The 239,141-nt window shown below is 38.2% G+C and overlaps 5 protein-coding genes across 7 annotated transcripts; 2 read left to right on the top strand and 3 right to left on the bottom strand.

The window, feature by feature from the left end:
* Positions 1–355: 355 nt before the first annotated feature.
* LOC129439786 (uncharacterized) lies at positions 356–32,245 on the bottom strand. The gene is made up of 7 exons (XM_055198596.2): positions 32,035–32,245; positions 13,237–14,168; positions 9,431–9,482; positions 9,170–9,305; positions 6,928–7,079; positions 2,469–2,708; positions 356–1,957 (listed from the first exon to the last, which is right to left on the bottom strand). Exons 1-7 carry the CDS (start codon positions 32,113–32,115, stop codon positions 1,367–1,369), a joined length of 2,184 nt encoding a protein of 727 aa, XP_055054571.2. The 5' UTR covers positions 32,116–32,245; the 3' UTR covers positions 356–1,366.
* A 1,776-nt stretch (positions 32,246–34,021) lies between these two features.
* zdhhc8b (zDHHC palmitoyltransferase 8b) lies at positions 34,022–123,349 on the bottom strand. Of its 2 annotated transcripts, none has more exons than XM_055198597.2 (11): positions 122,815–123,349; positions 52,187–52,308; positions 51,804–51,961; positions 51,552–51,724; positions 44,836–44,938; positions 44,468–44,559; positions 42,034–42,166; positions 41,110–41,221; positions 40,814–40,923; positions 38,326–39,380; positions 34,022–36,709 (listed from the first exon to the last, which is right to left on the bottom strand). In XM_055198597.2, the coding sequence occupies exons 1-11, from the start codon at positions 122,916–122,918 to the stop codon at positions 36,547–36,549; spliced, it is 2,325 nt and encodes a 774-aa protein (XP_055054572.2). In that variant the 5' UTR covers positions 122,919–123,349; the 3' UTR covers positions 34,022–36,546. The 2 variants fall into 2 exon arrangements, with proteins under 2 accessions (XP_055054572.2, XP_055054573.2); XM_055198598.2 differs by lacking the exon at positions 34,022–36,709 and adding an exon at positions 36,779–36,818.
* Positions 123,350–124,255: 906 nt separating this feature from the next.
* ascc2 (activating signal cointegrator 1 complex subunit 2) lies at positions 124,256–136,327 on the top strand. Its single transcript, XM_055198599.2, has 19 exons — positions 124,256–124,397; positions 125,024–125,138; positions 125,248–125,406; positions 125,580–125,753; positions 126,008–126,137; positions 126,241–126,308; positions 126,386–126,499; positions 126,979–127,091; positions 127,966–128,037; positions 128,151–128,255; positions 129,332–129,400; positions 130,166–130,240; positions 130,460–130,685; positions 130,768–130,964; positions 131,045–131,164; positions 132,944–133,180; positions 133,686–133,767; positions 135,130–135,224; positions 135,351–136,327. Exons 2-19 carry the CDS (start codon positions 125,052–125,054, stop codon positions 135,520–135,522), a joined length of 2,295 nt encoding a protein of 764 aa, XP_055054574.1. The 5' UTR covers positions 124,256–124,397; positions 125,024–125,051; the 3' UTR covers positions 135,523–136,327.
* Positions 135,820–143,130, bottom strand: rnf215 (ring finger protein 215). The gene is made up of 10 exons (XM_055198603.2): positions 142,784–143,130; positions 142,467–142,616; positions 142,326–142,397; positions 142,135–142,220; positions 141,914–141,968; positions 141,701–141,805; positions 139,732–139,848; positions 139,465–139,614; positions 138,877–138,979; positions 135,820–138,795 (listed from the first exon to the last, which is right to left on the bottom strand). The coding sequence occupies exons 1-10, from the start codon at positions 142,976–142,978 to the stop codon at positions 138,782–138,784; spliced, it is 1,047 nt and encodes a 348-aa protein (XP_055054578.2). The 5' UTR covers positions 142,979–143,130; the 3' UTR covers positions 135,820–138,781.
* Positions 143,131–144,226: 1,096 nt separating this feature from the next.
* Positions 144,227–159,024, top strand: hira (histone cell cycle regulator a). Of its 2 annotated transcripts, none has more exons than XM_073860638.1 (25): positions 144,227–144,537; positions 145,086–145,148; positions 145,878–145,988; positions 147,687–147,777; positions 147,937–148,031; positions 148,109–148,204; positions 148,496–148,656; positions 148,789–148,956; positions 149,080–149,193; positions 149,534–149,604; positions 149,695–149,800; positions 151,111–151,329; positions 152,082–152,167; positions 152,256–152,438; positions 152,676–152,831; positions 152,926–153,130; positions 154,775–154,867; positions 155,129–155,277; positions 155,365–155,526; positions 155,658–155,716; positions 157,063–157,162; positions 157,353–157,475; positions 157,809–157,972; positions 158,062–158,150; positions 158,423–159,024. In XM_073860638.1, the coding sequence occupies exons 1-25, from the start codon at positions 144,501–144,503 to the stop codon at positions 158,537–158,539; spliced, it is 3,018 nt and encodes a 1,005-aa protein (XP_073716739.1). In that variant the 5' UTR covers positions 144,227–144,500; the 3' UTR covers positions 158,540–159,024. The 2 variants fall into 2 exon arrangements, with proteins under 2 accessions (XP_073716739.1, XP_073716738.1); XM_073860637.1 differs by having other exon boundaries at positions 144,229–144,537; positions 157,057–157,162.
* Positions 159,025–239,141: the final 80,117 nt, after the last annotated feature.

The following is a 239,141-nucleotide window of genomic DNA, read 5'->3' as shown; positions in this document are numbered from 1 at the left end:
TTCCGTCATATTTTTTTATTCCTACTATGGAAGTCTATGGTCACTTACTGCTGTGTGTTTACCATCATTTCTCAAAATATCTTTATTTTTGTGTTCATCAGAAAAAAAGAAATTCATACAGGTTTAGAACAACATGAGGATGAGTGAATGATGACAGAAGTGAACTATCCCTTTAAAAAAACTATACTGAACACCAATAAAAGCCTTCTTAAACTGATTTTATGTGTATTGAAATAAATGGCATCTCAAAATAACACAGTTGAGTACACTTCAATGTTCTTACGTTTATCTGAAGTACTAAAGACAAATGTTTTGTATATCAAGTAAAAGTTTTAAAGTAGTACATTTACTAAGTTTACTTGGTGCATTTTAGTGCCTGGGGATACAACACCCACAAAAGTTCACTGTACAAAAACATATTTATTTGCATTAAATGTTAGTTACTGCATATTATAGGTCTGTAGAGTGGTCAGTTCCCTTTATAAACCAACATGTCTCACAATCAGATACAAATATACCATACTGAATATTAAAAAACACTGTTGCAGCATATAAGAAATTGAATACGTTATAAAAAATATGATTGTATACATTTTCAATTATTGCATCAGTACATATTTAGCAGCATTGCCACAAGGCACAGTAAGAAGTGCTATAGGAGGTGAAACTGAGAAACATGAAGGAACTGAGAAACAATTGTGACAATGAAACATACAAACTAGAACAATCAAACAAAACAAACAAAAGCATAGTTTAACAATTTACAATTAATTTGTCTTTTTTTCTTCGTTAAGTCATATGAAAAATAAAAAAGGCTTTAACTTATGAAGGAGTAAGAGTGTTTTGGACTAGAAAAAATGGATAAAAGTTGTGAGAGATGTCAAGCAGCTTTCTGCTAAACCTGTTAATTGATCTTCTACGTGTTTCAAAGGGATTAGGAATCAGTTGTATTGTTCACTGAACAAATAAGAAACTTGATGAAGTAACAATACAGTCAGTCGAACTTAAATCTCTTATTAGTGAATGGTAAATTAAGTGTTCATAGTTAAATTCATATATATACACAATTGAAACAATTAAAAGTTACAAACTATACTGATAGATGATTTTATACTTACATAAACCCTGTGAATACAGAAGTGATGGCTTTACCAACCAAAGAAGAACAATAAGTGCTTCAACACAACAGATTTTTCATTAATCCTTCCAATATTCATAATAAATCCATGTGAATAACAAGGCAACTTTTCTTTTGGCCCACAGTATCTACTGGATGAACTGGTCACATGACCACCATATTTCAACCACATGGCACTGATTGGCATAAGGAACATCTTTATTTTATTTCCTTATCTTTGAGTCACTGTTAACACGAGAGAGATAAAGGACCCTCTATTTCGAGACACAAGATCCCACCCTGACCTCCAGTTTGACCATCTCCCTTCACTAGAGAGTGATCATCTGGTTGGGCGGTACGGACTGGGCCTTTCGACAGAAGTGGCATGTTTGGCCCATCGCACTTCTGTTTGTTCAACCTCAAAGGCTCATCATGATGTTCTGCTAACACAAGAGGCTGTCGGTCTTCCTCTTCTGATATAGCAAACACTGGCACTGTAACATGGTTGTCCTCACCGCTTAATACTTGTTGCTGGCCAGAGGGGGCGCTGGTGGTCTCAGACAGCTGATTTGAGCTTGTAATTCCATTTACAGTGGTCAACCCCTGTGGCTTGGAGGACTCGGATGCTCCAGAGAGCAGGCCGAAGCATGGTGGATTGAAACGGGTACGTCGGAGGTTGCTGGTGGAGTTAAGTCGTCGTTGGCGCTGGGCAGGCTGAGTCAGTGGGTACGAAGCATTGCTCATGAAGGAGTCCGAGTGGCAGCCCTCATCAGGAGTCTGAGGTGGTACGTCTGAAAGGACCTTTGCCCTTCCACCATCTGTAGCTGTGCTTGGAAGTCCCTGAGGGAAGAGTATTAAATGTTATACCGTATCTTCTTTATCATTAATAATCAAATTATCTCTATTTAGGTCTTTGACAGGCAGATCTTTTCTGGACAATATGGACCCACTACAGTCCAACCTATCAGCTGTCTCCCACGTTCTGCACACCACTCTCACCCACATCGACAACAACATCATGGGGATTCGTGTTATGCTGCTGTTTATAGACTATTGCTCAGCCTTTAACACCATAGAGACCCACAGACTTGCCTCTAAGCTCAGGGACCTTGGTTTAAATACCCCCCTCTGCGTTAAAGAGTTCCTCTCAGGCAAACCCCAGGTTGGAGAGTGGACCAGGCCACCTGCTGCAACAGGAGTACCACAGGGATCTGTCTTGGGCCCTTTGCTTTTTTCTCTTTACACATGACTATGTGTCCTGTGTCCTCTCATGTATACAAATTTTCTTATGCAAGTGCACAGTATTTAAAGAGACCTAATATTAATTAGAACCAAAGTACTAAATACTCACACTGTCCACCAGTTTGGTAAAGGGGCTTGTTGAATTCCAACTACACCATTTCTTATGAAGTTGGGGAAGCGGAGGAATGAGATCCTGGAAGGTTCGTACACTCCATGCTCTTGGTCGTGTGCTGTTTGCTGATCCAGTAAGACTGCTCTTGGTTACAGTAGGCAGGGCTGAATCTGGAGATGACCAATCAAAGAGGCGACCGGGTCCTGTGTCACTGTGTCTTAGGAAACGGTCTCGTTGCTAAGAGAGAGTATAGTTTTAGATTCTTCATTATAATTGACAAATCCTATAAACCTCAATAGTGAAATTCAATTTCAAACTTTCATGCAGACAGCAGAATCCAATAAAGTATAAAATTCATCAATCTCTTTTATAAATGTACATTTGATGCAAAATGTTGAGTAAATGAAATATGTTGGGTTTCATAATCTTTAAAAACGATTAAATCATGAAATGTTATTGATGAATATAATTTGGTGGTTCATTCTTTAAGAGCCATCAAATAAAGGTCACCACAATGTCTGACTATTTCTCTTCTATAAATTACATTTATTTTTCTCTTAAGCAGTTCCAGACACTGTGCCCAGGTCACAAATCTACACGAGGGCCATGCAAAGCCAAAACCTTTGCCTAGCATAAAATATGTAGTTAATCAGACATGTGTGCAATCTTTGTGTAAGCTTCAGAAGGGGTTTTCTCATCCATAGGGGTTTGACAGTTCTCACACACAATCTCCAGGAGATCCCAATGTCTAGACGAGTATTATGTTGGGTTTAATCTTGAGCTGTTCTGGCATTGTGACATTATAACTAACACAATACCAAATTGTTTGGCTTTGGGCAAAGGCAAAATAGGATAAAGAAACTACAGTGCCAAAAAGTTAGGGTGCACCCCGCAGCGTCTCGCAGGTTTCTGATTCTTCTCAAACCTCTTTGGATGAACGCAGCTTGGCAAATTTTTCATGTCACAATTTAGAGCCAAAGCAGTATGGACCACACGCACACACATTCGCGGAGAAACGCACAGCGCTGGAGCTGGGAAATTGGCTACGGGCGGAAAGCATTCATTAGGGAGAGCTATTAGTGGGCCAGCACCCCTTCGGCTGCCAGAGTTTCTCTGTCCCAGCATCCTCCAGTGAAGAGCAGCGTCTATGAGGCCAAGCTTCTTGGTGTGTGGTGATGTTCAATCAATGCAGAACACTGCACCGGCTATTCATGCTGAAAACTATTCAGTGTCATGAAGAAAGCTTACAAAGCGAGAGTAAACAGATAGAAAAAAAAAATATGAGTATGACGAGATAAATATGCATTCAAATTTTTAAACACGATAAAGATATCCGCGTAACACGGTGGTCCTGATAAAACATTTGGACAAAACATAAATGTATTAAATGTCACTGCATGGTAATTAAATGGTGAATAACATTTCCTTAAACCTCACAAATTCATTGTAGCCATTTTGATGGTACTTTTGAGGCCAAGTGGTCCCTAGATTTTGGTTGGATATATTAAGTCAATCACCCTTCAATTTCACTCGGTTACTCTACTTGGATATGTTTGTCAGCCAGAAAAAAAGGTTGAGTTATACTTCCTTAAAATACGTACCAAAACACATTTTCCTCAAACATGGAGTGAGACACAGATAAGGAGTGAAACAAATGAAGAACAGGAGTGACACTTGTGCAGGTGACAGGTGAGATACATTAAATGAGTAAGATACATGCAGAAAAAACTGAGGCACACATAGACAAGGCGTGAGATACCTGCAAAGACGGCTTGAGACCATTGCAGACAAGGGTGAGATACAAGCAGATGAGAAGTGAAATAAAATGTATGCATCTTACTCATTTTCTGCATGTATCTCACCCCATCAACTGCATCTCACTCCTTGTAACATGAGTGACAACCATACAGACGAGAAGTGAAATGCGTGCAAACAAGGAGTAAGCACATGCAGACAAGAGTGAGATTTGGTAGAAATGTAGTGAAATTTTGTGTGTCACTCTTTATCTACATGTATCTCACCCACTATTTGCATCTTACACCTTGTCAGTGTGAAAAAATGCAGAAAAAGAGTAAGACCAATGCAAACAAGGAGTGAAACCCATGTAGATGATAAGTCAGAAACATACAAACAAGACCCATGGAGACAAGGGTTAGATTCAGGGTAGACAAGTAGTGAAATAATGTATATGTCTCACTCTTTATCTTACCCCTTATCTGCATCTCACCCCTTGTCTATGTGTAATCTACAGACAAAGAGTGAGACCCATGCAGATGAAGAGTGAGATACATACAAACAAGGAGTGAGACCCATGGGGACAAGGGTTAGATATTTGAAAGATAAGTAGTGAAATAATGTAAGCGTCTTACTTTTTATCTAAATGCATCTCACCCCTTATCAGCATTTCATGCATTGTCCGTGTGTAACATGCAGACAAGGAGTGACACTCATGCAGATGAGGAGCGAGATACATACAAACAAGGAGTGAGACCCACGGAGACAACGGTTTGATTCAGGCAGACAAGTAGTGAAATAATTTATGTGTCTCACTCTTTATCTGCATGCATCTTATCCCTTATCTGCATTTCATGCATTGTCCATGTGTAACATGCAGACAAGGAGTGAGACCCATGCAGATGAGGAGTGAGATACATACAAACAAGGAGTGAGACCCATGGAGACAAGGGTTAGATTCAAGCACACAAGTAGTGAAATAATGTATGCGTCTCACTCTTTATTTGCATGCATCTTACCCCTTATCTGCATGCATATTACCCCTTATCTGCATTTCATGCATTGTCTATGTGTAATCTACAGACAAAGAGTACAAACAAGGAGTGAGACCCATGGAGACAACGGTTAGATTCAGTCAGACAACTAGTGAAATAATTTATGTGTCTCACTCTTTATCTGCATGCATATCACCCCTTATCAGCATTTCATGCATTGTCTGTGTGTAACATGCAGAAAAAGAGTGAGACCCATGCAGATGAGGAGTGAGATACATACAAACAAGGAGGGAGACCCAAGGAGACAAGGGTTAGATTCAAGCAAACAAGTAGTGAAATAATTTATGCATCTCACTCTTTATCTGCATGCATCTTTCCCCTTATCTGCATGCATCTTACCCCTTATCTGCATCTCACCCCTTGTCTATGTGTAATCTACAGACAAAGAGTACAAACAAGGAGTGAGACCCATGGAGACAACGGTTAGATTCAGGCAGACAACTAGTGAAATAATTTATGCGTCTCACTCCCCATCTGCATGCATCCCACCCCCTATCTGCACGTCAAGCATTGTCCATGTGTAACATGCAGACAAGGAGAGAGACCAATGCAGACGAGGCGCGAGACACATACAAACAAGGAGTGAGACCCATGGAGACAACGGTTAGATTCAGGCAGACAAGTAGTGAAATAATTTATGCATCTCACTCTTTATCTGCATGCATCTTTCCCCTTATCTGCATGCATCTTACCCCTTATCTGCATCTCACCCCTTGTCTTTGTGTAATCTACAGACAAAGAGTACAAACAAGGAGTGAGACCCATGGAGACAAGGGTTAGATTCAGGCAGACAAGTAGTGAAATAATTTGTGTGTCTCACTCTTTATCTGCCTGCATCCCACCCCTTATCCGCATTTCATGCATTGTCCATGTGTAATCTACAGACAAAGAGTGAGACCCACGCAGATGAGGAGTGAGATACGTACAAACAAGGAGTGAGACCCATGAAGGGTTTGATTCAAGCAGACAAGAAGTGAAATAATGTATGCATCTCACTCTTTATCTACATGCATCTTACCCCTTATTTGCATCTCACCCCTTGTCTGTGTGTAATCTACAGACAAAGAGTGAGAACCATGCAGATGAGGAGCGAGATGCAAACAAACAAGAGATGATACGCATGCAGACAAGGGTTAGATTCAGGCAGACAATTACTGAAACAATGTATGCGTCTCACTCTTTATCTGCATGCATCTCACCCTATATCAGCATCTCACACCTTGTCTGTGTAACATTCAGACAAGGAGTGGGACTCATGCAAGTGAGAAGTGAGATACTTGTAAACAAGGAGTGAGAGCCATGCAGACAAAGGTGAGAATTAGACAAGTAGTAAAATAAAATATATAGATCTCACTGTGTAACATGCAGACAAAGAGTGAGACCCAAGCAGATGAGGAGTGAGATACACGCAAATCAGAGGTGAGACCCATGCGGGTCTAACAAGGGCTAGATTCAGGCAGGTAAGTAGTAAAATAATGTATGCGTCTCACTCTTTTTTTTGCATGTCTTAACCCTCTATCTCATGCATTGTCTGTGTGTAACATGCAGACAAGTAGTGAGATGCACGCAAAACAACCTTTGACTCAGACTTTTGGCCCTTGACCCATGCAGATGAGATATATAGTTAGAGGAGTGAGACACATATGGGTGAAGAGTGAGATACTTACCGTGTGTGCAGAGAAGGGCAATTTGGTTGAACCAGGTGTAGAAACGTTCACAAACACTTCATCTGTGCCCAGCTCTAGTTCAGTCAGGCCACTGGAGAACATCTCCAGAGCAGTCTTCTCTAATGCATCACATGCTGCATTTATTGATGATCCTTTACAGCAAACAACAACAACATAAATGCCTGACATGAAATGTTAAGAAAATGACTGTCAATCCAAACAAATCAGTTTTAACATTACTGGCATATTAGTAGCTGGGTTTCCAAACAAGACACACTTAGAAAATGGAGACAGGACTGTTATATTGGGGCACGTTATAAATTTACTAGCATTGCAGCTTCTAATTGCCAAACGAAATGCTGTGCAGAGAAGAAGAAATTCAGCATTTTTTATGCTGGCACTAGCAGCAAGGGCATTATGACGACAACATCAGCATTTATGGTAAAGACAACATCAGCGGAAACAGCTAGACGGTCAGTCCTGTGGGTTTAGGCTACGTTTACATGGAAACAATCTGAAAAGAAACCGCAAAACTGGCGTTGCGTTATCACTTTTTATTCCGCGTTTATACGAGCATTTTGAGGGGGAAATCTGTGTGCATGTGGTGATGCAAAAGTGTGTGATATTCGATGTAGTATGCACTCCAGGAGGCTAGGTGGCAATGTGAAGCACTGACACACAACAACACCAAGTCCGTGTGCCTGCGTACAACCTTCTTCCTGGTTCTCCCAGGTCTCGTCCAAAGCCGTATGCTTTGCCTCCGACAAATTGGCGCATCAACAGTTTCACTGAGGTAATTAATGCGCCTTCTCTGATCAGTAATACTTTCTGTGAATAATTCGTACAACTGCTGGAAAGACTTGTATATTTATCAGAGCTGCTATGGCAACTTGAAGGTCCGACGTATGGAAATAATCTGACATGTTTGTTGTTATTTTCCTGAACTGGCGCATGCCTGTGACGTAAACGCGTACGCGATGAGAGCCACCGTGAGGAGACTTTTGCGTTTTTACTCTTTAGACAAGAACGCGACGGTAGATCGTTTTTAAGATTTCCACTCTAAAGGGTGGTTTCACTTATTTGCGTTTTTAAGCCCCCAAAACGCCGTCGCCGTGTAAACGAAAGGCACATCCGATAAAATATTTTTACGTTTTCACCCTTGAGCGTTCTCGTGTAAACAGGTCCTTAATGTTCGCTACGTCAGAATTTATTCGGCAGATGCATTTTCATCTCCTTTATTATTTGCATTTACTCGTTTTCGCATAAGTCAAAAACCATTTCAAGCGAGCGTTTTTTTTTTAATTAAGGGATTTTTATTTGCAATTTGGTGTTTCCATCACTCGTTTTTGATGCGATACTTTATAATGCGCATAAAATCATAGTGATGGAAACATGGCTAGTGATGGTTTACCTTTCCAATAAACAATTTAATTGGAACCTTTTTTTAACCATTTCATAGCTGGTACAACTGGGCTATGCCGAAAAGTCAAGGGTTTTAGACTGCATCAATTTGATGCCGAACATAAAGGACAATTTTTGTTTGATTAACTCTTTCCCCGCAAACGTTTTTTTTTTTTTGTCAGCCAGTGCCAGCATTTTTTTATGATTTTCACAAAAGTTTAATGTCTTCCAGAAAATGTTCTTCTTTAAATATATAAACATACAAAATATCAAATGAAAGAACAGACCCTCTGCTTTTAAACAAAAAAACTGATTCATCCTATCTTTATTTGTTCTCTTTTTAATCACCTCTCAAATATGGGTAGGTTTCTTCAAAAGTACCACATTTTGAGCAAAAAGCTGAGATAATTGCATTTTTGTAAAGAACTTTTGTTACAGATCAGATTCAGAACGATGATCAAAACATACACAGAGTTTTTACTGTTTTTGGATCAGTGTATGCATTAGTGTTTAAAAAGTTGGGTAAGAGTGCCACCTAGTGGATAATAGCAAAAACATGGATTGCCGTAATATAAAACTTAGCAGGGAAGCATTTTCTTTTTTTATTGATGAGATAACTTTTCATAGCGGGCAAAGCGTTAATAGAAATAGGGGTCTTGCACAGTCTATTGTTCTTAACCTTTTATCCTTAGAGACAACGTACAGAAAGTACAGTACAGGTTCAGAGAGAGGACATATGAACTCATCAACAGCTTTCCTCAACACCCAGAACCCAATGACCCCAATGTTCCCTTCTACTGACAAAAGCAGAAAACAATAGAAAGAGAGGGAGTGAGAGAACCTGTATGGGACAGGCTGTGGTGGAGGGAATGGTTGTTGTTGTCGCCCGCTTTACCCGTCTCCTGCTCCAGGCGATTAGAAGAAACCATCTGCAGTTCACTAACATCTGCTGCTGAATTCAAAACTCCTCCTGGAACCTGCACCACAGGGCAGGTTTAATACACATGCTAAAAAACAAACTCTTCCTCCATAAAGATAAACCTAGAACTGAATGTAGAAAGAATCAAACAATACAACATCATCATATATTTTGTGCGTTTACCTCCGAGCTGATGGAAGAAGCAGTCGTGGCTCCTTTCGCACACAGTTTTGGTCTGTTAACAGAACACAAATAACATCACTGTGATTTCATTATTTGTATTTATTAAATAACCATTTACTCCTCTCAGCTTAACCACGTTAAAATATCTGTCTAGGTAGGACACACAGGGAGAACTCAAATACATAAAACTCATTTCCGGCGTGTTTGCCATACACCGGTGCAATTTTGTGAAGATATTTCAATCTGTTGTAAAATCAATTATAATTGCATGACCTTTGAAGCCCATGGATGAAATTCATATCCAGGCTTCAGTTATATTGCCTCTATATCCCACAGGGAACAGTTAGGACATTGAAATAGTTTTGTTGAGAACTGAAGCTGAGAATTTAACATATATCTGTAGGCAACTTTAAGAAAAATAAGGCAGACCAATCTATGAATGTATGTACTGTATATAAACCCTGTGCTGATCCATAAAAATGGAATATAGGTAGATTTAACATATACCTAAAAGTTCACAACAAGCACATCTTCGTCTGAAATGTACATAAATCAACAAACTTACAGTATTTACATGCAGGTTTCGTCACAATGCATATGTCGACTAGTCCTGAGACTCGCAAGAACCAATGATCAGCTTACGTACCGACAAATTCTCTTTAGGGAAGTCGGGCCACTTGGCGGCCATGTTTGCATTGCTTCCAGGCAGTTATTTTAGTCATGCAAGACTAAAGTCCTATCTACCTGAACAGATATCTCTAAAATCGCATGCAAAAATCAAAATTAAACAAAAACAACATCCGACCAACAATTAAACCATAAACTGGTCCATAGCTTATGTTTTTTTACGCTCAAACTGCACTAAGAAACAACTTTATTGAGGTTGTTTCAGGTTCCTGCACACGCGCACATGCTGGCAAGCGTATAGAGCTCTTCCCCCAAAGAATCGTCAGTCCATCGAGTGATGATTGGTTCTTTTAACTGAAAGGCTTCCATCACAAGAGCGGCCATATTGAGTGTTGCATTGTCCCCTATTTACAGTAATACAATGCGGTACAATGCATAAGTCTTAATAAGTCTACTAAATTATTACTAAATAAGTCTTAAAAGGTATTTAAGTTTTTTTTTTAAACATTTTTTAGGAACTTTTTTGTATACTGTTATTTATTATTATGAAGTATTGTATGTGTCAGTTTGTCGTCTGTTTACCTGTACTGCAATCAAATTGCCCTTAAAGGGATCTTAATAAAGCTTGACCTTGACCTCAACCTTTTTATATTCAATATCTTTGGTACCGTCAAGGACCCAGCGTGCTGCTATTATTGATCTAGTGTTTACATTCGCAACATATTGATTGCTTAAAATATGAATTGTTTTCTCTCACAAAAACTGTTCAATGGTCCCTTTTAGATTTACAATTTATACACTGTAGAAAGTTGCATCAACAACTTGTTTTTGCAAGTCAATTCAACCTACTATTTTAAGTTTTGGCTTAAAAAATGCAGCATATTTTATACCGTGTAGGTATGTGTTAGGTAAAATTATCATTTTAATGGAAAAACATGGTCGAAACAAACAAAGATGCAGTTTTTTCAGTCCTTCAATACTACAGAGAAAACAAGTTCAAAGTCATTTCTCAACAACAAAATACTAATGTTTTAAATGGATTTAAGGAAAAAATGTAAATAAAAACTTTTTAGCCACATCTTTAAAGGGATAGTTCACCTTAAAATTAAAATCATCCTCTACTCATCCTCATATTGTTCTAAACCTGTATGAATTTCTTTTTTCTGATGAACACAAAAGATGATATTTTGACAAATGAGGGTAAACACACAAAAGATAGTGACCATAGACTTCCAGTACTTTGGAAGTATTGAGATTAATGATGAAGAAAATATTTTGATAAATGATGGTAAGCACACAGTTGACGGTACCCATTAAATTCCATCATATTTTTTATTCCTACTATGGAAGTCAAAGGTTACTATATGCTTTATGTTTACCATCATTTCTCAAAATATCTTCTTTTGTGTACATCAGAAAAAAGAAATTCATACAGGTTTAGAACAACATGAGGATGATTAAATCAGAATTTTCATTTTAAGGTGAACTATCCCTTTAACGGGTCTTGTCATGCTCTCAGCATTTTAAATTTGCTGATAGGTGACTTTATGTAACTTTATGTAAGGTTTGCTTTTGTTAAAATCCAACAGACACCAGACTGAAGTGGTCATAATCTAGAAATTATGATTTGAAGTTTACACTGGAGTGGTCTCTTATTTTTTCCTGCGGCAGTATATTAACCCACCGGAGTCACATGGATTCAGTTTTGGATGATGGATGGGCTTCAAAATGGCCACTATTCAATGCCATTACAAAGCCAGAAAGAGTCAGGATATTATTTAATATAACTTAGATTGTGTTCGACTGAAAGAAGAAATTCACACACACCCAAGATGTTGTAAAATTGGAGTATCTGGAGTAAACTATTCCTTCAATATTAGGTCTTTGACCTAAGATATGAAGTAGAGAGCAAAATTTATGCAGGGCTTTTCCTAATTTCTGATACATTTTTGTTTTTTCAACCCATACTTTAACAGCAAAGTATATAGATGTTATTTTGGCATACTGAGTATGCATCACACAATAATTGGTTCTTTGATGTTGTCTAGAACATCTAGCCTATATTGTATTTGTCCGCCTACTAAATCATATTGAAAGGAATCAAATGACAAGACTCTGTTTACACCTGCATTTAGTGCTATTATTTGTAATTTGATCACATGATGCAGATAATTATACCGGATATAATTGAGGCCAATGAGAGCCATCATTAATTTAATTTCAGTTCAGGCAAACTGTCTGTAACCTCAAAACACACTTTAAGAGTAAAACTACCATTCTCAACACAGAGTGAATCAAGTTGGACTTTTAGTTTGTTTAAACACAAGCATGATATATCAATTGAAACAGGTCTCTGCTTTCCTCTTTCATATCATTTCTCTCCGCTTCTTAAATTTCCTTTTTTCTATTGTGTCGCTGCACATTGCTTTTGAGCATCCGGTTTACGGGCAGGTGCGGCACCATGGACATGTCCAGGAATGAATAGCGATTTAGCATCAAAGTTTTTCCGAAAGTGTAGAAGAAAGACTTGGTTTAGGTTGCCAACAATGGGAAACAATAACTCCAGCTGAGTCAACATCAACTGTGAGATGTTAGATGTCACGGACGTGGGACTGGGCATGTGACTAATTCTAAAGAAAATTAATGCCAGACTAAATGTGATACTGAGAGAAGTAACAGAGCGGAAAAGTGAGGAATAAACGAATAAAAAATGCAAGTGTCAGAACTACGGTCTTGAAATCTTTCGAAAATAAGTCCAGGTCATATTTCAAGCCAATTTTTAAAAAGCTGAGAATCATCGTCTGACTTTTAATAGTCGTTGTTGCACAAACATGCACAAAAAACACCATTATTAAATTATATTAAAGGAAATAAAGCTCAATGATGCACAATTCAAAAAGTAAACAAATGCTACCATGATTCACAATGTGATAGTATTAGCATTTCAGTAATGAGAAGGATGGTGCGCTCAAACGTCACAAAAATCCTCCCTCAATAACTATAATCCTACAAACGAACTTAATGTTCTTGTGAAAGATATTTTCTTTCAAGTGACATGACCTTTGTGAAAATCTAACTATCTGCCTATGATTCATAAACATGTTTGCATTGCATCATGGGATTTTTTATCTGGCTTTTCTTGCAAAACAAATCCCCACATGTAGAACTTCCAGTCATACCTGAAAATCGCACAGAGGATGCCGGCGAGACACACGGCAAACACAACCGCTCCACTCACTGCTCCCAGCAATGCACCTGTGCCGCCATCTGAACCCGATGCAGATTTCTGCTGCCCCATCATGGCTGACTGTGTCTGATTCTGATATTGAAACAGTAAAGCGAAACCACGGCCCAAGTGAGTGGTCGTAATCAACTCCATGACGACCTCCATCATGTCATCTTCCGATCCAAAAACCAACTGGCTGCTAGAGGGACGTCTGGAGCCGCAGAATCGAGATGAGAAGGTGATGAGGTCTGATATGTAGAGGACATCTTGGGGACAGGCATCTATCATCGGTGGCAAGGTGTTAGGGGTCAGTTCTTCGTCCATTTCGGTGGATGTTTCTGAGCTTGTAGTGACAAAGTTAATGTTATTTTCCATAGGGTCACTGGCTGCTCTCGATGCTTGGAGTGAAACAGAATCCCTGACCTTTTTATCCTCATCTTGAGCTCCAGATGATGGCTGAGAAGATTGTGGAGATGAGGGTACTGCATAGGGGGAATCAGACAGCATTTTGTCAGAGTTGGAAACTTTGGTCATCTCAATTTTGGTGGACTGCTCTTGGACAACCACTTGCTTGACCTCTTCTCCACGTGCAGACGGGGCTTTTTTGAATAAACTTCCCATGCTCTGGCTAACAGCTAGGCTTTTTGAGACCGCTGCATTTTCATCAGTTGGTACCTCATCTGTGGTGTCTGCTAATGTATTGGTACTGTCGGGACTCCCAAAAACATCGAAATCAAACATCTCCATAATCAGTTGATGGCCAGCGGGTATGAAGAACTGCCACACACAGTGAGTGCCAGATGAATAGTTATACGGGAAGCCGGGTGACAGAATAAGACCTTGGACATCCGAATCGTCCACCTTGGCTCCACAGTCAAAGTAAACCTTGGGATTAAATACAAAAAAGCATATTAGCTAGATTTTTTTGGTTTTATTGGTCACATACACAAACACACATACACAGTACAACGTGGTAAAATTCTGGAAGATAGGAAAAATAGAAACACTAGGGACCTCCAAACCGAGGCAGCCATCCAAGAATATACATTTCAAACCAAATGGAAGGGATTACATTTTATTCATACAGCAGACAGGACTAGGGGACCAGGCTCTGTATAGACAACTTTAAGTAAGGAAATTGTAGGCTGAAATGTATTTTAAAAAGCTGTCACTGGGCCAGAACCCTTTAAAAATGTCCTAATAAATACCATTGAGGTACATATATGTATATATTTGGTAACAATATGTACCTTTGAGGTAGCCTGGGTGCCAGCCAAACTTAGACCCTCCCACAAAATTTCAGGTCGGGAAGTTCGGTCTGGTGTCGCTCCGTTGTGGCGCAACTATGCTTGAACCAAATCTGGTCAAACCAATCAAATTGTCAGGGAGGGCTTTATACGATGATTGACAGATGATCAACAGTAACGTAAACAAACACGTCACCAAAGAGTGCTTGAGTTAAATCCGATTACAACAAAGACGGCTGCTGCTGGAGAATTGAAATGTGAAGATTCTGCCATCGAGTCTGTCCTAGAAGATATTGACAGCGCATTGATTTTAAAAGATAAATATAGATATGCGATAAGGCATTTGTTGATCGGAAAGATGTTTTTGCCGTCCCAACTATGGGATTCGGCAAATGTTTAATTTATCAGCTCGCTCCGATGGTCGCTAAGAAGATGGGACACATAGTAAAACAGAGTAGGTGTCGATGTACGTTCACTAACTCAGACTTAGTACAATCATAATGTTACCGTATTTTCCGGACTATAAGCCGCACCTTAGTATAAGCCGCATCATTCAAAAATGCGTCATTAAGACAAAATAACATATATAAGTCGCAGTGGACTATAAGTCGCAGTGGACTATAAGTCGCAGTGGAATATAAGTCGCAGTGGAATATAAGTCGCAGTGGACTATACGTCGTGTTTATTTAGAACATTATTTCACAAAATCCAAGCCGAAGAACAGACATTTAATCTGGAAAGGCGAGTTAATCAACTAAACAATAGCAGACAGAACAGCAGGCTGAATAGATATCTGTATGTTAAAGTAATATTATCAGTTATTTGAACGATAAACCATAGCGTACAGAACTTACCTGGAAGGCTGAATAGGCAAAATTAACCGAACAAGCCAACTAGCTTGAAGTTCGCATACGCGTCATTCCACATTACTAAATCTATTGAATTACATACATACAGTAGCAGCATATAGCAGACTCTCGTGGCTGTAGACGGTAATGTTGTCTCTTGCCTCATAAATGTCAAAATTAATTCATACTGACTTACAAGGCGCACCTGACTATAAAACGCAGCACCAGCCAAGATATGAAAAAACGTGGCTTATAGACCAAAAAATACGTTAGTCTCATTGTAGCGAAATAACTAGAAGTTCAGGTCAGGCTGCAAAAGGACAGAGGCCATTTCAACATACGTCACAAACTTGGTTGCTCTGATTGGTTGTAGGTCTATGCAATTGAGTGCAGAGACATTTTTTGTCCTGGTTTGGTTGAAACGCCCCATAATCACAGCCCAATGGAGCGGTATCAGACTCAAATTCTGACTAGAATCAGGCTACCTTTGAGATACTAATATGAACTCTTTAGGTGCAAAGGTGTACTTTTTGAAAGGGTTGACAATTAAGGACCATTTTCATTATGTTTTATGACAGCGTGGTGGGCTATTATCCAACAAGGTTTACCTCAAACTCTGCAGGATGGTGTAGCAATTTTAAGAGAGACATGAGAAAAATAAAACATTTACTGTACAGTATGCACTCCTTGAGTTTAATAAGATGTAAGAAAAATACACTTACATCCAGTAGAGAAACAACAGACTGCTCAAGGTAATACTTCCCAGAACCTGCGCTGAGGGGGTTTTAAAATCATTTTTAAAAAAAATTTAGCCTGCTGTGGGTCTAGCACTGAAAGTTCAAGAGAATGGCACATGTTCAACAAACCAAGAGGAAAATCTTGCATGCTTCTCAAGTTCATTCAATGCCACATTAACATCAGTAAACAATTTTGGCAGACGCTGTCGGTCTGACGGTAAGTAGAAAATGTAGATGCTGGAAAACTGTGCGAAGAATAACAACTCACCCTATTTCAGAGCAACAACAACGGACAGCTGGAAAAGAAACTCGGTGCTAAATGTTATGTAGGGAAAGTTAGCTTCGGTCTGCCTACCCGACCTAAACTATTCGTACTTTCCTCCTTCATCAGGTATCAAAGTTGGACATGCTGGCTGCTTTGCTAGCCTCAGGGAAAAGTTTCTTCAGACATGCTGTTTGTAATATCTCATGGTGTGCAGGATGATGTATAATCGGAAGCAGATGGGAATCGGAGGCAGACCACTCCAAATCGAGCCTCGGCAGGGCCGTGTTTGATTATTGGGCTTCCTACTGGCACCAGGTTTGGACTATAGGAGAGTATAATAAAACCTTGTCCATACAAGACAGGTATCAAGATGAGTCAAGTGAGGGCGATTGGCAGCAAAGATATAAAATTAAACAATTCTTCTTAATGCATGCTTATGGTCTTAGTGTCCATGATGCATCCATGCAAGTTATTTCTCATGAATAAAAAATGTGGTAACAAGCTCCTTTCAGCTGATATTGGCTAAATGCTGCAAATTGAAACCAGCGAACATTACCATAGTAAAGATCAAGAGATAACATATTAAACAAATAAGTGAATTGCACCACCAAAGATTTAAATCCCTGATTTCTTAAATCCCTGGATATCCTGTTCCTGGATATCCATTAAATCCTCTCATATTCAGTTTAACTTGGAAATGAGCTATTTTGCAGAGGTTATACGAGTTGTAATAGGCTTGGGATTTGTAACCCAACCCACCCCAAAATCACAACTTTTTTAAAGTCAAAGTAAAATCGGCACAAAGCCCTAAAATAAACTAAAACCTCAGATCAGTACTGCCCAAAAGACAAAACGACGTCAAACGTTAAAGTCATCTTTAGCTGGAACTGCCTTGTTTTTCGGCAAAGCTCCATGTTTTTCTGACTCAGTTTGCTTTTCAAACTCAGCTACAGCTAACAGAGATCAGCTTATCAAAGCCTGCCAAACTGTTACCTGAATTTCATGTGCTACTACGCTAATAATTACGTTCCTCACATTTAAGCCGGTCAAATGGCACTCACTGTATGGGTGTAAAGTAAGCCGATTTCAGGAAAGTTGAGCAATGCACGCAAATAAGAGAAAATGCCTGTAGCGAGAGGTGAAACAAGGTTTTTGTAAGGTACAGCTACCAACAATTTTACACAAATGTTGTTGGAAAAAAGATTAACCAACATATCGTTTACATGCAAAAAATAAATATCTACCAAAAGTAAGCTTATTATAGACACCAGTTTTCATGCATAAACTGGCTACGTAGGATGCACAGATTTGTCAGGTTTCTAGAGGCAGTGACCCTATTTGCCAACTTATCTTAAGTCACCGGCTATAGTCTGGCTTGTCATTCAAAAAGCCTGTAAATGTAAAAGTGTTTTAAAACGTACAGTTTCTCTGAGTCGAAAGGAGACTTTTATGCATTACTTCCATTTGTGATGTTTATCTTTTACATGTGCACATGAACAAACTTAAGGGTTTTACATGCGATGCAAAATTGGGGTAATGGGCAGAAATCTACCTGTGCCAAATTTTGCTTTACCCATTTATGACTTTCCCCGATAAAAGAAAACTGCTTAACATACTTACATGACCTCACACATTATCAGTTTAAAAAGCATAAACGTACTAAGACTGTGCATGAAAACGCACTCAATAAAAGAAAGTCCATGAGAATTCAAACATAAAGGCAAATTATATTAAACTAAAATCTACTGTAACCATTTCCTTTTAATTAATTTGAAGAAAAAAACCTATTAATTTCAACTTTCTTGACTAGTGAGGAGTTGCTGTGAATTAAAAAATAATGTTAAAATAACTTTTTAATAACAATTTTATTTTTATAACAACTCCTTACTAGTCAAGAAAGTTGAATGAACTTAAGAATTTAAGTGCAACAAGAAATTGTTTACAAAATAAGTAAATAATTTTGTATTATATTTTAATAAAGAGTATACTTTGTAATAGATAAAAAAATGAAAAAAGTAAAAGATTGACACAATGCTGTTCTGAATACACAGTTCTGAACAACTTCACATTATACAGAAACAATAGCAATATTATCATACCATGACCCAGCTATCAATAAAACTTCCTATTCCCCATCATCCTGAACAAGTACAAGTAAACCAATGCTTGTGTCATATAAAAATAAAATGATACAAATAAAATGGGCCCAAATGTACACTTCATTCTCTTATCATTTTCCTGTTTCAATGGCTGCACTGAACTACCCCTTTAAAATGATTTGCGCTTCTAAAGCCATTTGGTCCAATCATGTCCAACACAATCTCTTCTCATTTCAAAAGATAAAATGTTGGCAGTGATTTTTGAATTCGCCCTTTGAATAGATGAAATTGGGTCATTACCGCGGCTCCACCATAATGCTGCACTATCAGCTGGTACCATGCATGGTACATTTCACATGAATGGTGCCCAAAGTACCACAGAGTGGTATAGAATATGGGACATTCTTATAATGCCAAACATCCCAGCTTTGTTACATCAGAGTGCCGTGCTGGTACTAGGAGTACTGGCACTCTCATAAGGCACATTGGATGGGTTTGCTGTTTGGTTATAGAGAGCATTTTAACAAAATGAGGGTAATAAAAATCAGGTTTTTGCATAACAGAACCCACAACCTCCTTGTTCTGCCAATCACACACATATTTTTTACCATTTACATTTTTAATACAAATTACTGTGCAGTGTGCACAATTCCTTGCATTTAATGCCAAAAAAGGCGATCAAAATGTTATATTCTGCCTCTAAAGTCTCAACGCAAATGTTAACCAATAGGTTTAGAGGATGCAGTCGCTTTATGAATGGTCACGTTACGGAAGTATACAATGATTTGTGAATGCCAGTCCATGTAGACTTTAGGGTTAAGTATCAATGGCCAGTACATCAATAGTTCCTATATCAAATTTAGAAGGCACTTATGCTAAAAAAAAAAACTTTACTTGTGTGGTGCTTTAAAACAATGAGTGAGTCAGTCTGAAACTAAAACAATTGCATGGCTTCTACTATACTAATAGTACATTCACTCTCCTTTGCAAAAACAAGCAAGCAGATCATGTTTACTTTAACGTCTGGTGTATACTTAAAAATTACTTGACAACTGATGCCAATGAAACTAGTTGTAGGCTATTGATGTTGCTATACAATGGTATATAACAGATAACAATGGAAAACAAGCATAAAGAAGTGACAAGAAATTAGGGCACTAAAAACCCTGTGGGCACCGACACAAAAAGTAGAGATTAGAGAAACACTATAAAAGGTAATGCAGTAGCTTAAAAATAAAAAATAAATGATAGCTGTAAAGATTATCTTGTGCATTATTTTGTATTCATTAATTATGTAATATAAAATATGTACCTATACATTAATATATTTATATACAAGTGTAAATTACTTTTTACTGAAATTTAAACTGAAGTAAAAAGCACTTAAGTTGATATGAAGTGCAATGTTTCTTTAATGATAGATTTTTGCAAAAGTTTTTCTTTCTCTTTCTTTCTTTTTTCTTTCACTCCTTGCACGAGTGTGAGAAAAACATTGCCAGATAATCTTGCAGCTGTTGCAGGGAGCTGCAGATTTCACAATGAAGGCTGCAATGTGAAAAACAGCGCTGAAATTTTCACTTGTATCTGATATTTTATGCACATCTCTCTCATCTTTCAACCTCAGAGGTAAACACAACAATATAATAATCTACAATGCCAACATCATTCATTTGCACTAAAACACGTGTACGTATACATGTGTATATAGGAATATATGTATAGTCAGGGTTCCCACATACCTTTGTTAATATCAAATTCAACAACCTTTCAAGGACTTTCCAAGTCTAATACTGTCAAATTAAAGGACTAAATGTGGGGACACATTTGTTTCAAGTGAGAGCAAGGTTACATCGTGTTACCTTTTAAGATACATTATTACAATTCCCTGACACTATTGGGACACTTCCAGGGGTAAGTGCGTCTGAATGTGTATATCAAATTCAACCAATGTTAAGGCTTAACAATAAAGACAGGGTGACGTGGCAGCCAGGAAGTATCGCTATAGATGCAGCGTCTCGTTCCCTTCTCAGAGAACAACAGATACATACGTAAACCGAGACGTATGTAACCGAAATACGCAAAAACACAAATATGCAAAAAAAAATTGGTATGGATCAACATTCGCAAACAGAAGATATAAGCATTTAAAGCGAACAGTTTAGTATGTGTGCTTAAAAGTCTAGAATTTTTATGATATTATCCTACACTACACAAGGAATAATATGGATTTTTTTCCAGAAAACTTCTTGCATAAAATAGATTCAAGCACTTTCAATGACCTGTATCTATGTATGGGTGATTCTCACGAAAACTTGGTTTTAAAAATGTCAAGCATGAAAATGTAAATATTCCTTAAATGTACTTTTTTCCCACCAGACATTGAAAAACAAAGTCTGGAGTAAATGGGAACATTAATTTAAAAACTTTTACTTATCATTTAACACTTTTTGTAACATAATTTAAAAAATGAGTCCTAAAAAATCTCATTACCGCAACAATCAGAAAACATCAACACTGACATATTTTGAAAATGACATGACAAACCTGAAAGAACATAATTTGGAGATTCTGCACATGCATTTAAAATCAAAGTATTATGCTTCTATTAATTAAATTAACATTTAATAAGCATCTGTTGCGGTAATGATAATCAAAATGTCGTGTAAGCATTCTGACAAGACAATATTTCAAATTAACTGTAAAAAAAAATGATCTTACCTGGTAGCCATCTTGAAGTAATTGGTCCATGTGCTTGGTCACTCAAAATCAAACTTTATTAAAATTCTGTATGTGTGCTTAAACTGTTCTCAAAAAGTGTTGCGGAGGATGAGAACATCAGGCGTGGACACATCATGTTCCTAATTTTTCTTCATTATTATTATACATGAATATTCAGTAAATATTTTTTCTGTCATCTAAAGTAGTCTAGCAAAACATCCATTTATTTTTTTTCCTAATATTTTTGTGTTAATTTGATTAAATTACAACATAACGCATGTTCAAACACAGCCGGACACATTGCGGTAATGAGAATTTCAGCAGAAAATGAGATAAAATTTCCAATTATAAGTTCTTATGTTGAAATCACACATTGTGCAAGATAGAACACAGTATTGTGTTAATTCTGATGCTTTTTAATGTTACTATATTACACATTTTAAAGCTTAAATCATTAGTGCCGTGGTGTTTCAATGGTTTCGTGAGAATCACCCATATAGGCATATATGTATACAGTCAGAGTTCCCACACCTTAGTTAATTTCAAATTCAACGACCTTTCAAGGACTTTCCAGTCCAATACTGTCAAATTCAAGGACTAAATGTGGGGACACATTTCAAGTGAGAGCAAGGTTACATCGTGTTACCTTTTAAGATACATTATTACAATTTCCTTTCAAGGGAATTCACACTGCGTCACTGCGGTGACACTATTGGGACGCTTCCAGGGGTAAGTGCGTCTGAATGTGTATATCAAATTCAACCAATGGTAAGGCTTAACAATAAAGACAGGAGCCGTTTCTCAATATGCGTTCTTGTCTGTACTTGCGTTCTTCTGGACTTGTGAAACGTCATCAGTCGCGGCCCAAGTACTGTTCCAATTCAAAGTTCGCATCAAGGGCAAGTTCACATAAAATCCCCCGATGTGTTCTTGAGCCGCCCATTTTATCGAGGATGCATCAGAGGAGACTTGTGTGGACTTATGACAGCGAAGTTTCCCAGAAAGCATTTCGCGTCAGGAGTTCGTTCTTCCGAGTCTGAACATGCAAGTTCGAACTACGAAGGACACAAGTCCGAGTTTGGCGTACTTGGTTTTGAGAAACGGCTAGGGTGACGTGGGAGCCAGGAAGTATTGCTATCTGAAATATTGCCAAAGAGGGCGTTACAGGGACGTAAAGTATGGCAAGGGAGATGCAGCGTCTCGTTCCCTTCTCAGGGAACAACAGTTACATGCGTAAACCGAGACGTTTTTATGTGTCACACAAATACGCAAAAACACAAAAATGCAAAAAATTGGTATGAATCAACATTCGCAAACAGAAGATATAAGCATTTAAAGCGAACAGTTTAGCATGTGTGCTTAAAAAGTCGAGAATTTTATGATATTATCCTACACTACACAAGGAATAATATGGATTTTTTTCCAGAAAACTTCTTGCATAAAATAGATTCAAGCACTTTCAATGACCTGTATCTATGTATGTATATTTTCAAAAACTTACCAGGGAATTGAATTTTTTCACCAGATTCACAAACTTTCAAGGATTTCAAGGACCCGTGGGAACCCTGTTTTTCATATAATTTTTTTGTATATTGTGTATATTTTTTCCTGTAATTTTACGTCTAATGTGACTATGTTTAATGTATACTGTATATTTCATGTTACCTTTTAAACATTGCTATTTGTATCTGCACTGTTACAGAGCACGCTCCTAAGAATTTCACTCCACAGCACTTCATAACATAATGATTTGAACATTTCAAAACTCTTCTTGATTTAGTTTTTATGGAAATCTCTCTCTCTTTCTGACCTTCACAACATTTTGGCAGATAAGGCTCAGAGGCCTTTAACAACAGATTTATTGTAGAAAAAGCATGACGTGAAATGAAACCCAAGAAATTAAATAAGTTCACGTCACGGTATTGCACTCTGGAGGGTTTTCACAACAGATGGTTCAGGGATATTATAAGCTGACAATATGACTACTTGTGTGAGCAGAGAGTTAAAGCCCTATTGCCACACACACGCTCAAATGCACAAACACCCCTGTGATTCCTCTGCAAACATGCAATGGGCCCCTGTAAAGGGGCTATCAGGAGAGCACAGCTATTTATTGGTTTTGAATAGTGAGATTGCTTTAAAAAATGTCCATATTTGACCCAACATAGGTTAAAACAAGCCACTAAAAGTTAATTTAACCCAAAGGTTAGGTTTGTCCATATTTTACCCAACAACTGGTTGAGTTTTTTTATTCAGAGTGATTCTAGAATCAATCATTTTCATAATCATTTACAATTTTCATAAACAAATAACATTTCATAATCATCGTTCACACCCAGACCAAACGACTCATTGCTGTATTTGTCTCAACAAATCACGATTAAAACGGTTGTTTCTAGGTTTCCAAATTCACACGAATTTTGTTTTCTGGCCAACCAAGGCACATTAGTGGTTAGCTCTCATTAAAACTGTTATACTGTAAGTGGCTCTCTCCATTCTCATGGGGGCCGGGTGAAAGTGTCAGAATTGTGTGGGTGTGATGCAGCATTTGTTGGGTGAGGTTATTGAGAGAAATCATTCACAAGCCACAAGTGCTTTGCATAGACATGCGAACACAAATGCATGCATACAACCAGGAATTTAAAGACCCACGCAGCACTTACTGAAGAATGAGAGAAAATCATTCATTGTGTGCGTCAGCCCTAGAAATTTTTTTTTTTTAAACACTTGAAATCTAAGTATATTGCGTGACACAATATATGTGTGTTTCAGACGCAATTAAAAGTGATTGTAAACTTTGCCTTTAAATGCAGGAATTAAAACTTACTTCAACTACCATCTCATAGGGGAAGTTTCCCGAACAGTGTTTAGATTAATCCAGGACTAGGCCTAGTTAGTTATATTAGGACATTTAAATAGTTTCTACAAAGATACCTTACAAAAAACAGTACTGATGTACATATTGAGACAAAACAATGGCACTGGTATATTTTAAGATATGTCAGTGCAAGCCGATTTAAGTTAAGACAGCTCAAACATTCATTTTAGTCAGGGACTAGATTGAAGCCATTTCCGGGAAACTACCCCATAAGGTTTAGTTTTTACTTCCATCCTTTCACCTTGCCTAAAAGACTTAAGCAAAAAGTGACATTATTTACTTCGCTATCCCTTAATTATGGTTGTAAAATCAAAGAAACAACAAAAAACACTCTCAGTTTCAAAACTCTAGTTAATGCAAAAGGACAAAGACAGCTTTTAAAAGAAGCAGGTAAGAAAACTCTACAACAGGCTGAAAAGTTTCAACTCATGGTTGGGTAAAATATGGACAGACCCCAATTATGTTGGGTTAAGTTAGTCTAGAAATAAACCTCAACATTTCACGCAATCATTAACACTGCAATGAAACTTGTCAGGGACATCATGCTTCAAGAAGGAGAGTTGTGACTGAATCTGACAGCTTGTCACCTTCGAAATACTACCCATTCTCACCAAGATGCGTACAAATGACACGCAGTGTGATTATCGTGCAATAGATACGACAAATTCCGCTTTTGCGTGCATATGATACGCCAGTCCTTCCCATTCACTTATATGGGGAATCGTTTCGGGTCGTTTTATTTATTGTTTTCTCATTTGTTTTCTGTTTTTTAAACCATTTCCGCTTGGGTTTAGTGTTAGATTTCAGATTTGTTTAAGCAGGTTTAGGTTATTTAATATACAGATTTCTCTATGATTTTGTCTATATTTAAGCCATGGTCGCTTGGAGTTGGGGTTAGAGATGGGGTTTGGGTTAGGATGTCATTTTTATATAACAAAAAGTTGTTCTAACCCTAAACCCAAGCGACAATGGTAAAAAAACTGAAAACAAATGAGAAAACAATAAATAAAATGACACAAAACGATTCGCCATATAAGTGAATGGGAAGCACTGGCGCCTCATATGCACGCAAAAGCGGAATTTGGCGTATCTATTGCACGATAATCACACTGCGTGTCATTTGTACGCTTTTTGGTGAGAATGGGTTGCCGAAATAACAACCTTATTGTACCACAGTTGTGATGCACTCTAAAGATGGCTGGGTTATTTTTTACCCATAATGGGTGTTGGATCGATTAGTGCGCTCTGTGCACGGCGCTGTTTGAAGAAAGTGGATTGCGTTGTGGTCGTAATGAACGCAGATGAGAACGAGAACGCTGCTGAGAGCAGCAAGAGAGAGCCTAAGCCTACAGCAAAGGCATTGGCACTTAAAATTGAAGGATTGCAAAAGGAACGAAAGGCTATGGTGAATAAAATGAAGAGCATGATTTTAACTATGAAAGATCTCATGAAATGTGATGACAAAGCTCCACAGGTGTGTTCAATGTTGGCATCTTTGAAATGTTTAAAGGATGATGTATCTGTGTTGCACAAAAAGATACTTGTGTTTCTACCTCCTGATGAACTAAATAAAGAAATGGAGTGGTTTGAATCAATATGTAAGCACAATGATGGATTTGTGGAAGATGTTGAAAAATGGTTGGATGAAGAGGAAAATCCCAGGCAAAATGCTCAAACTAAAGAATCATGTTCTACTCAAAGCCATGCAAATGTTTGCTCATCATCACTCCCTGTTCTACATTTTACAAGGCCAATGGATAATCCTGTTATACCTCTGTTGAGTTCTATCACTACATCTTCGCTTGAACCAGTTTCATCATCTCACAATATGCATGTTCAAAGTGAATATCAGAATCTTAATGCTGGCTATGATGATGTACAAAATCAAATACAACCAACAGACAGTGTTTCTAATGTGAGCAGGAAAACATTGTCTAGTAACACAACTCATGGATCTCAAACCAGTCGTTCGTCTATTGCATCTGCTCGTCTCAAGACAGAGGCCGAGATGGCAGCCTTGTTGGCACGTCAGAAAATGTTACAACAAAAACATGCATTGCAGAAAGAAGAGGAAGATCTGAGAAGGAGAAAAGAACAAATGGAGCTTGACACTGAAATCTCTGTATCAATGGCCAAGATGAAAGTATATAGTGACTCAAAATCGAAATCAAGTGTATCTACTAAGCCTTCTGATACTAATGTTTTAAGGAAGAAACAGACTAGAGCTGAATCTCTTATTCCTCATGTGGAATCATTCTTACCTTCGAGTTCATGTGCGGTGTCACAACATCCACCTGCATCTTATGCACAGACTCAGATTCATGCTTCTCAAGAAGATTTAATGCATTTTCCAACTCAACCAGTTCAACAACTGCAATATACTGTACAATCTAATTCAAGGCCATCACAACCAGCCATACCCAGCACCAGTCATGATAATGGACATGGACCTAGAGTGCACGGAGCACATGGATCAAGTTCACACGATGGTTTGGAAGGAGGAAATATTTTTAAGCTGATTGATAAGCAAAATGAAATTGCTGCCCTATTAATTCAGCAGCGTAATTCATCTTCACTTCCTCCAAGGGAGGTCCCATGCTTTGATGGGGATCCATTACGTTACTATGATTTTATACAGACATTTGATGAGGTGGTGGAAAGGAAAGCAGTTGGTGAGGCAGATTGTTTACACTTCCTAGAGCAGTACACAAGAGGGCAACCTAAGGAACTTGTTAGGAGTTGTCGGCATATGATTCCTTCTCAAGGGTACATAAGGGCCAAAGCTTTGTTAAAGGAGCATTTTGGCAATGAGGTAAGGATAGCCTCAGCTTACATGGAGAAGGCACTCGTATGGAAAGTGATAAAGTCTGAGGATGCTAAAGCTCTGCAGGATTATGGTTTGTTTCTCAGAAGTTGTTGTAATGTTATGCAGAATATTCATTACATGAATGAGTTGAATCTTGCTACCAATATGCAAGTCATTCTTGCAAAGCTTCCTTATAAGATGAGAGAAAAGTGGAGGATAGTGGCATATGATTTACAGGAAAGACGTAATCACCCAGCTTGTTTTTCTGACATTGTGAATTTCATAGAAAGACAGGTGAAAATACTCACGGATCCAGTATTTGGAAACATTCAAGATGTTCTGCCTAGTGGAGGAAGAAATCTGAATGTAAAATCATCTCATTCCAAATCTAGAAGCAGTTTTGCCACCACAGTCACTGCAACTGATGTGAAGGAATGTAGTGGGAAGACTGTGAAAAGTTTCTGTCTTTTCTGTGAAGGGGAACACGAACTGGACTTCTGTAAAAGGCTCGCTGAGAAATCTCATGGAGAAAAGATTAATTTCCTAAAGAAGAAGGGGATTTGTTTTGGTTGCTTATGTACAGGACATGTCAGCCGTGATTGCAAGGAGAGAAGCATATGTAAGATATGTCATCTCAAGCACCCAAGTCTTCTTCATATTTCTTCATCAGAGAAAAAGAACATTCAGTATAGTAGGAAAGAAGAATCAAAGCCTACACTGGGTAGTGCTTTGGTCTCGCTTCAATCCAGTGCTCTTACTGGGGCTGGTAAAGACAATTGTGCATTGTCTATTGTTCCTGTATGTGTGAAATCTAAGAAAGGAAGTAAAGTGGTGATCACCTATGCATTTCTGGATTCTGGAAGTTCTGCAACTTTCTGCACAGAGAGTTTAATGTCAAAGCTCAATCTCTCTGCTAAGAAAATCAACATACTGATGAGAACCATGAATCAAGATAAATCCATCTTTTGTCATGTTCTTAAGGATTTGGAAGTGTCAGGATTGAATCAAGAGCATTACTGTACTTTGCCAGAAGTATACACTCAGAAGAACATGCCTGTAAGTAAAGCTAACATCGCCACACAAAATGATCTTGCTTGTTGGCCTCATTTAAGTGACATCTGTTTACCATCAATTGATGCTGGTGTAGAGCTGTTGATTGGTGCTAATGTACCAGAGGCATTGGAGCCATGGCAGATTATTCGTAGTCAGAATAATAGTCCATATGCTATTAAGACCATGTTTGGGTGGACAGTTAATGGACCAATGAATCGACTGGAGAAGCATGCTGTTGAGGAATATCCTCATATGACTGTTAATAGGATCACAGTTATGAAGCTGGATGAGTTGTGGGAGCGGCAGTTCAAGACAGACTTTCCTGAATGTGTTCAAGAGGAACAAGAAGGATTGTCAAAGCAAGATCATCAATTTATGAATTTTGTTTCTCGATCAGCAAGACTGATGAATGAACATTACTACATTGGCCTTCCACTCAAAAATGAAACCGTAGTCATGCCAAGAAATAGAGCAATAGTGGAACAACGTGCTCTGAATCTTCAAAGAAAGCTTCGAAGAAACCCCTCATTTCATTCTGATTATGTTAATTTCATGGAGAACGTCATCTCGAAAGGACATGCTGAAAAGGTTCCCACAGCGGAATTGGAACGACATGATGGACGCTTATGGTATATACCTCACCATGGGGTATATCATCCCAAAAAGCAAAAGATCCGAGTGGTGTTTGATTGTGGAGCATCATACCAAGGAACATCATTGAATGAACATCTTCTGCAAGGTCCAGACCTAACAAGTCCGCTGGTGAGTGTTCTTGTGAAATTCAGAATGGAGTATGTTGCTATGATGGCTGACATAGAATCGATGTTTCATCAGGTCAAGGTACATCCTAATGATTGTGATCTGTTGAGATTTCTATGGTGGCCAGGAGGAAACATTGATGGTGATCTGGAAGAATACAGAATGGTTGTGCATTTGTTTGGAGCAACATCGTCTCCAAGTTGCTCTAGCTATGCATTGAGAAGGTGTGCAGAGGATCATAAGGATCTGTATGATGCCAAGACAGTAGATGTTGTCTTTAATAACTTCTATGTAGACGATTGTCTTGTATCTGTGCCTACAAATTCTGATGCAGTACAGCTGTACCAAAGACTCACTGAAATATGTGCCAGAGGTGGATTTCGATTAACGAAATGGATCAGTAACAGCCGTACTGTGTTGAACGCCATACCTGAGAAAGACAGAGACCAGAAAATAAAGAACTTGGATTTGGAACATGACACGCTACCATTGGAAAGGGCATTAGGTGTTCAGTGGTGTGCTGAATCTGATGTTTTCAAGTTTAAGGTGACCATCAGAGACAGACCTCTAACCAGAAGAGGAATTCTTTCCATCATTAGTTCAATCTATGATCCTCTTGGTTTTCTGTCTCCCGTGATCTTACGTGGCAAAATTATACTTCAAGATCTATGTAGAGAGAAAATCGGATGGGACTGCACTATACCAACAGTGTACATTCAGCGATGGACAAGTTGGTTGGATGAACTTCATGAATTGGATACATTTGAGGTTCGCAGGTGTTTTAAACCTGACAACTTTGGAGAAGTTGCATCTGCCCAATTACATCACTTCTCAGATGCCAGCGAGAAAGGTTATGGCACTGTATCGTACTTGTTGCTTCATGATGATCAACAAATTGCCCATTCTACTCTGCTAATGAGTAAAGCAAGAGTAACACCTTTGAAAGTAATCACTATCCCTCGTCTTGAACTCACTGCTGCTACGCTTGCAAGTCGTATGGACAAGTTGTGGAAAAGAGAGCTGAAGATAAACCTTCAGGATTCTGTGTTCTGGACAGACAGCACATCTGTTCTTAAATACATCCAAAATGAGACTTCTAGGTTCAAATGCTTTGTAGCCAACAGAGTTGCAGAAATTCAAAGGGTTTCTGAAACTACACAATGGAGGTATGTTAACTCTTTCAACAACCCAGCTGATTTGGTTTCCAGAGGTTTAAAGGTAACCTCTTTCTTAAAAAACAAGACTTGGATTTCTGGCCCTTCATTTCTTCTTCAACCACAAGAGTCGTGGCCCATGGATCCTACTGATGTAGGTACAATGTCTTCTAATGACCCAGAAGTAAAAGGGAGTGTTCTGGTGAATACTGTACAAATTCAGCAAGAGTTTGATTTTCTGCCATACTTCAATCACTACTCTTCATGGATGCGTTTGAAAAAAGGCATAGCTTGGATACTTAGATTCAGGAACATTTTAATTGATCTAAGCAAGGAAAGGAAAAGATTGACAACTGATTACCATGACAAGTCAATCATGGACAAGTCACAACTACAGACTCTTAACAAAGAGATGCAAAAGTTCAAATCCAATATGACTTCTAAGTTGTTGTCTCCAGAAGAACTGGAGAAAGCTGAACTGGAGATTATTCGTATATGTCAAAAAAAGAGATATTAAATATTGGACCGAACACATGCTGGGTTAAAAATGACCCAAAGTTGGGTTGTTGTTATGCAACCATGGGGTAAAATAACCCAGCAGATGGGTAAAAACAACCCAGCATTTGGTTTATTTTAACCCAGCGGTGTGTTCTGTCCAATATTTACCCATTATGGGTCAAAAATAACCCAGCCATTTTTAGAGTGGTAATGAGCACAGATGTCATGTACTTCCTACTAAAGAATAAAACAGTGCTTTATGTGGCAGTTTCCCGGACAAGGTTAAGATTAATCCAGGACTAGTTATATTAGGACATTTAAGTAGTTTTTGCAAGCAAAACATTACAAAATAATGTTTGGATCGTTTAGAGCACTTTGAAGCTGCACTGAAAATGCAATTTGGACCTTCCAATTGTTGAGGTCCAGTTGGAGAAAAATGCTTTCCTAAAAAAAATCTTTATGACTGAAGAAAGAAAGACATAAACATCTTGGATGACATGGGGCCAAGTAAATTATCAGGAAATTTTATTGAAGGTGGACTAATCCTTTAATGTGCATGATTTACTATTAACCATTACTGAGTGCACCTTTAAAATTGGATTAAAAGTTTTGTGGTTAGTGTAACTGTAAAAGTCAATAAATCATGACATCTATGCCTGGAAAAAGAAATATGTGTTGCTGAATGGCAGCATGAGGAAATAAACAGCAGCATGAGGAAATAAGCACAGAGCAATGTGTTTAAATGCACGAGTGCAGCATGTTTTCCACAGGAATCTGCTAATCACTTCATAAATACAGTAAGCCTCGACTTAACAACATACTCCACAAACCCTACATTTTTTAGCACGTGAAGAGTGACTTAAACAGAGTAAAAATTAGTTAATGCTTACTATTGTGTTTATGAACACATTCAGATTCTGAAACTTGATGATTTACAGTAGTGTTGTCATGAACTTATATAGGTTGCACTACATGTATGCAAAATAGTTAAAAGTGGATTAAATATGATGATGTCACAATTTCAAACATAAAGGTTTTGCATTCAGGTCAGAATTGTGCAGATCTAACGTTAGGGCTCTACATACCGCGGATCCGACACTTTATGTGCTTTACTGACACCTTCCTCATAAATGTGCACAAGAAAAAAAATGAAATTTATTATTTGTTCTTTGATGAGCTGTCCCATCTTTATTTCTTGGGTATTATTGCATCTGGGTTGTGGATTTTAATACACATCCTACACCTACACCTTAGCCTATGTTGGCTTCCAAAAAAAATTTTTTGTCAAAACATTTGTAGGCTATATTCCCTTAAAATGTTTTTATAATTTTTCAAATAAATAAACAAACAAAAAAATTAACTGTCGTCTAAAAAACTAAAACTCAATAAAACATTTCGCAGATTGTGTTTTATTTACTTATTTATAACGCACCCGACCACGAACTCGTTGGCCCGAGCTGAACCGAACCCGGACCACACAACAAGTTTCATCACAGAACTCACTCTACACCTTATCCACGTCAAAACACGTTAAAAACACTTCAAACCAGTAACGTTATACGTTATACAACTAATATAGCATAAACCTGACATTATACACAACACCTCGCGACATTTGACAAGCCGAAACAAACCGCAAACAAACAAAAAAGGAAAGTGAGGCTATAATTGCAGCAAACATTAACTCACTTTTTGCGAGACACATCCACTCATCCACAGCAGACAGACTGTCACAAACACCCGCGTCTCGGTCACTCCACGAAGACCCATTTTGGTCACTTCAGCTCAGGCAGAGACGCTCACTGAGACTCGTCCTCGTTCCCCATTTACCTGAGGGAGCGCGGGGGCGCGCCTTCATAACTCGAGGACACGCACGAGCGCAGAGATCAAATAGACGGTGGTGAGTAAGAGAAACGCTTAATGCCATTGCACAATGCTTTGAGGAGTTGAGTTACCTTTAATCTGCGTGCTAAAAGGCAAAACAATGTTTTCATTAAGGCTGTTATTTATTTTGGTGAAGTTTCCCTGATTTCTATCCGATATGACGCACAACAAACAGGGGCCAAGGACACGCAAATGTGAGGAAACTGATTATTATTTAGTTTACATTATGCTTTGTCATTATAATGGTTTGAGACTAATGTTTACAATTTATGTTTTAAGTGTACAGGTTACAAAGTAAATACAAAAATATAGTTCATATTTTTCATAGGTCAATAGGTTTTAAACGTTTTAAAAAGCCTAAAATAATTTATATTAGCACTTAATTTACATCTAGTAGCCTATGTAATATTTAGACAACAGCATGTGAGTTTTTATAAGATTTAGGAAAATAAATGTCCTAAGGGGCAAATACGAAGGCTACTATTTTACTGACCAACTGGAGAAATTTGGGTGCACCTGTAAAATCAGTTTCAGGGGCAAAGATGACCCACATAGGATTTATATACACTGTATCAGAAAGGTACAAAAGTTGTCACTGGGACGGTACCTTTTAGGTACAAGTATGCACCTCTGAGATACCAAATGTATCTTTTATGTACCGTTAAAGAGCACCTATTGTCCGATTCACGTTTATACATTTCCTTTGGTAAGTGTGTATCATGCTGCATTTACACCAGCCGCTGTAGAGGCGTGAAGCGTGAGTGATTTCAATGTTAAGTGAATGTGAAGACGCGTTAATGCGCGTCTGGAGGGCGATTCCACCTCATTCGCGCGTCTAGTTTGCGAATGGTGCTTTTTGTGCATATTGCATTTGACACGAATTTGCGGCTGACGCCCGAGTTGAAAAATTTGAACTTTGGCGGAATTTCGCGCCGCGTTAACCAATCAGGAGCCTGCTTGCTGCTGTGGCGGCAGCCTCCCCCGGAGTCACTCATTCAACCTGAAGGAATGCTTGATATTTTCCGTAAGCAGTCACCCAGAGCTATACGACACAAGTTCTTATTTCTACAGAGTCAGGAATAAAAAGGACCTCGCTTGGAAGTGTGTCAGTAAGGACATTGGGCAACCTGGTAAGTTGTAAATACACATTTCACTTTTGAGTCACGTGACGTTTATCGACCCGCGCCGTTTATTTTACCCCTATAGTAAGGTGACCACATACAAACCGGTAACTCTCTCGATAAATGCACAATCAACAGCAGCCAACTTGCAAACAGACAACCGCATAGCACTTGCCCCTCCCACAAGAAGTGGATTTTGCCCCTGAAGCGCGTCAATGCTTGCTTTTTCCGCGCGTCTACTTCGCTCTAGACTCGCAAATGCATTTAAACTGTTCAAGTGGCAAACTAGGCGCGGTAGACGCGATTTTGATGCCTCAAACGCAGTTGGTGTAAACGCAGCATTAATACGTTAACGATATGCAAAAGGTACAAACCCCAAAGTAAACGATGACGCGAGTTAGCACACCCATAGGCGGCCCAGAACAGGTATCGGACAAACCCAAATCGTTGGCGTATGCCATTGATGCTTGAGTGTGCATGAGCTTCTCTTTTGTCTCCTGGATGGAGGCCATGATGGTTTTTAAAAGGTTGTCATAACGTACTAGGGGTCTCATTCTCGGCCTCCTGAAATCAAGTTGATATCATTAGGGTAAAATTTTAAACAGTTTCTTTAATCTCTGTTAGCACACAGCAAATTTACTAAAAGAGAAGAATAAAGATAAGACAGAAACAAATGTTAAAGTTATATTTATTCTGTTTTTTCCTTGATGAACAAAAATAATAGATGTACCTTGATACGAAACTATAATGTCTTCATTTCATCTGAAGCAAATACTTCATCACAGAAAAAAAAGTCCCATATTTGTTTTTTTTTTACTGTACATGTTTCATTTAAACAGAAGGTTGCGCTGTGCCAGACAGCGGCAGTGATGAACATAACACTCCTTCAGGAGCCGTGATGCCATATGACCCGACACAGTGAAACATTCACAAAAATGGAGCCCAACATACTGTAAAGTCCTTCCCATAAACTGTATGTACAACATTAAGGAGCTGAACAAAACTGAACAACGTATATTTTTCAGGATTTTTCACACTGATCAAAACCACTGATTTGTTAGACCTCCAAGGCAGATCTGTGAGAAAATCACGAGTCATGAAGTACTTTGGGTCACTTTCATACTGTAGTCTGATGGTTCTTCTGTAAGACATCTACACAATCAACAATTACTACTGTATACTCCTTATAATGTCAGCTTTTATTTTCGTGAAAGAGGCCATAGTTTAAAGTTTTGCTTTGAGCATGTAGGTAAGAATTTGCCACATCACCTGTGCTGTTCATGAGTAAAAATAAACTAAATTATTATTAGTAAAAAAATTAAGATAAAATGACAATCATGTCATGTTGGTTGGGCTCTTTTAAATTGCCCTAAATGTTCTCAAAGGTCAAAACATATGCTTGGTTTAACCAGGAAATGTTCCCAATAAAAGGAAATGGGTGCTTGTACAAACATGCAATTCAATGAAATATAACAACCCTTAATACATTTCCCACTTTAAAGGTAATAATGACACTTCATTACAACTGCCCAAACAATACACACTATTCTAATACAGTTCACGTTTTTTAAGAGAATTCTTCTGGTTTCTTATATAGAAATGATCAAAAAAGGTCAAATTAACCCAGAAAATGTTTATATTTGACCCAACCATTGGTTAAAACAACCCAGCATACACTGTAAAAAAATCCTTGTTGCACCTAAAGCTAACTAATCAAAAAAGTTGAATTGACTTATTAATTCAAGTTGTTTAAACTTAAACAATTAAGTGCAACAAAGAATGTTTACAGTCTAGGTTAAATTACAACCCTGGGCTCATCCCTTTTTGACCCAAAGCTGGGTTAAAAATAAACCAGCATTATTTAGAGTGGGTATTTCAGCATCAAATGATATGAAAGGGACAGAAGCAAATACCAGCTTTTGCGTTCATGTGTCATATGTACTCAATTATTAAAGTATTTCAAAGAGATCCATCGTTTCAATAACAAGGGATTTAGTCTTGATTTGATTGTTATCCCCAAAACCTTTAACAACACCACATCATTGGCTTTCAATGTTCTTTCACTATGATTAAAATAAAAAGTACTACTTTCACACTTAAAAAATGACAATGCATACTAATTTGTACAAATAAATTATAAAATATAAAATAAAAAACACACAAAATACAAACACCCACTTCTGATCTGAACTTCAGTATGAAAAGTGATATATACCAAACTACTGAAAGACAGAAAAAGCACAAAGTTACAAAAACAAAAGAAATGAAGTGTATTGATTGATCCTCATAATCCTTTTTGGGTTATAGCAATCACTTTTTACTCTACAACTAAATGAAATTACAAAAAAAAAACTTATAATACACCTGTATATATCAAAATCAACTCTAAATATAAAGGTAACAGGATTTACCATCAAAGATGAAGGGGTTGTTTAATTTTCCACTAACTCTTCGACTATAAAACACTTGAAAAATGTAACAATGGCCAGTATTCGTCCAGGCAACATACTTATCTTTTAACATTTTCTTTATAATCACTCATAATATTACATACACATATCACAATGGCAGCTTATAGTCTTACATTAGAAAATGTGTTTATGACCACCATTACTTCTGTGTAGGTTTTTATCACTACACAAGTGCTGTCATGGTTTGTTTGGAGACCAGTAACATGGTATGAAATGACTGGGGGAAAACCCTGATTGTTTGTTAAGAATTATCAGTAATGGTGTCACGAGCATGTACATACACAGTCACATTCATATAGGTTACTGAGACCTATACTGCAAAGAATAATCCTCATACTGAGCACCTTTGCATTTAATAAGGGACCTTTGAATTTATACACACACATATTTAAAACAACACTACATATTCAGCCCTTAATGGTTTTGTAAATTTCCATTTTAAGCTATTACACCAGCATTTTTGTTGTGTGTGATCTCTATGTGACCTGAATGCTCCACAAGAGGCTCCTTTGTCGAAGCGGCATCTGTTATATTATATTTTACACTGGGCCACATGGAAAGTTGCGGCCATCTTCTTCCATGAGACCAGTCACAGTGTCTTTTTTGACTGGTCAGTCAAAGTATAATTTTATAAAACAATAAACAGACTTTCCTTGAGTACAACTGAAGATGGATTTGCCATGGCAGTGCTTTTCCTTCCAGGGAGCGTACAGCTTTCTTTTCCATCAAACGGAAATCTCATATGTAGTTCCACCAACGCCTGTGACTTTTTTGACATTGGTGTGTCTGCTGGGACTCAGTGGAGTTCCTGAAGGTGTCCCTAGATGGCAGTCACGTGCTAGGCCGTGCTTTAGTTGTCCGTTGACTTTACCTTGACCACGGTCCTCTCTATGTAGAAAAATAGCAGGAAGACATTTTTGAGGTGATTGCTTTTCAAATGCATGCACAACCGTTATCCTCTTCTGCACTTCGTCAGACAGGAAGAGATTGAGAAGTTCTGAATGGATTAAAATGTTAAAAATGAAGTTTGTGAAGAGTTCATGAAGAACAGGAAATGGGATGGGATGAAAGAATGTTAGGAGAGGAAATATCATTTATATAATTATAATTAAAAAACAAATTTATGTAATATATGGAAGCCCATTTCCGCCTCATAAGGAAAAAAATCATTTTCTGGTAAGAGTCGAAATTATAGTTTTTAAAGTCAAAATTATGAGACAAAAAGTCAAAATTATATTTTATATTTATAAGATAAAAAGTCATGATTATAAGATAAAAACTCAAAATTATGAATTTTAAAGTCATAATAATTACTTTTATCTCAGAATTATGACTAAAAGTCATAATAACTACTTTTATCTCATAATTACAATTTACCAAACCATGATTTTTTTTTTTTGAGATTATGAGATTTTTATCTCATAATTATGACTTTTAAAGTCATAATTTCGACATTTCATCTCATAATTTTGACTTTTTATCTCATAATTATGATTTATCAGAGCATGAATGTTTTTCTTATGTGGTGGAAATTGGCTTCCATAGTAATAAAATTGATATGCAAAAGAAATAAAAATGGCTGAAGGGACAGTTAACCCCAAAATAAAAATTCTGTCATTTTTTTCATCCTCATGTTGTTCTAAACCTGTATGAATTTCTTATTTCGGATGAACACAAAATAATATATTTTGATAAATGATGAAAATCACACAGCTGATGGTAACCACTGACTTTCATAGTAGCAAAAACAAATATGATGGAATTCAATGGTTACTGTCAACTGTGTGCTTACCACCATTTATCAAAATATCTTCTTTTCTGTTTATCACAAATAATAATAATAACAACAATGAAAATGAGAAAATGATGACAGAATTTTCATTTTTGAGTGAACGATCCCTTTAACAGTATAAAGGATGAAATTGTACATGCTGATGTTAGTTGAAAGCAAAAAAAATAAACATACATACACAATAAAAATAAGAAATTATTGATTACAATGTATCACTTGTGCATAAAAAGCAAAAGAAAACACATGAAAGCTACATAAACGAAATGAAAAATCATGCATACATACTAATTCAAGATTATTTGTTATATTACGTAGTACAGATGATGGAAATGTACACCAAAAGTAGGTGGTATGCAAAATGTGCCACATGAATAGGCATGCAGAAACAGAAACATGATAATGCGAAAGAAAAGTGATGACATTTATTTGGCTAACAAATACATAAACACATTTTTCTTCATTGCAAAAGGGCAAAATAATAAATAAAAAATGTGGAAAATAGTACTCATTTAGTTCAATGATAATGAGCAAAACAATTCCATCAAAGTACAAAGTATACATTTTTTTGCATTATTGAATCTCATTTCAAGTCAACTGACCCCGAGCGGATCTAAGCATAAATAATTTTCATTAAGCTTATTCAGTCAATACAGCATGCATCTTTCCTCACCCTGCTTGCTCATTGGTTAAAAGTGGATGCTATGCGTCATACCTTGTACCCAGATGTGGTGACTCAGCCCTCTCCAGGGCGCTAATAAAGGCGACCTTCTGGTGCGTGTATGAGGGAGATCGGGGCACAGTGGTTGGGGACTGACGCGTCTGGTGTAACGGAGAGCGATATTGAGTTTCTGTCGTTCGTCCCTGCATATTTCCTCCATTGCTTCCATCTGTGTGGAGAGAAGTCGTGGAAGTCCTCGGCGCTCTGATCAGCGAGGAGGCAGAGGAACGAAGAGCAGGGGTTCGGGGAGGGTATCCCACAACTCCTATCAAGTTATCCCGAGACCCGCACACGGGAGGAGTGGGCTCTCTGGAGCCGGGACCTCTGGGGCCATCAGGGTAGCACACCCCGTGTGGAAGTCCATAGGCGGCCCCAGAACAGGTATCGAACACACCCGAATCGTTGGCGTAAGCCATTGATGCTTGAGTGTGCATGAGCTTCTCTCTCTCCTCGAGCTCTTTTCTCTCCTGGATGGAGGCCATGATGGTTTTGGAGAGGTTGTCATAACGTACTGGGGAGGGGTCTCGCTCTCGGTCTCTTGAGTGTGGCGACTGGCGGCCGTACATCGCACCAACATGCACAGGGCTGTAGGATGATGGGCCGGCATGCCGTTGAAACTCGGGCCCTCGAACGTGGCACATTTTAGTGGGCAGGTAGGGTGAGTGAAATCCCATTGAGGGCACACCTGGGTGGGCGGCACACTCACCCACGGAAGGTGTCATACTAGGGGTCAGCAAGCTATCGTAGGAGAGACTGCCGTTACGTCCAGACAGGGTTCCAGGGGAAAAGACTCCTTTGTGAGGGGTTGAGGTGACCGTTTCAGGTTTGCCGTCGGCTAGCGGTCCACGGTCAGACCTGTTTACTCCCTGTTTAAGACTGAACGAGCGAGACGTGGTGCTGAAGGAGTCAAGCTGGAAAGGGGAGGACTGGTATGTTCGATGGAGAGATGGGCTACGGTAGTCCGGCAGATCCAGATTTGGCTCTGAACGGTAATCGTGACCTCTCTCTTCTAAAACTGAAGAGGGTTTACCGTTTTCAGACATTATGATCTGAAATACAAAGCAGAACAATTTTGAGAAAGCAATCATCCAGCCATTAAAAAAAAAATCACTAGGGTCCAAAAGTCAAAGACCCCGTTAAGAAAGGGACAATGTATAGGTAAGCCCAGACAGCTTGATTAGGATCAAAGGTGGGTCTCGTATCACACTGAAGGGGGTTATTTCGTGATAACAACCAGCTGCCCGCTTATTACACGGCTATTTACCTCATAAGTAATGTAAGGAACATTAAATATTGACTTGAAATATTTTATAAGCTCATTTTAAATAAATGCAGACCTTCCACGAGGACAACTCATTTACTTGAAGATAAGACAAGACGTTCAAATGTCACGAACACGCCATTTGGCTTTAATCATTTGTAAATAAAATGTCATATATGTTATAAAAGACATATTTATATTTATTTTTTGTGTAATATTAAACTGTACCTGTTAAAATTATTAGAAGAATCCTGGTTACAGGGTTATTAGTTTTGAGCGGTTGTTTTCTTGGAATATCAGAATCAAGAATTTTAATCAATTTTTAAATACATTTTTACAAGAATTTACATGAATTTCAGAAAATGTAACCTTGATATTTTGACTGAGTAAGGTCATGTAAAAGGAAACTTCAGAGAATGTCACAAATATTTTTGATTAAATAGAAATGTTATATTCACATTCTAATGAAATGCATTTAAAGGAAAACACCACCGTTTTTCAATATTTTACTATTTTCTTACCTCAACTTAGCCAAATTAATACAAATGTATCTTTTTTTAATGCGTTCACTTAATCCTTGTACATCACGTCGTGAACGTGTTAGCATTTAGCCTAGCCCCATTCATTCCTTAGGATCCAAACAGGGATGAATTTAAAAGCTACCAAACGCTTCCATGTTTTCACTATTTAAAGACTGTTACAGGAGTAGTTATACGAGTAAGTATGGTGGCACAAAATAAAACGTGGCGATTTTAAAGCAGATAAAACTTAGTTTGCAGCACTTCGACCTCGGCGCGCTGTTACATCATCACTCCTGACTACTACCCCTCTCGCTCAAACGTCCGTCAAAATTACTGCGCCTGGGGTCGAAGTGCTGCAAACTAAGTGCGTTTCCACCATACAATACAGTTTTAATTTTTTTTCCGCTTAAAAAAACTTTTATTTTGTGCCACCATACTTACTCGTATAACTATTCATGTAACAGTCATTAAATAGGGAAAACATGGAAGCGTTTGGTGGCTTCTAAATTCATCCCTGTTTGGATCCTAAAGAATGAATGGGGCTAGGCTAAATGCTAACACATTCGTGACGCGTCGTACAAAGATTAAGTGCACGCATTGAATAAAGATAGATATGTATTAATTTGTCTAAGTTAAGGTAAAAACATAGTAAAGTATTGAAAAACGGTGGTGTTTTCCTTTAAGAGTCTGTTCCTCCCACCTTCTCTCCTGTTGCGTGATAGTGCACTTTGGGCATGGTGCCGAAGGATGGTCTGTATTTGTACATTGCTGGGGTGGATGGATTGGTGGGTTTGCTGGATAGGGAACTCTCTAGATTGGGACACAAATGAATCGTAAGAGTCAACAGTGTAGCAATAAGATACACCACCAGATGGCAGTAGAGGCACATTTAAGAGCAACATGCTGAAGTTTTTTCTTTAGATATGAACCGAATTCAATGATTCAGGCTCTAAATATATATATCCCATAAGTGAATCATATGGCTGTGCCGCTTACCTTCACTGGAAGCGAGTGAACTCTTGAGCTGGTTGTAGCGGTCTGCTTTAGGTGGCAATGGTGGCTGTACGACTAAACTTTTATCATCCACGCCATCCAGGCTGGTCTTGGACTAAATCAAAAAGCAATCAATTGACAGATTCATGTATTTCAGAAACCTGAAGTCCAAGACCTTAATCTAAAGCAGTGGCTCTCAAACTTTTCTGCGTGCCCCCCACTTGTGAAGGGTGCATACCTTTGGGCCCCCCAAAGAAAGTGTATTAAATAAAACAATCTCAAATTTAGAATTTAAATTCAACAAATATTAAATTATACAACGTAGTGCTGTTGGTTAGTTGCCTTATCTTTTTTTTGTTAATTACACAGAAGTTATGAAATTTTGTACAATTTCATAAACCTGGGGGACCCCTGGCAAAATCTCATATCCAGCTCCCCCCAAACCCCCGGTTTGGAAACCAATGGTCTAAAGGCACCTCATTCTTAGAAAACTGAAATTATCAAAGTATAAGATTTTATATTTTGTTTCATTTTCAATTTGAAGGCCATCCCACACAGAATTTCTACCCAATAAAAAAATATACTCGAGCTTAGCATAACTAAAACTGATGTATATTCATTAAATTACAAAATTACCAAATAATAATAACTATCTTGATTTTTGTTTCTTTAGTTTATTTAAATGTTTGTTTTGTTCTATTCTGAAAAATTTTAGATTATATTGAGGCCCCCTTGGAAGTATATTAAGGACCCCTAGTGGGCCCCGGCCCCCTTTTTGAGAAACACAGATGAGTCTGCGTGGATGCAATTATTGTAGGCCCCCAACGGATAAACTGTAATAAACTATAATAGATGAAAATAAAATGCATAAACTGAACCGATTAAAAACCATCGTAGGGTGAGAATGAAAAGCTTTTGCGGACTCACTTTGGTTAGAAAGACGTTGCTATGGATACCATTGTCGCTGACTTTTACGGTGACGTGGTGGTTGGGGAGGTCAGGACGGAGGAACGGTGGTTTGATAGTGACAGGTGTTTTCTTTCTGGGATCAGAAACGTATCTGCAGAACAAAGAAACACAACGAGTTGTGGTAAGAAGCTTTAGTATCTCACAATCAGCACACGTTTCATTTTAATCATTCAAAACCAGCAACATACAGAGCTCAAACAAATCTGTGTTTTCTCAGTATCATCTCAAGACTTTCCTCTTAGCAAAAACGTTCATCTTGAAACACCTTGTAAATTTATTCGGGCTGAACCAAATTGATCGATACTGCAATCAGACTCCCGCAGGTAATCTTCAAGGTGAATATTGAATGTGTTGTGGCGGTTTTTAGCCACATCTTTATGCGATATGTGACCCTGGACCACAATACCAGTCATATACCAACTCGCATGTAGCAATAGCCAACAATACATTGCATTGGTCAAAATTATCATATTTTATGCCAAAAATCATTAGGATATTAAGGAAAGATCATTTTCCATGAAGTTATTTTGTACATTTCTTACAGTATTTATCATTATCATTAGTAATGCGACTTCATTTGGACAACTTTAAAGGCAATTTTCTCAATATTTTAATTTTTTTGCAACCTCAGATTCCAGATTTTCGAATAGTTGCCAAACATCGTCTTATCCTAACAAACTATCCATCAATGAAAAGCTTATTTATTCAGTTTCATAAAATTGACCCTTATGACTGGTTCTGTGGTCCAGGGTCACATATATGACCCTCTGTCCTTCATAAGTCTTTAACCTTGGCTCACTTTCTCATTGCCATTGTTTTTAGAGTGATTAAAATCTTCAGCATTATATGCCCTTCCTGCCCTGAGTTTTATAATGCAAGCGAGAAAAACAGGACACTACCTTCCTATGAACTCCTATTCTTCTACAACCCACTATGGACTGTCCAAGTCATAAACAATTTCATAAACAAACTCATTCATTTTTAGTAGTTTGTTACAGTGATTTTAATGGCTTGATAAATTATATTTATGCATTTGGCAGACATTTTATCCAAAGCCAATGCTGATGCAATGCAACCCATTGAGGCACATGAATGTGCATCATAATGCATAACAACATGATGGATTTTCATTGACTGCATATGTAGATTATATAACACCACATTATCATCATTATAGCTGATAATAAGCATAGCAACAATGTGAAACTGAATTCCGCAGGGATGACATATTTTGTAGGCAAAACCTGGAAGCGAGTAAGCATTTTAGCACTTACAGTCAATGGGTTTTTTGAACAGGGGTTTTGGTTAAAGGTGCAGTGTGTAATTTTTAGAAGGATCTTTTGACAGAAATGCAAAATAATATATTGAACTATATTATCAGGGGTGTATAAAGACCTTTCATAATGAACCGTTATGTGTTTATTACCTTAGAATGAGACGTTTTTATCTACATACCCAGAGGGTCCCCTTACATGGAAGTCGCCATTTTGGGCCGCCATGTTTCTACAGAAACCCTTAAAGGACAAACTTTTTTTACTAAGTTGTCTCCGATGATGACATGCTTGTCCGGTGGCGGCTACTGTAGCTTCTCTATTTGTTTCAAAAGCGAGGGGTGAGCAGTGGACTGAGCCGTTGGTTGCAATTTACAACCTCACCAGTAGATGCCGCTAAAATTTACACACTGCACCTCTAAACTACTTAAAGGGACACTCCACTTTTTTTGAAAATATGCATATTTTCCAGCTCAGATTTTCTAGGCAGATATGGCTAGGAACTATACTCTCATTCTGGTGTAATAATCAAAGACTTTGCGGCCGTAACATGGCTGCAGGAGGCGCAATGATATTACGCAGCGCCCGAAAATAGTCCCCTTGGTAACTTTCAATAGCTTTTAACAATCCAATCCAACAAACATTCATCCACAGAGTATTTCCTTATCAGGGAACATGTTTTTAAACACCTTTCTGAAGCTTGGTGGTGATGACGGTGATGTCAAGAGACCGTGGTGTAGTTCGCCTCTAGCCTAAGGTTAGTTATTTTCTAGTAAACGCATTAAAAATTCATAAAAGTTGTGTTCATCTGTGAAGATTATCTTGTTGGACAAAATGTGTCAAACTTTTGTTAAACACAGAGCTTATTTTTAGCCATAATTCAAAGTCTATGGGAAAAATAAATGAGGGAACCATTGTCCCGCTAACTTCCGGCCTACAATAACACGTCATCCCTGAGGCACTCCATACGTGTAAAAATAATGATTAAAGGCAAACGTAGAGTGAAGATCTTAAATTAAGTCTTTCCACGGCTATATACAGTATATGTGTGTGTGTGTGTGTGTGTGTGTGTGTGTGTGTGTGTGTGTGTAAGAGCCAGTACGTGTCAGTATTTCCATTACCTTGGTACAAGCGGACTACATAAGACATGCTTCACGTTGCCACAGCAACCCCGAGTGAAGGGATTCACTCCTCCTCTGAACTTTCCTGTTACCTGAGAATAGAAAGAGAGGAATGTTTTTACTCTGCATACCGGAAAGTGGAAAACAACTGTCCTTGACACAAAGGCATTGATGCATGATAAAAAACAGGCAGCTTAACAGATGTCGTGATCGACAAACAGCCGGCAATCGAATTGGAAAAACCCGAAGGTGATTGTGAGTGAGTATGCGTCTGTGATTTTGCATTCACTTGTTGACGTGTTGCTCTGCTGAGGGTAGTAATGTGTACATGTGTGCAAGAATGTACTGAGAAAGACAAGGTATTTCACCTGTTCGTTTGTGGTGCGTCCTCGGGTCACTAGAACCATGTGAAATCCAGTGAGACCCACAACTGGAATGAAAAACAGTCCGGCCACACACATAACCACCAGACTGAAGCAAACAATTGTTAAGGAGCCCACTGTAACCACACATTAACGGCTCAACCTAAATAGGCACGATGCAACAGGTTAACAGTGTTGAGAAATGTTTTCTATTCAGAATCCTTTTTTGAGTACTGAAATATATTTGTGATTTTCCCTGTCTACTGCAAGGACTTCTAATAAAGCACAATAAGTAATATGGATAAAAACATTTTAATCTCCTCAAGTCGAACAGCCAGAGGTAGCCATTCATATTCAAAAGCTGGTAAACGCCACCTCCATCAAACATGAGATAATGATATTGACCAAATGCTCCTTTAAAGCAACACTTAAGAGTTCCCCCTACAGGTTGGAAGCGGAATTGTCCATTACCACTGTCGTAAATAATTTAGACTACTGCAGCAAAGCTGGCTCTTATTGGATTGTAGGTTTGAATTTGAATTTGAATTTTATTTATTTAAAAAAACAGGGACAACATACATTAAACATTAACCTTAAAAGGAAAGATGCATAGTATCAGGTTATAGCTCAAGAGCTAATTTGCACCCGTAGTCCCTGGGCAGGCTGTTGTTATGTTAAAATACATACATGAGTACAAAATTTAAATTGGTCCAATAAAAAGTCAAGACTTCACATGCAGGACATCCATTACATGTGAGTACAGTTCTGATTTGATAAAAGCCATTTCTTAGCCAGGCGAGAAAACATATAAAAGTTTGTGCTTCTTATCAGCTCTGTAGGCAGCATGTTCCACTGACGAGCCGCCACACAAGAAAAGGCATAATTTCCAAATGCTGTCCTGCGTTTGGGGATCCTACATTCACCTCGCACTGTAGATCTAGTGGTTCGAGCTGTTGTTTCAGAGCTTAAAGATATAAAGTCTTTTAGTGGAGGAGCAGCGATGTCATGGAGGATCTTATACATCAAACACAGATTTGTGTGTATTATCAGGTTTTCAAAACTGAGAAATTTGTATTTTACAAGAATATGACAGTGATGAAATCGTCTGCCTTTCTTATCATGAATCTTTAAAGAACTTTTATACAATGACTCAAGTGGCCTAAGTGCAGATTTACAAGCCTGTGACCAACTTGTCATGCAATAAAGAAAATGTGGAACAATCATAGCATTTAGATAGGCTCCTGAGGCCTCGGTCGTTAGAGAATTTCGAATGTATCTAAACTGTGCCATATTAAATTTAATTGTATTTGATAACTTTTTTATATGCTTTTTAAAGCCTAAGTTTGGTTCCAATATAACACCTAAATATTTTACCTGGTTTGGGTTTAAAATCATTTGTCCATCAATTAAAATCTTAATTTAGTAATTTATAACGATTAGTAAAAAACATAGAAACGGTCTTATCTAAATTTAAGGAGACGCATGAGTTTTTCAGCCACAAAGAAAATATCTTCATCTCTTCCGTCAGTTTTTGAGCAACTTCTTCTGCAGTTTTACCACGTGCATATAGCACCGTGTCATCAGCATACATAATAATTTTACTTTTACACACAGTTGGCAAATCATTTATGTATAAAGTAAACAGCAGGGGGCCCAGAATGGAGCCTTGTGGCACTCAGATGCTGCAGGATCTGAAGGGTGATTTTGTATTATCTACCTCAACACATTGTTGTCTATCATTAAGATAAGATTGAATCCATGCTATTGTATTTTTGTCAAGAGAAAAATCAGATAGTTTGCTGATGAGAAGCTGGTGATTAACTGTATCGAAAGCCTTTCTCAAGTCCAGAAAGACCGCCCCTACCACACCTCCATCATCAAGACTAGGTTTAATGTCTTCTAATAAGTAGCAGCATGCAGACTCTGTGGAGTATCTTTTCCTGAATCCAAACTGGCAGGGATGCAATGCATCAATATCGTCAAGATGCTCCACTAGCTGCTCTGCCACCACCTTCTCAAAGATCTTGGAGATGGCTGGTAGGATACTGATAGGTCGATAATTTGATACACAGAGCTTGTCTCCTGACTTGAAAATCGGCTTTACGACTGCGTTTTTCAAAGCCAAAGGAAATTTATTTTCATTTATCGATTGATTCACAGCTATTGTTAATACAGGAATTAAAATAATTTTATGTTCTTTTAAAAATGATGTATCTAGTCCAAATATATCCTTTGCTTTACTATTTTTTAAATTTGCTATTATTTTAGAAATTTTGTCTTCATCTATAATCTGCAACCTATAATAAGATGCATTACCATCCCCATGATCATCACGGCAGCAGTTTACTTCAGGAAAAGTCTCTGCCAGGTCTAATGTAGAATCCAAGAAATAATCATTGCAATGTTTCGCCAGAATAGAGCACTCTTTTTGAACTATTCCATTAATTTTGAGCTGTAAATGCTCCTGATATATTTTTTCCCTTCCTAATAATTTATCCATACTCCTCCACAGATTTTTACAGTTACCTTTTGCCTCTTTGAGTAAGTTTAGAAAAAAGTTTGCTTTTGCTTTTCGAAGCAACATGGTGACTTTATTTCGCAAAGATTTATATATAAAATAATCTGTGGTTAATTTAGTTTTAAGAGAAACCTTGAGAGCTTTCTCTCTCTGTTTCATTATATCCCAAAGGGATTCATTAAACCATGGAAGTTTATTTTTGTTTGATTTTCTATATTTAAGCTGTGTATATTTATCAATTTTATTCTTTAAAGCAGTTATAATATTGTTGCATGTATGTTCACAGTTTTCTCTCTCAATTATAGATGCCCATTCAATTTCATTTAAATCATTTTTAAGGAGCTCTTGATTTCTTTTAGGAATATAAGAAATTTTGCATTGTTTATTTAATTGTTCTTTGTTTACGTATCTTGATTTATTTAATTTCCTGGCTATTAAAACAAGGTTGTGATCAGACAGTCCAGTTATTAAGTTGTATGTTTTAATTACCCTGTCTGGTTTATTAGAAAATATTAAATCTATCAAAGTTTGAGACGTTTTTGTTATTCTGGTAGGCTTTTTAATCAGTTGTGTCATTTGTATTGAGTTTGCAGTGTCTTTTAGGTGTTTCCTCTTGCCTTTATCAAGCCAATTTATGTTAAAATCCCCCATGAGCAATATTTCCTTTTGTTCATATGTTTTTAGAATTTTTTCTAAACCAATATAGAAATCACTCGTTGCATGTGGTGGTCTATATACACAAAGGATAATAAATGACATTTGAGGGGATAATTTAATTGTGACACCAACACACTCTATAGTTTTATCTGGAATATCTACTTGGTGACTGTCAATATTGTCCTTTACGTAAATCAAGACCCCGCCCCCTTTGCCCTGTCCTCTGTCCCGTCTGTATACTTTGTATCCAGGAATCAAAAATGCCGATACAGGAGTTGTAGCTGTAATCCAAGTCTCAGAAAGACACAGGTAATGTAGATTTGATCCCAACAGTAGATGTTCCAATTGTTCCGTTTTGGACATTACGCTACGTATGTTAATATGTCCTCCGAATATTCCTTTCGGCTTTGTCAATGGATTCCATAGGACCGATGCATGGTTTACTGTCTGAAATAACTTCATCCGATGTTGTTTTGGGACAACTATAGTCTGCATAGTGTTTAATTTACCACTTTCCTTTGCTGGCTTAAGCGCGTGTAATGCCAGAAGGTTACCTTGTTGCAATGGATTTGTAAACGTAGATATGCGTGAATGCGCGATGTTAGCAATGGTACCTGATAGCATCTGCGCTGTGTTGAAAACATGCGGGGTGTGAGTGGTCTCCGTCACCTGCAGTGGTTGTTGTAAATCCATCGGCCCTGGGTTCACATGAATATCCCCGCATAAAAGTAAAATAATGCAGAGAAAAGTTGTACGATCCCGATAGACTGTTTTTTTGAGCCATTCTCCACGCTCTTGGCTTGTATTTCTTGTTTGGAGCATTCGCACGCCCATCATCAAGAACTTTGGAGAAGATGACATACTGGCTCCACGAGTCGAGGGATGTAGCAGGCTTGGTTGTACCACCTGCTTGTGAGATTGATCGTTCACTGGCAGCAGACCAGTTTCCACACATTTGCATAGTAACGATCGTAGTCAAGTAGAGCGATACAATAAGCACATTTAACGCCTTGGCTTTGATTTGCTTTAATGGCCAGAAATTCCAGGTTTTAGGGGCAGATATTAAATCAGGCGGTTTTCTGGATGTCTTTAGAAAAGGAAGAGTATCAGCACCTGCCAAGCTGCTACCTGCTGCCGCCATTTTTAGTATGTGTGTGTGTGTGTGTGTGCCGTAAAGCAAGTTTTGTAGTTTTCACTCGAACTACAGAACCGTGACCCGACGGTTGGAAACTTCTTTAAGGCGGTTTTGGCCGATAGAGGGCTGCAAAGCGAATGTGAAAGTGCCGTTCACCCTGTTTCGAGTGGATGAACCATTTTTTTTGTAAACGTTATTTTAAGGTAAAAAAACTCCTTGGTGTTGCTTTAATGTTCATCAAACACTTTCGCTTCAAAACCACTTAATCTCAGCCTCAGGACATTCAGAAATACATTTGCAGAATCCCAAATGTCCCTTCTTCAGCAAATACCTCTAAGTGCACGAAAGAAGAATCGGATGAACGCTGCCGTGCGTATGAGTCGGATTTTAATTGTCGAGCTGCAAGAGTCCTTTACCTGGATAAGGGGGTTTAAACGAATATATAAGGATACTGACCGAATGTTTTAACCTTTCCCCTTTATTTAGAAAGGACAGTGAAAAGTGATTGGAGATAGATAGGATTGGGATACGACCATGGATCACATTTAAACTTGGATACGTTGTGAGTACTTAGACCTGAATGCAACACGAACGTGGCAGCCACATGCATCAAAGCGCCCCCTAATGTGTGGTTACGTTTCTTTATTTTTACATTTAACTTTCATCATTTGCATCTTTAGTGATTTTGCAACTATCTACTATGCATGCATTAATAATCTTTTCATTGCCGTTAAATGCGCAAAGTAGGTATGCACCGAATATTCAGCCACCGAAAATTTTTGGCCGAAAATGGCCCAAGAGTCGAAATACTTTTATCACCGAAACAATATGGCCGAAATGTTGTGATGACGCAAACAGAAACCGCGACCTGCGGTCTCTGTGTGCGCGCGCGTTTAAGTGCCCTCAAGCCCTTATTAATGTGCAACTTTGTTCTTTTTTATAAATGTTTGCAATTTTCCCCACCCCCCTTTTGCTGATCTGAAAAATAATCCGATCCGTGCCTCAAAAACTGTAATGTGATCGGAACCGTGAGTTTTGTGATCCATCACACACCCCTAGTAAAGTTAGTACACAGTGATAGCCATAAATGCATTTGTACTAATAATTGGCATAATAATTTATTTAGGTGTTTCGGTTTTGGTTTTCGGCCTTGAATTCCTCTTTTTCGGTTTTCGGACAAGAATTTTCATTTCGGTTCATCCCTAGCGCAAAGCATAGCGTTCCTCGCTCTAGATTACTCGCGGGATTTAACTTTGTGTCATACTAATCTTTCGCTTGAGTTGAATATTTGAAGCAAATAGCGCATTCTCGCGGCAATCACCACCCAATTCGTGTCATTTGCATCCCCCCACGCATGTTTGCATCTATGTTTGTCTTTGCATTGACTTTGTATTGTAATCTACATGCGCAAATCATTAAATTGGCATTATGCTGCGTACACACCAAACGTGAAGCATCGCGTTCCTCGCTTTAGATTACTCGCGGGATTCAACTTAGTGTTATGCAAATTTTTCATTCAAAAATGTTTGAGGCGACTTGCGCATTCTCGTGGTAATCACCGCCCAATTTGCGCCATATGCATCCCCCCCACACATGTTCACGTCTATTCGTGTCTTTGCATTGACTTTGTATTGTAATCTACACGTGCAAATCGTTAAATTCGCATTAGATTAGTTGCTGGATTTAACTGTGTCATGCGAATTCTTTGCTTGATTTGAATATTATTACTTGCGCAAAGATGTGTTTGAGAAGAATAGTGTGTTTTCGCGGCAATCACCGCCCAATTCGCATCATTTGCTCTTTGAATTTGAATTTGTTGAATTTGCGTTATGCTGCCTACACACTAAATGTGAAGCATCGCATTCCTTGATCTAGATTATTCACGGGATTTAACTTCGTGTCATGCAAATTTTTTGCTTGATTTGAATATTTTTACTTGTGCAAAGACCCGTTTGAGGCAAATAGTGCATTTTCGCGGCAATCACTGCCCAATTCGCGTCATTTGCTCTACCCGCTCGTGTTCATGTCTATTCGCGTCTTTGCATTGACTTTGTATTGTAATCTACTGGCGCAAATCGTTAAATTCGCGTTTGGTGCGTATGCCCTATTTGGGCTACTGTAGAAACATGATGGCACAAAATGGCAACTTCTATTTAAGGGGACCCATGATGTAGATAAAAACAGTTCATTTTAAGGTAATAAAAACAATACAGTTTATTTTCTAGGGTCTTAATACACCACTGATAATATAGTTATGTATATTATATTGCATTTCTGTCAAGAGATCCTTCTAAAAGTTACACAATGCACCTTTAAAGTAAAATTACTGAACCTAAACATACCAGCCTGATGAAAAAGGCTTATAAACATATCAGTGTCATTGTGAAACTACTTCTTGTAGTGGAAGGATACGTTACAGTTGTGTGGAGCGCACTTAAATTTTCCAGGTGGTGTAACACAAACAGCAGGCCGAAGGAAAACACGCCCACCATGTGAACACTAAGAGACAACAGGAACAAAAAGAAATATCGATAATTCCTCCGACCGATGCAGTTGTTCACCCACGGGCAGTGGTGGTCAAACTCCTACAGAGAGAAGAAAGGCGTGAGTGTGTGAGCGCATTTATGATCGTTTTGTTTACAAGAAGAATGCCGTGTGTATCACCTCTACACAGTTGTCGCACACACTGCAATGCGAGCAGCGTGGAGGTCTGTAGAAATGGCACGTGGCGCACCATTTCATTCGCACTTGAATGCCCTTTATCTCCACGTTTTTGTAAAGCGGAGCACGGAAATCGTCGTCTTTATCTTCGTCTTCGTCCGCTGCAAAACAAATTCACAAGAACATTATTTGTGTGTGACTTGCTTATGTATTTTCTGCAATAACAGATGACGCAACGATAATTTGATGTACTATAATCCGAAAGCCTAGACAGGGGAAAGCAGTTTCCTAGATATAGTAATCCTTTACCCACTGTTGTACGTCTAATCTTCAGATATTTGAAAAGACGACTGAATTGGAAAACCCTAAGCATAACCAGACCACACCTCTGGGGAAGACTCCTGGATCCATGAAGGTGGCCATGCTGAAGTTGGCCAGCACAAAGAGGAAGACGATGCCATTGTATAGAGGCACAACAGGGGAGATAGCCTTGGTTAACCACGGACACCTGAGAGGGTACAAGAGAGATTGACAAAATTAGGAACAGTCCAATTCAAATAACAGACAATCCCCTATATGTTTCACACAAATAAAAATAAAATTGTAAGCACACAGTTTTCTTTTTTTATTTGGGGGGTTAAAAAAAGTACCAGCAGTTCGGCATACACAAACAGCTTTGGTGCAGAAATAATTATATTCTCCTAATCAGATCCAGCAGACATGAATAGGAACATTAGCACCAAGATGAAATGATGTAAGCCAATACGTACTGTAGGTGCCTTAACATACTTTAAGTCATCTCATAATAAGGGCTATGTTCAGGTCTTATTTAAGCTGGGTTCATAGGCAGAGCAGAGCATATATTTAAGCACTGCTATACTTGGACCTACAGCATTGCAGTCTACAACATTTGTTATGGTCTCGTAGACCGTTAAATGCACAGCATTGCAAAGCAGACGTTTAACGAATGCGCATTGCGGCTACATACTTTATTCTCCTGTTTGCGCATGCGCGACCTCCACTTATTCAATGTATGTGGGGTTTCAAAAATCCCAGTACGCGGCGGGCGCACTCTTCTGATGATGAAAATTGCGTCACGTGTATTGTACACGGACCATTGTGTATGCGTAAAAAATGAGCCATACTTCGTCCTTAGATGAAGAAAAATAGAAAAAAATAGAAACTGTTGTTTAAGTTATACTCGCGCATCCCTATAGACTGAAGAAACATATGCGCACGATAGCGAATTGTGCGCATGTGTTAGCGAATTGAAAATGCGCCCAATGGAAACACGGCAATTTCGTATAAACTCTCATATATCCCAAAAAAGTTTTTATGCTCGGGTAAGGTGTTTTTTCTGGAAATTCAAACAAGAAATATATCGCAAAACTGCAATGGAAACACTTTTTTCGCATTTACGGGTCACCTGATATGCGTAAAAGTCAATCATTCTTTAAATATGGCGCAAGTATGAATAGGCTTGTTCGACTTCAAAAACCGACAGGCGGATGACATCAAAATACCACGTGAATGATTCGAGAAATCATACAGAGGAGTCTAGGGTCGAATAGCTCTCGTGGTACTGTGATGTCATCCGGATGTCGGTTCTTGCAGCGCCACAAGAAGTCAAAAAAGCCTTTTGATTGAAGGACAAGACAGAGGAGGTGTGGCCAACATGTGGCATCGCAAGAACCCACAACCGCATGACATCAAAAGACTGCAACAGCGATTCAAGAGTCGACTGCTCTGTATGCTTTCAAATCGCTCTCGCGCAATTTTGATGTCATACGCATGTTGGTCTGCGTGGCAACGAATGAGGCCGAACACAATCACGAGTGAACAAAATTACGTTTTGGTCGCATAACTACTACGCTTGATGGAAAGTCATCATTTTGCAAAAGTTTTTTGTTGACATTTTGAAAATACCGTCAAAGTTTTGCGCAAATCTGTAATGGAAACGCACCTACTGTTATCTCAAACTCGCGTTTTCATATAGTTTACACAAAATGTACAAAAAAAGCATTTGAAACCTGTCTTCAAACGTTTGCATTTTCATTACCCCAAAAAACATTTGTCTTGTAAACAAACAACCAAACCACATAAAAACTTTCCAGGTTTCAGTTGAAAACTTGACTAAGATGTAAAGCAACCAACAACAGTTTGCTATGTGCCTTGTAAGAGCAGGTTGTACTGAAATCATTAAAACATAAAAGTGAATGGTTGTGCAGGCCAGACAGAAAACCACCAACTTATTCTCTGCACTGGAAAAATGCCAGGATCTTCAGTTAGCTAGGATCTATTAGCTCACTTTAACAGTTTATCACAATTATGTTGTCTGCTGATGCAGTACCATTACGTTTCATTCCATTAAGTTTCCCATTCATTCTTCATTTTATTTAATACTCAAGAATGCAGAGCTACGATAAACACACGCATAGACAGTGTAACACAGACAGAGGCATAATATAGTGAAAGATAAGAATGATGAAGAGGCCAGATTCACCACTCTCAGATACAACGGTGAAAAACAGATGAAATAAGTACTCCTTCAAGTATAATCGAATCACAAACAGATGACCTTAGAATCAATCCATGCAGTGGGTGAAGAAATGAAATCCTGTTTTATCGCCCATCTGAACATCTCCTTAGGGGTAAACAAGAACGTCTGGGAAATTATGGAATAAATATACCGCCTGTAAAAAGCAATAACTCTTCAATCTGCAGGCATCTCGCTGTAACCGAGACAGCAGGCTGCGTTTATGAAGTCAGGTGCTGCAATGCATGACGACTCCTTCGTCTGAAAGTTAAATCGTAGTTGCGTCATTTCTCAATTTGCACATCAAACCCAAAAACTGATCCCAGTGGAAATCTTGTGAGCCATGTGGAAGTGTCTTACAGTATACTAACTCTAAGGTTAAAGGAAAACACCACCGTTTTTCAATATTTTACTAAGTTTACCTTAACTTAGACAAATTAATACATACCTATCTTTATATAATGCATGCACTTTTAATCTTTGTACAGCACTTCTTGAATGTGTTAGCATTTAGCCTAGCCCCATTAATTCCTATGGCTCCAAAAAAAAAGTTTTATTTTGTGCAACCATACTTACTTGTTTAACTACTCATGTTACAATCTTTAAATAGGGAAAACATGGAAGTGTTTGGTGGCTTCTAAATTCATCCCTGTTTGGAGCCATAGGAATTAATGGGGCTAGGCTAAATGCTAACACATTCACGAGTTGCTGTCAAAAGATTAAAAGTGCACGCATTAAAAAAAGATAGGTATGTATTAATTCGTCTAAGTTGAGGTAAGGACATAGTAAAATATTGAAAAATGGTAGTCTTTTCCTTTAAGTCTAATCTAAGGTTAAGTGTCTTACGATAAGTGATCATTGCGAGGCCCCATTTAGGATTAAACCAAGAAAACATGTAAAACATCAGTCTCACACCTCTTTGCCAAACACAATAAGCCCACCATTTTCACAACCAATGGGCTTTGGAGGATGGGTGTATTAGGTTTAATGTAGGTTATGGCCTGCACTGAGTCGAACGCCTACTTCCTAGCAATATTTGCATATCTTTGGCAGAGGCAGACGCTTTAATAAGTGCCTATTCCTGTATAATATGCTGGCAAGATCAGTATAAAAGAAATAATCGTGTCAACATTAGGGAGAACAAAGCTTTTAACTGGGTTAGTTAATTCACAATGCTCAGAGATGCGCATATTCAAATAGGTTAAATTTTTAGTAGTGCTGGGCAAAGATTAATAGCATACAAAATAAAAGAGATTTTTGTGCATAACCTAGTATGTGTACTATGTGTAATTATTATGTATATTTAACCACGTACACATATATTCATTTCAGAATTTTTTTATTTATATATAATTTTTTTCTATTTATATATCATATGAAATATAAAAAAATGTATGTATATATATATATATATATATTTATTTTTTTATTTTTTTATTAATCGCGATTAATCTTTGCTAAGCACTAATTTTTTATTATTTTTTTTGTCTGTAGGGTTGGCCAGATTTCAGGGTTGGCTAGTTGTATACCCATATAACTGTGTGTGAGACAAATAAAAATCTTGAATCTTGAGGTTATACAGGCTTTAAAACTGAGAGGGAGGGAGAAAGATATAAAAAGGGACAGCTGCATATTTGGCCATTAAACAGATGAAGAAATAATGGTAATTAAATGTGCACCATTAAAGCTCATAAAATAATTCAGCCTATTTTACAGAAGTAAATGCATGTGGTGTTTGCTTATGCAAAGCAAGGTTTTGTGGGCATCAAGAAGGTGTTGTGGGCGATTTAAGTCCAATGTCTTGCATAAGTACCATCACAGTTATGTCTGTAGCACAAGTGGTGGGTTTGTTCACATCCCTAACCTTAAATATATGCAAGAGACACAGTGATACATGCCTTCGCAAACACAATTAATAAATGAAGAGCTCAGATGCATTTACATTTACACATTCAGCAGACATTTTTATCCAAAGTGACTGACAGTGCATTAGGTATAAATTTTTTATCAGTATGTGTTCCCTGGGTTCGAATCCCTGACCTTTGTGCTACTAATGCAATGCTCTAACGCGGAGTTATACCGGAACACAACGAAAAATCAGACTCTTATGGGTTGAGTGATTTGACTTTAATGGCAATGAAAAGGTTATTAGTCAGTCATTAAAATGCCATATTTTCCCAAATGTCACTTTTGTTATTTCATTGGTATTTACAGTAAGAAATTTGGTAGGAAGTACATCTTCTAATAAAGTCTTCTTAAATAAAGGTAAAAGGCTCAAAAATTTGATTAATATCTTAATATATTACGAAAATCACCTATGTAAAAAACTCATATGCGTGCTGTTGCCATGCATCCAATTTTCTTCTGTGCAGGTGTGCACTTATAGCAATTTGCTTAAAAATCGACGTGGCATTTAAAGGATTCTGCCAACAAATCTGTATTTCTAAATGGACTGAAGCCGGAATTAAGCGCATTTGAAGCAAAAGTATTCGACAAACGTATAATATGTGCAGAGCATTTGGGCAATATCATTATCTCATATTTAATGGAGGTGGCATTTAGCAGCTTCTGCATTTGAGCTCTTCTCTTCTCTATCTGCTTGGATCTGGCAGTCCATCATAAGGCATCAAACATTTTTTTTCTATGGGAGTGTAGCATCATTGATATGCAGCAAGCATGCATCCATGATGCACACCTCACTGGAGTGATGGCTGTATTTTAGTGATCCAGATCCCATTTGGCTACACAAATAACAGATCCAAGTGCTCAAAAGCTTTTGAAGTTCAGCCCATCATATCTGCCAAAGTGAGCATGGGCTGATAAACAACATTTTGATATGTGTTTGTAGTGCTGACTCAATATCTCCACATTTAAACTGGATGGATACCATCTTGTGCATACAAATATTAATTCAGTCCTTTTCTCCACTCACTGGTTGTTTTTTTTTTAAAGCATTGTGGGCCAATTAGTAAACCTTATGATTTGTGTGTCTATAATAAACAACACTCCATTACTCGACGTGTTTAATCCAAAAAGTCTAGAGGAAGAGGAAAATGGAGAAGATAGCATTTTGTGGTGGAGAGATTCACACTAGAGTTTCTGACAAGAGAGAAACTTGTTATTCATTATAAGTACTTTCTGCAATACATACTACTGCAGTAAAAGAAAAATATTTGGCCTACATTACCCCCATTAGCATCTTATTAAAATAAATGACCACTCTGGAGACCGTAGTAGGGTACAAGATGAACACTGAAAGCTTTTACAGGAGTTTACACCACAAACCCATTGTTTTAACAAAGATGGTGTCCCAAAGACAAATTGTAAGGGGAGTGCACACCAAAGCTTTTACGCCCGCGGCCAGCGCATGTTTTCAATTGATTCCAATGGAAACTCTGCGTTTTTCAAATGAACAAGCAGCTAGCGGTTTTTCCGAAAAATATTCAACTTTGGGTAAAAAGCTCCGCTCGTCAATGTCAGTTCTCACGCGGCCATCCAATCACAGTGGAGGAGGGGCGGGACAAGTATCACAGCAACCAACCGTCTCACAGCTGACGTATCAGAGCTACCAAAGCGCTTAGCTGAAGAAAGCTGGCACTCAGCTGAAAAAGAGCTGGCATTCGGCTTTGTTCAGGCGTTTTCAGCCGCGTTTAAAAGTTTTGGTGTGCACAACCCCTAAGGGTTTGTCAAATGACCCTAAGGGGTTGTGTACACCAAAACTTTTAAACGCGACTGAAAACGCCTGGACAACGCCGGCGCCGGTTTTCAGCGTGGAAGAAAACCGCTAGCTGCTGGCTTATTTAAAAAACGCTGAGCTTCCATTGAAAACAATTGGAAACATGCGCCAGCCGCGGGCGTGAAAGCGTTGGTGTGCACGCCCCCTAAGTTATGCAATGAAATGTCACAGAGAAACCTTAAACAAAAACTCAAAACCTCTTGTAAACCTTTTAAATCTGTGCCTTCTCTGGGACATCTATGGTATACTTTCTATAAACATGCAAGGTCGGGGCTTTCACACCGCTTATGGTTCGGGTATTAATTACCAAAAGAGTACCGGGAAGAATTCCCGAGAACTTAATATTCCCCAGTACCATTTCCCCGGTTGCATTCGCACCGCCAGTCAGGACTCTGAAGACCATTCGTACTGATGGCTGAGCTGAAATCATGCAGTGATGGGCGATACAGAAAACATTCAGATCGCAATCTGGCCAAAACAACAAGCTTCATGTATATATGTGTACCTAAATTGTACATATTAGGACATTTTTAAAGGGTACTGTCCCAGTGACAGCTTGGAACCATTTTTGGGCATTTTTTGACAGCTGGATTGTGGGAGTGTTCTGTTGATCATATGTTTTTGTGCCTGTGACACATTAACCATTGTTGCAAAATCTGCACTTCGGACCAATGAAAATGTATCTTAGAGGCAAACAGATGAGGCTTTGTTGTTGAAATAATATGTTCAATTGTTCTCTTATATCTACATAGAAGGCATGTGGCATTATTAAGTGTAAAAAAATCCAGAGATAGTTTTACATGTCTATTTACAACCCTATTTGGCTTTAGAATTAAATGGTCTATTATTACCTTATTTGAAAGGGTCATGAATAATAATGTTAAGCTCTGCTCTGATTGGCTGTTTCATAGAGCAGCTCCTTTCCACACAGACATTATGTTTGAGCCTGTACAGACAAGAATTTAAGGAATAATCAATTGTTTGGATATTGTTAATGGACGTTTCTGAATTGTAAGCTTCAATGTAAATCCTAGCATATAGCATTAACTAGCATATAGCGCTATTTCATGAGCAACGAACAACTGTGGTTTTAAGCATTGTAACAACATTGTACTTAATTTAATGTGTAATTTAAAGTGACACCATGTAACTTTTCAACCTTCATAATAAATTTTCAAGACCCTTGTGATAGTACATCGACTTTAAATAGGTTGAATGACATGTCTACCATAGCCTGACGGGGTCTGTATCACTTTTACTCGTATTTTAAAACTTAGGGTTTCTGGTAGTAACCAGAGCACAAAAAAAAACTACAAAATTCAACTGCTTTACGGCATACGTCACTCCCTCCACACAATTTGTTTTTAACGTGAATTTTGCTGGAGGCTACTTAAGGAGTGTAGAGAGCAGTTTCTATTATGTGACTCTGTGGCACAGTCTTTAGTGTCACGGACCTATGACACGGGCGACCCGGGTTCGATTCCCCTTTAAGGCAATTTTTTATATAAACTGTTGATTCATACATAAATGCGATGTTCTTTATAAATTACGGCGATTATATTGCATATAGTTCCCTGTATTCAGATGCTGTGTTCACGTATTTACTTTTCTTTTACTGTGTCTATGATATTTACATTACAATCCAGGATGCTATAGCACTCAAACTTGCTCACAGTGTAAAACCAAACCCTATTCATTCACCTATCAGATCCGAGCGTTTCTCTCTTCTCTCTTCCTCATTTGCTGCGTTCCGCCGTCACTCGCGTGACATATTAAAAAGCGGCAGACCTAAACGCATCGGTTTACTTGGATTTGGAGCGATTTTCACACAAAAAAGAGGAATAACGAGCGCCATTGCGGAAAATCCTGGTGGCGAGGGAGAGAGAGAGGATGCAACAATATTTGTTTGGAAAAAGGCAAGGAAATACGTCTGGTCGTTTCTGAATTGGAAGGCTGCAGCCTCCGGAGGTCAAATATGCAGGCTGCACACGTCATCAAGCCTGGGTTATTAAGGTAAACTGAGCATTACATTCGCAAGTCATAAGCATACTGCAACAATTTACGATTAACTAAGTATAATAGTCAACTTTGTAATTGTTAATATTGTGAAATAAGACAGTCTTGATGACGTATACAGCTTAGAAATACGACATCCGGAGGCTGCAACCTTCAGATTGAGAAATGGCTTCTGCCACGACGAGTTCCTCATCAGAAAGTTGTAAAATGACTGCGTTTCTCCCTGTTGTCTCAAAATGTTGATCGTTTAGCATTTTAAATGTTTAGTTTTTAGTTTAGTTTTAAGGTTGGCCAGTTCCTTTCCTTTGCGACAGTGCTGCGGCGCTTGTGGGCTCTAGGGGCGCTAGAAGTGAAAAATAAGTGTCTAGCACCCCCTAGTGGCCAAAAAGTTTCATGGTGTCCCTTTAATGTTGCGTGCGTACATTTCGACTGTAACATCACAGTTGGTGTTACAATGAGATACTTTAGCCCTGTTTTCCAGCGGTCTTTTGCATTCACAAGGTTTACATAAGGAGAAGAAAACAATCGTGTTTGACGCTCACGATATGTCATTACCATATACAGAACTCTTATTATTCATCTATGCATATTATAGGTAAATAAAATGTTCCAATCTTCGGCACCTTTAAGAATAGAAAAAAGATAAACAGTAACAAGTATGTTTTATAGTATACCATAATTTATTAGCAAAATAACAAAATAGAACAATACATTTTTCTGAGATACAACGATTTGAAAATCTGGAACTTGAGAGTGCAAAAAATAAAAATTTTGAAAAAATCACATTTAAAGTTCAAATGAAGTCCTTATGACACATATTACCAATTAAAATGTTTTTTAACGCCCTACTGGCTTACCGCTGTAATGACATTGTTGACTAAATGGGGGAATTTGTAACCTTTTACATAAAAACCAAACTTGAATAGGAAATTCCCAAGGAATGGGTAGCAACGCAAAGTTTGTAGGCCAGGTTCTGGCCAATTTTGATTCTGATTTTACTGCATCCACTCACAGAAATAGTTTTGATACATTTACAGTAAAATGCTAAATATATTAATTACATGATCTATACATAATATCAAAGATTTTTTGCATAAAACAATAATCGATAATTTTGACCCATGCAATGTATTTTTTGGGTCACATATTGTATATCGCATTATTTAGCGAGTTATTGCACATCACATTTTCTTTAATATTGTGTAGCCCTATAATATATTCACAATTCTTGCCTTTGTTATTTTTAGGGGTTGATGTTTTTTTTTTTTGCTAAAGAACGTATAAATACAAGATATACTTTTCTGTCTATGCGACTAAAAACACCTTCACCAGCAAATGTTGAAGATGACAAAAACACAAACACGCACAATCGATAATCCCAGAAGCTACCACCTCTCCTCCACATGCTAGAAGATTAAAGCATCACTCAAAACCCATCCGGAGGGAATAACACTGCTTCAACACATAGATCCACGGTGTTATATTTAAACGTAAACATGCATAATTTAACCACAAGGAGCACAATAATATGTGGTTCTCAATGGGCATTCATGACATTCGATCCACATCAAAGAGATTATATTTGCCGCTAGCTCTCCAGACAATTTAGTAATATGAAATGCAGTGTAAATAAGGTCACATAGATCCAGCCAGCCAGCATGTCTATTAATCAAACTTAGAAAGGACAAAAGAAGAGATAACACCTCTCACTTTTCTCATATAGATGTGCTTAAAACAGAAGAACATCCTATTTAAACTCAAATGAATCTGGACTACTGTAGACCCAAGCACAGGCTCAAATTTAGACCAGAGAGAGCCTATCCTAACAACTCTTTAGCACCTCACGAAACTTCAGCACTATTTGCGAAACCGCTATAAGGATCTTGATGCCATCATCCTGGTAGCAAATTTACAGATCTAGAGGTGCACAAACACAAAATCCTCAATTATACATCCATCTACATTTAAGTTGTGTCCTGAGAGTGCATTTCTGAGTGGCAGTTGTTGGCTCGCCCTATGTCACATTCCTTACGGTGAGTATTTTAAGGCCAGACTGCAGCTGCTGTGGTTATATGCGTAGCCAATGTTGGATAGGCAAAAACAGGCCAAACATCAAGCACAGAACAGATTCATGACCAAACTGGAGACTACAAAATTGATGCCTGATCTGAACATGCTTGTACTCGTGTATGAGCTGGTGTTACACAGTATTTGATCGTGTTCTTGACACATCCGAGTCCATCAGATGTATTTAGTTTACTGTTAAGTTTGTTTGAATGCCTCCCTTGAAGAGTTCACCCAAAAATGATAACTTTTTCAATCAGACGCCCCATTGACTTCCATACAGTATTCTTTTTTTCTACTATGAAAGTCAATGGGGCTTCTGATCGAAAATTGCTAAAAATATCTTCCTTTGTCTTTTCAGAAGAAAAAAATCTATACTATTTATACTACATTTATATTATTAGCTTGTAACAACTTGAGGGTAAATGAAGACTAAATTTTCATTTTTGGGAAACTATCCCTTTAAAGACAACATACTGTAGAATAAATGTGATCTTATTACTACTTAATGAACATCACTGGCCAAATGTGTTTGATTCATCAGTATCAAAAACCAAGAAGTTGCTTGTTTTTAAGAAGACATTGTTTATGGCAGTTGATGTCACCAAAGGACTGTGCAAAATATTTTTAAACAATGATGGAGCTATTAACATTAAGAATAGTATTAGGGCTCAGTCACACCAAAAGCGCTTTAAACGCTTGCAAACGCAAGGCGCGACGCACTGCCTTTTTTAAAAAAGAGCAGTGCAGCGCGGCTTTTCATATTGCTAAGCAACCACCGAGTCAGCTGTCTTGTCAATCAAATATTGAAGCGTGAGCGCTCTTTTGCTGTTAACTGTCATATTAGCAGAAACTTTAAAAAGAGGGCGCTTGCTCTGACCTTGTTTGAGGATAAGAGGAGCACAAACACGCAGGAGAGAGTGAGCGAGTGGAGTCCGGTTCTTCAAAGCAACTGTAAACTTCCCTCGCCACAACGTAAGGCCCGCCTCTCCCCTCATTCGATTGGACAATGGAAGACGCGAATGACGTCAGGCGCTCCTCCGCTCTCAGCGCTCCTTCAAAAACGCGTGCGCGGCAGGCGGCAGAAAACCGCAAGGCGCTCGGCGCGCATAAACAGCGCGCAAACGCGCCCTGCCCATAGAATATCATTCAAAAAAGGCGCCTGCAACTGCCATAAACGCTTTTGGTGTGACTGAGCCCTTAGGCTGCATTTACATTGTACGTTTTTTAAGTGACTCAATTTTTTTCCCCTTACGATCGATTTTTAAGCCTCATTCATACGTGGAAATAAATAGCATATGATTCGGATACATGCATTTGCAATGTAAGCGGACAGATTGGATATTCCCATGTCAAGACGTGTCGTGAGTAATTGAAAATGCGGCATTGGCAAATGACGTCAACTCAGGTAGACACCACCCGCAATCACATGACTCTTCTTAGCACTGCAATGGAGAACAATGTCTCCACTATAATCTTGTATAACCATTTTGTCTGCGATTTAAGCTGTTCCGGTTCAATATGCCTACCTTGAATTGTTTTGCCAAGTGTTTATTGTAAATGAAGACATCGGATACGACTCACTTTTAAAAGATGATGTAAGCGGATCCTCAAAAAAAAAAAAAAAAATCGGTTACAAAATTGGGCATCAAGGTTTGCAGTGTAAATCCAGCCTTAGAAGCTGTTTACACCTGGTATTAAGATGCATCTTGGTCAATCAGATCACAAGTGGACGAGAGAGACACATTCCTGTTCACACCTAGCCTGGGAAAACCCAGACAACTTCCGACAAATTTAGATTTGCTCTGCAAGTAGTCTGGCAAAGAGGCCATTCAAGCCCATTTCTAATGCAGAGAAATCGTGGCACCAATGAGAAACGTTGGGGCGGGCTTTATAAGATGACGACAGCGTAACGATGGTGAAGCAGATTTTGTACATTACAAAAATGGATGCCACCGTGGAACATCACTCGTTCGAATCAGCTATCGCGTGCGTTTTAAGCGATTTAAACTTTTCCTTTTTGTTAAAACCCGATTGGATCCGGCAGATATAGCTCTGCATACGTCATCTCCTTCATCGCTGTGATTGGTTTTAGGTCTATCCAATTGGACACAGAGGCATTTGAAAGACGTCCGTTGGTGATGCCCCTTTGGAAATTATTTGTCTATGAAGTTTTGCCAGACCATAACTCAGTTACTACTGAGAATAGTCTGTTTTTTTTTTTTTTTTTTTTAATATGTATTTAGGGCCTTTTATGCCTTTATTTTTGGATAGTGTAGTAGAGAGTTGACAGGAAAGTGTTGGGTGGAGATAGGGGAGCAGGACCGGCAAAGGACCACAGAGCCGGGAATCGAACTCAGGTCGCCGTGAGCGCACTGGCGCTATATGTCTGCGCACTAACCACAGGGCTATTGGCGCCGACGAATAGTCTGGTTTTAATCAGGCTAGTTCACACCTGGTGTTTTAATCCGTCTCGTTTGCCTACTTTGTCTCACTTCTGTCCGGATTACTTCGAGTAGATGATCTATGGGCAAGTTGTTAAAACACGAAAGGGCGAAATGATGGGTTTAAATGGACAAGCACTAATATTATGCCCGAGTACCACTACAGTACTTGTGTTATTAGTAAACATGGGGGCAGTCTTAGCTTAGTGGTTAGAGAGTCAGGTTTGTTAGAGAGGTGTGTCCAAAACCCCTCTAAAACCAGCCTACTAACACCAGCTTAACCAGCTAAAACCAGACTGGGAAACCAGCTAAAACCAGCCAAGATTGGCTTTAGCTTAGATTGGCTTTAGCTGGTCTTACTGTAGAGTATAGTGCCACACTTTGTCTTAGTACACACACTAAGTATGTACTTTCTTGGTAACAGTTAAGTATGTGCACAGTATTTAATGCAAATTTGCATAGAACCCCTATGTCTCATGACCACCAAACAATCCTGATGCATCAACTCAAAGACCGAGTGACCTTATTTACCCCTAAATATCTAGATTACTTCTTAGTTGTGACTTTGCTTTGTTACAGTAGTGCCTTCTCAGTTCATTTACTCTGAGCTCAGAAGCTGTAGACTTGACACACCAGTAATAAGAATAACACGCCATCCGTTCCTCTTAAGGCATTTATAGCAGATGGTCTTGGATAGTGACCCAGCTGAACATGTAGCAGTTCAGAGACTTCATAATATCACCTTTCTCCTTGACCTTAAAAGACACTGTTTATCAAAACGACACACATCTACAGCAACACAAACACACATGTACACAAATCTATCTTGCAGCAGTATCTGTGAACCCCTCCGGGTGGCTGGAAAATAGTCATTTAGCCATTTTCCAGCCACTTCCTAAACGGAAATCCAGACAGAATGACTCTTAAGTGAGAGAGGAAAATTCGCATTGTTTACTCAACTTCTGCTTAGTGTCAGACCTCATTCAGTTTATGCTATGAGAAGATAAGGACAATGAGGTAAATTCCAGGATTTCTTTAAACATGTTTGGTCAAAAGACAGTGATCTGAAAACATTTACATTGATGAAATCGGCAGATACTTTTTTACATTTTGGCACTGAAATATCTTACGCTGTGCCCACTTTAATAAACTTAATCAGTACATAAACAGCTATTTATAAACATGGATTTAATGCCTTAATCCTTTTCCTATTCCACCATCTGCACTTTAAGTAATCAAGGCAATAAGATTAAGTCATCAATCTGTTCGCTTTTAATAAACTGGTTCTGTGTATCTATGTCGATTTTAAATACTAAAATGTTGGGGAAATAAATTTTAAATTAGCATTTAAAAAATTTTTGAGGACCGTGGATGCTAACCACAAAAGCCACGTCTCAGATGGCCGGTGGTTGTCCAGTACTCATATTTGACTTGATTTGTTTTGCATCACTCTTATAGTTTTTAAAAATAAAACAATGACCATGTTTACATGAACCCTGGAAATTTCGTGTTCAATGGAATTTTGGCAATATTGCGATTAGTGCTAGGCCAGTATATTGCTGATGCCGATATATTGCCGGATATTTACATTTGATTTATTTATTTAATTATTTATTATCCGCCAATAAATCTTTTCAATCGACCAGTAAATGTTTCTATTATTTAAATTAGTTGTTTGTAATAAAAAACCTCAGTGTCCCTCAATGTAAAGCCAAAATCTGACAGACAGTAAAATGACGTGTCACACACAACACCACGTTGTTAACGTACTTAATTTTAAGTAAATAAAACAGATAAATAGCAAAAAAACAATATTGAATTTCACAAAATTCACTGCAACAACACTGCTAATTTCACCTCACAAATAAACTGAAGTGTTTCTTTAAACAGCGAGTTTCTTTAAAAATGAAATGATGTCTATACACCCAGTTACAGGCCAAAAACAACAAATATAGACCGTTTCATCGGACGCACGTGATACACGTCTGGATCCAAACTTTACTTCCGTTTTCATTTTTTCGTTTCGTTCTTTAATGGTCTGACTAGTTGCTAGTTACTGCTGAAACCGTCTATACAATAATTCTATTTTATTTATTATTTTTGGTTAATTGTAACTTTTTTGTGATGCCAGTAAAAAATCTGACATGGCAAGTTAAAAACTGAACCAAAATATCTCCTCCAGATCGGTTTTATTTTAAATAAAATAAGTAATACATAAAAAACAAACGGACATGAGTGGTTATAATAGATTCATTGTTTGGTCAAAATTATTGCTACGGACAATTCAGTGTTTCCTGGATATTGGTGGGGACATGTCCCTAGCGTCCCTACCCAAATCAACGTCTTTGCATCCAGTGTTCAAACGCTGAGTGCTGCTTCATTTTGCATCTTGTCTAACATAAGCGGTAGGTAAATTTATTATGAAAAATGTAAAAAAAATTTTTTACAAAATTGTGAACATCATACTGCCATAGTGTGAATAATAAGTAATTATGTAATCTATAAAAAAGTAACAGTAGTCTGCTTATGAGTATTTTAAAATGTAGTTTAATCCAATTACAAGTACTTGATTTCTGGAATCTGATTACGTAATCCAGATTACATGTAATCGATTACTACCCAGCTCTGTCAACTGGTATAGAGCATTGTGTTAGCAACCCAAAGATCAGGGGTTTATTGAACACAATGCTGATAAAAAGTAAAGCTTGAATGCATTGTAAGTCGCTTCGTGTCTTAGCTTTTTCCCTATTGATTTACTGCATCTGCATAGCTTAATGTGAATTCAAGTCACATTAATCACACAGGGTTCACACTTGCACAGAGTGGAAAATGCAGGAGAATGATTTACTGAAATGGGCTGATCCTCGGGACGGGATGGCATAAACCAAGACATCATGGAAATTTGCACCACTATTTACGCTGCTGCAAAGGAAAGACAAATGTGATGGAACATTATATGCTTTAATAAATATGACTGTAACGTTGCCATCTTCATATAGAAAACAGACACTCGCGAACATAATATGAATTAAAAAAGATTGACGATCAAAGCAAACTCACAATGACAGCTCTGTAATATTACTCTCTTTATACTGCCTTCTCAGACTGATTGCACGCAAACCAGCTCGAAAATTAAATATGACAATCCAGCAGCTGGTATGTTTCTGTAATATAAAAGGGCCAGATAGATATTGCTTGCCGTGGCCTGCATTATCACAGTAAAGTGGGCAGAGGGGGAGAGAGAGACCCTCTGAACAATGGGGAGCTTTCACAGGCTGAGGGCCGCAAAGAGACACAACAATAACTCCCTTTAGTAATCAGAACTCCACCACAATAGACAATCTATCCATCATGAACTACAGAGGGAGGGAGAGGGAGATGAAGAGAAATTGAGTGTCTGTGTGTGTGTGTGTGTACTGGATGTGCCTGTGAGCATTAAAATAGTGTTGGTCGTCAAACTTGAGAACATTAGTTTAAAAAAAGTTAAATACATTTCACATAAATTTCATGGTATTAGCTAATCTCAAAGGAACAGTTCACCCAAAATGTTAAAATTCATGAGACTTTCCTTTTATTAATGGAAGCGATTCAAGCATATAAGAGACGCATTTATACACTTCCAAAAGTGAGGAAAACAATTAATCTTTTTATCCTAAGAAAGCAATAACACGAGAGGTGAAAATATATGTTTTTTGCTGATTCCCGAACAGTGGCGGCCGGTGACTTCTCTTCAGAAGGGCGCGTGTGTTCAATGCATCATGTGTGAACCTTTGTGCATCATGCATCATGTCAAAATACGTGGCTGCTGCACACGTGTCAAAAGGGTTTATGATAAAAGAGACACTAGTGGTCACAAAATACTCGCAAGACACTCCCTTAACAGTAAACTCTGATTACACATGAGACTAAGCAAGTATCTGGCAAACGTGAGCGTCTCTTTTATCATTTTTCGACATGACAAGCCACACACATGACGGGATAAAATACATAATTTGATGAGCTTCGCATCATGTCCCCTCAAAAAAAGAAGTCACCGGCCGCCACTGGTGAAGGATACAGCTGGTTGAGCAGAAACTGTGAAGGTGAATGAAATGTGAAGTTATGATAGTTCAGACCTAGTGGCTTTTTGGTATGCGTTGATAATGGTGACGGTACTGCGATGCCACAGAAACTTTCGCTTTAATGCTCTGTGGGGTTTCATCAGAACGGCAATAGGAAAATGCAGTTGGTAGAGCCTAGAGTTAGCACCGCAAACATCACAGGTTCAATCTCAGTGAACATGTACAGCATATATATAAAAAGTAAACGTTAAATGCACTATAAGTCACTTTTCTGAAGTGTCTGCCAAATGCGCAAATTTTAAAAGCAGATTTTGTGAATTAAATATTGGAAAAATTGGGTAAGAGATCATGTATGAAGATGGCACTAGAGGGCGCTTATTTTTAAAAATGTCAATATGCAGTCCTTCCAGAAAAACGCAGAGTTTTTTTGTGATTGTTGCGGGCAAAAATCCTCGATTTTGCGGCACGTTTTCTTAAAAAATGCGATGGAATATGCGGGATATTTATGCAATTTATGCGATGGAATTGCGGGAATTTGCGAAAATTGCGGAACTTGCAAAAACTGCAATGATGTTTACGTCACATAATCACGTCACTTCATAACGTTCCCATGGCAATAGAGGACACGGCTGGGCTTTTGAGAAGTATATGCAACATTTTTCAACTTTTTGCTAATATATATGTGACTTTTTGCTACGAAAATGCGGAGATTATGAAATCATGCGAGCCCGCATATTTTGTGCGCGTAAATATGTAATTAATGCGGCGAAAGTGCATCGTATTTGGAAAAAATGCAGCCACGCATAAATATGCGGACTTTGGCTGATTATGCAATATATCGCGCAATCGCACAATCGCGTTTTTCTGGAGGGACTGAATATGGGTCGTTTTTAGGTTGCACAAAAGATCTACGGTGGGTTTTTTTTTTTTTTGATGCGCAAGAGCCCCTGATTTCTGTTTGAAAATCTTATTTGTGACCCTGGACGACACATTTACAAATAAAAAAATTTGTTTTAGCGCTCTCTACTGGTTTATCACTGTAATGACCTTGTGGACTAAATTGGGAAATTGTAAGCTTGAATGGAAACCAAACTGAAATGGAAAATCCCTAAAGATCAGGTAGGAATAACTGCAAGTTTGTAGCCGAGTTTCTGGCCAACTTTGTTTACGATTTCGCTGCAAGTTTTTATATATTTATGGTGGGAAATTTACAGAATATTTTGATGATACACAATCTTCACATAATGAAAGAATTATTATTTTTTGGCATAAAAGAAAAATCAATAATTTTAACCCATGCAATGTAATATTTTGCTTTTTTTTACAAATGAAGAGTTTCGTTGCAAAACGAGATAAATCCATTTTTTTATATTTTTGTCAAAACATGTTTATTATTATGTTATCATGTTATTAGTTTTATGGTGCTACTTAGCTCTATTTTATGTTATGAAGGTTTTAAAACAAAACAAACCAACTGCAGTTGCATTGAAATTAATTGGAATGCACAACCAAAAAACGCGTTTTCTGAACAATTAAAAAAAACGGTGGTTATCTCGTTTTGCAACGAAACTCTTCAAATATACCCATGTGACTCACGACTGGTTTGTGGTCCGGGGTCACATTTTATGTCATAATCAGAAAGTCATATGTGCTTGGAAAGACACTAAAACAAGGAAATTATGTCAGTTTTCATTTTTTAGGGGTCAGAAACCCTTTTCCATACAAGAACTGCTCCACTGCCAATATCTAATATCCTCTTACGTGAAAAGCATATGCTTCATTATGTTGAAATCCTCAATTTTTAGCCCAAATAAGCAAAAAAAAATCAAAGTTTGTTTCACTGCAGTTAATAAAAGACAAACATTCAGAAAGGATATGCTTCATTAGGCTGGCATCCTTGATTTTAAACTCAGATGAGCAGATGAAATACAAACCGGGTTTGATTTACTTTCAGCTAAAATGTGAACGAAACTAATCTTCAGGATTGGTTGTTTCTGTAAGGACGTTAGCATACAGCATGAGACCAGATTCGTCAAGATTTACATACTGATACTTCTGTTTCTGCAATGTTTCTACATTAAAAAAATGCTGAGTTATTCTCAACCCAGCGTTGGGTCAAAAAGGAACAAACCAAACCAGTTGGGTTTAATTAGTAATTTAATGTATACTGGGTTGTTTCAACCCAAAATGCTAGGCTATTTTAGCCTATTGTTTAGTCGAATATAAAAACTTTCTGGGTTCATTTAACCCAACAGTCCCTTTTTGACCCAATGCTGTGTGTATGTCAGAGACTAATGATGTCATTTAATTTTTTTCCAGAGGAATACAAATCATACTGTCCTAAAACAGCCGCTGGCAATTTCTCATGTCAAAAACTGAAACCCAAAATGCCCTATTAAACATATTTTCAAGCGCTCAGATATAAAAGCAACGTGTTAGCCATGTGTTTAATTAGTTCAAAAAGCTAAAGAATAAAATAAATAAAGTTTTTTTTTAGGAACATTAATAAAGTTTACAATGTCATATGTAATATACAGGTTTTAAAGAGCATGGTTGTTTATTCAACTCATTACTTTGTGTGTGTCTGTGTGTGTGTGTGTGTGTGTGTGTGTGTGTGTGTGTGTGTGTGTGTGTGCGTGTGTGTGTGTGTGTGGACCAAGAAAGAGATCAAGCGAGTTAGTGAGAAAGAACACAAGCAGTTATAGATGTGCGTACTCCCATCCAAGCAGCATAATATTCAGGACTGCTGCTTTTGGATCTGTTCAGCAATACCTCACCAATATAAACATTTTACTAACCACATATTAAAACACTCAACAAGGTTGTAAGAAAAGTGAACCCTGGGTAGGTGTTAAGACCTACGTGAGTTCTCGCTGTCAGCCATGAGCTGCGTTTAGGTTACTATAGCCAGCAAAGAACAGCTATATGGTTATAAATATCTCACCACACGTGCCTGTTCGAACACAAACCCACACTTACACGACAGCGTGCCAAACAGTTCCCCGGATGAGCTGGCATTACAGGACATTTTCTTTTTAAAATATTAGACTGTACCAATTGTAACCAGGTTCAGAATTTCAAGAGTGAATGAGTAATTTTTAGTTTTAGGGTTATATGAGTGGCTATTCTCAAACATATGGTGCGAGTAATTGGCCACAGTCTCATTATGATGCTTTTTTAAAGGTACAAAAATACCTCTCCGTATGTGTACTCTCCGATTACTACTCTCTTTCTTTCAGCCAATCTGATCTTCTAACTCCCATACAGTACAGTTTCAACTCGGAGGCAAAATGCATACACGGGACCGCTCCTTATGCCCAGAATAACCCTTTGCTTCCTGTTAATCTCTGCCGAACAGGTGCTGCTATTTACAGCACGCAAATCCATCAAGTCCAACAGAGGAATGAGAGAGAGAGAGTGTGTGTGTGTAAGAGAGAGGGAGACGAACAAAGCAGAAGATGGAAAGTCTTATAATTGACTATGGAAACCAAGAGAAAGAGCCGGAGAGAATAAGAGAGTGAGTGATCTCTCCATCAACATACCTTCCAGTCTAGTCTTTGGCATTAAACTATGTGTATAAAACATTAAATAAAATAGAGTAAAAAAGTAGTTTATGTCTTAAAAAATGGTTTATTTGGTGAAAAATATTAGCTTCAGTATGGCAAAGACAGCAATGCATTAGCAAAATCTGAAACTTACGAAAGTGCATGACCCTCACTTTATCTGAGAATAATTGTTGATACAGTAGTCCACAGTAGTCAGTTTTGCATGAATGATATAAAAGTTTTACAAACTGTAGGCCATTATATTAAACAATCTTGAAGTCCTTGACCTGCATGACTTGAAAGATATTTGAATATTATGCAAAATAATCTAACTATATGCTATGAGATTTATACAGGCTGAGTGCAGTAATTTTCCAAACTTGCAAATATCAGTCACCATAAAAAAATTGCACAAAAAGATTGCACAGTTTCTGAAGAAAATGCGAGTGGTGCATTCCTGTGCAAAACTCACTATGATGTTGCACATTGCTACGCGGTTGCCAGGGTCTTCTAGTACCCCCTTTCCACCAAAAAGAAGCGAGCGCTAGTTCAGAGCTAATGCTGTTTCTGGTTTGAAGTTGGTTTAACTGGTGAGTCTTTTAAGATAAGATGACCAGATTTTTAAAATGAATGAACTCTTTCCCCACCAGCATTTAAAAAAAAAGTTGCCAGCCAACGCTAGCATTTTTTAAGATTTCACAAAAGTTTAATGCCTTCCAGAGAATTTTCTTCTTTATTACGCACTGCCGGAAAATAGTCCCCTGCTATTGAAAGTTACCAAGGGGTCTATTTTCAGACGCTGCGTAATATGATTGCGCCTCTTGCAGCCATGTTACGGCAGCAAAGTCCTTGATTATTATGCCAGAATGAAAGTAGTTCCTCGCCATATCTGCCTAGAAAATCGCAACTTTTAATTTTACACTTTTACTTAGTACATGATGGAACTACAGAAAAGTCAATTCTTAAATAAGAAAAATATTAAAACTCCTTGGTTATTTTTTGGCGCGATGCTAATGGTCTAATCAGATTCAATGAATTATGCTAAACTATGCTAAAAGTTGTACCGCCAGACCTGGAGATCAGCTGAATGGATTCCAAAACAGTAAAAAGGGAGCTGAAAAATGCCTATTTAAAAAAAAAGTGGAGTGTCCCTTTAAGAACCACTTTTCCTGGTTCAGAGCAAGCGTGCCGCACAAGCCCTAAAAAGTGAAGCCAAAACGTCTCGATCGCCCCCCAGTGACTGGTCCCAGTATAGGTCATAAACCTCGCCTCCCCATGTTATTCAATGGGACTTGAGACCAACTAAACAATTTAATTACACTTCAGTTATCTTTTTTACAAAGCTAGTTTCTGTCATTTACTGTAGTTTTTATCACGCTGATATATATTCAAGTGTTTGTTTTTAAAATAAGTTTGTTTTTAGTTAGTTATTAAATGCTATAAAAACGGTGGTGTCACGTCATGATTGACAGCTGTGACATGCGCATTCTGGGAGGGCGGGGCCTTGATTTCGCGGCTTTACTTCCTGCTTACTACTGTGCAGGACTGGTCCCGAAAATCACTACTGCGCAGAATCAAGACCCAAGATGTCAGCACTGTATCGGGACACTGACAGCTTCACTTTTCACCAATGGAAGAGAGTCCATCTTTTTTACGTCTATGGTTCAGAGCTGGTGCTAAAACTTTCTCTACAATATTTTCTTTTCCTGTTTTAATAATACGTTCATCATATTTCAAAAAGTGTAATTAGAAGAACATGTAAAATACAACAAGCACCCTTTTGAAGTTTTGGTTTAATTTTGTATTAGCATTGTAATTGATGCAACCAGGACACAATTTTGCATAATACACACACATACCCATTAAACAGAGCATGGATGCATGAGGTGTCCTACTGATGCATAGCGAAAGCATAAATAGCTCAAAAAAGCCCACTGTAATTAGTACAGCATGGGAGCTGATAACAGGCATCTTGCGTGGAGAGAGAATAAAAACCAGAGATGAGAAGGAGCGGACATAATCTCTGTCTCTCTCTCTCTCCCACACTTCCTCTTCTTCTATCTAATCTAATAGCATCTGAGACATTTCCCTATATAAGAATAGTAGGAAATCACTTTGGCTATAGCAGTAATGACCGCTCAGTGGAAATCTCTCTAAACTTCAGCCTCTTTAATGATCAGCTTTTGTTCCAGCAGGGGCTGCTGATAGATGAGAAAGAACCAGACAGAGAAAGAGAGACGGTTTATTTTGGCCTTCTGGGAGCACCTCCCTTCTCTTCAGCTGACAATGATTGACATCTCCTCGAAAGGAATGACGTGCAACTCAAAAATGAGTAAACTCAGATAAAGCCAGGGAGAATTGAGCACAATATACTATAAAGCATAGAGGATGGCAGTTAGAAACTATAAGACATTCTGAAATATGCATGTATGGGAAAAAGTGTTAACCTGGGATAAGATTTCTCAATTTTCAGTGATGATTTAACCTTGCTAGCAAAAAAAAGGCTTAAATTTGAGCAATTCAGAAACTATACTACTCTTAAGCCCAGAGTATAGATTTTTTGCATCTCCTTGGCTACATACTACATTCTCCTGGACAAACATGTGCGACCTACGTGTAAAAAGTATGCAAGGTTACAAAAATGTGGTGGTGCGCGTACAGCGCACGCGTACTATTCTGTGGACGAAATTTGCATCACGCGCGCTGTACGCGGACACTCGCGTATACATAAAAACCGAACTATACTTCTAGCTATATAGATGGCTTCATCAGACACACGTGCATCGTTATGGTTCACCTGGACCGAAGTTAATTTACGGCCTATGTTTGTTTATCGTTCTGGCTGGTTGCTATACTGACCTTTGGAACAAATACCTTGTAGGCACACATATCCGCATGGACAAACACACAGCCTTGCGAAGCATAGTTTATTTGGATTGTACGTTTAAGCAGACATTTGAAGCATGTGCATTGTGACAAAATGCAATGCATCTCCTTGGCTACATACTACATTCTCCTGGACGAACATGTGCGACCTAGGTGTAAAAAGTATGCAAGGTTACAAAAATGTGGTGGTGTGCGTACAGCGCACGCATACTATTCTGTGGACGAAATTTGCATCACGCGCACTGTGCGCGGACTTTCGTGTATACATAAAATTGGAACTGTACTTCTAGCTATATAGACAGTTTCATTGGAAACGTACACGTCTTTATGGTTCGCCTGGACCGAAGTTAACTTCAGGCTTATGTTTGTTTATCGGTCTGGCTAGTTGCTAAACTGACCTTTGACACAAAAACCTTGTATGCACACGTATGCGCATGGACAAAGCACAGCCCTGCAAAGCATAGTTTATTTTGATTGTACGTGTAAGCAGACGTTCGACACATGTGCATTGCGACAAAATGCAATGCATCTCCTGGGCTACATAATATATTCTATGAACATGTGCAACCTACGCGTAAAAAGTTTGCAAGGTTACAAAAATGAGGTGGTGCACGTAGAGCGCACACGTACTATTCTGTGGACGAAATTTGCATCACGCACGCTGTACGCGGACACTCGCGTATACATAAAAACCGAACTATACTTCTAGCTATATAGACGGCTTCATCAGACACACGTGCGTCGTTATGGTTCACCTGGACCGAAGTTAATTTACGGCCTATGTTTGTTTATCGGTCTGGCTAGTTGCTATACTGACCTTTGGAACAAATACCTTGTATGCACACATATCCGCATGGACAAACGCACAGCCTTGCAAAGCATAGTTTATTTGGATTGTCTGTTTAAGCAGACATTTGAAGCATGTGCATTGCGACAAAATGCAATGCATCTCCTTGGCTACATACTACATTCTCCTGGACGAACATGTGCGACCTAGGTGTAAAAAGTATGCAAGGTTACAAAAATGTGGTGGTGTGCGTACAGCGCACGCATACTATTCTGTGGACGAAATTTGCATCACGCGCACTGTACGCGGACTTTCGTGTATACATAAAATTGGAACTGTACTTCTAGCTATATAGACAGTTTCATTGGAAACGTACACGTCTTTATGGTTCGCCTGGACCGAAGTTAACTTCAGGCTTATGTTTGTTTATCGGTCTGGCTAGTTGCTAAACTGACCTCTGGAACAAAAACCTTGTATGCACACGTATGCGCATGGACAAAGGCACAGCCTTGCAAAGCATAGTTTATTTTGATTGTACGTGTAAGCAGACGTTCGACACATGTGCATTGCGACAAAATGCAATGCATCTCCTGGGCTACATAATATATTCTCATGTACGAACATGTGCGACATACTGGTAAAAAGTATGCAAGGTTACAAAAATGTGGTGGTGCGCGTACAGCGCACGGATACTATTCTGTGGACGAAAATTTGCATCACGCGCACCCTCGTGTAGACATAAAACCGAACTATACTTTCAGCTATATAGACGGTTTCATCGGACACACGTGCGTCGTTATGGTTCACCTGGGCCGAAGTTAACTTCTGGCCTATGTTTGTTTAACGTTCTGGCTAGTTGCTAAACTGACCTTTGGAACAAATACCTTGTATGCACATGTATGCACATGGACAAATGCACAGCCTTGCAAAGCATAGTTTATTTGGATTGTACGTGTAAGCAGACATTCGATGCAGGTGCCCTGCGACAAAATGCATCTCCTGCTCTACATAATATATTCTACAAACATGTGCGACCTACACGTAAAAAGCATGCAAGGTAACAAAAATGTGATGAAGCGCGTACAGCGCACGCATACTATTCTGTGGACGAAATCTGCATCATGCGCGATCATGTAGGCAGACCCTCACGTTTATCGGTCTGGCTAGTTGCTAAACTGACCTCTGGAACAAATACCTTGTCGAAAATAATAATCTTTCGGCTTCGCAAAGACGAGGGAAGAGGGCGAGCATGGATCACCACTGTGCGACGAGAGGTTTGGCAACCAGACAAGAATTCAAGGATCTATATCTAACATTGTATATATCAATTTTACACAATAGCGTTAGCTTAGTATAGTAGTTGATACTCTTTAGCTATGATTTGAACTTCATTTACTTGTTATTTATTTTGCTTGTTATCAGAAATAATCTAATATAGAGGTACTCCGCTTTTACGGAGTCGTTGAACCATAAACCACACGAACACAAATACACAAAATAACGTTGTTTTTAGCAATGAAATAGGTGCACTTTAATGTTAGTTAAGATTTCTGTTTTTGCTGTTGTGCTTTACCAAAGTTATAATGTAAATGACTTTCTCTGTTATAAGTAACCTTTTGAAATCTGTCAGGGTGAGGTGGCTGAACACTGACAGGTGTTGATATATAAACATGAACAGCCATGTGTACACTAGATTAAATCACAGATGGGACATAAAACCCCTGACGATTTCTGCCAGACCAGTTTGCAGCTCAATTTCCACAAATACGGCACAAATATGACTGTGCGGAGAGATTTCTTTTATTAAAGTTACAGTATGTTTGTAAAATTTCAAACCGTTTGGCTTTTATCAGACAAGCAAAAGCTTTATTTTTGTGCCATATGAGGTGTATTTTTTGTCTGCTCATTAAGAAAGTTAGTCAACAAATCCCACAGTGTCACAGAGACTCCCAGCTCTCGATCCCCACAGACACACGAAAAATAGGACACCAAATCTGAGTATCATCTCTCTGTCTGCTCTGAAGAAATTTCAGTTAACGCCGAGGTGGAGACAGAATTAGAGATGCAATGTTTTTCCCAAACAGCACTTTCTGTAGCTTTTTCCATAGTTACAAACAGTTAAAAATGTTTTGCATTTAGCTGCAGTACAAGACTGGAATAAAATATCCTAAAATCTAGGACAACATTTCTCATATCTAGCATTACATTTTAAGGAAAAGGAAAGGGTTTAATAACAAGAAGGAGAAGTGAGTTGTGAAGGTCTATGGGTATCAAATTAAAGACATGAAATTGCATAAGATTTAACTAATGTATATTCAAAGGTGATGTATATTTATGCACTGCTAGAGGCATTAAATGGGACTGCAAAATAATGACCAATTCCAAACTAGAATCCCAATCATGACCCTTGTCCTCCATGGTTTGGACAAACAGGTAGCCCAGCCCTGAACACCATGCTACTGGATAAACCAGACAGACACAAAAATCACTTGCTTAATTATCTATGCAAATAAACTATAGGATATAGTATTCAAACAATTCAAACACGGTAAACACTTAAAACAACACAACTTGTGCGTCTCCACCTTGGCAGAGCTATATGAAATATAACCATTGCAAGATATTTATATTACATGCACAGAGAAAATGATTTAATATGCAACACTGCTAACACTTTGATTTTAATCTTCCTACATCCTTGATGAGATAAACTACACTACTCATGTCCTCATGTAGTGAGAGCATGCAAAAGAGTCTCTTTCATTTAGGGAACGCTTACAATACAGCTGGAGCAGATGACTAAGGGATTTGCATGGATCGAGGGACTACAGCACTGAGAACAATCACTCTTCAGCGTGATCACAATAGAAGGCACAGATTACTGATTCCAGTAGAGCTAAAACTCATTGTTAAATGAAAATGTGCAGGTGCCATCATCCAATTCCCACACTGCATGCGCACAATCCACCCACTTTGCAAAATAATTAATATTTTAGTGTATACACTAAAATATTCTAGGATGTTTTCAGCTTAGCCATTGGGTTAAATTAACCCAGATGTTGTGTTATAAATGTTTATATTTGACCCATAGGTTAAAGAAACACGCCAACTTTTTGGGAATTTAGCTTATACACCATATCCCACAGAGTTAGATAAGTCCATACATACCTTTTTCATCTCTGTGTGTGCCGTAACTCTGTGCTAGTTAGGCTAGCGGTGGGTGCGTCAGACAAAGACTGGAAGTAAATGGCTCCAGCTAGCATACTGCTCCCAATAAGTGACAAAATAACGCCAACATTTTCCTATTTATATGATGTGATTTGTATAGTCATAGTGTGTACAAATAACAAGGTCATGTGAGACACAACCATCAGTATGCTAGCTGGAGCCATTTACTTTCAGTCTTTGTGCTAAGCTAGGCTAGCGGTGGATGCGTCAGACAGAATTACAACATGCACAAAGATGAAAACGGAATATATGGACTTATCTATCTCTGGGGGATACGGTAAATAAGCTAAATTCCCAAAACATCGGTGTGTTCCTTTAAAGGATTACTCAATTTTCATTAAAAAAATCCAGATAATTTAAATAATATGTCAATATTAAGGGTGAAACAATTACATAATTGCCAAAAAAACTCAATTACAGCTGTCCATTTCTGTTCATTTCTGTGCGTTTTGTTTCGCAAGTATGTTTGGGCACCAAAAACAGTGGTGAATCAGTGATTTTAAGATTGATAAGTTGTCCTTTTGCCATTCATTTTTTAATTTTTACTAACAACATAACTCCCATACTTATTTGTTATTTACATTATATTATTTGGTTTTAGATGTTTAGAATTTACCATACAGCTGCTTCACAGAAAGTTATAAAACATTTCAAAACTTTATGTAAAATCTATTCATCAGCAATAATAAATCACAATTACAATATTAAGGTAAATAATCGGCAATTATGATTTTCCCATAATCGTTAAATTGTCAAGTTCAATTGTTGGTCGGAAATATGATGATTAATTGTGATTCTAGCACTTAATTTTAGAGATCTTTCCCGTATTCAAGTAGGACTTTGGTTTGGCATGACTTAAATCACTGCCTGGAGGCTTTGCAAACATGGCTGCTGAGAGGCGTGACTTCACTAAAGAGACTATGCTTAACCTTGGGTCATAGGCTAAAATCCTTTTAATTTATCAATGGAAAGCAACACACATCGTTGGGACTGCCCTTTTTTTTTTTTACAAAATCCAGCGTAAATAAACACACATGCAAAACTCAGCTGCTACCTCGGATAAACAAACTAAATCCATTGTTTCCATAAGGCTGGCTTACTTGGAAAGCTGAACAAGGCTTTCTTCTTATTACATATAAAAACCTCTCTTCTTCTTCTTCTTCTTCCATGCTATTGTCTTGATATAAAACAAGTGATGCCTGTGACTTCTACTTGAAGGAACAATGCTAATGAGCATTCTCGCTTTCACTCTGATTGACGTGTGGGCGTGCTTTTCTGGATAAAGTGCCCATAAAAGGGAATATGGGGTCACTGATACATAATGGGTACCCATGTTCAAAAAAATACACACGCTCAACTGGTTTTTTGAACTTTGCATTTGGTTAGCATGAGGATTACAACTCTTTAACTGTGTTAATACACCTGAATGCATAAAATGGCATTAACACCCCCCCCCCCCCCACTAAAATGACTTCACCTGGGTTTGGCACGTATATACCTTGACATTTGCACAACACAGGCCGGTGAAACATTTAGCCTACATCAGACAGTAACAAAGTCAGAGGGGTCATTCTCATCTGTTCTGCAGTGCACAGAATGAGTGTTGACCTTTAAGCGCTGAACACTGTCAGAGCTGTGACTTCTCAGCCTGCATCCACGCAGAAATGTTTAATATACACTCAGAAGCAAAGACTCCACCCAGAGTCATGTAACCAGAACAGTACAAAAAGTCTCTGTGTACTGAGGGCATAACTGGGATACTGACGCTACTGATACCGTGCAAAGGACAATACGACCTGGGTTGCGATCTTGAGCAGTCATTTTGCCTTTAAACGGGAAACTTAAAAGGGATTTGTGCAGTTAACTCAGGATTTATAGATTTTACAAAGTGGCCCAGTCATAGCCATTGTGGTCTGCACAGACGCAACATACAATTACGTACAATATAGCGGAGGTTTGATCAAAGTCCTTTAAAGCCCTTTAAAATACTTGAACAGGGAAAGACAGATATCTTTAAAATTGTGTGGCAAATTCACAATTAAACGACTAACAAATAAATCTGGCATCAAATGTACTTTGTTCCTAAACTCAAACTGCACAAAAACACCCTTTTCAAGGGTCCTGTCCCAAAAGGCGCACTTGCCGTACTAGCTAAAGTCCAATTTATAGTCGTGCATAAGGTCTACACCATAGCTACGCTGTAGGTTATCCGTAGCCTCTGCGTAGGCCTGACGAGCACCTTGCCAAATTTTGGTCCACTAGAACCCCTCCCGTCAGGTAAAAAAAACTGTGTCATAGGTATTTCCGTTTGGGACGATGAGAACAAGTTGAGGAGTGATTTAGCTGAAACGGCAACAAAGGTCGCTGTTCATTTACTTCCATCACTGTTGGTCTTCTTAAAACATACACAACAAGTTGCTGTTTCTTCTTCGTTTGTGGGTTAAACTTGCCAAGCTGCTTCTTCATTGACGATCGCACTGCTACTATGGTTACACACGTGGATACTGCCTACCAGCGGTCTGCATATGTTTTTGCACGTCGACGCTGATGCATAAGAATATATAAAAAACCGAGGCGGATCTTACACCTTCGCGGCTGTGCCGTAGGACGTACATACAACTATAAAGAGCCCTTCAGTCTACGAGTCCGTAGGGTGACCCATCTGTCATTTTTACACCCCCTTTGCACCCTTGACGTGGTCTTCAGCGAAGCCTGCACTGCTGCAGGCTCCACACACTTTACCAACCCAAAAGTCCTTGCAGAAGAGCAATCAGACGGCGAATGGAGTTCACCACTTCTCTTCCTATTTCCGGCATGACGCTTGAGTTTGTCCCAAAATACGACTCCGGTGCACCCTCGTGGACTCGCGTCAAGGGTCCCTAAGGTCTGCACTACAGTATATCATCCAAGTGTGTTCTCTGAGGAAGTCCACAAGTCGGGAGTGTGCTATTTGGCACAGGGCCAAGGTAGTTTCAGCTACTGCCCATGCGCACAGGTTGGCAAGCGCATCACATGACTAATCTGTACATCGTGATTGGCATGAATACTTCTGAGTCAGCAGGAAATGTGATGCTCCTTACCATGTTTGAAAGATTCGGTCGCAATGCTAACAGGAGTTAACTTTAAGGCTAGGTCCGAAGCGGGAGGAATTTTGATGATGTTGGCCTTTTCTACATCACCAATCCCAGGAAGTAAACTGTTGCCTACAATCCGTGAGTTTGTTGTAGTCCAAGAAAAGAGATTTACGTTGGAGACAATAACTTGCGTCATCGTTTACCTTTTGCATATCGTTAACATGTACTGATACACACTTACATTTAGTGTAGATAGGACATTTTAAATTGTGAATCTGTCCATAGGTGCCTTCTAAAATGTACTTTAATGCTGTAATTATGTATTTTACAGCTGCCAACGATATTCAACGTGGATTCATTTTGCCGTTGTTACTGTTGATATAGAAATGCATAATTCCAGACCAAGAGCTTGAACGGAGTTGAGTGCCACATCGAAATAACGGTAATTACGATACTTTAACTGGGAGGCGGGACTTCCGTCACCTGAGAGCCATTGCTGAGTGTTGCATTGTCCCCAATAATAATAGCAGTGCTCAATCTTGTTATATTCAATATTGATGTAGAAGAAGTACAAAAATCGCTCTTTACTGACTGTAGGGAACAGCTGTGTTGTGACTGCATTCTGTATCTGTCTGACTGATGACGTGCATTTTTGCCAATGTGCTCTTCCAGAAGAATGATTTAAAAGTGCAGCACGTAAATGCCGTGCTTAACGTAAATGATTATTATTGCCGTTGTCACTGGAATGTTATGTAAATGAAATCGGATAGACACATTTCGACCGCCAACAAAATGCTGCTATGTTAGTGAGCTCACAATAAAAAAGGAAAAAACACAGCATGTGAATGAATATAGTGATCAGGGTTTAATTGGGGTTTAAAACGACTTAATTATTACGTTCAAAACGAGCGCAATACCGTGGCCACCCGACAAGTATTCAAGAACCAATTTATAATTTCGGCTAGGAAATGGAAATACTCCAGTGCACGTGCACGTCATTTTCAGTAGCTACAGACATCCTTGCCGTCTTTTCCTTTATTTCTCTTGATTGACCGTGCTCTTAGAGTATTAATTCTCTTTAGCAGAGCTCAGCAGATGGTCAGGTAAGTGAAAGCAAGTAGAGCTAAGAGGGGTTGAGAAGATGCAATACACTTCTTCCTTCCTGATCATGAAAGCATCAGGCAGACAGCAAGGCTACACCACAATTAAACATGCTTCAGAGACCATTGGAAGCTGAAATACAATGCTGTCCATTACAAACCTGTTCAATTTATAAAGGCACATCCGCCTATTTCAACCTCTAGTTGAAATCTAACATTTAATAGTCGGCGGTCTGTTGGGTAGTAATGCATAACCTCTGTGATGCGATTAAATTTTTCTTCAATAAGAAAAACGTGAGCTGTGAGCATTCAATCATTTATTTCATTTCACACTGTGTTTTAACACTTAAGTATCTACATGCTGCCTTTTCCCTCAAAGTAAAGCTTGCACGCATACACTCTCTCTTTCTACGTCCGTCCCGAAAGGTTTAGCATGAATGGGGCTTTTTTGGGTAAAGCAACGTCCATCCCACAGTGGAAACTTTGACAGACAAGAGCCAATGGCAGGTATGAAGCTAGGAGGAAGTTAGCCTCTCCAGTGGAAAAAATCTAGAATAAACCCGTTTTCGTATTAAAGGACCTGTGGTTACGAGAGGGTTCAACGAGTGAAACGATTAGCACTTCCATTAGAACCATATTGGTGTGATTTAGGCCGCATGTGCACACGAAAGGGGTTATACTGTAGATTTCAAAAACACAAACATCACATCGAGACTGTGATGGTTTTTGTTAAAAGCTCAGTCTAAAAGGCATATTTAATTTATATTAAAAAAAAAAACAATAGATTTATATTGCAGTTCACTATAGAAGCTTGTTTAAAAGTGCGGCACAGAAACTAGATTGAACCGTTTACACAAAGTATGACCAATAACACCAGCATCTGTTTATTACGAAAAGAGCAGTCATCCGTGTGACGAACATAAAAGTGAGATTAAAGTTAACAGCCATTGCTAATTATGTTAGCAACGCTCTGTAAATTTCCTCTCGAAATGAACTCGGCTAAAAACACCTAGCATTAAAATATTATTCCACATAAAACAATTAAAATTATATTAATAATGTTTCCCAGAGGTCTAAAATATATTGGTGGTAGTCTGGCATTACCTGACGGCACTAAAAAAATGTGAAAACACAATATTTAACATGATGTTTCGCAGATCCTACCCAGGCGTGTCCCATCAGCATCCTGAAGTTTAGCCAAAACATTCAGTAAGATGCAGTATAGATCATAAACCTCGCCCTCTCCATGTAAACGAATGAGGCGTAAGCCAAACGTAAAAATCTAATTACACTTTAATAATTTTTCCCAACGATGGTTTCCATTAGTTAAGTGCGCACTCATACTATCCAAACCAAACCGTGTTCAGGCCTGGTTCATTTGACTAGTGTGATCGCTCTGTACCGCGTCCGGGTGTGGTTGGGTTAATCGAGCGTGGTTCACTTGGGCTCAGGCGCGTAATACAATTCAATGCAATTCGACTCCGAAAAGGAGTGTGACAACATGATTGAGTTAAACCGGAAAATGGGCAGGACCTTCATACTATGGCTCCACCTCACGATCACTACTGCGCAGACTCTGGCTCCAAATGACATCATCGGCGCAAGATGTCAGCAGTCATTTTTGAGATATTCTGGTTTGATTTTTTCACAGTGGAAGTCTATGAATGGTAAATGGACTGCATTTATATAGTGCTTTTAACAGACCCATGGTCATCCAAAGCGCTTTACAAGTTGCCTCACATTCACTCACTCATTCATACACCGACGGCGGTATCAGCCATGCAAGGCGCGATCCAGCTCGAGCAGTTGGGGTTACTCAAGGACACCTTCGGTTAGGTGGAGCCGAGGATTAAACCACCAACCTTCCGGTTTGTATACAAGCTAAATGAACCACTGAGCCACTGCCGCCCCATAAAGATACGTCGTCCATTTTTTTTTTTGTCAAAGCAATTCAATCTTTCTTGTTGTTAAAACAAAACATGATGGTAAAAGACACACATTTGGGCATATTTCTACTAGGGATGGACCAAAATTTCTCTCTCACTGCAGCCGTTATCACAGCACTACATGGCAAAGCGCGATCGGGACAGCTGAGGGCAAATAAAATGACATACAAGTTCTGTGTGGTACTCCACTTATAGAGCCCTTATTATAACTTTTCTATTTCTGACTATCCCTTGTTCCTAACCAAAGTTATTTTTTGACATATTCATTTATTCATTGTCTTCGGTCTTTACTCATTCACAGATTACTTTCAGTCTCACTGCAGTCTTCTTTCAAGGGGATAAAGTTACACTTTCCTTAACATAATTAATCATCCACTGAATGCATTAATTCAATTTGAAAAGCTCTTTGATTCAGTTCCTCAAATGCTCCAGTTATGTCATTATTGCTCTACAATGGCTTGAACCAGCACCCGCTTGGCACTCGGCTTTGTTTACACAGCACTTGTGTTTTGTTAACACACCTGATAAAGGACACATAACTAAGAATTCCCACAGATGCTTTACATGAATGGCCAGATTATAAAAGCATAAACATTTGGCTAGTATCATAAAGATTTTTTGCTACCATGACAAATACATAAAATATAGCTTATTAATTTTAAGATTTGAGGTAAATTTTAGTTCCTGTAGCTCAACTGGTAGAAAACTGTATTAGCAGCATAAGGGTCATAGATTAACGGGGATATTATCCAGTTCCCGAAAAAAGTCCCCTTAGTAACTGTCAATTGCAGGGGACTATTTTCGGGCACTGTATAATATCATTGCGCCTCCTGCAGCCATGTTACGGCAGCAAAGTCCTTGATTATTACGTCAGAATGAGAGTAGTTCCTAGTCATATCTGCCTAGAAAATCACATCTTTTAGTATTCTGACAGTCTTAATATCTGATGTAACTACAGAAGAGTCAAGTTTTAAATAGGAAAAATATTGAAACTCTTCGGTTATTTTTTAGCCCGATGCTAATGGTCTAATCAGATTCAAGGGATTGTGCTAAGCTATGCTAAAAGTGGTAGCGCCAGACCCGGAGATCGGCTGAATGGATTTAAAAACGGTAAAAATCAAATGTTTAAAGGAATAGTCTACTCATTTTCAATATTAAAATATGTTATTACCTTAACTAAGAATTGATACATCCCTCTGTCATCTGTGTGCGTGCACGTAAGCGTTGGAGCGTGCTGTGACGCTTCGATAGCATTTAGCTTAGCCCCATTCATTCAATTGTACCATTTAGAGATAAATTTAGAAGTGACCAATCACATCAACGTTTTTCCTATTTAAGACGAGTAGTTATACGAGCAAGTTTGGTGATACAAAATAAAACGTAGCGCTGTTCTAAGCGGATTTAAAAGAGGAACTATATTTTATGGCGTAATAGCACTTTTGGGAGTACTTCGACTCGCCTAAAAAGTCCGCTCCCCTTCTCACTCTCATAATGGGAGAGGGAGGGTGTTACTGCGCCGAGTCGAAGTACTCCTAAAAGTGCTATTACGCCATAAAATATAGTTCCTCTTTTAAATCCGCTTAGAAAAGCGCTACATTTTATTTTGTACCACCAAACTTGCTCGTATAACTACTCGTCTTAAATAAGAAAAACGTTGATGTGTTTGGACACTTCTAACTTTATCTCTTAATGGTACAATTGAATGAATTGGGCTAAGCTAAATGCTATTGAAGCGTCGCAGCGCGCTCCAACGCTTACGTGCACGCACACAGATGATAGAGGGATGTATCAACAAATCTTAGTTAAGGTAATAACATATTTTAATATTGAAAATGAGTAGACTATTCCTTTAACTCTAGGGGAGCTGGAAAATGAGCATATTTCCAAAAAAAGTGGAGTGTCCCTTTAAGAGCAGCATGCTAATCTGAACATTGCCTTAGTCTTTTAGCAGAACAATACAAAATGCATGCGACATGAGATGAATGGAACCAATTACCACCGTCAGTAATAAAGAGGTACAACACACAATGGGCCAATCAGAAGGGTTTTTCCTGTAATACATCCAGTAAACTCCCATCAGCTGTTTCTATGGGAGTCTGCCATCAAGCAACTACTCTATTTGTAGAAACATCACATTTCGTTTCATTCCTTTTTTTCTTGTCTTTCATTTAGCAACTAAAACCATTCACACTGCTAAGATTAATTACCGTAGGCTGTGGTACAAATCAATAATGTTTTCTTAAAACATCTAAATATAAAAAGGATTAAGCTTATGCTTAGATGTGCTTTTGCAATCTACTTTCAAACATAACTCACATTTAATACCCTATAACGTAGGTAATTTAAAAAGTGCAGAAAGATTTGTCTGTTTTTCATTCACAAACACACTCACACTCATAACATAAAATTATTTTCGGACCATTCTTTATCATATGTAGGAGGTTGAAATCATGATTGATGCCAAGTGTAAGGGATTCAATGGAGATTTTAATTAGTTACCCAAAAGCACCACTTCCACTCTGAACCCATCCATCTTCACAGGATAAGAGGGGAAAGAGAAAGATAAAGATGGCAGAGCATGACAGGGCAGAAAAAGTAGATGAGACGCAAAACTTTGCAACAAGAAAGCAAAAACAGAGCTAAAGTGAGGAAGTAAAAACTAAAACTCCTACCTAAATGTTAAAGGCGGGTTGCATGATCTCTGAAGTCAATGTTGATATATGAAATCACCCAAACAAACACGCCCCTACCCCAATAGAATCTAGACCTTCTTTTGATACACGCATGCGCAACGCAGGCAACAATGTCGGTTAGTAGACATGCCCCTTACTGCTGATTGGCTACAAGTGTGTTTTGATACTCAGCTCGACTCCCTTTTCCAAACTGTTTTTCAAAAATCATGCACCCCGCCTTTAATTTGTGATTGCATTCATGGTTCCAAATCAGATAATGTAGTCTCTTTAAAATGTTTCACAGTACTGGCGTGTTTTTCAGGTAACCTCTTATGCCAGTAATCCAATTTTGCCTGACTACAAAGATTTTGAACAACAAACAGGTCAGGTCAACTTTTACTTTCACGTTATATTGCCACAGAAAGGCCATAATTTTTATATAATGAAAAACTGCCACCAGTAACCAGGGATCAAGTGTTTGGCTATAGGGCACTGTTGGCTTATGGTTTGCTTGTTGCAGGGGTTTTACCAGTAATAACACCAGTAACCTTCCCGTTACCAGTTCTGGGTTTCAAATAACATGAGAACAGATAACAGAACTGTCAAACCATGAACTGTGCGCCTTTAAAGGGATAGTTCGCCTAAAATTGAAAATACTGTCATAATTTTCTCACTCTCATGTTGTTACAAACCTGTATACATTTCTTTTTTTCTGATGAACATAAAGGAAGATATTGTGAGGAATGTTTGTAGTGAATGGGGCTCATAATTGGTTTGGTTACAAACATTCCTCAAAATATCTTCCTTCATGTTCATCAAACAAAAAACTTGTACAGGTTTGTAACAACATGAGAGTGAGTAAATGATGAGAGCATTTTTATTTTTGCGTGAACTATCCCTTTAAGTTCTATTTAAATGAGAAGTTCACAGAAAAATGACAATTATGATTTTTTTTTTTTTAAACACAATAGGAGATATTTTCGGAGAATGTTTATATAACCAAGCAGATCTGGGGCACCATTCACTACTATAGCAGGAAAAATACTATGGGAATGAATTGTGCCACAGAACTGCTCGGTTACAAACATGTTTCTAAATATCTTTATCTGTGATCAGGAGGATAAAGAAATTTACAGTATAAAGGCTTAAAACAACTTGAGGGTGAGTAAATTATAGATTTTTTATTTTTCTGTGAACTATCCCTTTAACAGACACAAGTTACAGCAAGCATCAAGAATGTAGGCTAAGCTTTAGTATTTGCTGTTAAGAGATACATTAAACAGTGACTAAAAAAAGCTTAAATTATGGGGTACCTGGTTATTAAACATCTTAATAACATAGAAAATATTGAAAAGAAAATAATCATCATGCTTCTTTTGCATTGCTTGCTAAAGCATTGTTTAACTATACCAAACACAGCAGCAACATATAAAGCAGAGGGGAACATGATTTTCCTGACCTTGTAACCCTTTAGCACTATTATCTTAACAGAGAGTGCCAAAAACAAATGTGCACTGTGATGATTTTTACATGCACTGGCCTTTCACCCTTTGAATGCAGGTCAAACATCATAAACATTGCAGAACTGAATTAGACGGCACCCCAAATGGCGCACTTCACGTGGACTTAGGGTGTCCCGTTGGTCATTTTAGGTTTGAAAAGGGTGCTCATAGGAGCACTCTTTATGGTCCATATGTGCAATTTTCCTAAACCCCCTTGTGTGAGCTTCACAGCAGACTGCTTCCCGTCATTCAAAGAGGAGTTACGTCAATAATATGTTGAATTGTAGATAGACCGGAGCGTTTAGGATGCCAAATGGGTCAAGGCCATAGACAATTAACAATACAGCGTTTTCAACAATTATATCTGTGAACTCATGTCACCTGTGGACCTTAACTGTAGTTTCTCTGTACTTTGGCTGTTTGGACATAACATGACTCACCCTATGGTAATTGCTAATAAAAGGTTTAAAATACAAGAGGGCAGGAGGTACAACATATTATAATTTATTTCCAAATCGCACTTATTGTACAATAACAGCTTCATGTGTGTCTATTCTGAGCATTGTCAGACGCTAAAAGGTTTTTGACAGATAAAGAGGCAGGGCGTATAATAGGCTTTAAATTTGCAACAGGATAAGTTATAAAATCCTTACATATAAAGGTCTATGTCTAGCTCAAACAGACTGTGACCAAATGGGTGCTTGACTATGAATTGTGAATGAGCAATAAAGAAAAACCTCTTCAAACCAAGATCAGATGGATTTCCCTTCAGAAAGACACTGTAGCCGGGTGATTCTCACGAAAACTTGGTTTTAAAAATGTCAAGCATGAAAATGTAAAAATTGCTTAAATGTACTTTTTTCCCACCAGACATTGAAAAACAAAGTCTGGAGTAAATGGGAACATTAATTTAAAAACTTTTACTTATCATTTAACACTTTTTGTAACATAATTTAAAAAATTAGTCCTAAAAAATCTCATTACCGCAACAGTCAGAAAACATCAACACTGACATATTTTCAAAATGACATGACAACCTGAAAGAACATAATTTGGAGATTCTGCACATGCATTTAAAATCAAAGTATTATGCTTATTTTTAATAAGCATCTGTTGCGGTAATGATAATCAAAATGTCGTGTAAGCATTCTGACAACACAATATTTCAAATTAACTGTAAAAAAAATGATCTTACCTGGTAGCCATCTTGAAGTAACTGGTCCATGTGCTTGGTCACTTAAAATAAAACTTTATTAAAATTCTGTATGTGTGCTTAAACTGTTCTCAAAAAGTGTTGCGGAGGATGAGAACATGAGGCATGGACACATCATTTTCCTAATTTTTCTTCATTATTATTATACATGAATATTCAGTAAATATTTTTTTTGTCATCTAAAGTAGTCTAGCAAAACATCCATTTATTTATTTCTTAATATTTTTGTGTTAATTTGTTCAAACACAGCCGGACACATTGCGGTAATGAGAACTTCAGCAGAAAATGAGATAAAATTTACAATTATAAATTCTTATGTTGAAATCACACATTGTGCAAGGTAGAACACATTATTGTGTTAATTCTGATGCTTTTTAATGTTACTATATTACACATTTTAAAGCTACAATCATTAGTGCCGTGGTGTTTCAATGGTTTCGTGAGAATCACCCAGCCGATCAACTTGAGGATGATTTGGTGGAAATAAACTAATACTAAAACCAGATTTTACAACTCTGAATAAAAACAGGTGAAGCAAAGTGAATTAAATGAATTATAACCAAATGATGTGACTAAAAATGCATTCAATTCAGCGGAGAATAGGTGACCCTGCCTTTCAAAACCCAGCTAAAATCGTTTTTGTGTTTTACAGAAGTTATCCTTTACTGACTAAGAAAGAGTGAAATCAAACTTTGATGCTACAAACCCCAAAATGATTAGATTATGAGACTTGGATTTCACAGACATGGTTTACGTATGGTCTTAAATTTACAATCCGACACAAGCTACATAAAGTTGTGTGCCCATGCAATATAAAACAATGTTAATGTATCTGCACCAAAAGGTCAACACCAAGGTTTAGCCACTTCAGCACAAGCGTTCAGGTTTGCCGTTTCCTATGAAATGCTTAACAACATGCACACACAACAACAGGTGTGTTTCTGATAGAGCAGCTAAAGTCCCACTCCCACCTGCTTCATTCATTAGTCAGCGACGCACCGAGACGTTTTCAAATGTCGTGATGACAGCAGGTGCTGTGACATATGCAGTGAGCTAGAAAATCTGCTCTGATCTCCAAAAGTGAAGAAGCTCAAGAGGTGCGGCAGCTGCCTCACAATAACACAGACTGTGTTTAGAGTAAATGGTAAGCTTATAAATGTCATTTAAAGCAACACTATGTAGTTTCCATGTAAAAATGACTTACAGCTCCCCCATGTGGTTGAAAAGTGCAACAGTGCCTGGTATCATACACTCTTCTGCAGGCAGGGGGAGGGGCGGGGCTGTGTGCTCTACCCTCCACCGCCACTTTCAGAGTGTGCTTGTAGCAGCTAGGAGGCTGTTCAGGTTGCAGCAACAGTACCATTTGTCCAGTTAAAAGTTGTTCTATCGCTGAAATAACTTTAGAGACATTATTTAAAGGTAAAAAACTACATAGTGTTGCTTTAAGGCTGTCAGAATTACTATTAATAAAAAACATTTTGTCATTAAAGGAGTCATTTTCTACAAAACATTTTTGTTGCTGGTTGAAATCACTTTGGTTGTGACGGTGGCAGTATTTTACCACTGCGATGATAATGCACCAATTAACCACAGTGGTTATAGACCGCTGGCGACAGGAAGTGGGTGTGACCAGCAAGGCGACAAAGTTGAACTTTATGCAAATAAGCGATTACCAATGAGAGCGAAGCATGCGAGTTCACTTCATCTGTCTTTCGTCAGTAACTGCAGTGGACGTTAAGGGCGATTTATAGTCGTGCGTAGGTTCTACGCCGTAGCTACAAAGTAGGCCATCCGTACCCTGTGCGTAGCTCTGCGTAGCCTGACGCCAGGGGCGGACTTACCCATTAGGCAAAGGTCAGCAATTGCCTTGGGCCCCGCGTTATCAAGGGGCCCCAAAACGCAGGGGTGTACTTGGTGAACTGCCATTTTTTGCCCCTGGTTATCATCAAGATTTCCAGAAGACTATAATAATTTTGTTTAATTGGGAATTCTATTTAAACATCTTTTGTGTTTTTCAGTATATTCCCATAAAAGATTTGAACGTTATTATTACATCTGCACGAATCCGCCCCCCATTATAGTTTAGAGTGGATCATTCCATGCACCAGCGCATGCGCGCGGCGCGTAGCTCAAATCAACAAAGCCAGCAGCTGCAGGCAGCAGCGAGTGAGTATGATACATTAAAAGAGCGAAGCTGCAAGGAAATAAACTAACGTTGCTACACCAATGGAGCAGAAAAGATGATTCGCACAAAAATGTAGCCAAAGTCTCCACTTTTCTCCACACAAACACCACACGTTCTGTGCTGCTCTCAGCAACCTCTTTTCCGTCAGACACAGCTCTCTCTCGGCCACGGACACTGATAGTGTGCCGGTGAGTATGCTCCGCAAATAATACAGGTTCTACAGTTTATATAATATTAGCGTGTAATCTCAGGTACAGTAGCCTTTAGGTAAGTTTTAGTCCGCTGAAATGTCTGCCCAGCGCCACTAAAGATTGTAATTCACTCCCCAATATGCACACAAATTCGTGATCGCTTTAGTCTCATTTAAATCTCATATGAAAACTGTACCATGCATCGCCTTTGCCCTGTATTTCACTAGCGAACGTCAAAGTACCAGATGTGTACATTAACTGATAAATGACAAGTGTATAGTTCATTAATATAAAAACTGTTTACATAATGTAATGCAGAAGCAATACATGACGCTTTACCATCCACTGTATAAAGTCAAATTTCACCCCTTGTTTATCTTATCTCAAGTTCTTAACACCTATGATTGCATTATTTTAAAACCATATTATGTTTCTTCTCATCGTATTATGTTCATTTGAATACAAAGTACTTTAATTTAAAATATATTGTGGATGTAATGTGGCATTAAATGAAAATATATTAAAGAAATTCAGAACACAAAGTAAAATAAAAAAGTACATAAATGTACACATCTTTTTTACATGTAGTACTGTGGTTAATATAAAATCCAATCATAGTATTCAAACAATACTGTATGTATGTATATGTATGTACAGGAATACAAAACAGAATACAATTTTGGGTAGATAACTGTACCTTAAGGACCTACATTGTAAGAAAAAAGCAAAAATATGTACGCTAGCTGTTAGTGGGGCAGAACTCTTTAAAAGGGTTATTGTATGGACCATTAGGTACAGATGTAAACATTTAGTACCAATATGTACCTTTTGAGATACTATTTTGAGGTACTTATAAGCTCTCTTTGGTATATCTGAGGTAGTAAAATGAAATCCTCAGGTGCAAAGCTGTACTTTTTGAAAGGGTACAGCCCCAGTGACAGAAAAGGTACAGTTTTGTACCTTTATTTCTGACAGTGTGTGTGTGTGTGTGTGTGTGTGTATATATATATATATATATATATATATATACACACTGTATATATTAATCTCAACCTCATTGGGGACTGAAACTTAGGTAACCTCGAGAAAAAAAGAGAGAGATAGCGATGAGAAAGAGATAAAAAAATACAGTAAAGGGTGCATAGTTAGGGCCCCGACACAAAGGATTTTGCCTTGGGCCCCCAAATCACTAAATCCGCCCCTGCCTGACGCGCACCTCGCAAAAATTTTAACAGCGCGTCAGATCTACGCGGACCGCAAGTGCTGTGATTGGTCCACCAGAACCCCTGCCGTCAGGTAAAAAAAAACTGCGTCATAGGTATTTCCGTTTGTGACGGTGAAAACAAAGATGAGCCAGGTTGAGGAGTGATTTAACTCAAACTGCATCAGAAGTCGTTGTTTATTTACTTCCATCATTGCTGGTCTTCTAAGGGTGTTTTCACATATAGTTCATTTTAAAAGAACCAAACCCAGTTCACTTAAAGTGAACCAGGAAAGGAACTAGCTGAATGTGACCTCAGTCCTTTTGGTGTTCACAATATAGTGGACTCAAAAGAGGACCCAGTTCTCTTTTTGGTCCTCTTCAGAACTAAAGTGATCTCAGACCTTTTCTTGTTCACATCACAACTTCAAAAGAACTCAGATCCCAGCTTTCTGTGCAGCAGTTTATTTTGATACAATGTCCAAACAACATGCAAAGCGGACCGGGACCTCATTGATTTCACATATCAAAAAGAAATCGAACCACAAAAGAACCCAAAAGCGAACCGTACTCAGACCACCTCCTGACGTGGTCTGAGTTCGGTTCACTTCTGGGTCCTTTTAAGGGGGTCTGAGATCACTTGGTTTGTTCACATATACACCCTGAACTGATCTGAGAGCGTTTGGAGGGCTCAAACGAACTAGGTGTGAAAACACCCTAAAATTATACACAACAAGTTGCTGTTTCTTCTTCGTTTGTGGGTTAACTTGCTAAGCTTCTTCTTCTCTGACGGTCGCGCTGCTACTGTTGTTACATGCGTGGTTACTGCCTACCAGCGGTCTGCACGTGTATTTGCATGTCGACGCGGACGACGACGCAAAAGAATAAATGAAAACCGACGCAGAACCTACGCCGTCGCGGCTACGCCGTAGGACCTACGCACAACTATAACAAGCCCTTTACGCATTTGTTTATTACAACCAGAATAAATGGCTTGTTATAGTTGTGCGTAGGTCCTACGGCGTAGCCGCGGCCGCATCGATGTGCGCAAGCACACGCAGACCGCTGGTAGGCAGTATCCATGTGTGTAACCACAGTAGCAGTGCACCCATCAATGAAGATGCAGCTTGGCAAGTTAACCCACAAACTTTTGTTGCAGTTTGAGTTAAATCACTCCTCAACTTGGCCCATCTTTGTTTTCAACGTCGCAAACGGAAATACCTATGACGCAGTTTTTTTACCTGATGGGAGGGGTTCTGGTGGACCAATCACAGCGCTTGCGGTCCACGTAGAAGTGACGCGTTGTTAACATTTTTGCAAGGTGCACGTCAGGCTACGCACAGGCTACTGATAACCTATTTATAGCACGACTATAAATTGGGCTTTAGAAACGCCTTCCAACGCCCTCATTGAAAGAAATGAGCAACACTGGTGTCGAGAAAGTCGCTGGTGGTCTGAACTAGTTTTGGGGTTATATGCCCATTTGTGATTGCCCTATCATCAGCCTGTGAGATCGCCAATACACGATAGTATCGGGGGGGGCGGGGCTAAAGTTTACTCGTATATTTATTTGTTAATTTTTTACTTATTTCGCACAACCCACTTGATTGGTGGACCAAAAAAAGCAGATTTACTCTAAGGACAACAATGTCACGACTCCAACCTTCATAAAACTGATGCCCAATTAATACGGTCGCGTTATTAAAGCACAGGCACTATGAAATTTCCTGCGTGCCAGGGAGCGAGAACAGCACACTCGCTGGTTTTAAACCCCTGCAGGCCTAACAACCTCTCTAGTGCAAGGAAATGTCAGAGCCTGGTCTATTACAAGTTCAGGTGCGAGTAGGAATCGGTGCCGCGTGGTTTACAAGCCTTCTTGGGCAAAGTGAAGCCCACAAACTCTCTCATGCGAGGAAAAGCATGCAACGTGCATGTTAATGTGAACATATGATGATAATAATAATAAAAATAATTCAAAACTATAATGGGCAAACATGCCAACTATCGTCATGACGGCCAGCTATCGGCCATATGTCTGACGATACTACGATTGCATCCCTAGTCTGAACGGGGCTTAACAGTCCACTGGGAATGGATCAAGATGAGTGATAGTGAAACTTTACAGAAACAAAGGAAAAAAATAAGTATTGGCAAGATGGTGTTGCTATTGTCTATTTCAGTGTTTTGCAACATTATTACTTTTTTGCTAAATCACAAAATACAAATGTTTTATTACCCAATAAACAAAACCCATGGCTGACCATGTGATCAAAAAGAAATAGTGTCTTGCCCTGTTCTGCAGGCTTTTAAAAATAGTATGCACTTAAGCAGTCACTGCACAGTTACCATGTTTCACAACAAAACTCCTGAATGGCCTCTTAGGGCATGATCGTCCTTGTCATATTTCCAAGAGAACACCAAAAGAATGTCCAAAAGTCAAAGCCAGTGCTTGGGTTAAACTGCCAAAATGCTTTGTAGGAGCAGCAACTGAGCTTCTAAGTTTAATCAGGTTTGCAGGAAAAAAAGACAAAGCAACTCGAGTTTAAACAAAGACAGCGTAGGCAGTAAGTGGAAAAAAATGATTAACCATGTTATACAGGTCCTCACAAGAAAATCAATAGTTTTTTCCTCACTGCAAGAATAATAGTGCAAGCAGTAGCATCTAAAAACTGAGGCTATAGTTTACATATACAAAAGTCAAGAGATCATAGTCATATATAGTTTTTTTCTGTGACTACAGAATGCAGACAACAAAAGTAGAGATTAAGAGTTTTTCAGTCCTAAAAAGTCCTAAAAAAAATCGGCTTCCACATGAACACGCAAAAACCCAGTATGAAGCTCTGTTAATAGCATGCCAAACCAACAGATGGTGATATATCCCTAACCGTAAAGTCACGCTGGTCAATCAGAAGCCATTGCAGAGTTTCCACTCAGCACGTCTCAGGCCAAAAACTAAAAATCTTCACCTTGGCGGGAGTTTTTATAAAAGTTTGGTTTCGGTCACCTGATACTGCGTTTGCGTGTGGACGAACTGGAAAATTCGCATAGAAAAAAGTATCGTTTTCAAATACCTGTGTACGTGTGGACAGGGCCTGAGATTATTGGGGGGTATATATCGATAAACAAAAACTATAGACGTTTTAGTCTGACGCACACACATTGTCACAATTACGCGCCTGAACTGTAGTGAACCTCTGGCTAGTGGCTAAATTGATCTTCGAAACAAATACCTTGTTGAAAATAAAATGTTTTGGTTTGCTAAAGACTAGGGGAGACAGTGAGCATGATTCACAACTGTGCCGAGAGGTTTGGCAGCAAAGCAAGAATTTAATGACCTGTAGCTAGCTAACATTATATACACATTAATTTTACACAGTAACATTAGCTCAGTGTAATAGTTGATACGGGTTAGATACGACATGGTAATTTTCTTGTCATTTCTTTCCCTTGTTATTAGAAATAAACTACTGTAAAGACTTGATTTTATGCGGATGTTGCGTTTAGTCCACAAAAGCTGTTTGAAAACATCTATCAAGTTGTAAATAAAATTAATGATGGTTTTACTACAGTTGAAACCAAAAAACATGGTTACTATAGTAAATCAGTTATTGTGGTAAAATAATGGTTTTGCCAATGGTAAATAATACACCAAAACATTTGAAAAAAAACCCCAAAGCCCAATCATTACATTACTAAAAAGTTAATATAAGAAATGACAAAAACACCACAAAGCCACATTTGAAAAATCACAGGTCCTAGGCTAAGGCCTAAATCCAAGCATACAACCTTATTTAGCATGTTAAAGGTGTAGTGTGTAATTTTTAGAAGGATCTCTTGACAGAAATGCTAAATAATATACAAAACTATATTATCAGGGGTGTATAAAGACCTTCTATAATGAACCGTTATGTTTTATTACCTTAGAATGAGACGTTTTTATCTACATACCGAAGGTCCCCTTACATGGAAGTCGCCATTTTGTGCCACCATGTTTCTACAGAAACCCTTAACGGATAAACTTTTTTACTAAGTTGTCTCCAAAGATAACATGTTTCTCCGGCGGTGGCTACCATAGCTTCTCTATGCGTTTCAAAAGTGAGGGGTGAGCAGTGAACTCCGGCATTGGTTGCAATTCGCAACCTCACCACTATTTACACACTGCACCTTTAAAGGGACCATGGCATAAAAATCTGACTTTTTCCATATTTAAATGCTATAATTAGGTTCCCCGTGCTTATATCAACCCAGAAAATGTTAAAAAGATCAACCCAGTAACTTAGTTTTGGTAAACCATTCTCTGCAAGCACGTGAAAAATTAGGTAATTGAAATTTGGCTCTCCTTGTGATGTCAAAAGGTGCTCTTATTATAATAATACAGCCCCTTAATCTGCACTATCCAACCAGGGCACTGCAATTTAGTGCAGAGAGAAAAATAATTGACAGCACAATTGAGTTTCAATTGCATCACACCACCATCATTGTGATCAGTGTTTGCACGTCATCCGCTCATTTACATTTTAAAGCAACACTATGTAGTTTTTTTACCTTTAAATAATGTCTCTAAAATTATTTCAGTGATAGAACTTTTAACTGGACAAATTGTACTGTTGCTGCAACCTGAGCAGCCTCCTAGCTGCTACAAGCACACTCTGAAAGTGGCGGTGGAGGGTAGGAAACACAGCCCCGCCCCTCCCCCTGCCTGGAGAAGAGTATCTGATACTTCACATGTGTACTCTGGGACACCAAAGATTTATTTTACATCTTAAAAAATGATTGTGACATAGCCTTTTTAAGCAGACTACACAGATTGATTATGTGCAAAATGGCACTATTGCATTGTAAAACGTGTTGAGAGAACAAAAGTCATTAATTACTCACAGATGTGCCAGATATAAACAGGATTGTGGTTTTGGGGTTCTGCTTGTTTGATTCATAGGCTTCAAGCTCAGCTCTCTTGGCAATGGGGAAAATTCCTCAAAGACTTTGCCTCTTTTCTTAATTGCTCACATATCTGAGTTTAATTAGTTTCTATCCATAACCTCATTCATAAAGATGATTTAAAGACTGTCGCTACGCACATTTAAATGCACAAACGTAAACGCCCTATCTTTTAAACGCATAACAATTGGCTTTTACTTTTCCTCTGGAGGCCAGCCTTCCATTAAATCTCAATAAAACACCAGCATTTTAGCACAAACGCTGCAAGGGGTTTATTTAGCTACTTATTTAGCTAAATGGATTATAATTATGCTTAAAAGTCCTGAATAAATAATGTTTTTTAAGCCGTTTTCATGTGGTGTGGGTGTTTGTTTACACAGCAGTGCTGTTTTGGGGTCCTGGACACTTTATCATCACTGACCTACACTGTCTCAATGAACAAATCAAAAGCATTTACATTTAATGGGACTAAAGTGCATCACACCAACGTATGTAATGCGTCAGGTTGCGGTAGGCCAGAAGTATGCTAGGATGTATTTAACTTCTGTGTACTTTTTTAACCTTTCTGTCAGAAACACATGTAAACAACTGCAAAAACAACAGGACTATACTGCAAACTCTGTGTACATAGCTGTCGTCTTACCACTTATTCACACAACACTCTCCACTGAGATCAGCTGTCTAGACCATCCTTTCCCACATACTGAAACAGACCTTTGACCCCTAATGTACCTTCACACACACATGCTCCACTTAAAACATTGACTAAAATGTATTTACATAACAGTTCACTTTTATAGTTTACATTTATAGAAAACAACTCCCACAAAACCAACAGGCCTTTCGTATTGAAGGAAATGAATGACGAAGAGAAAACCACGTCATTTGAGAACAATGAGAGTGTACGGTGTATGACAGGCAGGACTCAAGAGTTTGTGAGTGCTAAACAAATATCATGTAGACACTTGACACCAGATATGACATGAGTGGAAGTGAAGGATCAATTCATTATGTACAAACAGAAATAGAAACTGACTGAACTAAGAGCATCTATATTGACTAGGTTAAAGTAAAGGCAATTTCATAAATGCAAACACTAAAATCAATAAAATCAATCAACCTAGATGTAGAACACAGTAAGGTACAGTGTCATGCACATTTTACACAAGAGCGCACAAAAAACTTTTAACTGTCATAAAGTACTTTTGTCATGCGGTTTGAAGAGAAAAATCACTGGAAAAGGACATCATGATGGGAAAGATCATTGTTCGATCCATCACATTGGCGGCCTTGTACCAATCACAACGATGACAGGACAGACGCACAAAATCCTCTACAATTTTTTTGTTTATCAAGCCACCAAGACTTGGACCCGAGTTGACAGGACATACACTTACTCACAAATAATGTCTTGTCTCCTTTAGTGATAGGACAATATATTGCAGAGGCCGATATTTGGATTTATTTTTATTATCGGCATTAGTGTCACTCAATGTAAGGCCAAAGTCTGACAGACAGTAAAAAGACAAATAGGGATGCTCCGATCGATCGGCCGCCGATCGGTATCGGCCGATAATGGCATTAAATGATTCGATCGGTGCTCGCTAAATCTGCCGATCTCATAAACCAATCTTTCTGTTTACTTTTGTCATCAAAAGGATCCTGAATGCGGCTGCAATTAAAGACATTTTTACGTAGCGCGAGCATTTTTACAACCTGTTGCTCATGTGCAGCGTGCAGATTTGTATGTCTCTCTTTGCCTTTACAGAGATATGCGTATTTTCTACGCGCTCCGGTAAACAGCGCGAGGCGTCTTCACATCCCCATCAAACAGCGTATACAACACATATCTATCACGGACAATTGCATCCTCATGCCAAAAGTTTCTTATTTGCATGCGTCTTAAAGTTTTGAGCGTTTAAACTTTTATTTTCCTCACAGCTGCTTGTCTGCGTTCAGCCGCCGCCCACACACACAGCAGCCTGTCATCAGTGCACGTGAACAGAGCGATCTCTCTCTCACGTCTTAAAGCTGCAGTAACCTAATTCATTTCTCAATAAAATCACTCTCTGCTCTTGACTAAAGAATTTTTATACTTCATACGAATGTGTGTATATTTAATTAATACAGTAAAGTCTGTGAAGTGTTTTATTTTCAGTACTTTTAGGAGACATAAGCCATTTTAAAGCCATATTAAATTTCTCTTTGCAGAATAAATATTTGTTGTGCTTATTTATTTGAGTCTCTATTAAAACAGTAATATACCTAATTACTGCAAGTAATATAACAAAGGCAACATCCGTGGTATTATTTTATTTAGAAAGATTGTAACAGTTACAGTCATCAAAGAGCTTGCATATCAGCTTTAAAAAAATCGGTATCGGAATCGGTATCGGCCGATCACGAAGATTACAAATCGGTGATCGGTATCGGCTGCAAAAATCCTGATCGGAGCATCCCTAAAGACAAACATTATTCACTTTTTAACCAGACGTTATGTTGTGTCACACACAACACCACACTAGTTTAACACACTTATTCAAACAGTCCCATAAGATGTCAGATCAGATCCACATTAATTATGTCATGTAAATATGTTGTAAGTACTTTAAAAGTGTATTTTTATAAATTGTACGCATAACTAAAACCCATGAAATTATATTCATATGACATGCTGGAAAGCGCACCACGGACTTTGTGACCTAAAGTTACGTTCCTTTCCTTTGTGACAGTGCTGCGCCGCTTGTGACCTCTATGGGCGCTATACGTGAAAAAAACATGTCTAGCGCCCCCTATTGGCCAAAAAGGCCCCCTTGTGTGCCTTCAACAAAAGGTGGCGAAACACAAAATAAAATAATCTCAAAGACAATCTATTACTAGGGTTGTTTATCGGCAAAAATCTTACGATAATAAGTAACCTTCTACACTGCGCTACTGTAAAACCAGGCGATATATTGGGATATTTCTATTTTAGGAATATAATAGGATATAATTAATTTTATAAAAGCTTTCATTGAGAACACACCACCATATGCAAACCTTGGCAAAAAAATGTTTGGCATGCCCCTATGCTAGTACTTCCTGACACTGACTAAGTTCAGAGATAAGAAGAATGCTATCTAGTGGTCGGGATAGAAACTCCAAACAAAAAACTGCTATGAATCTTATATGATTTTTAAACAAAAGAATAATCAATACAGTATAGCCAAAATATCACAATACTCGCATGTATTAATATTTTCTTACACCCCTATATATGACTCATAAGCAAGTATACACACCCAAGACATTCTCAGTAAGGTTATGCTCGATGAACACTGACGGACATCTTCCATCTGCTTAAAAACACAATAATGTTTCCTCTGCTTATTTGGCCACAAACATTTGGCTGGAGCACAAATGAACGTGTAATCTTTAGGAAACAAAATCTGTCAAAAGGACCCACCCCAATGGGTTGTTTAAAGACAAGCAAAAACAATAAGCAAGGAGATGATCGAAAAAGTAAAACAATGTGCAAAATTCCAGCCAAACCCTTCAACAAAGATGTCCCAGAAGAGAGGAAAGCCAACCCTGCTCAGATAAGATTTCTTCTTTAATCTGGCCTGTACCTACAGAACCTGATCAGAGTTTGCTTTACAACTAATATACTGTAAACCCTCTTACATCCCATATAGAGCCAAAAAGAGCACACAGAAATATATACTGGAGCAAAAATAGCCCTCTTAACACACACTTAACCAGAAAAAAAGTCCTCATGGTGAACATTTGTGACAGAATTCATGGGGTTGGGATTTTGGCAGTGTCCGATAGCTCAAGTGTGTCCACTCATAGGCGTGGCTACATAATTCAAGAGAAACGTAGGCTATAGCTTAGAGCCACTAAGCTGTTCTGGAACAGGTGGTAGGATGTAATTCTTGATTTTTCCAAGCTTTTTTTAAATGAAAGGTAAATGTACGCTTCAACAACTCTTTCTGTTACTTGGAGTTTCCACAAAATCCCAAAGCACTTATGATGAACTGTAGGCTGTGTTCCAAAACCCAATGAGCTTTTTTGCTGCCTCCTGCATATATAAGCAGCATCCTAAGGTAGATAAAACCTTATGATTTACCAAGCCTTAAAACCTACTTTGGAAAAAAACTGTAGCATTTATTTAGAAAGCGCTGCCAACAGTGTAATTCTAATGCTTGAATACAATGCACCTCAAGGCCATAAATAGCACCATCAGTGTAAATGGGGACGGCATTCATGTCAATTAAAATGGCTTTTTGTAGGTCACTAACATGCATCATTTTATGCGAGTATACACCATTTAAAACCTTTATTGAAGTGCTATTCATTTCTTTACTGGACCTGACAAAATTTTAGCAAAAACAATTTACATTATGTAGAAACACATCAACAAATTTATGATGACAATGCTGCACTACTCAGACAGTCCCTGGTCTCCAAACTCTCTTCTTGTATGGAGAACTCATGGAGAAATCATATCAAATGAATCTTGTTGTAAGGATGCTAACAAACCAATATTAAAAAAAAAGTGTTATTAATATGCTGTGTTGATGTCTCTCAATGCGCTTAATATTCTCATCATTCACACGTCTCGCCATTAAGTTCAGTGGACCAGGTGAAGGGTTATCATTAACCCTTTCAAGTTAATTTAAAGTGAACCAGAAAAGGAACTAGCCGATTGTGACCTCAGTCCTTTTGGTGTTCACAATAATGTACTCAACAGAGGATCCAGTTCTTTTTTTGGTCCTCTTCAGAACTGAAGTGATCTCAGGCCCTTTCTTGTTCACATCACAACTTCATAAGAACTCAGACTCTTCTTTCTGTGCAGCAGTTGCTTTTGACCTCATTGCTTTCACATGTCAAAAAGAAATCGAACCACAAAAGAACCCAAAGGTGAACTGTACTCAGAGACCACCTCTGGATGTGGTCTGTGTACGGTTTGCTTTTGGGTCCTTTTAGGGAGGTCTGAGATCACTTGGTTTGTTCACATATACACACTGCTCCGAGAGCGTTTGGAGGGCTCAAACAAACTAGGTGCGAAAACACCCCTAAACACAATGCACGCTATGGGCTGTCGACTTTTCTCGTGAGCTTTAAGGTTTTGTTTACGGTAGTTGCTTTTTCTAACGATAAAGGCTCCCGACTTTGCTGCTTTACCTGAAAACTGATGGCAAACCGTGCAAAACATTGCATTGTTTCTTTTGTCGTGTTTTACCCAAGTAAATGTTTGCTTCCAAGATGTTAAATAATTAAGTTTTCGTTTGGCCTCATAATTAGCTGACGTAACAGCAACCAATAAGGTAGGAGAAACTTATGGTTTCCCGCAGCACTTTGCAGTTCGGGCGGCCTGCCTAAGCTGGGAAACTCTACCGCCTTAACTAGGTTGTCCAAAAAAAATGAAAAATAATTTTGCTGCACAAAAGGCCATCAAGGGCATCTCGGAGAATAGCACGGACGCGCTTCACAATGCGAGCGGGCACGTGTGCCACACGGCCAAAATGAGAGAAAGACATGGTCCGTCACTGTCTGGAGGATAACTAGCCAGTTGATAAAACATCTCGGAGAACAGCGTGGACGCGCTTCACACCGCAAACGTACATGCGGTGTGACGTGGCCGAAATGAGAGAAAGACGAGGTCCGTCATGTCTGGAGGATAGCCAGTTGATAAAATGCGTGTCCGTGAAAACTGTAAGTTGACTTATGTTTTGGGTTTATTTAAGCCTATTATTGTATTAGTCTATAGTTCTTGCAAATTTAAAGTAAGTAAGCTGGTAATTTTGTTGTTTGAGCAACCTGCTAGCTAGGTTTCACGTGCCTGTTGATTCGATATAAAATTTAGAGCACTCTTGCTCACATTATTTATGTCCATTATTTACATGCTACAGTAGATACACTCCTTTAAGATAATGTTATTTATAGTGGGAAATAATCAGTTTTTACAACCTGTAAAACTTTACAATCAGTTTTTATTTGAGTGTTTTTAATAAAAATATTTCATTTTCATCATGACGCGTACGCCCCACTCCTTTGATTGCACGCCCCCAGACCCCGCCCATTCCCCCAACTCTACCACCTTAACTAACAAATTTTCTACGGAAAACCCTGGAAACCTCACTACACTGCTGAATAGTTAACGCTCGCAAGCTTAAAATGTGTTGTTGGAACTCACCTTAACATAAAAAATGTTTTTTGGGGGGATATATGGGAGTTGTCGCTTTCTATTGGGCACATTTTCAAGTAAATTCAATTCAAAGTTACGCTAATGTCAGCTGACTCCCAGGAGAAAAAGGTGCATATTCAGTTTACTATTTCGAAGGGTAATTGAACCACGTCCGATGACTGTTCAACAAGCATTGTTATTAAAACTATTGTAAAAGAAAATGCTAAACTTTAACTTACAATTCACTATGTTAGTCAGATAAAATGCATGTAGGTGGCCACCAAAAATTTAACAGTCAAATTGTATAGATTTGCATTGGGGATTCCATTTCAAAGCACTGAACTGACAGAGCAGATCGCTGTGCTCTTGGGTCAGTTGAAAACTGCTTTCAACAGTTTGATTGACAGCACTGTCTCTCTGATTTGACTGTCTCCATGTGGGCATTTTAGCTACCGGGTTTATAGCACACTTGTGCAACTGATCTCCCAAAACACATATATCTAGAGCTATTGATTGAGAAATAAGTAGAGAGGTAGATCGAGAGGGAAAGAAAGTGAGAGAGAAACACAACGTGTGTTTTGTATTTTGCAAATGACAGCATACATCAGCATAGCGTGAATGGCAATGACAAACATTGAAATTAAAACCAAAAACCCAGAGCTCATAGCCAGTTTCTCTGATTTATGCTACAGTATTTTTGTCAGCGCTTATTTGAAATAATGCAAATGACAAAAACATGCTTCTTTTTCAAACAAACAAAGCTGCAAATGCGGCTGCAATGCTGTATAAAAGACACAGAGCGTGCAAGGGAGTATAGAAAGGGTGGAAACGAATGAAAGAAAGGAGGGTGGAGACAGTTCGGGTGGGCGAAGCCGTGGTGGTAAAATGTGTTCCACATGTTCGTAAAAAAGTCAGAGGCTTTTCCAGCCGGTGGGCAGATGAATGGTTGGAAAGGGGGATGGAGAAAAAGGAGTAGCCTTTACTCATTCGACTCCCTACCAGCCTGCCCTCTGTGTCTCTTTCTCTCTCTCTGGCTTCACTGCTGCCCTTTTCACCTCATACAGTAGGTACTCTACATACTCGCACACAAACCCGCACAGAGCTCCAGTTACCACACTCGTTTTGCACAGGCAGCCTCTGTATTGTAGGGAACGTTTCCAGGCAGGCTATGATTATGAAAGCCGGCAGAGGTGCAGCTCCTGAGGGCCATATTTTTAGCTCTTGTGTGGGGTCAGGGGCCTTTTGTGTAATCACATAACATGGTCTATTTAAGTAAAGCTTAATATTCCCATAGTCTCGAAATCTATACTGTATTGTATTTAACTCATAGTAGGTAAATATTGTGCAGAACATAGCGTCGCTGTCCGATGAAAACCACCTATGTCCATTTTGAGATTTTTCGACGGATTGAATGTCCAGGTTCATTTCCGTACACAGTATGCTTCACATATCTAAATGGCCAATGAAAAGTTGTGATATCATGTCATCTGATTTTCATGTATATCCATTTGGTGTCAAAGCTGTCAATCACGCCGCGTATCTCCCGCCCTGTGGAAGCACCTCGCCGGTCTCGTGACGTTTCATTGAAGCTCAGCACTGGATAGCCGAATAAACATAGCCTGGCGAGACAATGACTTTCCTTTATCGAGGTAAACGTTTCCCCCTGACGCCAGATGTACGTCTAGGAGTGACAAAATTAAGGTAGGATTGTTCAAACAAAGTATCTGTCTAGCATTACCATGTCAGTATATTGATTCATTATCCCGTCATAGTTTGCAAGAGACATTTAATAAATTTATAATTAATATTAAATAAAATAAGCGTATTTAATAAACTAAGACGTAGGATATTTAATAAACTGAGCGTATTCATCTGTCAATATGAAACACAACTTGGACATTCTTATTGATGATCGGAAGAATGCGTCTCGACCAACGTTACTGTAAAATATGCACGTATGTCCAATTAAACTCAATTTTGGTCAAATGTGGATTGTATCAATACACTGGCAAGAATATGGTTACATGTAAAGATGCCGTACCAAGTATGACAACGCTACATTTAACTGCTTTTGAAATACTGTGTTTTTTTTTACTTCCTGAAAAGTAACCATTTTGGACATACGTGAGTTTCATCGAGCAGTGACGATAGGTTAAAATGACCCCAATGCTAGTAGGGCTGCAACTAATGATTATTTTCATAATCGATTAATCGGGAGATTATTTTTGATTAATCGACTAATCTGATAAAAACATAAATATTTATTCAATTAGAATTTTCAGACAGGCAGGGTCACAATGAGTGAATGAGTGAGTGAGTGAGCGAGTGGGTGAACGAACGGTAGCAGAAAAAAGGGGGGCACAAGTTGTACTGGTAATCTAACTGTGCGTTCACACCGCCACCTTTGAGAGCACCTTTGGTTCGGCGGCCACCAATCGGAAGGCGGAAACATTCGGCGGCAACCAATTGGAAGGCAGAAACCTCCACTTGAGAGGATTCCAGAGAATGCATTGGAGCGTCAGAGCTTCACCTTTCTATTCATGAATATCAGCTGACGTCACTTACATATCAAACTTGTCTTCCGCCATTTTGAGTACCTGAAGTGGTGGCAAAAGAACTAGAAGCTATGCCTTCAATATGTTGTGAGCATCAAAATCGCTATTTTTACAACACTAAGAAGGCTCGACACAACATGATACTTTGCTTGAAGTATCACCTGTGTTCATACATGTGAACTCAAGCATTGGGAACATTGTTTGTGTACACAGAGTTTACTAAAAAAAAGGGTTTTGAACAACTGACTTTGGTTGTTTTGGTGTCCGCTCGCCGCCATCTTGCCAGTCAAGATTTATGATTCTCCGAATGCGTCGTAAGGAGGGAGGAGAGTAAAGATGGATAGCTCCTAAAGCATAATTCCATATAAATGCACAGATAATTCGTTGTTTTGTCGCAAGTGAAAAACAATATTGACCTTCTGGTTGAAAAAGGAGCCTCATATGAGATTCATTCATTCGCATTCGGAAATTGATTCTTTATGTCTGGCAAAGATGGCGAGTGGACACCATAACAGCCAAAGTCAGTTGTTCAAAACCTTTCTTTTTATTAAACTTTGTGTACACAAACAATGTTCTCAATGCTCGCGTTCATGTGTAGAGATCCAGGTGATACTTCGAGCAAAGTTTCATGTTTGTGCCTTCTTAGTGTTGTAAAAATAGTGGTAGTTCGGTAGCAGCGGACAGCGGCTGGAAGAACGCTTCAGGGATCGAGTAGGCATCACTCCCTAACCAAGATACAATTTTTTAAAGTAGCGTTTCTTTTCATGACAGTTGAGGTGTGAAATGTTGTCTTTCGTAGCCATTTCCCGTATCCGTAAGAATCATAAACAGTAAAAGATAAGAAATCCATAAATCGTACCAAGCTAGCCAATGTATTGTCAGTAGCCTACTGGTACTCGGTAGGTACTCAAGATGGCGGCAGGCAACTAGAATGACGTAAAAGTTCACATGACAGACTGATATTCATCAATAGCGTCATTGGCAAGGCAGCCAGAGCTTTTATTGACGTTCTCGCCTGTGGCGGTCTGAACGCGCAGTAAGGCCAGCTGGAGAATTAAATTCATGATGGGTCTCAGCCGGTACAGCAGCGATCTTCAAGCTTTTAATCAGAGGGAAAGCTCTTACGAGGAAGCAGATAGTCTTGGAAGCTATAGTATACATGCCTGATACATCCCAAAAATATCCCATAACTGCTTTACCTTCAAATTATGCACACAATAACACAGAAAATTACACACAGCTTTAAATGTAATGCCATGATCAAACCATTAATTATGTTTGATTCATACGGTTGTTTCCTCTTCTATAGTATTTACTGCTGAAATTGCATGAAAGGACACTTTATTATTATGGCAAAATTAAAAATTTGCATTTCTTTTGGCATACAAAGCTGACAGAATAAGGAATAGTCGAAATGCACATATCACACACTTCTGACGTTCACAAATGTAAATAATAAAAACAACATATATTCGTGAATGAGAAACTTTCATTCTGATGATGGAGTCATCCTGAATGTACACTTACAAAAAGACGACTTAAATGTGACCCTGCCTGTGAAAACCTAGCTAAATAAAATTTTCTACATAAAATCATGTTACATTCTTCGTTTTAATATCGACAGAGGAGTAAGATCATGTCAAAGATTGAAATTAATGTGAAATCAATCAGAATTTAATGTTCCTAATATCATTATGAGATGACTTTATCAGAGATCTTTTACACAAATGAAAAGGTTGACTGACAGGTGCTCTTGACATAAAATAGACGACCGACTTTCATAACGCCTTCAGTATTTTTCTGGGTCAACTAGGCTTCAAAATAAAAGGCACTCTGACAGGCAATTTATGCGAATGTTATTTCACACGCTGAGGACCTACATCTCCATCATATGAAATCCAGGTTAAATGACTCACAGATGCTTAAAAATTGTATGAGCTATCCACTTTCATGAATATCTTTTTTTTAAAGGAATGGATCCTGCTTATAACCGTCAGTAAATCTGCCTCATATCTAGTGAAGAGCTCAATCTATTTCACAGCTGTCAAAGGTTCCAGATGTCCCAAGATCTTTTTGATCTCATCCAAAAGTGATAAAATCTGCTACAAAATCGACCATCGGATTTCCATCTGAAGTAACAGGTCCCCATAGTCACTGCTAGCTCTTTGGAAAGTGCCTTGAATGTCCTGTGCTGTCATTTTTGAGAGTAGAAGCTGTTTATAATCGTAAAAACTGGTGTTGTGATGTGATCCCTAATAAAGCACATGCTGGTTTGTGATGCAAGGGGGCTGCAGAAACAGAGAGAAGTTCAGCGCTTTTACAGATCACAATGTGTCAGCCAGCTATTATGGGTTTATCCATTACCACTATATACTTTACTATATTATACTTCTACAGTAGCATATTCTCTCCTCATTATAGATGTCAACACCCTGCAGTGTTGCCTCCAGGAGGAACAATGGCAGTAATTTTCCTTTAAAGCATCAGTACACGTTTATTATTAAAAAAATATGATCCACTAATTAATCACACTGGATAGTGTTAACCATCGATACATTCTCAGGCACAGCTGAGAGTCATCACGTCACCGACACAACGGCCTTCACAGTTTTGCCATTTAAAAAAAGGCTTTTTATGTTATTTCACATAAAGAGCTGTTTGTAAGAACTCGTCTTTGAAATTGCTTTTGGCCTGCAGCTTTCCACTTTTATCTTGGCATCATTACAAAAAAACAGGCACTTTCATTACTTTGAGGCACTTTTCATGTTCATCATGTAAGTGTTACAGGAAATTATTTAGCAACTCCCTTTCTGTTTTTTCTTTTAATTTAGTCTGTGCTACAGGCTGAGAAAATTTTAAATTATGTAATTTACTCCAAAATCAATTTATTTGCGGTGCTAAATATAAAGGAAGAAATTTTAAAGAAAGTTTGTAAACAAGCAGATCTGGGGCACCATTGACTTCTATAGTAGGAAACAATTATTCTATGCAAGTGAATGGTGTCCCAGATCAGATTTCTCAAAATATCTTCCTTTGCAAACAAAGAAATTTACAACTTAAGGGTAAGTAATAAAAGCCTGACATATACTTCTGTGTCAGTCCTACAGCATAGCTACATCATATGCCAAAAACGTAACAACACTTCAATTCTACATGGACCGCAAGTGTTGTGATTGGTCAGCTAGAACCCCTCCCTCAAGTCAAAAAATCTTGCATTTCCTCATATGCATTATCAGTGTTGAGGGTAATGCATTGCAACTAACGTGCATTACGTAATAATATTACTTTTCTGAAGTAACGAGTAAAGTAACGCATTACTTTTTAAATGTACACATTAATATTTGAGTTACTTTCTTAAAAAGTAATGCACGTTACTTTTTTTGTTTAATTTATTCGATTTAAAAAAATTATGTACTGAATTAAACTAAACATAGTCGCATTATGCACTCTATGCGTACACACTTGTGTGGGAACACTTTGAGTCAGAAACTGAGATGGTAGGCCAGAGCTCGACATTTTTGTGATGAAATACCCAATTTCTGAATGCAGAACTTTTCAGTCATAAAAAGCCTCAGCCAAGAAAAAGTAACGCAAAAGTAACCAAAAAGTAACGTAAGCATTAATTTCCATGAAAAGTAACTAAGTAACGCAATTAGTTACTTTTTTGGGAGTAACTTAATATTGTAATGCATTACTTTTAAAAGTAACTTTCCCCAACACTGCGCATTACCGGTTGCAACGGTAAAAATAAAAAATTGACCAAGTTGAGGAGCGATATTTAACAACTCTAGCTGTAACAAAAGTCATTGTCTATTTACCTCCATCACTGCTGATGCTTCTACATCGACATATGCAACAAGCTGCTTCTTCGGCGTTTGCCTTGATACTGTAAGTTATAGGAATGTCAAATTATGCAATTTCCCATATTCGATGATCATTTAAATTAACAATCAATCAATCAATCGAATAATCGTTAACAGTAATAGTGCATTATAAAATGGTTAGTTCCAATCCTTGATTCTGATTGGTCAATAGGTGTGCTTTATTCGCAATAAAACACTGCTATGACCGCTTCACCCAACGGTTCTATTTAATATCACTGCGCCCTTAGCAACACCCTTAGCAATACATAAACATATAATGAGACAAAGTCTGAGAACAGTTTGTTGTTTTTATTTGAACTTTCATGTTGTTTTTAGCAGTCAGGGACTATTTTTTCTAGCGGACGCGAAGCGGAGTGCCTGCAACCCCTTCAGCCGTTACTTATTCACGATACAGCACAGCCTCTCGTACCTTATTGCTTACATAAGCAATTACAGCAGTGGCATATAGCCAATGACATAAAAGTGTGCGTAAAAACTTTGGGCAACCTGGTAAGTTGTAATACACACTTCACTTTTGAGTCACGTGACGTTTATCGACCCGCGCCGTTATTTTCCCCCTATAGTAAGGTTACCCAATACAAACTGGTAACTCTCTCGATAAATGCACAAGTAACATCCCTCATCTTGCAAACAGACACTCGCACAGCAGTTGCCCCTCCCATAAGAAGCGGATTTTGCCTCGGACGCGCGTCAAATGCTTGCTTTTTCCGCGCGTCCACTCCGCTCTACACGCGCGAATGCATTCAAAGTGTTCACGCGGCAAACTAGGCGCAGTAGACGCGATTTTGACGCCCAAAACGCGTTTGGTGTAAACCCTGCATTAGTCTTGACCAATGGTACACCTGTGGTGTTCATCAATGTTTGTCTGTGTTATCTACCAATCTCTCTCTACTTTCCTATCTGTGATTTACTTTTCTTCGTTTCAAAAGACAAGAGCCTGTTGTCACTAGTAAGCATTCCTACATGACTGCGGTGTATAACTGTATCAGGAAGCACATTATGTGATCTCCACCATAGATATGTATAAAGGCTAGATGGCTCAAGGCGGAGTCCCTAACGGCATCACCTGGCGGCCATCTTAGGACAGGGCGCTCGCTCACTCGTAGCATTGAGTTTAATGGTGCAGGTACTTTTAAATGACCATAACTTGCTCAATTTTCTACCGATTTTCAAACGGTTTGGGTTTTTACAAACGTTATTAACGTGGCTATAATTCTGGATGCTTTAACATGTTTCATGAATTTATTTTTTATTTTTAGTATAGGTATGCAGTGTCATAGGTACATCTTTGACGTTTATAACAAACCAAACCGTTTGAAAATCGGTAAAAAATTAAGCAAGTTATGGTCATTTAAATGTACCTGCATCATTAAAACTCAATGCTACGAGTGAGCGAGCGCCCTGTCCTAAGATGGCCACCAAAATGCGGACGTTGCACTCAATTGGCCAGCAGCGCGGACGAGCCATCTAGCCTTTATATCTATGATCTCCACTTTCTGCACTCCACTGGCTGCTATTCCTTACATGAATACATCACTGCTCATTTGCATTAAGTTACACTTTGTTGAACTTTTTGCCAATGGTTGCATTAAATTTCAGCAGTTTATTCTAAAGGTAATGACTTCTGGTCACTTCATCACTGCCGGCACGATGAAACGCGCCAAAGGAATGGTGCAGTTTAGGTGCAACAGACTGGATTTTGATATTCAGTATGTACTACAGGAGACTGTGATAGTTTGTATACAGTCTGCATTACACAGACAGCATGTTGATCCATCAGCATTATCTAAACCCAGGAACGGCGTGATGACAAAAAAGTCTACCTGAAATGAGATTAAGTGACCTGGCACTTACTCATCCGTCTCATTCTCAATACATCAATACAGTACAGTACAGTACAGTACAATACAGACAATGATGCTGTCTGACTGTTATGACTCACTGCAGATAGATCTGCTGAAAGTTGCAGCTATCAATGAAAAAAGATTTAACTGTTCAGTCTTGCATACAGAATTAACAGTATGCAACGGACAGTTTGATTTGTAAAACAATTAAACTAAATGGTAAGAAGTACTGTCCATTATACATTATGACTCTGCAGGTCTTGCCCGATGGAGCTTTTAGGTTAAAAAAGGAGAAGGCCCAACCATTTATCACTTGACTGAGCGCTACCAGCTGCAAGTGTCAAGATAAAAAAATTGTAGTTACGCATTGCTGCAACGGCTAAAACTATATAAATGTGATGATCCGAGGCAAAAAGGATTAGTTAAAGCTGCAAATAATACCCCTTCACCAAATTAACACCATCATAGAGAACTCCATGATGACGTTTTTATGTAGGCTATCCCAAAAGTTAGCTTCATATGACAATTAAATTTTTCATTCAACTGGACAATTTTAGCAATGAAAAAGCTTCAACACTGCTTACCTATCATGATGCACAGATATTAGTAATGCAAATAAATACAAATCATTTAAATGAGCAACACTTAGATGCAGTCAAATCCTGTCTGCTTATGGTTATAATTAGAGTTTATAGCCTGTATTTACAGAGATTTCACAAGCAGATCTGAGGTCAGGTTTTTCACTTTCCAAAGAAATGAGAAACACAGCAAATCGTAATGATAGCGCAATAACTGAAACCTGATTATTGAAAGCAACCCATATTCATAGTGCATTTACTGAAACATATAAATATGGGAGCAGTAAATACTTTGACAGTCTCAGACTCTTCCCAGATTTTAATGAGTTCCTCAATTACAGATTTACGGATATTCACCAGCACTGACAGCTGCACAGCACTGTTCAAGTAAAAACAAAATTGACCTACATTAAAATCAAAGCTGGTTATATACTTATTTTTCCCTGCATAATGGTGTAGTGCGACTTCTACCAGTCAGGTGTAACTAGTGAAATAACCAGCATAACCCTTAACACAAGTACCTATAGCTTAACCAACGATGTGACTTTGATCCGTGACTACCTGTTTGCCCAAACATTTGTTAAGTTTACAAACAAATTGTTGGGTTGCATGTAATCGTATTGATGGCTCAATCGGATTGAAAAACCTTCACGTAAACATCTCAATCAACACGATTGAGGTCAAAAATATCTTGTGCACATGTGCAGAAGAATTGTGCTTAAGTTCACGTCCTATATTTACCTCTTATTTACATATAACAATATTCTCATCACAGAAACACGCAATAGCAAGGCAATGGCAACACGCATTATTATGGTAATGGGGTCTGCAGCGTTCATGTGTACTCTTTCATAACATTACACAAAGCAATAAAATGGCATTGTGGCTTTCGAAAAGTGTGTTTTCTTTGCCTATATCTAAAAAACTTAAGTTGTTCTTAAGAACAACTTTCTCCAACTCAACTTTGGCTTTGTACATTTATCCAGAGATAAAGCGTTGCGTTCCAAGTCCTTTGCTTTTTGGCAGATTTCAGATTTGGGCTACTCTTAAACTGTTTCTGCTAGTTGATTTTTTTTGGCGGGTTAAAGATTAAAGGATTTCCCTGATTAGTAATTGGTATTTGGGCTCTGAATAGTCTTTGGGAAGCTTTTGAGCTAGTTTTTAAAGGGGCCATGGCATGAAAATGTTAGCATTGCCACTTTGTAGGTGTGAGCAAAAATAGGTCATTGAAATTTGACTTTCATTATGATGTCATAAGGATATCTTATTAGAATAATACCGCCCCCTTAATCTGCCCTATCCAACCACTGCACTGCCATTTAGTGCAAAGAGAAAGATAGAGAAAAGAAGGACTTGACAGCACAATTGAGTTTGAATTACAACAAACCACCATCATTGTGATCAGTGTTTGCATTTCATCAGAACACTCCACTATAAACAATTATACAAAGGAAATAGACAGCATTTGCACACACACTATCGTTTTTCTTCTTTAACTTTTACTTCTTCAAAGAACAGAAAGCTGTGGAGCATGTTTGTTTGATTCCTGACTTTGTTGTCTTGTTGTTTGTTCTAAACTGTGTTTGCAATGGTGGATCAGTTACTTTTCTTCACCTATCCTAATGTTTTAATGTACTGTAAATGTCTCAAAATCAGTGCTGCCCTGACAGCCTGTTAGACTAATAATTTAAATAAGAAATCATTTGTATTGCGTATAGTGTCGAACGCGGCCATCCGCGTGTAGCCGCGGGGACTATACTCGGAAAGCTGCGCGGACGCGTGCGCGCGCGAGCCGGACGCGGACGCGGAAAAAAAGTATACCCGGGCCTTTAATGTCCATTTGCCGGGTTTTAATACACAAATCTGGCAACCCTGGCTGCGCGCTTCACGTTTGGTTCACATTTTATAGAATGTAAACAAACATTTTATTAAGATTGCAATCAGGGTTTCCCACAGAACATTTGTTAGTTAAGGTGGTAGGGTTAGGCGTGTCTGGGGTACACGTCATGATGAAAATGAAAATGAAGAGTTTTGTTGCAAAACGAGATAAATCAATTTTTTTAAATTTTTGTCAAACCATGTTTATTATTATGTTATCATGTTATTATTTTGTTTTATAGTGCTACTCAGAGTCGTATAAAAAGAGAGTTACGACACTCACATAGACATCCGTTGTAAGAATGGAATGCGGAAGTAACAGCGTGTCATGGAGTGACGCAGTTACAAACGCAGCACTGAAGCCCATTCACTTCAATGGCACCTGCTGGTAAATCGATGAAATTACCGTTTCTCTTTACATTTTCAGACATTTTATGAATATAGTCAACAATGATATTTTATGAACTCTGCTGTAGGTAATGATTATCATTAATAATAACTAGTAAAATTTTTATATTTTAATGAGTTGTGTATAATGTGTGAATAATATAGATTTAATGGTTTAATATTTTATTACTGGTGGCCATCTACTTTATACTTATCTTTTTTTAATATATTACGAGTAACACTAGGGGGCAACAGCGACAAGCTAAATCCCTTATAAGAAAGTCACACTGCTTCACAATGCTGCTATGTGTTTCATTGTGTTTGATAAGTAATACGAGTGATGTATCCTCGAAAATCATGTATAATTATATTTACATTTAATGTGTACTATAAATACAATTAAATATGAATTTAGTGTGTTTCTGTTATGTTTCACTGTTACAAATAACCGCGTTGGCAATCTTTTTTGTGATTTTAATATAGTAAAAGTGTAGGAATTATGTTTTTAGCAGATTGATAGCCATTTATATAGCCATATTTTTGCTACAAAAATAAAAGATAAACTGTGTTGCTGTAGTTGGTATAGATAACTACAGTTATCTTTCGGTCACCATTAACTGTTTATCTTTATTAACTGATTTACTGTATTTCCATAGTAAAAAAAACCGTTATAAACATAGTAAGTATAGTGATCAATTCACATTACAAGCTAATATTTACCTAAAATAGCTGAAAACCTATGCAAACAGATTGACAGCCCAGCTTGGGTTGGAACTGTAGAACGTTACATGAATCACGTGACCGCGCAACGGCGAGATCAAAGCGTTTCGTAACTCTATTATTATACGAGACTGGTGCTACTTAGCTGTATTTTTTAAGTTATGAAGGTTTTAAATCAAAACAAACCAACTGCAGTTGCATTGAAATTAATTGGAATGCACAACCAAAAAACGTGATTTCTGAACAATAAAAAAAACGGTGGTTATCTCGTTTTGCAACGAAACTCTTCAAATATTTTTTTTTAAAACACTCTTAAAATTAAAAGTTTTTACCTCTAACGAGAATAGCTGCATGATGAAGTGAAACTAAAGGGTTAATAAACACAAACTAAAGCAGATGTTGTAAAATGTCTGGCGAACGATGATAGATAGCGCAAAATTTTATAGACTGATTATTTCCCACTATTAATTACATTATCTTAAAGGAGTGTAACTACTGTAGCATGTAAATAATGCACATACAGTAAGTAGCGTGAGCAAGAGCGCTCAACAATTATATCTAATCAACAAGCACGTGCAACTTAGCTAGCAGATTGCTCAAAAAACAAAATCAGCAGCTAACTTACTTTAAATTCGCAAGAACAATAGACTAATACAATAACAGGCTTGAATAAACCCAAAACATAAGTCCACTTACAGTTCTCACGGACACGCGTTTTATCAACTGGCTCCTCCAGACATGTCAGACCATGTCTTTATCTTATTTCAGCCTTTTGTGCAGTGAATTTTTAAAAAAAAATTTGGACGACTTAGTTAAGGCGGTAGGGTTTCCCAGCTTAGGTGGGCCGCCCGAACTGCAAAGTGCTGCGGGAAACCATGGCAATATTTAGGTTACATGTAAACTGTCATAACCTGCAATCTGATTAAATTCAGTCAAATTTTGTGCATGTAAACAGCGAATGAAAGTCAAAGGTAATCAGTAATAAATCACACACTGCAGCATTATTCTGCATATCTGAAATATTCTGCTTTAATTAAATTACTTTTTTGGTACGGTGCATTCTGCTCTACATTGCCAAACATTTTTGGTTGCCAAATCTTAAGTGACAACAAGCAGCAATATCTCCATTCTTCAACCATCAAATCACCTTTGTCATTTTATCACTTCGTCTCTCTGCAAGCTGCAGGTTTTGAATAGCGCATGCTGTCGATATCTGCTGTTCTGCTCTGTTTGATTCTCCAGTCTGATGAATTCATTTTCGTCAGAATGATGTGCAAACATTATTCTCTTTCTGACAGTGTGCTATACAATAGCAGTGATGGTCATTCGTAAATCTATTCGTGTTATCCAACACTTGAACTGATTGATATCGTTTCATTTTTCAAAAAGTAATAGTGTATATTTTTTGTGCACATACTTATACAGGTGTGGGTGTGTATTACCCAACAGAACCGTTTTAAGAAAATTACAGGCCTGTCAAGACAACGCAAGCACAGCAGAGAACAATGATGATTAATATAAATGGAGATCAGCAATTCATTAAAGGCTTTAAATGTAAACTATAAACCATTATGACATCATAAATAATGTCTTGAAGCACCACACACCACAGTTTATCCAATCTGTCATCCATAAGATAACAAGAGATAAAGAGGTTGGACAAATTAAATAAATCAAAACAGTTTAAATCAAATATATTCTCTTTTGTTTACGAGATTAAGAAACGCGTGTCAGAGGAAGTCGAGTCACGACCATGAGTCATTATTAGGCTCAAATACTAAACAACAATGAAAAAGTAGCATCTGAAAATGTATCTCACCTAGTTGCCTTGCAAAACCTTTTACTAATACACAATCGAAGACTGATGTTTCTAAAAATCTATAAAACTGATAAAAACCTCAAGATTATTACTTAACTTATCTCCTGAACTACTACCTAAACCCATTCGACAAACTTAAAGGAATAGTCTACTCATTTTCAATATTAAAATATGTTATTACCTTAACTAAGAATTGTTGATACATCCCTCTATCATCTGTGTCCGTGCACGTAAGCACGCTGCGACGCTTCGATAGCATTTGGCTTGGCCCCATTCATTTAGTGGTGCCGTTTGGAGATAGAGTTGGAGGTGACCAAACACATCAGCGTTTTTCCTGTTTGGGGCGAGTTGTTGTGCGAGCAAGTTTGGTGGTACAAAATAAAACGTATCGCTTTTCTAAGCGGATTTAAAAGAGAAACTATATTTTATGGCGCAATAGCACCTTTGGGAGTACTTCGACTCGCCTGAAAAGTCCGCTCCCCTTTTCCCTCTCATAATGGGAGAGGGAGGGTGTTACTGCGCAGAGTCGAACTACTCCCAAAAGTGCCACCACGCCACAAAACACAGTTCCTCTTCTAAATCCGCCCACAAAAGCGCCACGCTCTATTTTGTACCACCAAACTTGCTCGTATAACTACTCGTCTTAAATAGGAAAAACGTTGATGTGTTTGGTCACTTCTAACTTTCTCTCTAAATGGTACCATTGAATGAATGGGGCTAAGCTAAATGCTATCGAAGCGTCGCAGCGCGCTCCAGCGCTTACGTGCATGCACACAGATGATAGAGGGATGTATCAACAGTTCTTAGTTAAGGTAATAACATATTTTAATATTGAAAATGAGTAGACTATTCCTTTAACAAGTTATTGTGTCCAACAATGGAAACTTTGAGAGTAACCGTTCTTTTTTTAAAAACTAAAAGAAGAAATCAATGGGATCAGCTGCCTTAAGTTGAAGCATTGTGATGAGGTGTTGTGAAAGAGATAAATAGTGACATAGCAAGATCACAAGGTCTAAGTCACAAGTCTACTAAGTCCACTGATCCCCTGCCCTTAACATCAGAGATCATCTGGTTGGAAAACCAACTGGAAACAACCTTGTTAAGATCGGTGTAATGCTTAGACACCCCATCACTTCTCAGGAGAGTGCCCTCGCAGTCTCTATTGCCTTCAGACTTTTCTCTAGTGGGCAGTCAATGACTAAGTGTGGACTCGGGTATTTAATAACACCACATCTGAGCAATGTTTTAAATAGAAATGGCATTGTGGTTTTAAAGGTCTGAGGCTTGGACGTAGATCAGCCATTACGAGGAAACTAAAAGACCAGTATTTTCCAATATTTGCATGAGATTTAGCATGCAAAGGTGCACTATAAGTACTAGACTAGAACTAGTATCAGAGTATTGGGAAACACTCTTAATCAAGAGATCATTTATGATTTTCACAAAAGTTTATTACCTTCCAGAAAATGTTCTTCAAATATATGAACATTATCTTCTTATTTATATATATATATATATATATATATATATATATATATATATATATATATATATATATATATATATATATATATATATCATACAATATATCAAATGACAGAACAGATCCTCTGCTCCTTTTTTATCTGTTTTCATCACCTCTAAAATTCTTCAAAAATACAAAATTTTGAGCAAAAAGCTGAGATAATTGCGTTTTTGTGAAGGACTTTCGATAGAGATCAGATTCAGAGCGCTGATCAAAACATACACAGTTTGCCCTAAGGGGATACTTCCAGGTTTTATAAGTTGTGTATAATAGCGAAAAGACGGATTGCCAGAAAAACTCGGCAGGGAAGCGTTTTCTCTTAATTGACGAGTTAACTCGTCAATGGCGGGGAAAGAGATAATTTCTTGCCTGGCTGCCAAACCTCTCCGCAAAGATGTGCCAACGTATTTGTTCCAGAGATAAGTTGAGCCACTAGCCAGACCGGGTTGACTTTGATCTGCAACCGCGATAAAACGTATGTGCGTACAATGAAACAGTCTATAGATTGTGTTTCATCCTTACATTGGCTCAGACGACAACATGTTTTCCTGTGCAATACCATATCCGTAACACATGCGTTTTGAAATTGAGGGGTGAGCTGTTGGTTGCAATTCGCAATCTCACCACTAGATGCCGCTAAAATTCACACACCACCTTTAAAGGTGCTCTTAGCGAATTTGGTTTTAGACCATAAAACTTTTTTTTGTTACATACAGCAAACATCTCACTATCTGCATGCTGCCTGTCCGCTGATCAAACTGTAAAAAAAACGCGATGTCTGTAGACAGCCTAGGCTACACAAACTGCAATAAAAACAAAGTGACCAAACGTACCACCAGAAACGATACCAAAGTGTTCCAGCCAATAAACGACAAGAAGGATTTGGGGGTGGGGGTTGGGCACGGTTCGCTTAGAGTGCCTTTAAAGGAACAGTATGTAAGAAATTTATATCAATTAATCATAAAATGGCCCTGATATGTCACTAGACATTAAGAAATCATTTTCATTTCAAATACTTATTTCACTGACTACAATGGTCTGGCCAGGATATTGTCATTTAAAAAGTGGAGTTGCAGCCCTCAACTGATGTTTATGTTGTCATGTTGTGTATTGGCCACGAGTTGTGTGATTGCAGTACAAGTTTTAGCCACAAGTTCTGTTATTGCATTACCAGTTTTGGCCACAATCCTACATACTGTTCCTTTAAGTAGAAGAAATAAATTGGTTTACAGCCAAATCTTCAATAACTTGATTACTTATTTTACACCGCAAAACTGCTTGAGTATTTTTACTTGCTTTGTGTGTAGCATGAAAACACTAGGATTACTTCCCAAAACGTACAAATGGATAATCATCTCCAACATCAAATTCATCCTTACACTCTTCACAAATAGGTGCTCACAGCGATGCCATAGAAGAACCATTATTGGTTCCTCAAAGAACCATTCAGTCAAAGGTTCTTTCTTCTATACCTTTTATTAACCAGAACAAACTTTTTTTGAAACAGAAAGGTTATTCGGATGCTAAAGATTCTTTATAGAACCATTTAGCCAAAAATGGTTCTTCTGGCATTGTGAAGCACCTTTATTTTTCAGATTGTATGTCTGCATGCTGACCAAACAAAGATCTCTGACCTCTGGCAAGCAATCTTAAATGGAAAAGATAAAACTAAAGTGACCAAAAGACTGGTCCACATTGATTTTTCAAACGACTGCTAGAGTAAATCAAGGCCTGTCAAAAGTTGCCCCTCACACTATTACTTACTGTTTGATGAATGCCATCGCTTTAAAGCTGGCTATCAGTACGTTTTCTGTCGAGGTTTCACATTAAACTGAAATAATTTAAATATCTGAAACAATTTTAATCAATTTTATGATGATCTTTGCCACTACATGATGCAAATAAGCTTTTGAAGTAAGTTATGCCTGGATAAGGCTGTGCTTACTCTCACAGTGAGGCAACACAAAATCATATGCATGTGCATCTGTGGTGTTACAACAGTTTCATTTACAAATGACTGAATGAGTCATGAGCGTCAACTCACTGTCTGCACATACTGCAGTTTAGCTTAGTAATAAAAAGTATTATTTTTAGACAGCAAAACATTTAATCGTTTTAGTTTAATGTGAAATCTCAACAGAAAAAACAAAACAAAATAAACTGTCTATAAAAGAACCCAATAAAGACAGTTCAATGCATCTATGTAGAGTCGACCACAGGCCCTGTGGCCATTTAACTGTCACGAAACTTATTCCAGTGATCCAAATGCATCTTACAATCACTCCATATAGCTTTCCCAAATAATGCATGAAAAAGCCTTGCAAACTTACGTGAAAACAAAGAACAAAGTAGTGGATCCAACCAGAAGAGTGGCGGCAGTGGACACCGGGATGTATTTGGTGGGTTTAAATCTCTTTCCAACGCTGTTGGGCATTCTGTAAATCCCACATTCCTCGTTTATTTGATCCCTATCGTCAGATGCACGCAAACACGAACGCGAACCCGCACCGTTTAACTCACGCCGGTAAAACCCTTCACATACACCGTTAAATCGGGATCCTTGAATGCGCGTTTGAGAATTCGAGACTGAAAATCCCACCCAGCTCAATTCAGCCCACTGCTGAGGTCACTGCAATGCTTGAAAGGTGGAGCCTCCGCTACGCAAATAGACGAGGCGACACGCGCGCGCCGAGAGTGGGGCACTTGACTCGTCTTTTGTAGGATTTTGGAGCCTTTATACTAAAGATAGACATCATGCATGAGTTGCACTTGACTTATCGCGAATTTTTATTTGAATGGATTTATTCGAAATTTAAATTGGAAGAAAATTCGATTTTAAAATAGAATTACATTAAATCCAAAACATTACATTGTACCTACATGCATATGTATGGAAGTAAGTTGAGATATTTGAAGATGCAGAGTAGTTTGGAAGTAGACTAGCCCCTTAAAAGCTAAACTTTCAATATGTGTAGGATTGTGAAGTGAGCTATGACATCTAGTGGCGGCTTTTGAAAATGACTTTACTACTATGCTTGCCATTGGAAGAAATTAAGATCTTACGTCGCGTTTTATATAAGAACAAAACCAAAATGTTTAAAGAGAAATAATTTCAACAACAAACGAGACCGATCAGCATTTTCTTAGAGCATAAAATAAACTCTTAAAATTATTATTTAAAAACATTTAAAATAAATATTGCTACATTTTTTACATTTTCATCATTTTATTTTTAATTGTTTTAATACAACGTAATGCATGGTGTGCTTCAGTGAACGAAATTAAATAAATTGTGATTATCTTTCACATTTGACGCCTCTAGCAGTTTTGGTCACTTGCTAACATGTTATGTATTTAAAGATATTTTTTATGACAAACGTGTATTAAATTTTTTTTCTAAATACAACACTAAAATCTTTAAAATACTTGCCATATCTAATGTCCTGTATTAAAGCGCAAAAATTACTCGTTTTGTCTGCTGTTGCTATGGTTACATCTTCTGACTAAAGCTTCTTCATGCGTGCATCTTTTAGACATTTATTTTAACTTCTGAAGTTTCTTTATTTTTAAATTTCACTTTTATTTATATAAAGCGGTGCACAGTTTTGCAATTTACAAAGCCGCTTTACTGAAAATGCATTTTTGTACCGACTGCAGAGAAAAAGGGAACAAGAAAAAAGCTAAATTGTACAATATAATACATATACTAAATATAGTACATAGAAAACATGGTATTACAATACATTATATTACTGCATTTTTATTTTAAAGATGTCTGAAATCTCTTGAGCGGCGTTGAAGACTTTTATTTTGAAAACTCGGCAAGACGAGCACACCGGAAAATCGCGCAGATGGAGCTGATGACTTTTATTGAAGCTGGTAAACATCTGCTAAAAGATTAAGTATAAAATAGGTGAGATATTTTTTATTACTTTTTAAATATAGAGCATTTTTGATGCTGTATTGTCAAAAATGAACAAACTAACGATTGTCATTTAAATGCAGTAAAGCTAACTTTTTAAGAATAGTTTTTTTTCTTTGTGGTTGTCTTTCAGTATCGGTAACGTTATTTTATGTTTTTATTTTATTTTTTTTATGTTATTACAAGAGGGTTTTGTTTACAATAAACACTGTTGTGATTTTGTATCATTTGATTTTCTTAAATGTTGCTGAGCTCACTGTCAGGGCAGTTAGCCAGGCCGCTAACACTGTAGCAGTCTATCATTAGTTAACTTACAGCTTGTGTACACGACTGCCTTTAGTCATTCATAGTCTCTCTTATGTCAGAATATTGTTCTGGTATTGTCAACCATTATATTGCTTGTAGATACATTAGCCTGTAAAACGTGGCCGTCTATTGACAGTAAATCTGTCAGTCATAATAATCATAACTCAAAGTACTTGGTCACATGTGATCCATATGTAGACCAGCTTTTATTACGTTTAATTGAATTTTTGGTCATCATTTACCTAATGTATTTCATGTAACTACAGCATGTCCAGTGATCAGACCGTATATGTGTTTTTGTGTCTGTTCAGGAGGGTAGGTCCAGTCCAACTGGTGGAAATGGCATGTGCAAAAGTGCCTTTAGATGAACTGCATGTAACCGAGCCTTCTGGTACCCAGGGCAAAGAACGAACCCTACCAGCACTAGTAAGTGACTGCAGACTGTTACTAGTGTAGAGCTAATCCATCACCGTAGTCAATTTCTTCTCATCTGACTGAAGATGTCACTGAAATTGGTTTGGATCTCTCCCATCAGCACCCTGACCGAAAGGAGGAGAGATGTTTCCTAACCTATAAACCCCCACCTGAGGATGGCACTCCTGCACTAGTTGAAGAGTTTCTGGAACTTGCTCAGTTCATCTCTGAAGACCTGGAATGGTTGCTGGCCTTACCTCATGACAAGTTTTGGTGTCAGGTCTGTAAACCGAATCCATATACATTGTTAATGAAGGGTTAGGTGAAATCTTTTATTTTTTATTTTTAACACTTTGCAAAGAAAGACACTTTCTTGGTACAGCATATTTAATGTGACATGTAGCCAGATAGCAGGCATATTGTCTTATCATTGCCAATTCTCTCGTGTATTAGGTGGTATTTGATGAGTCATTACAGAGGTGTTTGGACTCTTATTTGAGGAACGCTCCCCGTGGTTTGGACCCGTCTGGTCTCTCGTCCGCTCCAGCTGTAGCCGACATGCAGAGGAACCTTCATCGCTCTGTATTCATGGTCTTTCTCAGAATGGCTACGCACAAAGAGTCTAAGGTGCACAAAAACTATTAATTATTCTTGTTTGTTGACTTTTTTTTTTAATAAAAAATATAAGATTTCATTTTTTTGCTTTCTTTACTGTAAAGTGTAGTTTTAACTGGCATTATGTATATTTTGTTAAGTTAATTGCGTGCTGTTGGTTTCATCTTACATTTTATTAAATTTTGAAACTGCAACTACATGGCAACCTATTTGGCAATAAGTGGGATGGGTGTGGAATATAAAATATTGTTTATTTTCTTCCTCAGGAACATTTTATTACTCCTGCTGTGTTTGCAGAGATTATTTACAACAACTTCTTATTTGACATTCCTAAAATTCTGGATCTTTGTGTCCTGTTTGGGAAGGGAAACTCCCAACTGCTTCACAAAATGATTGGTACATGCAATGTGTTAATATTTTAATTTTTTTCAGACTTTTTGTATATTTTAATATATTTTCATTTGATCTTTATAATAACCAAAATGTTTAAATTTTTTAGAGAACATTTTTACACAACAGCCAAGTTATTACGGAGACCTGAATGAGACCATACCCTCCATCATTCAGGTAGGTCATAGGATCCTATATACTTTCAATTTACAAAGTCTGTGGAGCTACTTAAAATGTGCTAATGTACTTTCCAGGTGTTTGACATGGTTTTAGAGAAGTGTGGAATTCAGTCAGATGATGCAGGTGCCAGTCAACCCCTCAAACTGAATGCAAATAGATGCCTAACTCCCATGACCATGCCAGAGGAGGTCAGCATAACCTCTTATTTTACTTTGTCTTAAAGGCTGAACTATAGTTCCTTTATTACGCTTACGCGAGGGTTCGCGTACAGCGTGTGTGACACAATTTTTGGCATCAGAATAGTACTGAATATGCACATGCGCCTACAGGAAAATGTAGTATGTAGCACAGAAGATACATTGTGTCGCAATGCGAATGCGTTGGTTGAATGTCTGTGTACATGTGCGAGTCAAATTAACTGTACTTTGCGTGTGTGTACGGTACAAAAACAATCTATACATTGGCCTTAAGCGCTTTTACACTTATTCTCAATTATCAAATACTACCTAAATAACACGATGACAGAATTTTAATTTTTAATTTTAAGAAACTGTTCATTCAAGGAAATATCATCATGATTGTGATTATAATGGCATTATGGTGTTATTAGTTTTTGTATGCATATATGTGCATTTAAACAATTTTGTATTTGTTTGTTAAATACCAGGAGTTTGCAGACTTGGTGTTGTACATTTGTGATACCTGCACAACTATCCACTCTTTCCTGGACATTTTCCCTGAGGCTTGTTCTTCCTTTAAACAGCACAACTTTCTATACAGGTGTCACTTACGCACCCACATCATAACTCGTGTAATTCATATGCTGTCCTTAAAGGTACATTCCACTTTTTTTGAAAATATGCTCATTTTCCAGCTCCCCTGGAGTTAAACGTTTGATTTTTGCCATTTTGGAATCCATTCGGCGGGTCTCCGGGTCTGAAGGTACCACTTTTGGCGTTGCTTGGCGTAGTCCGTTGAATCTGATTGGACCATTAGCATCGTGCTAAAAAATGACCAGAGGGTTTCGATATTTTCCTATTTTGAACTTGACTCTTCTGTAGATACATTGTGTACTAAGACCGACGGAAAATTAAAAGTTGCGATATGGCTTGGAACTATACTCTTATTGCGGCGAAATAATCAATGATTTTGCTGTCGTAACATGGCTGCAGGAGGCGCAATGATATTACGCACCGCCTGAAAATAGTCCCCTTGGTAACTTTCAATAGCAGGGGACTATTTTCGGGCACTGCGTAATATCATTGCGCCTCCTGCGGCCATGTTACGGCAGCAAAGTACTTGATTATTACGCCAAAATGAGAGTATAGGTCCTAGCCATATCCGTCGGTCTTCGTACACGATGTAACTACAGAAGAGTCAAGTTTTAAATGGGAAAATATTGAAACACTTTTTGGTTATTTTTGAGCGCGATGCTAAATGGTCTAATGATTCAATTGATTATGCTAAAAGTGGTACCGCCAGACCCGGAGATAAGCTAAATGGATTCCAAAAGGTAAAACAATTATTTAACTCTAGGGGAGCTGAAAAATTAGGATTTTTTTTTAAAGTGGAGTGTCCCTTTAAGGGCAATAAGGTACATGATTTATCTTGCTGATATATTGAGAGACACTGTGATTTTCTTTTGTTAATCAAGATTATCGTCATTCTACGAGATGGCGGTTCCAGAACTGGAGAAAGCAGTGAAAAAGAGAAATTTCAATGAAAGGTTGAAATGTGGTTTATATTACACTTGGTACAACCCACGATGTGCTAACAAATCGTGATACTTTTTCAGGAATGTGTACGCAGACATTAGTGTAACTTGGTGCGATGTTTCAGTTTACAGGCGGATATGTGGAGACGAGTGGCTCATTCCAGTAAGAAAATGGTGGAGATCGCTCACCTGCTGCTTCAGCACACATGTTTACAGCCCATACTTGAGGGGTGAGGAAACAGACACACATTTAAATACATAGAGGTTGATCGATTTATTTTTTTTAAAATTGTCTGTGCTGCTACCGATGTCTTTAGAGAAGGGTGGGTTATGCCAGTACATAAACAATACATGACAGTAAGGGGGTGTGTACACCAAGGCATTTCTGCGTGCGGTAGGTGTATGCTTTCAATTGTTTTCAGCGTTTTTCTGCGTTCGGAGCTGAATGCCAAGAGAAGTGATTTTTTTTTACTTGGGGTGAAACGCTCAGCTTGTCAATGTCACTCGGCTGTCCAATCACAGTGGAGGAGGGGCGGGACAAATATCACAACAACAAGACAGAAGCAGGGTTCCCATGGGTCCTTGAAAGTTTGTGAATCTGGGAAAAAAATTCAAGGCCCTGGGAAGTTTTTGAAAATATACATACATAGATACAGGTCATTGAAAGTGCTTAATTCTATTTTATGCAAGAAGTTTTCTGGAAAAAAATCCAAACGATTCCCTGCGTAGTGTAGGATAATATCATAAAAATAGTGATATACTTCTTTGCTCCCGCGTCACCCTGTCTTTGTCACCTCCATTGGTTGAATTTGATACACATTCAGACGCACTTACCCCTGGAGGCGTCCCCAAAGTGTCACCGCAGTGACGCAGCGTGAGTTCCCTCAAAGGGGACTGTAACAATGTATCTTAAAAGGTAACACAATGTAACCTTGCTCTTACTTGAAATGTGTCCCCACATTTAGTCCTTGAATTTGAGGGTATTGGACCTGGAAAGTCCTTGAAAGGTCCTTGAATTTGAAGTTAACTAAGGTGCGGGAACCCTGCAGAAAAATCATAGCTGAAAAGACGTTGGTAAGTGTCCACACTTGGCGTCTGCCTGTCGTTTTCAGCTACGTTTAAACGCTTTGGTGCGTTTACACGCCTCCTTAATGCAATGGACACAAAATGTCACATTTATTTGTGATTTCACATTATAAACCACACCATTTATATGCTTAACTTTTAGTAGCCGCACTCACCTTTTTAGTCATCTAATTTCTGTAGTGTGTGGTCACTTAACACAAGGTTTTATTTATTTTCACAGCTCTGAAAGCATGCCTTCATGTGTAGAAGATCTCCTACAGAATTTCACAGCTTTTCTTCAAGAGAAAAGGTGACCCAGTCAACTACGCAGAGATCTCTCACCAAGTGAATAGCTATATGTGATCCAGTCTGTGAAAACGCAGCTTAAGTAGTCATTGTGATTTTTGTTTTCTACGCAAAATCATCCTACATAATCTGTGAAAATATAACCTTGATATCTTTCATATTGACAGAGTAAAATCATGTCAAAGATTGAAATCAATGATTGAAATCAAACTTTCATGCTCCAATCTCATTATGAGACTGTAGCATAGATTTCACAGACAGGGTTACCAGTGGCGGCCGGTGACTTCTTTTTTCGATTGCGCTCAATGCGAAGTTTGTCACAACATGTATGTAGCCGTCATGTGTGTGGTTCTTTATTTCAAAATATGTGTCCTGTGCGTAGAGAGATCCTATGTGCATCACGTGTTTTGTCGTGATAAGTGCCTGCTGCAGACGCGGCTAAAGAGACGCTGGCGTGGGCCAGATACTCGTATAATCTCATGCATAATCAAAGTTTAATGTTAAGGGAGTGTCTTGCGTGTATTTTGTAAATGTGAGCGTCTCTTTTATCATAAACGGTTTTGACGCGTGTGCAGCAGGCACTTATTTTGGCGGAGCACGTGGTGCACACGGGATCTCTGGACGCGCAGAGCACATATTTTGAGAAAAGGAACCACACACATGACACTCCGAACACTTATTTTGAATTAGTGCCCCTCGGATGAGCAGTCACAAGCCGCCACTGAGGGTTACGTATATCTTATACAGCAACAATGTTTTTCTTCCTCAGATTCCTAGCAGATTATGATGAAGAGTTTCCTATAGCTGATGATGTCAGTCTCCTTCAACAGGCCTTCCCTCATTTGTATCCTTCATGAATACAGATGAAAAATCTTTAGTGGAAACTTGAGACCAGACTGATTTAAAAGAAGAATAGATTGGAAAGCTTTTATTCAACCATCCATTTATTCATTGACTCATCCTAGACTGATACCCAGGAAAAAGTGACATAAATGTTTCCATTTCTGTGCTATACTATAATTTCTCTATCTAGTTTCCCTTTATTCTCCTTGATTTTGATTAGAGATGACACCAGGACATCCTACCTGTTGCAGGGAGTACAGTCTGCCTGGGAGAGTGTTGGGAAAAAGAGGAACTTCCCTTCCACATTCCCGTCAGCCAATCACAGCGTAGAAGCCAAGAGCAAGTCTGGCAGAGATACGACAGCTTCCCAAAAGGAAGAAGTCAGAGTCCGAGAGGAGCTGAGAGGAGCAGAAGCGATGATTATCACTCCTCATAAGGGTGACAATGTAAGTTTATAACCTGCAAAACATTTATACAAATTTTTTTATGCATTTCCCATCTTTTTCTATTCTCTATTTGTTTTCCCAGGGGGCAGTGTGCACAGTTAGTGCTGGAGAATTGGAGTCTCTGCTGTTTCATATTCGAGAGCTGCTCCCAGATTTGGGAGAGGGATTCATACTAGCGTGTTTGGAAGAGTACGGCTACAATTCTGAACTTGTCATCAACAACATCCTGGAAGATAAACTGTCGCCTTCACTTGACAAACTGGACAGGGCAATGGCCAGGTAAACTCTTGGGAAGGATTCATAGTTCGATTCAGAGTCTGCTTGATTATTGGCTAATGGTTTGTAATGCTGTCTTGTAGGCCTGAGAAGAAAGAGCCTCTTGAAGTTTTGAGCTCCAGATCGAATGCGTTTGATGATGACGAGTTTGATGTGTTCCACCGCGACCGTGTAGACATGAGTCGTGTATGGAGGGGTCGAAGGTTAGTTCTGTGAATCCATGTTAAAAATAAATACAAACTCCACCCACTTAAAGAAAGATTACTACATTAAAGGAATAGTCTACTCATTTTCAATATTAAAATATGTTATTACCTTAACTAAGAATTGTTGATACATCCCTCTATCATCTGTGTGCGTGCACGTAAGCGCTGGAGCGCGCTGCGACGCTTCAATAGCATTTAGCTTAGCCCCATTCATTCAATGGTACCATTTAGAGATAAAGTTAGAAGTGACCAAACACATCAACGTTTTTCCTATTTAAGACGAGTAGCTATACGAGCAAGTTTGGTGGTACAAAATAAAACGTAGCGCTTTTCTAAGCGGATTTAAAAGAGGAACTATATTTTATGGCGTAATGGCACTTTTGGGAGTACGCTCCCCTTCTCACTCTCATAATGGGAGAGGGAGGGTGTTACTGCGCCGAGTCGAAGCACTCCCAAAAGTGCTATTACGCCATAAAATGTAGCTCCTCCTTTAAATCCGCTTAGAAAAGCGTTACGTTTTATTTTGTACCACCAAACTTGCTCGTATAACTACTCGTCTTAAATAGGAAAAACGTTGATGTGTTTGGTCACTTCCAACTCCATCTCCAAATGGCACCACCGAATGAATGGGGCCAAGCCAAACGCCATCGAAGCGCCGCAGCGCGCTCCAGCGCCCACGCGCACGCACACAGACGATAGAGGGATGCATCAACAACCCCCAGTTAAGGTAATAACATATTTTAACATTGAAAATGAGTAGACTATTCCTTTAAAGGATTAGTCCATTTTCTTAAAAAAAATCTAGATTATTTACTCACCACCCTGTCATTCAAAATGTTGATTTCTTTCTTTGTTCAGTTGAGAAGAAATTATGTTTTTTTTTTTTGAGGAAAGCATTCCAGGATTTTTCTCGTTTTGGTGGACCCTAGCACTTAACAGTTTTGGTGCAGTTTAAAATTGCAGTTTCAAAGGGCTCTAATCAATCTCAGGCGGGGCGTGGGAGTCTTGTCTAGCGAAACGATTGTCATTTTCGGCAGGAAAAATAAAAAATATGCACTTTTGAACCATAACTTTTCTTCTTACTCTGGCTGTGTGACGAGCCAGTGCGACCTCACGTAATTGCATAATGACATCGAAAGGTCACGTGTTACATATATGAAATGCACATTTGCGGACCATTTAAAACAATAAACTGACACAAAGACATTAATTACTATCATTCCACATAAAACAACATCGGAACGGTCCTCTTTCTCCACACTTATAAACACTGGGGCGTAGTTTCGCATACGTCATCCGTGACCTCTTGACCTGATGACGTATTATGTGAGGTAGCGCTGGCGCATAACAGGATCGATGAGTTGTCGTCGTTTAAAAGTGCTTTTTTTGCCAAAATGACAATTGTTTCGCTAGAGAAGACCCCCATGCCTCGCCCGGGATCGCTCAGAGTCCCTTGAAACTGCAATTTTAAACTGCATTAAAACTGTTCAGTGTTGGGTTCCATTACAATGAGAAAAATCCTGGAATGTTTTCCTCAAAAAACAAAGAAAGACATCAACATTTTGGATGACATGGTGGTGAGTAAATTTATATTTTTTAAGAAAATGGACTAAATAAGTCTGCAGTTTCAGTTCTATGTGATGAATGTTTATGCAAAATCTGGTATGTATGTAACACACTTTAAACTACTGGGGCTTCATATGGAGGTGGGTTTATGAAATATGTAGGTCAAGATGGTTTGTGTTAGCAAATAATGAAAGCCTATGCCCATTACAGACAGGGAGAGAGTGTGCGTGCCATGCTAGATGACAAACAGCACATAGAAGAGCAGAGAGCGAGATATCAAGCCTACCAGACAGTGGTGGATGAGATTCCCGTCACCAGTGACCCCTCCGGAGACCGTGATAATGCTTTCGCCTTGGAAGATTATGAGGATGAATATGATGACACGTATGATATCAACCAGATAGGAGCCAATGATCTGGATGAAGAGGATGAACTGTTGAACCGCAGGTATGAGATGTTTGGAATGTGCACAACAGTGTATAAATGTCTGCATCTTATATTTATATTTAAAGGAAAACACCACTGCTTTTCAATATTTTACTATGTTCTTACCTGAACTTAGACAAATTAATACATACCTATATTTTTTCAATGCGTGCACTTAATCTTTGTACAGTGCCTCATGAATGTGTTAGCATTTAGCCTAGCCCCATTAATTCCTTAGGATCCAAACAGGGATGAATTTAGAAGCCACCAAACACTTCCATCTTTTCCTTATTTAAAGACTGTTACATGAGAAGTTACACGAGTAAGTATGGTGGCACAAAATAAAACTTTTGTTTGGAATGAATGAATGGGGCTAGGTTAAATGCTAACACATTCAAGAAGCGCTGTACAAAGATTAAAAGTGCACGCATATTGAAAAACGGTGGTGTTTTCTTTTAAAATATAAAATATAAGTGTATATGTGTGTGTATATATATGAATGAACTTTGATCTGTTAACCCTGTAGGCCTTTCACTACTCCACAAGTGCTCAGAATGGGCAAACAGGTTCAGGAGGTGGAGGAGTTTGAAGAGGATGAAGAAGACAAGGTATAAATGATGCACAATGAAATTTTTTATTTGAAACCATTGCGGACCCTCACGTGTAGCTTTCTTGAGCCTTAACTGGAAATCATTGCATTAGTATTGCAAAGTTTGATTTCCAGGGAGCACACATGATAAAAAAGAGTTGCTTTTGGATAAAAGTAGGACTGCATGATATTGTAGAAAATGTGATTTGTGATAAGTTGCTAAACATGCTATATATAATAAGATAATGATTTAAAGCGAAACTTAAATAATATAAAAATTTTCCAGCTCCCCTGGAGTTAAACACTTGACTTTTACCGTTTCGGAATCCATTCAGCTGATCTCTGGGTCTGGCGGTACGACATTTGGCATAGCTTAGCATAATCCATTGAATCTAATTAGACCATTAGCATTGTGCTAAAAATAACCAAAGAGTTTCGATATTTTTCCTATTTAAAACTTGACTCTTCTGTAGTTACATCGTGTACTAAGACCGACGGAAAATTAAAAGTTGCGATTTTCTAGACAGATATGGCTAGGAACTATACTCTCATTCCGGCGTAATAATCGAGGACTTTGCTGTTATAACATTGCTGCAGCAGCCGAAAATATTCCCCTTAGTAACGTTCAATAGCATGGGACTATTTTCGGGCACTGTGTTATATCATTGCGCGTTTTGCAGCCATGTTACGCAGCAAAGTCACTGATTATTACGCCAGAATGAGAGTATAGTTCCTTGCCATATCGGCCTAGAACATCACATTTTATTTTTCCGTCAGTCTTAGTACACAATATAACTACAGAAAAGTCAAGTTTTAAATAGGAAAAATATTGAAACTCTTTGGTTATTTTTTAGCGCGATGCTAATGGTCTAATCAGATTCAATGGATTATGCTAAGCTATGCTAAAAGTGGTACCGCCAGACCCAGAGATCAACTGAATGGATTCCAAAACAGAAAAAATCTAATGTTTAACTTTAGGGGAGCTGGAAAATGAGCATATTTTCAAAAAAAGTGTAGTGTTCTTTAAGTTTGTAAAATCAAATTAAATAGTTTTTTGGGGGCTTTTTTATTTAAAATAATGTAAACCCACGTTTCATTCTTTTTGGGGAAAAGAAAGCATCACTGTCTCACCAGTCTCTGTGCTATCTGCATCAACCTAAATCTTCGATTGTACGCAACTTTTTGAAATATTAAAATCATTCAAATATTGCAAACCATTGTAATGCGCATATTTGCAATATTTTGGTAATTTCGATACATCTTGTAACCCTTGATAAAAACAACTGCCCAATGCATTAGTGTGTAAGACATAGGACTTGACTTGTCAAAATTGATCTCATCAATTTACCCGTTTTCTTTCTGTCCGTGTTGTTTTGCTCAGGATGAATCTGTGAAGAGGGATCACTTTGTTCAAGACCCAGCAGTGCTCAGAGAGCGAGCAGAGGCCAGAAGAGCAGCCATGCAGAGCAGGAAAGGGTACAGGCACATACATCTCCATCATAAAACTATTCATCTAAACTGAGAATAGTGTCTTAACTGGAGTCACGCATCAAAAAAATAAGGGTCACACTTTCATAATTCCATTTTTGTTTTTCTTGATAGGTACAGGCCGCCTCCACAGAGTCACGTGGTAGGAGGTCCAAAGGGGCAGGGCCAGTCCCAGGAGACCGTTGTGGACCGACGAAGAAAAGAGATGAACAAGACTCGAGGAGCCAATCACAATCGCAGAGCGATGGCTGACAGGAAGAGGAACAAAGGCATGATCCCTTCTTGAGTTAATGATCACACACTGGTCTCGGTGAACTGAAGGAGATTGATGTGTCTGAGAGATGGATAACATCTAATGACGATTATATATTTATTCGTATAATATCATTGGAGCATCAGGATGACACTGTGGTAACTTAAAATGCCCATTTTTTTATGTTTCCCAGAATGAAATAGATTGGTTTTCTTTTTTTGACATAATAAGTAGCAGGCTGGTGTGTTAATGAGGGAACAACATAATTGTATATTTAAAAAAAAAAGTAAAATCCATTTGCTGAATGATAGTCAACATAAGAAACCAAAGTGCTTACAGGTCTCATCTTTGCACTGTAAGACAAGTTTATTGAACAAAGTAGTACAGAGTTATTGCACTGTTAAATAAAATCAATAAATAAAACAACGTCAGGTTTGAGAATGTCAGGTTTAACAAGAAAGGTTGCAGAAAGTGTTACACTATTGAAGCAAATATAAAACTAAACATTGCTAGTAAGACCTATATCTGAACCAGGTGTAGTTCTCTAAAGGTTCAGAAATCAATTAAGACGTGACCTAAAAGCAGTCTCTCCAAATTTGAGGTACAAACCAGCTGAAGTATGATTTTAGCAGATTATATCGTGCCAAAGGCTATGAACACTTGTCACTCCAGAAGCGAGTGATTACATTTTCTCATATAGTCTGAACTTCAGGCGATGTCTCTTGCCATGTAGAGCAACATATTTCTACTTGTTAAGATAAATTAAGAGCATTTTGTAATAAAGCATATTTATAAATGCTAAAATTAGAAACAAACTGAATAAATATTATTCTTAAGACTTTTCTGTTGTTATTTCTCTGTGTGTAATGAGTTTTTCGACTGAATAATTTTGTACCCGTTTGACCACTCCTGAGATAACATGGACCCAATAAATCCTATGTGTTATGATAAAAGCTTGATAGCCGAGATGTGGTTTGGAATAAACAGGAAATATGTAAATTCCTCCTTGGACTTACCCTTTCAATGTAAATAAAGGGAAGAAATTCTAAGCTTACAAAGAAAAGTCAGATCATTGGCAAAGGTCATTTGACACCAATGAGGACATATTTATGAATAAAGACTAATAAAATATATATATAAAAAAAAATTACACATTGTCCCTTTAAACGCTAGAATGATTTGGTCTAATAAGTGTCCATGTCAGTGTGTGCAAAGGATTGTGGGTGATTTGAGGGCAAGAAAGGTCCTGTCCCAAATGGCACACTCCGGACTTGTGGTCCTCCTCAGAGTCCACACTTTGATGACATCACGTAGTCCAGACTTTAGGGACCCTTAATGCGAGTCCACGTGGGTGCAACGGAGTTGTATTTTGGGACAGACTCGAGCGTCACACCGGAAATAGGTAGAGAAGTTGCCCGTCAGTGTGAGCTCCTCCCTTCCGTCGTCTGATTGGTCTGATTGCTCTTTCGCAAGGACTTCTGGGTTGGTAAAGTGCGCGAAGCCTGCTGCAGTGCGGGCTTCGCTGAAGACCGCATCAAGGGGGCAAAGGAGGCGCTGATGAGCACACTTCAAAGCGTAAAAATGACAGATGGGACACCCTACGGACTCGTGGACTAAGCGAGCACGCGCAATTTAAGGCCACGAGACCGAAAGTCCACATGAAGTGCGCCATTTGGAACAGGGCCAAGGATTCGAACTATGATGTCTTTCGACGATGCGTGATGATGACGTGGCAGCCGAAATATGCAGCCTTCCTAGGACGCATCCTCGGGTTAGAGAAACACCCACACTATCCCCCTTGAAAATCACACTTAAAGGTGTAGCGGAGGATTTTCTCAAATTTTAGAAAGAACTGCCTTCTACACTTTTTAAAAAAATGCAATTGCGCAACACTCCTGATTGACAACTAGGAGGACCAATAGTCTTGATGATCCACCTGGAAAAAGCAAATCCTCCGCAATACCTTTAACATGGTGAAAATCTGTCTTTGCAGCAAAACAACATGGGCATCTCTGCAGTTATGTGCAGTCTGTACATTTTAGCGGCAACTAGTGGTGAGCTGGCTCAGTCCATCACTCACCCCTCTTTTTCGAAGCACATAGAGAAGCTACGACAGGACAAAAATGTTGTCGTCTTTGACAACATATAGTGACAAAACGCACTCTGTAGAGTAGTTTGTCTGTTTAGGGCTTGTAGAAACATGGCGGTGCAAAATGGCGACTTTCCTTATAAGGGGACCCACGGTGTATGTGGATAAAAACGGCTCATACTAAGGTAATAAAAACATTACAAGTCATTATGTAAGGTTTTATACACCATTGACAATATAGTTATGTATATTATATTGGATTTCTGTCAATAGATCTTAAAAAATGTACACACTGCACCTTTAAAAAATACAGAATTAGACTAAAGGAACTGATTCATACAACTGTTTTCCACCAAATGGGTTAGTTTTAGAGTCGGTGCTTGGCCTCTCTCAAAACCAACAAGCATCTGTACTAACTTGAAGGCAGAATAATGACATACCTGACTACATTACCTGCTTACAAATATGGAGTTTTCATTTGCAAGGTTTGCCAGAGAATTTAAAGGGGGACGCACACCGGACGCGTGGCTCAGCCCCGCACCAGGATACGCACACCGGCGCCGACAGGTAAGGCGCCCAGCTTTGACTCAGGAAGTTGCTCAAAGCCCTGTCGCGCCACTGACATAGTTTAACATTAAATGACATCATTAACGTATATTTTGCATTTTGAAGTAGTCGCTATCTGACTAAGCTTGCGCTATTTAATGTGCACTTCCGGTGTACGATACCTCCGAGTTGTCCTAGATGCGACTCGACGCGGCGCTGAGCTGCGTGTCCGGTGTGCGACTCCCTTAAGTCTCAAAAGATCTTGTGCCCAAGGATTGCCATTTCCTAAGTGGAAACGAGTGGGAAGTGGTCATGATGGTTTACATTTTCTTTAAGCTTTTTCAAACAAAAGTTTTAGATTATGCATAATTCTTGATTAATTTGATTTCTAATGAAGTATTATCAGTACTGGTACAAACCCTGCCTTCAAATCCCAACTTCTTAAGTGCTGTGATCAAAATCAGAAACAAGTCCTGTCTCTTGGGGTGATGTAAGAAGTCAAGGTTCATAGTCTTTGGTCAAAGATCGTTGCCATTGATGCATCCTGACCATACACTACACAGGAGGAGTTTAGTTGCAATGAAAATCTGAACCACTTAAGAAAAAGAGAGTCTGATTTCACCAAACCAGAATATTCCAAAATTCATCCTGGTCCAGTTAATAACAATTACCTGAATAAAAAATAAAGACATTTGCACGTTAAAAAACAATTATTTTATAATGTTGATAAGTGTCAGATGTGTTTTTCTCACCAAGCACACTGCGTTTGCAGAGAGGACAGGTCTGCTGCAGGATAAGCCATGGATCCACGCAATCTCTGTGAAACTCGTGGAGACACGGTAACACCCTCAAACACTAAAAACACCCACAAAGATCAGCACACGTATGATTTTAATCAAATCACTTAAAGGAAAACACCACCATTTTTCAATATTTTACTATGTTCTTACCTCAACTTAGCTGAATTAATACAAACCTATCTTTTTTCAATGCGTGCACTTAATCTTTGTACAGCGCGTCGTGAATGTGTTAGCATTTAGCCTAGCCCCATTTATTCCATAGGATCCAAACAGTGATGAATTTAGAAGCCACCAAACACTTCCATATTTTCCCTATTTAAAGACTGTTATATCAGTAGTTACAAGTATAGTGGCACAAAATTAAACATGGCAATTTTTTTAAGCTGATAAAAAATGAGAACTATAGGTAAAGATATGTATTAATTCAGCTAAGTTGAGGTAAGAACATAGTAAAATATTGAAAAACGGTGGTGCTTTCCTTTAAGAAACAATAATAAATATACAGAGATGATTTATAAGGATATGTTACAGATAGGTCACCTGGTTGTTGTTGTATTGCTCGAGACAAACTGCACAATTGTCCGTCTCCACTGGTTGAGTTTGTGTGAGGTCACGCCTTAATTTAGGTTGCCGGTATATTCTGGTCTTCAGCGCGGATAATCTCTTTAAAATGTCCTGCTTGAGGTGTGACTGTAAGATAAAGAGTTTGCTTTGAAGCATAAACGTTATTGCACATTTGATTTTATATTTCAGGTGCTCTTTAAAAACAAGGAACCTCCTGTATGAAACACAGGCCATAGTGTTCACCTCTGAATCGTCATTAAACTGGTTGTCCTGAAACTGCCAGCGTGCTTGAACTATGACACCGGTGGAGAGGACCAGGGCCACCAGAACAACAGTGTTCCACAGCTGCTGGAGATATTTCTGGACACAAAATAAACAGATGGACAAAAAGTAGGTAGAAAGGTAAAAAATATTTTCCTGTGCCTGGTTAAAGTTTTATTAGACAGAAAACCATATTATTAAAGGGGTCATGAACTGGCTTATTTTATTATTTTGTACTTATAGCTTTAGAAAGGTTTTACCCCCACCCCCTCCCCCTTCAAAAAAACAAAAAAAACATCATAATTAGTAAGTAATATGCTTTTTGTACCCTGTTTTTGTGGTTGTGCCGCATGGAAAACTTGAAAGTAACCACTCACTGCTATTATTAGGTAACACAATGTTGTGTATGTAAAATATTTTAGCGCCCCATCTGTACATGTGTGGAATTGCATGCGTTTTAATTACTGAAAAAGGTGTGGATAGTAGATTAGGGGGTGTGCACACCAAAGCTTTAAAATGCGGTTGAAAACTCCAGGCGGATGGCGACTGACAGCATTTTGTCAGCTGAGCGCTTTGGTTGCTATGATACTTCTGCTTTGTTTATCAGTCGTTGAGCGATGTGCCGGTTGGTTGTTGTAATATTTGTCCTGCCCCACCTCAGTGCTGAGCTTGGAAAAAACGCAAAGTGCCGGCGCCCCGAGCAAAAAACAACGCCAGCTGTTGGCTTTTTTGAAAAGCATCAGGCTTACATTGGAAACAATAAAAACCATATGCCAGCCGCTACCGTGAACACTTTGTTCTGTATGCTACCCTACTGTGACTATTCAAATCGAGTCATATTCTGACCTTGGTTTAAATATATATATTTTTTAAATAACAAGGAAGTGTTGAGTTTTGAAACTTACAGAATATATAACATCTTTTGCTGCGTACAAACCAAACGCGAAGCATCGCGTTTCTCGCTCTAGATTACACTAGATTAAACTTTGTGTCATGCGAATTTTTTGCTCGAGTTGAATATTGTCAACTTGCGCCAAGATTCGTTTGAGGCAAATAGCTTGTGTTTTCGCAGCAATTGTGTCGCCCAATTAGCATCATTCGCATTGCCCCGCGCGGGTTCGCGTATACTTGCTTCTTTGGATTTAAACGTAAACTATTCGCGCAAATTGTCGAATTCGGGTTTGGTTTGTACGCCACATTAAATGTCAAAAGATCGAGAAAAATTTCAATTCTCAATTTATGATCACTTTAAGTCACTAACGTCACGTGCTAAAGTTTTATCAGTATGCATGTTCCCTGGGATGAAACACACTGCTATATCACTGAGCCACAGAGCCTGGACAGGGCTTACTAGGGCTGTCACAAAGATTAAATAATCGTCTCATCGCAATTGTTTGACCTCATTGCGATGATTTCAGATCACCGCAATGATTGCACATCTCTCTAAAAAACACAAGGGGAGCTGCAGCGGCTGTATAAACGAGACCGTATCAGATTACTTTTAAATATGTGTTATGTGCATTAATATTTACTGCCAGGTAAACCTTGAAAAATATTTAATTTAAATAATCACAACAATGTGTGAAAATTATTTCATAAACAAGCAAAAAAAAGTATGAGTATTAAACGTCAAAGCAATTAATTGTCATAATCGCCACAATTTATTAGACAATTAACCGTCCGCAAAATTTCATAACCGTGACAGCCCTAAGGCTTGCCCTAGTCCCAGACTAAAATGCATGTTTGAGCTAAAAAATTATTTTTGTAATGACGTATCTCCTTAACATACATCAGTGCCATTTTTTGTCTCAAGAAGCACACACCAGTATTGTTTTTTGTAAGGTTTGTTTAAAACAACTTAAATGTTCTAATATAACTACGGCCTAGACCTGGATTAATCTAAAACCTGTCCGGGAAATCATTATATGAGATGTCTTCATAACATACATACTTGAACTTGAGAGTTGGTCTCTCCGGTGCATATGACCCCCTGCCACTCGCCGTACAGCCCACCTCTCGAGCGCCCACAGCTCGACCAAAGGGTCAGGGTGGCCCCCTGAGACATTGCATGGAGAAATATCACACTTTTACACTAATGAACCACAACAAGCATGGCGTTAAGTTGTTGGTATTGCAAAAGCGTATGGCATGTAGAAAATCTTACCAGGCTATCCTGTAGAAAAGTCTTATAGGTGATTTTTGCTGTTGCATGAAGGCCCCTAATTTGATAAAGGCAAAAAATTACATGTAATTAAGTAGGGATGTAAAAAGTTAATGCAAAAAGTAAAGGTGTAGGTGGTTTGTTTATGCAACAGATTTTCGATTCAAATGAAATGAAGATGTCTACAAATAGACTGAGATGGAAAAGTATTAAAAGTAGCTTACCTGAGGAGTGCTCCGATAAGCTTGGTGACATTTTCTGATGTCTGAATAACAATGATTGGCTTAGAGAGGACCTGAGAGAGATCCATCTATAAAGAAAGAGTGCAATATTTCAGCGTTCGTGCATTTAAATTAATAAATTATCTTTATCACACCAACTAAATATTCATAGGACACAATAGCTATGCATTTACCTCTCTGACAGTATTCTGGTTTAGGGCCAGTATGATCAAAGCAGATGCACCCAAAACAAGAGCTCGCTTCATCTAAAGAGAAAAGAGTATTTCAGTAAATACTCATTACGTTTTAGTTGACACAGTGTCTCTTTTAAATACCTTATTAACCACAGAGGCAGCAAATGACTCCTGGTTGCTGTTACTAGAGACTGTGCCCTCCTCCATTTGGACGGGTACCACTCCTATCCAGGGGTTCTGATCATTTTCATTGCTGTTTTCATTAGTAGTTTCAAGAGCTTTGTCTTTTATCTGGAGAGAGACATCATTTGCAATTTTATAAAATACTAATACACTAATCATGCAGTTTGACAACCACATCTATGGCATTTTAAAGTCAGCACAAGGTAGATACATTTAATGCAGGAAATGTAACTAATGCAATAGTATGCATATGAATGCATGCGCCGATCACTTACCAAAACAAGGTCCCCTTTGAGTTCATGTTTCTTTTTGTCATGGTTCTCGTTTTCCACACTCTCCTGGACCACCTCGCCCTGTAAAACATCCTGATGGTCTTTCAGAAACACCTCTACAAATGCCACCTGTTCACCGGACACCACTGGGCTAAACAACAGCCAGTACAGCACAGACAGACACGCTAAAGCGCCCATGATTCTTGTTATTTGATGTTACATGTGACGGTAAGTCATAGACTAAAAGTTTGAGCCATACTGTCTCTGTTCTGCCACATCCTCCAGATGTAAACAAATGCGACGTCCGATTGACTTCTACGGCTTGCTCCTCCTATCTGTACCTAGCAAACCGTACAGACGCCTCGTGAGCGCTTCGGTCAGTTGCGGCGAAACGTCTACGGCGCCGCCATATTGGAGAGGGCATACTGCATAAAAACAGATAGTATCAAAAATATTGAACGTGAGATCTGTTTTTTTTCTTGATAAAAAGTAAAAAAAAAAATCACGCTTACATTTTACAACCAAATTCAAATGTTTATGATCAACGTGGAATACAAAAACGTTTTGTCTCCTGTTACTTTATGATTATTTAAAAATGATTAGGAAACTCAGGCCGGTCAAGCACTGAAATCGGTAATTTTTTTCTTAAATAAATAAATAAATAAAAACAACTGCAGCTCTACCGTTCCTTTGTGTGTTTGTAGAGTGGTTTTGCCCTCCCAAATATGACGGCGACGTTGACATAAGACTGAGCTATATATTTATCTCCTCTAGGGGCGCTGTGTGGCCAACACATATGTAATTATCATGACACATTAACCTCTGGTTAAAAATATTTTAATCTGAATGTGTATGCCTAAATGTTTGAAATAATTTTTATATACAGAAATATAATTATGGCAACATATTAGTTTATTTAATTATAAAAATGCAATATTTATTAACAAAACGTTTTCAAAATGTGTCACGATCACGAAGTGGGCTAAATAACAAGTAGATAAAGCTTTTAAAAAGGTGAGACCTCAAGGATCTAGCTAATAAAATCCCCAAAGTAAATGTTTGCAAATAAGTGGCTACTTTGAAAAAATATATATTTTAACACCAAATAATTCACAAGTTACATTTGTGTTATTCCAAGTCAATTTAAGTCTATTTAGTATAAAATGTAGAAAAATACAGAATAAGTAAGTGACCTTAAACGGTAGAACGATGTAGTTGTTTACTAAAGCAATGTATCACAGTAGTCACGTGGTGCTTTATGCTTCAAATTCATATTAACATCCCTGCAGGGAAACAAGGTTTTTGTCAGTGACATCTACTTTAGGATTGTAGCAACTATTATGATCTCCTGAATGTATATTGCTGAACTGCTGCTAATATTGTTTTGCTTGTGCTTGTATTACTCCAGATTTATAACGACTCCACGTAATTAAGGAACAAACAAGTTCGTCCTTTGTTTCCAAGGGAACTTCTGGGCAGACGGCGAACTTCCGGCGTGACTTCAGTCTCTGCAGCTTCACGCGCAAAGAGGGATGAGAGAGAGACCCGCACACACCGAGAAAGAGAGAGAGACAGAAATGGAGTTCAACTGAGCAACAAAGTAACGGATGAGCCGCAGCACTTGAAAGGCCGGCGGGCGGACGCTGGGAACGAAGAGCAGAGTGAGATCGCGGCTTGCAGACGATACTTTTATTATTGATCGGCTTTGATCAGCCCGGAGATGAAGCTCTTGAAGCCGAGTTGGGTCAATCACAATGGTGAGAGAGAGAGTGTTTGTGCAGGAATCCGGGCGCTTCAAGTTGCGCTTTTGTTATGCGGAGAGACGGATCGGGTCTCTTATGTAGGGCTGTTGTTGCACCCCGGTGCTCTAATGCACATTTTTGGGGCATAGGAATAACGATAAACCGATATTTTAAGCTTGGTTGATTTTAGGAAGCCAAGTGTGAATTGCTTGATGTACACACCACCCATTTTGAAATTTGAAGTTGCTGTGACAGGGGTCGATGAGATGTGTGAAATGCACTGTTAAAATAAGCGCGTTGTTGCGTTAAGAGAGATGGTTGCATGATAAACAGATTGTAAACAAACGTGCGCTCTTTTATGGAAGATTAGTTAAGGGGTTTGTTGATTATGTTTGCTTATTTGCATATAAATAAGCACTGCTTTCAATCCTTGTTATAGCGCGCTTTTTGTGTTTCTTTTGCCTTTTTGGACTAGTTTATATGTATTTGTAGATTTGTGCTAATTCCTCTGGCCTCTATATATTATTTACATCCTTTAATAAATATTTGTTTCACGTTTCTAGGTAAACCAATATTTTCAGTTGACATCCATCCAGATGGAACTAAGTTTGCCACAGGTGGCCAAGGTGAACATTTTAAATCTATTGCTTTATCTTCTCCTGTCATTCTTCAACCCAGTGGTTCTCAAACTTTTTGACATGCGACCCTACTTGTTTAAGGTGCATTTCTTTGTGGTCATCCCGAAGAATATTTATGACACAAAACAATCTCAAACAATTTTTTTTTATTAATCAAAACAGAGAAAATTATACAGTGCTGTTGCTGTTTAGTAGCCTTATTTTTTTTATATTTTACACAGAATTTACGACAAATTAAGGTATTTTATGAAATGTCATAAAACTGGGGCCCCCTGGCACCATCTTGTGGCCCTCAGTTTGAGAACCACTGCTTTAAAGGCGGGGTGCATGATCTCTGATCTTTTGATAGACCTGCCCCACACATACGCAACCCATGCAACGATGTCGGTTAGTAGACACGCCCCTTGTGTTTTTCAAAAGTCATGCAACCCCACCTTTAACCAATCATCTAGCTAAGTGTTTGGTTTACTCCAATAATTTAATACCACATAATAATTTTGACCTAGTTTGAAGAAAAGTAATATTTTTAAACTCCTTCATAGTAATATGTACAAGTACAGTACAAAGATCCCAATTTTTCTTAAATACTTCACCAAAGACTATAGAAAATTTGTTATAGGATCACTGCTGTGTTGCACAAAGATGTACAAGAATTACAAAACAATTTAATCAGGTTGTCGGTTCGTTCACAATTTGTTTGTATGTTTTGATTGACAGGTGAAGACTCCGGAAAGGTGGTCATTTGGAACATGGCCCCGGTTATCAGGGAGGAGGATGAGAAGAACGAGAATATTCCAAAATTGCTTTGTCAAATGGACAATCACTTGGGTACAAAGAGATGTTTTACCATTTCAGATTTATGACAGCATGGACAAAAACGGCATTGACTGATTTCACTGTTATGCTGCGTTCACACCCGCCACGTTAGAGGCGTCAAGCGCGAGTGATTTCAATGTTAAGTCAACGTAAATACGCGTTGACGCGCGTATGGAGGTCTCGCGGCGGGCACGAATGAAGCATTTAGCGCAACGCGATTCCGCCTCATTCGCGAGTAAGACGCGAATTGAGCGCGAGTTGAAAAATCTGAACTTTGGTGGAAAAACGCGGCGCGTTAACAAATCAGGAGCTTGCTCTATTGTGACGTGATAACAGGAAGCGAGCGGAGTCGCAGAATCCCTTTCCATGACGCAAATTTCATCATGAATGTCTCGATGACTAGAATTTCAAGTGCGACTTTCACGCACGAATGAAGTGTGTCAAAATGTTCAAGGGTCCAACTACGCACGGTAGATGTGAATTTTATGCCTCAAACGCGTCTGGTGTGATCCCACAGTTAAAGCGATACTCCAGCCAAACATCAAAACCACCCTGTGATTTACTCACCCTCCAGCTATTTGAGATACATTTGTCCACCATCTTTCCGACACATTTGAAGTTATTTTAATAAATGTCCTCGCTCTTTCAAGCTTTATAATGGTCGAAAACAGGGATTAAGGAACATTTCTGACTTTAACCCCCCCATCCATTCTTTACAAAAATAATCCATACAGCTGCAAGGGGTTAATAAAGGTCTTCTGAAGGAAATTGATGCAATTTTGTACGAAAAATATACATATTTCAAACTTTGTAACTATAATCACTAGCTTTCGGTAACGACGCCATACTGGACTTGTGTAATTCACAAGAGCGTAGTGAGCGTTTTTGCCATAGGTACTTGGGCAGTGAATCGCAGTAGTCCAAGGTCGTGTCATTACCGGAAGCTAGTTATTATAGTTTATGAGGTTTGTAATCTGGATATGAAGAGTTTCGTTGCAAAACGAGATAAATCCGTTTTTTTTAATTGTTCAGAAATCTCGTTTTTTGGTTGTGCATTTCAATTAATATCAATGCAACTGCAGTTGGTTTGTTTTGATTTAAACCTTCATAACTTAAAAAATACAGCTAAGTAGCACCATAAAACAAAATAATAACATGATAACATAATATTAAACATGTTTGACAAAAATGTAAAAAAATGGATTTATCTCGTTTTGCAACGAAACTCTTCATATATTTCTTACAAAATTGCATCGATTACCCACAGAATACCTTTATTGACCCCTTGAAGTCGTGTGGATTACCTCTGTGAAGGATGGATGCACTTTTTTGGGGGTTTAAAGTCAGTTGTTGTTCCCTGATCCCGGTTTTCTACCATTATAAAGCATGGGAGAGCAAGGACATTTACTTAAATGTACTTACTTAAACGGATTTGGGTAATTTTGATATTTGGCTGGAGTATCCCTTTAATGTCATTGAAGATTTAAATTTATAAGGAGTAAATGTAGGATTTAAGTATGTCCTCCTAATATTTTAACTGTTGCGCACATATTTTGACAACATATTTTGGTTCAAAACCTCCAAAATGGATCATTCGGAGAATCTGTTGGTTCTTATGTAGGCAGAAATGAACTATTGGCAGGATGTGAGAGAATGTGTCACCCTATTGAATATGCAGTATCTAATCAAATGTTTTATGTAATGTTTCAGCATGTGTGAATTGTGTGCGCTGGTCAAATAATGGCTTGTACTTGGCGTCAGGAGGTGATGACAAACTTGTTATGGTGTGGAAGCGAGCTGCGTAAGTAAAGTCGACCCATTTTATGTCTCTCCATCTTTTTGTGCTCACGTTTTCAATGATGTGCACACTGTTCATCATCTTTCTGTTGTTTATGTCACACAAACATGCACTTACGGACAGACTTCAGAAACTATATGTGGTGTTTCTGTTGTTGAACAGGTTCATAGGTCCGAGCACAGTGTTTGGATCCAGCAGTAAACTTGCTAATGTGGAGCAGTGGAGATGTGTCACTATTCTGAGGAGTCACACGGGAGGTGAGAAACTTTGTTCATGTGGATGGTGTCTCGATTTTTGGCAGCACGTGTGTAATTCTGATTAAATCTGATTCCAGATGTGATGGATGTCGCCTGGTCACCTCATGATGTCTGGCTCGCGTCATGCAGTGTGGATAACACCATTGTTATCTGGAATGCTCGGAAATTTCCAGGTGGGCCAAGAGTTGGAAATAGTCACGAACCCTCATATTGTTTGAAAACCAGGATGCTATCTTAATTTGTACTTCATTTGAATTGATCCTTTTTTTAAGATAAAGCACTAGATATACTATTCAAAATGAACACACTTTGGTGTAAATTTTTTTAATGTGAAGAGCGGCACCTGTGGTTACTTGCCTCGGGCACCCGTTACCCCTTTTCCACAGGGCTGGCTCCATGTCAGCACCAAAACTGGAGCAAACGTTATGCTAGACCTGTCACTGATTTATTTGTATATGTCACAGAGATCGTGACCACTTTAAAGGGACATACAGGGCTTGTCAAAGGCCTGACGTGGGACCCTGTGGGGAAGTACATTGCCTCTCAGGCAGATGACCACAGCCTGAAGGTCTGGAGGACCATGGATTGGCAGCTGGAGACCAACATCACCAAACCGTTTAGTGAAGTAAGACTTTCCAACTCCATCAGTTTATGTTTGGTCAAAAATACCAGCTCTTGATTGGATTTGTGATCTTATGTTTGCTCACTTTAAATTGCAATCTCTTGTCTGTTTTTTGTCTCTCCTGCTTCCTCTCAGTGTGGTGGCACCACACATGTACTGAGGCTAAGCTGGTCTCCAGATGGTCAGTACCTGGTTTCAGCTCATGCCATGAATAATTCCGGGCCCACGGCTCAGATCATCGAACGTGACGGCTGGAAAACCAACATGGACTTTGTGGGACATCGAAAAGCCGTCACCGTAGTGGTTAGTGTTGTCTCGCATTTGGCAAACTTCACAGAGATTTGATTCATTTTTGTATTTAGCATAATTTTGTTATCATTTCTCTTTGGTCTGACTTACGGATTCTTATTCTTTGTCCAACTGCAGAAGTTCAACCCTAAGATCTTTAAGAAGAAACAGAAGAACGGCAGCACGCCCAAACCTAGCTGCCCGTACTGCTGCTGCGCCGTGGGCAGTAAGGACCGCTCGCTCTCTGTATGGGTACGATACTCTTTACTACATACTTATATTTTACCCATCATCCTCTACATGGCATGACTACATCAAAAGAGAAGTCTGACAGATGTAAACAGACACAATGTGAAAAAGCAACAAGCAACAACCTTTTGTCAGGTGCTTGGTGTACCTATTTTTTGCTATAAAGCTCTAAATTTATATAAATTTCACCACCACATAGTATATAGCGGTATATTGCGATGCTCTGTGATGTTTGTAGATGTATACGCTATTTTGCTTGTGAAATACAGAAATGTTGTGTGGTCATATGCTGTATGATTTAGTCCCCTAATTTGCGGATTTCATGTTCGCTGTTGTTTTTCAGCTCACCTCACTTAAGCGCCCCCTGGTAGTCATCCATGACCTTTTCGAGAAGTCCATCATGGATATTACATGGTAAGAGAACAGTGTTTGCGTAAACTCACTGCACTGTAGTGTGATTATCATTTAATCTTGAGAATATTGTGAATGGTTTGTGTCTGTCAGGACTTTAAATGGGCTGGGACTGCTAGTGTGCTCCATGGATGGAACGGTGGCCTTCCTGGACTTCTCTCAGGATGAACTGGGAGATCCTTTGAGCGAAGAAGAAAAGGTAGATGGGTGCTCAAACACTGGCACGTACAAACAGATCAGTGACCGAGAAGTAGCGTAGCCTAGGGGTTAAATGATTACTCCACTTTCATAAAAATATCCAGGTAATTTCTTACCCCATGTCATCCAAGATGTTTATGTCTTTCTTTCTTCAGTCGAAAAGAAATTAAGTTTTTGAGGAAAACAATTCAGGATTTTTCTCCATACAGTTTACAGTTTTAGTGCAGTTTAAAATTGCAGTTTCAATGCTGCTTCAAAGGGCTCTAAACGATCACAACCGAGGCATTAGGGTCTTATCTAGTCTTATCTTCGACGGGATTATGTAATACGTAAGGTCACGCTGGCACATCACAAGGCTAGTGAAAGACAAGAAGTTGTGGGTAAAAAGTACTAATATTTATTTTTTTCGCGAAAATTATAATTGTTTTGCTAGATATGACCCTTGTGCCTCAGTTGGGATCGTCTAGAGCCCTTAGAAGCAGCATTGAAACTGCATTTAAACTGTAAAATGTTGAGGTCCACTATATGGACAAAAATCCTGGAATGTTTTTCCTCAAAAAAACCTACTTTTTTCTCGACTGATCAAAGAAAGACATGAACATTTTGGATGACATGGGGGTGAGTAAATGATCAGAATTTTTTCTATGAAAGTGGAATATTCCTTTAACTCATTCCCCGCCAGCCATTTTTTTTTAAAGTTGCCCGCCAACATTTTTTGTGATTTTCACAAAAGTTTCACAAAATGCCTTTTTCTTTTAAAAATATATAAACATACAAATATATCAAATGAAAGAACAGACCCTCTGCTTTCAAACAAACAATAAACAAACAAACAAAACGGGAAAAAAAGATTCATTTTATCTGTTTTTTTTTCTCTGCTTATGAATGCTTAAATATGGGTATTTTTCTTTAAAAAATATATTTTTTTTTTGCAAAAAGCTGAAATAATTGCATTTTTGTGAAGGAATTTTGTTAGAGATCAGATTCAGAACGATTATCAAAACATACACAGAGTTTAAAATTAGTAAATAACATTTTGGCTTCAGTTTTTTTATTAATTGGGTAAGTGCCCCATCTAGTGGATAACCGCAGATTAACATAAATATTTATCAGGAACACATTTTTTTATGCAAATGTTTTCTCTTAATTGACAAGATAACTCGTCAATGGTGGGGAAAGAGTTAAAGATACCCAAAGGTTGCAGGTTCAAGGCGATTCATGAAGGTGCCTGTAATAACTCTACTAGAAGACCCTTCAGCAAAATCACATGAAATGCTGTATGATTATTTTGTGTTGTCTTTATCTTTGCAGAACACTATTCATCAGAATATCTATGGAAAGAGTTTGGCTATTACTATGGAGTCGCATCTTTCCAGTACAATCATTGAGAACCCAGAAATGCTGAAGTATCAACAGGACCGGCAGGCGAACCAGAACCCTAATGGAGCTCAAGGAGGTGGCCTTGAGACCCAGACACCTAAACTCACTCACAATGTGCTTAACGGAGAGTCCCTGGAGGACATCAGAAAGGTTAGAAAATAGCTATGTATAAAATAACTACTGAATAATCAATATACATTACCGTTAAAGGTTACATTATTAATATTTTTTTCACATTGTAGAATGAAATGGCACAGATGTGACTTAAAGGAATAGTCTACTCATTTTCAATATAAAAATATGTTATTACCTTAACTAAGAATTGTTGATGCATCCCTCTATCATCTGTGTGCGTGCGCGTGGGCGCTGGAGCGCCCTGCGGCGCTTCGATGGCGTTTGGCTTGGCCCCATTCATTCAATGCTACCATTTAGAGATAAAGTTAGAAGTGACCAAACACAACAATGTTTTTCCTATTTAAGACGAGTAGTTATACGAGCAAGTTTGGTGATACAAAATAAAACGTAGCGCTTTTCTGGGCGGATTTAAAAGAGGAACTATGTTTTATGGCGTGATAGCGCTTTTGGGAGTATATCGACTCGCCTGAAAAGTCCGCTCCCCTTCTCACTCTCATAATGGGAGAGGGAGGGTGTTACTGCGCCGAGTCGAAGTACTCCCAAAAGTGCTATTACGCCATAAAATATAGTTCCTCTTTTAAATCCGCTTAGAAAAGCGCTACGTTTTATTTTGTACCACCAAACTTGCTCGTATAACTACTTGTCTTTAGTGTATTTAGTGACCATGTGAACTTTGTATGTGTAGGCAACAGTTGTTGGATATGAATATTTTAATTACAGTGCATTGTTTATGAAATGTCTGAAAGATACTTGTTTCGATTGGGCAGAACCTCTTAAAGAAGCAGGTGGAGACCAGAACCCCAGACGGCAGGAGAAGAATCACACCTCTCTGCATCGCGCAGCTCGACACAGGGTAACAAACACGCACAACAACACCTCTAAAATTACCATTCAACTTGATCACTGCATGCATTCAGTGGATGGATTGCTTTTGTCTTTAGGGACTTCTCGCCAGCATTGTTTAACAGCGTGCCGATCCTGCCGGGGTCGTCGGCATCCACCCAGCTGACCCCTCAGATCTCTTCAGATTCCAATACGGCCAACTCGCTCGGCCTGCGTCCGTCCCACGAACCCTCCACCACCTCTCCTAACAAAACTATAGAGGAGAACAAAGACGGCGGAGCGCGTGCAAAAGTGTGCATTTGTTAAACATATACAGTTCATACAGATATATAATTCGTCCCTTTTTTTTTACAAATATATTTGTATTATTAAAATGTAGATCAGCTTTGGTGCTATTTTAGTGAATGCAAGTTTGAATTTGGCCTGCATCATGTACTGATTTTGTCCCCCATAACAATCCTATCGCCTTGTTTTTATATTCCTTATAAATGAAAATCTTCTTTTATTTTCAGCGGAGCTGTAAACTCAGTTGGTATAAAATCGAATCTGCTGTTGACGTCCGGTTCCAAGATCGAGCCAATGAAAGCGCTGGACTCACGATTTACTGAGAGGTCAAAGGCCACACCGGGGGTCACTACTGTACCTCCTACTATGGGTATTACCCCACTTGACAGGTACTGATGTTTCTGTGGTACATAAAGTTGTTGTTTCTTTGAGAAATCTTAAGAATAATGAAACGACTGAAGATGTTTTGTGCATCTGTCTTAGGGCAAAAGACACTAGCTCTGCGAAAGAGCCAAAAGGCAAAGATGACACCAGCAGCGACAGTGATGACAAAATCATGGTGAAATCGCTCTCTATGGCAAAGAGGAAAGGAGAGGTGGAGGGAGCAGAGGTAGTGGAGAAGAGGAAGAAGGGAAGGCCGAGAAAAGATGCCAAAATGATGATGCCCATATCACAGCCCTTTCCACAGGTGATACATACACTGTATTTTTAATATGTGACTCTAGACCACAAAACCATAAGGGTCAATGTTTTGAAATTAAGATTTATACAGGCAACAAATAGAATTTTTATAAAAAACTGCCGGGGTGAAGATTTTTAGAATTTCCGGTTGCAGCGTTGTCGTGTAGCCGTTGAAATCGGAATTTTTGGCCTGTGACTTGCCAGCCTGATCTCACAAGAAATCGTAAATATTTTTAAGAGTTGGCTAATTCATATAAATTTATATGAAGTTAATCGTGCAAAATCGTACGATTCTGTTGGAAAAAAAAACAACGAAACCAAACCCCAACGCCACAGGGGTTGGGCCAAATCCTACCAAAACTTACGAATGTGGTGGTATGAACTGATATGAAGTATCCAACTTGTAAAATATGTATGAATTCTCGTGAGATAGCGTTGGACATGCTGATGGGAAACTCTGCAATGGCTTTTGATTGGCCAACATGGCTTTACGGTTTTGGATATATCGCCGTCTGTTGATTTGGCATGCTATTGACAAGCGCTTCATACCAGATTTTTATGTGTTTGTGAGGACGTGGAGAATTATTTTTACCACGAAGCGTTTATTAAAATACCTGTGTACATGTGGACTAGACCTGAGGGTGCACAATATTTTGTAAAATAAAATTCCCTTTACCTCTTTCCCCACCAGTATTTAAAAAAAGTTTATATAAAGTTTAATGCCTTCCAGAAAATGTTCTTCTGTAAATATATAAACATACAATATATCAAATGAAAGATCAGACCCTCTGCTTTAAAACAAAAAAGTTTCATCCTATCTTTATTTGTTCTCTTTTTATCACCTCTCAAATATGGGTTGGTTTCTTCACAAATACCTAATTTTGAGCAAAAAGCTGAGATAATTGCTATTTTTGTGAAGGACTTTTGATAGAGATCAGATTCAGAGTGATCCTCAAAACATAAACAGAGTTGGAACTGTTTGCCATAAGGCTATACTTCCAGGTTTTATAAGTTGGGTAAGAGGCCCCCTGGTGGATAATAGCGGAAATACGGATTGCCGGAAAAACTTGTCATTTGGCAGGGAAGCATTTTCTCTCAATTGATGAGTTACCTCGTCAATGGCGGGGAAAGAGTTAATAAAACCTTAGCACTGCATCCAATCACAAAAAGAAAAGTTTTGATATATTTACGGTAGGAAATTTACAAAATATCTTCATGGCACTTGATCTTTACATAATATTCTTATGATTTTTGAAATGTGTCTCTCCTTGTGATGTCAGAAGGGGATCTTATTACAATAATACCGTCCCTTACGCTGCACTATCCAACCACGGCATTGCCATTTAGTGCAGAGATCAGCTTATTTGCATTTAAAAGGACACACCCAAAAATGGCACATTTTTGCTCACACCTACAAAGTGGCAATTTTGACATGCTATAATAAATTATTTATAAGGTTTTTGAGCAAGAACTTTACATACGTACTCCGGGGACACCAAAGATTTATTTAACATCTTAAAAAAGTCTTGTGAAATATCCCCTTTAAGACTGGTTTTGTGGTCCATGGTCACAAATGTGATCGTTCAGTGTGATTCAGAGTATGCATTAAGTTCAGTTTTGTATGATTTCTGATTGGTCTGTTTTCTTATAGACTCCAGTCACGGTGGAGAAGGAACCGTCTCGTTCAGCACCACCTGTGGTGGTGTTAAAACTTCCAACCATAAAGAAATCATTTAGCACTCAGGTGTGATACAATACACACACACACACACACACACACACACACACACACACACACACACACACACACACACACACACACACACACATATATAAAACTTCTCACACCCAAGATATTAGTGTTGCTATTAAGAGTCATGCAAATTTACAAGAAAACATGTCAGACGCTTTTCAAATTATCCACATATAAAAATGATCTTAAAATGAACTCACCCTCATGACATCATAGATGTGGGTCTTCAACCTGTTTCACCCGTGTGTTTAGGTGGGCACGGATTCCATCACGTATCTGGAGGTGGAGAACGAGGTGTCCGTGGTGTCTGGTGCTCGTCTCAGTCAGCTCAAATGGAGCAGAGAAGGCCGAGAGTGGGATACACTTCTGCCCAGTCGCATCATCGTCGCCACAGGAAGCAGGTGGGCACACAACACCAGGATAAAACAAATAGCTTTGTTTCTGATTTTGCCCTCCTAACTACAAGCATTCCCCCTCTGTCTTAACAGCGATGTCGTCGCCGTCGCGTGTGAGGACCGAACGCTGTCTGTCTTCTCTGCATGTGGGCGGAGACTTATCCCGTCAATCATGCTGCCTGCTCCCATGTCAGCGCTGCACTGCTCGGGTCATTTTGTCATGGCGCTGATGGCATCGGCCACGCTGTCTGTCTGGTACAGATCCTTACTCTCCATTTACAATAGACGCTCTAGGCATTTGCTTGGTTTTAAAGATGTGGTTATGTTTGTAAGGGGGTTCAAGTTCGTTTTTGAGACATACATTTCTGCTGTTGTGTTTTCTTCAGGGATGTTCAGAAACAAAGGGCCCTGGTCAAAAATGAATCACTGAATCCAATCTTAACAGGTGTGATTTATTCATTGTTTAGCTTATAAAGTTTCACTGATTTTGGGTGCACCCCAATTCGAAAGCTGTATCCTTCGAAGGATGCAGACTTTAAAGGCGGGACTCGGTCTTCAAAGGATGCAGCCTCCAAAGTCCACAAAGCGAACTGAAATAAGGCGCTCTTCGAAGCCTACAAAGGGAGTTGCGTCACCTGCACCCACCGCGTCTGCCAGCCGGATACAACAGCAGAGACGCTTTAGACTTTTAAAAATAAATATGGAGTTATATTCTCTAAAATAAAATGAAAAAAAATATATATATATATTTAATTTTATTTTAGAGAATATAATGTGTTAGTGCAGATTAAACTACTTAAAAGTATATCACATGTATCAAGCTTAGAAATAAAAAAATGCAATAATTGGCATAAATCAACATTAAAATATAATAATGGTAAAATAGTGACAAGGACCTTTGAAGGGACACTCTTCTTTTTTGAAGATATGCCCATTTTCCAGCTCCCCTTGAGTTAAACATTTCATGTTTACCATTTTGGAATCCATTCAGCTGATCTCCGGGTCTGGCGCTAGCACTTTTAGCATAGCTTAGCATAATCCATTAAATCTGATTGGACCATTAGCATTGCGATAAAAAATAACTAAAGAGTTTGGATGTTTTTCCTATTTAAAACTTGACTCTTGACTGTAGTTACATCGTGTACTAAGACAGACGGAAAATTAAAAGTTGTGATTTTCTAGGCCGATACGGCTATGAACTATACTCTCATTCTGGCGTAATAATCACTGACTTTTGCGGCCGTAACCTGGCTGCAGGATGGGCAATGATATTACGCACTGCCCGAAAATAGTCCGCTTGGGTACTTTCAATAGCTTTTCGTAATATCATTGCGCCTGTTGCAGCCATTGGGTATTTTTAGCGCAATGCTAATGGTCTAATCGGATTCGGTGGATTGTGCTAAGCTATGCTGAAAGTGGAACCGCCAGACCTGCTGAATGGATTCCAAAACGGTAAAAATCAAATGTTTAACACTCAAGGAGATGGAAAATGTCCCTTTAATTTGCAAAATATACACTTTTATTTAACTAAAGTTATGAATGTTTATTTTAAAAAAAACCAGACGTCACAGGCGCACATTAAATCTTGGGATATCCAACGCATTTGGAGGCCACATCTTGAGGCTTTTGATGGAGCCTTCAAATTGAGACAGCCTTCGTTGCGGTGCGGTGATGTCATTGGCCTTCGAATTGGGATGCACCCTTTAAATCAGTTGATGTGTATGTATTTATATAATGCTATATGACCCTAATGTCTGTTTTTGTCTTTATTTCACCCTACTTCAGGAACAGATGCTACAGTAAATCAGTCTCTGTTGACCCAGCAGGGTGTAGCTGTGGTTGGTTTGTCAAACGGCAAAACCTACTGCTTCAACTCATCACTGGAGACCTGGTGAGCACTTCATAAATGACATTTGTTTCCCCAGTGTGCTAGAAAACTCTTGTTTCAGAAAAGGGATGCTATTAATCTTCTTGGTGATTCAGCTTTTGTCATTGGGAGAAACTAAATTACAGTTAAAAATCAGCTAAATATGCTTTTTTTATCCATTGTGTTTGATCTCTTTACTGTTCATCTCTGTAAGGAATTTGATCGCAGATAAGCAGGACTCTCTGGTGCAATGTGCAGACTTCAGGAATTGTGTGTCCTCTCAGGAGGCTCTCGGCTCCATGGGGCCACTCGCCCTCACACAGGGCCGAAATTTAAGGTAACGCAAACCTCTTTTCTGATTGACCTATAGCCAATAAAGGCAGGGTGCATGATCTCTGAAAGCCAATGTTGACATTTGGAATCACCTAAACAAACACACCCCCACCCCAATAGAATCTGGACCTACTTTTGATAGACGCGCCCCACACATACGCAACCCAGGCAACGATTAGGTTAGTAGACATGCCCCTTACTGCTGATTGGCTACAAGTGTGTTTTGGTACTCACCCCGACTTTCTTTTCCAAAGTGTTTCAAAAATCATGCACCCCGCCTTTAAGCTGCTTTTAAAGACTTATTGTCTCTTACACGGTTTCTTGTTCTTTTTTTCAGTGCGGGGCGGTTAGCATCTCGTCTCTCGTCCGCTCCTCACCACTTACAGCAGGGAATGACTCTGGCGTTTTTGGAAAACCAGCTTTCCTCCACCCTCATCCTTCTCTCAGCGAATGAGTACAGACACTGGCTTCTCATCTACGCGCGTTTTCTCGTAAACGAGGGTGAGTGAGATGTAAATTAAGCTATAGGGTGATGCACTCCAGGCATTTTATGTCTTTACTGTCGGATTAAACTATGTGTATATCTGCAGGTTATGAGCAGAGGTTGAGGGAGCTTTGTCAAGACCTACTGGGACCAGTTCACAAATCCATTAGCAGCTCCTGGGAGCCCACAGTCCTGGTATGTATTTGTTTTACTTGCAACACATTACTTGCAGATTTCTGTTGCATTTTTTTTATAGTATGTGTAATAAATAATATACAAGTAATATGGGTTAGGGTCAGTAATTTCACAGTAAGGAGTGCGCACATAGGTGTATGTAGTATGAACAAGATTGTACAATAGTCTACCGAAATGCATGTTTAAAGCACAATATTGCTGCTCAGATTTGGCATTTACTAATGGTGTCTTGAATTTGAAGATTTTACTTATTTAAGTTGTCTCTGTTTTAGGGTCTGAGGAAGAGAGATCTGTTGACAGAGGTGTTGCCTGTGATTGGTCAAAACTTGAGGTTCCAGAGAATTTTCACGGAGTACCAGGATCAGCTTGAACTGCTGCGTCTGAAATAGCACTTCACCTTTGAACCTTTAATGTGCCACCCCAACCCCTTCTTTATCCGTACATCGGCTAAATACATCAGTCTGCTATTGCTTTTCCTTACAGCGCCTTCTGCACCTCATACATGGACACTAATTATTAATTCATGGATGACAATGTGTTTTTTTAATAATTAATTTGTTAAATAACATTTATTAATTATGATTGTAAATGTGACGGCTGTACGAAAGAGAAGATGGGATCATTTTAGATCAAGCGCAAAGTTTAAATGGCAGTGATCTTAAAACTGGATGTTTTTACTTCCCGGCTTCTAGAAGTTGACTTACGATCCATATTTTTTCTTCTTTTTTTTCCCAGTCATGCTCTTTCGGTTTCTATTTGTAAAGTCACTTGTCATTTATTTGTAAATGTTTGTAAAAGGCAATTTTGTTTTTTCCGTTTTCTATAAAATAAAGAAAATGGTAAACCTTCAATTAAAAATTTACCAGTCTTAAAATGTTTTGCTCTATCTGTCTCCCTCCTATATGTAAATGAATGATGCAGTACTACCTGGTTTGGGCAGGTGGTGGTAGTAGAGGTCTTTTGTTATCTATTTTTTATACTGGCCAAGAGTAAAATAAAAAAAGAGTAAAGCGTTGACAGTCTGTTAATTTTATAGATTGTGGGTTAAGCCAAATAAACTAATGTCTTACAGGGATTCTCAGATTTTGAGAAAGGCTTCTATAGGTAAATTTAAACCGGTGAGCTTTTGAAAAAGAAAATTAATAAACACACATGAATGACAAAAATTATAATATAAACAATAACTTTGGTTTGGTCATAAGGTGTCTATAAAATTGTTATAAATATAAAGATTACAAAGTTAAAGTCTGTGTAAAGTAATTTTTCAGAGAATTGTTTCTAAATGCATTATTATAGGATTAGTCCATTTTCTTAAAAAATAATCCAGATAATTTACTCACCACCATGTCATCCAAAATGTTGATGTCTTTCTTTGTTCAGTTGAGAAGAAATTATGTTTTTTTCTCATTTTAATGGACTTTAATAGACACCAACAATTAACACTTAACAGTTTTTTTTCAACGGAGCCTCAAAGGACCATAAACAATCCCAAACGAGGCACAAGTGTCCCATCCAGCAAAACGACTGTCATCCTTGACAAGAAAAATCACAAATATACACCCCTAAAGCACAACTTCTCGTCGAGATCCGGTCGTGATGCGCCAGGTGACCCCACACAATACGTCATGACGTCAAGAGGTCACAGAGGACGAACGCGAAACTCCGCCCCAGTGTTTACAAGTGTTGAGAAAGAGGACCGTTCCTACGTTGTTGTATGTCAACTGATACTAATTAATGTCTTTGTGTCAGTTTATTGTTTACAATGGTCCGCAAATGTGCGTTTTTATATATGTAACACATGACCTCGTTACGTCACTACGCATTTACGTTATGTCGCGCTGGACCGGACCTAGACGAAAAGTTGTGGTTTAAAAGAGCATTTTTTTTTTGTCAAAAATGACAATCGTGTTGCTAGATAAGACACTTATGCCTCGTTTGGGATTGTTTATAGTCCTTTGAAACTCCGCTGAAAAAACTGCCACGTGTTGAGCCAAGTGTCAACCGTTGTTGTCTATTAAAGTCCACCAAAATGAGAAAAATCCCGCAATGCCCTCCTCAAAAAACACAATTTCCTCTCGACCAAACACAGAAAGACATCAACATTTTGGATGACATGGTGGTGAGTAAATTATCTGGATTTTTCTTTTAAGAAAATTGAATATTCCTTTAATGTATTGCTGAAACACGTTACAAAGACTGTAAACTAAGTAGTACTGAATTGTGGAGTTACACTGTTAAACGGTTTTTCCACATTGTTCAGAATCCAGGATTATTTGGGCGGGGCTAACACAATGGCTCGATGACGCACTGAAGCTTCCTTAAAGTTTAAAGCATACTGATTTTCTCCCCAATGGACAACACACCAAAACAAATGAATTGAACTAAATGCCGCTTTTACCTAAGATTGTCAATAGCGATTAGCAGTGTCTGACATACTTAATGGTTGGTTTCCGGACAGGGTTTTGATTAATCAAGGTCTAGGCCTTAGTTATATTCTGTGGCGGATGGTCAATAGGGGGTGTTGGGCCGCCGCCCCCTTAAAGTTGGCCAGAGAGGAAAACTACTTTAAAGCAAAACACCACAGTTTTTCAATATTTTCTTACCTCAACCTAGAGGAATTAATACATACCTATAATTTTTCAATGCCTGCACCTAATCTTTGTACAGCGCGTGGTGAATGTGTTAGCATTAAGCCTAGCCCCATTCATTCCTTAGGATGCAAACAGGGATGAATTTACAAGCCACCAAACACTTTCATGTTTTCCCTATTTAAGGAATGAGTAGTTACTAGAGGTCTTCACAGGTCCACTTAGATCCGAAAACCCAAGTTCCGACCTGAGACCCGATCGGGTTCGGGTCTTAAAGTTTCACATGTGCCTCGGACACGGGTCGGGAATATAATAGCAGCATGGGTCTCGGGTAAACTAAAATGAATGTGTTTTTGTTTTCGAACGGTCCCGAAGACCCGGACTCGTGTGTGTGTGTGCGTCAATGTCCTTTTTAAACCTCTCCTTTGTTTGACAAGAGTGCTTGCGACATTGTGTGGCTGGCGGTAGGTTAATTTTCATTGAGACAGAAATGTCAGTCAATTTAAAAAAAGCGGTTACCTTTGTGTTGTCATCAGATAACAAAGTAAAACAAATGGAGCAGCTCCCCAAATTGGTTGCGAGACCAGCCGTGTTGCCTTCTGTCTGACTGCTGCATGCGGGGCTGCAGACTGCACACACGCCGGTGCGGTTTACATTCGGGTAAAAAAAAATACCACTGGTTCGGGTCGGACTCGGGTCTAATTTTTTGGGTTTGTCTTAGGTCGGGTCTTTCTTTAAAAAATATATTTATGCACGTCGGGTTCGGGTATAAAGTGATTCGGGTCGGGAACATTTCTTTGGACCAGATTTTTTAAGCGGATAAAAAAAGAGAACTATATTGTATGGCGGAAGAGCACTTCGTTTGCAGCACTTCGAACTTGGCACGCAGTAACATCATCACTCCTGATTACTCCCCCTCTCGCTCAAACTTCAGCCAATATTACTGTGCGCCGAGGTCGAAGGGAATGAATGGGGCTAAGCTAAATGCTAACTCATTCACTACGTGCTGGACAAAGATTAAAGGGAAACCACTTTTTTTGAAAATATGCTCATTTTCCAGCTCCCCTAAAGTTAAACATTTGATTTTTACCTTTTTGGAATCCATTCAGCTGATCTCTGGGTCTGGAACTACCACTTTTAGCATAGCTTCACAAAATCCCTTGAATCTGATTAAACCATTATCATCGCCCTAAAAATAACCAAAGAGTTTGGATATTTTTCCTATTTAAAACTTGACTTTTCTGTAGTTACACTGTGTACTAAGATTGACAGAAAATTAAAAGTTGCAATTTTCTAGGCAGATATAGGAACTATTCTCTCATTCTGGCATAATAATCAAGGACTTTGCTGCTGTAACATGGCTGCAGGAGGCGCAATGACTACCCGAAAATATTCCCCTGCCATTGAAAATCACTATGGGGACTATTTGCAAATCATGCAAAAAATTAGAGGGTCTCTCCAAACAGCTGAGGTTTAAGACTACGGGACAAACAGCTGATGCATGCACATGAATGCATAAAGAAACCTCTAGCATGAACAATATACCTCTAAGTCTGTAATGTCTGTGTTTCATGTGTAGAAGACCTAATTGCAAATTTGCATGCTCAGTAAATCTGGGCCTTAAATTTCTTTAATGCTCTTTTATAGTTTGAAGCAATGCCTCTGATAAAGACACAGCTGTAATATCCGAAAGTTGTTTATATATTTATATAAATGCTAGTAAATGCCACAATGCCATGTAGGGTGTTAGACAAGTTTTTGTTATGTTGCCCCATTGTCTCCCACACACTGTACAGCGTGCCCACAAAGTATTTTGACATTTAAATCGCACTAAATGTTTAAATGTCATTGCGGTAGATAAAATAATATCAAACCAAGTGGCATTTATTTTAAAGTAACACAGCACAAACAAAATTCAAGTAAAAAACATCAAATAAATATTTAAATAATAAACAATAGGTATACCATTTACACTCTTTAAAATAGATATTTTAAAAGGGCTCTTCGCAGGAATGCCATAGAAGTTTAAGGTTTTAATGGGAACTAACTTCATACATCTACTTAGAAGGATCTTTAAACTTAAAAGTAAGAATGGCATCATGTATTTCTAAGTGTGGCTGAACTAAATACTTATTGGGCCACTGTATGGTCAAGATTGATATTGAGTTTCCTCATCTGATTGTGGCAGAAATATGAGAGCATTTGTTGTTTGGAACATGAACAGCGAAAGCAGCTTATCGGTAAATAAGATATTGATTTGACCACATGAAATACAAGAAACAAAGCAATTCAGCTTTAAAATCTATAGTCTGGAGCGAGAATATAAGTCAAGTCTTTAAATTGAAGGGGACAGAACAGAACCGGGAAGAGGACAGAGAGAGGCGGGAGGATAAGCGAAAGTGACACATGTGCAGCCTACATTTCACAAGGTCCGACTGTGAGCTAAACACAATCTCAAAGCCGTCCCAATGAAAAAACCCACACCATAAAACCCCACACGCAGCACATTTGATGATTTACACACTCTCACTCTTTCACCTCACAGTCGAGTGCTAAGACTGATCACTCGATGCTTTGCCTGACTCTATATAGAGAATGAGAGAGAGAATACAAGGCCAACAGGGAAAAATACGACCATGTTATGTTAAAGGGATAGTATACCTAAAACTGGAAGTTTGAAGAACATTCGAAGTTGTCAGAAAGCACAATACAGCATTCATCCCAGCAACATTGGCCGTCATTTTATCGTCTATGTTAACTATAGACCCAAATCTGATACAGTCAAGCTATGAGTAACATTTAGCCGATATTAGCCGAACCCACTTCCCCCTTCCTTAACTGGGATAGATACCAGCTAATAGTGAGGCGATGGGGTGGAGGAGGGATGCTGCAAAAACTGTCACGGGATGGGGGGGTGAAAATGTGACACCTTCAAATTAATATAACTAATTAATATAGTCTAATCTTGGCCTGTTTCAATTTCAAAGAGGACACTTTTGGGTTTTTCACAGAAAAGTGTGAAAATATTAAATAAAATTTTTATAGCCGTTTAAATTTATTTTAATAAATAAAAACAATGCAATAACATATTCATTTTATAAATAAAATTATAAAAATGTAAATGTTTCACAACATAAGTAATGTAAACATGAAGTTATAAGTCTTAAGTAGTTGTGATCCAAATTTCAAGTTAAAGGTCACGTTCTTCCTGATACCATTTTTTAAACCCTACTTAGTGTGTAATGTTGCTATAATAGCATAAATAATACCTGTAAAATGATAAAGCTCAAAGTTCACTGCCAGGCGATATATTTTCTTCAATAGAATTCCTCTTTAAAAGCCTACAACGAACGGCCGGTCTGGACTACAGCCCTTTATTTCCTGCTTTAATGACGTCAGTAAAACAGTTCATTGACTAAACTCCGCCCACATGAATACGTCAGTCACCAGTTTTGGCTCAAACTGCTCTGCTAAGCTAAGCTGCTATCGAATCACAGCACACTAAACAAACTACACAATCAGAACTTGTTACGTATTTCTGAAGGAAGGACTTCACATAACAAGAAAGACATCAGCCTGTTTTGAATGAAAACAGCGCTATACAGATAAGTAAATTGTGTGAAAAATAATGCGTTTTTTACACGTGAAACATGAACACATGTTATATTGCCCACTATAAACACAATCAAAGCTTCAAAATCACAGACAGAACGGGAGCTTTAACATCACAAAAAAATAAGGCTTGTGTTACACTTTTAGTGGTTTTGCCAACAACGGACACTAGGTGTCAACGGTTTGCTGCATACTCTTGTCACAAATTAATAAATTACTGTCACTGCATTATTATTAAATATGAAAACTACATTATTAGAGCCTTTAAATGATACATAGTTTAACATTTTTGAAAATTTATACTAGGATATGGGGGAGGTCATGTAACCAAAAACTGTCACGACATTATTTCTATCATCAGCTGACCTTGAAATTTAAAAACTACATTCTGAGAGCTTTCCAGTGATATATAGTTGATTTTTTTAGGTTTAGAGTTTTGTGTTATAAATATCTAAAAACAAATTTGGCCTACCTGTGGGCCGTGACCTTTTAGAAACTGACTCTTACTATGTCACAATTTTCCCCAAATTGTGATAAAATATGAAAACAACACTCTTTGAGCTTTCTAACTATATATAGTTTGTCAAGATTGTTTAGGTTTAGAAAAGGGTATTAGTGCTATACATACAGTAGTATGTAAAAACAAATTTGGCCTACCTGTGGGCCTGTGACCTTTTAGAAACTGACTCTCACTACATCATAATTTTCCTAAAATGGGGATGCAATATGAAAACTACACTCTTAGAACTTTCCAATGATTTATAGTTTGTCAAAAAAAATTAGGTTTAGATAGGGTATTAGTGTTACAAATATATAATAACAACGTGGGCCCACCTGTGGACCCGTGACATTTTAGAAAATGGCTCTCACTATATCATTCCTTTACCTAAATTGTGAAAATAAATGAAAACTACACTCTTAGAGCTTTCAAACGATATATAGTTTGTCATGATTGGATAAGAATTCACATTTCGCAGGATATAAATGTTTTGAGGCGCACTCTCTTCATAAATGAATCAATTACTGTTCGTACATACTTTATTTTATAAAACACTTTTGAAAGATGTATTCTAGAGGCTTAGACTTTTTCAATGATACATAGTTTGTCATGACAGATAAAAATTTACATGCAAAATATTGAAGTAAAGTCAGGTGTCCCGCTCAAGGGACAGCGCCAGATGTCAAATAAATCTTTGGTGTCCCCGGAGTACATATGTGAATCTTTAGCTCAAAATACTGTATAGATACTTTATTATAGAATGTTTAATTTTGCCACAAGAAAAAATGTGCCGTTTTTGGGTGTGTCTTTTAAAATGCAAATGAGTTGATGAAATGCAAACACTGATCGCCATAATGGTGGTTTGTTGAAATTGAAACTCTATTGTGCTGTCTGTTATTTTCTCTCTTTTTCTCGGCACTAAATGGCAGTAATGTGTCTGGATAGTGTAGATTAAGGGGCGGTATTATTATAATAAGATCCAATTTTGACCTCAGAAGGGGAGCCAAATTTCGATGACCTATTTTTTACATGCTTGCTTTTTTCACGTTTTCTAGGTTGATAGAAGCACTGGGGACACAATTATAGGACTTTAACATGGAAAAAGTCAGATTTTCATGATATGTCTCCTTTAAATAAATTACATTTATGTATATATTACATTTAATGAATGGTAGCATTCATTCACAGCAGTTTTTGTGACCCTGTCCTGACCCAAACTTTGTGTGACTGAGATACAAAGCCAGTATTTGACAACACTCAAGCTTTTTTCTTTTTGGACATTGACACCCCTCAGTACTGTAACATGCTTTGAAACTTTGAAATGCAGACAAATACTTTACGAACTGGAATGAGATTTGTTTGCGTCTATGGAGTTGTATGAATTATGAATGGGCAGGTGACATTTGGCCGTGTTGCCTGTAGCAGACACAGACAGTGGAGGTCAATGAGTGGTCCATCTGTCAGAAAGGAAGCCTCATGGGAGATCTCACCACAGAGGGGCTGTCGAGGGCTCAGTCTCTTTCCATCTCAACTTGTCGACAGCTTTGATGGATATGACAGCTGTGCACTGTAGTGGAGCAAGAAAGGATTTAACCTAAATTTATTTCAACGCTTGCAGTGAAATGAGTTTTAAATGTCATTTTTCAGACTCTTACTACAAAAGCATTTACCCTGAACTGTGAAACAGAAAACAGAACAATGGAACAATAGAAGCAGAACCATTAAAATCTATAGGGGTGTACTGATCTGAGAACTGTTTGGAGTTTCATTCAAAGTTAAGAAACATAATGGGCTTTTTAAACTTTTCAAAGTGCCTTTAGGGAAGTCGTGCCACTAAGTAGCCATGTTTGCAGCGCCTCTGGGCAGTTATTTCAGTCATGCAAAACTAAAGTCCTATATACTTGAATAGAAAAAGACAGATATCTTCAAAATCATGTGCTAAAATCATAAACAACATATTTCTGACCAACAATTAAACCTGAAATCAACTGTATTATAATTTTTGTTTCTTAAGCTTAAATTGTGCTAAAAACACATTTTTCCAGGTTAGAGCCCCTCCCCAAGAGAACATCAGTCTTTATTGACTGATGATTGGTTCCTTTAACTAAAAGGCGGGACTTCCGCTGCCAGAGCGACCATTTTGGGTGTTTTCCCCAATTTATTCACCTTATTCCGCCACGCCCCTTTTTAATTCTTCGCTCTTCCGCATTTTGTCAACAGCCTTCCGCTGCTAATATGGCACAGTGCATTCGGTAGTTAGTTTGGTGGTTAGAAGATTGTTTGTAGTTCACTATAACTTAGGCGAAATGACAAATATCGCTACTGCTGTAAATGTTTTAAATTAGGAGGACGGTTAAAACTTCATATGACGCTCGGATAGTCTTATATTGTCCCATCAATCGTCTCTTGGTTAGACGATATGAAGCGGCCGCGGCAAGTAACCTGGCATATTTAATTACCTCGTCCTGTCAGGAGTTGATGGAGCAGCATTGAAAATTATTAAAGTACTTATGCCTACACAGTGATTTCGTCTTTTTTAAAGCAAATGTGCACCTTAGTCAGTCCAATAACTATTTCGTTTTTATGTGGTAATGTACCATGATAGAATTCATTTGCAAACTTGCCAACACTTATTCCTTCAAATCAGGAGACTTAAATCCTTTTAAGTGGAATCTAAAGCTCACATATGGTTTAAGAACTTCCTTACAGATAATATCTGATCACATTGTAGACTAAAGGTTTATATAACTGTATGACAGGTAACATCTGATCACATAGTAAAGGTTTATTATAACTGCACAACATCTGATCACATTGTAAAGGTTTAATATAACTGCATGGCAGGTAACATCTGATCACATTGTGAAGGTTTAATATAAATGCACAACAGCTCACATTGTAAATGTTTAATATCACTGCATGACATCTGATCACATAATGAAGGTTTAATGTAACTTTACAACAGGTAAAATCAGGTCACATTGTAAAGATTTATAAAAATAACTATGGACTAAGAAACAGATAACTTTTCAGCAAGACCACCCTGCAATAAATTAAGATGCAGCTTTATCGGAGTCATCAGGAGCTGATCCCAAGTGTATATCTGGTAGCTGTTGGTGTATGTACTGGTAAAGTGCTTGGCGACTGTGTAATGGATGCAATATCAACCCTGTGTAAAGCTGACAAGGATGGTTGTTTCTGTACATTTGTGCCAGCTCAACACATTGAAGCAGTTTCTCGGACAGGGTTTGCAGGACTAGGCCTTAATTATATTAGGACATTTTAGTTTTTACAAACAAACCCTACAAAAAAAACAAGACTGGTGCGCATCTTGTGACAAAACAATGGCACTCATATATGTTGAGGTATGTCAGTACAAGGTGTTTTTAAATTATTGTAGCTCAAATATGCATTTTAGCCTGGGACCAGGATAAGCCCTGTCAGGGAAACCGCACCATTGTTTTCCCATATCAGATGTAGGTTGCTTCAGGTTGAGTTGTGATTTTAAAGTGTAGTTGTGGTCAGAGACGGATGGATCCTCCCATTGTGTTTCTGCATCACAGTAGGAACATGTTGATTGTATCATCCTCACAGTTGTCCACTGCATCACTAAACATCAATGCATCTGTGAAAACAATATAACCATAAACATTTTTTTATGTTAGTATTTAAAATAAACTTGCATCATGAGAATTAATATATAAATTGTACCCATACTTAAACAGAACAGTGTGTAAGAGAGAGATGCATTAAAAAGAGACAGTAACATTATACACACAACCTTTAACTTCAGTGTTAAATAATACGTTGTTTAATAGGTCAATATCTGAATGAGAAATGAACTGACATTCTAGCATCTGAAATCTCTGTAACTTGTAGGAATCACGTGGGCTACTGTAATAATGTAATGTATGTACTATAATATCTCGTTGTACTATCGTAAATATAAACATATACAGTATGTGGACAATTAAAATCATTCAAAATAGTTGCATTTGAGAAACTAACGTTACTGATCTTAAGTGTATTTGTAGAACGGAGTTCACAAATCTAACTTTAGGCGAACGAGCACATAGTTAGCTTAGATAGCTTACCTGAAACGGGCCACCTTTGCAACACCAGCCGTGGTTTAAATTTACCGGAACATCGTAGTCGAACCTTTACTTGGGATAAGGGTGTTCCTCAGTCGGCTTCCCGTTCGTTAAAATTGGTAAGAAACAAACATAAAGGCGCTTGAGTGAGCTTTTTAAGTTTAACGCGTCGCCTTCAGCCACTGCCTCAGCTGCTCATCATGTATGCGGCCGGAAGAACGTTGACAAAATGAACGAAATGGCGCCGCCCTTGTTGTCGTGAAAAATAAGGTGAATAGTAGGAGAGCTTAATCTCGTTATATTCAATATCTTTGGTTTAACACTGTTCATACTTTATATGATGTTTTATTAACAAGGTTCGGGAGGAGCACGATCAGATAATTAACTAATTCGGCAGAGGTCCAACTCATTTAGGCAATCAGCCTTTACACTACATATACATGCATCTTCTTACCTCAGTCCTAAGATTGTTTTCCGACATCCCTCTACCACCCCAACTCCCCACTCTTATCCAGTCCTTCCAGAGTTTTTCGTAATTGTTGCGGGCAAAAATCCTTGATCTTGCGGCACTTTAAAAAAAATGCCATAGAATATACGGGATATTTATGCAATTTTATGCAATGAAATTTCAGGAACTTGCAAAAAGTGCGGGAACTTGCAATAACTGCGGGAATTTGCAAAAACTTTTTGCAGCTTTTCAATGATATTCACGTCAAATAATCACGTCACTTCATAACATTTCCATGGCAACAGGGGACATGGCTGCACGTGTGAAGTAAATGCAACATTTTCAACTTTCTTCTAAGATATATGTGATTTTTGCTACGAAAATGCAGGGATTATGAAATCATGCAAGGCCCGCATATTTTGTGCACGGATATCTGAAATTAATGCTGCGAAAGTGCGCCGTATTTGAAAAAATGCGGCCCCTGCATAAATATGTGGACTTTGGCTGATTATGCATTGAATCATGCGATCGCGTTTTTCTGGAGGGACTGCTTATCTGTTTTTACTTTAGGGATGGGGGAGTTCTCTGGGTTCGGGCCAAACCCTGGATTCGGTTTCACTCCGGATCCGGAGCCCTCCCCCAGGACAGCATGCAAAAATATGTTTACTTTTGCAATCAAATTACTGTAGATGTAAGGGTGAACTTGTGAAGTTAGGCTTAAGTAGATAAGCAATTTCTCTGAGATTTAATTGCACAGAATTTATGATGTACTAATGTATTTAAAAAAAATCATAAAACTGGGGCCCCCCTGGCACCATTTCACCCCCCCCACAAGGGCCAGCTTGAGGGCCAATGGGTTAAATGCAGATATTACATTTTGAGTATAGGTTACTTACTATACTGGACAATAACTTTCACTTTACTTAAGAGCAGGCCCGGATTGGCTAATCGGAAGCACCGGGAGAATTCCCAATTTGTGGGTGGGAGATGTCCCCACAGCTTTATGCCCAAGTTGGTTGTGTCCCGACCACTTTTTCTTGCCCAAGGGTCCATTAACATCTAAAACACATAGAAAAACGCAGAACGCGCCACATTCTTTTGCTTCAAAGTGCTGGCCGTCTGTCTTTGCTACTGGTCCCACTTGCTGTGAACACGAGTTGCTCCCTAAACGTATCAGGTCTTAGTGGTTTTATGCAGGGAGCAAATAGGCCAGGGGTTAGCGAATATGCATCTAAACTCAGGACTGGGTTCTTTCGTGTAGTTCAGAATTCACATCACATGCTGATGTGTAAGAGTCTGTGACAACGACTTTGATGTCACCAGTGTTTTCATTTGTGGTACTGTAAGTACTTTATGAGAATGACTCCCGAGTCTGTGTGCACACTGGTGTGCAGGTTTTGCAAGCTCAAAATTATTATGGCCCCCTATTCTACTTGAGACGTAGCTGATTATTTGAATTGGCTACTTGTAGAGCAGGAAAGTTTGGTTGGAAGTGTGAGTGATAGCTATTTTGGGAAGAGGTGTTATGTAGGTTTTCTCTCTAATAATTTACCCTTTAAATTATTGCGCGTGCATTTTTAAATAAACTTGAGAGCGACTTGATGCAAATGGCCTCTAACTCTCTAATAGTTTTACCTGCCTCTGTTATAGAGGACAACAGAGCCACATGATGGCAGTCAATCTTTACCTTTCAATGTGGATTTGTATGCCCTCTATATTTTCCCGTGCCTCGAGAGAGCTGTAAGAACAGGACAATCCTATTGCTCTCAAGGTTGAAGCCTGGACAGAAGCAACCTCTGTGTGTCAAGTCTGGCTTTAATACAATATAAATCCTGGTGCTGAAAAGGCTTAGAGTAAAATATATTAACAGTGTCCCTCAGACTGCCACACACAACAACACTGTGGCCTCTGGCCTCTTCGTCCTTCTTGACTTAATGAGAAGAGCTGTCGCTTTCTAGAGATGCTATAGAGGATTATAAATAAAACAGTAATACTGTAAACATGTTTATTATTCATTATGAATATAATGCTGACCTACAAGTTACATTACAAGTGCCACTAATCCTATTAGTATTGCCAAATATATGCATTAGGCTATGCTTCTCTGGTCTGGTCTTACTTATCTACGTGTTATTAAAATGGCATCTGCACACAAATAATGCTTAGACCAGACAGATCTCAAATAAATAAAAGATTGTGTCCACACATGATTGAATTCAACACAATTCATAATTTAGGATTGGTAAAAGTTTTCAAATATAAACTGGGCTAGTTGTATATTTATTACATTTACAATTAACAATTAGGTAGTCAAGACCACCTAAACCAAGACCAGATTTTATCAAGACCAAGACTTTAAGGGTTTTAGACAAAGACTTTGAGGGGTTAAGACCAAGACAAGACCAATACTTTGAGGGGTTGAGCCCAATACTTTGAGGGGTTAAGACCAAGACTTTGAGGGGATGAGACCAATACTTTGAGGGGTTGAGACCAATACTTTGAGGGCTTGAGACCCAGACAAGACCAAGACTTCGATGGGTTGAGACCAAAGACTCTGAGGGGTTGAGACCAAGACAAGACCAAGACTTTGAGGGGTTGAGACCAATACTTTGAGGGGATGAGACCAAGACAAGACCAAGACTTTGAGGGGTTGAGACCAAGATTTCCAGGGGTTAGGGCCAAGACAAGACCAAGACTTTAAGGGGTTGAGACCAAGACTTTGAGGGGTTGAGACCAAGACTTTGAGAGGTTAAAACAAATACTTTGAGGGGTTGAGACCAATAATTTGAGGGGATGAGACCAAGACTTTGAGAGGTTGAAACCAAGACTTTGAGGGGTTGAGACCAAGATCAAGACTTTAAGGGATTGAGACCAAGACAAAGACTTTGAGGGGTTGAGACCAAGACTTTGAGGGGCTAAAACCAAGACCTAGACTATAGAGTCAAGACACGACCAAGACTTTGAGGGGTTAAAACCAAGACAAGACCAAGACTTTAAGGGGTTGAGACCAAAGACTCTGAGGGGTTGAGACCAAAACAAGACCAAGACTTTGAGGGGCTGAGACCAATATTTAGAGGGGATGAGACCAAGACTTTGAGGGATTGAGATCAAGAATTTGAGGGGTTGAGACCAAGACTTTAAGGAGTTGAGACCAAGACTTTAAGGGGTTGAGACCAAGATAAAGACTTTAAGGGGTTGAGACCAAGACTTTGAGGGACTGAGACTAAGACCAAGATTTTGAGGGGTTGAGACCAAGACAAAACCAAGACTTTGAGGGGTTGAGACCAAGACTTTGAGGGGTTGATACCAATACTTTGAGGGGTTGAGACCAATACTTTGAGGGGTTGAGACCAAGACTTTGATGGGTTGAGACCAAGACTTTAAGGGGTTGAGACCAAGACAAAGACTTTGAATGGTTAAGACCAAGACCAAGACTTTAAGGGGTTGAGACCAAGACAAAGACTTTGAGGGGTTGAGACCAAGTCCAGAGGGGTTGAGACCAAGTCCAGAGGGGTTGAGACCAAGACAAAACCAAGACTTTGAGGGGTTAAGACCAAGAAATTAAGGGGTAGAGACTAAGACAAAGACTTTGAGGGGCTGAAACCAAGACCAAGACTCTGAAGGGTTGATACCAAGACTTTGAGGAGTTGAGACCAAGACCAAGACTTTGAGGGATTGAGACCAATACTTTGAGGGGATGAGATCAATACTTTGAGGGCTTGATACCAAGACAAGACCAAGACTTTGAGGAGTTGAGACCAAGATTTCCAGGGGTTGGGGACAAGACAAGAACAAGACTTTGAGGGGTTGAGACCAAGACTTTGAGGGGTTGAGACCAAGACTTTGAGGGGTTGAGACCAATACTTTAAGAGGTTGAGACCAATACTTTGAGGGGTTGAGACCAATACTTTGAGAGGTTGAGACCAATACTTTGAGGGGTTGAGACCAAGACCAAGACTTTAAGGGGCAGAAACCAAGACCTAGACTTTGAGGGGTTTGAGACCAAGACAAGACCAAGACACAACCAAGACTTTGAGGGGTTAAAACCAAGACAAGACCAAGATTTTAAGGGGTTGAGAACAAGACAAGACCAAGACTTTGAGGGGTTAAAACCAAGACACGACCAAGACTTTGAGTGGTTGAGACCAAGACAAGACCAAGACTTCGAGGGTTAGACCAGTGGTTCTCAAACTGGGGTCCGGGGCCCCCAGGGGGGCCGGGAAATGGTGCCAGGGGGCCCCCAGTTTTATGACATTTTATAAAATACATTAATTTATCATGAATTCTGTGTAATTAAACCTAATAAAAATAAGGCTACCAACCAACAGCAGTACTTTGTATAACTTAATATGTGTTGTTTAATTAAAAAATAAATTTTAGAACAGTTTTAAATTTTCTTTAGGGGGGCACGAAGGAATGCACCGTACACAAGGGGGGCCGCACGCGGAAAAAGTTTGAGAACCACTGGGTTAGAGACCAAGACAAATTCAAAACATAACTATATAAAGTCATAAAAAAGTTATTGCGAGGTGAAATATTACGTGTGGAAATATTTCTTTAGTCTCTTTAAGCAAACAAATACAATTGTTAAGGAGCTAATATGAATTGTTTAGATGTATGTTCATTGCACAATAGAGCAAAACTTGTGACCAAGACATTAGTCACTTAATATTAACGTTTTGTTATTGTTTGTATAAAATCACATCAGATTTGCAAGTGTGCTCAACGGTAACGGGGCTCTATTCCAATGCAAATACATATATTAAACAGCTGTCCCTTGCGCTTGTTTAACATCATTCCAGTTAATGACTTGTTGTTATGACGAGGTATGTCAGGTGATGTATTAACATGGCAATGCAGTACGTATGAATTCATTCATACTATCCATATTTATACCATATAGTACTGTTTTAATGGACGATGAGTAGTACTTCATCTAATTCAGTACCTACTGTAACAGTATGCGATTTCGAATGCAGGGTAAGTCCACCTACATTCTGCAGAATGTCATTGGTAAAATCACAACACTGTTATAATAATCGCCAGGGTCTGTAAACTCCTGACATGCTACCTGTCTAATTTAGGCATCAAAGTGTGACCATACCAATTGTATGTGTCCAAATAAATCACTTGAAATAGTACAACCATCCCACTTTCATCAACCCTATATTGATCTCACAACAGTCTCCGCAATACATTTGTATTTGTCCTTAACCATATGCATGATGTAGTCACAGCGGCTGCTAGAATTTGACACTTTTTTCCCTTTTCAGATGCTGATTGTAATTATACGGTTTATCATTTTTGCAATCATAAATAATACCTGAATAACACTTTACTGAAAAAAAAGAGCATGTGACTGCTGGTTTGGAGGAAATCAACTGTTGTTTACCAGCAGTCCAGCTCAGACAGAGTTTTTCTGTTACATTCACATTTAAGTATTTGGTAGACGCTATAATCCAAAGTGACTTAGAGTGTATTGCAATACATTTTTTATCAGTATGGGTGTTCCCTGGGATCAAACCAATGATCTTTCGCGTTGCTAACCGAATACTAGAGCTATACAGGAACAGGCAGATTCTGTATATTCAGTACTAATATGAAATCTTTTAGGTGCAAAGGTGTACTTTTTTAAAGGTACCACCCTAGGGACAGCTAGACCACTTTTTTGACCATTTTTTCTGACAGTGTGCATTGCAGAAAATATGTCGGGAAGTCTTACCAGTTTGTGTGCATTAACGTAGAATGTGGGCATTCATGACCTGAAGCATCTACATTGCACCCTGGCTTCCTGTTGTTGGGAATCTGTTATCCAGAATTTAAAGGGATGTCAGCACATATCCTAAATGTCTATATCTGTAATATGGATTTATAAAAGTGCGTATGGGCACCTGTCCAAAACTACAGTTTCACAGCATGGCGGTTGATAAGCTCTTGGATCTGAGGGACAGACAGGGGGAAGGTGGGAGGATGCATTCTGACAAAGTAACTAGCAGTCAATCAAAAGACTGTTTGACAATTAATCCAAACACAGTCGTCTGCCTGTAAGAGGAGCCAGACTGATCACATCCAAAAACAAATGGCATTCTCAAGATGAATCAAACAAACAAATGTTATTAAATTCTTACTTTAACAGATTTGTATATCTAACCCACTTATGAGTTCAGACGTTGAAAAACTTGGAAGCACAAATCTCACTCTCAGACACAACAAACTCCTTAGGCCCATCTGGAGCCTGTCTTAAAGCAAAGAAGAAAAAAGAAAGAAAATATCTGGGGTGTTTTGGATTAAGTATGTGAAGAAATCTTTATTAAACAAAGTAAGTAAGTCTTGTTTATTAGGATTATACACACTGTAAAAAATACTGCATTTTTGACAAATCAACATATATTTTATACTACTTTAACTTAAAGGAATAGTCCATTTTCTTAAAAGAAAAATCCAGATAATTTACTCACCACCATGTCATCCAAAATGTTGATGTCTTTCTTTCTTTGTTCAGTCGAGAAGAAGTTATGTTTTTTGAGGAAAACATTGCAGGATTTTTCTTATTCTAATGGACTTTAATAGAGCCCAACATTTAATACTTAACTCAACACTTAACAGTTTTTTTTCAACGGAGTTTCTAAGGACTATAAACAATCCCAAACGAGGCGTAGGGGTCTTATCTAGCAAAACGATTGTCATTTTTGACAATAAAAATAACAAATATACACTTTTAAAGCACAACTTCTCATCTAGATCCGGTCGTGATGCGCCAGCATGACCCCACGCAATACGTCATGACGTCAAGAGGTCACAGAGGACGAACGCGAAACTCCGCCCCAGTGTTTAACAGTAGGGCTGGGTATTGGCAAGGGCCTCCCGATACGATACGTATCACAATATGATACGGTACGTATCACGATACAATCCAATGTGTTGCATGTTGCGATACATTGCAATACTTTTTCTTTTTTTTATCAAAAATGTAAAAAATAGAGCTAAACACCTGCAGCTCTTTGAAAGCTGCAGGTGTTTTTACATTTTCTGCCATTTTCTCAGTCCCTCTAACTTCTGAGACATTGGCCGTATGGCCGTATATGGCAGACAACTGGACAGTGACAACTACGGCAGCGGCAGAGGAGGTAGTTTGACGCACACAGAGGAATTTGATGTTTTTTAAAATATCGATAGTAGAGATCTAAATATCGATTCGACTGAACAAAGAAAGACATCAATATTTTGGATGACATGGTGGTGAGTAAATTATCTGGATTTTTCTTTTAAGAAAATTGAATATTCCTTTAACAAATTAAGTTAAACCATTTAAACTTGTTTTTATAATTTATGTCAACTTTTTTAAGTCAAAACTCAAAATAGTAGGTTAACTTTACTTGCAAAACCATGTTTTAACTTGCCTGTGAAATCAAGGCTAAAGTCTCAAGATTTGGAGCATCAAAGTTTGATTTGATTTCACATTGATTTCAATTCTTGACATGGCCTTACTCAGTCAATAATAAAGATATCAAGGTTATTTTAACAGTGTTATTTACATTATATATGATGATTTCATGTAGAAAACAGTAAATACTTTAGCTGGGTTTTCACAGTTAGAAATAAAAAATAAATCTTTCACACTGCAGGACTATTTAGAGTACCAGATATTGGAAAATGTTTTGACTTTACCCTAATATATCATACAAAAATGTTGAATTCTGCATGGGGAAAATAATTTAATCATGTAAAACCAACATAAAGTACAAAACCTATGACAAGGAGTTATTATGATATAGCCAATAAGGCAAAATAGGCCCAAACTTTGACAAGTAAAGTTTGTTGATATGACTCCTGTCATCATTTACCCATTTTTAATGAAAACCTTCAAATTATTTACTTAAGTAAAAAGGCATTGTTTTTTAAAGCAACCCAGTACTAAACTAGAGGAATTTAGCAATCATGTGTGTTTGGTAATAAAAAAGAAAACAAGCATCAGCCATAGCTAACCAGAAGAGACGTCTATTACACTGCAACCCTCAGTGGTGTCATTACAGGGAAAGACTGACAGTAAAATCAAAATACATTTGAAAAGCCTTCATATTCATATTGATTTTTAGTGGGAAATAATACAGTGGGGATGATGCAAGAGACCAGACAATCTGGTGTGTTTAGATGGAAGAGGCTGATGATGTCTATTTCCGTTTATTTTGCAACTTCATATTCTTCAGATTCACAACAGTGAAATATATGCATGCAACAATGTCTTGTGAAGAAAACATGAATTGAAACTGTCCACCTCTAGTAATGTTAAGGGCCATTCACACTAACGATAACCATAACGTTCAAGTCGCCCATAAAACGGAAGTAGCTATTGTCTTATTTTCCCCGTGGTGATGTATATCAGAGTACGGCTTCTGAAATGAAAAAGTTAGTGCGGGACTTGAATTCGTTCATTGAGAATTGATTGGATTGATGGAAGTTGGGTCATGTTGCAAATTGCTAATCACTGCGATATTTTCCCGGACCCCGCCCACCTGCTATACCATATGACCGGAAGTAAAGAGAGATCATTTCAAGGAGGGGAGGAGAATTGCATTTTTTATTAAAGATTATGAGGGTACATGCATTTAAAAAAAAATATGAAGCTCACAGATAAGTCATTTGTACCGCAATATTAAAAAATTGAGTTTTTAAATTGTGTGACATAATCCCAAACTTTGATTGAATCTGTGTTGGAAATGCCACAAATGTAACAGTTTGGTGGTTCAGGATAAAATATCAACAGCCACATTTCTAATTATTACAGTTTTCTTTATTGAGAGCTCAAAGTGGGCACGATTACCCTGTTTCACCCACATCCCATGAGTCAGGCGTACTATTTTTATCACTTTTTGGCTGCACATACCTCAAACTAGTTAATCTGTCATTTTATTCCTAATCAGACATGCGATACCTCCAACAGCCCAAACACGCACCATCTCTCACATATTTCCCTGTCCCATCCCTCCTTCATTCCCATCATGCACAATTCCCTGCTCTCCTGCTATTTGCATTCTGGAATGTTGAGAAATCATTCACACACTCACATGGACTGAATCATAATTAAATCCATCAGTCTCTGCTCCGCTGAATGTTAAGTGTGTTAGGAGTGAGGAACACGGAACACGGAAACACGGAAATGGTTCGGGTACATCGGTTTTGTTTGATCCCGAATCAAAATGCTACAGCATCTGTGGGATAAGGTCAAGACCTTCAGCAGTGAAAGAGATTTATAGTGCCGACATTATATAAAGACAAAAACTACTGTTTATGTTGTGATGCAATGGAAAGCAGTTCACAGTAAATCACTGACTCTGCCATAGGTCCCTTTAGATGTGTCTTCTTGTATAAAAAGACTTTTACCGGATACACCTTCATGATAAGTTAAACCCCGTGAAGTAGAGCTTTAATACGGATTGCTTTAAAGGCATTGAAAGTGGAAAGAAGGAAGTGTAACAAGGTTTTATATGTTTTTTCTTGCTCTTCAGGAGCCATAAGCCTATTGTATTCACAATGCATTATAGGATAAGTCAAGCTGACTTTAAGTGGGATTTACAAACATAGCAAAATAAAAGAAGTGTGTGTGTGTGTGTGGGGGGGGGGGGGTCAGTTTAAGACCAGGTTGTGGGAACCTGAATACGTAGATAATAAATCCTGATACATGAGGACCATCAGCTCTGCTTATTTGTATCCCTGAACCAGGGACGGACTGGGGCTAAAAAACAGCCCTGGACTTTCTTCCAAACAGGCCCATCATCCGGCCATTCGCCGCTAGCCGTGCGCAACAGACACAAGGATGTCCTCCCTGCTGAAAAAAACAGCATCAAACCAGCATGGACCAGCATGGGAATTATGCTGGTCCATGCTGGTTTAGTTGGTGGTCACAGCATACCAGCACCAAAACACAACATATGCTGGTATGACCAGCATGGGATGCTGGTGCTAATGCTGGTTTGGTGCTGGTTTAGCTGGTGCTAATGCTGGTGCTGATGCTGGTTTAGCTGGTGTTCACTAGCAAACCAGCACCAAAACACAAGATATCCTGTTCTTGCTGGTAAGCTGGTTTTTTCAGCAGGGCTGATACTATGACACAATACTGTCAGACTATCAGACAAGGTTATTTAATATTTTGTCAATGTCATATTACACTTTGATGTATGAAAAAAATGGCGAGGCCCTATACATTTTGTCTGTAAAGCTTTCACAAACCACCACCAGGTCTTTGCCAATTCCACAATACTAAACAACACAAATATGAAACACAAGGAAGAACTGGACTCTCATGGAAGACCGACAGAAAGTGCAAGCTAGGATTTTTTTTGTTTAAACAAAAATTTGGTCATTTATTTAGCCTCTTTCTTATATATTAGCACGTTTAGAGTGGTAGCAATCCATGCCTGATATTTTCCCGTTTAATTCAATAGTCTTCACTGTAGCAGAAAATGTGAGCTCACTACAACCTCTCGTATACAATAAAGTCAGTAAAAGATATGAAAACCAATGCAATACGATGAATGTCCACCCACACACTGTTTTTAAATGGGGTTGGATAAATATTTTTTGCTTTGGTGTGTGTGATTTTGGTTAGATGACAGTTGTAGATAATACAGTTTGTCAAAAGCACAATGTTTTGTTTTATTTCGACTGTATACAAATGAATGATGTCCCATATGAACAAAATGACGGAGTATGTATTGTTTTTAAGTTTCTACTGTTCAATCGCGCCCGCGCCTCTCTCTCTCTACACACGCACGCGCACACTCTCATCACGTCTCTCTCTAACAGTAGTTACGCATTACGTTAATTTTCATGCGAGTTTTATTTATTTTTATATCGTGTATATTATATTATAATGTCACATGTCCTGCTACTACTGGCACTTACTCTTGCTGATGTGAAGTTAACTCTGTCAGTCCCTCATCATGACCAGGCTGTGGATGCTCAGGCTCGCGAATTCAGGCTCGCGAATTCCAAGAATCCGTGGACCAATCACGGCTAGCTAGTAGGCCGACTCTTCCTCGTTTTTTTTTACACGTAGCATCATATAAGTGATCGTATTAGTGCCCCTGCTGTTGGCTGTTCATATTGTGTTATTAGACTTTTTTTCCCGACGGCCGGGCGACGGCCCTCCGTTGAACGGCCGTTCTGGACTTTTCCAGAACGCACAGATTACCAATCCGTCCCTGCCCTGAACTAATTTGCGCTGCTCTTAGTAGATTGCGTTGGTTATATGGAAATCAGCTGTTGTGCCTGTGTTATGTAATTTGCGCCTTTTTAATAAATAACTCACATATATTACCATTTCCATCTGCCCTTTTTTCGAATTGCGCTCTTAACGCTTTAGATTACAGCCCGGAAAGTACTGCGTAAGTACAGCGAATTTACAGCGTATGTTTCTGTAATTATAGTTTACTTACAAAGTACGTACGTGTAATTTTAAGAGAACAATTTATAATATTTGGGGAATAAAGGGGTAACAACCAGGAAAAATACAAAATCATATATGCAGTAAAGTACTGCGTAAGTACAGCGAATTTACAGCATACATTTCTGTAATTATAGTGTGCTTGTATATATATATATACATACATGTAATTTTAAGTGAACAATTTATAATACTTTGGGAACAAAGGGGTAACAAGTGCCACTTTAATTTACAGCCCGCAGATGTTGTATTTAAGGGTGATTTATAGTTGTGCGTAAGTTCTAAGCGGACCACAAGCACCTTGATTGGTCCACCAGAACCCCTCCCGTCAGGTAAAAAAACTGCATTATAGGTATTTCCGTTTGTGACGGTGAAAACAAAGATGAGCCAAGTTGAGGAGTGATTTAACTCAAACTGCATCAAAAGTCGCTGTCTATTTACTTCCATCATTGCTGGTCTTCTCAAATCATACACAACAAGTTGTTGTTTCTTCTTCGTTTGTGGGTTAACTTGCCAAGCTTCTTTTTCTCTGACGGTTATGCTGCTACTGTGGTTACACGCGTGGATACTGCCTACCAGCGGTTTGCGCGTGTGTTTGCACGTCGATGCGGAGGACGACGAAAAAGTATAAATGAAAACCGAGACGGAACCTACGCCGTAGGACCTACGCACGACTATAACGAGCCCTTTACTCTTTAACTACGTGAAACAAGGGGGTAACAAGTGCCACTTTAATTTACAGCCCGCAGATGTTGTATTTAATCTTTAACTACGTGAAACAAGGGGGTAACAAGTGGCAATTTAATTTACAGACCACAGATGTTATATTTACTATGTAACTACGTGAAACAAGGGGGTAACAAGTGCCACTTTAATTTACAGACCGCAGATGCTGTACTTACTCTGTAACTACGTGAAACAAGGGGGTAAAAAATTTAGACTTAGACTGTAACAACACAAAACAATGTTATATTTACACAGTAACTACAGTAAATAGTTCTAGTTTTGTTTGCTTTGTTTTCTCCATAGTTGCCTTGCCTATTTTTATTTTGCTTGATGATCCAACAAATTCCTGTACTCTATTTCTTTCTAAAGGTAAGGAACCTTTATTGACAATTCTTAATAAATTGTATCGTACTTATAAATAGCATAAACACATTAACTGAATTTCAAGTTTTATTGTTTAGTAATCTCCATCATCATGCATCATGAAATGATAAAATATGTATCCCCGTGGTTAAAAAAAATACTTAGCCTATGTCTAAATATATTTTATTAGCCTACCAATATTATTCCAAAAATATATGTGGTGTGTGACTATGATTGAATGAAGACCCAACCATTTTTCCTGGTTGTTACCCCTTTGTTCCCCAAATATTATAAATTTTCCCCTTATAATTACACGTACGTACTTCATAAATATACTATAATTACAGCAACATACGCTGTACTTACGCAGTACTTCCGGGCTGTAATCTAATGCGTTACCGCTAATGGGCTCCATTTAGTAAATCTGTCCATTAATATCTTGGGTCATTTTGATTATCAAGTAAATGAGATTTGCTTTAAGATTTTTTAGATTTATGCCAGAAATCATTTTTTGAAGTGCATAAGCCAACTGAAGGTCCTCACCATGATATAAAAGAAAGAAATGAACATACATAAAAATACGTCTCTTCATGTTTGCACGTCTTGAAATTTAAACAGTAGACAAGGTGAGCCATACCATTGCAGTGGTATGTATGTCCTTCAAGAGCGCTAGAATAAACTTCATCAGCCAATATACTGAGCAAACTCACAATCCCTGGCATTATAACCGACTGCCAACACTTGTCCCAACCTGCCATATGAGAAAGAAAGAGAGAGGAAGCAATTGAGAAAGAGGTAAGAACAGGAGAAAGAGGAATTGTGAGTGTGTTAGAGTATTCAAATGCAATCATTTTAAATTATACCCTCTGCTGGGCCGCTGCGGCTTTCTGATGAACGCTCAGACTCTACGGCCGACAACAAACAAACAGACCCGTGCACATCCGCACGAGTAATCAGAGTGTGAAGAAAATGTCGTGTACTACACCATATTCATTTTGCTCTGCCTTGTCTGTTAAAAACATGGCTGCAGGGTGCTGATCTGACAGCAGTCAGACTGGATCAGATCTTTTATACATCACATACAGACAGCAAGAAGAAACCACACTAGCTCTTTATTTCTTCCCAAGGTTCATATTCAATTTCAGAAATCGTCTGTTGGAGTGGGAAAATAATTTGAACCCTGCAGTTTTGTTTCGATTACCCCTTTCTTACTGATGCAAGAAGGTATGAGGTTGTGCTAAACTGTGGATACAGTCAAAGTCCCTTAAGGGAAGTCGAGCCACTTGGCAACCATGTTGGCGTTCAAGTCTCAGTGCAGTTATTTCAGTCATGCAAGACTAAAGTATATTTACTTGAATGGGAATAGAATGATATATCTAATATCATATGCTACTATCACAAATAAACAAAATATTTCCAACCAACTATTACATCAGACATCAACTGTACCATAACATTTGTTTTTTATGATCAAATTACCCCAATAAACAACTTGGCACATATTACGTATCCGCACAGGTTGACGGGTGCCTCAAAAGTTTTTGTATAGACCCCCCTCAGTCTTTATCGATTGATGATTGGGTCCTTTAACCGGAAGTCGGGACTTCGCCACCAGAGCGCCCATACTAAGTGATGCATTTATCCCCAGATAGATAGATACACGCAAGACACTCCTTTAAGAGTAAACTCTGATTACGCATGAGATTACCCTACTGAAAAATCCAGCTAAGACCAGTATAAGCTGCTAGCTGGTTTTAGCTAGTTTAAGGTGGAAGTAGCTGGTTTAAGCTGGTCCCCCCAGCCTGGCAAAGCTGGTCAAGCTGGTGAGTCAGCTGGTCTCCCAGCCTGACCAGCAAAGTCCAGCTAGACCAGCTTAAAAAGTGACCGAAACACAGCTAGACCAGCTTGCTACACCAACAAAAACTACTAAAACCAAGCTGGGAGACCAGCTAAAACCAGCTCACCAGCTTATGCTGGTCTTAGCTGGATTTTTCAGTAGGGTATGCAAGTATCTGGCAAACGCGAGCATCTCTTTTTATCATAAACCCTTTAGATGCGACAAGACACTTCATGCACACAGGCTCATTCGACGCGCCAAACACATATTTTGAAATTAGGAACCACACATGATGGACAACATACATGTTGTGACGAACTTTGCATCATGCGCCCTCGAAAAAGAAGTCACCAGCTGCCACTGATAGATAGATAGATAGATAGATAGATAGATAGATAGATAGATAGATAGATAGATAGATAGATAGATGGATAGATGGATAGATGGATAGATAGATACCTCTGTCTCCCTATATCACTCTCTGGTAAAGGGACAAGGTGACCCAACTCAATCAAGGCTGTTAGCTTGCTAATCTGAGAGGGGGAATTCTCCACCGTATGGACCCCTGTAACTCCTCTCTCATTACACAATCCCCACAGGAGATCTTCAGCTGTCACTTTCACACCTAGCAATGAAAACGTCCCGTCTCTGGCATTAAGCCCTGATTTGACGTCAGTGCCTTGAAATTACACCACAATGTGTTAAAGGGGATTTTTTTAGAATGGGGAAACACGCTCAAACTGATTTTGCCAAGTGAGAGATGTCCTCAGGGCAACATATTGTGTTGACCCAAGGACAACATTTATCTAAATAAAACCAGAACCCATCCCCAAACCTAACTCTAACCAAACCCTAAAATCAGAGGGAAATGATAAGTGAAAACAATGGTCCAGAAACAGCTAATCCTGGTTGTAAGCTTAAACTAAAAACAAACTGTAAAGTTATTTCTGAAATGTGATTGGTTGATTAAAATGTTGTCCCAGGGTCAACATAATGTTGCCCTGAGGACATCAACCAATTGGCAAAATCAGGAGAGCCGGGGAAACACACCACTGATCTGAAAGCGGCAACAGAGGTTTGTCTCAACTCTCCCAGTCAATGCCCTTGAGAAATGTTTTTTATATAGTAATGCTTATTTGTATTTAAAACGGTACATCAATACCGCATTTTCCAAACTTAATTCATGTTTAAGCTAGGTACACACCAAGCCGTCGATCTGCCATCGGGCAGGTTTTGAGCATAGGCAGAGAATAGATGTCCTACTTGACCGTCAGGTTTATCTTTCGCATTTTATGCATTCAGATGACAACATTGTCAAGATGATCCCTGTTCACACGGATCTGTGCAAATGAATGTCAGTGAGTAGTTGATGCACTAATTGTAGTTGTGATTGACAGTCCAAACACATGACATTACATACTAGCAAAATTACAAATTATTTGGGATGATGACTTCGTATACTAGAATAGTGTGGGCCATATGTCACAATAAGGCCAAAGTTTTGCACAGGGTTTATGGGTAAGAGCATATGTTAGAAAGGCAGCATGATAATTTATCTCATCCTGATGCATTGTTAAGCTGAAGTGTTTGCCTCGTATAAATAATTACTGGCTTGTTTAAAATCCATTGCACAGGATGAATAATGTATGAAAGGGGTGGGACAGGGCGGATACCAGTATAGAAGATCAATTGATTGACAGTGGGAGACACTGTGGCCAGTGTGACCTCTCGGTCTGATGGATTTATCTGTCTTTTTGTCTTCATCCTTAAACAATCCTGTAAGCTTTTTAACTTGAGGCATTAGCTGAAGAACCAACAAAACTACTTTTAACCTGGAGAAACCATAGGTCAAATTCGGCCAATGTTAATTGATGCTAAGAGAAGGGTTCTTGGGTTCTCCAGGGTTAAAGGTGATTTCCAGTGTTCACATACTCTCTTCTATTCCAGCTTTTTATGTTAAGACAACTGCTTTAAAGGATATACTGTATCACTGCTTTAAGTAGTATGAAACTAAATGACTTTAGACGCCGCATCAATATACACTGTAGGCAACAGGATGTGACATCAGTAGGGCTCCCAACCAATGAAAGACAGAGATACTGTACAGTGACTGGGGATAGAAACAGAATTGTTGCATCATAATTCGCATACTATCTGTTTTAAATATCTCTGCTAAATCTGTACTGAGTATTTGAAATGATTATGTCCCAAAACGTAATATGCTGAAATGAGTAATAAATGGTCTATTATTTTCCCCCAAAAATTGAAGTGCAGAACAGGACCTTGCACACTTGTTAGACTGTCAGAAAAAAATTGTCAAAAATGGTCCCCCGAGGCAGTACCCTTTTCAAAAAGTACACCTTGGTACTTAAAGAGGACATTTTTAGTACCCCAGAAGTACATACTGCTACCAAAGAGTGCATATTAGTACCTCAAAGGTGGTACTAAATGTATGCATATTTGTACCTAAATTTTACATAATAGGACCTTTTCAAAGGGTATGTCCCCATGGTGACAGCTTGGTGTGCCCGCAAATTAATGCAATAGGAAGAGTTGAGCGATGCAACACTGAATAATAAATTAATATATAAAAATATAGATTTTTAAAGTATACTGCAGTACACTAACACTATGATGTTTACTAAATACTATTATAGTGCTTTTCCAAAAAGAAATTAATAAAGAAAAGCTTAGTTGAATTTTAATTCTAGGGACATGTTATGCTATGTACAAGCCAAACGCAGGACATTGCGTTATACTCGCTCTAGATTACTTGTGGGATTTAACTTTTTCCCTTGAGTTGAATATTTTTAATTCATCCTGTTTGAAGCGACTAGCGCGTTTTCGCGGCCCATGTCGCGTCATTCGCATCGTCCTGGGCGAGGACATGTCTGATCGTGTCTTTGCATTGCCTTTGTATGTAATCTAGTCGTGCAAATCGTTGAATTTGCATTTGGTGTGTACGCCCCATTAGTGTGTCCCAGTACTTGCATACCTTTTTGCTATATGAACTATTCCCATAAAATACATACTTTTAGTGCATAGTATAAGAAGATGCAAAGGGCATCATGCCCATTCAAACTGAGTTTTTTTTTGTTAGCCAAATGGATTTTGCATGCAACCCTCAAATCAAAGAAATGTAAATTATTCTGTTACTTATCTGTTTAATATGCACAATATTATCAAATCTGTGCTGCACCCTTGTCATTTTTCAGAAATTTTCGCCATTTTGATAGGGTTTTGATCGTGTTAATTTATTCGGGTGGCAGGTGCTGCAGACGCAACCTCGCAGTCGCCATTAGCATCTGCGCATGGTTGTGGGCTCCTTGCTGCTGCATTTTGCTATCTGAAGAAAGAAAATGTTGGCAGGAATGCTTACAACATTTCTAAACCTCAGTACGGTAACGTGCAGTTAACCTCCGCTCTGTAGAAAATGAGTGTTCGAATTGGGGAGGGGTACTGGGGTGGTCTTAGACCTAAGCACTGAGGTCCCGTGTTTTTAATTAAAATCAAAATACTACATAAATTTAAAATTCCCATGCTGCGCTGCCACAAAGCGGTACTATCCGTTACTTGCCCAAATTCGTAATAAACTAATCCAACGGGGTTAGATTTGGGGTTTGGATGTACTTTTTTGTATTGGTTTCTACATGTTTTTCTTCCGCTTTTAAAATTATTCTCGCCTGGAGTTGGGGTTTGGGTTAGGATGTCTAAACACATAACAGAGGGTGATTCTAACCCCTACCCTAAGCGACAATGGTAAGAAAATAGGAAAAAACAATGAGAAAACAATACATTAAATGAAACGAAAAAGAAAGTTGGCCACAGACACAAAAAACTATTTATAGAAATTTGTAAAGACATTCATGCTCAAGGATACTGATATAAGTATTTGATATAGAAATTAGTCAACACCTTAATTTTGGTGGTTTTACATGAAGGCAAGGGGGCTCAGACTGTTAGTAAGTAAATATAAGTGGGATTACCATGGAAAAGCTCTACTATATTTCTTTAATGTCTGTGTATGCACAAATTTCATTGAGCTGTGCACACTGTGCCCCCTCAAAAAATATTGGTGCATTACACCCCTGAGAAAATTAATTAGGATGCGGCAAATGTGTTAGGTCATCACGTTACCGATGCCAGTAGACAATGGACAAACATCACAACAGTTATTATGTATCACAAATGTCAGCCTTTATTTTTGAAGTGGAACTTTCGCTCGCACTCTTCAGAGATCCATGTGATCATTCGGCACTGATGAAGGCCACAGTACCACAGATCGAAAGCATCACATTACAGTATAAAGTGTCCTCTCTACACTCAACAACAGCAACAAACTCAACAAAACAACAAGAGAGAGGCTAACAATGGACTGTACAAACAGAGGCTTTGATTGAAATCGAACATGAGAACCGAACATTGCAATAGCCAGTTTTAACCATTCTTCTTCTTCAGTCTTGTACCACAAACTTCACTCTGCAAAGTTGTGAACTTCAGGCCAACTTGTCACCCGATATGCCCTAAACTGTTGAGCCCTTGAGACACGCTGGATTTAATGTGAGGTGCTTTCAGCATTTGTTTATTGCTTATTTGTTAACTCTCCGCATGAGCGGTTGTCTCTCCACACCCCGAAAGACAAATGAAAAGCACCAGGTGTGGTAAAAATTCCTTCTCTGCTTTTTGACCTCCTTTATCCATCTCTGTCGCTCTCTCCCATCCCTATGCTTAAACTTCGTTCATGCTCGGAGAAGCGACTGTAACCTCTGGTGAAACGTAAGCTAGGGAAGGTAAATCATTCAGACTGCATCTGGGCTCAGACTTAGCCTGCGGTGTTTCCGCTCGGGTCTGGCCTGAAAACTAATAGCAATGTTTTAAAACCATAAAGCCACAAACCGCTTTCCGATTACATTCCCTGATTGCTCTGCTGCTTTATTTTCTGAGCCGTGTACATTCAAAAACTTCTCTTTAGATTGAGGCGATTGTTTACCTGTGTATGACTGATGGATGTATTACATGTGCTGCAAGTCAAAATTTCAATCAAAACGTCGTTAGTGTGCGAATACCTAAGCGAAGAATTACGCTTCTCTGAGATTACATTTTATTCGTATACTGGCGCACAAGGTTTCTCTGTATTTTTATGCTAATACAACGTGCCTGAAGCAGATTTAGTTTGTTGAAGGCTTTCGAATTTCATAAAAAAAAATCTTTGGTCAGGATACAGAAGTGCAGTCGATAGCATCCCATCAGCCTGTGCGCAAGCAGACAGAACCATAATATTGTATTATTATTCAAATGTCTTTGTGGCAGGGATGTCAGAACCATTTCAATGTTTAAAATATAAAACAGGATGATGGCAAGTTATTCTTTCATGGATCAACACATTGCGAATGGGTTCAATATATAAGGAATAAAATCACTCTCTGTGTACGTAAAATATTTTGCAGGGGCTTTCACTTAGAGATTTGTAGCGACAAAGTGACCAAAAGTCAAGGATTGAAGAGTTGTCGATCTTAACTCATTCCCCGCCAGCCTTTTTTTTGAAGGAACATGCCCGCATTTGGGGAATTTAGCTTATTCACCATATCCCCAGAGTTAGATAAGTCCATACATACCTTTCTCATTTCCGTGCGTGCTGTAACTCTGTCTGACGCAGCCCCCACTAGCTTAGCTTAGCACAAAGACTGGAAGTGAATGGCTCCAGCTAGTATACTGCTCCCAATAAGTGACAAAATAACGCAAACATTTATGTGTTGAGATTTGTATAGTAACACCGTGTACAAATAACAAGGTCATATGAGACATAGACATCTTTAACAGTATACATACTTTATTCAAGAAGGCGAAGCACTGCTACTTGGGCGGAGTGAACTTAAGACACATTTGTTGACAAGTCAAATGAGGTTAGAATTACTACATAAATAAAGATAATCACCAAAATGGGTTGCATAAAAATTCCCATAGGGCTATAAATATATGTATATATTATTAATATAAAAATATATATACACAATAAAATAGTTCACTCTGCCCAAGTAGCAGTGCTTCGCCTTCTTTTCGTGCCATGAGTTGCAGGCGGTAAGTAAGACTTCTGTGTTTTGTTAGAAATCGGCGCTTAAGTGCATATAATTTTAATTACAGGAACATGTAGTGAATTATAAGTTATCCAGTGTTGCATGTTGCTTTGCTCGTGACACGCTCCTCCCGCAGCTCGTGACTCCCCCTTTCGAATGTTTCCGTGCTTTTTCCGGAAACAATCGTTAGAGCTGATCTGTCTTTTATAAATCAGATAAAACTAAAGACTCTTCGGAGATATGAAGGATGTAATACTACTCTATAGGTACTCAAGATTAACATCAGATAATCAGAAACACTGTGTGTTATGGGAGCTTTAACAGCAAGATTTCTCTGTCAAGCATTAGATTCCTTGTCAAACACCTTGCTACGAGCAAGTAATCTACTGTACCCGAGCGAGCTTTGCTGTTTGCCATTGAGAAATGGACAGATGAACAGGTGACAACAGCAGTGCTCGTATCTCTGGCAGCTCAATACTCAAAGTAAATTACCCAGAGTGCATTGCACATGTGAACACGAGAGTGGCCTCTTACAGTTCCGCTGTTTGCTAATAGCAGAATAAAAGCTTTCCCGGGTCTCAAGGACAGCGGAGACGGGCATTCGTATTCGCACGCTCCAACTCACAGCTGTGCTGCGACACCAAACCAAAAATCAATGAAACAAGTTTTCTGTAATTGAATGTGAGATTCTCCTCTGGCTCAGATGCTCCAGAGGAAATATGAGTGTAATCAACGTAAGTGCCATCATACAAAACCATTTAGGTGTCAATTTGAGGCACAGTGCCAACGAGCTCTGCGTTGGGCAGGGGATCTGACCCCGGCGAGGTCGGATGTTCCCCTAATCTCAGTTAGCTCCCTGTGAGTTGCTGTCTTAAACTGAAAACATCTTTACATTTTAAAAATAAAATAAGGTATTACAGCAACATTTTAGCATACAGTACTCTGATCTGTAGCGGCACCGATTTTTTGGTATTCTTTACCAATTAAATGTATTATTGATCTTAACTATTAAAGAAATAATTTACCAAAATATGACAGTTCTTCCTTTTGCATAACACACAGACTTGTTAGGCAACTCCTACCATTAAAGTTTGTAGTGATCAACGCTGTCTGTAAGCATATTAACATAATACATCTATTGATGTTTCTTTAGCTCCATTGGTGGAGTATTGTATTAGCAGTGCAAAAGTTATGGGTTCGATCTAAAGACACACACTCATACTGATAAAATGTATACTTTGAATGCACTGTAAGTCACTTTGAATTAAAGGGATAGTTCACTTTAAAATGAAAATTCTGTCATCATTTACTCATCCTCATGTTGTTCTAAACCTGTATGAATTTCTTTTTTCTAATGAACACAGAAAAAGATATTTTGAGAAATGATGGTAAACGCACAGCAGTAAGTGATCATTGACTTCCATAGTAGGAAAAAATATTTTGGAAGTATTGTGATAAATAACTAAGAAAATATTTTTATAAATAATGGTAAGCACATAGTTGACAGTACCCATTCAATTCCATCATATTTTTATTTATTCCTACTATGGAAGTCTATGGTCACTTACTGATGTGTGTTTACCATCATTTCTTAAACTATCTTCTTTTGTTTTCATTAGAAAAAAGAAATTTATACAGGTTTAGAACAACATGAGGATGAGTAAATGATGACAGAATTTTCAATTTAAACTATCCCTTTAAAGTATCTGCCATTTTAATGTAAAATTTGACACTTTAGACTGAGCAAGGACCTATATGTCTTATATGACTTCATATTTTGGTGAACCTTTCCTATAATCCTAAAGTCAGTAGAAAATTACATACTCCTAAAACATTGTTAAAGGCCAAACCCGATCCCTAAAGTGTTACCTGATTTGCTCTTACAAGTAAATGTGCTAAGATAGGTTTTATATGGAGCTAAGGTGCCAAGTCATTTTTGGTTCCCCAAATATTTTTTTTTCGTAATACTTTACAAGAAAGGATGTGTTCATTTTTTTGTTATGCTATTTAACACATTATGTGTCATTTTTACACACTATAACCCCATTCACACAGCACTATGATCCCAGAAACTTTCTGTAAAATTGGCTTCTGTGTGAACACAAATGCGTCCTGTAAATGTTCTGGGATCGCTCCCGTAAAGGGAACATGACATTGCCGTTAAGTTCACGGAAAACATTCTGTGTGAACATGATGCAAAACACAATGCCGTAAGGGCCGTGCCATGGTGAGGATGCGTGTGTCATCGCAACAAGAAGTTATGGTTCAGCTCTTTGACACAGCAATTTAAAGGGGCCATGGCACAAGACTTTTTTAAGATGTCAAATAAACCTTTGGTGTACCCAGAGCACATATGTGAAGTTTTAGCTCAAAATACCATATAAATAATTTATTATAGCATGTTAAAATTGCCACTTTGTAGGTGTGTGCAAAAATGTGCCGTTTTGGGTGTGTCCTTTAAAATGCAAATGAGCTGATGAAATGATGGTGGTTTGTTGCAATTAAAACTCAATTGGCTTTTCTCTGCACTAAATGGCAGTGCTGTGGTTGGAAAGTGCAGATTAAGGGATGGTATTATTATAATACGAGCACCTTATGACATCATAAGGAGAGTCAAATTTCAACGACCAATTTTTTATGTGCTTGTAGTTTACCAAAACTAAGTTACTGGGTTGATGTTTTTCACATCTTCTAGGTTGATAGAAGCACTGGAGACCCAAAACTAGCACTTAAACATGGAAAAAGTCAGATTTTCATGCCATGGCCCCTTTAAACGCAGATCAACATTCACAATGAGAAATGTAGACAAACTGGACTGAATCAGAGATCAAGGAGCACGTCACTATCCACGCTGAAGCTGAGATCATTCACCAGCATGACAGAACAGTGCATCACACGCTCCTTATGATCTTGTCATAAACTAAAATCCACGCACGTGGTTTCTCAAGAGAGTAATCATGGATAATTCGCAAACTTCAGACTTTGTGGAAAATATACGTCATGTGTCATTATGGGATCTTTAAGGTATGCGTGTGAATGTACACAGATTCCGGAAAATCATTGGAAGTGTCAATGAACCAAAAATCTAACAATCCCGGACACATTTCAGACGCATTTTCTGTGTATTTTCCGTAATCTCTGTGTGAAAATGGCGTATGTGTCATATTGTGTTGATTTTGTGTTAAAGGGGACATGTCACAATAATTTTTTGAGATGTCAAATAAATCTTTGGTGTCCCCAGAGCACATACATAAAAATTTAGCTCAAAATACCATGTAGACAATTAATTATAACATGTTAAAATTGCCACTTTTGGGTGTGTCCTTTAAAATGCAAATGAGTGGATGAAGTGCAAACACTGATCCCAATGATGGTGATTTGTTGCAATTCAAACTCAATTGTGCTGTCAATTCTTTTTTCTCTCTGCACTAAATGACAGACCCGTGGTTGGATAGTGCAGATTAAGGGGTGGTATTATTATAATAAGATCCCCGTATGACATCATCAGGAGAGACCAATATCAATGACCTAATTTTTCACGTGCTTACAGAGAATGGTTTATCAAAACTAAGCTACTGGGTTGATCTTTTTCACATTTTCTATAGGTTGATAGAACCACTGGGAACCCAATTACGTCATTTAAACATGGAAAAAGTCAGAGTTTTTAATGCCATAGCCCCCTTTAAAATGAAAAATAAAATGAAAGTGACCCCAAATTTTGTTAAAAATAATACAAAGTTCCAATAATAACACAGCAATGTGAGACACCGCATTTAGTGTTTTGTCCCAAAAATAACACTGATTGTGTTTACACTGTAAAAAATTTGCTGAAATGATGCAACTGGTTACCAGTAACTTACTGTAGAAGATAAAGACTGAAAATGTTTCATGTTCATTTAACTTTGAACAAACTGTTGCCAGTAAATAACATAAATATAAAATCTACAGTAAGTTACTGGCAGCTAGTTGCCTGTAATACCCATTAATACTGTAATTTCTACAGAATGTTTTTACAGTGAACACATCCGTTTTTAGAGTGTATTTTACAGCATCTATGAAACACGTTACATGCATTTATTATAGTAATAACAGTACATTATGCATAATTATACTACGGGTCTGTTGAATGCTTGAATCTGATTGGCTGATGAATGTTCTGAGGAAACGCATGGCGAACGTAGTTCCGGCAGCTCTCTTGACCGCATTACAGTTCCATATCACTTCGCATAGTTAACTTTCTTTCTTTCTCTCTTTGTATGTCTGTCGCTCTCGCTCTCTTTTTAATAACGTAAAAATGGATAGGAACCTTTTTTAAGGGTATCCACAATAACAAATTTAATTAGATTCTATGTTGTTTGCTTTGGCGTGGATTTATAAAATATAAACAAGAAGGTATTAGGAGAGATTATCTTTATATAGCACAAAAAAGAATAATGATGTGAAAGAAAGCAATCAATAACTCAGTCAAAGACTTTTATAAGTGTTTTGCAAGCATGTTTCAGAGCTGTGTGGGTATTTGTTTTTGTGGTTACACAACAGAGCATGAAAGGTCACAGTGGGAAATGAGCAAAAACTGCAAAGGAGATTAGAGCGAAATCAGATGCGCTTCACTGGAGCCTGTGTTTGTTCTGCACTGATGTGTGACTGTTAAAGGTTTGTTTCAACACAAGAATAATCCTGTGATAAAATGTGAGGTCCCGGCAAAAATAAATACAGCCACTGCCCCGAGCCAAACATTAGGATTTAATGAGAACAGCCTTTCGGCAAAATAAAACCAAAACAAACGTGTGTCTATAAAACGGGGAGCCCGTAAAATAACTAATTTTGAAGCGCCAATACATGACTACGACACTAGAGGGCGCACGATAGCCACAAAATACGGTTAGTTATTATTATCAAAAGAATTTACTTGGTGATGTCCAAAGCAAGGCTTTCAGTAGAAAAGTTCTTTAGCATAAATTCGTACAAAACCTTACACAGTCACAAAAGTTTTTTTAAACAGCAGGAGGCATTTTTATCTAAACTTTTTTAGGTTCTGTTCACACAACTCAAACCAATCAATCAAACTGCTCTGTCTACCAAACAAGATGCCTCATATCAACCCACATGAAATATACTGTAGTATACTTTAGTATTCACTGTAGTAAGGTAATGTTGAAACTTAGGAAAATATTTATGAGAAAAGGTAAAATTCGTAGAATGAACAGAATGAACTATAAACTAGGAGCAAAAGGAACTCTAAGTCAACAAATAACAAAAAATGTAAAAGTTCATATTAAGCAGTGACTATTGTATCTATTGATAACTTTAAATTGTAGACATAAGCACAAAATTGAAGGCAAACTGTACTGTAAAGAAAGTTTATATCATTGCAAATAACACAGATGGATACATACATGTTATGTTTAGGGTCACATATTGATTAAGAAAGCAGTCAAGATGTAAATATGCATCCTGAATGGTACAAAAATGGTCCCTAGCTGTCACTGAGGTGGTACCCTGCAGAGCTCTTTAACCTTTTCAGGGCATACGAGCCCTTAATGGATAGAGACAGACCCCCAGTATATGTATCAAATTAAGACTGGATTTACATACTCTATTATGATGGTTACATTACAAAGATACTAAAATTATTATTTTTGGCAGTCACATATTGCTAACATACTATGTAACATTTTACATTTGATGAATAGATTTTTGATTCAAAAATTGAATTGTCATATGTACCTTGGTACAAATTATTGTTTTGTTTTTACCTCATGAGAACATAAGGTAGAAGGGCAACGTACATTAAATTACAATAAAAAGTAAAGAAAAAAGAGTAAAAGTAAAAAGATGCAATAAAAAGTCGAAAATAAAAATTAAAATTAGTTTTGCAATAAAATCTAAGAATTACAATAAAAAGTAGCAATACTCAATTTTATAAAAAATGTACAACATAAGAAAACCCATAACCTGTATTCAGTAATGCGTGAACCTTCATTTTAACCAGTGTACATTTTTTTATTATCATATGAATGTATTTTTGTTTGATGCCTAATTTAATTTTTATAAAACAATTATTTTCAAAATAAACAATATTTTGAGTACCCCCAGTAATATCACCAGGGACCCATTATTTTAAAAATTACACATTTGCACCTAAATACTTCATAAGAGGTACATATTGGTACCAAAGAATGCATTAGTACCTCAAAGGTACATATTGATACCAAATGTACACTTAAAAGGACCTTTTTTAAAAGTTACTGTCCCTGTGACAGCTTGAGACTTTTTTCTGACAGTGTATATGCACTATTCACTGCAAAAAAATGACTTTTTACTTTTTTCTTAAACATTTATTTCAAGAAAAATTTTCTCTGGGAACTTTGTTTGTATTCTTGCAATTGGCAAAGGCGGATTATCGCCACCACCTGGGCTGGAGTGTCTATTATTCAAGCTCTCAATGGAAGAATATACGGGTGTGAGGCGTTTGGAAAAATAGGTCAACAAGTGTACAACGAATGCTAAAACACCTGTTGGAAAGCATCTTTTGCAGCGATTTTTGTGTGAGCATATCAGTGAACACCCCTGACCACTCGGTGAGTTTCATGTCTTTGTAAATGAAAGTTTAATGCATTTTAGGAAGGATTGTTCCAGTGCACCTATACACCCATTGTAGAGGTGGGAGGTGAGATAATAAAACAGGGCTTTAAGTGTAAAATACAAAACTTGTCCTTTAAATACTTTTACATTTAAATGCAATTTTTGTTGCGATGTCACTTTTGTTAGGCTTCTGATAGGCTAAGGTGGCTTTACGATTTGGGTTATATCGCTGCCTGCTGGTGTGACATGTTCACGACAGCGCTTGATAGCATGTTTTTGCTTTTTTCAGATTTTTTTTAAACTTAAGCTTAAATAGCATGTGTGGACGGGATTTTTTTGGAGGAAATACCTGTGTCCATGTGGACTAGGCCTGAATGGACCTGAAAATGTCAAATGGTGTTACTGGCAATTGCGCCAAAGAATGAGAAATATTAAATATTTTATCCACCTTGATGGCATGTAAGTGTTATCATCAAATAATAATAATAATAATTTTAAAATATCTTTTTATTAGTTATTTCTAAATATAAAGTTTTATGCATTTTGTAATATTTGCCCCGACATATTTTTCTAAATAATCTTTGAAAAAATGATGTAAAATGTATGTAAAAAATCACATTACACTAAACTAGATGACTATATTTTATTCCATATTTTTTATGAATATATTTATGTTTTTATTTAAAAAAATACTAGTTACACCAATTGACTGGCTTATAACAAAAACAAAATAATGCCTAAAAGCTGCTGTGTGATAAGATGTACAGCTAACAAGCCAAAAATCCCAGAAATAAGTTTTTATAAGCTGTCGAGCCGCGAAACCCAGCCTTTAAGGAGAAAAAGTGATTCGCCGACTACGTTTCCCTCTTGTTTTTTCTGTTTTTTTGCCAGAAATGACAAGGAGGCAGCCTCTCGCAATACAAAGTCAATGGAGACGGATGAATTGCCCCCCGGTGTGGGCGTCTCTATGGGGCTTCTGATCGGTGACATTAAAAGAACAATTTACAAATAGATATTCACATGTATATGCGCTTGACGTCATCTGCTCTCATCTGGGAAAGCGATTATACTTCCGATTAATAAAAAAACATTAAGCGTTCCATTTATGAACATCGTTTGTACATAATGCATAGTTTATGTCATTTGGGACAACTAGAATGGCTATAATTAAATTTTTGTTCAAGTCCTAGCTAAAACTATTACAGTACATACTGACATTGCAAATGTACACAAGACTTCAAGTTCAACAAAGAATATTTTTGGAACTTTTATATTTAAGAGTGTGGGTGTCATCTGTAGATCAACTTACCAGCAGTGGAAAAATCAAAACTCATTTCAGTTTGCCCTGTCTGTATGATTTCAGAGAAAGAGTCTTGGAACTGGATAGAAAATATGAGCTACTTTCACAGTCATCACTTGTACATTTGCAGTAATTGTGTGGGAAAACGTTCAGGAAAGTGAATTGGGTGTCTGCCTTGTCCTAAATTAGACTTTAAATTGTTCTGTAGGGTTTGTGATTTGGCTGGTGTTATTTTTGGTGGACCACCAGAATTCAAGATAAAAACGGAGCGATAAAGCCTTCAGAGGTTTGTTAATATCCACCACATTAAACTTATGCTTTTCATCATGCGATTTCACGAGCGAGATTATACCGAATGCAGTCATAAAGGCGTTTAATCTATTAGCCCCCTGCTGCTTTGTCATCTCGCAGCTAGAAACAGGCCAAACGTTTCCCATTACACATTCTAACTGAGTGTTTGATGCTAATAATTTGTTTAAGGACCATTCAGGAAAATGTTTGATAAATGGTTATGCTAAAATGAGTCTCTGGCACCTTTACAGCTCGTATTAACATCTATCTTGGCTGATCTGATCAGATGGGGTCAGTGTTAAATTAAATCACTAAAACTGCATATGGAAGCAGGGAAAAATGTATGCGACCAAATTGTTGTTATGGCATCAATGTTACCTGCCCTGATGGGTCCTGGGCAGAGGTGGAAAGTGACGAATTACATTTACTCGCGTTAGTGTAATTGAGTCGTTTTTTTGTGTTCTACTTTTTGAAGTAGTTTTAAAAATCTGTTTTACTGAAGTATGTTTTGTTTATGTTTTGTGTTGTACTTCATTACAACCTAAATCATATACGTTACTGAGTAAAAAAAGAAATAAAAAATAATGCAAGGTGATAAAGGCCACTTTCTTTTTAGGACTTTCTTTTCCGTGGTATTCTCACGGATTGGTTACTCAATTGGTTTTGTGCTATTTTCTTACCAGGTTTAGGGTTAGATTTACATAAAATGACATCCCTACCCAAACCCAACTATAACCCCAACGCCAGGCGACAATTGATTAAAGTTTAAAATATATAAAAGAATACATCAGAAAAAATAGTATAAACCAATAGTTAAAGTGAGATACTAACGCAAACACCAAATCTAACCCTAAACCAAAGCGACAATGGTTTGAAAATAGGAAAAAGCAGTTGAGTAACCAATCCGTGAGAATGCCACGGAAAAGAAAGTCCGTGGCAGGGCCATGGAAATATGCGGAGATCCGTGAGAATGCCACGGAAAAATTAGCAAAAAATTCCGTGACTCTCCCACGGAACTTTGTGAGATCATGTTGCAACGATACTGATTGATTGATTGATGGACGGGCTTAACTCAATTCTTATGAAAGAAACCCCTTTGTGAAAGAAGCGCCCACTTTGACTACAATTGCAAAAAAAAGCAATAGCTTTATTATACAGTGTGAACTTGCATCTTATAAAAACTCGACATCAAATTGGCACTATCCCACCCCCTTAGATCATCATTAGGGATTTTAATGATAAAATGTGCTAAAACAAATTTGCCTAGTGCATTGTCCTCCTAGAGTGAATAATAAGCTAAAATAATAACATTTTACCACAACTTCTCGTCTTGCACCAGTCGTGTGACGCGCCAGCACAACCTCACATAATGCGTCATTATGTCAAAAGGTCACGGAAATTTAATTTCAACAAATAAAGCATAACTATTTTTGTGGTAGCAAAATAAATAAATTCAAAAGAGTTAAAAAAAGAAGAAAAATTAATACAGTAAATACTGTAAACGCAATGATTGCCTGCTCGTTTTGTCTTGATTTTGTTTTATTCCTGATCATATAAAACTAAGTAAGGAATAATTGACGACGGGCCATTAAATTATAAGAAAATAATGCACACGAAGGTGGTAACCGTATCAGATGGCACCCCTTAACTGACAGTGTGATGTGATACATTGCAAAGCCATTCAATACATTGGAAAAAACAGCATTTAAACAATTTAAGCAATTTCAAATTTTAGGGAGGTGAAGGATGCTATTCTTAAGAATCTGTAAGGAATTTACTTTTTTTGCAGCCACTAAAGACATAAGACAAAAGATTTAATTTAAATAATCACAACATTGTGTGAAAATTATTTCATGAAAAAAAAAAACCCAGACAACTAATCGTCATAACCGCCACAATTTATTAGTCAATAAACCGTCAGCCAAATTTCATTGTGACAGCCGTAGTTTGCATTAGAAAAAGTCCACACACAGTTTTCACCTTTTTTGTCTAAACAGTGCAAAATCGACTCAACAGGCCTTTTTGTGGTTCATAAATGACTTGCTCTCTTCACAGTTTGATTAATTTTCTAATAAAAAGCTGAAAGGGTGTTGAATGTGCTTTGTTTGAAATCGAGCTTTGTGCTAATTTGTCTTGGGTTGTAAGGTTACGACGTAGACTAGGATCTTGGCTGGCTGTGATTTAGACAGATATTACATAAAGGGGGCACAGTGTGCACACTTCATACTGTAATCATAATTGTTAACGTCCATTAATAGAATACATTTAAAAAACGTATATGCCATATTCTCATGTACTAAACAGACAAAAGGTAAGTTTAGAAGTTAATTTAATAGCTATTTTAAACATTAATGAAAAACGGAGTGAAAAAAGTACACTTTTACACTGACAACTTATTTAAATGTTACATTGATGTACTCATCGGTCATGCCTGTGATTGGCTGTAATGATCAACACTTCAAAAACAGGGAATATAAAGACACATTTGAAGCAATGTAAGTAGATCTTAATGTAATGCTGTAATTTTTATTTATTTTCAAATTTCAATGTAATTGCATAGAAAACATGCAACTTAAAAAAACTAGCATATAAATAATATCTATATTTAATTATTAAATTTTTAGCACCATAAGGGGCTGTCCACACGGAGACGTGTATCACTGTATACGTATAAATTTGTTATTGCCGTTTCATCCACACAAATCCGGCGTTTTGGGAGACTGAATCCGCTATTTTTTTAAACCGGGTCCTAAAGGGGATAAAACTGAAACCGACACCCTTGCGGTTTCATCTGTACAGCCAATCCGTATATTTTGTGAAGTGAAAACGTCATCACATCACGTGTCGGAAGCATCACACGTAACAGCAACAACAATAACGGCGGACTACGTGATTGTGTTCGTGCTACAGAAGCTACTAAAGCCTACTAGCTTTATTACAGCAAAATCTATTGCTTCTATGCAATTGTGGTGACCAACAAGCGATAATGGACAACACCATACGTTGGTTATGCGCATGCTCAAAGTCTTCTTCTCCGTGTATAGTTTATATCTGTGGCACAATTACAGGGCCCCATACTGGTCCGGCATATATACTACACCGCTTTCAGTCGGTTTCAGTGGTTTCGTGTTTACGGATTATTTTTTTAGAGCAAGGAAAAAAATTATCGGATAGGGAATGCACCGGCTTCGTGTGGACATAGCCTAAGAGTCAGAGCACATAAACATGTGATTCTGCGCCCCCTCTAGGGGTGAATCTACATATAAGCATTAAGAAATGGACTTTGAACCATCATATTTGTACACAGGGTAATTTTATCATATAACAAAATGCAGCACCAGCAGCAACGTGTCCACAACCGTGCACAATGATGGCACCAGCCCTGTTCTTTTGGGTCTGGATTTGTATAATTCATTAACAATTTATTGCGTCCAGAATGAAACATGTGATTAAAGCAGCAAAAATAGTTTTTTTTTTTTTTGAGGGGGCATAATGCCTCTGACCAACACCCAAAATGACCCAGAATTTTATATTGTTTAAAAGTAAAAAAAAAAGTTTTTAAAGGGGACATATGATGAAAATCTGACTTTAAGTGCTATAATTAGGTCCCAAGTGCTTCCATCAACCTAGAAAATGTGAAAATTAACAACCCAGTAACTTAGTTTTGGTAAACCATTCTCTGCAAGGATGTGAAAAAATAGGTTATTGAAATTTTGCTCCCCATGTGATGTCATAAGGGGATAATACGGCCCCTTAACCTGCAGTATCCAGCTACGGCACTGCCATATAGTGCAGAGATCAGCTCATTTGCATTTTAAAGGACACACCCAAAACGGCACATTTTTGCTCACACCTACAAAGTGTCAATTTTAACGTTATAATAAATTATCTTTGCGCTAGAACTTAACATACATGCTCTGGGGACACCAAATATTTATTTGACATCTTAAAAAAAGTCTTGTGAAATATCCCCTTTAAAATCAACCATTAAACAACACTGTAAAAATCTGATGTTTGTAAGGAATACCTATGTTGAGGGCTAGTCTTTTTTAGTATTCAAAAAATAAAACATTTACTCTTTTTACTTAAAATCCTTGTTCAAGTTACTTTATTACCTCTGTTGGGAGAACATTTTGAATAAGTTTTTTTTACAGTGTAGTCTACGTCACAACCTTATGAACTGCGCTAATAAAGACAAATGATCACACAGCCCTATTTCAAACAAGGCACATTCAACACTCTCTCACCTTTTTATGAGAAAATTAATCAAACTGTGAAGAGAGCAAGTCATTCATTAACCTCAAAACTACCTGTTTAATGAGGGACGTCAACTTCGGGAAAGTGTCATCAACCACACATCAGGTTGTCATCACCTGGCCAACATTTTAACAAGCTCTACGATTATCCTAATATAGCCAGATCACCAAACCTCACACATCTAATCACCTATATATTCACCTCATACATTTTTATGGCATCTCTCTCTCTCTCTCTCTCTCTCTCGCTCTCTTTCTCTCTCCTACTTTAGTAATGGGCTACATCAATCCTGCGCTCCTTTCTTGCCCTCGAATAGAAATGTAAATCTCTGTCTGCCTATTAATTTCTGTTAACCCAGTAGGCGTTGGGCTCATTAATCGTGACCAGGGGCAGGGCAGCTCCTCCATAACAGGGACTGATGAAACACCCAGTGTGTGCTGAGATGGGGGGTCCGGATAACCGAATGCTACACATGTACAGATGACAGGCCAGTTCAACATAAAGGACCCCTGACAACAATTTTAGCAGCGGGAGAGACGACGTGGAGCATAGAGTTTCAAGAAGCATAGAGAGCAAGGCTTAAAAATGTAGCTTAAGTCAAATATCAGTTTGAACATGATAATAAGTTGTGATATATACATTAACTTAGAGTCTGATATTTCTATAGTTGTACTACACACATCCTTCCTACACCAGTAGTTCCTGAGAAATGCAAGTTTTAAAAAAATTACACTGTAAGAAAAAATTTAAAAAAATTTAAAACTTTAAAACGCGTTTTGTCACTACGTTGTCTCAGACGAAGACATGTTTGTCCGGTGGCGCCTACCATAGCTCATCTATGTGCTTTGAAAGGACTGAGCTGTTGGTTGCAATTCACTGTCTTACTGCTAGATGCCGCTAAATATCTACACACAACACCTTTAATTAACCTGGTTTTACAAGTCACTTGTAAACTTACTATTTTTATTCCGATTAGTGATAAGTTGCTGTAACTTGAAAAATAAAGTTGAATTGCCTTAACTCAAATTTATTTGATAAGTTACAGCAACTTAACTACCCTGTAAAAAGTGAAAGTTGGATTAATAAAAAAAATTGCTAAAAGCAAATTTTTTTTAGGTATTACTACACTCTAAAAATGGCTTAAAATGGTTATTTTTGACACATGTTGGGTAAATATTGTACAAAACACATGCAGAGTTCTCAACGGGTTGGGTCGGCCTGACAAACCTGTCAGAACCCGCGGGTTCGTTCCGGGTCAAAAAATATAAGCAAATGACTCGGGTCTGGTCGGACCTCGGGCTTAATCTTTTCCACTAAGTGAATTTTTTATGGTTTTGTGCTATCTATAGCGAGTAATATAAAGCAAATAGTTATTGGTATATTTTTGTGTGGTTTTGTTTATGCTTTTCAAGGATGAGGAAATGTGAAGCAACCTGACCATATTGGCATCAGCCAGCTTCTGTCAGGATCCTGCCATTAGAGTCTTGTTTTATATTTATGTTTTGTATGATGGCAGGGTTCTGACAGCCTCGTGTTCTATGTGGAGGCTCATGGCCTTGTATATTGGGTCATGTGCCTCTGGTGTCTCGTCTCTGGTCTCCGCCCCCTGTTCTTCCAGCTCATCATTTAATCATTAGTTCATTACCTTCACCTGTTTTCCCCTTGTTATCCTGTTTAGTCTTTCTTATTTAATGCCCTTTTGTTCTTTGTCCTGTGCACATTCGTTTTGTATGGTTCTTGTGTTTGTCTTGTAGTCTAGTTTTCTGTCAAAGAGTCTTAGTCAAGTTCAGTGTTTAGTATCTCGTGCTGTAATGTGTTTTCTCCCTCGTGAGCAATTATTTTTTGTTTAATAAAAGTGTTCACTGGTAACCTTCTGACAACGTCTGCGCTTGGGTTCTCTCCAGTAATCCTGACAGCTTCTACAAAGTAATAAATGAATTTGTGCCAAAATACTGTAGAATTTGGAAGAACAACTTTAGACAGCAACAACAAGGGTAGTGTTTTCCCCACTTTTAAATAAAACATGTTGATTTTTTAGTCAGGAGTAATGATGTTACTGCAAGTGCTGCAAACTAAGTGCTCTTTCAACATACAATATAGTTCTCATTTTTTTATCCGCTTAAAAAATCGCCACGTTTTATTTTGTGCCACCATACTTACTTGTGTAACTACTCATGTAACATTCCTTAAAAAGGGAAAACATGGAAGTGTTTGGTGGCTTTTTAAATTCATCCACATTTGGATCTTAAGGAATGAATGTGGCTAGGCTAAATGCTAACACATTCACGACGCACTGTACAAAGATTAAGTTCACGCATTGAAAAAAGATATGGTATTTGTCTATGTTGATGTATGAAAATACAAAATATTAAAAACGGTGGTGTTTCCTTTAAAGCTGATACGCTAACTTATTTTACTATTTTGACTATTTACTGCAGTTATACAGTTGCATTTACTGTAGTTGTATACATTTTATCATCTGTCTGTAACCCTGTACGAACAGACAATCAACCTATTTTTGGAGCTTGTCCTCCTCCAAAAACAACTCCATACAGTAGATTATTTCCTAATTTGTACAAGCAGATTATTACAATTTACAGTTTTCAAAGCCAAGCGCCCTCAAACTGGCGTAAAAAAACGACAGTAGCTGTGTCTCATTTTGATGGCTGTGTTTGTCTATGTTGACAACATACAAGTATTTATTTAGATCTTATTTCAACTGTTACATTTCAAAGAAAGAATGAAACAGTAATTATATTAAATGAGACACATCTAGTGCCATACTGCTTGTAGACTTGAAATGACGTTTGACTGTCACTATCAAAATGCAGGTTTGTATAAAAGTCATTTTTTAACTTTTTACATGTACCCTGGCTCACCATTTTCCAATATCCTATTTGCAAAATGTAAATTTGTGCATTTGACAGACACTTTCATCCTGCCGGTAGTGGCACTAATTTGGTAAATGCTCTGAGGGGAATGACAAATGACCTATACTGTCATAGAGGATATGTTCAATATTTGGTTGTGACCAAACACCACTGAAATATATAATATAAATTAAGCTTTTTTTGGTTCTCCGAGCTGCTTTCAAAGAAAGCACACTAGACTGAAAGTTAGAGATGCGTTCGGAGAGAAAATGCCTGTTCAGCTGAAATTTAATGGAAGATTAATTAATTGGGTCTTTGCTGTTAATTGATGTAACGGACGTGTGGCCGCTCTCCAAAACTACAGTACACGCATCTCATCATAATCATCAGAGAAAGGAGGAAAGTAATCACCATAGTGTCTAAACCAATGAGAGACTTCCTGCATATATTTCGCCTTTCCTGTCAGTTCTATCAGAACAGAGCCAGTAGTTTTTCTTTCTGAAAGCAAAGTGACATTCTGCTCAACCTGCCAAGCTATTAATGCTTGTTTTATACAATTCTGCTTGATTTTTTTATTTAATTTTTAATGTGCTTGGAAACCATGAGCCCAGCTGGTGAACTTAATTATATTGCTCCATGTAGCCCTTCCACGACAATTATGGGACAATAATAATTGGGCAAAGGTTTAATGCACCATTTACATATCAGTGTCATTCATTGGTGAAGAAAAACTTTTAATGCTCGACTTGTCAAATGCCCTTTTAGATTAATTATTTTCAGCACCAACAAGTCCATATTAAAAAAACAATTTCATTTTTATTTCATGTTTGCTTATGGAACCATTGTATAAACGAAATATCACACTTGCTATTGTAAGTTTGTGGTTGTAAGAAATATCAATACAATTGCTATTACAGGTAGAAAGATGTAGAAAGAGACACATGGGTTGATAATGAATTATTCCCCCCAAAAATGCATAATCTGTAAAATATTTTTAGATAATTGCATTTTTGTAAAGGACTTTTGTTAGAGATCAGATTCAGAACGGTGATCAAAACATACGGTCTCATAAAATGCGTCAAGCCGACCAATCGGGTGGTGACCTTTTTCTTACGCATTAAAGGGACACTCAACTTTTTTTGAAAATATGGTCATTTTCTAGCTCCCTTAGAGTTAAACATTTGATTTTTACAGTTTTGGAATCCATTCAGCTGATTTCGTTATATAGTCACATATATTTTTTTTTTGTTCTTTTTTCGTGTTATTATCACAAATTTTCGCGTTTTTTCGTGATCGTATAACGAATTTCTGTTTTCGTGTGATTATCACGTAATGGTTACTCAACTGTTTTGTCCTATTTTCTTACCATTGTCGCTTCAGTTTAGGGTTAGATTTACATAAAATGACATCTCTAACCAAACCAAACTCTAACCCTAACGCCAGGCGACAAAAAAATAAGAAAAGAAAAATGGTATTAAACCAATATATAAAGTGACATTCTAATGCAAGCACCAAATCTAGTCCTAAACCGAAGCGACAATGGTTTAAAAATAGGAAAAAGCAGTTGAGTAACCAATACATGATAATCACACGAAAAAATGCGAAAATTCGTGATAATAGCACGAAAAAGAATAAAAAAAAATACGTGACTATATCACGAAACTTTGTGAGACTGCTTAGGGGTACCACTTTTAGCATAGCTTATAATCCATTAGACCATTAGCTTCGTGCTCAAAAATAACCAAAGTAGTTTTTAATAAAAAAAATTGGGGCCAGATGAAAAAAACCCGAACCCTTCATTTTCTTAAAAAGGGTATACAAGAAGGTAAAAAAGTTTATGTTTTTCAAAAAGTACACTTTTGTACCTGAAATGCCTATTGGTTCATATTACCTCAATAGTATTTATCAAATTTGTACCTCAATATGCACCTAAAGTAGTACAAAATACATCATTTTTAAAAGGTACCATGCCGGTGACAACTTTTGTACCTCTATTTCTGAGAGTGCACAAAATAATTAAAGCAAACTTAATTTTCTTTCTTTACAACAAGAGCAAACAGTACATTTTTTCAATCAATCATTTACTTTATACATTTATGAAACAAGTGTCTCAGCAGTATTGTGCAGTTGTAGAAAGTGCAGTAAACTCCCACAGACCTTTTTCTCTTCGTATGCATTGAGTTGTCTTCGCTTCTTTAGACGCAGAACAATGGCAAGCACGTAACTCTGGATGGCAAGTCTTATCTCTTCCATGTCAGAACTCCATTTCGGCTCACTATGCTGAATATTCGAACCGACTCATTACCATTCAGAGCACTGAAATAATGGAAATGCTTAATTGCAAAGATGCCATCGGTTTAATTGAATTACCAGCCAACAAAGCAATAATACAATTCCTAATGACACGCAGAGGAAGGCTCTGCAGATAAGTCTTAACTTTGTAGATGAGGACAGGAGAGAGATGTCTGACATGGACCGTTTTGTCAGCTTTACAAAGTCATTTGTGTAAAGCCCTTCTCATCTCGTCTTTAGACTTACAAAGCAGAAAATCCTCAGAAATGCTTCGGCCAAGAGCCCTGGGTCATCCTTTATTGAGGGTCAAGTGAAGTGTATCCTTTATTCCAGGTAAATTAATGTGAATATGAAGTAATACAGAGGTCTGTTCTGACTGACTGATATTGTATTACAGTATTAGTGGTGCTGGTTGCCCTACAGGATATTGTTTCTCAATATGCCTTAAAACCTGAAGTACTGTCAAAACCAACTTTCAGTCTCGCAAACTTTGCTTTTGAAATTGTGTGGCCTTGATTGCTGATTGGCCATGAGGTGCTGCAGCAGTGAATGCTGATTTTTTGGGTTTTTTTTGAAGGATGAGTAGCATTTTTGGCTGCTCTTTAGCATTTCCTTAGCCTGATCATCAACCATTATAAAGCAGCTTTCAATTTTGGCTAAAACAAGACAAAATTTGGGCTGCCAGTGAAAGCGTAATAGATGTCTAACTACCATAGCCCAAGAATAGACGATGCGTATACGTTTAGAACATGTAAACGAAATGAAAGCAAACACTTGTTGACTTTGCTTACATGATGGTACTTCTCCAAAGTATTTTGGTAAAAACGTCATGTAGCCAATTTCAAGGTTATTTAGGGTAGAAGTGGGTTACTCATAGCCAGACTATATTGTGTCTATAGTTAGCCTTCTAATTTTTTGCTTGCTGGGTCATGGTCGTCTGTTGTTGTAACTTTGATAAAGTTGGTGACTTTTTGTTTTTCAATAGCTTTTAAAAGCACCTGCTAAATAAATGCAATGGTGCCTCGTGTACCAAAAACAGGTGGCGTATTATTTTTGAGAACAGTGAATAAATTATCCAAAGATTTTCAGGGGTGTTTATTTTACTTTTTAAGATATCTCTGCAGAAAATGTTGGCAGCTGTTGAGGTTCATCTTTCATTCAACTCCTCTTGTCTTTTGCTACCAACTAAACACCCAAATTTGAGCGAAAACCCATATAAAATATTTTTTTTGTGTTTTATTATTTTCTACATTAAATCATCCTACATAATGTAAAAAACATTGTGTAAAAATATATCCTTGATATCAAAAATGGACAATTTCATTAATGATGGTCAAAAATACAGGTGAATAATAAAGGAAAAATATTTATATTTGGGTAACACTTTATAATAAGGGTCCATAAATCATGATGAACTAATACCTGAATTAATTCTTACTTAAAGGTACAATTTGTAAGATATTTGCATTAAAATATCCAAAAACCACTAGGCTAGTGTTATATATTTTGTCCAGCTGATTACTAACAATATCTCTAATGTTTTCAACTACTTGTAAATTATGAGAAAATTGTCATTCTAAACAGTGACACAGGGCAGTACAGTCGCCTGTCAATGGCGTTAATATCCATGTTATTCTTTGTTACTGCCTCTACAAATGTAGAAACCACATGTAAAAGTAGGAAGTAGCGTTTGCCGGGCTACTTGCTTGTTTATGGTAAGTTTGTTGATCTGAACACTTAATTCTGTGCTGTGTTAACACACCATCGAATTGGACTAATACTGTAACATCTATGACTAACAATTTCATTTTTAACATTAAGCGAAACCTTACATAATGAAATAAAACGATGTCATCAAAAATACATTTATGTCTTAGTTCATTATAATTCATGGACCCTTATTATAAAATGTAACCAATATTTGTTTTAGCAACATCCTGTCTGACAATAGTCTTAATAGTCTTAATTTAAAATTGCTTAGGCACAGGGTCCCCACGGGTCCTTGAAATCCTTGAAAGTTTGTGAATCTGAGCGAAAAATTCAACGCCCTGGGAAGTTTTTGAAAATATACATACATGATCATTGAAAGTGCTTGAATCTATTTTACGTTTAAGTTAAGTTTTCTGGAAAAAAAAATCCATATAATTTTCTATGTAGTGTAGGATAATATCATAAAAATTCTAGACTTTTTAAGCACACGTGCTAAACTGTTCGCTTTAAATGCTTATATCTTCTGTATGGGAATGTTGATTCGTACCAAAATGCTTTTTTGCATAGTTGTGTTTGACACATGAACACGTCTAGGGTTACGTATTTAACTGTTGTTCCACGAGAAGGGAACGAGACACTGCTTCTCCCTTGCCATACTTCCTGCGATCCTTTAACGCCGTCCTTGGCAATTATTCAGATAGCGATATACTTCCTGGCTCCCACGTCACCCTGTCTTTGTCGTTAAGCCTCACCATTGGTTGAATTTGTTATAGACATATAGACGTACTTACTTTGAAGTTACCTAAGGTGTGCCCCTTATGCAACAAAAATATACTGCAGTATATTGGAAAATATCATGTAATGTATTAGACAATATATTCCCATATATGGGATTTAATATTTATATTTCCCAATATATTGTAATATATGCATAGAAAATATCATGTAATATATTAGGCAGTATATTCCCATATATAGGATTTAATATTTATATTTTCCATTATATTGCAGTATATGAATAGACCATACATGTATATATTGATACAAAATATATTGTAACCAAGACCAAAAAGGCACTATGTTTTTCCATGTAATAGTTTGTCTTTATATGATTTAATATACTGCAATATATTACTAAAATTTTGAATATATGTATCAACATATTACTATATATATTGCCAATATATACTTAAATATATTACATACATTTAGAATATATGTTTCAATATATTACTACATATATTTCCAATATATTATGGGATATATTAAATAGTATAATGAGATGTATTTACTCAATATATGAAAACGGCAATAATTGCAGTATTGTTCAATATATTGCAATATATCACTTACACATATATAATATATTCTTATATAATATATCATGATATATATTACTTATATATTATGTAAATTTCACAATATATGGAGACACATGAAATGGGTGGGAACCCTGCAGGCATATGAAAAATATGTTTTAAGCTTCCACTACCCTAAACTTTGACTTTCTGTAAAATTAATGAGATCCCCCTATAACTCCTCCATAATTCCTACCTGTTTAAGAATATGAAACGTCCTTCTGAAACGAATGTAATTTTGGCTTGTAATTTTCAACCGTGTTTTGTTTTTGAGTAAATTGAAATGTAATCAATACAGTGAAATAGGAAAAACAACAACAGTGATTTGCCTTTGCATTTTACATTCAAATTTATTTTCTCTGAAGACACTTTTTTAACAAAGTGAGCTTGCAAACATAGCAAGTATACATTTACCTAGAACATTCATTGATTTCGAGGTTCTGCCATAGCTCATTGTCTAAAATTCAACAAGCAGAATTACATTTGTCATTATCTGGCCTGTTAGAGTTCCCTGGAGAAGCAACCATGAATTTCTGTATCGCCTCGCTATTTAAAAACAAGCAAAGCAGCATTGTTTGTAAAATATTGCTTACTGGTTTGGCAAGTGACTGTAGATACTTTACAGTTTGACAATGGAGGTTAAAGAAAACCTGTAATGAAGACACTTGGGTATGCCGTTTCTGGTTTATGTTCAAGAACCAGGCCAAGCTTTGAGTTTTAATTATCAGATCCTGTGCAGGGTCTGAGGAAAGATATTTCACTAGAGTTCCTCCATTTTCTTCATCCTGTACCACAACATCTCTCTCCCTGAGGACAGTGCAATGGCATGAGGACAGTGAGTGACCTGCTACAAAGCTGCTGTGCTACTCTGCTCATCCGAGGCCAATAAGAGGTGATTAACTTATGTTATTGTGTAGTATGATTTTAATCAGTCTAATCAACAGCTACTACATGTGCCATTGAATTGTATGTAAGCAATAAGGTTGCAAGAGAGGCTGTACAGTTCTAGCCTTGGTACGCACGATATGAAGCTCATCACAACATGTATGTAGCCCGTCATGTGTGTGGCTCTTCATCAGTGTTGCGGAAAGTTACTTTTAAAAGTAATGCATTACAATATTAAGTTACTTCCAAAAAAGTAACTAATTGCGTTACTTTTTCTTGGCTGAGGCTTGATCTCTTTCAGGTCTTGCAGGTGTTTTTTATGAATGAAAAGTTCTGCATTCAGAAATTGCATATTTCATCGCAAAAATGTCGAGCTCTTGCCTGCCATCTCAGTTTCTGACTCAAACTGTTCCCACACAGTGCATAATGTGACTATGTTTAGTTTAATTCAGTTTTTTTTATTAATTCAACTAAAAAATGAAAATTGCTTTACTTTTTTTGAAAAAGTAACTCAAATATTAATGTGTACATATAAAAACTAATGCGTTACTTTACTCGTTACTTCAGAAAAGTAATATTTTTACGTAATGCACGTAACTTGTAATGCGTAACCCCCAACACTGCTTGTCATTTTAAAATATGTGTTTGGCTTGTCATGTAAACGTATGTGCATCATGTGTGATGTCAAAATACGAGCCTGCTGCAGACGTGTCTAAAGGGTTTATGATAAAAGAGACACTCACGTTTGCTAGACACTCTCTTAATCTCATGTGTAATCAGAGTTTAGTGTTACGTTAGTGTCTTGCAAGTATTTTGTGAACACGAGTGTCTCTTTTATCTCATTTGTCATCTATTTACAATGTTTTTATTTTAAAGACTATATAATTTACATCCATGGGGATAAAATGTAGTTACTCTGCAGGGCACCTGTGTACACCTGCGGGACACCTGTGGGTAATCTGGGATACAATAAGAGATGAACAACACAAAAACCCTGATGTTAGTTTGTTGAAAACAACTGTAGCTTAACTGTAAGTACAACATTGCGATAACAGCGTAATGTTTATGGGTTTGATCCTAAGTTTGATCCTAAGACATCAAAGCAGACTGATCAGATGGATAGTCGCGTTATAGTCACGCAAAATTTTATACATTTATTTTTGTCCATGCAGCTTTCTTCGTGCCTTGAACACAGATGTCTTTTTCGTGACACAAATTTCTATAAATAGTTTCTCGTGGCACGACTTTCTTTTTTGTTTCATTTATGTATTATTTTCTTATTGTTTTTTCCTATTTTCTTACCATTGTTGCTTAGGGTTGGAGTTAGAATCACTTTCTGTTACATTTTTAAACATCCTAACATACATAAAAGTAAATCCTAACCCAAACCCCAAATCTAACTCCAACCCCAAGCAACAATGATTTAAAAATAGGAAAAAAACCTGAGAAAAAAAATACATAAAATGACACGAAGAAAGTCATGCCACGGACATGAGAAACTATTTATAAAAAAAGACATTCTTGCTCAAGGTGAAAAAAGCTGATTTTCGTGCCATGGACACAAATAAATAAATCAAATTTTGCGTGACTATAGCATGACTTTCCGTGAGATCATGTTGGTACCTTGAATGCACTGTAATTCGCTTTGGAAAAAAGCATCTGCAAAATGCATACATGTTAATATAACTGCGAAAATGCTAAGTTCTAAGCGAGGGGCAACCTTCCGATCTCTCTGATGAAGCCAATACGGAAGTGATTTAAACTGCAATTCATCGACTGGCCACTAGAGGCTGGCTCCAAAAGGGAGTAAATTCCCATAGACCACTGTGTTAAAATGGCCAAATTTACAGTAGAAAATAATATGTTTACAGCCTGGTACAAAAAGTGTTTTTGGTCTGTATAGCTAATTTTGCCCTACATGACAACTGTGAGGGGGGTTCATTTTTTTGTAACTTATGCGTTTAAATTATATTAAGCCTTAAAATTCTGTATAATTAAGGGCGTGGCCACTTGAGTGATGGTTGAACAGCCACTATTGTCACTAGAATCGAGCTAGGCGGGCGTGGTTTCACCAACCAGTCACCTCAGCTTCACCCACATCACCCAAGATGGCGATGGCAGGCAACGCCTTCTTTAAGCTTCAAAAACAGTCTTCAGAAACCTATGGGTGACGTCACAGACACTACGTCCGTCTTTTTTTACAGTCTCTGGTTCTAAGACAAATGTCTGACATTGATAGCATGTGTTCCTGTAGCTTGTATAGCATACCAAGGTCATGGGCTTGAGTACCAGGGAGCATGCAAGCTGATTTAAAAAAAAATTATATCTTGAATACTGTAAACTTACTGTAAGTTGGTGACTTATTTTGATATTGGGTGATGAATGCAAGAACAAAATACGATTCACATCCAGTTTTTGAGTGCACCATATATGATACATATGTGCACAGTCAAACATCACAGATAGTGGGTCACAGACCGGTGGGCCTAACCTGCGTGGAGGACATTTCTGTTGCATTTGATAGAGCACAGCATAAAAACTAACTTTATCGTTTTCACTCAGTCTCTCTCACATACACACGCTCAAACATGTACACAACAACACACTGCGATTAACACGACCAGACGCCATAGGAAGCCAACAGAAAACCACTTGTCGTTCTCCACATGCCACAGGCAATGAGACTGCCTATCAATCAATGAACAGTTTTCCCTTTCTCACCCTCTTCTCCCCGATCCGCCCATCCTCTCCGGTCCAGTGTGTGCAGGGGAAGACGGCAGAGACAAATAGGGTCGTATTTAGGGAAACAGAATATCAATAAACAGCAAAGGAGAAACGCATCTACATCTCGCCAAGAGAAAAGCCACAGGTCTTAAACAACAGAACTGAAAAATGAGCCAGCAAGAGACCAGGAGACCGATTAATCAAACACTTGTCTGTCTGACATACACACACAGACACACACACAAAATAATACCGCAGTGGATGCCGCGCAATAAAGTAGGAACATAAAACTTGGTCCTTGTAAAGTCAATTTTCATAAAACTGCATCAAAGTGAGGTGAGAACAATACAGATGGTTCAAATGTTTGTGTATGACAGAAATAATGGTCGTGGGCCTGGCACTGGGGAGCTCGGATGTTAAACGCTCGCAACAGTCATGCTTTTTAAGTGCCACGGCATAAAAGCAGTGAACGCTCCCAATCTGCATTGCTAATTCACTGTGTGTTTAAGTAACACGCATTGGCATTCGTGCTCTCTCATCCCCCGTGTCTCAATGTGAAATCAGAACAGGTATGAATTATAATGAGCGTTGTTTACTAACCTGTCAGAGGAGTCGATGGCAGAGGGCCATTTGATCTTACACCATTGATTTTATTACGATCTGTTTCATTACTTTGTATCCAACCTCCCTGTCACAGCTTGCTTTTTTAAGTTTGACTGATGTTTTCGGTAACTTCTGTGTTAAGTTATATTCACAAAAAACTCATAGTGGTAATATCATACATGAGCAGTAATCGAACAGGGTTATTTTAGCAAATAACATTTATTAAAGGGATACTACAAAATAAGTTAATGATGACATTTTGTGCTTTCTTTCATGGAAAACCCTAAAGAAGTTTTGAAGAACGTTCACTCTCTCTTTTTCATACTGTGAAAGCTGATAGGCACAAAAATAACACCATAATTGTTGTCCACACGAAACATGCACTTTAAAGCAACACTATGTCGTTTTTTTACCTTTAAATAATGTCTCTAAAATTATTTCAGAACAACTTTTAACTGGACAAATTGTACTGTTGCTGCAACTTGAGCAGCCTCCTAGCTGCTACAAGCACACTCTGAAAGTGGCGGTGGAGGGTGGGCGCTTTTCAACCACATGGGGGAGCTGTAAGTCATTTTTACATGGAAACTACATAGTGTTGCTTTAAGTCTTCCAAGGAAGTCTTTACTCAGGAAAAACTAGCTGTGCCCAAATTGATTCTTGGTGTAAAATAAATGTTTTTGTGACATAAATTGTCAGTAACATCAATAATGGCAAGTAGAAGAGGAAACATTAAGAAAAAAACATGCAACCCTTGTGGGTTGTTCAAATTCACTACCCATTTGGGTTGTTTGTGGACAAAAAAGACATTAAATTAAATGGCTGTAAAGATGTATCGGATAAATATTTCTTTCCGTTTTTTTGCATCTTAGCTATAAGCATATGAAAACCTACACTAAGCTTAGCCTGTCTAACACCAGACCAGTCTCATAGAGAATAAGATGTGGTCAGGGAACCACATGCTAATTTTCTCATATTTGAGGCGTGGTTTACGAACGCCCAGAGACGTTTATTGGGCGCTACGAATGTCTAAATGCATCTGTACGTATCTCATAGCCAATCATTTCAATTATACCAGATGACGTATGTAGAGTGACATAAATTCAAGCATCAACAACTTTTATGGTACGTGTGCACCCAGCTGAAAACTACGCAACTAAACCGGTAGCTGTATATTGATATTGAAAAGCTTGTGCTATAAAATCATTGGAGACAACAAAACCAAAGTTTTCAAAAGTAAACTTTGTTTATCTGTACATCCATTATGCTGAGCTCACTAAAATCCAAAATATGTAGAAGTCCAGACCAGGTTTTTTTTAAACTGGGGTCCGGGGACCCCAAGGGAACCATAAGAAAAGGTACCGCCCCAGTGACAGCTAGGTACCATTATTCTGACAGTGCATTGTTTGTTGTTAATGTCGGAAAATTGTTGGGAATTTGTAAAGTAAGGAAATTTTTAACCAGCTAATAAAAACCACAAGCTGCCAACATAGATTTCATGCCATCGTTTGTTTCTACACTTAAAAAACCTGATTTGCTGCTTGCTTATTTTTCTTAATTAAAATGCGCAAATTTCTTAAACATTTTGTCACAACTTAATTTTAGGGCATGCAATCCATTTCAATTTGTAAAACAGAAGTCTATTTAAACTAATTTGTCTTCTTTGGGACTACATGAATAATTTCTATTGGCATAATGTATCATTGCTGCAATAAGGTTGGGGATTTCCAGTTTTGTATGAGGAGAATAAATGTTGAAATGAAGTGGTTTTGTAATGTGTTTTTAAGTAAGATGAGATGACACAAGAACAAAATATTTATGTTGGGATTTTAATATGATGTTATGCCGACAGTGTGATAAATTAAATATAAGTAAAATAATAACATGTTCCTCCAAAACCTGGTATCAGATATGACAATAAATGCTATATTCAACATAACTGATAGCTTATTATAACACCAATAGATTTTGTTGGGTTAGATTGATGTTTAATATTGTGTTGTTTCAACTCATGGTTGGCTTAAACCCAACAGCTTGTTTAGATTAACCTAGAAAATCCTATTATTTAACCCAGAGGTTGGGTTTTCCATCCTGATCTCACAAGAATCTGTACGTATTTTATGAGTTGCATAATTTGTATGAATTCGCACAAAGTGAATCGTACAAGAACATTCAATGTCATAAAACTATTAGGAATTTTGCAAGAGATGAACCCAAGTGCAGACGTTGATAACAACACAGGACTTTAATGACGAAACAGGGTAAAAAACAAGAAAACAAAACACACGATGGGGCAAAACAAAACAGGATATACACAGAGATATAACTAAAGACAAGAATCAACACTAAATAAACACAAGACTAGACTACACTAAACAGTAGAACAAAAGACACTAAACTTGGCTTAATATCACACACACTAATACGCACAGATAACAGTACAAAACGAACCTGCACAAGACACCAAACACAAGGACTTTAAATAGGGAAAACTAAATGACACACACCTGAAAAGAATCACAAGTACCCTTACCGGGATAAAGTGACGAGACCCAGGAAATGCGTGGTCAGAATAAACCAATACTAAAACCACGCATCTCCCACACGAAACATTGTACTGTCAGAACCCTGCCATGCTGAACTAGATCTAAATACAAACAAGGATCTGGCAGGATCCTGACAAAAACAACTATAAGGAAACACGACTCCTAATTCTGCCCCAACATCACAGGGGGAAAAGAAATTGTACAACAATATAAGAACGTGGTCGTACAAACTACTACGAATTAGCCACCCTTTTAAAATACATACGAATTGCCATGAGATAGCATTGGTTTGTCAATATGTACATTTTTTAGTTTAGCTATGCAAGGTATTTTAGTTTACAGTTTTATAATGTTAATATAAGCAGTTTCCAATGTGCATAACAACTGTCCACAATTAAATTAATTTCAAGAAAAAAAAAATTTGTATGAATTTTCTGCTTCCAAAACATTACCTTCTTATTTCTAATGGGATAACTACTTAAGTGTAGTATACCAACCCCTATCATAGTCTTTACCAACAAATGAAACTCATTTAGTATAACTTCCTTTTTGTTTCAACAGTACCTTTTGGCAGAAATGATGAAATATGTTGCTGAATGTGGTCCATTATTTTTGAAGATCTCCATTTTACACCCGAATTCCTCCAGTCGAACTCATTAATATCGTAATAGGGTGCTGAGTTCAGTTAATACCCTAAACTGGCTCGTTAGACTTACTTCATTATAATGATATGAATTTAAATGAATGATCTCAGCTCGGCATTATCCGTAAAGCTTGTCAGAAGTCTGTGTTCCAGATGAACAGGATACCAGGCGTAGTGTTAATCACTGGAAGTAGCTCATCGCCACAAAACTGTGCTGTGCATTTAACATTAGCTCAACGTAATGCAACATCGTTGGTTTTTGTTCCTGAAAGAAATGGATAATTCGGAGACAGTGTCACCGCGACATGCAGCATTTCATTAAAACTTCACCCATTGTTCTTAATCTCGCGCCACACATGCAAATTTAATTAGAAAAGAGCATCCTAGGAATTCATTCTTGGGAATCTCAGCATCTTTTTTGTGTTGGTTTAAATGCGCAGCTGGGGACTTTTCAAACTGGGGGCTTGTGGTTTTGGCTTTGATGTCCTAATACCTCGACCCCTCCCAAAATGACACACATGAAGCAGGCTCTAACAGTGGGACATGTTATAATCAGAATGTTATCACTCGAGATGGAAAATTAAATAAGCAACTTCAATTAAAAATCCTGAGGGATGATGTGAAGAAGCAAAAAACTAAATAATAAAAATGGTGACCAAAAACATACAAAATATTAAACATATGGCATGAAGCATAAAAGCATTTTCATCCAAAATTGTATTACCTCATTAGCAAAAGTACTTATGCTAAATCATGGGTTAGATTCTCACGGAGTGGATGAACTGATTAATGTATATCCCAAATGCCTTCGGCAGAGGCTTTTATCTAAAGCGACTTGGAGTGGATTTATATACATTTTTATCACTATGTGTATTCCCTGGTAATTGAACCCATGACCACTGCGCTGCTAATGTAATGCTTGTCCAGTTGAGCTACAGGAACACTGAATACCTCCAACTTGCCTTGGAGAAAGCATCTGCCAAAAGTTAAAGTTCAAAGACAAAATGTGACCTTTTAGTCAAGAAATACTGTACGGTTTTACAGCGACAGATTGATACAAACCTATACCGTGTAAAAATGTGAGACTTTCTTCTCGCTAAGTCTTAATGGTTGTCTAATTGCTATTTAGTCACCTAATTAAGTTCCTCATCAATCAAATTTCACACTCATTACTTACAGTGGATCTTCAGTTCTGCTGAAGAAATTCAAGCTTTGAAAATCTGAGCAGGGTAGAAATGCACCTGAGAAGTTCCAAAACGGGGTAGGAGCTTCACAAGTGGCCATACTGAAGATCCAAAACCCAAGGTCCAACCCGAGGCATCGGGTCTCGGGTAATTTAAAATGAATGTGTTTATTGGTGAATGGACCCGAACGACGCCTAATTATCTTGCGTGTGTGCATCAATATAAAGTAGAGGTCTTCATGGGTCCACTTACCATAGATATAAAACCCGAGGTCCGACCTGAGCGGGTTCAGTTCTAAAAGTTTCACGTGTGCCTCGGACACGATCAGGTATAATAGAATCGGGTAATTTAAAATGAATGTGTTTTTGGTGAATGGACCCGAACGACCCGAAATATTTTGCGTGTGTGCATCGATGTGGAGTAGAGGTCTTCATGGGTCCACTTAGATCCAAAAACCCGATGGCTGACCCGAGCGGGTTCAGGTCTACAAGTTTCATGTGTGCCTCAGACACGGGTCAGGTATAGTAATAGTGGCATCGGGTTATTTTTAAATGAATATATTTTTGGTGATTGGACCCAAGGCGACCCCGAAGTATCTTGCATGTGTGTATCAACGTGGAGGAGAGGTCTTTACGGATCCACTTACTGTAGATCCAAAAACCTGAGGTCCAACCCGAGACTCGAGTGGGTTCGGGTCTAAAAGTTTCACGTGTGCCTCGGATATGGGTCAGGTATAATAATAATGGCATCGGGTCTCAGGTAATTTAAAATAAATGTATTTTTGGCGAACGGACCCGAGATGACCCTGAACTATCTTGCCTGTGTGCATCGATGTGGAGTAGAGGTTTTCACGGGTCCACTTTCTGTAGATTCAAAAATCCTGAGGTCCGACCCGAGACCCGAGCGGGATTTGAATCTAAAAAGTTTTGCGTGTTCCTCGGACACGGGTCAGGTATAATAATAGTGGCATCGGTTCTCTGGTAATTTAAAATAAATGTGTTTTTGGCGAATGGACCCGAGACGAACCCAAACTATCTTGCATGTGTGCATCAATGTGGAGTAGAGGTCTTCATGGGTCCATTTACTGTCTATAGAAAAAAAAACAAGTTCCGACTCGAGTGGGTTCAGGTCTAAAAGTTTTAAGTGTGCCTCGGACACAGGTCAGGTATAATAATAGTGGCATCTGGTCTTGGGTAATTTAAAATAAATTTGTTTTTGGCGAATGGATCCGGGACGACCCAAACTATCTTGCGTGTGTGCATCGATTTGAAGTAGAGGTCTTCATGGGTCCACTTACTGTCTATAGATTAAAAAACCCAAGTTCCGACGCGAGTGGTTCAGGTCTAAAAGTTTTACGTGTTCCTTGGACACAGGTCAGGTATAATAATAGGGGCATCTGGTCTTGGGTAATTTAAAATGAATGGGTTTTTGGCAAATAGACCCAAGATGACCCTGAACTATTTTTCATGTGTGCATCGATGTGGAGTAGAGGTCTTCATGGGTCCACTTACTATAGATCCAAAATCCGAAGTCCGACCCGAGACCCGAGCGGGATCTGAATCTAAAAGTTTCACGTGTGCCTCGGACACGGGGCAGGTATAATAATAGTGGCATCGGGTAATTTAAAGTAGGGATGCACCGAATCCAGGATTCGGATTCAGCCGAATACTGGGCTTTTTGACGGGGTTCGGGTTCGGCCGAATCCTAGATTTTTTTTCCACCGAACCGAACCCTAGGCTTGCGCTATGCTGGTCGACGTCACGCGGCCGTTGATTACACACATCGGGTGCTGACGTGGAGATGAGCTTTTTCTTTCGGTGAGCCTTAGGAGCTGGACACACCAAAACCTTTAAACACGGCTGAAAACGCCTTGAGGACGCCAAATGCCAGCTGTTTTTCAGCCGAGCGCTTGGTAGGTGTGATGCTTCAGCTGTGAGCCGGTTAGTTGCTGTGGTAATGTCCCGCCCCTCCTCCACTGTAATTGGACAGCCATGTGAAAACTGACATTGACGAGCGGAACTTCTCACTCAAAGTTGAATATGGTTTTCAGCGCGGAGCTGCTTGCTTATTGGAAAAACGAGCGTGTCGCAACGCATCGCTTTCATTATGCATAGGCTTATGGTAATTGTCAAAATAGTTTTTCCAACTTGTCATCCTGGCATAATGTACAGTTAAAATTAAATAAAATTAAAAATAAACTGCTGTGGACATTGTTTACTTCATTAATGTGCTTTACTGTGTTAATAGAATAAGGATGCAAGTAGGATTCGGTATTCGGTTTCGGATTCGGCCGAACCTAAAAAATCTGGATTCGGTGCATCCCTGATTTAAAATGAATGTGTTTTTGGCGAATGGACCTGAGATGACCCCAAACTATCTTTTGTGTGTGCATTGATGTGGAGTAGAGGTCTTCACAGGTCTACTTACTGTAGATCCAAAAACCCGAAGTCCGACCTGAGACTCGAGCGGGTTCGGGTCTAAAAGTTTCACTTGTGCCTTAGACATGGGTCCGGTATAATAATAGTGGCATCGGGTCTCAGGTTATTTTTAAATGAATATATTTTTGGCGAATGGACCCGAGACAACCCCAAACTATTTTTCATGTGTGCATCGATGTGGAGTAGAGGTCTTCATGGGTCCATTTACTGTCTATAGAAAAAAAAACAAGTTCCGACTCGAGTGGGTTCAGGTCTAAAAGTTTTAAGTGTGCCTCGGACACAGGTCAGGTATAATAATAGTGGCATCTGGTCTTGGGTAATTTAAAATAAATTTGTTTTTGGCGAATGGATCCGGGACGACCCAAATTATCTTGCGTGTGTGCATCGATTTGAAGTAGAGGTCTTCATGGGTCCACTTACTGTCTATAGATTAAAAAACCCAAGTTCCGACGCGAGTGGTTCAGGTCTATAAGTTTTACGTGTTCCTTGGACACAGGTCAGGTATAATAATAGGAGCATCTGGTCTTGGGTAATTTAAAATGAATGGGTTTTTGGCAAATAGACCCAAGATGACCCTGAACTATTTTTCATGTGTGCATCGATGTGGAGTAGAGGTCTTCATGGGTCCACATACTATAGATCCAAAATCCGAAGTCCGACCCGAGACCCGAGTGGGATCTGAATCTAAAAGTTTCACGTGTGCCTCGGACACGGGGCAGGTATAATAATAGTGGCATCGGGTAATTTAAAATGAATGTGTTTTTGGCGAATGGACCTGAGATGACCCCAAACTATCTTTTGTGTGTGCATCGATGTGGAGTAGAGGTCTTCACGGGTCCACTTACTGTAGATCCAAAAACCCAAGGTCCAACCTGAGACCCGAGTGGGTTCGGGTCTAAAAGTTTCACGTGTGCCTCGGACACGACTCAGGGATAATAATAGTGGCATTGGGAAATTAAAATGAATGTGTTTTTGGTGAATGGTCTCAAGATGACCCTGAACTATCTTGCGTGTGTGCATCGATGTGGAGTAGAGGTTTTCACGGGTCCACTTACTGTAGATCCAAAAACCCGAGGTCCGACCCGAGACCCGAGCAGGATTTGAATCTAAAAGTTTCACGTGTGCCTCGGACAGGGGTCAGGTATAATCATAGTGGCATGTGTTTTTGGTGATTGGACCCGAGACGACCCCAAACTATCTTGCGTGTGTGTATCATTGTGGAGTAGAGGTCTTCATGGGTCCACTTACTGTAGATCCAAAAACCTGAGGTCTGACCGAGCGGGTTCGGGTCTAAAAGTTTCATGTGTGTCTCAGACATGGCTCAGGTCATTTAAAATGAATGTGTTTTTGGCGAATTGATCCGAGACGACCCCAAACTATCCTTTCCCCTCTGTTTTCCAAGAGCGCCTGCGACATCACGTGTCTGGCGGTAGGTAAATTTTCATTGAGACAGACCTGTTCTTCAATTTTGAATACACATTTTAGCAATTACCTTGGTGTCATTGTCAGATAACAAAGGAAAATAAATGGAGCCATGGGCCAGATTGGTTGCAAGGACATCAGTGTTACTTTCTGTCTGACTGACTGGTGCGTGCGGGGATGGAGACTGCACACACATCGTTGCCGTTTACATTCGAGTTAAAAAAAAATTGCCACTGGTTCGGTTTAGACTCTGGTTAAATTTTCTCGTGTTTGTTTCGGGCTTTCTTTATAAAAAAGATTTATGCACCTCGGGTTTGGGGAAAAGGTGATTCAGGTCATTTCGGGTCGGGTACATTTCTTTGACCCGAGAAGACTTCTAATGTGGAGAAATTAAAAACAACAATCCGTAATTTTTGCCTCTATATCGCCATCTCTGTTTCAAAGATAAATTGCAGGTTACTTTACATACTTTTCTTAAAGTCGTCATGAAACAGAAGTAATGATCGTCTTCATTACCCTGCCTTATGTATAGACGGTTTCAGCAGTAACAACATAAACACTGGCTTTCGTGAAAAACACGTAACTTCCGGTAAACTCCGCTAAGAGTAAATAACAACAAAGTCCTTTTAAAATAGTTTATTTATATGACAAGCAAAATAAACAACACATAGATTACCTAGGAAACCAGAACAATATTTTCAATAAGGTATTTGTTCAAGAGTTTAGCCATTAAACACACAGAAACCGGAAGTAAAGTTACGACCAGACGCGTAATTGCGTCACCGCACGTGCATCCAATGAAACTGTCTAGCTTCTGCAATGAAAAAGGTGGGGGGCGGGGCATGATTTCCTCCAGCGAGAACAAATTGGATCATTGTAAGTTGGGTCATGCTGCTAATTGCTAATCGCTACAATCTTTTAGCCCTTTTGGCGCCATTTTTCGTGACAAGGAAGTAAAGAGAGATTGTTTCAATGAGGGGAGGAGATTTGCGTTTTTGATTAAAGATTATTAGGTTACATGAATTAAAAAAATAATAATAATGAAGCTCACAGATAAGTAATTTATAAAAACTTTAAGTAAAATGACTTCAAATTGTCATTTCTGCAAGCCTGGCAGCTCAAATTATTAATCATCATTATAAGCTTACCATTCATAAGCTTATATTGTGGTAAGGAGACGGTTTTCAACACTGATGTTTTATGTACTCATTCAATAGCTGCTTTTGGTTTATTTTAACAAAAATAAGTTATGGATTGTGGCTTTAACACAGAAAACCCATTTAAGTATAAAATGTTTTTATTTACAGAATAAACCAACATGAAGCATATATCACTGTGCAGATATATAGTTTAATGTTTTCAACCTTCCCTTCAAACACATTTAACTGTGTTCTCAAACAACAATCTTTTCTTTCTCTCTATCCCATATGTGACAACTCTCTGTCTCATTTGATTGGTCGGGCATCCTTCTCACTGGTGGACCAGCGAATAAATCTGCTTCCGCTCCAGTCCTTTATGGAGATGGAGTGTCCTTGGTTAGAGTTTGCGGCCCATCTTTTATCTTTTACACAGGGTTATTTGTTAAAGACTATGCCCTCTCATTCCCTCCATCTCTCTGGATGTCTTACAAGACCAGAGGCTGGTTTTCTATTAGACACAGCATGAATTATGAAATGCTGGCGGTCGGAAGGCGACAGACAGTGAGTCATAATGCACATACAGCACGAGTGGGGTCGCTCTGTAGCTGTTTTATTATGTCAAGCGTGGCTGAAGGCAACCCCAGATCATAAAAAAGGCATCTTACAAAATAAAAGTATCAGATCACGCACCACGACCTTAATTCAGTCAAACTAGTGCATGTTCAGAGAAAATATAATTTTACAGAGAATGCAATCATTTCTGCACTCCCTCTCAAGTTAATTGCCACTAACACGACACAGACATTTTCTTGTATGCCGACCTGGTATGAAAGTGTTATCAAAACAGACACTTAAAATGTACCATCCTGTGAAGCTTGACAAATATATTTTTGACTGAAAATTGCATATTGTATACCGGGATCTATTTTTGTCTGAAAATTGTACATCTACAAGGGAATCCATAAAAAGCAGTGGAGTGAAGCAATGGAGTAATTACAGATGAAAATAACTCTCTTATTTGTCTAGTTGAGTGTTTTGAAGCAAAAAGCCACTTGAGATTGTTGAGTTCAGCAAGAGTAAGGGCTTGTGTTTTGTTGGTACCAGCAGACTGATTAACCTCCTTAAATGCTTAAGAAACCTAAAAATAAAAACACTGAGTAGACTACTTATGGTGTTTAGTATCTTTTTTGACTTTGAAAATGCCATTCCCCTTACAATTTTATTATATTAAAAGCGTGGCCAGGGTATTCTATACCAAGGACATTTACTTAAATAACTTCAAATGTGCTCGCCTAAAGATAATGGGCATATTGTAAGGGTTTTGCCTTGTGTTCTGTTTGTATTCGGTTGTTAGGTCTTTTATTTTGAATTTTGAATTCTTGTCATGTCACATTTCACTTCCTGTTTGTCCCAATAAAACCGGTTCAATCTGTTCATCACATTGCAAAGTATTGTATGTGTAACAGCTGAGCATTTCATAGTCATTGTTTGTATCTTGTTTCATAGTTCATGTTTTGTTTTGTATTCTTGTTCATGGTTTTGACCCTTGCCTGCATTTTTGGATTACCCTTTTGAATTGCCCCTTTGGATTTGTTTGCCAGCCCTTTTGGGATATTTAAATAAACCTTCTTGCACATGGATTCTCCTCTCTCTCTCGCACGTATGTATCTCAGATTGCTTGAGGGTGAGTAAATCATAGGTTAAGAAAAGTATTTGATGAACGTATAATACGTGCCGAGAGCATTTGGTTAATACCACCCACTGCGCAAATTGACGTCCAAGCAACATCTTTTACATGTCTTTTTTCTTGCATGTCCAATTTTGGTCCCCTATAGCAGTGGTTCTCAAACTGGGGGGCCACGAGATGCCCAGTTTTATGACATTTAATAAAATACATTAATTTATCATGAATTCTGTGTAATTAAACCTAAAAAAATAAGGTTACTAACAAACAGCACTACTTTGTATAACTTAATATGTTTTGTTAAATTTTAGAACAGTTTTTGTCATAAATTTTCTTTGGGGGGCCACAAAGGAATTGCACCGTACACAAGGGGGGCCGCACACGGAAAAAGTTTGAGAACCACTGCCCTATAGTATAGATGCAGACGCCTAAGGTTGTCTTTTTTCCAATGTCTACTGAACGTCCAGTATTGACGTTCATTGGACCTCTGTATCAAAAAAATCACATTCAGGACTCCCAGCATGCATTGCTGTGTGAATAAATTAACCTTTTTACTATTTTCTTTGTTACCATTGTTGAGATTCATACTCTGATTCTTGATGTTTTTGTGTCTTAATGGCACAATGGTTTCTTTTTTATGTGCAAATTATCTGTCAGCATTACAAATTGCTATAAGAGTGCTATGTAGTATCACATTTTAACAGAAAAAGATATTTTGGTTGAACAGTGAATGAATAAATCAATCATCTTAAGCATCAGATACTAACCACCACTGTGAATATTACATTATTGGCTTCTTTTTACCACAACAAGCGTGTTTTAAACACAAAGTTGTAGCAGCCAGAAGAAAATCTAGCAAGCTCAGAGTGAAGAATCCAACTAAAACAAACACTGATCACTAAAATGGTGACTTTACATGAAAGAAAACCAACATCTAAACCTAATAATAAGTGTATAGTGTTTTCTTCAGCAATATTTTACAGAACATTCAGAAATAATGTTTTACAAAAGTCTGAAAGGCGGCAATTAGGAGCTATTTACAGTTATATATTTTATAATCATAATCATACTATTTATAGGGACAAAGTACCACTCCGAGTTTTTGAGAGTGTGTAATTGACGGTTTACAGTACTCATTGACTTACATAGAAGAAAAACAAATGCTATGGAATCAGTAGCCTATGTACCGCCAACTGTGCTTTCCATCATTTATCAAAATATCTTCTTTTGTGTTCAACAGAAGAAAAAACATACATGTTTAGAGCAACGTGTGGGTGAGACAGAATTTAAATTTTTCATTGAACTATCCCTTTAACACAAGTTTGGGAGTTTCTAACAAAAGTACCTCGCTTCCTTCCAGCATCCACCTTACATCTACACAATTAAAATAAAGGTGTTACACCATGCCATAGAAGAACCATTTTCGTCATGGCTGTATGGTTCTTTAACATCCAAAGAAACTTGAAAGTCTCTGTAAACTGAAAGTCGCGATCGACTTTACTTCCGTGTTGTGACGTATTTCTGAGTGAAACAGAATATCACACAAGGAAAATAGTGGGTGTGGCTTGTGTTTTCCACTATGCTTTGATTGGACATAGAAGAGTAGAAATTTCATTTAGAAATGGAACTGGCAGCAGACTGACAATTGGAGGGGGCGGAGTTTACGGATGCTCAGTCAAAGCCGTCTAGTTGACGTCATGAAAGTACTTTTTCAGAATTTGATTCAAGTTTATGAGGGCATATGATTTTTTTTTAAATATAATAATTTTAGAAGGATAAATTATAAATTATAAATAAATTATAAATAATCCGTTTTGTCACTTTAAAGATTCTTTGTAGTGGAAAATATTCTTTAAACTAGCAAAAGGTATAATTAAATTATTTTTTAAAGAACCAAATTTTTTTCTATGGCATCACTTTGAATAACCATTTGTAGCACATTTATTTTGAAGACTGTACACTGAAAAAAATGATTCATTCAATTTACTTAATTTTTTTAAGCTAAGTGGTTGCATTCAATTTATTTAAGCTACATTTAAACAAAGGTTTTTTTTTTTTTTTTGTTTTTCTAATTTTTTTTGTTTAAATGTAGCTTAAATGAATTAACTCTTTCCCCGCCATTGACGAGATATCTCGTCAATCTGCAATACCGCTATTATCCACCAGGTGGCGCTCTTGCGCTATATAAATGCAGTCCATTTACCATTTATAAAAACCGGAAGTATTGCCCTATAGGGCAAACAGCTGTAAGTCCGTGTATGTTTTAAAGATCGCTCTGCATCTGATCTCTATCAAAAGTCCTTCACAAAAATTTTATTATCTCAGCTTTTTGCTCAAAATTTGCTGTTTTTGATGAAACCTACACATATTTGAGAGGTGATAAAAACAGAACACATGAATATATATTATATTTTTATATATTTAAAAAGGAGCATTTTCTGGAAGGCATTAAACTTTTGTGAAAATCATGAAAAATGCTGGCGGTGAAAGAGTTAAAGGCTCTCTAAGCGAATAATGTGCGACGTCACTTCCTAATGTGCTAACGCCTCCCCCTCCCTCTCCCGTCCGTGCTTTCATGAACGCGCCCAACCCCTTCCCCCAAATCCTTCTTGTCGTTTATTGGCTGGAACACTTTGTTATGTTTTGTTGTGCTAGGATTGGCCACTATGTTGATATTGCCGTTTGTCGAGCCTGAGCTGTCTACAGAGATCGTGTTTTTTACAGTTTGGTCAGCGGACAGGCAGCAAGCAGATAGTGAGGAGATGTTTGCTGTATGTAACAAAAAATGTTTTATGGTCTAAAATGCGTCAATTTGCTTAGAGCGCCTTTAATTGCGACCAATTACCTTAAAAAATTGAGTAAATTGAATGAATAATTTTTTTCAGTATTAACTCTTTTCCAGCCATTGACGAGTAATCTCGAGTTATCTTGTAAATTAAGAGAAAACATTTGCATGAAAAAACGTGTTCCTGATGACTTTTTATGTTAATCTGCAATACCGCGATTATCCCGCTTACCCAGTTTATAAAAAACTTAAGCCAAAACGTTATTTACGAATTTTAAACCCTTTGTTGTTTTGTTTTGATAATCGTTTCGAATCTGATGTCTAACAAAATTCCTTTACAAAAATGCAATTATTTCAGCTTTTTGCTAAAAAATATTTTTAAGAAAAATAACGCATACTTCTTTTATAAGCAAAGAGAAAAAAAGATAGGATATTTTTTTTCCCGTTTTGTTTGTTTGTTTGTTTATTGTTTGTTTGAAAGCAGAGGGTCTGTTCTTTCATTTGATATGTTTGTATGTTTATATATATATTTTAAGAAAATTTTGTGAAATCACAAAAAATGCTGGCGGGCAACTATTCAAAAAATGGCTGGCGGGAAATGAGTTAATAATCTATAAATAAGAGTATGTATAGAAGAAAGTGTATAGAGCGAGGACATTGGCAGAAAAAACACAAAAGTCATGTCCTGAACAGGTCACAACAACAATCTGTCCTGTGTGGAAAAAACTGCAAGTCAGATAAGGTGAAATAAAGAAAAGTGTATAGGCTGTGAAAGGATGATGATGAAGAAGAGAGAGAGAGAGAGAGAGAGAGAGAGAGAGAGAGAGAGACCCAAAGAAAGGGATGTTTCATTCTCCATGGTTCTCTCTTATATTCTCTCTCTCTCTCTCTCTCTCTCTCTCTCTCTCTCTCTCTCTCTGGAGTATTGACCTGAAGAGCTGAGCGATGCTATTGGACAGAGAGAGAAAGCACATTATTCACTACTGAGCATCCTCGTGCAAAGAATCATCACTTCACACTCCTTCCTCCCAATTAGCAGTAGAGATATAGGTCAATAGATGCCTGCATGCCATTAGAGATAAATGAACAGAAAACAAGCGGCTATGGGCGAAAGCCGAACAGATGTTTCTACAGTAGAGGACGGACAAAAACATGCTCCAAACACAGAAAAATACTTTTTTTACAATTATTGAGAAAATAGTATTACCTTTCCTGTAGTCTCATTGTAAAGCATAAGCTGGAGTTTTTAAACGTGCACCGTGTGTTGCCTCCAGCCCTGCAAAACGTTTAGATTGAGGTGGGATTTACCCCGAGCTCAAGGTAAACGTCCTGGGGTCTAATCCAGGTTACCTTAGCCTCGTGTAAAATCTGTCTGGAAGGCCAAATGGATTCACACCCAGGGGCCAAAGCCAAGCTCCCTATCCAGACAAATCTCGCCTTTACCTCATTATTGTTTGCAGTTCACTAGCTGGAACACTTAAAAATAGGGTGATACAAATTCTAAATCGAGAGAAAGGGAGAGCCAAGAGGGAGATAGCCCGCAGAGACAAGCAGCAATATAGCCCTGTCAGCAAGGCTGAAATGATAAAGTGCTCACTGAGATAAGAAGATGGAGGGAAGGGAGAAAAAATCAAAAGTGAGAGAGAAGGAATGAGAATAAAAGAAAGCGAGATGTACAGAGAATCTCTTCATTACCGTCACCAGCTTATCAAGGTGGGAGTTGTAACTCAGGACCATTATCCCCGACAGGGTATGGCGGCCAGGCGCTATGGAGAGTCCAGAGGGCAATTCTCCAAACCGGAGGAGCGTAAAGATGTGAGGATCAGTTGGAGAGCAGGGTCAGTATTCATTGTGTTTTAAAAGCGTAGTTATCTGCGAGTCAAGAGTCAAGTGTTGGGGTCAGAAACGCAGATGGACTGGAAGATGTTTTCTAAAAGAGTTTGTCGTGACTAAATGGCATAAAAGTGTAATATGTTTGAATAGAAAAACCATATAAGAAGATTTTTAAGTTTCCACTTCTGAGCATTGTGAACAGGGCAGACAGCATTGTGTACGTTCATGTCTCTGGTGAATCAGAGATGTAATTAAGATTGGCATTTGTTTGGCTGAATAGAAGCGTGCCATTGCCAGGAGCACAGAAAACAGGCCTTCTTTAATTAGGACAAGCCTCCGTGATGTAGCACCTTCTGTGTTTGTGTGTGTGTGTGTTAGTAGACGGAGTGCTTTGCAGAATAATGGCGCTGTGATTTTTTATTTTTACCAGCATGCATATGCGCGTTGCGTCTCTCCTGTGCTCAACGCACCTGATCCAAAATGACAAAAGCGCCCGGTGGTTTCTTAATTAACATTGTGACCTTTTTGCATGCTTTTATTTAGCCTTGGTGATTAATATACAGACAGAGAAAGAGAACGGAAGAGAGAGACACGGATTAGGGCCTGATTTAAAATAGGAAGGAAATAATTAGGTGTAACTGTGAGAAGGCGAAATACTGAAACATGAATCTAAAGCTGCTATGAGGAAAACACGTAACGGTACGTCAGAAGTTTTCAGCCCCGCTGTGTGAAACCAGGCTTCAAGCTCCTATTCGTTTATTAGAGAAGATATCACAAACTATTAAAACTTTAATAACCTAACTGGGATGGTCCCTTTTAAAATATGTACCCTTCAGGTACAAGGTGTATTGTTTTGGGGGACATTTACAAGACTTTTTTAAGATGTCAAATAGGTCTTTGGTGTCCCCAGAGCGCCTATGTGAAGTTTTAGCTCAAAATATCATATAGATAATTTATTATAGCATGTTAAAATTGACACTTTGTAGGTGTGAGCAAAAATGTGCCGTTTTGAGGTGTGTCCTTTTAAATGCAAATGAGCTGATCTCTGCACTAAATGGCAGTGCCGTGGTAGGATAGTGCAGAATAAGGGGCGGTATTATCCCCTTCTGACATCACAATGGGAGCCAAATTTGAATTACCTATTTTTTCACATGCTTGTATGGTTTACTAAAACGAAGTTATTGGGTTGATCTTTTTCACATTTTTTTAGGTTAATAGAAGCACTTGAGACACAATTATAGCACTCAAACATGGAAAAAGTCAGTTCTGTCCCCTTTAAAGGGTACAGTACTGCCCCAGTAACAGCTTTTGTACCTTTATTTCTGAGAATGTACGTGAAATTGATGATAGCAAAGAATATATTGTAAAATACCTAAACATGTTTGTAGTGTTAAAGCAACTTTTGTCTTGTGGACATTCACACACATTATGACCCTTCATTTTTGCATTTTAAAGGTGCAGTGTGTAATTTTTAGAAAGATCTCTTGACAGAAATGCAAAATAATAAACAAAACTATATTATCAGGGGTGTACAAAGACCTTACATAATTAACCGTTATGTGTTTATTGCCTTAGAATGAGACGTTTTAATCTACATACACCAAGGGTCCCCCTACATGGAAGTCGCCATTTTGTCCCGCCATGTTTCTAAAGAAGCCCTTAACGGACAAACTTTTTTACTAAAGTGTCTCCAACGATGACATGTTTGTCCGGTGGCGGCTACCGTATGTGTTTCAAAAGCAAGAGGTGAGCAGTGGACTAAGCCGTTGGTTGCAATTCGCAACCTCACCACTAGATGCCGCTAAAATTTACACACTGCACCTTTAATGTCTAATGATAAATTTGGAAAATGATGAACGAAATCATCCGACTTTAACCAATGCCATCCGCACAAGCACCACTAAGCAATGTGTCGCACATGCAGTCTCCAACAGAAAGCTACATTTTAAACCCGTCAACGGAGAAGGAAGTTTCTATATTACAGCCAAGCGAGATGCAACATGCATTTTAAAAAAACATCACCCCTACTGACACAATCATGTGAACCAGTGAACAGAAAAATAAAACAAGATATCCATCTTACAGAGGAGTGATAACTACTGAATATGTGTGCACAGATCATTCACACCATGGGCCCAAAAAGGGGTATTACAACACATGGAATGGAAAAGCCACATAGTACTAATGTATCAATGTCATTGCATTAGATACAAGTAAACAACAAAAATCTAACCATGTAGCATATAATGCTTTCATAGACCTAACAGTCTGATCCTCACACAGAGCTATCATTATGTTATCATACTTATATGCACTACATCCGTTTTTTTCTTTATATTTACATTTATTAAAATAAATGATCTTGATAGATGTGGTTGCTATAAACTGAAATTGTCACTGGGACGGCACCGGCATACTTTCACATACATTCCTACACCCCATCCAAAACCTTACGTTTAAAGGACAAGTTCGGTATTTTACACTTAAAACCCTGTTTTCAGATTGTTTATGATGAAATAGAACGGTTTTGACTGAAATTTGGACATATGTTGCTGGCCCGAGAATTTTCGGGTGTTTGTTTTATTACCCCCCACCTCTACAATGGCTGCATATGTGCACTGGAACAATCCTTCCTAAAATGCAATAAACAGCCGTATATTCTTCCGTTGAAAGCTTGAATAATAGACACTCCGGCCTAGTTGGTGGCGATAATCCGCCTTTGCCAATTGCAAGAATAGAAACACCGTTTCACGTCTTTGTAAACGAAAGTTTAATGCATTTTAGGAAGGATTGTTCCAATGCACCTATGCACCCATTGTATAGGTGGGGGCTGATATAACAAACACCCAAAAATTCTCGGGCCAGCATCATATGTCCAAATTTCAGTTCTATTTCATCATAAACAATCTGAAAACAGGGCTTTAAGTGTAAAATACCGAAAGGACAAGTTCGGTATTTTACACTTAAAGCCCTGTTTTCAGATTGTTTATGATGAAATAAAACGGTTTTGTTTGAATTTTCGACATATCGTCCCCTTGGAATTATAAGGTTCTATCTAACATTTTTGTCAAAATTGAGTTATTCACATATTCTTACTCTGTGACAACTTATTTACATTATGTGATGTTTTATTTTAAGTTTTGTACATTTTGGGACGTTTTATTAAAAATACAAAAAGGTTCTATCTACAAAATTGAACTCTAAGTTGGATCTATAAGGTTCTATCTGCGTGAGCTAATCAGCACTTCGAATGCACAGAAGGGGACCAATCAGGATCAACTTTATGGGGTGGTTTCTCAGACAGGAATTAGCTTAAGACAGAACTAGAACTTAGTTTCATTAGAAAATATTTAACAAACATGCCTTACTAAAAGTATTACTTGTGTGCATTTTGAGGCTAAACAAACGGCACTGATGTATTTTAAGATATGTCAGTGCAAGTTGTTTTCAGTTTTGACAGTTCTTACATTTATTTTATTCTAGGACTAGTCTAATCCCTGTCTGTGAAACTGTCCCTATATGTGGTGTTGTCGGCTTTGTCCTTGACGACAGGAAAAATCACAGAGACACAATATCTGTGAGGATTATGGCACACAACGCAAAGTTTTTAAGAAACCTTAAGATCGACAGCCCAAATTTTAGGCAAGTTCACCCTACAGTAAAATCCAGCTTAAGCTGGTGAGATGGTTTTAGCTGGTCTCCCAGCTTGGTTTTTGCTGGTATTGCTGGTATAGCAAGCTGGTCTAGCTGTGTTTTGGTCACTTTTTAAGCTGGTCTAGCTGTGTTTTGGTCATTTTTTAAGCTGGTCTAGCTGTGTTTTGGTCACTTTTTAAGCTGGTCTAGCTGTGTTTTGGTTATTTTTTTAAGCTAGTCTAGCTGTGTTTTGGTCACTTTTTAAGCTGGTCTAGCTGTGTTTTGGTCACTTTTTAAGTTGGTCTAGCTGGACTTATCTGGTTAAGACCAGCTGACCCACCAGCTTGACCAGCTTTGCCAGGCTGGTTGGACCAGCTTACACCAGCTACTGCCGCCTTGAACCAGCTAAAGCCAGCTGCCAGCTTATGCTGGTCTTTGGATTTTTCAGTAGGGGCAGTCTTTTTTTTAGGTCTTGCTGAGGAGATTGTTTTCATAGTTAGACACCACACTAGCCAGCAGTGCTAGCTTCATAGTTCCTGATATTAAGAGGCAAGCACTACGATAAAAAATACAGAAAAAATGAACTAACCTATCCTACCCAAAAAAGTGGGTTTACAGTATGTTATGATTGTTATGTCAAAATGTAAACATGTGAAAGATTGTTAAAGCAGTTACCTCAGTATTAAAATTATTTCAGAATGATTGTAGCCTGTAGCTGCTCAATCCTACTGAAAAATCCAGCAAGGACCGGCGTGGGCTGGTAGCTGGTTTTAGCTGGTTTGAGGTAACAGTAGCTAAGTCCAGCTGGACCAGCTTAAAAAGTGACCAAAACACAGCTAGACCAGCTTACTACACCAGCAATACCTGCTAAAACCAAGCTGGGAGACCTGCTAAAACCAAGTTTTGAGACCAGCTCAAACCAGCTCACCAGCTTGTGCTGGTCTTAGCTGGATTTTTCAGTAGGGAATGGTATAACATGCTAAAACAAAATTGTCTATTTTGTAATGAACCCGAAATATACAGGAGGATGGTAGAGAAACTGAGGCAGAAGAGGGAAGAAGCAATGTTGTAAAAGAGCAATGTAAAATCAGACTTTTAGAGATAAAAGTGATAAAAATAAAAATATTAAATGTCATAGAAAGAATTCAAATGTTACTTTCTAACACATGTTAAAAAATTGTTACAACATTAATTTTATATTTAATGTTTAAATAATGTTTTGGCAGATAGAACCTTATAATTCTTAGCGAAAAGTGTTGTTTTAGAATTAGAAGGTTCTATCTGCATTTGACCCCTTCCAAAAATCCACATTTAGAAATTTGATAGGATTTTGATATTGTATATTTAGAATGCATTTAGGGTCCCTGTTATTTTCATGTTTGAAAGAAACTTCTTCCCCATGTAAGTTTTCCTATATGTAATGCAAAAACTTTGAAGCTCAATATCTCAAAACTGCTCAGAACGCAGATAGAACCTTATAATTCCAAGGGGACGATATGCGGCTGCCCTGAGAATTTTCGCTTGTTTGCGTTTCACCTCACACCTCTACAATGGGTTTAATGGTGCACTGGAACAATCTTTCCTAAAATGCATTAAACTTTCGTTTACAAAGACGTGAAACTCATTGAGTGGTCAGGGGTGTTCACTGATATGCTCACACAAAAATCGCTGCAAAAGATGCTTTCCAACAGGTGTATTAGCATTCGTTGTAAACTTGTGGACCTACTTTTCCAAACGCCTCACACCCGTATATTCTTCCGTTGAGAGCTTGAATAATAGACACTCCAGCCCAGGTGGTGGCGATAATCCGCCTTTGCCAATTGCAAGAATACAAACACCGGTCCCGGCGCGGAGTAATACCGTACCTCACAGCACATCTAATACAAGTCAATGGAGTTGGACAAAAACTACGATACAACCTGTTGGAAAGCATCTTTTGCAGCGATTTTTGTGTGAGCATATCAGTGAACACCCCTGACCAATCGGTGAGTTTCACGTCTTTGTAAACGAAAGTTTAATGCATTTTGGGAAGGATTGTTCCTGTGCACCTATGCACCCATTGTGGAGGTGGGAGATGATATAACAAACACCCGAAAATTCTCGGGCCAGCATCATATGTCCAAATTTCAGTTCTATTTCATCATAAACAATCTGAAAACAGGGCTTTGGGTGTAAAATACCGAACTTGTCCTTTAACAAATGAGCGGTGTCTTGTGTTACCTTTACAAAGGGGCACTAAATCACGTTCCTGCTCATTTTATCTCACTTCTCCCTGCTGGTGGAATGATCTTTCTATTGCAATCCGGTCAGCCACATCTCCTGCAACATTCAAACTGAAATAATTACAGAAATACTCTGTCATACGCCCAACTAGTTTTTTTTTTTAAACTTTGCCTATGTTTATCATAAGTATCCTACTCTTTAAGTCAGAATGCATGAAAAAGCATACCCTTTAAAATGAATTGCCATTTTTCCTAAGCCAATGGCATGCATTTTTAACAAGTATCCAAAGACGATTGACCAGCACGATTTCCTTTGATTCTTGCGTTTAGAGCTTTGCGCTGTCTAGTATCAGAAATACTTCCAGGAAAACTCTCCAAGAGAGACGGCTGGAAGCAGCTTGGCATTTTGCCACACAAACACAGACAAATGCAAATTTGCCTTGGTATACACACCCCAGCAATTACACGGCACAGAACACAGTTCAGTTTGTCGGTTAGATTTTCTAGCGCTCAAATTAGCAGTGTCCTTTAATTATCTGCCATTTTTGCATCACCAGAGATAAGACAAGAAAAGTGGAGTTGATGTTTCCACAGAGACTGTTAGAAAGGCGAAGAGAGAAATGGAGAAGGACAGTAAAGCAAAGAAAGAAAACAGAGAGGAAATAAAGAGTGAGAGCAACATGGGCGATACGGTCTATTCTTCCTGGCAGCAGTCAAAACACTGCGTTTACTGTCTGTTGCAGAGATATGACAGACGGCACATGCCTGAAGCTGTCTCACTTAGACCTCCTGCAACCACTGTAATAACATTTCTGCTTACTCACTTTTTCTTCTGTTTCTCGATCCAGACCCCCCAGATGAAGGCTGTGCCCGAGTTACCATGACCTGGAAGTGTGTCCCTGAAGGAGTCTTTTACAGTAGACGAAAGAAAGAAAGAAAGACATGAAGATATTCTGGTGGGTTTGAAATGGGTCTGAATCATACAAGATTTAGAGAATGAAATTTAATACCTTCATTTGTGATTCTTGCGTGTAAAAGATTACAAATAAGGTCTATTTGACATCTCAATATTATTTGCATGAAAAATGCATGAACTATTACCAAATGCACTCCCATATAAAATACTTTACTATATTGAACTATATTAAATTGTATTACACTGTAGTATTTTATAGTAATTACTACACTTTTGCGATATGAGATATGAGTGGCGTCTGTTGTCAAATGTTTTGGTACTGGGGGAGTGTAGGGGTAAAGGGCCTAGATTCAAGAGTCACGGTTTGCTAGTATCTATTAACTACAATGTCTAGTCAATTACTATTCAATCATGTTTGAAAGGAAAGGACTTGCGAAGGCCATGTAATTCATCTATATTGAATATGCTTAATAAATGGGGCATGATTCACGGTGTATAGTTTCATTGTGAAATCGTTTTCATTTTTTTAAAGTGACAGGCCCTGAAATTCAGCAGCCAGTCTGTCATTTAAAGTCATGTTTAGCTTTCAGCCTGCAGACATCTCAAACCTTCTGACAACCTGCGGACAAGTCTGTGTCCTACTGTGGACCGCAAAATGCGGGTGCATATTAGGGTTATAATTGGTATTTTTTTTTTTAAATGTTCAACTCTGACCCCCTAAATGTGTTAGGATATCCAGAAAAACACACTGTGCAAAATTTTGAATTGTTCCTACAATATAGAGGTTGCTCAAAGCCTTTGAATGTTTCCAAATTCACATATTTTTGCAAAAACTGTACCATTTAAAAACGCACAACACACATAAAACTTGCTTCTTGGAGGGTAACTTTTTTTCCAGCTGTTTCAGTCTCTTCTGATCCGAGTAACCATATAGCGGACTTGCTTCGTGTTGCTTCAGCCATTGTCTCTGTATATTGTCTTTTGTGCTTCATTCACATTTAAGCTTTCTTGCTTTAAAAGACATATCACAACTAAAACAGGAGTTTAATTGCACGGAGCATGGTCAAATAAGTCCATTGCTGCCATAAGTATACACTCTTAGAAAGGATGTGTTAATTTTTTACACATCTTTGTGCGTTAAGCTATTAACACATTATGTGTCATTTTGTGTTGATTTTGTGTGAAAATATAACACATGTTGTGTTAAAAGAAACACAAAATGTGTTGTTTCAATATTAACACAGTGATGGGTGAATTCTGGGACAACGCATTTAGTGTGTCGTCCCAAAAAACAACACTAATGTGTTGTTTTTAACACATTCGTTCTAAGAGTGTATTATTAAACAATTATACATGCTAGCACAAAGTATCACATATTTCGCAAATGTGTTAAACTTCAAAGGTCTTGAGCAACCCCTAAATATTTATTAATATTGAAACATTTTTAATTTTTTTATTCAAACATATTGATGGGGTGAGAACATGAACTTTTAAAAGTTGATAAATAATGACCACCCTAGTGGACATCTATGGTTTGGTCTCGAGTGCCTCAATGCTTGATTGATATGGTAACCCCATCATAAATAAACAGTATGCATTTGTTTCTATTAAATAATATTTTTAAGCATTAAAGGTGCAGTGTGTACATTTTAGCGGCATCTAGTGGTGAGGTTGTGAATTGCAACCAACGGCTCAGTCCCTCTTGGTTTTGAAACACATAGAGAAGCTACGGTAGCCGCCACCGGACAAACATGTCACTGTTGGAGACAACTTAGTTAAAAAGCTTGTCTGTTAAGGGCTTCTGTAGAAACATGGCTGCACAAAATGGCGGACTCTCTGTGTATGTAGATAAATCATCTCATTCTAAGGCAATAAACACATAACGGTTCATTATAAAAAGGTCTTTATACACCCCTGATAATATAGTTTTGTATATTATTTTGCATTTCTGTCAAGAGATCCTTCTAAAAATTACACACTGCACCTTTAAGCA

This window comes from Misgurnus anguillicaudatus, chromosome 22 (genome assembly GCF_027580225.2).
Source record: "Misgurnus anguillicaudatus chromosome 22, ASM2758022v2, whole genome shotgun sequence".
In the NCBI taxonomy this organism is placed as follows: Eukaryota; Metazoa; Chordata; class Actinopteri; order Cypriniformes; family Cobitidae; genus Misgurnus; species Misgurnus anguillicaudatus.
The sequence above is the reverse complement of the archived record's forward strand: the minus strand, read 5'-3'. Positions and strand labels throughout refer to the sequence as shown.

What these genes read in the sequence shown, in the direction of transcription:
- LOC129439786 (XM_055198596.2), bottom strand. Translation starts at nt 32,115, where the DNA reads ATGGGTCTTCGTGGAGTGACCGAGACGCGGGTGTTTGTGACAGTCTGT. An exon ending in TGCCCTTCTCTGCACACACG is followed by an intron (nt 2,709 to 6,927) that starts GTAAGTATCTCA and finishes ACTCTCTCTTAG; the next exon opens with CAACGAGACCGTTTCCTAAG. An exon ending in TTACCAAACTGGTGGACAGT is followed by an intron (nt 1,958 to 2,468) that starts GTGAGTATTTAG and finishes CTCTTCCCTCAG; the next exon opens with GGACTTCCAAGCACAGCTAC.
- zdhhc8b (XM_055198597.2), bottom strand. Translation starts at nt 122,918, where the DNA reads ATGCCCAACAGCGTTGGAAAGAGATTTAAACCCACCAAATACATCCCG. An exon ending in TGTGCGACAACTGTGTAGAG is followed by an intron (nt 51,725 to 51,803) that starts GTGATACACACG and finishes TTCTCTCTGTAG; the next exon opens with GAGTTTGACCACCACTGCCC. An exon ending in TTCACTCGCTTCCAGTGAAG is followed by an intron (nt 40,924 to 41,109) that starts GTAAGCGGCACA and finishes GTCCCAATCTAG; the next exon opens with AGAGTTCCCTATCCAGCAAA.
- ascc2 (XM_055198599.2), top strand. Translation starts at nt 125,052, where the DNA reads ATGGCATGTGCAAAAGTGCCTTTAGATGAACTGCATGTAACCGAGCCT. An exon ending in CTGGACAGGGCAATGGCCAG is followed by an intron (nt 130,965 to 131,044) that starts GTAAACTCTTGG and finishes GCTGTCTTGTAG; the next exon opens with GCCTGAGAAGAAAGAGCCTC. An exon ending in GCCATGCAGAGCAGGAAAGG is followed by an intron (nt 135,225 to 135,350) that starts GTACAGGCACAT and finishes TTTTCTTGATAG; the next exon opens with GTACAGGCCGCCTCCACAGA.
- rnf215 (XM_055198603.2), bottom strand. Translation starts at nt 142,978, where the DNA reads ATGGGCGCTTTAGCGTGTCTGTCTGTGCTGTACTGGCTGTTGTTTAGC. An exon ending in CTTATCGGAGCACTCCTCAG is followed by an intron (nt 141,969 to 142,134) that starts GTAAGCTACTTT and finishes TTATCAAATTAG; the next exon opens with GGGCCTTCATGCAACAGCAA. An exon ending in AGACCAACTCTCAAGTTCAA is followed by an intron (nt 139,849 to 141,700) that starts GTATGTATGTTA and finishes TTTTGTGTCCAG; the next exon opens with AAATATCTCCAGCAGCTGTG.
- hira (XM_073860637.1), top strand. Translation starts at nt 144,501, where the DNA reads ATGAAGCTCTTGAAGCCGAGTTGGGTCAATCACAATG. An exon ending in GAGTTGGGTCAATCACAATG is followed by an intron (nt 144,538 to 145,085) that starts GTGAGAGAGAGA and finishes TCACGTTTCTAG; the next exon opens with GTAAACCAATATTTTCAGTT. An exon ending in ATCGTCGCCACAGGAAGCAG is followed by an intron (nt 155,278 to 155,364) that starts GTGGGCACACAA and finishes CTGTCTTAACAG; the next exon opens with CGATGTCGTCGCCGTCGCGT.